Raw genomic sequence first — 234381 nt, forward strand, 5'->3', positions numbered from 1 at the left:
TTGATAGTTGCCTAACAACTTGATAGTTGACTAACAACTTGATAGTTGACTAACAACTTGATAGTTGCCTAACAACTTGATAGTTGACTAACAACTTGATAGTCAACTATCGTGCTGTTAGTCAACTAACAACATTGATAGTTGACTATCAAGTTGTTTGTCATTTATCTCCCTTTACAACCACATCTTACGCCAGCAAAATGCCTGTTATCACATTATCACACTTTGATTACAAAATTTAAGAAATTTTAATAAAAAAGTTAAATTTTTGCAGGCAATATAAGATGAATATAAGATGAACTAATTTCTGAAGATTTTTTTAAAATACATGGAATTAAATGAATCAAAGAGAATATTGTAAAAATTTTACGAGTGTGAATTCACACGAGTCGTGACATTTTATTCACGACTGAAGGTTTTGTGAATGGGAAACAGGGCCTTTTATAACATACAAGCTCGGAGGAAAAATCCACCCCAGTCCCACATCGTTCCACCCCACTTTTTATAAATCCACCCCAGTGCACCCCACTTTTTACAAATCCTCCACACAAAAATTGTAATGAGAGTGCTGTATAGCAACTATCATAAAATTTGCTCAAGGACCATATTTTGTGAAAAAAAAGTCTCGCTGCGCGGCATAAATTCTAGAATTTTATTTCAGTATTAGGTAACTTCTGTGCTTTTGAGAGCTGTCATGATGTGTTCATCGATAGATAATCTGATTCTGAACCGGAAAATAATCGCAATTAGCTTAGTAAGTTTTTAACATCTATTTTTTATTGATGCAGAACGGTTTTCTGATAAAGCATTATATTACGGCGTGCCTCAATAGTTATTTATCTACCAAGGTAGGTATGAAGGTATTTTTTCGCACTAGATGTCGATTGTCGATCCGAGGCGAAGCCGAGGTCGACAAGACGTCGTGTGCGAAAAAATACCGGCATACCTACCGTGGTTGATACAACGTTTTTCGCAATTTCAGGCCATAATCACCTTTCCAATGCAAAATATTACCGAAATTTCTACCAAACATTCATATGCAAACATGAATTCATTTGAACGATCAAGCAACCTGCACTAAATACACATTGCAATGTGATGAATAGAGACGCGCCAAATAAAATCAAGTAGTCAATGCTTAGTATGTACGCTTCAACAATACGTTCTGTATAATTGTGTGACTCTGTAGCCGAATAGCTATGGTCGTTGCTTGGTGTTTTAAAGAATTTTGGTGTTGGATGTTCAAATCCTGGTCTGTGCAAAGTTTTTATTTATAAAATTTAGTCTTTCTTAAAGGTACTAAGCTCTGTAGCGTGCGAAAAAAAAGGTGAAAAAGCCCAAGTGCGAAAAAAAATAATCAAAAACGCACTGTGAAATAAATACCTTCAAAACGACATTAAATGGATGCATGGAAAGGTGATGATTATGGACTGGAATTGCGAAAAAATATTTTTCAAATAATAATAATGAAATGAAATCAACGATAGCTATTTACGTATCTGTTGTGGACGGTTTATATTAGGCAATTTCGCAAGTGAAAGTGCCTAAGATAAACCGTCCACAACAGATGCGTACACCATTTTTATTGAAAAATTCCGTAATTTATTCCCAAGGTATGAAAGGGTGTTGACCTTGTCGTGTATTAGCCCCAATTTATACATAAAATGTTGTTTCTGATTCACAGTTCCCGAATACAGATCTGTGTGTTTGGAAAAATATGGTCTAAGATCTTCACTAAAAACTCCTCAGAAAAAATATATTTTTTTGAAAAAACTCGATTTTACATTTTCCATAGTTGGGAACGGTTGTGACCTCTTGGGAAGTTCAAAGTATTTCATTTTATAAAGTCAATTAAATGAGGTTTTCCACCTACTACGAAGTAGGAAGAAAGCTACATTTTCAAGGCCAATGATGGGATCGGACCATTTTGGGCTAACATGTAATTTTGAGCTTACATTTTCATCGCTTACTCCTGTTTCACGACCAAAAATAAGTTGAAAGCACTGAAAAATATGGGTCTACTGCTCAGAAATTTTACTTGGACTACATTTTTGGCTTGCAACACAATTTATCTGGGGTGCATTATACATGGAACGAAATAGGCTAAGTCCAGCTACAAAATCCTATATAGTCACTTCCATGGATAAGCGCTGTTGCAAGCCAGCAGGAATGTCCAAACATATTCCATATTTTGAGTCATAAGTCCAGAACGGGCTGCGGCGCTTACCGATGATTGTACTCTTAATGATGGTTTACCAGAGGCCTATGTTCCTACAACATTTAAACTTTTAGAAACATTTCTATCTCGAGCTATCACGAAAAAGCTGTTTTCACGACCCCTTGACATGTTTCTACTTTTCACGTGTTCACTCTGAAAATGGGAAACTAACAGAAAAAGTAAGATAGCTATTTCTTAGAATTGAAAGACGATTCAAACGAACCCGGATCGCCGAACCATTGTACCCGATTTTCACTGAAATTGGTTGAAGTTTTGGCGATATCACTCTTAAATGTCAATTTTTTATATTAATTTGGTATGGCCACGCATATGACGGAAAAATTTCGCCTTCGGCGCTTAAAGGCACAATATTCATGTTTTTCAAAATCTAGATATTTCACGTAGCAACCAGGTTAAAAATCGAAGCGCCTAAAAAGGGGCCCGTTTGCTAAAAAAAATAGGGCCCCCAAAATAATTTCCACCCCAGTCAAAAATGCTTATAAAAGGCTCTGATGGGAAATCGAGGGAATATTTTTTATCGGTCTACCAATAAATTTCTCCTTTTACAAATATTTTTAATCTCTTTACCATTATAGAGTCGAAATTGGTACCAATTTACCGAAAATATTGGTAAACTGAGTTTCAACGATGAACCAAAACGTAATAATGTTCATTTATTACCATGTCACCATGCGAAGGTATATTAAGTAGCGGGGGACTTCCTTTTTTTACGCAAAAGTGTAAGAGAAGAACATCTATCGCACTTTTTTATTTTGTGAAAAAGTCCTCGTTCCACATTCACAAAACAAACTTCGCATCTACTCTGATGTAACAGAAAGGCAATCAAACAGAATAATAGACAGCTCATACGAGTGGGAAGTTTACGGCCAGAGCGAAGCGAGGGCCGTAATCTACACGAGTCATATTTTATTTATGATTTGAGGTTGATTGAAAATTGAAAATTTATAAGAAAATTGAGAGCTCAAAAAGTGGTAAAAAATCATTCCACCTTACGCTCGATGGTTTCCAAGAATTTTTTTTTTGACAAATTTTACTGTCATTTGCGCGGAGTCATTAGTATAGTCAATATATTATGTATTAAATGTGACAAGTTTTTATGAATACGTCAAAAATACATTTAGAAAAGTGTCAGTCAAGGGACCTGACCCCCCCAAAAGGTGGGACCTAGTAAAAGTATGTAGCCGTAAGTTCCCTTTGTTGGATTTTATCTTGAACATATTATACTTTAAGTTTGCAACATGTTATGCATTCAACTTTTATTTTTTAAGTCCAGTGTGGATTTTAAATATTTTTTTTTACGACTTCAATTTTCATATAAAATTTAATCAAGACGCAAAAAAGTGTGCAAAATGTATAGTTTAAAATTTCTGCTCTACGTCATGATACAAAAATGTATTAAAATTTTTGCATCAAAATGTTTACAAAATTAATTTGGGCGAAAAAAAAAACGAACGAACTGAAAAGGCAAAAAAAAAATGTTTTCATCGAATTAATAAGAGCTGTTGTATAGGAAAGTTGAAATTTCTTTTGTTGAGATTAATTTGTTAACGGTTCCTAGTACTGACTGGTTAGAATTGTTTTTAAGATCCTACGAAAATCTGTACAAACGAAAAGGCACAACGAAGAAAGCAAAAAAGTACACACACATTGGGCTACGAAGTGTTTTAGTGCTCTATGTGAAACTTATACTAAAATACAGAAAGGTAAAATCATAATTCATGGCACATAGAACAAATCTTTGAAGAAAGTTTTCGGTTAAATCTCAGCTTGAAACTTTATGTGTGTAGTTTGGCGTGTATAAGTATATTACGTAATATACACTGCGAGAAAGTTAGAAAATTTATGTGACAAGTCGTCCTGAATTGTGTTTGAGTCTTATACACACATTGTGTTTTGTTTTATATTATTTCATTGCGAATAGGAACTTACCTGGTATATGAACTTGTAGCAACAGAGTACGCCATTTATTGTACAGTGGAACAGCAACAGAAGAAACATTATTTGATAAGTTAAAGTTTAAACATTCTCTATACTACATACCAGTTACATACACCGTATACGTATTACACGTCTATATATTTACAAAGCTCACATATATAGGTGAGAAGTAATCTGTTGTAATTAAGTTTTAAATGGTAATTTGTCGCTGCATAAATATCTGTTCTTCTACTGAAAACGCCTAGACTTTCAAAATGGTATTGTTGGAAGATCACATTAATTTGTTAAACAAATTGTATCGAAGTAGGGTTAAATTGGTTTGATATGTGAAATTAAACAATCATTTCAAGGAACATTTATTGGAGACATTTCAATTTTGGTTTATTGAGAGAGTTTTACGACGACGACGGAACGGTTTTGTAAATGTTCCATAAAATTATTTATTTTACATTTTACATATTATGATACAAAGTTGTTGAATGTGACTGACATTGCAAGAACGTTGCTATATCAGCTCGATTCGGAAAAAGTAATGAAAGTGTAGCAATTGTTTGACGAGCGGACAATTTTTAAAATTAATTTGACTTCGACATCAGAAGTCATTTTGTTGAATTGCTTTTTAATTCAACCATTTCCACGCATCGCACACACCTAGGGGAGGAGGAAGAGTTTTTGAAAAACGTCCGAAAGCATTCAGAGGGATAGGAACGTGTTGATCGCTTTTTCTTTATAATAGGATCAAATTAATCTCTTATCGAAAGGTGCGCTTGAAGTACTGTGATTGATGTCTTCCTCATTGCATAGCTGCTTCTGTCTTCTCATCATCTACATCCAAACATTTAACACCTTCCTCAATGTCATAACACACCAACTATCACCTTCTCGTATCTCAGGCTTCCCAAGTTTATTGACTTTTCAAATTTTGTTAGCTTAACTCAAATAAACTTTGTATGCGTTTCTCTTTGCTTTCAACGGGAAATGTGTAAAGAGAGTCGATGCGCTCGGCTCGTACTTTTGCTTAGGTTTAATATGAGGATAAGACAGAACTGATCCCCACCTGGTAATAGATTATTTTCCGCCCTGAAAAACAACAGCAGTTAATGAAAGTATAAAGTCTTTGCGAGGAAATAGGTATTTAATCACCGAGTCATAGAAGATTTTTTTGACACCACGGCATAGTAAAATAAACCAGGCAGGAGCGGTTCATTTTCGAAACGTCAAATAAGTGACCTAATACACTGCATGAAAATGAACTCAAATGAACACTGACATAAGCTGAATCAATTTTACTCGCAAAAAACTAATACTACTATATTATTAAGGTTCCCAGTCAAATCTGTCGTGTTTGACACTAGATGTGGAATTGTCACTCGAGGCATCGTGTAAATAAAAAGGCATTTGTGGCCGAGTTGCATCCTATCGTTTAAGAAATATTTTCCAATTTTTTTTTTAATTTTCCAAAAAAATTGCTTGAAAAACGTTAAAGAAAATTCGCGATTTTTGGCCCCGTACGAAGTACAAAGGGGCTTATAGGATTACGATGCAGTGTGTAATTGATGGAATTCGAAGCAGACGGTAAGGGCAAAGTGTTTGCCTATGTTCATAGATGACGAATCCGCAATAAAAATTTTGTCTGTCCGTCTGTCCGTCACGTCGATATCTTGAGTAAATCAAATCCGATTTCAAAAAATTTTTTTTTTCCCTGAAAGATAGTCAAAATAGTGAGGCTAAGTTCGAAGATGGGCATATTTAGGTCGGCCCTTCGTGAGTTAGGGCCGCCTAAGTGCTTTAAGGTCTTTTGGGAATATTTACGGCGGAAAAAACGTTGGAAATGTAAATGAAACGGCAAAAGATAGGTAATGTTGACCCAGGAAAAAAAAGTTTATTAAAATCGGGTGAATGGCCCGTGAGTTAGGGCCCTAGAAGTGAAAGGCTACTAGGGCCCTATGTGTATTTTACATAGAACTCGAGTAAATTTCATTCGTTTTTCGTAATTTTTGTTTGATTTGGAAGGTAATCGAATGCCGAATAGAATGTTGTTGAAAAAAAAAATAAATTTGGGTCCTTGGCCTAAGGCCGCTACTAGGGACCTATGTGTATTTTGCATATAACTCGAGTAAATTTCATCCTTTTTTCGTGATTTTTGTTTCATTTGAAATGTAATCGAAGCCCGAATATAATGTGGCGAAGAACGTTTTAAATTCTGGTCCTTGGACTGAGGCCGCTCCTCGGCCCTAAGTGTATTTTGCATATAAATCGAGTAAATCTCATCCAATTTTGCTAATTTTTGTCTTATATGAAAGGTAATTGAATACCGAATAGAATGTGGTGAGAAAAATGTTTGAAAATTAGGTCCTTGGACTGAGGCCGCTCCTCGGCCCTAAGTGTATTTTGCATATAACTCGAGTAAATTTGATCCGATTTTCCTAATTTTTGTTTCATTTAAAAGGAAATTGAACATCGAATAGAATGTTGTTGAAAAAAAAATAAATTTGGGTCCTTGGACTGAGGCCGCTCCTCGGCCCTAAGTGTATTTTGCATATAACTCGAGTAAATTTCATCCGTTTTTCCTAATTTTTGTTTCATTTAAAAGGAAATTGAACATCGAATAGAATGTTGTTGAAAAAAAATTTAAAATTTGGGCCCTTGGACTAAGGCCTCTCCACGGCCCTAAGTGTGTTTTGCATATAACTCGAGTAAATTTGATCCGATTTTCCTAAATTTTGTTTCATTTGAAAGGTAATCGAACACCAAATAGAATGTTGTTGAAAAAAAAAAAAAAATTGGGTCCTTGGACTAAGCCCGCTATACGGCCCTAAGTGTATTTTGCATATATCTCGAGTAAATTTCGTCCGATTTTCCTAATTTTTGTTTCATTTGGAAGGTAATCGAAGGCCGAATATAATGATGTTGAAAAAAAATTAAATTTGGGTCGTTGGACTAAGGCCGTAACTAGGCCTTAGGCCTCTCAATAAATTAACATTTTAGGTCAACTTGAAATTTGTGTTACATTTGAAAGGAACGTCGTACGGGGCTTCGTAATTGCGCTATGCGCAATTTGTAAGATGTACACATTTCATAATAATTTGACTTCAACTAGGGTGACAGACGCACTAGGGTCACGTGCGCAATAGATGTACGGGTTCGTACGGGGCTCAGTCGCAGCAAACGCTCCGACTGTTCTGACGGCTCGTTTTAAATAAAACTCAAGAAACTCGAGAAAAATAATTCTGAAACATTGGCAGTGATATACAACGTTAATCTCAATAACAAATTTTCTGTTCTCAACTCGGTGACGAAAAGTTGTGCCTTTTGAGAAAAACGTTGATTTTTTATGCGCAAAAAAAGATAACGGAAGTTTTACTTTTCGTCACTGAATTGAGCAATAGTCATTTTCCTAACGCATGCTAAAGGACTTTTCGCTATTGGCTCGTGAAAACCTTTCATTCGCTAAAAAAAGACTTTTATCATAAGTTAGAAACTACGATTTTCCTAAACGATGTTGTAAATACGAGACGAAGTCGCGATATTTTAACACTAGTTAGGAAAATACCTATTCCGTCATTGAGTTGAGAAAAGGTAAGGTTTAGCCGTCAATAATTACATATACGCAACCTACGTGCGAAAACCACTTGTTATAATATTGTGACTAATTACACTCGGGTGCGGGTAAGTGACCAAAATGAATTTAATTTATTTAGCTTTCAACAAGCGGTAATGCTACAAAACCAAATATGTCTGGTAAAGCAAGTATCTTGTCCATATCACCATTGAATATGTGTAAACACACATTACGTTTCGTTATTTCAACCGGTCACAATGATTATAATTACAGTCAATTAATATATCTGCAGCGCAGCTCAATAGCAAAATTACCACTTTTTTTTCGGCATGCTGCATTCAGCATTAAGTCATGAATGAAATTTCCAATGCAATTCTTTCAAAGAGACTTCTTTTTCCATTTCATTCATTTTTGAACGAAAAGTTCAATTTGTCTCAGTATAAAATAAAAACTGTCGACGGTAGCTATATGAAACACATCAAATTAAACTTAAAACGCTGACAATAAACGCTCCATACATTTTTTTTGCGCCTTCATATAAATACGATCTACTAAGTGCGCCCCCATATTTATCTTCCACGCCAAAAATACAGTGTTCCATATCGGATCATTATTTGAAATGCTTCATACTTCAAATGGATACACTAGGTATACATTGAGCGTGTGACATGAAGTGCACATAATGTTTGGGAAAAAAATATGAGAGAGAAGAATCAAGCACAAAAAGTGATAAAAAAGAAAAGTTTTTAATACTTGGGGCGCTCAAAGATGAGGAAAATAAATGGCAGACTTGCATGAACCGCATTATTAAAATATGTTCGTTGACATCACAGAGATCAAGGAAGAAAAGTAGTTGATGCTTTGCATTTTATTGTGGCACAACAACTTGATGGTATTATAATGTCGTCTGATTTTCGTTGTGTATGAGTTTGAATTATAGTTCACTTTGTGTGTAAGAAAGTGGTTTTTTTTCTCGTTCAAAACGAAGAGAAAAAATGATGGTAAACGGATGTTAAACCACATTCTTCAGAGATACATGTCAATAAATATTCTAATAATTGGGTACTTCATTGGTTTACCTTGTTCATCATAATTCTCGGAATTTTCGAGGAAGCCCCTTCGGTTTCGAATTATGACTGATACAATGTTAACATGGAAATTTTAAAATCATTTTATTGTTGCAGCGCGATGCACACATTTCAATGTGCATACTGATATGGAAAAATGTTTATTTTCAATTATGTTGCTCAGCAACGTAAAACTAATAGCTCGCCCAAAATTTTGATAAAATAATTTTCACCAAATTTATATTCACAAATTTATAATTTTCTGTTGGTAATGGTAATTTATGCCGTGTTCCCAATAACAAAATTCAAAATTTTCTACAAGTAAAAAGTCTGATCAAAATTAATTGCTGCAATTAATTTGTCAGTTTGCCAACTGTTTGCAATGGTTCACCGGTTAAGCTTGATAATTAGAGACAAATATTTATGAAAAAAATCCACTGCTTCTGTTTGAGTGGAATAATGATTTTGTTGTTAATGGTGGCTTAGTTTCATAACACACATAAATTTAATGTTTCATTTACTTCATTTACTCGATGATAGTAGTTTGAGCTTGAAATTTAACTTTAAATTCATGAAAAATTCGAAAGAAGGACTTCACCAAAAGAAAGTAGCTGAGAAACTTTTTTTTACCCTTTTTTACAGTAGTCTGTATAGATTTCGAACGCTTTTCAGAACAGAAACAGAAATAAAATTTCGACTTCTTCACAACCTTGTTATGTTCTCGTACAAATAGATTTTTTTTTGGTTGGTAAGATGTGGTATCTGAGCCAAGTAAAGGAAAATGCAGAGTTTTTAAGCTAATTTCGTTTAATGCAAGACGTTGCCGACATACATTTTTTTATAGTTTTAAGAGCCATCGACTTACCCAATTAATTAAGTGCTTTTCAGTTTATGATATTTTGGCGCAAAATTTGAATATGCCTCGTTAAATTCAAATTTTGCGCCAAAATATCATAAACTGGGAAACACTTAATTAATTGGACACGTCGGCGACATTTAAGATTGGATTAAATTTTATCGTTCAAATAAAAAAAAATCATCGACAAAATAATAACTGTGAACGTTAAGAGCGCTCACCCCTTAACAATTTTCTAGTCTACATTTGTGCGCAAAAATATTCGTTTTTTGATGATTTCTCTGAACCAAAATCTTTTTTTGAGAAAGTAAAACCATTAAAGTATGCAAAAATGTGTTACTTTTAAGGGAAAAATTGGTTTGTGGTCGATAACTTAACCCACTTGGAGAAACCTTTGCAAAACACATAAATTTACACATTTGCAAAGGTTTCTCTAAGTGGAATAAGTTGTCATCCACAAACCAATTTTTCCCTTAAAGCTAACACATTTTTGCATGCTTTAATGGTTTTACTTTTTCAAAAAAAGATTTTGGTTCAGAGAAATCATCAAAAAACGAATATTTTTGCGCACAAATGTAGGCTAGAAAATTGCCAAGGGGTGAGCGCTCTTAAGAGGCACCGGCATTTACCTAAAATTGTAGCCTACATTCGTGTGCCTCATATTCCATTTTTGATGACATCCTTCCATCAGAATCTTTTTTCAAAAATGTACGACCGCAATTCCCACCACGAATGTGTTTGCTTTCAACAGAAAATACTTTTGGTTGTAGTCGTTTGGCCAGCTCTGAGAAAAGTGAGCAGTTTAACGAAATTTGCATAAACTGCTCACGTTTCTCAGAGCCGGTCAAACTGCTACAAATGTATTTTCTGTTGATAGCTACCACATTCGTGGTCGGAATTGCGGTCGTACATTTTTCAAAAAGGATTCTGAATTCTGATGGAAAGATATCATCAAAGGTAAACTAAAATCTGGCATTTAAAAATCGCCGTAATGTATGCTTCTCAGTAAAGCACCGATGCCTCTTAATCGGCATCGGTACTTAGCTAAAATTGCGTGTTTCGTATTTCTATTTTCATGATATATTTTCAACAGAATCCTTTTTGAAAAATGTACGACCGCGAATTTAGCTTCGAATTTAGCTTCGAATAAAAATTAGTTTTGGTTGTAGTCGTTTGACCAGCTCTGAGAAAAGTCAGCAGTTTATGAAAATTTCGGTGGACTTTTCTCGCAGCTGGTCAAAACGCCACAACCAAATTTATTTTTTGTTGGAAGCTTCGTTAGCGGTCGTACATTTTTGAAAAAGGATTCTGGTGGAAAGATATCGTCAAAAGTAAACGAAAATCCAGTATTTCAAAAACGCTCAAATTTATGCTTTTCAGAAAAACATCGATGTCTCATAATAGGAATGGATGCTTTGTTGAAAAGCCTATATTGAGGCGTTTTCTTAACACTGGATTTTTGATTATTTTTACAAAATCCTCAAGATTCTAAACACAGATGCTTTCAGTAAGAAACCGGTCTTTTTTATTGAAAAAGTCATCAATTTATGCAAATTTAGTTAAACTGTTGAATTTTCTCAGAACTGGTCAAACTGACACAACCAATTGTGTCTGTTGGAATCAAAGTTGGTCTTTTCCATCTGTCAAAATGACGTTTTAAACGTCAAACGAATATTTAAAAAACGGCATGGACCCAAAATTTTTTTATTTTTCCTCATTTCTATTTCGTTATTAGAATTGAGGAAAAATAAAACATTTTGCGACAATTTCGCAAATTTGTTTTCATTTGACGTTTAAAACGTCACTTTTGACAGATGTAAAAGACCGAATTTTGATTCTAACTGACACAATTATCTATTTTAATTGAAACACATTTGTAGTGGTTATTGTCTTATTATATTTTACAAAAATACAAGTGAAAATATAAAAACGCCCTAATGTAGACAACAATTTCAGCTAAGTATCGATGCCTTCCAATCCTTCTATACTGACCTCCTGAAGACATTTTTCTTAGAGAAAATTTGACTTTTCTTACTGCTATGACTGTCCAGTCGAAAATATTTGAGAAACAAATTTAATTGAAGAGAAAGTACTGCTGTTCGAAACAACAAACTGATATCTCATTAGCAATCGATACATATTTCTTTCGTTTTTTATTTTGTTATTTTTTTTAAAGCTATTGGTTGGTTTTTCAGTATTCTGAAGAACATGCACAATGTCATATGAGAAACATAAACTTTCATGCAGAAATAATTAAATCCAACCGACTATATGTGTACGTAACGTGAACGTATGTACGTAAATACTCTCGGAAAGCATCTAGATTACATTATATATACATACCATAACTTTCAAGGACTTACTCTTTTTTTTGCTAAGCTCTGATTGGACGATGATGCAGGTGGTCACACGCTCCGATCTATTTAATGTTGATTTAATATTTTTTTTTCTTATAATTTTTTTATTTGCTCGAACCGGTTATTTTATATAAGAAGCCCCTGCGAAGATTGAAAATAAAATATAAAAAGTTTGCAGATTATACACCGAAAGGTTAAAAGCATTACATGAAATAAAATTGTTTTATGTGTGAGATTTACACAGATGCTGTAGAATAGAATTTACCTTGCTTAACGGATTCGCCCGGCTTTGATTTTTTTTTTCATATTATATTTGTATCATTACACCTCAAGAGGGCAATGCAATTTTTATTGAGCAAAGAACTGCATTACGTGTCTGCATGGGAGTTGGTCTTTTTTTAGGATTTCGTTCTATGCGCTACGTTTTCACTTCCAGAGTGATTTATGATTTACAGTAAAAAATGCATGATCTCTGAATGGCTATACAACACCCCTAGAAATATACGCTCTCTTAGAAGTATAATTTCTTCGAGTTATTGAAAGAATAGCGCAAACTAAACGACAAATTTCTGTGGGAGTTCTTGAGCCGTTGGTGCGTTGCTCAGTTAAATGAAGAGTTGTAGTGAGTTAGACGAACACATTTTTTCATCGATTACTTGTAATTGATAATTGATAAATTACGTAACACTTTTTCAGTGCTGCCATCATAATTGACACTTGATAAACTCGATAAATACGCACTCCATCTCGGTGTATTTGGGACTAGACCTGCGTTAAAATTATGTTCTAGTCCCCACTAAGAGGGGTATTGGAGCGGTAGAAGCTAATTTAACTTGTCAAAGACGGCAAGCATTGTTGGAAGTAACTCAGCAATCTCATAAATTTGTATTTAATCGAGTAACCAAGTTCTATTTTGTTGTGTTAGAACTTTTCATTCGTTGAGAATCAGCGGCTCAAGAAAGATCATCATTTTGTAATTGTCTCTTATTTCCTGGAGATATTTGGACGTTCCAACAAGCATATTAATAGTTTTACTATCTGATCTATTACTTCACTTGAGCGTAAATTTTCAGAAATTGATTTTAGAAATCTTTTACTTCATTGGTTTTTAACATGCTTTTCGCTATATAAGACCTCATCAGTCAGAGCTGGTCGTTTATGTTGGTTTTCCGGGTTCCGGGAGCAGTAACAACCACAGACTACAAAGTGATCATAAATAATTTATTGAAAAGCTTCCGAACATGTTGACTGATCTATGTAAACTGACTAGATTAGTTGCAGCCCGATCAAGGCATACTACACTATTGTCAATGTATGCTAGATCAATAGATTGCAAATCCAACACACCTCCTCAATCTTGTGATCTAGCACTGCACCTCCTCAAGTAAATAATTTCCTCAGCCATGTAAATTTGCACAAATTCTTAGAGTTCGAAATCTATTTTGAATTCCGATTACATTTCGTTTCTAGATCCATCTTCGTGATTCCCGATCCTCATTCCTCATCCTCTTTTCCGATTTCGAAACTGTCGCTAAAATCTAAAATCAATCACGTCGTCACGTTCATCTCGAAAATTTGTTGATTTGTTGCACTTCCAATTTCTCCCATTTCAATTTCCAGTCGTTTCCATTTCTTTTTCTGTAACTTTCCCGATTGTAACTGTCGCAACTTCCTCGATTATCATTGTCACTACAGACTTCCTTGAAACCGTATCACGACTTCCCGTACAATCGTTTCATTCCAATCGTCATTTCCAGCCGTGTTCCATTAGTGATTCCAATCGTGTGCCGTTTCCGATTGTTTCATTATCGATTCCGTTTGTTTGCTGATTCCAATCGTATCCGATCGTATGCCAAATTCCAAGCGTGTCATTAATTCCGATCTTTTGCCAATTCCGTTCATGTATCGAACTAAGAGCGTTTGCGAAATTCCAATCGTATAGATTCCAGCACCATTTATTCTGCAGTACCGTGCCATTTTTATACTTCCGATCGTATAATTCCAGCATCGTCTCACATCGAACAAAATAAATTATTATAAAAAAATTGAACTTCTTCCACATTATCCGCGTTATCTGGGCCCATAACCTGTTGGTTTTCCGGGTTCCGGGAGCGGTAACAACCACAGACTACAAAGTGATCATAAATAATTTATTCAAAAGCTTCCCAACATGTTGACTGATATATGTAAACTGACTAGATTAGTTGCAACCCGATCAAGGCATACTACACTATTGTCAATGTATGCTAGATGGTTGCTAGGAATCTCGCGCCGCGTCATTCACAATCATTCACATTTTGACACATTTTGTATAAGGAAGATGTCACTTTGTGAATTATTGTGAATGACGCGGCGCGAGATTCCTTAACACCATGCTAGATCAATAGATTCCAACAGTTTATTCTTGCTGTCGTTGTCGATAACAGATAACAGCCGTCTGTAACAGGTTGAACTTCGTACAGTAGGTATTTTTGTAGTTATAAAAGATTCGATTGTGATGACAACACTGAAAAAGTATTATGTAATTTACGTATGAGCATCCCTCGATTAATATTTAAAACCCAAATCATCGAGTACAGTTTTGTAGTTCAATGCTAATGAGATTTAGCTCGGGATTGTTATCGTACTTGTTTCGCCAAGATATAGAGTACATTTTCTTTAAGTAAACTTAACATCACATTCGCTCTAATTCGGCACATACCAGAGCGAATTTACACGCGTATGGACATATGCTGAAGAATATTCTTCTTCTTTATATTATAGGTGAACGTGTAATATATAAGATGAATATCTACACCTTAAGATTTAAGGTGAGCAATGTAAATTTTGTGTATTAGTCTGTATGGGATTAATTAAAACCGACTATAAGACCAAAACATACATGCTCCTATCTGTAAATAATGGAATTGTAAAGTGCTTAAGATTAAATAAGATTGCGGATTAAAATGTTCTAATGAATTGCGATGAAGTCTTTCTTATTACGAATTTTTTTTTGATTTAATTTAAAATCTTTTCCCGTTGAAAAATTCATTTTCCTCAAATTCTTTGAGCCTTAATGTATAAAGAAACTTTAGTTAGACGAAACTTTATTTAGATTTTAAATGGAAATATTCAACGGTAGTGTGTTGAAGATGCATAAAACTTCATCCATTTTTAATATGGATTGCCCAGATAATTGATATTGGTTCAGCCAATATTTGTAATGAAACAATTGAAGAACTAGATTTTCATTTTCTACTCACAAAATGACACATCAAGAAATATATGGCACCGCATATGCACATTAAAACAAGAAAATCAATATGAATTCGTATGAAAAGGCGCTGTTTAGTAAGCTCAACTGAATTTTGTGCTGAAGTCAGATCGAATATGATTTTGTTTGATGCATTTGACTGGAATTAATCACATGTATTACATATTTGACCAATGAACCGATACCCTTTACCACTAGTTTTCTTTAAGCAACTGAACCACATCAAAATAAAAGTGTTCAGTTCAAGCTTTGATGGGATATAATTTAACATTAGAAGAAATTCAGTCACCCGTTTGTAGTTTAATTATTATTTTTCCAAAGACTATGCTTTGTTGTTAAATTTCCAGACTCTAAAAGAAACGCATTCCCGTTGTTATTTGTGGTGGAAATTGAGATTGTGTTAATTGAGCACAATTGTAAAATAAATTGTACTGAGAAAGGCGTCGCGTCGGTTTGGTACTACAGTAGAATATTAATTGAAATGAGGCTGGAAAATAGGTATCGAGTGATAAATGCTTTAGGATCATTTAGGACAACATTGATATGACAAATTATGATAATGGTAGCAATATGTCGATAAGAAGTGCGATTTTTTGTAATCAACATTTTTGTTAACAAAATTCATTCATGTACAGTGCAGTTTGTACAGTGTCAAAATCTATTCCAACACCAATCATTTGACTACTTTTTCGCACTTGTACCGAAATTGACGCACATTTTCCCGTGTCGAAATGTAATTAACATTTGCATTGATTGTGTCTAAGGAACGGCAGAAGATCCTGAAACTGATTGGTTAATTTTAACCCGACATGATTTAGCCGGAAATCTGATTCGACCGGAAAAAGAGTAATCTGACCTGATCTGACGTGGCAGGTTTCCACTTTTCGATTTTAATGTAGAAATTTTCATTTAAATTTCTCATTAAAATTTACTTCAAGTCAGGATTGATCAGTTAGTAACTGGACAACGGTAAATCAGGTCAGGTTCAGGTAATTTTAATGAGATACCGGAACAATTTTCAGAACACATGACCTGAATCTTTTCAGATTGACTGTTTCAGGTTCAGGTCAGGTCAAAATCGACCTGTTCGGAGTCTTAAGAGTGATATCGCCAAATCTTCAGGCGATTTTTTTAAACTTTGGGAACAAGCTGTCTCCGATTTTAATGAGTGATAGCTCGTTGGATTCGTCTTTCAATTCTAAGAAACACGTATCTTTCACTTTTTCTTAAAAAAATTGTTTTCTGTGAAAAGCGTTCAAAAGTGAAGACATGTCAGAGGGTACCGAAAACAGTTTTTCGATAATATCTCAAGAAAAAATTATTTTAAATTGTTGTAATGTTGTACGAATGTCGGCCTTGGAAAGACCTACATGTAGAGTATACGCTACAAGTAGAGCCCCCGGAAAGAAGGAAAAAATCTGCATTTTGGCACCAACTTTTTTCCAACACTTCTGTGGGCTTGCAGCCCAAAAAGTACTGGGTTCATTTATATGTGGAACGATAGTGGGTGAGGCCAGCTACAACACCCTATACTCAGTTCCGTGGAACATCGAAGCTGCAGAGAAGGCGGACTCTCCGAACATTCACTGCATTTTTAGTCGTAACTCTCGTAAATCTACTCGCACCAAGCGGTGCGTATACTCTACCTGTAGGTCTTTGCAAGGCCGACATTCGTACAACATTACAACAATTTAAAACAATTTTTTCTTGAGTTATTGTCGAAAAACTGTTTTCGGTATCCTCTTTGAAGACATGTCGCTTGAACGTTTTTCACAGAAAACCATTTTTTTAGAAAAAGTGAACAATCACCTGAAGATTTGGCGATATCACTCTTAATTGCGACTCAAATTTTATTTTGATTTTTCAATTCCACTCACGGAAGACTGAATTCCGACATATTTTATGATTTAAGAGTTGTCGTGGTTTGTAATCGTTACCAGTTTGTAAGTCTAGGACAGGCGAGAGGCATATTCAGCGTTTTAGTATTTTAGATATGCATTTGTTAAACAAAATCTATGTGTGATTTTTGTGACACATGTCCACCTGCTCAGGAGTTACAAAAATTAACTTTGTTAACAACGATCGTCTCAAAAAAGGCAACAAAAGATCTACTTTTCGTCACTGAGAAAACAAAATTTAGAAAAAAACAATAATACAAAATTGGACAGACCTTCTGCGGTATATTCTCTGTATGCCTTGTAGGATATGAATGATATTGCTGAGGTATAACAAAAACAAAAATTAGCTCTATTGATGGATTACAATTTTAACCTTAAGCGTGGGCGAATGGCTGCGGTTTATTGTATTGTAGCAAAATAAATGTACAAAAAGTCTGAAAATAATTTCTTTTGTTGAAATCGACTTCCTATTTTATTCAAATGATTTGAATGATTTAACCATTTTAGTGTATATCGATGTAAAATTAAATATAATTTGTAAAATGCATTTGGTAAATCACTGACATAAATTGCTCGGTAAACCAGCTTGTTCTATTGTTCATGTCATTCGGTATTAAAAATTAATATAAAAATTCAATTAATCATTGAATTGATCTGCCAGCCAGATCGTCCTTGATTTAAAGTGTATTTATCGAAAAAAAAAATTGTTCTTCATATTCAATGCTGTAACAATTGTTATTGTTATTGTCTGTTAAAGCTACGTTTGTTTCGTGAACATGTACATTTCTCGACTCTAATGTTTTTTTCTTGGTTTGGTTTCGTTTGGTGAATAAAAAGGTTGAGTAAATTTTTGGTAACGCCTCTTAAGTTGTATGATTGCGATTGACCTTCTTCCACATTAAAAATATCGGCAAACTTTGTTGTCCACCTGAACCGGTAAAATGTCATATGACGTGGGTTAAAACATAATTATTCGTTTATGCAGAAACAGTGGTATAATTCGTATTGTTTGTAATTATTGGTGTACAACCGACAAATGGACAAAATAGGTATGTGCAGGCACAGGGTCATCCAACAACAACATGAAATGAATCAAGTATGGTTACATTTGTATTAAAACGGTACACGCATGGGAGGGCTGAAGTTTTTGTGTATAGCTTGTTTAAAGGGGGGCAATATTGTGTCATTCGTCGATTACGTAACGCTTAAACAGTGCTGTCATCACAATTAAATTTTAAAAAACTCGAGAAATACGCGGCCTTCAAACTATCAAACTATGTGGATAGACCATTGTTTAACTTCAAAGGGGACGTACTTTTCCGATTTATTTAGGATTTAATTTTGATGACAGCACTGAAAAGGACGAGGGGAGACGCTATTCTTGATTCAGATAGTCCAAGAAGTGCGTCACCCCTCGGAAGAAGAATTACGTAATTTACTATTGATCCATTATGTGAAGAAGATAGTTTTTTGTTTACCAAGGGGGAAAATAGGAAATTCCAACAAGAGCGTTTCTCCACGAAACGAAAACATCGATTCGCCAAGCTATTTTCGAAAACATAAACAAAGTGACAGTTCGAATGAGAAAAGTTCTATTTATTCCCAACGGTAGAGAAAGTGCTGTACTTTTCTCACTAGAAATGTTATTTCTTATGGTCTATTGAGGGGAGAAAATAAGGCAATAACAAGGGATGAAAAGAAAAGTTTTCGTGTGCATTTTGTTGAACAGAGGCGAAGCCGAGGTCAATAAACACACTAAGACGAGACTTTTCATTTTTAACCCGAGTTTGTGTAATGGAGTGATGACGTGACTGTACAATAGTCTAGTTGACTTCGGTGGATACGGTTTTCGACTCATGCTACATACATGCACTCAGACTTCACAAATCAATTGTGACAGTTGGGATCAAAAGTAGGTCTATTCCATCTGTCAAAGTGACGTTTTAAACGTCAAACCAAAATTTTTCTGCCAAATAGTTAAGAAGTCGTCTATTTTTCCTCAATTCTATCAGTGGAAGTAAAGAGACTTATAGGAAAATAAACGATTTTGTAATTATTTGGCTAAAAATTTTTGGTTTGACGTTTGAATGATGTAATAGACCGACTTTTGATCCCAACTGCCACAATTGTTCCTTGACTCTTTTCGAGTCTCCCTGTGTGCATTCATTGAACATATTTTTACCCACAAAGTAATACAATCAAAACGTCCGTGTTTCCTCAAACAAAAACCTCTATTAGCTTTCCATCCTCATGCAATATCACTGTAACTGCGGCGCACATATGAAGGGTCATTCGTTTTTTTTTTTCTAATTGCATATCATTTATCTACCTGATGAAAGTATGCACGCATGTAAACAAGTTTTACTTTGATTGTGAGAATTACAAGCAGGTGTATGTTTCCAAGGCAAACGAAAACAAAAATAAAAAAAATTGAAACACCATAAAAACATAAAAATTAAAAAGGAATTTGTTACTGAAGCAGAGAAGATGCTTATACACAGTATACGACATAAACCATAGTATAGGAGCATAATGTATACGACTCGCCTCACGATATAAAACCGAGTCCACGTAATGCTGCAGATTACATGAATGAATGAATGTAGTAAAGAAGAGAAAACATGCTTGGATCAGATAGTGCACATGATCCTTTTCTATATTGATTCATTGCTGTGCACTATTTAGTTTTATATAACAGCAGATATATAATATGGAAGGGATTCTGATGTGCAGAGAGCACGGTGTGGATGTGGAATGACTTGTGTGTTTTATTACGATACGTTACCTCCAAACTCCGTACGGGTAAAATTAGTCTGTAAAAAAAAATCTGAATTAATTAACTTTGATTGGAATGATGACATAAAGTGTAATGTACAATATCAGGTACACCAATGTTACATGTTTTACACGTAAGATTGGTTTCTTCAGTCGTGTTGATACGTTTAGGCTTGAGTTTGTCGATAAGATTGTAGCAACAACGTTTTCTGTACTATATAAGAATGCAAAAATGATTCAGCACGTTGAGTGTGTGTGCCTGTGAACACAATAATTTAGATTTTATGCAAGAGAACCGTGCCATAAGTATTGTGTTTTATGTGACACTGTTTGACTATTACAGTCTGTCTCAACTTTCATTGCTCACAGAAATTCGTCAGACGTTTTATGGAAACGAAAACGTCTGATCAATTAACGTTTGCATTGGCAAATCGGTATGCAACCGACGAAGAAAATTGTAACGGTAAAATTTATGATGAAGAAGATGAAAAGTTTGTCCTGTAACGGATCTGTCAACAGTTTGTCCTGTAACGGATCTGGCAACACTTAAACGAATCCTTCTGATCCAACATTTAAGAGTTTTTAAATTCTTTAAACTTTTACGGGTGTGTGTGAAGAACGACCAAAATAAGCGGTAGCCCTTTGTGTTTGTGGTCTTGCAAAGCAAATAGTGTGGTAGAAAACAAATAAAACAAAACACGACAAGGAACTCATCAAGACCAACAACTACATTTCGACTAATTTTCCGATTTACTAAACACAGAAAATCTAGGAAAATCTAGGAACATGCGAGGGGGAAAACCACTTTTTTAATGGTTACCATGATGACGAATCAGTGATTAACATGATAAGTGACAGTTGGGATCAAAAGTCGATATATTCCATCTGTCAAAGTGACGTTTTAAACGTCAAAACAAAAATTTTTAGCCAAATAATTACAAAATCGTTTATTTTTCTATAAGTCTCTTCCACTGATAGAATTGAGGAAAAATAGACGACTTTTTAACTATTTGGCAGAAAAATTTTGGTCTGACGTTTAAAACGTCACTTTGACAGATGTAATAGACCGACTTTTGATCTCAACTATCACATAACGAATCAGTGATTAACATGATGACGAATCAGTGATTAACCAGCATTTAACCGGGGGAATCGTCGCAAAACTACAATTAATTGTGAAATATGGTGGTTAATCGTAAAATATGGTGGTTAATCGTTGATTATTTAATCGTGCGTATTGAAAAAATCATGTTTCTGATAAACTGATTAACCATGTTAATCTCAAAAGAGTGATCTCCCCCCTGGAGAAAATGTAAGAAAATCTGTGAAAATGGTTCCCCAAAATATGTTCCTTCTTTTAAGATTATTTGAATCAAAAGGCCAACGTCTCATCCATATTGACAGACAACGATAATTTCAACGACTACTGTCGACGACGTTTATTAACTTGTTTTGATATTAACTCGTTTGTATACCTTCAAGTCGTTTCGATAAAGAAGATTTATGAAATAACTGATTCGCAAAGGGATCATTCATAAATCACGAACCGCGTTTTCAATGATATCATCAACATTAAATTCTAAATAACTCGAGAAATACGAATACTGTGAAGCTAAACTCTATGGTCTATCCCCCCACTTAGGGGTATATTGGGAGACATAGTTCTAAATTCGAAGGGTGAACATTTAATTTTGATGGATGCAGTGAAAAAGCGTTACGTAATTTATGAATGATCACTTACCGACTGTGAAAGGTTAAGTATTTAATGGACTTCTAACATTCCATTTCGAAGTGTTGATTGTCTGTTACCATGATAATAATTTTACATGTTGCTCACCAACTCTCAGATGATCATTATGCCAGATGGACTTGCAAAATTACGGATATAAAAAGAAGAAACTTTTCAGAAGTAATCCGATGAAGCCAGCGACAAAGCGATCAAAAGTATAAGAGACTATCACTCTTGACCAGACTTTATTCAACATAACAATCCCTTAGGCATTTTTTAAATGCACACTGCACACTGTGTGGATATAAATATGCATAAATCCTGCTTCGACAGAAACATTCTCATTATTTTTATTTTTTATTGGTCTGGTTTTGAAGTATCTGTTAAATCCAATATTTAAATTAAGTTAAAATCAAAATGAAAAGTTAATAGCACCAGAGAGCTGGTAGTATGTTTGTAAAAGTCGGCTTGAACTACCGTAATATATAAAAAAAACATAGCTAACGCCGACCCGTACGAAACACCTATTCGTATCAAAAGCCTTTACTGTGAAACTCTTCATTTCTTTTACTTCATTCTCTACTGAAAAACTATTCTCCCTTTAAAATCACTTACATTATCCACTCTTTGCCTTGTTATCATATACAATTAAATTGCCGGAGGCAATATAGACAGCCCCGTACGAAGTCAACTTTCATAAATTCCTATTTAAACAGCTATATACCGCTATATTTACCTATATTTCACTGTAAATAAACATTTCACAGAGGAATATGCTATTATATAGCTCTATATGCCTGTATATAGCTCAATATAGCTGTATATAGGTATATATAGATGTCCATATATGGAATCCCTGAAACCCCTCACACTTAACACATTATTTCCATGTTAACAGAAACTCTCTAAGCACCATTTTTCCCAAGATATTTCTATTTTACTAAAATCCAATATGGCCGCCGGCAGCCATTTTGTTAGGAGACCGGAAATAGTACCGACGCTTTACATTCGTTAATACCTTTCAAACAAAAAAAAATTCATGAAATTCGGTCAAAATTTACTCGAGATATTGTCAAAATACACCACGTTCACTGTACTTCCGAGTAGCCAGATAAGAGCTCACTCCAAGAGACCTAGCTCACGCTCCGGAGAACATAATTTCATAAAAAAAAAATTCCCTGATTGGTACGGTCAATACCTATCTAATAAAGCTAAAACAGACGAAATATGTTCAAATGTGGCCGACCTACAAGCAAAAACTGCTTGCCGCCCTGTGCCTGTTCCACACCAAGGGGTCTAACTCACGAGTCGGTCATCCGATTTCCATAAACTTTTTTTTTGTCCGGAGATATCTTCGAAAAACCGTAAAGCACTTATTGGGCCACAGCTCGGGAGGGGTCGATCCAAAATCACTCATCTTCGAACTTAGCCTGTCTTTTGACATTACCAAACGGAAAAAAAAAAGAATTTTCAAAATCGGATGCGTTTTACTCAAGTTATCGTGCAGACAGACAGACGGACAGACGGACAGACAGACGGACATTTTTTTTTTCGCGGATTTGGCATCTCTAGACAACCACAATAGGTTTCCCCTTACTCAGGGAGTCCAATTCGACGTGTTACAAACGTATGCGTAAACCTATAAGACCCCAGTACTTCGTACGGGTCTAAAAATATATTGAGAATAGATAAAAAATGGTTTAATGGCCATTCGAAAAGAATCTGAAAAACTCATTCAAAAGGAAAACAATTTTTTTGACTGCGCAATTCAGCAAATGGTTTAATAATGCATTAAATGAAAATTTGATTTTCATGGACTGTAACAACCAATACAGTAAATAGATTCGGGTTTCTCTTTTTTTTTTCACTGCCAAAGATTGAATCTGAAGATTGTCAAATTAATGACTTATTTATGCGAAACGATAAAAATCAGAACTGAAATTTAATATTTTTGTTTATTTTAGTCGAATTGTTTTGGAATTGGATTTCAGTTACACAGTCAGAAAATATATACACACAACACGCCAGTCAATAATTCATTCTTAGTCAAATTCTATTTAAAAAAAAAAGAACGAAAGAACTCAACACGACTTATTGGGATAAAAATAAAAGGAAAGAGATAAGACAAAAATGAAACGAAAAAAAATATTCTTTTTTTTCGAAGATCGCTTGATGTTTTTAAAATGTGTTTTATATCAATACCTATTAAATGTATCCAATTCAAATAAATCATAAAAATAGAAATTTGAATAATCTTTGACTTTTATTGAAGTTTACTGGTTGATTTACTCATTGGTTGTAAGAAAACGTTTTCTTTTTTCAGTATCCCACATTGATATGAAAAACACAAAATAATCTCACGGTAAATTCGCTGTGATTAAAAGCTTGACGATGGTAATTTAAAGCAGATAAAAGTCGACCACCCCACGTTTTAAAAATTAATAAATTTTGCACTTGACCTTTCACAAATGGCCAAATGGCGATGTGTCCAGCTAGTATTCCGATTTAGCCAGCAACGAACTTTTGACCTAAGAATATGTTATATAAGAAATCATCGCATTTATGTCTTTGATGACCTACAGTTTGAATTGTTCCACATCGTTCCAGATTTTGTCAACTATAGAAACGTGGAGAGAGTCATTGCACTAACCCATTAGTGTGGATTAGAAGAAATGTAAAGGCAGTCGATACTCATATGTGATGAAATACAAGTGGAATAGAACGAGCACAACGTATGAAAAACAGGTCGGCTGATTTTTCTCCTTCTGATTCGTCAAAATATAATTTAAATGTATTTTTCCATGAAGAACATGTAGTTACTCCACTGTTACGGACATATCTCCGGAACGAGCAGCCCGATTTCAATAAATAAAAAACGCAAATTATCTTTAAACCTTTTGAAGAATTTTTTTGCGAATTTACAGTCTTTCTATCGGTTTCAGGGATTTTCCTTTGAGAAAAAAAGATTTTTCGACTTTGACCAATTTTTTTCGCCATTTTGGATTCAAATGTCAAAAAATAAATTCCACCAAAAAAATAGACTTTTTTCTATAACTTATACTTTGGAATTGAATTGATATCTCTTCTCGCTTACGAATGAAAAATCATAGAAAAAAAGTGACATAACGGCCGCTCACCAGAGAACCATTGAGCTGCCGTCTTGGCCTCACATCAATTTAGAATCAGGAATCGATACGAAACAACCTACAATCAACGTTATAACGATTTTGTAAGATGCACGATTTTTTTGCCTAAGCAGGTCCCCTAAGAGAGGCGAATTTGTGAGAGAATTTCATATATTTTTTTCATATATCTCTTAAGGTTTTTATGCGTAGGCCCCAATTAACAAAAGGAAAACTTTCCGTGTTTATAACTACCTAGAAAGACGTTTTATGGATTACAATGGACTGGCGTTGAAATATACATATATCGCTATCGATATTCATAGCAAATTCGAGTATCATTGTTTTACAAACTTTAATCGAAACTTAATGCTTAGTTTCCTCTTCCCAAAACCGTACTCCGTGTGAGAGACAAAATTCAATTTTTTCAATTTTTCTTTGTTTATTTGACAGCTTGCACTCTCACGGCTCTCTAACGGAGTACTTTTTTTGAGTGGAATGGGCACCTAAAGCATTAAACCTAAAGCCATTTCGAACAGAATTGTTGATAATCGATGATTGTCTTTGTATATCGATTTATCAATAAACAATGCCTATAGCCCGGTCAGTTCCAGAAATAACATGAACATTTTCTCAAACTCTTCCTTACACTTTTGAACCTTTCAGTCGCAAACATAAATCAACAAAAAATATTGATGGAAACGATATACAGCTGATACACCTTTTGCTCTTGACGATTAAAGTGGATGGAGAATACCACACGCTAAGTTGACTCGTAGAAGCACCGTGACCCTGAAGTTTCATTGCAATTTCCAAGCACTTACGAGAATTAAATGTTTGATTGATTGACTGCACTGACGGAACATATAGTCGTAAAAGCTTATGTGTAATTGCTGATGTCTAATGAAAATGTAAATGAATTGTTAAGGACGAGTAGTCCTTATACCATAAATGTGACATATTTTGTTCAATGTCCCATAGCTCAGGTAATTTTATGACCGTGAGTGACGTGACTGCACCAAGTTCAGATATAAAAAAAAAAAACAAATTTTCATCACGCAAATTCATTTAAAAAAAAATATAAATGGAAAATTGTCTGTAACATGCGAAACGGTGCAATTCGGTAAGTGAAGTATCTGCTAAAAATCAGAGGGATTACAGTTGTTGCAAAAATAAAACCTCCGGTGAGCTCACATAAGTATCCGGGTGTCCTAAAGCTGTTTTTTTTTTCACTGAATTCTTTCTTTTTTATTGCATGCGCTGCATTCTATAAATGCACAATCGATTTACCAACCATAACTTGAATAAAATTTGTATTAAATCAAGAAAATCATGTTTATTACTTCCGCAAAAAAAAAGTTTTTATTTTCATATGAGACAATTTATGGTATGCTTAGCAATATCCCCTTTCTTTAGAATTTCACAGATTATTTAAATCAGTCAATTTACTGTCATTACCGAATCTCTTAACATTGTCGTTTCCCATCATCATTACTTTAGAAGAATAAATTCTTCAAATCAAAATTATAATGCGTACACAATCATTTCCACAATCATTTTCGTTTCCATTCTACCTTTTTACCATAACTTCCATTGTATGACAATTTTGACGTAACGTAGACAAATAAAACATTACAATATGAAATCAAATACATGTTTGTAATTATGGTAATGAAGAAAATATTTGTTGAAAATTATATTTGAGTATGAACATAAAATGATAAAACAAAAACAGGGAACAAAATACCTACGACGACGAACGACTAGCAGAGAGAGAGAGGATCGAAAAACACAATGCCCGATGTTTTGAATAGAATATTTTTGTGCTACACATCAGAGGCTATTATTATTTATTTCATTCGAATTAATGCCTTATAATATATACGCACGTCGGTGTCTATTGTATATACTACGATACTACGATATGCACCGAATATATATATCGGAGAAACTTGTGAAAGGATTGTGTATTATTATTTGTGTATAATAAGTACGTATAGAAAGAGAGGAGTCGAAACAACAAAAATAAATTCACAAACAGAAAATGATATCCAGCTGAGCAAGTAATTGAGCCATTTAATTAGGATTTGTCGGATTAATGTCGGAGACATCGAATAGTGTGTAAGCGTCTTACATCGGTATATATACGGATAGGGTTGCCAGCATTCCAATTAGTGTAAATCAGCACTGCACTTCGCACTCGACATATATGTCGAAACAAAGAAGTAATCTACTACTTCATCGTCTATAAAATTACCTAATCTAGTACGGTTTTTTTTCAACCTTTTCGACGCAGAACGTTATTCTAGGCAAGACGTTGTGTACCTCAATTTTTTCAGCCTTTCGTGACCGAGGCCGCGTCAAGACAAAATTTGATTGAGCTCCCCGTTAACAAGAACTTTATGTTTGGCCACATTTTTGATCGAATATCTTTGATAGCCTACACTATGACCATAATTAGCAGGCTAGAAAGAATGGGCAATTTAAATTTGATCATCGATTTGATATCCCAGGTAAGCCTCGGAAAAGGTCCGATTTTATTTAAAAATCGAGAACCTGACCTGACCTGATTTAAATTCGACCTGACCTAGCCTGACCTGTTTCCAATTTACCCTGATGTGACCTGTATCAGATTTAACCTGAATTTGCATATCTCTTGCTAGTTTTCCTTGACGCGAACTTCTAAAATCCCAACAAAAATCTCTTCGAGAAAAGTGTGACGCAGTCTTTGAAATACAATTTCTAAAATGAATGATATCGCTAGAGTTAACGCTTTCAGCTTCGTTACGCAAAAATTAAATTTTACACCCAATTAGTTCAAACAAGCTGGCTTAGGTTTTCTCATCATCTGCCAAATAATTTTTACAAAAAAAAAATTTAGACTAGTAACAACCAAAATTTTACCAAAAAAATCTGCGTCGCAAAGTGGCAAATGTTCAGGAACAGACAAGCAAGAAAATTTATCTGCCACATGCGACGCAGATTTTTTTGGTAAAATTTTAGTTGTTACCAGTCTAAATTTTTTTTTGTAAAAATTATTTGGCAGATGATGAGAAAACCTAAGCCAGCTTGTTTGAACTAATTGGGTGTAAAATTTAATTTTTGCGTAACGAAGCTGAAAGCGTCAACTCTAGCGATATCATTCATTTTAGAAATTGTATTTCAAAGACTGCGTCACACTTTTCTCGAAGAGATTTTTGTTGGGATATCAGTCGTTTTAGAAGTGTAGTCAACACTGCTTTTTATAACAGTTTACAGTTTTAATTCAAAAATTTTACGAAAATCGAAAATTTGACGAAATTCAAAAATTTGACGAAATTTGACAAAATTCGAAAATTTGACGAAATTCGAAAATTTGACGAAATTTGTCAAAATTCGAAAATTTGACGAAATTTGACAAAATTCTAAAATTTGACGAAATTCGAAAATTTGACGAAATTCGAAAATTTGAAAATTTGACGAAAATCGAAAATTTGACGAAATTCCAAAATCTGACGAAATTCAGAAAATTTGACGAAAATCGAAAATTTGACGAAAGTAATTCTCTATCTGCCACCATTCAAGATCTAAAATCGTGTTAGATTTGCATGATCAAAGGAACACATTTGTCAAGATTGACAAATAATAATTGAGGAAACAGAGGTCAAGTTAGATCAGGTCAGGAAAAATGCAGGTCAGATCAGGCTTTCGATCTTCCCGGTTAGGTCAAGTCAGGTAACTTGAATATCTATCATATCAGGTTCAGGTTCAATCCGATTTCCGGTTATCCAGTTCAGTTGATCTGACCTGTTCCGAGCAGCTTCACTTCCAATAAATAATAAATAAATGGCGTAATAGCGTGTGAAACTTTAATACTCTCTCTCTCTCACTCTCTTTTTCTTCATTACCACCTGAAACGAATCAGTGTACCTCACCTCAGTCAGCGAGAATCATAGTTTAGTCAATTATATTCGATACGAGCCTCTGCCAGGGATGACAATTTGTAGTATGATAATGACCTCCTCTTGAGAAAGGAGCCTGTTCGATCAGTCGCATATCGTTTCTTGAGAAACGATAGGAGTTGTAGACATCTATCTGGCAAGTCTACCAATGATATTACAAGTATCCGAAAGAATCAGGGGTTGTTTGCAAAATTTTGACGCTAATAAGCATAGCATGAAACAATTTTAAGTCTACTAAAAGCTCGAATGTACTCAAATCTAATACGTTGATAATGCTTATTTTATCGTTGATCAAACTTTGATGAGTAAATGCATCGGGAAGCGCAGTTCAAATCCGTACGAAACAATAATACACCGAAATTGTTAAATAATTTATTATGTGCTTCTACCTGCCACAATATTGAATTATTCATACATTTATACAAATGCACAAGACACGCATTATATTGATTATTACTTAAAATTAATCTACTGTAATTTCTCATAATATTTCAATTAATGACAGCATTTATCATTTAGTATTTTATTATAAATATAAGTGTATATGCCAATTGATTTATGCTCGGCAGAGGCTTGAATACATTTCAATAATAATAATTCTTGTTTATCAAATCAATTAATTTATCAAATTTTATTGCTAATCTATCACGTTAATTATTATATAAATATTCTCTTAAGGCAACGGTATACACGCCAGCCGCTAAAAATTCAAATTAATTATTAATTATCTCTGAAATTCGGTTGCTTCTTTACAACCGCTTAAAAAAACAGATATTTTGCCGACTCTATCGCCAAACGTCCAAAATTGAATAGCGAAAAAAATGTGATCTTCGGTGTTAGAAGACTTCGTTCTTGTTTTTGGACATTCCCATTTTTGATAGCTTTCAAGTCAACGACTGAAATCTCACTGGTCGAAATGAATATATGCCTAAAAAGTAACTTAAAAGTTATTTCGACCTTTTTTTGAAACGGAAATCGTACAGTTAGAAGTGAAATTTTAGCAAAAAAATTCGCTCCAACTGCTTTTCAGCTGATCCCAACTAAGAGTCAAAACTGTTTGTACGTTTTTACCACTACTACTTGCGTATACTTAGCGACAACAAAATTAATAACAAACTCTGTGTAATATGGTCCTTTATATTGAAAAATTTATGTCAAAAAAATTGAAGTACAAGATTTTAAATCAACCGACTAAAACTGACTACTTTGATAGACGGAAGTAATAGACCCAATAATAATTCTGGTCAGATGCTTGCCGTATGTAACAGGCTCGGAACATGTCAGGTCAACGCGAAACCTGAACTGAATAACCCAAAACCTGATTGGACCTGAACCTGAAAATCGAAAACCTGAATTTTTTCCTAACCTCTCTTGACCGGTTTCGCCAATTATTATAACAACATCTTCACAAATGTGTTGCTTTGATTGTACAAAGTTGCAGCATGAAACAACGGAACGCACGGTTGGTTTGAAACGAGATTAAATAGGGACCGCCGACCACCAATAACTTTTTTTCATATTTATAATGAGTGATGGACAAGAACATCACACAGGAAAAAATTAGCCCGAACCCCTGAGCCGTTTCTGAGAACCAGTGGATGCGCTACCACGAGCAGTCAGACACAGCCTGATCACAAATTTTAATGGGGATCGGTAGAGGGAAAAATTCTAAGATATACTGTGTAAAAATTATTGCTTTCGGTCATTTGCTCTCGGAGCAATAACTGTTGAAAGTCAAAATTTCACCATTTTCGAAGAGTAATATATCCCTGTCAAAGTGACCGACCCAGCCAGTTAAGATTGATTCTAGAAGCGGTTAGTAAGCTCTTTCGAATGACGAAAAAAAAAATTTGAAAAAGTTCTTTTATGGTACATTTTTAGAGAAGTTACTTTTTCCGCTACCCTCGGTGAAATTTGGCCACTTCTGTACCTTTCTGGTAGCCTTGTTTCAAACTTATTTGCCCCTAATATTATAGCCTGAGGAATAAGCTTTTCAACGATACCAAACATGCCATACTTGATCCACAACAGGTACTGTTGATGATTCAGTTTTCAATCGAAGTCAGTCTACTCGAAAATCTGGAGCCCTCGAAAACGAAATTATTAAATTTAATTTTTTTTTTGAAAATAATTGGACTTTAATGACTCTCTGAGTCGGTACCATACATATAATTGAGTAAAAGACATTCAATTGTAATATTATCTTGAAATTTAATAATTTCGTTTTCGAGGGCTTCAGATTTGCGAGTAGAGTGACTTCGATTGAAAAACTGAATCATCAACAGTACTTGTTGGGGATCAAGTATGGCATGTTTGGTATCGTTGAAAAGCTTATTCCTCAGGCTACAATATCAGCGAAAAATAAGTTTGAAATAAAGCTACCAGAAGGGTACAGAAGTGACCTAATTTCACCGAGGGTAGCGGAAAAAGTAACTTCTCTGAAAATGTAACATAGAAGAATATTTTCAATTTTTTTTTTTCGTCATTCGAAAGAGCTTACTAACCGCGTCTAGAATCAATCTTAACTGGCTGGGTCGGTCACTTTGTCAGGGATATATTACTCTTCGAAAATGGTGAAATTTTGACTTTCAACAGTTATTGCTCCGAGAGCAAATGACCGAAAGCAATAATTTTTACACAGAAGATATTAGAATTGTTCCCTCTACCGATCCCCATTAAAATTTGTGATCAGGCTGTGTCTGACTGCTTGTGGTAGCGCATCCACTGATTCTCAGAAACGGCTCAGGGGTTCGGGCTAATTTTTTCCTGTGTGATGTTCTTGTCCATCACTCATTATAAATATGAAAAAAAATTATTGGTGGTCGGCGGTCCCTATTTAATCTCGTTTCAAAGCAACCGTGAACGATAAACTCGATTTTAGAAGTCCGATGCAACGAAACTAAATCTTAAATCCGAAACAGGTCAGGTCAGGCCCGGGCTGGCTGTACTGGGCGATGTCCGATGCGCCTTTTAATTTTTGACGCTCCTCAGACCGAAAAAGTTTATTTAGACGCCTCTGAACCTTTTTCAGGCAATTCGCCCGATGCGCCAGTTCGGCCCTGGGTCAGGTCAAATTTAAATCGGGTTAGGTTTTTGATTTTCAGGCTCAGGTCTGGTTAAATCCGACCTATTCGGAGCCTTCAAAGGTCGATTTCATGATACTTACAATGACGTTTAGCGAAATTTATACTCTGAATTACCCAAAATGATTGTTTTTTCGGTAAAAGAAATTCCTTAAAATAGACACTGCGGAAATCTAATAACAATAGTTGCAGACGAACCAGTTTCAAAGAAAAGAACGAAAAAAATGGAAACTCCCGTTGATGATAACATCTCTTCTTCATTCTTTTCGGCCCCTTTTTTCCTCCCGTTGCCTTCTATTTCGTTCTAATTTCAAACATTTTATTTACCTTCACAGCCAATATTCAGGTTTTCCATAAGACATTTTTATTGGTGTTGCATTCCCCTCTTACTACTGCATCGATTTATGAATAACAGCCACAAAAGCTCTGTTTGTAATTGCATCTATTATTAACCTCACCTACTTCAATAATTCAAATATGATGACGTTCTTTATGACAACTGTATGAAGTTGCAAGGGAGTTGTGTGTACGGAATTTTTATTTTAAACTTTTTTTTTCGTGTTGTTTGTTAATCTTTTGCTTCCTACGGATTCCATTCGAAATGCACATTCTCGAATTTTCCAAACATTGAAATTGAAAATGGGAAGACATGCACTTTGTTATTTTGTCTATCTGAAAATCGAAATGTACAAACCGAATTTAAACAACAAAAAAAAAGCAAAAGCAAAAAATCCGAAATAAATGTTCGTAGCGTATTGTATGAAACCTTCGTGAAGATTGCAAACATTTTGTGAAATTTTATACGTAACTAACATAAGTAGAATGCATTTTCTGATAGGGTTCGTTTATTTATAGAAACGTAGTCACTTTTTTGGTTTCATTTACATTTACACTACTTACGAATTACTTTTTTTTTCAGCTTGTTTTAAATTCATTTTAGCGCAACATTACACCGATATGTTGGCTCAGTATCATGTCCGGAGCGATAGCGGAGGACTTGACGCAGTCTAACTTCCAAAAAAAGAACGAAGAAATTTTTTTGAGACGCGGCAACTATATATAGGCGAGAATTTAAGTTTCTTTCCTTTGGCCTGTATCACCACAAATCCTATTCTATCTTATTCGCGCTTCAAATACGAGCAAAACGAGCTATCACTCGACTATGTAACTTTAAAATTGCCGGAGATACATCGTTTTGAAATTGGTCACTTTTCATACAAAATACACCAAATTGACTTTTCCCAAACAATCAAAATCTTTCAACTTACTCTGTATGTTTCTATCTATCTATCTATCTATCGACGGTCGATCTCGGAAACTAGTCAGCCAATCTCCATGAAATTTTGCAGGAACCTCAGGGTGGGCATAAAAATGAAAATGTGATACGCCATTACCCCAGTAAAAACCAGAATTTTGTTTTATTGGCCTCGAAGTGGTTTCTGAGTGTAGTTTTCGACGGTCGGGAACGCGTTTTCGGCTGTAGCTTAGCTGTATTGAAACCTACAGAGGCGTGCGACCCATCAAATGAAAGGTATTCGTAACACGATTCGAACAAAAAAATAATTAAAAAAATCGGGGCAGATTCATTTGAGCTAGAGTGATTAGAGTGACCAAATTTTGAGCTACTCGAGCGTAGGATGAAAGGACTAATATTTTTTGGGTTATGAGAGATAGAGAATTACTTTCTTCGGCAAAGTCTCAGAGTTTTACGAGTAGAACAGAGGGGCATTTGTGAAAAATGTCGAAAGTTGGAAATGGGTGGGTCAATTGGGGTTTTCGAGATATTTCTTGAATGGTGGCAGATAGAGAATTACTTTCTTCGTCAAATTTTCGAATTTCGTCAAATTTTCGAATTTCGTCAAATTTCGTCAAATTTTCGAATTTCGTCAAATTTCGTCAAATTTTCGAATTTCGTCAAATTTTCGAAATTCGTCAAATTTTTGAATTTCGTTAAACTTTCAAATTTCGTCAAATTTTCAAATTTCGTCAAATTTTCGAATTTCGTCAAATTTTCGAATTTCGTCAAATTTTCGAATTTCGTCAAATTTTCGAATTTCGTCAAATTTTCGAATTTCGTCAAATTTTTGAATTTCGTCAAATTTTCGAATTTCGTCAAATTTTCAAATTTCGCCAAATTTCCGAATTTCTGTTATAAACTGTTATAAAAAGCAGTGTTCTAAAACTTCTAAAACGACTGATATCCCAACAAAAATCTCTTCGAGAAAAGTGTGACGCAGTCTTTGAAGTACAATTTCTAAAATGAATGATATCGCTAGAGTTGACGCTTTCAGCTTCGTTACGCAAAAATTAAATTTTACACCCAATTTTAGTTCAAACAAGCTGGCTTAGTTTTTCTCATCATCTGCCAAATAATTTTTACCAAAAAAAATTTGACTGAAAAAAAACCAAAATTTTACCAAAAAAATCTGCGTCGCATGTGGCAGATAAATTTTCTTGCTGGTCTGTTCCTGAACATTTGCCACTTTGCGACGCAGATTTTTTTGGTAAAATTTTGGTTGTTTCCAGTCAAATTTTTTTTGGTAAAAATTATTTGGCAGATGATGAGAAAAACTAAGCCAGCTTGTTTGAACTAAAATTGGGTGTAAAATTTAATTTTTGCGTAACGAAGCTGAAAGCGTCAACTCTAGCGATATCATTCATTTTAGAAATTGTACTTCAAAGACTGCGTCACACTTTTCTCGAAGAGATTTTTGTTGGGATATACTTATATGGATATACCCATACCATATCCATACTACACCATGATCGTGTTTATCTTTAATTTAAAATTTACATTTTATTAAAAGAAACCCAACAGTTCCTATTAAGAGATTTTCGTCTAGACTAACCGAATTTATACGCTTCCCTGACTAAATGACACTGTTTATAGGCATTAAACACCGAATATTGACGTAGGAAAACATTAACGACACATTCGTGTTTCAATTGACTAGTTAATGCACTAAAATATACATTACATCGAAAATTGATGGCGATACGTATATATACGTACATCGTCGTCAGACGTGATTATTTTGTCCACCAACATGAGCCTCGATTTAATCTAAAATGATATTGAGCGATACTTCCGTTCCGTTCGTGAATCCTCTTTCGGATAGTTCAACAATGCGACCCACCAGCAAAAACTTATGAAGTAGATGGAAGGAAAGATGTCACAGAAACGTGTCACTTTTAATGAATATAATTCTGGAAATGTGGACGTGAAATTTGAGTCTCGTTCCATATCGGGAGACGGACGACATTCAACAAATATAAAAATTTCTCGTTTTATACATTAAAGTTTAGAGTTCCTTTTTGTCATTTTAAGTGGATGGTAGTTATATATATATATACGTGCATATTTGTACCATCATCCGAGCGAACCGATTCGAGTCTATTGCTATTCTCAGCTCGCCGTACCATCATGCTCACATCGAGTTATAGAAACTCAACACTTTTATGCACGTTATCCTTCTGAAGAATAGTTTAACTGCGATAAATCAACGAACTATAATTATTTCATCCTAAGAATGTGCCGGGAATGTGCTGAAATACATATTCGAGAAGCTAAAATATATCAAAGTTTCGAGTATTCTTCTCTCGATTTTTTTTTTCCTGTGCAGTATTTCGCACTATATTCCCATTGCCATTCAAGTGGTTTTTAAACAGCATTCAGAATAGAAACATATGCAGCCACTTTAATTCAATAGCAGCTCATACAACATTTCCCGTTGAGTGAATAAAAACCAAGTACAAAAATATTTTTCATCGAGTTTATACGTTTTGTTGAAAAATTATGTTTTATAAATTCTTTTTTATGCATTTGCCACAGCGCAAAAAAAAATGAAAATATTCGGTGCAATTTTTCAGCGCACTTTCATTCGTTTTTAGTTTTGATATGAAATGAAAATTTTATTATTACGGCAGGATTTCATCGGAAATTTATTGTAATTTTTTGGAAAATTCACGTCTTTCTTTAAAGTTTATTGAAAAGAAATAACTTTGTCGGTGTTGTGCACGGGAAAGTTTTTTTTTTAAAACTTATTTAGTTTAGGAGTATCGTTGCCTCACAGATACAAATATGGGATTACAATTTTTAGGTGCGAGGGGATTACTTTCAAAAAGTAATCCTTTCGGGATTAGATTTTTAATCTTCGCTAAAAATTTAAAAAATTTAATTCCTTTGGAGATTAAAAATAAGACTAAACATTGTAAATTGAACGACGATGTTGCTAAGAATATAAAAATGAAAATCCTGAAAAAAAATAGTGAGGATTGAACTGGCGATCTTGGCATCTGACAATTTGCAGTTTAATCCCACGAGGAATTAGTTTCTTTGAAACAACGGTTCAAAATAAGCCACATTGGGATCGTCTGGAGTGCAGGAGTGCACGAGATTTTGTTGATTTGCATGACAAATCACTCAATCAAATTAAATCGTTGTCTAAACCTGACGTGTTCCTTCATTCAGGAATTATACCGAAATCTAACAGGTTATACGCCCAGGACGTTTATTCTAATAAGCAAAAAGACAACTGTGCAGTGGGCATTTGTGAATCAAGAAAAAAAAGCAGAGGGCTTTACGAAAATTGATATAGCAGTGGGCTGTATCCAATCGAGTCGTAGAATCGGGCTTGGCAGTGGGTCGAACATTTATTTAGCAGTGGGCTGAATCCGATCAGTTTATACTCGGCAGTGGGTCGAGCAATTACACAGCAATTGGCTGGCATTTCGTGTAGCATCAAACGCGTTAAACTTGGCAGTGGGTCAAGCATTCATTTAGCAGTGGGCTAAAAGTTCATATCAATCAAGACTTGGCAGTGGGCTGAGAGATAATTGTGTTAATATACCGTTGAAGCAAAAATTCGTGGAACCGTTCGTGTAAGAGTGAGTGTGAAAAATGGAGACTGAGAAGCAAGAAATCAAAAAGCAATTCATATTTAATGGCAAGGACTTCAACCATTGGAAGTTCAGGGTGGAAATATTGCTGAGGGAACATGACGTTGAAGACTTCATCATCAAATCTTTAGAGGAATACGACGAAATAGTGATTGGCAATGGGGACGATCAAGCTGGAAGAGAACGAAAGGACAAATTGAAGGAAGCATTAAAAAAGAAAGAAAGTAAATGCTTCTCTCTGATCGTGCAGCTAATCGACAATGATTACCTGGAATACGTCAAAGACAAAGCCAACCCGAAAGAGGCGTGTGTGTCGTTATGCGGTGCATTCGAACGAAAGGGTGTGTCAAACCGTATGTTTCTTCGTCGTAAGCTGCTGCCATTGAAGATGGAGGAAGACGATGATTTAGCACATCACTTGCTGGAATTCGACAAAGTACTACGATCGTTAAAGGCAGTCGGTGGCACCGACTCGGTGCAAATATGGAGTAGGAAGATATCATTTGCTAACTGCTAATGTCTCTGTCTGCCAGCAAGTTACGAGTCAGTAACAACTGCAGTGGAAACAATGAAGGCCGAGGATCTAACAATGGAGTTTGTTAAAGGTCGATTGTTGGATTGTGAGACAAAACGAAAATCAACGACCAGCATAAACGGTCGGAACACAAGAATTCTAATGAAGATTACCCTTCAGCTATGATGCGGTACAACAAAAAGGCAATCACTTGTTTCACGTGCGGCAAAAAGGGGCACTTCCAGAACAATTGTCCGGATTTCGTTAAGAACTGCACTTGTAAAGCCAACCGGAACAGTCGAGCCAACTTTGTTTAAGCAGAGGATTCGGACTTGTCAGCATCTTCATTCTAAAGATAAGGATAAAGATACTTTGATTGAGGAGGGTGTTGATTTGCATGACAAATCACTCAATCAAATTATCTGTTCGTTGAACGTAGTCAACACTGATGTAATTGCTAATTAGTTTTTCATTCCAAATTAAATCGTTGTCTAAACCTGACGTGTTCCTTCATTCAGGATTTATAACGAAATCTAACAGATTTCAGTTCAATATAAACATTTCTCATTCCATATTCACAAAAAAAGCTTCTTTTCATAATCGGATTAAAATCTAATTAATCTAGGGACTACTCACTTGGAGTTAGTAATCAAGTAATCCCTGAAGGAATTAAATTTTAATCCTAAAAAAGATTCGGTCGAGTATTGATAATCCCGAAACGATTCAGATCTACGTCCATATTTTTATCTGTGTATACGAACCGGCTAAAGCTCTAATAATATGTCTACTCAACAGTTTGATGATATACTTTTGTTCAATTTTTTTTAATTTTATTATTCATCTCCCGAAACGTCTTGTCTTGTCAAAACCAACAAACAACCTATTTATTAAGACATTACCGAGGACGCTTTTCAACCATTTTTTAATTACTGAATCTGTATAAATACTCTGGCAGCTTTGCCGATGGTAACCTGTAATTTATATATCACTGTTGTTTTTGGCAAATTTTTAATTAGATATTCTAAGAAAAATACTTGATACTTTTTACCACCGGATTTCAGCGACGACGGTACGTGGAACGTTTATATGTATGTATATAACGGAAAGTAATTATGGGTGTTATTCTAACCGATATCTTCTTTTCTCTTAAAAATGTGGATACACGACATTGTATATAATTTCGGATGATCTAAATCTAAGGCGAAACGTTCAATTTTACTGTTGTGAAAAGCCAAAACCTAATATTTTAGCTTGTCTCGTGTCATTCGGTTTTGTATCACTAATGTGTGAGCCAATTCACCGAAAGCAAACTCACCCCAGATGGATCAGTCATCTCGTCATCTGTAGGAACCGTCCATAAAGTATGTACAAATTCGACATGGTTTCTGATTTGGGAAATTTGAGCAAATGAGAATCTGGATTTTAATTTTTGTTAGGCACGCGATCGCAAATAGAATGAAGTCTAGATTTTCATTTGCTAAACAGATTTTTTTGTGGAATTATTTAAAAACCAGAACAACTCTAAAATTAAAAAAAGAGATCGAATTTCACTTGTCTCTCCCTGTCTTCTTGTGGAATATGTCCGCTAGCATCCAGTTCATTTTCTTCTTCATATTTGAAACAATTTACGTGCTCTGAGCTGAAAATACCTATTCCTTAAATGAATGGTAATAGAAATTGACTAAAAGAAGGCGTTGTTTCGGGCTCCACTTCGAAACGAGTTAGTTTGAGAAGAGCGACGAATGCAGAGGGGTCGAAGATTATACAAAATTTAAATTTAAATTTGAAAACAAAACCTCTGCTCTCCTTACTTTTCATAATTGAAGATGGAGAGCCCTTTCAAATTCATTTGCGTTAAATACTTTATGGACTGCAATCGACAGCGATGACAAAAATAAACGAACTTTGAATGATGTCTCGGATGATGTGGTCTTATATAGCGAGGTCGTCATTCAAAGTAGTGAAAGACCCGATAATTAACCTGTTACACAGCGTGTTTTTAATCTGTTGATTTCAAATCTAGTACTTCAATTTTTTTTAAACATGAATTTTACTATACGAAGGACCAGAGTAACCAGAGATTGTCTTTATTTTTATCTTTATTTTTGTCACTGTTATCGATAACCGACGAATAGCCGTATGTGACAGGTTAATAGTTGTATTGAAATTGCAGACAACATGGAATTGCATCAATTCATTTGTTAGTTGATGGTTCGACGCAGATTTTTTATGTCAAATTTTTGTTGAAAAAATTTTCAGTCAAAATTTGCTTGTTCAAAATTTTTGGGTACTCTCGCAGAATTCGTCAACAATTGCGATATCAGATGTTTTGGAAGTTGAAAACGATCGTAACTGCGTCATTTAATCCTCTTTAGAGGTTTTTGGGTGATAATGCCGACCGTTCACAATGATAGGGAAACTGCTACTCATTTGTTATCAACAACGACGACAATATTTAGCAATAAGCGGTAGGCATTGCTCTTTTATATAGGAAAAAACGTGTTCCAAAACAAATGAAGTAAAGGATTTTGTTTCAGACCCCTTGTGTATCAACGAATGATGTAATTGAGTTAATTGTTAAATTATACGTTTGTTATTTGGAAAAGGTAACAGAATACGAAACTTTGTGACTTTTAGCGGCTTATTAATTTACCGACAATTTTTAAAAATTTACCTGCAAAATTCTCGTTCTAGTACGATTCGGTATACAATAGTTTTGATCGCCTTACTCCGCAAAATAATTTCAAATTTTTTTGTGGGTTAATCGTTAATCATATTAATCAGATCAGACCAGCCAGCCTCGAGACCAGAACGCTTTTAATTTCTTTCTCTCTCACTCTCGATTCCATCAAATACAAACGTGTAGATATATATAGACGACCAACGAGCACACCGTCAAATTTATAGCATTGTTGGGAGTTATATATTTCCAAGGGGTACCATACTAATTGCTTAAATAATATTCCCCTTTCTTTCTTTTCGTTTTTTTTTTATTTTTCATTTGCAATGTGGATAAATTATGTCTCACACCAAACCACCCTTGGGAAACAAGTTCACGTGTCTTTGAGATTATTTTTTTTATTTCTTTTCTTCACAATTTATTATTTTAATGAATAAAACATCTCGTCTTAATGGCATGGATACAGGTTACTTTATACGGTTTGTAATGGGCATTTTTAGTTAGTTCAAACGTAAAACGAGAGCATAAATCACTGTGAAAAAAATAAATTTTAATTTTATATTGAGTTAGCGCTGTAGAATGCAAAAAGTTTTTTTCTGTTCGGATCCAGGTAACAAAACAAATTGTCGCAAGCACAAACATTTTTATTTTATTGTTCACATAACTGTTAAAATTCTTACCGGAAGTTTAAGGGTGGACATTAATGCTTCCCAACCGTATCGTTGGAACACATTATTTGATGTTTTTTTTTAGTTCCATTTGAGTTTTAATTTGGTAAAATGATGGTTAACGGCGCGAAAACGTTTTCAATAATAACAATGTTGTTGGCATAAGTTTATCAATTAGAAAAAACCGGCAGCCCATTAAATGTATTGACTTTCGATTGCGAATCGTCGTCATCGCTCAGTCGGGACCGTCTACCACTGTTATTGTTGAACGATAAAGTTCTTCGATCGTACTGACTTTCATCACTTTGAAAAACAATTGCGTCATCATCGATTACCGGCGAAACAGCGTTTAACGCATCCGATCTGCTTATCTGAAACAGTCCATTTTCGTCGATATAAATTACACTGTCACCGTCACGACCAACGTTCGGCGAGGATGTACCATCCGAAACTAATTGATTCGATGATGGTAGATTCGCTCTTTGATTTGGGCTCTGCTGGTCCGTGTTGGGTCGATATGTCGTTTGAGTGGGATATGTCTGGTAGTTTTGTTGACGGTATGGTTCGGTCGACGTTTGATAGTAGCTCTGGTAATAGTTGGCATAATAATTGTCATAGTACTCTTTGTTCGCCAAATACCAAGGCTGTGACGCATAGTCATTGTAGCTGGTACCTCCTGGAACGACAAACGTATACATCGTGAATGTCGTGTCATACTCAAAAATAAATAAAAAAGTGGCTTTACTGAAGTAATAGATTTTTAAATATTTGTTTTACAGTGTAAGTATAAGGGGTTGATACAGCAGTAAGGGATGACTAAAAAAACTTTAGATCATCAGGCTAAACAAGTGGCGCAATTGTTACAAGTTTTAAAGTGTCTCTCGTCATGGAAAGTCATCGTTCATTTTGTTGTTAGTACGCCAATTGATTCTGTACGATATGCCAATTTCACAATAAGACCAAATTCTTCTTTTCGTTATTTATTCTCCTGATAACTGGGCCCATAACCTGTTGGAAGTTAAGGGTATGCGTGGCAGAACGAATAAAATGACTTGATCTGAATCCGAATATTGACTTTATTGTGAGAACAGAATAATTTAGATCGAAACCAAATGAACAATTTAATTTTGTCAATTAAGAGTGATATCGCCAAATCTTCAGGTGATTGGGGAACAAGCGGTCTCCGATTTTAATGAGTGATAGCTCGATGGATTCGTCTTTCAATTCTAAGAAACACGTATCTTTCACTTTTTCTAAAAAAAAAAACTGTTTTCTGTGAAAGGCGTTCAAAAGTGAAGACATGTCAGAGGGTGCCGAAAACAGTTTTTCGACAATGATTTTAAATTGTTGTAATGTTTTACGAATGTCGGCCTTGGAAAGACCTACAGGTAGAGTACACGCACCTTTTGGTGCAAGTAGATCCACGAGAGTTACGACTAAAAATGTAGTGAATGTTCGGAGAGTCCGCCTTAAGTAACTAGATTGATTGCAGGATAACTGTGATTTCCAACATTTTTTAGCTTCATTTTTGCCTTCATGAGGCAAAGGTTTTTGATTTAAGTCAATTGAAAATTTTGTACGGAACACTTATTCAATTGCTGATATTCCATATGTGATATTCAGCACGTAAGTGTTCTGCAGCAGGCCACACATTTAAATACCGTTCTAATAAAGATAAAAAAATGGTTTGCACTCATCTGTCCCTCTTTTCTTTGTTAGGGTTTCCCTTAATCTGCCCAACCGAACTTAAGACATGCGATACGAAATAAAAGACCAATGACCCACCAAGGTACAGCGATAGGTATGACAAAAAAAAAATCTTCAGCACAGTTCAGTGCACAGTTGATTTTTTTCACAACGAACACGTTGTGTGCTTTTCTTTTTGTAATCTCATCACAAGAAGAAATTACATAACCTTTTTCGAAAATTTGTCAATTCAGACGTGTGTTTGCTAAAAAAAAGCATTTACTTGGTGAAGCTACATTATTTGAGCAGTAAATATGCTAGAAGATGCTTGAAAAGGTGTTGAGTGCGACACTACACTTGATATATTTGTTCAATTCAACCTTGAAATTGTTGAAAGTTGACAACACATTTTTTTCGATGATTAAACAAAAGGATTTTCGAGATTTGTGTTTACACACCGATATCATTGTATCGAGAGATTTGCCACAAGCAGTTCACCAAACCACACAGTTGTAGGATAGGTGAACGAAAGAGAAAAGTGCGAAGAAAAGTTGCCGGTTTTGTGGCAAAAACCTTGTATGTATAAACACATAGGTGTTAAGATGCCTTGCGCATTTAAATTAGAATGACAAAGACCTCTCTGCATATTTTTTTCTTCTTCTTTCGCTTTGTATGCAAAAGGTCAACATAAAAAAAAGATTATTTTTTTGGCAAATTGTTAGGCGCCACTTTCGTGGGTGATGAAAGGAAAAAAAGATTATTCGATTTACTATCAGGTTAATTTCGACTGGTGTACGAACGAACGAACAAAAAAACATAATCCAACGGAAAACGGCAAGCAACAGAGATAAAATATTCATAAATTTATTCGTTTTATGCCGACATTCATTTTCCTTTTGCTGCCTTCCCTTTTTTATCGTACAATCATATAGTCGCATGTTATATTCATCCGAAACAATACCGTGCCCCCATGCATTATATATGGCAATTTCCACTGTTTGCCATCCACATTGCATTATATTCAAGCTTTGATATCGTTGGCTCACAGGCCAGCTTCATCAGAGATCATACAATGTTTTTCATGCAATACACACATTATATCCAAACAATATTTTAGAACATGAAAAAGCTCTATGAAGCGAAGGAACCGAGAGAAAAACCTGGTAAAGTGTATGTAACGTAGATGGCAATTTCCACTTATCAGCCGGAATTGTCCATATAGAGATATTCAAATTCCATGTTCAAAACTTACCTTGCGAATAAATATTCAATTGACGACCTCTTCGTTCATTGTTACGACCTGGTAATATTGCCGAACCACTCAACTTATCATGCATTACATTTTTACCACCTTGACGGACATCGAAACCAGATTGAATGGATGTTCCAAAATCATTCACCACCGATGAATGAGTGTCGTTAGCGCCAATCTGTTGATCGTTATTTGCATTAACTTGTCTCGGAAATCGTTTAAGACTTTGATCAATTTGTGAATTGAACTTGTTACAATTGATTGGCATAACAATGGCTAGGAGTATGGGTAAACAGCACAAAAGCAACACTTTTTCGATAAACACCATTGTTTTTGTATATGTTATGCTTCACTTTATTACAATTTTTTTTTTTTGGTTCGCTTTTTAATAGTCGATTTAATTTCACAACGTTTTTTTCATTTAAGTCTTTCATATGACGTCTCTCACAATACTGAAAATCTTTTTGAATATTCCTCTCGCAATTTTTGTGTTGCCTTTTGAATTTTATTTTTGTTAATTTTATAATGGCTAGTCGAGCGTAGAATTTTTGGTATATGAATTTTAAATGTGTACAATAAGCTCAGTGATTTTTCGTTTGACTCATCCGTGGAATAATTATACGTGCTTACGTTTTGTTACCATATTTATATATAAAAATACAATTCAGTTTTTGGATGTAAATCAAGGTTTTTTTTTCCTCTACATTTGGGGATTTGTTTTTTGTTTTGGCTGTGTGTGTATATATGTGGAATGTGGATGTTAGTGTGATGGGGCTTTAATAGGTCATTGCAGCTATACACTTGTTTTGGACAGATTTCGTAACGATTTGGAATCGTGCAAATTGTTCTTTGATGAAAATGTTTTGCCAATCAATTCATTCATTCAGTTAAAAAAAAAATCGTTACGTTTTTGAAGATCCGTGTAATTATAATTAGAAAAGTAAATGAACTGTCCATCAACGGAATGGACTAATAGAATTGACTGATTAATGAATAATCAAAAAAAGAAAAAAAAAGAATTCAATTTAAATTGAAATGAGTTTTAGCCAACGGATTTGTATGTGTCCAGAGCACATGTAAATGAATAGACTCACGATATGATTTTCCTGTTTTATTTTTTTTAATTTGATAAAATAGTAGAATTTTGTTACGAGTGATGAAAAGTTGAATTTTTCGGAACTAGTCGTAAGCTTGTCCTAAGAAGGCGGAGCCGCTAATCAACGAAAGAACATCCGTTACGAGAAATTTGTTTGCACATCTACATTCAACCGAGGAGAAAACAACCATGGGAAATCTTGTTCCACCATTAGACATTCGACCTTTATTCGCCCTAGTTTCCTTCTATTTGACATTTCCTAATTTCCTTCTCTTGGACATTCGCTTCCTAAATTGGCTATTTTTTTATTACACCAACCGCTTATTTTAAGCTACCTGGCTACATTACATTGCATAATACTAGGCCCCACCTTTTGGGCGGGTCAGGTCCCTTGACTGACAATTTTTTCAATATATTTTTAATCAATTTCATTTTATTTTCCGTTGTTAATCTTCCGAAACATCACAAATAACTGATATAAAACCTTCGCTTGAGTACAAGTTTTTTGGAAAACCACTTTTTCTGTTCTCTATTTTCTTGTAAATTTGCGGCCAGATTTTTAATCAACAATACATAAATAGACAGAGACTCGTGTGAATTACGGCCCTCGCTCCGCTCTGCCCGCAAACTTTCCACTCGTATAAGTCGTCTATTATGCAGTTTTAGTCTTATTGTTAAACAAAAGTAAAAGATGCGAATTTGGAACGATTAGAGGACTCTTTCACTTTGGTACAATATAAAATAGGACGGTAGACGTTCTTCCGGTGTTGAGGAATTTCGCGCCGTGTCATTCAAAATAACCCACAAAGTGACATTTTCCTTATACAAAATATAAGGCGCGGCGCGAAATTCCTAGCAGTCGTTCTTCCCTTACACTTATGTACCCCCCGGTACTTTCTACATTCACAAAACCTTTAATCATGAATAAAATAGCACGACTCGTGCGAATTTTTTTAGTGTCATTCCATACATTTGAATAACGATTCAGAAATTGGTTTTTCATAAAATTTTATAAATATTTTATGTCATGGCGTGAAATATGCTAATTTTGCCTGTAATAGCTGACTATCACCGTTGTAGAAAACTATCATGAGTGATAGCTGACTATCACCGTGATAGTTGACTATCACCGTGATAGCTGACTATCATGAGTGATAGCTGACTATCATGAGTGATAGCTGACTATCATGAGTGATAGCTGACTATCATGAGTGATAGCTGACTATCATGAGTGATAGCTGACTATCATGAGTGATAGCTGACTATCATGAGTGATAGCTGACTATCATGAGTGATAGCTGACTATCATGAGTGATAGTGACTATCATGAGTGATAGCTGACTATCATGAGTGATAGCTGACTATCATGAGTGATAGCTGACTATCATGAGTGATAGCTGACTATCATGAGTGATAGCTGACTATCATGAGTGATAGCTGACTATCATGAGTGATAGCTGACTATCATGTCATGAGTGATAGCTGACTATCATGAGTGATAGCTGACTATCATGAGTGATAGCTGACTATCATGAGTGATAGCTGACTATCATGATGATAGCTGACTATCATGAGTGATAGCTGACTATCATGAGTGATAGCTGACTATCATGAGTGATAGCTGACTATCATGAGTGATAGCTGACTATCATGAGTGATAGTTGACTATCACCGTGATAGCTGACTATCACCGTGATAGCTGACTATCATGAGTGATAGCTGACTATCATGAGTGATAGCTGACTATCATGAGTGATAGCTGACTATCATGAGTGATAGCTGACTATCATGAGTGATAGCTGACTATCACCGTGATAGCTGACTATCATCGTGATAGCTGACTATCACCATGATAGCTGACTATCACCGTGATAGCTGACTATCATCGTGATAGCTGACTATCACCATGATAGCCAACTAACATGCGCGATAACTAATATAACTGACAAAATCAAATTTCATCAAAGTAATCTTTTTCGATTGATTGAAGTTTCCAACAGTGGAAAATACTGTTTTTCTGGAATAACTTCCAGATCCTTAATTCCATATATCCCATCTTCGAACTTAACCTCAGGAATTCAATTCTGCGTCGATTAAAAAAATAAAATTGGTAATTGGTTGATAATTACTCAAGTTATCGTGTATACAAGCAAAATATTGGGACAAACAATTCCGTTTTTCATAACATTTCATACAACCTTTGGTATACAAACATTCTAGGGTATTTTCCGGCATAAGACCCTGACTTACAGTCAAGGTAATTATAATATTTTGTCTCAAGAACAGAGAACACAAAAAAACCGACAAGGCTACAAGATTCTTGGAAGCGTCGACAGCAGTCTCTGGATGAATACACTGGTCATATCAGCCAGTATCATCATCCGAAAGATGAGGGAACCCCAATCGGGACAAGAATGAACTAGTAAGCTTCACAGATCTGACAACTGAGCGGAACCTGTTCATCGATACATCATCAACGTAAAACTGTGAGAAAAAATTGAAAATCCTACGCATCCTATTAACGGGTTCGCGCTGTCCATAGTCGGTCCGATGGAACGGAATAAAGAAAAACTCATTATTCCTAAGCGGACGTACAGGGATCTTCAACTGAACCCTCGACCACAATGCAGGGGCATCAAGACGACGGCGCAATAGATCAAAAATGAACACCGCGAACAGACTGATCCTCCTACGCCAAAGAGGTTCAATCCCAATCGAGACACATCGATCTAAGTGAGGAGGCAGACGATGATCAGCATCTCTCCGCACAGACCTCCTTAACGCATAAATCAGAAACTTCTTTTGGATTGACTCAATCATGTTCACATACGTCAGTTCATGAGGATCTCATACAACAGAGGCATATTCTAAGTGAGAACGCACATGAGCAAAATACACACTCTTCAGAGCTCGAACGTCAGTGAACTGCCTGCAGATTCTCTTCATGAAGCCTAGCATGGAGTAAGCCTTAGAGGTAATGAAGGCAATGTGACGATTAAACGTCAACTTCTCATCCAACCAAACCCCCATATCAAGTACCTCTGTAACTCGAGACAAAGTTATCCCATTCACATAATATTGAAAGCGCATCGGATCACGGACCCTTGAAAAAGACATCACTTTACATTTACACTTGTCATCGTTCAGGTCCAAGCGATTCAGTTTACACCAACGAGAGAGAGAGTATCAAGATCAGATTGAAGACGGATAGCATCGGAAAGCGATTTAACTGTGGACAGCAATTTAAGGTCGTCAGCATACAAAATTTTTATGGACTTGAAGAGCTTCGTAACATCATCCATAAAAAGTACAAAGAGCAGTGGAACCAAGTGGCTACCTTGAGGCACTCCAGATGTAACCTCAAAGGTAGGAGAAGCATGTCCCATAACCTTTACGAAATGAAGACGCCCGCTCAGATATGATTCCACCAACCATTGAATGTCTAATGCCAATACGTCTTACAGCAGTCGTTGACTGAGTTACCAATCCCAAATTTTGTGCTGATAGGCAGCCGAACGATAAATGCCTAAATGTTGCAAGCATATCATTGCAATACCGGAGCGGTTTTCCGGTTTTCAGTGCATTCTATGAGGTTTTGAAAATATTCTTCTAGTTAGCTCTAAACGTTTCAGAAAGCTTTACAGACACAAATAATGTCAGTTTAAGTCAAAATAAATATCTCTGTAGGCAAGAGCTTATTGTGACAAAAAAATGTAAGAATCAAACTGAATTGGGTTGAAGTCAAATTTATGCAGATTGCGACCTTAGGTCTCATATTGTCCGCGATCTTGTGAAATCTCACGCGCTCGAGGGTTTAGTAAAAATTAGACTACGGGAATTTTTCGGTTTTTGAACCGGTGAAAAACCGGTCTTAATGTAAAACGGAAAACATGAATATCTCAGTTAAAAATACAGTCCACTTCCATCCACTTTTTTCAGTTATCGAAAACCGTTAATAATATTGTGAAAAATAACGAAAATGAATTCGGCTACTCGAATAACGTTAATCGAGTAAATTAATTTCAGTTTTAATGTTAAGGATGCCAGTTTTTCACAAGTCGAAAACGAACGAGAGCATCCACAGAGCCATAACCTCAACGCTTTTGCGAAAATTTCGTCAACAAAAATTTTTTGGTTTCTATGGATGACGTTTTGACAGCTGAATTAACCAATAAAAGTACAACTCAGGTACGGTCACTCATATTTCCTTGGCATTCGTTCAAATTTCTTGACATTCACTCATATTTTCTTGTCAATCGTTCACATTTCCTTATCATTCGTTCACATTCACAAAACGCATCATTCGATCTTCGCTAACCAGTTTCCCCACATTTTTACGAGTAAATATGCCCTCTTTCACCATTCGCCTCATTAAAGTTTGTCCAGTTTGATTAATTCTTTTCTGGATGTCACCCCACAGCCCTGTCCTGTATCATCCGATTTCATTGAACTTTATATTTAGGCCTTTTGTCTGGACGTCAATTATAGCCCCTATATGTGCCGATCCATTAAAAAGTTGATTTTCATGTACTGTGAGTTGAAAATATTCATAATCTTCAGCATCGATTCTACATAATTTCTAGACTCACAAATTTGACAGTCTTGCTAGGTATGACGAAAATTTTAACGAAAAATTTACAAAGAAATTCTTTGACGTTTGGGTTATGTTCATATCTGTGGATTAAATCGTTGTCGTTCGTGTTGTCAAAGTTCGGGCTTACAGTTAGTTGGAACAAACCTATATTGAACGTTTTTTTTTAATTTTGTATCAGGAAACTGGACGTTTTATACTTGTGCGATCACATCCTACATAAAACAAAGATTCTGTGTACTAGGACCGTTTAATGTGCAAAATTATGAATATTTTCAATAAAAGTAGATAAAATCCTGTTGCTAACACGTTAGTATTGGGGTTATTTTGCGCACACAATGTGTTTCCGAACTAGTGCGAAAAAAACCCCTTTTGCTAACTAGTTAGAAAAATAGCTATTGACCGATTTTATTTTTATCGTTTTCAACGATTTTGGTTTTTTGTTTGAAAACGAGGAGCAGATATTTGTTAATTTCGTTGACTTTGAAAGATTTTCTTTGCAGGATTTTCATCAATTTTAATGGATTTTCAATGATTTTTTCAACTAGTTTCTTTAGGATTTCCTTCGATTTTGAAGATTTACAGTGAACGACATCTCAAATGTCTCACTGTCAAATTTTTCTGATTTGTGTCATTGCAAATTCACAATGACATTCTCTGAAAAAAATGACAGTGAGACATTTGAGATGTCGTTCACTGTACTGTTTTAGTTTTCAAAAAACTTCGAATGATTTTTTAAGGATTTTATTTTAGTTGTCTAGTTTATCCGCCCTTGTTCGAAAAACATAAAATGCAGATTTTTCACAATGATAGGCAAATGCAACGCTGTATAAGATTTCATCAGTTAGGGTGATCATTTCTGATCAATGCACACAGATCATGGGATCCTTTGTACTACCCTGTCATCATTAAAATCTTGAAGCCCTTTTCAGGACCTCAACTCCTTCTCAACCTATTACCTTACGCTCTACACGAGCCACTCCAGGCGAGCAAACTGATCCCTATGATTAGGTACCAAAATGACCAGCTAATCTCTAGGGCAGAAAGCAAAGAGTGACTGGCGTCAACCTCGCTTCATTAGATTGTGATTGTCAGAAAGCCACTGGGAGGACGGCTGCGTCTCACCCCTTAGGCCTTACACTAATGAAAGCAAGTAAGGCAACATTGTCGCCCGAATCACAGTCCTTGTCATTGAGATTGACAAAGCCTGTGATTTACATTCCGCTCGATATTAACCTGGTCCAGTCTCATATTTCATCAGACTAGCCCGTTCGAACGTAAGCTTTCTCTGCAGTGAGCCAATATAAAAGCCGAGCCAGGCAGAAGCGTCACTCAACAGTGTGCCACCAAATGGCCAACCGCCAAACTTTACCATTATTTAGCCCAAAAGCCTTTACTTCCAAATTAGACTGACGAACCAGCCACCTTTGAGAAGAGGGCCTTCGGTGCAAAAGGCAAGGTGACAGCTTGTCCAGATTATGACACACTACTGAATAGCACAACGACCCGACACGGCGACCATATCGTCCCTTTGCAAAGAGTTTTGCACAACATCGAGTACATTCCCCGGATATAAATTCAGAGAGCTGTACACTGATTGAGTGTATGCTGTCTCTGCGAGGAATCAAAATAAAAGCCGGTAAAAACTAGCATCTCTCAGCAGCATAACACCACCAATCCATCCGTCGACCTTGTCCACTCTATAGCCCGAAAGCCTAAGCTCTATGAATAGTCCGGATCATTTTACTCATATAGAAGCAAAATAGGACCTAGCCACATCATTGAGTAAACTTTTAGACCATAAACCAGCCGAAGGACAAAGCTGGCGAGTGAGGCAAAGCCACTAAGAGTCCTGGTAGTGACACACCACTAAGAAGAGTACCAACTTCGACAAGCCTTCCTAATGTCTCTCCGCAAAGAAATTCCGCTTACAGCGTCCAAAAATTCACTGAAACACGTTCTCAAAATATTCGTCGTGAATTTCTGGTGGATCCAGCTGTCACTGTCTTTCACTGGTATGCTTATACACGTACACAGTGTGAGGTTATGACGAGCACCGTATCATTAGCCGCACGAAAACGCTGGTTTATTGGATGATTATACGAGAACTCCAACTTTACCGGCGACCGTGGCACTTCATAACTGAGATTTAGTCAACAGAAATGTTTTTCTGGTCAGTTCTGACTACAAAAAGTATAATTAAATTCAGACACAGAAACAAAACACTTGTTGACGTTTGCAGTGTTGTCAGCAGTGTTATCACTGAACGCTGTATAAACTTCAGACACTCTTAAACTTGCTTGTATCGTGCGAGGCTAATAAACAGCACAGACATAGTATAACAATTCAAAGCGTGTAGCTTGCATTTATAAAACAATGAATTGACACATAGCTCTTTCAGCGACAATATACTTTCTCATGTCTATAACATATAATCCGCAAAATGAAACGCTTCTCATTCAGCGTGAAATCAATATTCACACAGCTTCCATTGATCTGAGTTTTTTTTTTTTAATTTTAAATATGATTGATTAATGAACTAGATTTAATACAAATGAATTTGATAGCATTTGGTATTGATTGTTTAACAGAACTTTTTGGAAGATAAATTGTTGCAACTATTCGAAGCGAACCGAAAATAAAATAGAATAAACGACAGTGCGATTGACTATTGTTTATAAATGTATTTATATCTACAAAATATATTGCAAAAACGTTCAAAAAAAAAACAAATTGATCGCATTATATCAACACATAATGAATATATATAGAGAGAGACATTAAAATAAAAGTGGGGGTCAGGTCAATCTGAAAAAAAAAACCTAAGCCTGGTTTCACCTGAACCTGATTTTGAATTGTAGGTTCGACCTGAACCTAACCTGACTGTGGGTTTCAGGTTCGAGCCCGACCTAATTGATCCGAATTTTCGAATTCATTTTAAATTAAATGAATTGATAACAGAATTCGGACATATAATTTCCGAATATAAACTTCATTAAAACTCGATATTAACACTTAATTGGTGATGATGTGATTCGATTTTGTGTTGATAAAAATGATTAGAATTACGTATTGAACGTGGTCAAAAGTCGATCCGATCCGTTCGAAACGATTCAAATAAAATAGCGATGTATAACGGTTTCAGTGCTATTCAACTGAGTACTCTATCGTTGTTGGTACATGCTATCAATTTCATAATCAAAGATAATCCGTAAAAGTTTAAATATCCTGAAGTCATATTGCTGCATTAAACTCGGGATTGGCATCAATAGTCAGTGAATTTGATCGGAAAATGAGATACATGTTATAATAATCGTGGATCCAACAACTTTCAGGTTGAACACAATTTGCCTGGTGCAATAAATTTCACGTGTTTTTCTACAACGTAGTGCTTCCGCTTGATAGCACACATCCTTTATATTTCTTCGTTATTAAAAAGGGGTCAATTTGACACCGCGGTCGACCATGGTCAACCTGTTCCGAGCTATATTCTGATCGGATGAAAATACAAATTTTTGCTTTCTGATTTTGAACTTTGAACGACTATCAACGAAATATCCACAACCATCAATTAATACGTTTTAAATGTTTATGTATGGAATTATAGAATTGGCATATGACTGGACAGTTTCCCGAAAATGTATGGAAAATTTAATCCCAAAATTTCACCGAAAAAATTTAATGAAACTCACCTCTGATGCTTTCCATTGTATTTAAACACTAACACACTTTTTCCTCGGGTAGGTCCTATTGGCAGGCGCCTGCCAATAGCCAGATATTATTATAATGACTATTGGCAGGCGCCTGCCAATAGTCAAAATATTATTAAAATGACTATTGGCAGGCGCCTGCCAATAGTGAAAGTATTATTAAAGTGACTATTGGCAGGCGCCTGCCAATAGCGAGATATTATTATAATGACTATTGGCAGGCGCCTGCGAATAGTCCAGAATATTAAAATACACTATTCGCAGGCGGAGAGGTGTAGCATGTCGAGAATATTAGATTAGTTGGCGCGGCGCCAACTAATCTAATATTCTCGACATGCTACACCTCTCCGCCTGCGAATAGTGTATTTTAATATTCTGGACTATTCAAATTTACAGCTCAATAATTTCTAATATTTCTCAGCAATCTATATGTTAATTAGCTTTTGAGAATTGCATAGAAAAGTTTATTAAATAAATTTTCTCCAGATGTAATCGCCTATTCTATGAAATGATGTGGACATTACAAAAAGGTAGCAAACAGATAATGACAATCAGCTAACCTTGTTGTTTAAATACACACTTGTGAGTTCGTCTCGTAACACAAAATTGATACTTCATGTAGTGTATGACTTTCGCAGCACCCAATGTAATATACTATTTGTACTAGATTAATGAAGACGACACAGCATATGCTGTGATCAGTTTAGAGATGACCCATTGGCACCTTGAATTTTTCTGCTAGTACTTTTTGTCTATGTGCGTTATTCGTCATCTCATCATATTATGAAGTGACTATTCGCACAATGTATGTACATACGAATAGCCTCTTCTTCGCTATTCGCACATTCTGAGGAAGTGACCTTTGGTCAAGGTCCAACAAAATGACGAAATGAGGCGTATTTCGTCAAAGGATAAATTCAGTTAAAAAAAACGAACACCTTCATCATTCAATTTGTAGAAGGATGAATTCAGTTGATCAATCAGAATACAGAAACCTTCCTTATTCAAGTTAAAAAAGTATGAATTCAGTACCAAACTCATTCTGTACACAGTTTGTAAACGGATGAGTAAATTTGGAACAAACCAAACTCTTACCTTTTACAGTTAGTAGAAGGATGAATTCGGTTGAAACAAATCAAACTCTTTCCTTACACAGTTTGTAGGAGAATTAAAAACCAAACTCTTTATTGACACTGTGTGTAGAAGGATGGATTCAGTAGAAACAAGCCAAACTCCTTCCTCACACAAATTGTAGAAGGATGAATTCAGTAGGAGGAAACCAAACTCCTTCCTCACACAAATTGTAGAAGGATGAATTCAGTAGGAGGAAACCAAACTCCTTCCTCACACAAATTGTAGAAGGATGGATTCAGTTGGAACAAATCAAACTCGTTCCTTACACAGTTTGTAGGAGAATGAAAAAAACCAAACTCTTTATTTACACCGTTTGTAGAAGGATGAATTCAGTAGGAACAAACCGAACTCCTTCCTCGCACAAATTGTAGAGGGACGAATTTAGTAGGAACAAAGCAAACTCCTTCCTCACACAAATTGTAGAAGGATGAATTCGGTAGGAACAAACCAAAGTCCTTCCTTACACAGTTTGTAGAAGGATGAATTCAGTTGGAAGTTGGAACAAACCGAACAACACCTTTACTCAGTATGTAGAGAAATGAATTCGGTAGGAACAAACAAAACTCTTTCATTGTAAAGTTTGTAGAACGATGAATTCTGTAGGAACAAACCAAAATCTTTACTCCTACAAATTGTAGAAATGAATTTAGTTGTATCAGACTAAACTTCTCCCTCACACAATCTGTAGAAGGATTAAGTAGGAACAAAACACATGCCTGAACCATATGATTCATAAAAGGTTAATATAACTGACTGTTTGATCTAATTAATATTCTGTTATAAAGTCGTTAATAATATTTGGTTTCGAAAGCTCTAGAATACGTAATGCGAATAGCATTTTCCTTTTTAAATTATCGTCTGTGCCAATAGTCAAAATTCTATAAGAAAAACTATTGATAGGCGCCTGCCAATAGTCATTTTAATCAAAGTGACTATTGGCAGGCGCCTGCCAATAGTCATATTAATAATATTTTCACTATTGGCAGGCGCCTGCCAATAATCACTTCGTTTTCCTCGATGCAAAAACCAAAATTTTGGCGACCTAAAAAGGCTATGCACGAATACAATGGAAAGCATCAGAGGTGAGTTTCTTTGAATTTTGTAGGTAAGATTTTGTGATACAATTTTCCATACATTTTCGGGAAATTTATTGATCTGCCTTAAGTCGAAGTTTTAACGTCTAATATTTCGACTTTTGGGTATTACCATGAAAGTCATAAAATACTCCTGCAGTTTCTACTGTAAAATACTACTGGTTGAATCCAATTCTGGTTTATTGCCAGCCTCATGCAAAAGTTGAATATGACAAGTGAATTCACATTCACCGAAGCTGAACCGAAAATATTCTTCATGCAATGAATAATTTTCGCTGGGGGCAAACTGTTTTGTAATGGTCCACTTTCGCATGTAGCAAGCAATAAAATAACTTACAACAAATTTAACTGTAATCTTCTTCCTTCATTTAATATTTTTTTTATTTTACTGCAGAATTATGTTGTGCATATTGGTTTATGTTGAAATAACTTCCATAATATAGCTGTACATACCCTAATCCTCAAAAACCAGCCAATTAACGTTTTTATTCAGGAAAAAAAAAATTTTTTTTAAACAAATATAATTTGCAGCATTAATAAAAATTTAATTGGTGGTGAGCCATGATTGCTTCACCGAAACCGTGATTATAATTACTGAATATATATTCACAATGCACCCAGTAGTAGTATTAGTTAAGTGGTTACGATTCTGGGTGTTTTATCAACGAGCTTCAGATTCTAGCATGAACGCAGAGTGTTCGAAAATCTAAAAATTTGGATATTGACACTCGAGTGAGTTGATAAAATCGAGAGGACTTTCTGCCAGATATTCTCACCAGTTTAATTTTACGAAAATTATGCTCACAACTACTTAATTTTATGAAGTTTGTCAGAACTAAATATTTTCGACCAGCTGAACGAAAGCCTTCTTATTCACACAATTTCATAGGAAGGACGCGTACAGCAATTGTTTTGCGTTAAGGACAACTGACACCAGTTGAACTAGTCCAGTTCACCATCCATATCTCTCCTTTCCCATGTCTGCGATATGGGTAGCCTTGTTAAAACTGTCACAAATTCGCTGGTGAATGTTGACGAATAATTGTTGTATACGTGCTCAATCTCAAAGGCTTAACATTTTGGCAGTCATTTACGTCAAATCATACTACCAAGTGTCAATACAAAGCTTAAGTGTTGGAAGCTTAAGTGTTGGAAGCTTAAGTGTTGGAATGCAAAGCATAACGAGATCGATAATCGACTCGGTATTTTCATCAATTCTTCTGTCAAAGTTTGTTATTGTATCTTTCGTATGAAAATCTTTTGTGTCATTCGCGTAAGTAAATCTGCCACTTGTGACGCGAATTTCTTGTTGTAAAATTTTCTTTCACAAATTTTTTGAGTCAATTTTTTGTTGATAAAACTTTTGCGTACGACGCACAATGCGTCACCCTCAGCGATATCAGTTATTTTGTAAGTAAGATAATGGACTTGTGTCACATTTACCCTTTAAGGGTTTTTTGACTGATATCACCACTTTTGTAAGTATGTCATTTCGACAACATCAAAAAACCTTATGGAAATTAAAAAATGCTAGAGAAATCCGATGGAAGTTTGGAATTGCTAGAGGAATCATCTGTCATCCCAAAATTTAGGAACCAACCTTGGAACACCTCACTAATGTCGAATATAACCCAAATCCTTCAAAAAACCCGATGGTAGTTAGGTAGTGTCAGAGGAATCATCTGTCATCTCAAAATTTAGGAACCAACCTCGGAACACCTCACTTATATCGAAAATAACCTAAATCTATCAAAAAATCCGATGGAAGTTAGGAAGTGCCAGAGTAATCATCTGTCATCCCAAAATTTAGGAATCGACCGAGTGGAAGTTAATACTTAATGATCCCAACAATTCCCAACAAGAAAAACATCCCAAAACAACACACACCATTCACCACATTACCATCCATATCATGCAACAAAATATATAACTTACACACACACACACACACATACAAATTGGCTTTTATATGACATTTATATGTAGACTTTGGGGAGCTCCAGCTCCCAAGATATGGGTTTTTTCCAACTTTTGAAAATTCCATTCTTATTTTTGGGCCAATATTAGCCTATAACCTAAATTTCAGGAAAATCTATAGAAACGTTTAGGAGTTACGAAATCGTCCTTTTTCATAGGAACTAACTAACTAAGTAACTAACGTAGCCAATTTGAGTTATCTGAAAAAACGAAATTTTGCTTATTTTCATACAAACATCAATATTTCGAAGTTCAATATCTCGGCCAATTTTGAAGCTGCAGTAACGTGTGATAGCTCGTTGAATTTGTATAATTTCCTAGATATCAGATATCGTAGTCTGAAGGTCGTTGAAGTTAAGGGGGAGAAGTCAAAAAGTTGCTGTAAATATGCTCCGCCGTCCTCAAAAAAATTTTGTTAAAAAGTTTTTGGTATTGGACTTGCGTCACGCCCGCTTACTAACGTACGGGCATGATATATGCAAGATTTCAATTAAAATGTTATCGTGGTTGTTCCTTACTGAAATTACTAAAAAAACATAGCTAACGCCGACCCGTACGAAACACCTATTCGTATCAAAAGCCTTTAATGTGAAACTCTTCATTTCTCTTACTTCATTTTCTTCTCTGCTGAAAAACTATTCTTCCTTTTAAATCACTTACATTATCCACTCTTTGCCTTGTTATCATATACAATTAAATTGCCGGAGGCAATATAGACAGCCCCGTACGAAGTCAAATTTCATAAATTCCTATTTAAACAGCTATATACCGCTATATTTACCTATATTTCACTATAAATAAACATTTCACAGATGAATATGCTATTATATAGCTCTATATGCCTGTATATAGCTCAATATAGCTGTATATAGGTATATATAGATGTCCATATATGGAATCCCTGAAACCCCTCACACTTAACACATTATTTCCATGTTAACAGAAACTCTCTAAGCATCACTTTTCCCACTTTATATCACTTTTAATTAAATCCAATATGGCCGCCAGCAGCCATTTTGTTAGGAGACCGGAAATAGTACAGACGCTTTACATTCGTTAATACCTTTCAAACAAAAAAAAATTCATGAAATTCGGTCAAAATTTACTCGAGATATTGTCAAAATACACCACGTTCACTGTACGGCCGAGTAGCCAGATAAGAGCTCACTCCAAGAGACCTAGCTCACGCTCCGGAGAACATAATTTCATAAAAAAAAAATTCCCTGATTGGTACGGTCAATACCTATCTAATAAAGCTAAAACAGACGAAATATGTTCAAATGTGGCCGACCTACAAGCAAAAACTGCTTGCCGCCCTGTGCCTGTTCCACACCAAGGGGTCTAACTCACGAGTCGGTCATCCGATTTCCATAAACTTTTTTTTTGTCGATCGGTATTGTAAATACCTTTTATTTGACGTATCACGTACAAGTATAACGTTTAAATGTCCGGAGATATCTTCGAAAAACCGTAAAGCACTTATTGGGCCACAGCTCGGGAGGGGTCGATCCAAAATCACTCATCTTCGAACTTAGCCTGTCTTTTGACATTACCAAACGGGAAAAAAAAGAATTTTCAAAATCGGATGCGTTTTACTCAAGTTATCGTGCAGACAGACAGACGGACAGACAGACGGATATTTTTTTTTTCGCGGATTTGGCATCTCTAGACAACCACAAAAGGTTTCCCCTTACTCAGGGAGTCCAATTCGACGTGTTACAAACGTATGCGTAAACCTATAAGACCCCAGTACTTCGTACGGGTCTAATGATCGAAAGTTACCAAAACTTCAGTAAATTGTTAGTAAATTTGAGTAAATTTAGGCAATATCTAGTAATTCCCAATAATAGCCTCTGGTTTGGTACCTGACTCAGGTCACCTGACTTTTCAATTCTACGAAATTCACACCATTCAAGTAAATCCGATGAATCCGATGAAATATTTTCCTAGATCACGTCCGTTTCTGACGTGATATCCGAGTTACACCAGTTAAAATCGCATATTTAAAACAATTTGTTGTAGACGTTGTGCAACTTTTATTGGGCTTGTTGAATGTTAAAACACCCTGGTATTAATGCAGACAAATTGAAAGCCAAAAACGTTCAACAAATATCTCAAGGTCATTATACAATTCTTGAAGACAGCTTCAATTGCGACTCCATGCAAACTCATTCAAAATTTCGAGAGAAAAAATATTCAGTTTGAAAACAAAATGTAATTAAAATGGGAACACAAATTGCCGCGAATATTCTCTAGCGTGTACTTGTACATATAAATTCGTAATGGCAATATACATTCGTACCATATACCATATAGTGTAAAGTGTATTCTACCGATCATTTTTAATGCATAATTTTCTGCGTTATCAAACTCGAATGCTGAAACACACACAAAAAAAAACTCATCATAACGCCCCGTGTAATTTGCAACAATTGCAATAATATAGCCTGCAGTCTAGCTGAGCTACAAGCTAAGCTAACCTAATTCCAATGGAAATATGCAAAAGTACACAGTACGGCACAGATAAAATTTGAATAAAGGTGAGTATTAAGAACGATTCTTCTCACAATACAATAATTCCATTTTATCGTTCAGATATCGTATATTACTGCGGTGAGCTTATGTGTTTCGGTATTACACTTTTCAATTTTTAAAACAATGGGAGTATGCTCGCTCACATACAAAATTGAGCTTAAAATTTCAACTAGTTTTGATTGTTGGAATTATGGTTTCTTTTTTGCCACAGTTTTTTTTGCTCTCTCTCTCTCTCTCGTTTGTTCGTTTGTACAATATTTTTGATGGCATAAATTATGTGATTTTTTGATATTATGAGATGAATTCTTATGGAAAAAGCTGGTCAGATCTGATTTTCCACGCCTGGATAGATCTCCGTTTGAAACTATACGCAAATCGACTTAGAACGGTTTTCAGACTTCATCCGAAGATTCATGCAAGTTTCCATGATGCCGGAGGAGAGGAGAGGAATGGGTGACTGTGGTGTGCAAATAGATATCGTAACCAGAGGTTAAAAAAATTGCTTCTGTGCATCTAGAAGTATTTAAAGAACCATCGAGAATTTTAATGGATTTTGGAAGCGTCGACTACGCTACATACTATAGTTCACAGGTTGCTCTGAAAGAAGACAATCTTGCCTTCAGAGTCGTACCGAATTAGTTACGATAGATCATTCTACAGTAATGTATTTCAGTATCAACTTAATAAGGCTCGGAGTAGTTCGGTTGTCTTCCAGATCTGAACCTAAAAATCGAAGACCTGAATTTTTCTTTCTCCTTGAATTTGCATATTTTGCATAGCTTGCCAAACCGTTCCAATCGGATCAATTCAGGTTTTTTAATTTCAGGCTCAGGTGGAATCGGGTCAATTCAAAAACTATCAGATCAGGTACAATCAGGTTTCTGGTAATTCAGGTCAGGTTTCAGTCTGACCCGACCTGTTCCGAGATTTGAAAGTTAAGACCCGCAATGTCGAATGTTAGCGATTCAAAAGTTACCTATTTGCTATTTACTTTATTCACAACACTTTGGTCATCCTTTGATTGCCCAAGTGATGGCTTTGTGGTTAGAGAAACAATACACAACGGGCTTTTCGCCTAATTGACTGAATGACATTACCAACGAACAGTTACATATAACACATAGAAATGTTATCGGTACTAAATCCAAGACACAACCTAAAAACCAATTCAATCAGATGTCGTTATTCTGGCAATCCAATAATTTAATGTGACACACTGCGCTATTGAGTGTCAGGGAGGAGAGGGTTCTGTTTCTGTAAAAAAATGCAATACATTCGATTCGATTTTCGCCTTGTCAATGGTGCTACCAAGATTACCAGACATTTATATGCAGAAACATGTTACATTAGTGAATTATAAGAAAAATGAAATTTATATTTCAAATAGGCTGACGAACCATTTTTCATGGTTTAAAACAAACAATTATTTTGAACATATTCAGAACGGAGCAAATCAATGAAATTTCATATTTCTTATAATTCACTGATATTACACGTTCCGTTTCTCTATTTAACTATTCATAAATCATGAAAATCGCTTCGATTTCGGCGCAGATTTTTACAAAAGAATTCCTTTACTCGAAACGTTCGTTATTCTCTGGAACAAATTCGTTTCAAATGGGCTCGTATTTGATTATGGCGAGTCGTAATTATTTTAAGAAAATAACGAAATTTTTCTGTCACACTTTTTCAATTCAAGAATATTATTGTCGTTCACATGCGATGACATTTTTTTTCTCTTATTATTATTTAATCGTTCGTTTATGACGGTTTTGGAATACCGGAAATTAACAAAGTTTTTTTTCTCCTATTTCTTTCTTTCTATTTTTTTTTTGTTCAACAATAATAACAACCATTTATTTAGATGGAAATTTAAATGATTTTCGGGTACCAAATTGATGGGAAAAAAATGTGCCCGGGAGATGTCCATTAAATATTGTGAAGAATATTATTTTTTGTTTTTCAGTTTTTTTTTATTGTAATTTTATGTTAATACATTTTCTACCTGACTCGGCTAAACGATCATATTGTCCAATAAAAATTTGACAACTTTGCGTGAGAACTATACTCTCCCACACTTAATTGAAACTTCCATCTGACTGAACATGAGCGTATTAATAACATCGATTAAGCAAAAAAATCTTAAAATAAATTCTCCACCGCATATAATTGCCAGTTAGTGTAACCGTTACTAAGTAATGATGTGGCTGCCAATTCAGTAGCTAGACAAATTGAGAGGTTTATGTCTTTATACGAATTAACGAATTGAAAACGTTAAGCGGTCGAATACCAGCTTTAGTCATTTAGCTGAAAAGCAAACTGACATTAAATGAATATTTTAATGTATCCGCTTCCGATTTAAAATTCCGCCAAACACTGAACATTCTATACTGCACACTTTTCTAATGGGTTCGTAGCTGAGTTGGAAAAAAAAAATGATTTGTCAATTGAACTTTTCAGTTTCCCACATTACCATATACAGTTAATTGCTTAATCGAACAAAACGGCAACGTAACACCAATAAAACTAATATTAACCTGCCAATGGAAAAATGACTCGTTTTCTGAAGAAATTATTCTTCACCCAAAAAATATCCAATATTTTATCGACAAACATCACTCCGCGTAATGTCAATCGTTGAAATACATCAGCATAATAAAGCTTTATGTCGATTTCTTACATTTATTATAAAGTTAGTTGTGTTTGTTGATTCGACGATTCGACCTTCCAATTATTCATATCTCTAAAATTGATCAACACATAACATATTTTGGTCTACATTATAATGCCATTCGACATATACATATACGTATAATGTATACGTTTATAGCTTAGTTTCCAAAGATATCTAATGATATCCAGGTAACGCCGAGCCTAAGGTTGTTCATTTAGCCGTGCACTCTCTCAGTAGCAAACACAATGGCTCAAAAATCTCTTCAAAAAATACCACTACACACCAAATCAGACGGAAAATACCTGTATGGATATATATACGTATAGTGCTACCAGTATAACATATAATCCGAGAATCAAAGGAGAAACACTCAAATCGAAAGACGGGAAAAAAACCATTTCATTTATCTAATTTGACTCAACGGCATTCGTCGAATTGAGTCAAAAACGTATAGTACACACAGTCCATTGAAAAGCCGATCGAGGCACGCGCAATCATCTTCGTGTCGATTCGTAACCGAGGAATGGTGTTTTTGTTGGAGAAGATGCGGTAGTACAGAAGCAGAAATAATAGAGCAGAATCAGTCTGTAACAAGTGCTGAGATTGAGACAGTGTATGTAATATTTGTGGTGGAAACAGGTACGAAATATTTCGGTAAAATTTCGTTTACGTAGTTTTCGGTGTTGTTGTTGCTGGTGGTGTTGTTGTTGTTTTTGTTGTGTATAACATGCTTTCGTGTAAATGAACGAAAAGACCATTCGAATAATAAAAATAATTTTTTTTTTTGAGTGAACGACAAATTGAACAAATCGAATTATTTATATGGAACGCATATAATTGCTTGTGTGATATGATTAGAAAGAAAAATATCGTTAAAATTAAATTGTGATTGAAAATTTGGCAATCAAATGGTGCAACATTTGCAACGGCATGAAAACAAAATAAAACTGTGTATCGAATCAACGAAACATTCGAGTCTTTTCAATTGATATGACTGATTGAAGTGAACTTGTGTCTATTGCTTTCAATATGAATTATTAACAGACAAACCAAAATAAAATAAAATAAACATTTTTGGGTATATAGCAAAGCAATAACTCAAATATAAACCGAAAAACAATCAAACGCCCCATACATTAGAAACATTCTCTCATTGAATTCAATTCAAACTTTTCACTTACAAAAATATGTTCATAAAAGCTTTCAATTATATTCTATAAGAGGATTAAATATTTATTCATAAGCAGCTTCGGCAGGTATAAAAATCCTGCACCGTTAAACATTGTGTGAATACAGTGGGGTCGAGGTGGTGCATATTTTCGTCCGTACACCACATATATATGTACACATCTCTGTATAATATACAAATAATAAAATAAAATAAAAAAAAAACATTATGCAGTCACAGTGTTAGATATATGTTATATGCAAATGCACATATATGAATATATACTCTAAAATATATATTGTATCACCACCGTTATGGATTTAAACTTTTCACATTTATATGGGTAGTCGGATTATTGTTTATACGTTGACCTATATATGTGCTATACATCTATATAGAGAGACAGATACAACACGAAATAATAATAATAAAAAAAGAATTCATAATAATACATAATTATAATCCATAAAATGGTTTGTTGTTTTCGGCCAAATTCAAATTAGTTGAACAGAACGGAACAGAACATTTTGTACTTTTTTTTGAATAAATATCGTACTTGTGACATTTTGCACGGATTTGGTAAATATATAAAAAAAAACTTTTTTTTTATACGAAGCATAAGCGTTGCGCATTAATTTTCAAAGGTCGTCATCCAACTGTTGAAGTGTGGTAAGTTTTTTGTTTTATTTTTTCATAAATTTTTATTTTTTCAAATAAATTTTTCTCAATTATTTTTAATTATTTTTAATTACATTGCAAATGATTTTGATAATTATATTGGGAACGATACGAAATGAAAAGAAATTTCGTCAGTTAAATATGACGGAATTAAGTGTTGCGTTTAAGTCTTCGCATAAAACGGTTGTAAATGGAACTAAATCTGCACATCAATCAACCGTATATTGTTTATCCGGTGCGGAGGAGGTTGATGCTAAATTTTCGTCTCCAGCCAATAGAATACTCTATTTCCGACCGACACTAAACTGACATGCGCAGACATAACTTTTCTATCATTCTTCTTGCATCAAAACTATATTACTCCTTGATCGAGAATAAAGATCTTTGCAAATCTGAAAAAAACACACACATTACGCCGTTGGTAACATTGTAATTCAAGATATATATTATTCAGAAAGGTCAAACGAACCAACGATGGAAACTTTTAAAAAATTTTCTTTTTCATTTCGTTTTTTTTTGCTGCTGTTATTGAAAAGTTTTATGAATACTCGACATGAAAATATATTCTACATCCATTGCTTCATTAAATTACAATTTTCTTGCTAATGAAGATGCAGATGAATAAACTTGAGCCCGGAGAGCACGGAGAATTCGTACTAATTGGTTTAACACTTCTCCTTCAGTGTTTATTAAATAATTTTTTTCAAACTTAATGAATTCGCACCAGATTAAAAATAAGAATTTTTAGATGACAAATGACGATGAAGGAGGAGTGAAAAAAGGCTGGCAGCCCTCTCTTTGAAATTGTGCGAAAACAATCGTGAAACTGAGTAAAACTGTTTCGGCCAAGACATTATTTAAATCGAGATTTGACTGTGATGCTAAGATCAAATTGCCACTGTGATCAAATTCCGTGGTCTCCTGCATTTGTCTCCATTCTTGGACAATCAATTTTACAAATATTTCCTAATGTGATCCACTTATATCTATATCTAATACAATCCCTTTAATCAACCAGTAAAAAATAATGCGAGGCCCACAATTAAAACCAAAATAAAATTAGATTCATTGTGTTACAAGTGAAAACGAGCCATCAGAACAGTCGGAGCGTTTGCTGCAACTGAGCCCCGTACAAACCCGTATATCTATTGCGTACGTGACCCTAGTGCGTCTGTCACCCTACTTTGACCGTAAGCCTATGCGCCGGTTAATGTAGTTAAAGTAAAATTATTATGTAATATGTACATCTTACAAATTGCGCATAGCGCAATTACGAAGCCCCGTACGACGTTCCTTTCAAATGGAACAAAAATTTCAAATCGCCGTAAAAATTTTATTTTTTTTGAGTATAAATACACAAAGGGCCTAGTATCGGCCTCAGTCCGAGGACCCAATTTTTTTTTTTCAACTACATTCTATTCGGCCTTTGATTACCTTCCAAATGAAACAAAAAATACGAAAAACGGATGAAATTTGCTCGAGTTATATGTAAAATACACATAGGGCGCTAGTAGCGGCCTTAGTCCGAGGACCCAAATTTAATTTTTTTTCAACAACATTCTATTCGGCCTTTGATTACCTTCCAAATGACACAAAAATTACGAAAAACGAATGAAATTTACTAGAGTTGTATGTAAAATACACATAGGGCCCTAGTAGTGGCCTTAGTCCAAGGACCCAAATTTAATTTTTTTTCAACAACATTCTATTCGGCCTTCGATTACCTTCCAAATGAAACAAAAATTACGAAAAACGGATGAAATTTGCTCGAGTTATATGTAAAATACACATAGGGCCCTAGTAGCGGCCTTAGTCCAAGGATCCAAATTTAATTTTTTTTCAACAACATTCTATTCGGCCTTCGATTACCTTCCAAATGAAACAAAAATTACGAAAAACGGATGAAATTTACTCGAGTTCAATGTAAAATACACATAGGGCCCTAGTAGTGGCCTTAGTCCAAGGACCCAAATTTAATTTTTTTTTTCAACAACATTCTATTCGGTGTTCGATTATCTTTCAAATGAAACAAAAATTACGAAAAACGAATGAAATTTACTTGAGTTCTATGTAAAATACATATAGGGCCCTAGTAGCATTTCACTTCTAAGGCCCTAACTCACGGTCCACTCACCCGATTTTAAAAAACTTTTTTTTCCTGGATTGGTATTGACAATACCTATCATTTGCCGTGTCATTTACATTTCCATCGTTTATTTTGCCATAAATATCACCAAAAGACCTTAAATCACTTAGGTGGCCCTAACTCACGAAGGGCCGACCCGAATATGCCCATCTTCGAACTTAGCCTCACTATTTTGACTATCTTTCAGGGAAATTTTTTTTTTGAAATCGGATTTGATTTACTCAAGATATCGACGTGACAGACAGACGGACAGACGGACCAAATTTTTATTGCGGATTCGTCATCTATGAACATAGGCAAACACTTTGCCCTTACCGTCTGCTTCCAATTCCATCAATTACACACGGCATCGTAATCCTATAAGCCCCTTCGTACTTCGTACGGGGCTAAAAATTTGAAAAATGAAATTGGACTTAACTGTCTTTGATAAATCCCTTTTCTGCAAGAGACTCTTTGAAATGCCGATGGAAACTATCGATATTTGATAGATCGAAGTTATTATCGCCCATGCCTCTATCCACCAAAAATAGTGTAAAATTGCACGCAACCATAACCCAATTTGCAGTGTCCTGTGTCTGCTTAAATATTTTTTTTGTGTGTACATACAATCATTTTAAACGTAGGTGCACTTATTCAGGGTATTAAATCTGACATTAATTCCGTCACCGTTGCTGATTGTTTTGCGTTGTACATTAAGCTGTCATTGCGTTCACTTTTCGATGTGTTTTCGCTTACACAATAAAGCACAGAAAAATCGAAATGGTACCGGATTTTGACGAAAGACGGCGCATTCGATAGCTTGATCCTTTATCTTTAAACGAAAAATATAAAAATTATTTTCACTAAATATGAAAATTTGGAGAATTTTCAATTTTCCCGAAGGTCTGCATGGCCTGGGAACAACTTTGTTCCCCGACTATGCAGACCTTTGCAAAAATTAGGATTTCTCAAAAATGTCATATTTGGTGAAAACATTTTTTATATTTTTCCTTTAAATATTAAGGATCAAGCTATCCAATGCGCCGTCTTTCGTGAAAATCCAGTACCATTTCGATTTTTGGCGCCCTCTCAAAGTTTGTCAATTTACACTGAAAACACTCAATGATCGAATACTTTTGAACGGTAGTGTACATCAATACGGTCTTTCGATTAAAGATCCATTACCAGTTATATTGTCAGGATATGTGGAAAGTCTAGAGAAGGAATGAGGAAATGATTGATGCAACCAACCTAAAAAGTTTCATCTTACATTTCATTTGTTACACTTTCAGTTACTTAAGAAACGACATCTTATCTTTGTTATTTTGTGCATGTTTATTAAATACAAAACATCATTACCTTGCACATACACAGGAATTTATATAAAAGAAATCGGCATAAGAGAAGAAAGAAAGAAGAAAAAATTTCCTCGTTCAATTGAATTGAAAGAAAAGAAAGTTCGTTAAACTCAATAAACCAAATCCGTGTGAATTGAACAAAGATTCAATTTTTAAAGTTTTCTTCTGGTGATTGTGTTTCTTTTTAAGTAAAAAAAAAGAAAGAAAAAGCATCTTAAATAAAACATAATCGCAATACGTACCGGCTATATACATATATCGTTTTTACACGAAGAAGTTTATTCTTGTTAGGCTTTTGGATGGCTGGTGTCTTCTCCGTGTTCTTCTTTTCAAATTTTCATACTCAAAACTAACACACACACACACTTGGTCCTCAATTTGTAAGAAATAAATTTAAAAAAAACACGACAGTTTGCTGAAATATATTGAACGTTGTATGACAGGTCGTTATTTATTGTAAGTTGTAATTTATCAATTAATTTGTATGGAAATTTCAGAGTTGAAAAATTCTTTCATATCTAAATAAAGAACCGAAATAGACTGGTACAAACCATCATTAAACTTTTCTTCGATGATTAAGCACTCATTTACACTAATAGCTATGTTGAAGCAATGATTAACTGATGCCTAAGAGTCACAACAATTCATGAATGAAAATAATAAAAAAAAATCATTTTAACTTAAGCGAGACGGGACCGTAAATTAATTGACAGTAATTACACATTATATGCACATACTGTACATGTTTGGTATATTAGATTGATCGTCGTTCATTTCCTTCAGACAATGTACACACTCCTGTGAAATTTACGACCGAACCGTTGTGGCATTAATCGATTGATTCGAAAATAATTGATATACGGGTGAGAGACTATATGTATATGCACAGACTCAGACGCATACTAAGCTACTAAACGAGCAATGACACACCTTTTGTATATAAACAAACTTATTTAGGAACATTTAACAAACAAAACAAATAATCAAAATACCAACACAGGTCACAACTACGGTCCGGATGATTTCAATTTTATTTTCTTCTATTTGTACGACATATATGATTGTGTACAGGCATGAGCGCCGACGGAGAAACCTCGGCGGCGGCGAAAAAGTCGGCTTGAGCCGGCTTAAAACGGCTCGGCTGGAGGTTCCTTTTAACTTTTTTTCAAAATAAAAACGTTTAGATAAATTCATGGAAAATGAAAATGAAAATGAAATTGTACGGAAAGCGAAATTGTAGGTAGATTAGGTTGTTCAAAGTGCAAGTGGAACTGGTCTTGTTACAAGCAAGTCTCTAAGTCTAAGGTTCACTAACACGTCAAGTTTTATTGCCTCAAAACTTGAACTAAATGGAAAATCATGCTCCGGTACACTCATTTAACTCATTAAGAAAATGGTTTTCGATGAGAAATCGAAAGCTCACGAAAATCAAGTAAAAATTGAAAAGAAAAAAAAAATCGAGAAAATTCGCAAAGATCGATAAAGTTTTCTCAAATTTGTGAATTAACTGATTGTGCGCCTTCGGCTCGTTCCGCAAAGGTCATACTTGCCAAAACAACAAACTTAGAAGCGAGGACGTAATATACCATTCTAGAAAATTCATGAAAATTCAAGAAAATTTTCAAAATTTTCTTAATTTTGTAAAAAAAATTCAAAAAGTACTTGAGCTGCTTAGGATCAACAGGAATCTCGGTTTTCAAAATTATTTCACCCATTCACCTTTCGAAATCTTTATTTCATTTTCCAGCCGTTTCAAGCCGGCTTGAGCCGTGTTTTTGGCACCGGCTCGGCTGCGGCGCGGCTTGCTCAAAAATGGCCGGCGGCGGCTTGATCGGTGGCTTATTTTCGGCGGCGCTCATGCCTGGTCCGGATGATTTCAATTTTATTTTCTTCTCTTTGTACGACATATATGAGTGTGTATATCTTAGCCCGGTTCTGTCAACTGAACTCGTTTGTGAAACCCTCTGAATGCATTTCACTCTAAACGACTATTAGATTTCCAGTCTCAACCCATTTTGCCAGGGAAACTCCATAATTTCCCAGGCAAATTAAATTTTATTTACGTCAGAAAAACATTTTATTTGACATCAATTAGTGTTTTGTACGATATTTTCAAAATTGCCTTATGCCCAGTGTGTAAGAACTGCATTCAAAAATATGTAAAATGGAATGGGGGGGACATACAAAAAAAAAATGGAAGAGAAGAAAATCAAAAACACATAAAGTGCCGTTCTATTAAATGTTATTCCATTTGCATTCTATCCCTGAAGCATTATTTTTCATTTTTGCTACTTCTACACTTAATCCTCTATGATGGTCTACGCCTTATACAGCACACCACGGACTCGAAAAAACAGCGATATAATATAGAATGATATCGCAGTCACTACAGCGCTATAAATACCTATAAGTACATACAAGAGTTAAAATATTGCAGAACCAGCATCCGTCGACCCCATAAAGTATAAAATAAAAACACTCGTGATGATAACTTTGTTTTCTTGTATAATATACCTTTAGTGAAATAATAATGCAAGAGAGTATAAGATTCTTGTTAATGTTACCTATCTCAAATGTGTACCACAGATTCGATATTCGGTTTTTTTTTCGCTTCTCTTCTCCTTTTCTTTAATAAATAAATACGCTAGCGCGTTTATTATAAACAAAGATGTTGGCTTTTATACAGGGAAACCGGTTCACGCATTTATTATTTTTTCAAAATATAAGATTTTATTGATACTTTCTGAGCGATGCGCGTGACCACCTGTACATATCGACCAATAGCCGTTCAGCTAAGAAAATTATAATTTATACTTTGATTTTAAGGTTGTTGTTGTTTTTTTTTGTGTTGTAAAATTTGCGGTTTGAGTATTAAGTTGATCGTGTTTTATACTAGGTCCCACCTGTTTGGTGGGTCAGATCCATTGACTGTTTGTCTGAGCCTCTCAATAGTATTTTTATTGGCAATGATTTATTGATTTATTGAAATGCCTGACATAACTATTGATGAAGTACAGGCTGCAGTAGCCGAAATGAAGAACAAAAAGTCTCCCGGTGAAGATGGTGTTCCAGTGGAAGCCATTAAACTAGGTGGCGACTCATTATTGGGTGCAATAACGACTTTGTTTAATCAATGTTTAATCAATGGGAAGAAGTACCAGAAGCATGGGAAAATGCAGTGATAACATTGCTGCATAAAAAAGGAGACATAACAAAGTTGGAAAACTATCGACCCATAAGTGTCTCATCAACACTCTACAAGTTGTTCATGAAAATAGTTACGAAGAGGAACACCAAGAAGCTCGACTTCTACCAACCTGTTGAACAAGCTGCATTTAGATCAGGATTCAGCACAAACGACCACTTACATGTGATGAGAACGCTAATTGAGAAATGCAACGAATACAAGATTGCTGTGGTCTTGATATTCATAGACTTTGAAAAAGCTTTTGATTCAGTGGAAACATGGTCGATATTGGACTCATTAGACGAGTGCAGAGTAGACTCAAGATACTCCAACACAATTCGATACGTCTATAAAAACGCTACGTCGTGTATGAAACTCCATAAAAGCAATGAAAGCCTAGAACAGGTATGGTCGATCGGCGAATTCGTCTTAAACGCACTCACATTTTATGTCAAAATAATATGAAAATGAGTGCGTTTAAGTATGAAAATCATTTTTATGTCCTCCGGGCGGACAATAGACCATACCTGTTTTACACTTTCATTGCATAAAAGCACGGAAAAATTCAGAATTGGCATAGGTGTACGACAGGCTGACACCATTATCACCTAAGTTATTCACATCGGTTCTGGAGAGTGTTTTTAAGAAATTAGACTGGAGTGAAATGCGTATCAACATAAATGGAGAGTACCTGAGTAATCTCCGTTTCGCAGATGACATCTCCCTGATGGCAGCTGATCTAGATCAGGCGCAAATTATGTTGCAACAGCTGAATGAGGAGTCAAACAAAGTCGGCCTCAGGATGAATTTGTCGAAAACGAAAATCATGACAAACATTGACGACGACAGAGACATTAAAATCGGTGATACTGTCATTGAACGAGTCGACAGTTATGTGTACCTAGGTCACAAATTGAAGTTGGGTCTAGACAACCAAACTGCAGAAATAAAACGTAGAATTGGTCTTGCATGGGCAGCGTTCGGAAAACTCAGGCTAATTTTCAAAAGCAAAATGAACAATAGTCTGAAACGTAAAGTGTTCGATACGTGTGTCCTTCCTGTGCTCACATATGGAGCGGAAACGTTAACGTTAACAAAAGCTTCCGAAAATAAATTAAGAGTGGCACAAAGAGCTATGGAACGAAGTATGCTTGGAATTACGCTCAGAGATAGAATGACAAATCAATGGATTCGACAACAAACAAAAGGCGTTGATGTCATGGAAAGAATAGCATATAATATAATAATAACATATTGCAAGAAGGACGGACGAACGTTGGACCAAAAAGATCATGAACTGGAGACCACCTAAAACACGACCTAGAGGTAGACCACCAGAGAGATGGAGTAATGGTATAAAGAGAATTGCAGGCGCAAATTGGCAACAAGTGGCAACTAATCGTTCGGAATGGAAAAGAATTGGGGAGGGCTACGTCCAGTAGTGGACAGAAACAGGCTGAAAAAGAAGAAGAAGAAGATTTATTGATTTATTTCAATGATATGTAATTTTGTATGTTGATGGCCACAAGAACGCATTTAGAAGAAGTACTACTAGAACGGTCTAATAAATCTCTCATTAATGATTTAATTCTGTTTAGTTTCACTGAAAATCTTCTCAACTTTGTATATAAAATTCCCCGGTAAAAAATGACACATGTTTTCAATGAAACTTAAACTCAAGTGATTTGCGGCGCTCGCTTCGCTCTGACCGCAAATTTCACACTCGTTAATTTTTGTTCTATTTATTCGGTTTTGTTTACAAGGCAAAGTCACATAACAAGAAAAATACTAAAATAGATTCAAAAATTCTGTTAGCAACTTCACCTTGTTCGTTAGACCAACATAATCTATCTTGGAGGTTCAACAAACTTTTTTTTTAAATCGGTTGAGAATTACTCCAGTTGTCGTGTTAACAAAAAGCAGAAAAGGCTTCTTTCGAGAACTACTCCCAGATGGTTGAACCGATATCCCCCATTTTCGCACTTGACCTGATGATTTCAATACTTCGTCGATTAAAAAAAAAGTTTTTGAAAATCGGTTGAGATTTACTCAAGTTATCGTGTTAAGAAAGGGCAGAAAAGGCTTCTTTCGAGAACTACTCCCAGATGGTTGAACCGATACCACCCATTTTCGAACTTGACCTGAGGATTTCAATACTTCGTCGATTAAAAAAAAAGTTTTTGAAAATCGGTTGAGATTTACTCAAGTTATCGTGTTAACAAAGGGCAGAAAAGGCTTCTTTCGAGAACTACCACCAGATGGTTGAACCGATACCACCCATTTTCGAACTTGACCTGATGATTTCAATACTTCGTCGATTAAAAAAAAAGTTTTTGAAAATCGGTTGAGATTTACTCAAGTTATCGTGTTAACAAAGGGCAGAAAAGGCTTCTTTCGACAACTACTCCCAGATGGTTGAACCGATACCACCCATTTTCGAACTTGACCTGAGGATTTCAATACTTCGTCGAATAAAAAAAAAGTTTTTGAAAATCGGTTGAGATTTACTCCAGTTATCAAAGGGCCAAAAAATTTAATATTTAACGTTTATTCATCACATTTCCATACATTTTTAATCATAGTGAACGTGTTACGTACGGTGTATTTTCTTTTGTAAGACCCATGACTTACAGTCAAGGGAATTATACACTTTTCGTCCGTAGCAATGAGAGGAGACCCTTCGTCGAAAAGAAGTCTTATGTGTACTTGATGAACCAGTTGAATATTATTTTTTTATTGAACAAAAAAAATGATTTTTTTTTTTGAAAAACAATTTCCTCTGTTGCTCGTATTGTATATCGGACCGATGGATGATGCTTTGTTGTTAAAAATAATTTTTTGGCAAAATAAAAATTATTTTTCGGTCTTTTACAATATCACTATTCATGTCGATAATCACGCAATGTACGTTAGTTGAAAACACACACCAAATTTTCGTTTTTTTTTATATTTTATTTATTGTAATGCCACGTTGCTGGGCTATAATTTTAGGGCGTTTTTATTATGATAAATCTTCCGTATCAATGTGAAATTGCTGCTAGTATTACATTATACATTATCGCTTTTTGATGGGCTGCGGTGCGTTATCTCTTTGGTATTAACAATGGAATTGTATGTATGAAAGGAAGAACAGAAAAAAAAGAGAACCGGGAATTAAAAGAAATTATTTTGATGGTTTAGGTATTAATTAATACGGAAGGTCATTTGGAAAGTAAAGAATGGAAAAAGGATAATGAAAACGGAACACACACAACAACAACAACAAAAAATGAAGAAGAAAGAAACAAAACCAAATAATAGAAACTTTTAATTGGCTTTTGTCGCCATTAATATATTCTAAAACGTGAGCGTGATATTAGAAAATATCTTATCGTATAAATACACCCTCGTCGAGCAAACAAAAATTATTGTGGCCATAAAAAAAAAACAAAAACAAATAAAAGAATCGTAAAACATTTTTATTTAAATATCGACAAAACAATAAAGTTGTTGAGGAAGACAGTGTATAAAAGCGGTAAGAAATGAATGGAATGGACTTAGCAGTCATTTTGCGATTGTATACCAGGGATGCCCGAATAAAAATAAAGAGAAAAAACAAACAAACTGAAGAGGGTGCCAAATGTTCGTAAAATGACTGAAAAGAGTTGAATGTTGAAGAAATATTGAAGCCATAAAATTTTCTTCAACGTTTCCAACATAGAATTAATGCTCGGTTTGCACATCTACAAATGTTTTAGTCCATAAAACACCTGAATGGTGCTAGTACGAAAGCAACACTGGCTACGAAAAATCGATTCGATGGTAACTGTAACTCCGTTATTGGATATTGATTTTGTTGATTATTGATTGTATGAAAACTTGTTTTATTTTTGTTGTTGTTAGTTGTTCATCTTCAATTATGCAAAATGTAGTCAATTTGTACGATTTGTTTGCCTTGCCTCTGTTTGAAAAAACTTGATTTTCAAAGTTTTCTTCATTTTCTTGATTTTTCCAATTTTTTTGATTTTCTCAAATTTCTTTGATTTCTCAAAAAGCTTTCACAAACATAGGTTGTGGTATGATACAATCACATAGCGAAAAATATCATCGAGTAGATATTTTTAAACTTTTGTTGGCGGAGCGTCGGCATCTAATGTTACAGCGACTTTAGATTGAAAAAATGTTAAACATTCAAACCGAGGGGTAAACCACTGGCCAAAAAAAATGGCAAATCAATTTCTAATTCCTTTCAATTCCGTTTAATTACCTCAATTACCGGAGCAACTCGTCTAATTGCCGGATTCGTTCAATTCCCTTTCAATTTCTAAAGGTACTTACTGTCAATTTCTTTCAATTCCCTTCAACTACCATTAATTCCTGTCAATTTCTTCCAATTCTTGTCAATTCCGTTTAATTACCGGATTCTCCGTCAATTCCGAGCAGGGTGTGTAATCAATTACCCGAGTGGTGTTCCCTCGATTCAAACATTAAACCCGCGAAACATTGCTTATCATTTCTCTGTTGATAATGCATTACTATCCTAGAAGAGGCCATTGAAAAAGAAAAAGAAGTTTACCTTTGTTACTGCATTCGTTTCATCCACCAGTTACGATTCGTACGTACAGTACTTGGAGCACTTCAATTTTTTTCGTATGCAAAAATGACGAAAACAATTTTTGAGTAATTTGTGCTGCGGAACCACAAATTATTATAATAATTGGTATACCATTCGACAGTACAAATTCATACGAAAAATCGTTTGCTAATTACACTACAGCACAAATTGCGGGTGGGTCCGACGACATCCACCTGTTTCTTTTACTGACCTATTCAAAATAGGCTATTTGATTCGATTAACACGACTGTCAACCCTTTTAGTTTCAAGCCATTGATTGCAGCTAGACATGGGCGCTGGTCTTTTTTTTATCTGGTGAAAATGGGTATCTGGTGGTTTCCATACAGTTTTAGTAAATTTTTGTTATTAACGGCGCAAAATGACGTCATTTTTATGATTTTTTTTTGTTGACGCCAGCCTAGGCGCATTTTAATTACAGAGAAAAGGTTGCAAACAAACGTTAGACAAAAACTATTACGAAAATCTTTGAACTCTTTAAAGTCATCAAAAGAATCAATTTTCTCGAATCTCATGTAAACAAAACAATTTCCCAGACGTTACGTCTTAGATTATAATTTAATACCACAGCTGACCCACATGAGATGAGTTTTGTTAAGCATTGTCTCCCTAAAAGCATATTTGAAAGACAGACCAAACAAAAAATCTTCCTCTAATTTCCTCAAACGGAAAGAAGAATCAGGTTAATGAAGTATTGAGTACCAAGGAATGGCAAATCCAGAGTAATTATTAGGAATTCAATAACTAAAACCCCGGATTGTGAACCTATTAAACGAAACTTGGTTATAACCTTAATAACGTTACCCATGTCCGACAATGCGCTTAATGCGCAATACACACAAGCCATACATAACAAGCAAAATTGTGAAAATAATCCCATTTACAACGATCGGAGATACCCGATGCACAAAATATGAACAGAAACGACTTTAAAACAACAAACAAATGGATGTACCCAATCGCAAGAGACAATAATAATAATTTCGGAAATATGTTCGCTTTTCTTTCGCCCCATACAAAACGTTAAAGCCAAAAAATAGCAAAAACTTTTACGGATACTCGTTCTGAGGGTGTTTTTCTGTTTCGGTTCGGAATTGTTTTGCTGCTTTTTATGATGACAGAACTTTGCACGCCAGCAGAACGGTGTCGAAAGATGTTTGAACCAAATGGACAGAACCGCTGGATATATACACACCACGTATATAATTCCAGAGATGTTTGTTCTATGCAAATTATATAATGTGATGACAGTAATTCAGTTCTTATTATCTCGTCTTGCTATTAATACAAGAATGTTAATTCTATGTGGCAATTTCTCTACGTATAACGATATATGGGATGTCATGGTTCGTGGTTTTCACATTTGTTTTGTAAACAAAAAGTTGTTAGAACCCTGGACGGTTCCTACAGTAATTTTTACACCAATTTTCAAATGGAACATAGATGATAATTATACAAAAGAATATTATTATCTTGGCACGCAAGCTAGCAGAGCCGTATATGTCAGGGCCTATTTTTTCCATTGTCTTTATTTTACTAGACTATTAGCACAATGTGAGAATAGTGCAATAAACTCTGCAATAAAGACTAATAATACTTTGTAAGAAAAGGGTATAACTCTCTTGTACAAACACTTGGTAAGAAAGTATATCACTCTCTTGTACAAAATCGATGTAAGAAAAGAGTATCTATCCTAGGAAAACATCACTATCTTCTACGACCAATTTGTAAAGGGACGCACCACTATCTCCTACAAACACTTAGTAAAAGGACGCATCACTCTCTTCAACAAATACTTTTAAAAGGGCGCATCACTCTATCCTACAAACACTTTGTAAAATGAAGCATTACTCTCTCCTACGCATAACTATCTTATACGAACACTTTGTAAAATGAAGCATCACTCTCTCCTACAAATACTTCTTAAAAGGACGCATCACTATATCCTACAAATACTTTGTAAAAGGACGCATAACTATCTTGTATGAACACTTTGTAAAAGGACGCATCACTATTTCCCACAAAACACCTTGTAAAAAGAAGATTCACTTTCTTAGAAATACTTCGTAAAAGGACGCATCATTCTATCCTACAAACACTTTGTAAAATGAAGCATCACTCTCTCCTACGCATAACTATCTTATACGAACACTTTGTAAAAGGACGCATCACTATCTCCCACAAAACACTTTGTAAAATGAAGCATCACTCTCTCCTACGCATAACTATCTTATACGAACACTTTGTAAAAGGACGCATCACTATCTCCCACAAAACACTTTGTAAAATGAAGCATCACTTTTTCCTACGCATAACTATCTTATACGAACACTTTGTAAAAGGACGCATCACTATCTCCCACGAAACACTTTGTAAGATGAAGCATCACTCTCTCCTACAAATACTTCTTAAAAGGACGCATCACTATCTCCCACAAAACACTTTGTAAAATGAAGCATCACTTTCTCCTACGCATAACTATCTTATACGAACACTTTGTAAAAGGACGCATCACTATCTCCCACAAAACACTTTGTAAAATGAAGCATCACTCTCTCCTACGCATAACTATCTTATACGAACACTTTGTAAATGGACGCATCACTATCTCCCACAAAACACTTTGTAAAATGAAGCATCACTCTCTCCTACGCATAACTATCTTATACGAACACTTTGTAAAAGGACGCATCACTCTATCCTACAAACACTTTGTAAAATGAAGCATCACTCTCTCCTACGCATAACTATCTTATACGAACACTTTGTAAAAGGACGCATCACTATCTCCCACAAAACACTTTGTAAAATGAAGCATCACTCTCTCCTACGCATAACTATCTTATACGAACACTTTGTAAAAGGACGCATCACTATCTCCCACAAAACACTTTGTAAAATGAAGCATCACTCTCTCCTACGCATAACTATCTTATACGAACACTTTGTAAAAGGACGCATCATTATCTCCCACAAAACACCTAGTAAAAGGACGCATCACTCTCTTCAACAAATACTTCTTAAAAGGACGCATCACTCTATCCTACAAACACTTTGTAAAATGAAGCATCACTCTCTCCTACGCATAACTATCTTATACGAACACTTTGTAAAAGGACGCATCACTATCTCCCACAAAACACTTTGTAAAATGAAGCATCACTCTCTCCTACGCATAACTATCTTATACGAACACTTTGTAAAAGGACGCATCACTATCTCCCACAAAACACTTAGTAAAAGGACGCATCACTCTCTTCAACAAACACTTCTTAAAAGGACGCATCACTATCTCCCACAAAACACTTTGTAAAATGAAGCATCACTCTCTCCTACGCATAACTATCTTATACGAACACTTTGTAAAAGGACGCATCACTATCTCCCACAAAACACTTTGTAAAATGAAGCATCACTCTCTCCTACAAATACTTCTTAAAAGGACGCATCACTATATCCTACAAATACTTTGTAAAAGGACGCATCACTATTTCCCACAAAACACCTTGTAAAAAGAAGATTCACTCTTTCTTAGAAATACTTCGTAAAAGGACGCATCACTAAATACTACAAACACTTTGTAAAAAGAAGCATCAATTTCTCCTACAAATACTTCGTAAATGGACGCATCCTTTTACCCTACAAACACTTTGTAAAAGGACGCATCAATTTCTCCTACAAATACTTCGTAGAAGGAAGCATCACTATCGCAAACACTTCGTAAAAGACATCTTCACTATATACTACAAACACTTTCTAAACTAAAGCATTACTGTCTTCTACAAATTGCTTGTTGAGTAGATTGATCCTTCCCTTTACAAAATGTACATAAAACGATAGGTAAACAGTTACAATGATTCAATGATTCAACTCAATTCTAGCTTACATATTGCTTACATCATAAAAAACTTTTCACTCCAGTAAAATAAAGAATATTCACACTCTGGGTGAATAGCCTTTTCGATTCTTGAATACAGTGAACGACATCTCAAATGTCTCGCTGTCATTTTTTTCAGAGAATGTCATTGTGAATTTGCAATGACACAATAAAATTCTCAGAAAAATTTGACAGTGAGACATTTGAGATGTAAATTTAGGAATTTTTTGAGAATTTTTAGGAATTAAATGGCTAAAAATAGGCCCTGTACTGTACACTGCAATAAATACAAGAAAACAATTTACTATACAAGAAACTTCGCACTGGCAATCCACTTGAGAGTGTGGTATTTGTTCGTTTCTGCTAAACGTTCGTCTTTATTCCTTCGTCTTTTTCTTACTATTTTGTGTTCATCGTTGCCAGTCCGCTTCTTTCTCTTATGTATGACGTAAACTAGCGTAATTTTTTACTTTCAAACCAGGAAAAAAAAATAATAATCGAAAAGTGCACAGAAAAACTACCCACTTCTTTAATAAAACTTATTCGCAAATGCTATAGCACAGAGAACGTAAAAAACCGCGTTCCTAACATTGCAACATGTTTTCGAAGTATAATGCATATAATACACATCATCATCGTCATATGTATAACTAATACTCCAACTATATAGATATGTAGATACATTTGTAACCCGTGCAACTATAAACTCGCAGACAAATGTTAAATATAAATATATTTCCACTCGGCGTACAAATGCATCGGCGTTGGTACTTTTTAACACAAAAACAACTGCTTCAATTTCCAGAATTCTGTCAACTTCCTGTTATTATGGCGACAATAATTTTCATTTTATAGAATCTTCGCAATTTTTTTTTTTTTGCTATTGTTATGCAATAGCAGAAAAGGAAAAATGACATGTTTCAGCAATAAATTAAAATTCCAGTTTTCATACCAATATTAATGATGGTTTTCGTTACACTCTGTTTTATTGCTTTTGATTAGTACCACGCGGTTTTATTTGAACACACACACTATGTATAACCATTGTAATACTAGATTTTTTTTTTGGAATTTCATCGTTTTTTATACAATTTTTTGTTGTATTCAAATTACACACCATGTGTACCAGGCTAGCAATGGGAAATATCTTTTGATGTGGAAGCCAAATTTTCCATAAAAAAAAGCTCATTTTTATTGGTTTAATTTGAATGTTATATTGGATTCTCGTTGATCGTGTTTCGGTGCTCCGGGAACCTATATTTTATATTGGATGTGTAGCTGTATATAAGATTTATTGAATTTTTTCGACTGTAAAATCAGTTTAAATCATAAAATAATATTTAATTTTTGTTTTTTAATTTAAAATAATTTTTTTTATTATTTTGTTTTGCTTTTTGGTGTAAGTTTTGATGGCAATTAAATCAACGAAATGGGGGCTAAATGTTTCACTCCTGTGTGGTACAGACCAGAAACACTCCGACGTATTTTTATGTATAAAATGGAGATCGACCATAACAATGTGAATGTCTATGCATAACTATGCGCATATTTACCATTATTGTTTACATATCGATTGTAGGAGTGCTTTCTCTCGATGTTAGCGAAAAAAAATGTTTGTTTTTCGGTTTTTCATGAATTTTATTTAAAAAAAAAAAAAAAACATTTTTCTTGTGTTCCCATAACAAAAATATTTCTAAACATTAAAGTTTATGATCGCATTTTATCAGTATTTAGTCAATAAAATAGTATCTTATGTGCACTTCACAGCGATATATGGGTAAACAGAGACAAATACGTTATTGTGGTTGTTGTTGAGAGCCCTATACGCTGTTGTGTGGAGTGGAGGACGATCTCTTTGCTATAGCATATAAAAATGTTTTATTTGAGTACCGAAAATACCATTATTTTGAACCGTTTTTATGGATTTTATCCATGATGCGATAGGTTCACCCATCATTCATCATTTTCAGAAATCATAATAAAAATTACTATTCCAGGTCTTCAATTCCATTAACGGTCAATCAATTTGTTTAAAAAACAAGGCATCAGAACAGTCGGAGCGTTTGCTGCGACTTAGCCCAATACAACCCGTAATCCTATTTCGTCCGCAACCATAATACGTTCGTAGCCCTAATATGCCCGGAACCCTAATACGTCTACAACCCTCTAATGCGTCTGTTACCAAAATGCAAGTCAAGTTGGGCATGGTCAAATTTACTGAAACTGTTCATATTTAAAATTGCGCATAGCGCAATTACGAAAGCCCGTACGAAGTACCTCTCAAATAGAACCAACAATTTACGACATTATTTTAGAAACCCAAAATTTTTTTGCCAACTTTCCATTGGGTATTCAATTATCTCTCAAATGAAATAAAAACTAGCAAAATCGGTTGAGATTTACTCGATTTATGTGCAAAAAACACTTAGGGCCGAGTAGCGGCCTTAGTCCAAGGGCCCAAATTTGAAACTTTTTTCGCCATCATTCTATTCGGCATTCAATTATCTCTCAAATGAAACAAAAACTAGCAAAATCGGATGAGATTTACTCGATTTATGTGCAAAAAACACTTAGGGCCGAGTTGCGGCCTTAGTCCAAGGGCCCAAATTTGAAACTTTTTTCGCCATCATTCTATTCGGCATTCAATTATCTCTCAAATGAAACAAAAACTAGCAAAATCGGATGAGATTTACTCGATTTATGTGCAAAAAACACTTAGGGCCGAGTAGCGGCCTTAGTCCAAGGGCCCAAATTTGAAACTTTTTTCGCCATCATTCTATTCGGCATTCAATTATCTCTCAAATGAAACAAAAACTAGCAAATCGGTTGAGATTTACTCGATTTATGTGCAAAAAACACTTAGGGCCGAGTAGCGGCCTTAGTCCAAGGGCCCAAATTTGAAACTTTTTTCGCCATCATTCTATTCGGCATTCAATTATCTCTCAAATGAAACAAAAACTAGCAAAATCGGATGAGATTTACTCGATTTATGTGGAAAAAACACTTAGGGCCGAGTAACGACCTTTGAGCCCTCCCAACAAGCTCGCGTTGCATCCTACACAAAAACAATGTTCAGCAACTTTGTTCTACTCGTCAATACCTTTCATTTGATATATCACAAGCAGCTATTGCGTGCGTATTTCGGTAGATATCGTCGAAAGACTGAAAAACACCTATAGGGCCCTAGCTCTGGAGGGGCCGACCCTACCATGCTCATTTTCGAACTTGACCTTACTTTTGTCGATACCAATCGGGGAAAAAAAGAATTTTGAAAAAAGGTTGTGATTTACTCAAGCTAGAGGGGTCACGGACGGACGGAGGGACGGATGGACGGACGGACGGACGGACATTTTTTTTTATTGCGGATTCGTCATCTATGAACATAACCAAATGCTTTGCCCTTACTGTCTGCTTCCAATTCGACGTGTTACAAACGGCATATTAATCTTATAAGCCCCCAGTACTTCGTACAGGGCTAAAAATCGGGCAAAAGTGACTGAACAAAAGAGAAAATCAAGATGCAGCCCTCGAAATTTGAACATCTTTTTGGCTCGCGTTGTATGAGTTTAATCTGTCAACAACGGGCGATCGTTGCAGATTTGGTACCGCCCATTGATAATTGTTTCATCTCGAACGTTTTTAGTTTATCGATGCAACACGTTCAAACTCAAGAAAAATGATTAGACTAATACCTCAAACTTCGATACTTTCTCGATCCTCCAGTCCTTACATCTTGCAATTTATACATAATGCGATAATTCGAAGTAAAATCCTTTTTTTCTTTCAAAACACAGTTAATGTCAACCGATTTTGTGTCTAATTTTGTATGTACCTCTAAATTACGTAACACAAAACCTTAAACATATTAATTCGAAAACTCGTCTCGCATACCCAGACAATTTAAAACGGTTTTGATATTCTTTACCTCTAGCTTTGGTAAACCATATCAAAACTGTTCAAAAACATCTGGGTATACGAGACGAGTTTTCGAATTAACATTTGTAAGGTTTTGTATTACTTATGTTGTGAACAACACCCTAGCTGCACAGAGAGATGTTTCATAATTTATTACGGATTTCGAGTTGAATTATGAAACCTCTCTCAGTGTGCTACATATCTGAAGCGAACTTAGTCACGAATTTGGTTGACATTAACTATGTAACATAACAATAACGACGTACCTACCCACCTGCCCTAGTTTTAAATTCAACTCAAGTATTTTTTCGTTCGTGTCGCTCAATATTTGAATTTGAGTGGAATTTTTGCCGGTACAATGGCTTAAATCCTCAACCGGGTGTCTAAACTACAACTCCTGTTCAACATTTTATTGGAACAATTGAATTAGAATCCAAAACTGAGTGTGTTTCTTTCATTAATCTAATAAAGGATTCCAATTGAAAATCTTACATTGTCCGGTGCAGAGATGGTATTTCACAAATTCCAAGTTTTTGGTCAATGTTACATCAGATTACAGAATATTTATGTGTCAACGTACAAGCCATAGTACTCATTTTCAATTCTATTCTGCCGGCTACAAATATGCAGTACAACATATGGCTGAAACGTGTGTTCGAATACACTTTATACAATTCCAAATGCCGGCAACATTTTCTCTGTTGCGTACGAAACGAAGTGCTGTAGGTAATTGTTTTCCCAAAGAAGCACCCAAAGAACACGTCTGAGATCATGATAGAGCTGTTATCAACGAAAATTTTCATTCCGTTAATAAATTCTGATATTTTAATTAACAAATAAACAAAAGTCATAAATAAGCGAGCGCACAAAAAGGATATAACCGAATAATAAAACAAATTCGAAATGAATAATTTTACATGAACGATCGGAACGGAAAGTGCTACATTATACAAATATGATGAAAAATAATAAGAAAAAAAAAAAATTGGTTTTCTTCTTCTTCTCTCGAACATATGTGGGCCTCAGTTGGAGGTCCTACCAAAAAAATACATTATCTACAATGACGGCATAAAAAGTTATTTATAATATTTTTCATTTCTATATTATGATAATTTTTAAGAAATATAATAAAAGAAGAAAAAAAGAAACGACAGAGAAAAGATTCTTCGTTTTTTTTTTGTAGTTTCTTATTCGTAGAATATTATAACAAACCGCATTCACATGGTACGTATATACGTATATATACCGGATCGTCGAGAAACAGAAGATAAAAAAAAAGGTTCGCGCAAAGCAACCGGGCTCCGGTGATATGTAGATTCTATAAATATTTAAATCTTACAAAACTGAAAATGATCATAATAATATCAAAAATTATATTTGTTTTGCATAACATTTATTGGAGGAGATTCTCATTCATATGTGATGGATATATGAAGAAAACGAGCCATCAGAACAGTCGGAGCGTTTGCTGCGACTGAGCCCCGTACAAACCCGTATATCTATTGCGTACGTGACCCTAGTGCGTCTGTCACCCTAGTTGAAGTCAAATTATTATGAAATGTGTACATCTTACAAATTGCGCATAGCGCAATTACGAAACCCCGTACGACGTTCCTTTCAAATGTAACACAAATTTCAAGTTGACCTAAAATTTTAATTTATTGAGAGGCCTAAGGCCTAGTTACGTACGGCCTTAGTCCAACGACCCAAATTTAATTTTTTTTCAACATCATTATATTCGGCCTTCGATTACCTTCCAAATGAAACAAAAATTAGGAAAATCGGACGAAATTTACTCGAGATATATGCAAAATACACTTAGGGCCGTGTAGCGGGCTTAGTCCAAGGACCCAAATTTAATTTTTTTTTCCAACAACATTCTATTTGGTGTTCGATTATCTTTCAAATGAAACAAAATTTAGGAAAAACGGATCAAATTTACTCGAGTTATATGCAAAATACACTTAGGGCCGAGTAGCGGCCTTAGTCCAAGGACCCAAATTTAATTTTTTTCAACAACATTCTATTTGGTGTTCGATTACTTTTCAAATGAAACAAAAATTAGGAAAATCGGATCAAATTTACTCGAGTTATATGCAAAATACACTTAGGGCCGAGGAGCGGCCTCAGTCCAAGGACCCAATTTTCAAACATTTTTCTCACCACATTCTATTCGGTATTCAATTACCTTTCATATAAGACAAAAATTAGCAAAATTGGATGAGATTTACTCGATTTATATGCAAAATACACTTAGGGCCGAGGAGCGGCCTCAGTCCAAGGACCCAATTTTCAAACATTTTTCTCACCACATTCTATTCGGTATTCAATTACCTTTCATATAAGACAAAAATTAGCAAAATTGGATGAGATTTACTCGATTTATATGCAAAATACACTTAGGGCCGAGGAGCGGCCTCAGTCCAAGGACCCAATTTTCAAACATTTTTCTCACCACATTCTATTCGGTATTCAATTACCTTTCATATTAGACAAAAACTAGCAAAATTGGATGAGATTTACTCGATTTATATGCAAAATACACTTAGGGCCGAGGAGCGGCCTCAGTCCAAGGACCCAATTTTCAAACATTTTTCTCACCACATTCTATTCGGTATTCAATTACCTTTCATATAAGACAAAAATTAGCAAAATTGGATGAGATTTACTCGATTTATATGCAAAATACACTTAGGGCCGAGGAGCGGCCTCAGTCCAAGGACCTAATTTTCAAACATTTTTCTCACCACATTCTATTCGGTATTCAATTACCTTTCATATTAGACAAAAACTAGCAAAATTGGATGAGATTTACTCGATTTATATGCAAAATACACTTAGGGCCGAGGAGCGGCCTCAGTCCAAGGACCCAATTTTCAAACATTTTTCTCACCACATTCTATTCGGTATTCAATTACTTTTCAAATGAAACACAAATTAGGAAAATCGGATCAAATTTACTCGAGTTATATGCAAAATACACTTAGGGCCGAGGAGCGGCCTCAGACCAAGGACCTAATTTTCAAACATTTTTCTCACCACATTCTATTCGGTATTCAATTACCTTTCATATAAGACAAAAATTAGCAAAATTGGATGAGATTTACTCGATTTATATGCAAAATACACTTAGGGCCGAGGAGCGGCCTCAGTCCAAGGACCTAATTTTCAAACATTTTTCTCACCACATTCTATTCGGTATTCAATTACCTTTCATATAAGACAAAAACTAGCAAAATTGGATGAGATTTACTCGATTTATATGCAAAATACACTTAGGGCCGAGGAGCGGCCTCAGTCCAAGGACCCAAATTTAAAACGTTCTTCGCCACATTATATTCGGGCTTCGATTACCTTTCAAATGAAACAAAAATCACGAAAAAGGATGAAATTTACTCGAGTTATATGCAAAATACACTTAGGGCCGAGTAGCCTTTCACTTCTAGGGCCCTAACTCACGGGCCATTCACCCGATTTTAATAAACTTTTTTTTCCTGGATCGGTATCAACATTACCTATCTTTTGCCGTTTCATTTACATTTCCAACGTTTTTTTTGCCGTAAATATCCCCAAAAGACCTTAAAGCACTTAGGCGGCCCTAACTCACGAAGGGCCGACCTAAATATGCCCATCTTCGAACTTAGCCTCACTATTTTGACTATCTTTCAGGGAATTTTTTTTTTTGAAATTGGTTTTGATTTACTCAAGATATCGACGTGATGGACAGACGGACAGAAGGACAGACGGACAGACAAAATTTTTATTGCAGATTCGTCATCTATGAACATAGGCAAACACTTTGCCCTTACCGTCTGCTTCGAATTCCATCAATTACACACGGCATCGTAATCCTATAAGCCCCTTCGTACTTCGTACGGGGCTAAAAATTTGTTGAATTGAAATTTCTGGATGTGTGTGTGTGTGCATGGAAGTAGTGCTCAATGGGAATAAGATTTTTTTGAATAATAATGTAAAAAGAGTTAACATCTGTGGAGAGACATTTTAAAGTTAATATCGATATGCACAGAGATTTGTAAGCCTATTTATGATGATATTTATGTTTAACGTGTACATATATGTCTGTCGTTATATATAGTTGAAAATGTAAACCAGTTTTTATTCTGGATAAATTGTTGCCATGGTTGGTTTAGCTTTGCTTGCTCAAACCAAACATAAAGCTAAACTGAAGGAAAATATTCAATATTTATTTATTTAGTTTCTCAGTTGCTTCGAATATAAATATAAATAACTCTATTAAATTTCATCAATTCCTCGTCGTTGATGTATTATATCAATATTGAGTTTTATTGAATTTTATATATAGACTGGAAGCTCGATCTCTTTCTCTCTATCTCTTATATTGACCACCTGATTTGTTGACAGAATTCAATATGTTTTTATTTTTGTACGTCTTCTTCATTGCATTGCTCGCTCGTCTCATACCCATTTTTTTTTTGCGAACTATAAATATATAAGAAAGTTTTGCTGTTAAGAATGGATAAAAATGAATTATAATGCATAGCTAGTAGCTGTTATCTTGTCCCCGTGTATCCATAGTAACATTGTTGCAGTTTATCTTCATCATTTTTTGCTCTATTTTTCTGATTTTTTATTTACTTGCTCGGCAGTATACTCAGTGGATGTCAATAACATTAAAATGACCGAGAGAACTTCAAGTTTATTTTATTTTCAAAAATGTTTATTTACCACTTCTCCACTTAACACATTTTACGATTAATAATGTTAACAAGTTTATTAAAGGACTTGAACACATTTTCAACTAATTGAACCACGCTTCTGTAAAATGTATAAAGCGCTGCACTCGAAAGTTTTTTGATGGAGAGGTAGTTTAGGAACTCAGGATGAATATTATTGATTTGAACAAGAGGGATTCTTTTGAAAAACAGCCTACCGAAATCGGACGCATTTTCCAGTGGACTTTTTTCTATGCGCCTAGAAAGGACTTCGACCCTAGAACCCAAAACCACTTTCAAAAAAATTCTTCGAAGCTTTTGTGACTGGTGAAAGGTGATCAAAAACCGAAAACTTGCACTTTTCTTACCAAAATATCTCCGGGTACACGAGCCGTACATGGTCGTGTGGGGTGTCATTAGAAAGGTAATCACATGTACTATTGAGCCGAATAGAGACTCATTGGTTTTAAAATTCATCGACACTGAAATATGTGCAGTTGAAGTTTTCAACAGAAAACTTACACTTTTCTTACCAATATTTCTCCAGTTACACGGGCCGTACATGGTGGTGTGGGGTATCATTTGAAAGGTAATTTTATGTGCTTTTGGGCCAAATAGGGTCTTATGTGGTTTGGATGCATCTACGATGAAATATGAGAAGTTGAAATGTTTAAGTGCCCACATTTCATCGCATATGGATCCAAACCACATAACACCCTATTTGGCCCAAAAGCACATAAAATTACCTTTCAAATGATACCCCACACCACCATGTACGGCTCGTGTAACTGGAGAAATATTGGTAAGAGAAGTGCAAGTTTTCTGTTGAAAACTTCAACTGCACATATTTCAGGGCGGATTAATTTTAAAACCAATGAGTCTATTCGGCTCAATAGTACATGTGATCACCGTTCTAATGACACCCCACACGACCCTGTACGGCTCGTGTACCTGGAGAAATGTTGGTAAGAAAAGTGCAAATTTTCGGCTTTCGATCACCTTTCACCAGTCACAAAAGCTTCGAAGAATTTTTTTGAGAGTGGTTTTCGCTTCTAGGGTCGAAGTCCTTTCTAGGTACCTATAAAAAGATCCACTAGAAAACACGCCCGATTTCGGTAGGCTGTTTTTCAAAAGAATCCCTCCAAATATTTTAGTCCCAATCGAGGGCAAGCGTTGTGGTCACATACGCCAAAACATATTTTGCTCAATTAGCTCCACGTTTTGGGATCTCATGATTTTGTTATCGCTGCACCACCGAAAATGTGACTAAGTACATGATAATGATAGTCCCTTAACCCACTCTAATTGCTGTCTATGTGGGCAGTGTCTATTATTTGGAATATTATTTACTAAAAATAAGGCTCGGAACGGGTTCGGGTTGACCTGTTTTAGTTCAGGTTGACCTGAACCGGATTTATGACCCGAACCTGAAAAATTATTTCGGGTTCAACCCGAACTTGACCCGAACTTGAATTTTCGATTTCGGGTTTAACCCGAACCCGACCTGAACCCGAAATTGTTCAACCCGAATGTTACCTGAACCTGAATTTTCAATTTCGAGTTCGACCCGAACCTGAACTGAACCCGAAATTTTAAATTTAATCAGGTCGAATTCGGGTAACCCGAAATTTTGAGCGTTCATTACACTAAAAAAAGTCACAAATTTCGGGTTATCCGAACCCGACCTGATTAAATATAAAATTTCGGGTTCAGTTCAGGTTCGGGTCGAACTCGAAATTGAAAATTCAGGTTCAGGTCGGGTTCGGGTTAAACCCGAAATCGAAAATTCAAGTTCGGGTCAAGTTCGGGTTGAACCCGAAATAATTTTTCAGGTTCGGGTTAAATCAAGTTCGGGTTCCGGTCTGACCAAACCCGACCCGTTCCGAGCCTGAACTAAAAATTGACGATATTTACCGAAATCTACCGAAAAGCTACAGCATTTACCAAAATTTACAGAAGAAGTCGTTCAGTAAATTAAGACAATTTTCAGTAATTTCAGTAAATAAAATTTCCAATTAATAATTGCACTGCAAGTGAGTGGCGTGGGCGTGGGCGTGGGCGTGGGCGTTCTTAGCACCCAATTTAAGAAACTCAAGTTAAGTTTTTTATGCATTTATGGCAGCTAGAGTTGTTCTACCAACCTTGACTGTCAGGGGAGAAACCATACCAATTGAACCCAACCCGGGCATTGTTATGTTAGAAGGCTAGCAAGTATTTCCCGTGAGAAAAAACTCTTCCCGCAAATGTACAAGAATTTATAGTACCATACTGTTGATGTATGGGATGCATTCCTCGCCGTCGGCTCGAAATATAATCTTCACACAAGCCTCAACAAAAAACAAATTGTCCCAACAAGACAGTAATGTCCAAAAATGGATTGGTCAAAGATTATGTTAAGCATCAGATCACTCGACCTAAATGCCAGTTTATAGTCTCAGACGTCTATTGTGAGACGTTGAGATGTTACAGTTTATACATGTAATCTGACTTGATTGATAAACAAATCTTTAATTACAAATTTTCGCACAATAAAAATGGATAAACTCCTAAGATTATGTGAGAAGGCTGCGAACTTATTGTTTGCTGAAATGCTAAAATATATCCAAAGGGTAACAACACAGCTACAAGTCCTCATATTTATTAATATTCCTATTCATTCTTATGCATATTAATGTTGTACATGGATAAATAATGTAAAATTTACTACGATATGAATACTAAACTGGAAACGGGAATTAAAATTAAATTAAATTCAGTTCGTCGTTATTATATTTGTTTAAATTACAAAACTATTTGTTTATTCGACCTTTAATCCAGTTTATTGTAATGTAGATCGCAAAATATATACACCACACTCATGCTTGGCGCGGATAAATGAATTTTGGTTTCGGTTTATTTTAATTAATAGCTTAACTCAAATGAGACATACAACAGAAGAAACAGAGAAAAAAAATAATTATTTTTGTTGTTGTTATTCAAATCAAATTTAAATAAATTCGTAACAAAATTTACGATCTAACACTTTCAACGCCACTTTACAAATATGGCAATTCCAGATAAAACCAAGATGCCCACGCAAGATATCAAAAACTAGAACTAACAATTATTAATAAATTGACAACATTCTCGATAGTTGATACGTATGCGCTACACACATTGGATGGAAAATTATTAACAATTAATTATTTATGGAATTACAAAATAGGCGCCACACTTTTACTATTGTGTTATTTATAATAACACGTTTCAACGCGTAATATTATTATAATTAAAATTCTTCAAAGTCTATAATTTTAAGATATTATGGCATTATATAGATGGAAATGATTACTATATTGTGTAGTGTACGAATTTCTGTATAAATGCCACAGCCAGAATCATTTGAATATTATAACACCAAAGTATACAAAGTGAGTATCGTTGTTGTTAGATTTTATTGAAACCTCGATATAATTTAAAGCCAAAATAATTACTCTTGGTACTGCCTTCACAAACTGTACGAGATTTATAGATTTTGAAATATCAACTATTTTGTGTTTGCCAATGTTCGAATTCGTTATTTTAGTTTTATTTTATTTTTTATTTATTTTTTTGCGATATTGTTTTGTGCACCGAATGGTTTTTATTCTTTCGAAAGTACTTCACCGAAGAAAAGAATTTTATTGTTTCACTTCGTTAAATCAATTCTTTGAACTAAATTTACAATAGTTACAGGAAAAGAATAAAATCTTCTCTTTTTTTTTGTTTCCCGAGCATTATTTGAATGCAATAAATATGTAAAGCTACACAGTAAAGTTTATTGTTAGCTTAACACAACTCATTTGCAGAAAGGGTATGAGTTGCGATAGTTTCAATCCGAAAAGTTTGCTTTACTTAATGATACACTTGTACGTTTATTTCCAAGAGATAGATTTTGTGTTCCAAAACAGTACCAATTGAAGGATTGTTATGCAGAATGTGAAATGAAATTAGCAGAACTTGAGAAAATGTGAGTCAGAAGATGATTTCACTGAATGCACCGAAAATTTGCCGAATTCACAAAATCAAAATCAATATTATCGAGAGTAGAACACTAGTTTAGAACATTTGAATGTTCACGATCGATAGATGTGACTACTTTCTGTGTATGATTTATACTTCTAAACGACGATATTGTTTCGCCCTTTTCTATCGCCACTTTCCATTTTCAATGAGTTTCTCTTGGGGACATAGTCTATTTTTGGAATTAGATCCTTAAATTCCAAAAAATTCTTAAAAGTTGCTAAAATTATTAAAAATTTCTAAGTTTCATGTCAGTAATTCTTTAGAAAAGAATTTAATTTCAAAAATGGCCTATACTTGGGGACGATATTCTTTCCGCTACGCATCCTTTGCAGTAAATCGTCAATAACTGACGATTTTCATGTTTCAATTTTCTTAGAGAAATGATAACAGTTAGTGCTATCGATTTTATGAGAAACACTCACCATCATTCTACCTGTGGCAGTGCCTATATTCGCGAAAATATTTTGACGAATTTTCACAAATTTTCTCGATTTTCACAAATTTTCACGAATTTTCTTGAAATGTTTTTTGGGAAAATTTGAGAAAATCGAGAAAATTTGCGAAAATTCGTGAAAACATTTTCGCGAATATAGGCACTGACCTGTGGTATCAGCAAAACACTTGCATGGTATCACTTCACTGCTGTTTCTCGACAATACATCAATAGTTGAGCTAATCTAGCCTCAGTGGCGAATCTAGCATATTCAGCGCCCTAAAACATTCAACTCTCTAAGGTCCCCTTTTCTTGACCAGCATAATTAGGGAAGGTTTTTTGCCGCAAAAAATTTTTTTCCTTCATTTTTGGAGCGCCCTGGACCATGGTCCAATTGGTCTCTATGAAGATGCGGCACTGAATGCAAGATTGAGCACTACGCGTTTTTCTTAGCATTACTCACTCTGTTATGTGTCCTCTTGAAAACTATGTTTGAAAAAATGTCTGGACATATTGAAGCAAGGCCTAGTTTCTTCAATCAATTTTGCACAAAGCATTTTTCTCCAAAATTTTACTGAAACCGCTTGAGTTTTTGAATAATTAAATGTTCCCGCCCGTTTATTTCATGTGGTTCAATTCAAAAGATTTTATAATCATTCGGCCACAAACCGCAGAAAAACATTGTGTTTTTTCTCAAAATAATAGTTTCCCGAAAAGTTAATAAAATTTGAAGCTACAACAATGAATCCCTTTCATTGTAGGATATTATGATGTTGTACACAAGTTGGGTAGCTGTACAATAGACGAATCATTATTGTACACACGATAAAATATGAGCACAATAATAATTATCTCGTTAAAATATAAATTTTACATTTCGCTTCATTTTGTGCTCATAATAATCTCGGGTCTTTATGTATTCATGTATCGGATACATTGTATCCTCTCTCTATAATATCATTATACTGTGCTGTTTTTCAGCTTTTGGCGTGTATATTTGTTTTAGATTAAGATATCAACAACATCTAATAGACTCCACTCTCTCTGTTAGTTTCGAAAACAAAATATAAACTTTCAAGATCTCGGATACATTCTTGTAGAAACAAAATCAACATTTAAAATGGCATGCAGTTTCGACAAGTTACCATACGTGGTAAAATTGTATTTGTTTCTACACACATGATAGTTTTCAAACATTTACTTAATAAAATCACTAAATTAAATTAAAATTACAAAACAGAGAAGAAGAAAAAAAAAAGAAGCGACGAACGATATTAAGCGATTCGATGTGGCATGTCATATAGCATTCACTTGAACATTTATATTTATTTTTTATCGAATCGCGCGCTGAATGTTGTGATGGCAATTGGAGTGAAATATTTCACAACTTGTGTTTATATTATACGCCTACATTTACAATATATTTATTGATAATATTGCAATGTAATGATCGTAAATTGTACGGCAATTATAAAGATGGGGCACATTATTTTTTGCAACATCACTTTGACGATTTTATGAAAAGGAATGTGTACACGTTGCTGAGTTGTTCGCAATTTGACGATTTTGGTATTAATGTAGTCTCAGTCTCAGGAGATAATAAAAATTATTTATTTTTTGTTGTTGATCATTATTACAAGTAAAACGAGTGGATAAATTTGTGAGGAGAATGATAATTTTTTTCATCAGCCCTGAATTAACCAAGTACTTGTTTCAGTTCGATTTTATTTGTCTGTTTTATCATGTCCGGAGCGATAGCAGAGGACTTGACGCAGTCTAACTTCCAAAAAAAGAACGAAGAAATTTTGTTGAGACGCGGCCACTATGTACAGGCGAGAATTTAAGTTTCTTTCCTTTGGCCTGTATCACCACAAAACATATTCTATCATATTCTCGCTTCAAATACGTGCAAAACGAGCTTTCACTCGACTATGTAGGTTTAAAATTGCCGGAGATACATCGTTTTGAAATTGGTCACTTTTCATACAAAATACACCAAATTGACTTTTCCCAAACAATCAAAATCTTTCAACTTACTCTGTATGTTTCTATCTATCTATCTATCTATCGACGGTCGATCTCGGAAACTAGTCAGCCAATCTCCATGAAATTTTGCAGGAGCCTCAGGGTGGGCATAAAAATGAAAATGTGATACGCCATTACCCCAGGAAAAACCAGAATTTTGTTTTATTGGCCTCGAAGTGGTTTCTGAGTGTGGTTTTCGAGGGTCGGGAACGCGTTTTCGGCTGTAGCTTAGCTGTATTGAAACCTACAGAGGCGTGCGACCCATCAAATGAAAGGTATTCGTAACACGATTCGAACAAAAAAATAATTTAAAAAATCGGGGCTGATTCGTTTGAGCTAGAGTGATTAGAGTGACCAAATTTTGAGCTACTCGAGCGTAGAATGAAAGGACTAATATTTTTTTGGGTTATGAAAGATAGAGAGTTACTTTCTTCGGCAAAGTCTCAGAGTTTTACGAGTAGAACAGAGGGGCATATGTGAAAAATGTCGAAAGTTGGAAATGGGTGGGTCAATTATGTTTTTAGAGGTATTTCTTGAATGGTGACAGATAGAGAGTTACTTTCTTCGGCAAAGTCTCAGAGTTTTACGAGTAGAACAGAGGGGCATATGTGAAAAATGTCGAAAGTTGGAAATGGGTGGGTCAATTGGGGTTTTGGAGATATTTCTTGAATGGTGGCAGATAGAGAATTACTTTCTTCGTCAAATTTTTGAATTTCGTCAAATTTTCGATTTTTGTCAAAATTTCGTCAAATTTTCGAATTTCGTCAAATTTTCGAATTTCGTCAAATTTTCGAATTTCGTCAAATTTTCGAATTTCGTCAAATTTTCGAATTTCGTCAAATTTTCGAATTTCGTCAAATTTTCGAATTTCGTCAAATTTTCGAATTTCGTCAAATTTTCGAATTTCGTCAAATTTTCAAATTTTGCCAAATTTCCGAATTTCTGTTATAAACTGTTATAAAAAGCAGTGTTCTAAAACTTCTAAAACGACTGATATCCCAACAAAAATCTCTTCGAGAAAAGTGTGACGCAGTCTTTGAAGTACAATTTCTAAAATGAATGATATCGCTAGAGTTGACGCTTTCAGCTTCGTTACGCAAAAATTAAATTTTACACCCAATTTTAGTTCAAACAAGCTGGCCTAGTTTTTCTCATCATCTGCCAAATAATTTTTACCAAAAAAAAATTTGACTGGAAACAACCAAAATTTTACCAAAGAAATCTGCGTCGCACAGTGGCAAATGTTCAGAAAATTTATCTGCCACATGCGACGCAGATTTCTTTGGTAAAATTTTTTCTCGAAGAGATTTTTGTTGGGATATTGAAATTATCAGTACACAGAGATGATAACAGATGGTGTTCCTGCAGGCTAAAACAACGCCATCTGTTGTTATCATCTCTCTGTCTTAAATCTTAATAACATTGACACTTGACACTGTTCTAGTCTCAATTCAAAACCAGTTTTTCGTATTTTTTTGCCGCTAGCAAAGCTCTGTCTACGACGTGTAGGTATATATTCCTTTTTCGATCTGTGAGAAAATTAAATACGTTTCTCGACATTTTGCATTAATATGCAGTTCCAAAATACTATTTCCCTCTCGGACACAATACCGATTTGCTCACGAAAAAGTCTAGCGAACTATTGTTGAAATGTGATTTCAACTCAACTCATCACCAATATTCCTAACTCGTGGGAACAAAGCGAACAAAGCAAAGCAAGGGTCTGCACACGTATGTATGGACATATGAAAAATGTTGCAAACCCTCATAAGTCCAAACATCATGATGTTCCTCTAACATCATTATCTATGATTTTTCCATAAGTTGTCGTTGTTTCCATCGTTCTATTTGTTTCACATGTATTCCATCACCAAATTTCAAGTTGTTGGAAAAGTTACACTAGCAGCTAAAGAACTTTTTCCACACATTGCTTAGCGTAATTTATGAACAACTTCCGAGAAGCGACAACCCTCTATCATACAGTAGCTGACTAGAAGGTCTGTTGTCCTGGATTTTGAAAGTTTCTCCGGAGCCCATTATTTGTCGATTTTCTAATAAACTTTTTGGTGACGTTCGATAATGGAAAGTGGGTCATACTCCTGTCAATAATCGACCCTATTCACATTCGATTAATAATTTATTAATAAAACAAAGTCGACAAACAGTGCCACATTAAACGCGTACCTGTATGTATGTGTATCTAATATGAGCCTTAGAAATCAGTGTACATCTATGTTTCAGCTGGTATGTACAAACAGACAAGCAAACAAGCAAACAATGCTATAAAATGTCGTTAATTAGAATTACAATGCCTAATCAATGAATATATTAATGAATTAAAATTCAGTGCATGTTCAATGGTTGATTGTGTGTTATTTGGTTTTCACAATGAGTTATCCAGAGACTTAACCGAAATATAACTTTGATTACACGATCATGTTTCACAATCACACTGGTGATTATGTTGATGAAATATATATTTATTTGTTCGACTTCAATTGTTCAGATAAATATTTTTTCCACAACAATTCCACATTTCACTTTTTTTAATTTGTCAGAAACAATTTTTAATTGAAAAATTACAAACAAAATCTGAACATTGTGCCTTTGTTTTCGGCTGCCGCATCATTTACATCATTTTGTAATTTATGTGGCCCATACAACTGACACACGATAATGTGGAATGACATTTTCACGTGAGTCTCATTATCACATCATCATAACAATAACAATAGACTAACAAGAGTATAAATATAATTTTTGCTGTCTGATTAAAAGTGGAGTTTTGGTTTTACTTTTACTTTTTTATGATTGAATCGTTGATTGAATTCAACAAATTTAAAAAAAAACGAACAGTTGGATGATACAGCGGTAGATAATTGAATTGAATTCAAATGATACATTCTGTGAACACGGTAAATGATCCACACAACATATAGAACAATTCTATATTATTGGTTTGGTTTTATAACAATTACAGATAGGGTGTAGTCAATATTCTCTCCAGCAAACAAACTTCCTTTTGACGCAGTCAAAATATCACCTTATTTTGTACATTTTACCACACTAATTTTCCTAGTTTGTTTGCCTATTGGCGTTGTGCCTAATTCTGAGGAAGCTTTCGTGATAATCAAGTTGAAGCAAATTCGAGAAAAATTGCGAGAACCTTCTGACATTTTTTCGACTTTTCTCAATTTTATGGAATTTTTTTCATTTTCTCGATTTTATCCATTTTGTCTAATTTTCTTCAATTTCTTGAATTCTCTTTAAATTTTTTTGAATTTTCTCGAATTTTCTTCATTTTCTCGAATTTCCTTCATTTTCTCGAATTTACTTCTCTTTCTTACTTTTCTTGAATTTCCGTCATTTTAGCGAATTTCCTTTATTTTCTTAAATTTCCTTCAGTTTCTTCAATTTCCTTCAGTTTCTTCAGTTTTCTTCATTTTCTCGAATTTCCTTCATTTTCTCGAATTTCCTTCATTTTCTCGAATTTACTTCTCTATCTTACTTTTCTTGAATTTCCTTCATTTTAGCGAATTTCCTTTATTTTCTTAAATTTCCTTCATTTTCTTGAATTTCCTTCAATTTCTCGAATTTCCTTCATTTTCTCGAATTTACTTCTCTTTCTTGCTTTTCTTGAATTTCCTTCATTTTAGCGAATTTTCTTTATTTTCTTAAATTTTCTTCATTTTCTCGAATTTCCTTCATTTTCTCGAATTTACTTCTCTTTTTTATTTTATTTTCTTAAATTTCCTTCATTTTCTTGAATTTCCTTCATTTTCTTGAATTTTCTTCATTTTCTCGAATTTCCATCTTTTTCTCGAATTTACTTCGCTTTCTTACTTTTCTTGAATTTCCTTCATTTTAGCGAATTTCCTTTATTTTCTTAAATTTCCTTCATTTTCTCGAATTTCCTTCATTTTCTCGAATTTACTTCTCTTTCTCACTTTTCTTGAATTTCCTTCATTTTAGCGAATTTCCTTTATTTTCTCGAATTTCCTTCATTTTCTCGAATTTCCTTCATTTTCTCGAATTTACTTCTCTTTTTTACTTTTCTTGAATTTCCTTCAATTTCTTGAATTTTCTTCATTTTCTCGAATTTCCTTCATTTTATCGAATTTACTTCTCTTTCTTGCATTTCTTGAATTTCCATCATTTTAGCGAATTTCCTTTATTTTCTTAAATTTCCTTCATTTTCTCGAATTATCTAAATTTTTTCGATTTTGTTTTGAAAAAGGCAGTGTGGTTTGAAGAGACCATAATTTTGCCAAAGGCGCCAAATTCCTAATCACTGATTACAGTAGCTGTGCGCTCCGTGATAATCTTGCATCTCTTGTAAATTATTGATAATTTCTCGGTCGATTTTCTGTCAAGATGTTTGCCTATAATTTCCTATTTATAAGTCGACATATCAGCTTAAATCCATTTGCGCAATTCTTCGACCGAAGGTAAAATCTCTAAAAATGAGCTTTAAATACAAATTTATTGATTTAAGCTCCGCATCTAGTTTCTCCTACAGATTGATTAGAGATGTACGGAGATATTACTGGTTTGATATGAGTGCCAAAATGTAAAATAGAAAACCCGTTCGTGTCAAGCTTTAATTATATCAACAGATTATAAATATAAATTAAAAAAGAAAAAGAAAAATATTTATATCCGACACACATTATTTAGTGTCTTAAAATCATTTATTTATGAATTTTTGGGCTGCTTATACACATTGTGTTTAAGAAAATAAACATACACTCGTACGTGATAAACGTGATGTAATGTACAACACAGCATTACACAAAACATCATTTCCATACGACCATAATGTTCAGTTTCATAAGAATGAATATCTAATTTATGTTGTTGTTGTTGTTGTATTTTATGTTGTTGTTTTCTGTTTGTATCACACACACGACCTGTTTTATATTCTTGTTTTAACACATGTGAATTAAAATATATGGCTCAAAATTATGATTAATGGGGTGGTTTTCGCTGTTTAGGATAGGACACATAGCGAAAAATGTTCTCCCCACTAAGTTGGTATTAAAATTTAAATAAATATTTTAAGATTTACAGAATGACGAATCTTTTGCTTTCTGTGTTAAGTGTGTGCGACGCGTAGAAAATAAAAGGAAAACCGCACCTGGTCATTATTGCTTTTCTTTTATTCTTTTTCGTCCATGTACCACACAAAAGAAGCATAACAGAATGTATATATGGTGTGTCGTCTCTCCGCAGCCACCAACATTTTATTTTATACCGAAACACATAATTGTATTTCAAGTAAGGTTTATGTGTAACAATTGCAAATATTTTATTCAGAATTACCGCGATAAGCCGGTGTAAAAATGTGGCTGTGAAAAATGTGTATCGACGCGCAATTGTGCATACTAATTTTTCAAGAAATCAATGAAGTATAAACCAATTTGTAGAAAGTGTAGAGAAATCAATCAAGATTGGTTGTTGTTGGTTTTTGTTCTGTTCGCTTCTCTATCGTGAAAATATGGGCATGGGCATCAATTTATATATGGAGTAAATCTTAATTAAACGAAATCGATATTAATAGAACCGAGAGATCATATTTCTTCAGATCGTTTTTTTAAATAAACTTTTTTTCTTTCTTCAAAAGTCAAAAGCGAATATTCCTCTTATTAACATTTCTCTTTTACGTTTTCCGGTTTTCAGACGTATGCTTGAATGGCTTTTATTATAGAATTAGTAGAACAAGTTTAATTGAAAAACGTCATCTTATAAAATCTTTTTAATCTTTTCTTCGAAACGTTTGAGGCGTTAGGTATTAATATTGTGTACGTATTGTCTCTGGAATTCAAATGACTGTACCTGTCTCTGTATTAAAAATTCGAAATAAATAGTGGATGATGGAAGTATTACATTGCAAAAATATGGAAAAAAGAACTTTCTAAACGTTTTCCTTGAAGTCAAAGTGCGAGCACAGGCCCATCGTTGAAGGTCGTTTGTTTCTTGATATTTTCAAGTAGATATCAATAATGCAAAACGTCGAACGACGTGGATGAATTTTAAACCCAATGAGACCCTATTTGTCCCGGAAGTCCGGATCCACTCTCGCGAGCCGCACAAGCTTCGAAGAATTTTTAGCCCCGTACGAAGTACAAAGGGGCTTATAGGATTGCGATGCCGTGTGTAATTGATGGAATTCGAAGCAGACGGTAAGGGCAAAGTGTTTGCCTATGTTCATAGATGACGAATCTGCAATAAAAATTTTGTCTGTCCGTCTGTCACGTCGATATCTTGAGTAAATCAAATCCGATTTCAAAATTTTTTTTTCTCCTGAAAGATAGTCGAAATAGTGAGGCTAAGTTCGAAGATGGGCATATTCGGGTCGGCCCTTCGTGAGTTAGGGCCACCTAAGTGATTTAAGGTCTTTTGTTGATATTTATGGCAAAATAAACGATGGAAATGTAAATGACACGGCAAATGATAGGTATTGTCAATACCAATCCAGGAAAAAAAAGTTTTTTAAAATCGGGTGAGTGGACCGTGAGTTAGGGCCTTAGAAGTGAAAAGCTACTTTTTTTTTTTTTTTTTTTTTTTTTTATAAATTTCTTTATTATCATCCCTTGACTGACGTGTGTGGGATACGAACGATGATTTATACATATACATACAAAGATAAATACATTTAGGTCGATAGATCAATCCTCTTAAAGAGATTTGTCAAAGAAAAACAAAATAGATAAATAAATTAAATTAATTCGGATAATTAAGGGACTAGAAAGTTACATAAAAAACAAATATCACAAAAAATAATCATCACAAAGGCAGCACTAAATTTCGAATCAGTTAAGGAAAACATAAGGCGATATCACACTGTATTTTCGATCACTGACTTTCATGACGTCAAACTTGACTCTGTATCTGAAAGACTTTATGCTCGTCAGGTGTCGAAGGCCACCACAGAATCTGTTGTATTCCATCATCGATTGCATCAAAGCGGGATGTTTGTCGGAGCAATGCAGTTGGTTCACTTGACGGGTGCGATATGAATGAGTCTCATGATTAAACCGGACGTCGAAGTTATTCTTTGTAAGCGAGTTGATGATTTTGTGGATGTAGGTGATACGTTCGACAACTGCCAATTTCTCGACCGGAAGTATGCTGGTTGAGTACAAGCCTACTAGGGCCCTATGTGTATTTTACATAGAACTCAAGTAAATTTCATTCGTTTTTCGTAATTTTTGTTTGATTTGGAAGGTAATCGAATGCCGAATAGAATGTTGTTGAAAAAAAATTAAATTTGGGTCCTTGGCCTAAGGCCGCTACTAGGGCCCTATGTGTATTTTACATATAACTCGAGCAAATTTCATCCTTTTTTCGTAATTTTTGTTTCATTTGGAAGGTAATCAAAGGCCGAATAGAATGTTGTTGAAAAAAAAATTAAATTTGGGTCCTTGGACTAAGGCCACTACTAGGGCCCTATGTGTATTTTACATATAACTCGAGCAAATTTCATCCGTTTTTCGTAATTTTTGTTTCATTTGGGAGGTAATCAAAGGCCGAATAGAATGTTGTTGAAAAAAAAAATAAATTTGGGTCCTTGGCCTAAGGCCGCTACTAGGGCCCTATGTGTATTTTACATATAACTCGAGCAAATTTCATCCATTTTTCGTAATTTTTGTTTCATTTGGAAGGTAATCAAAGGCCGAATAGAATGTTGTTGAAAAAAAATTAAATTTGGGTCCTTGGACTAAGGCCACTACTAGGGCCCTATGTGTATTTTACATATAACTCGAGCAAATTTCATCCGTTTTTCGTAATTTTTGTTTCATTTGGGAGGTAATCAAAGGCCGAATAGAATGTAGTTGAAAAAAATTTTAAATTTGGGTCCTCGGACTGAGGCCGATACTAGGGCCCTATGTGTATTTTACATATAACTCGAGCAAATTTCATCCGTTTTTCGTAATTTTTGTTTCATTTGGAAGGTAATCAAAGGCCGAATAGAATGTAGTTGAAAAAAAAATTAAATTTGGGTCCTTGGACTAAGGCCACTACTAGGGCCCTATGTGTATTTTACATATAACTCGAGCAAATTTCATCCGTTTTTCGTAATTTTTGTTTCATTTGGGAGGTAATCAAAGGCCGAATAGAATGTAGTTGAAAAAAATTTTAAATTTGGGTCCTCGGACTGAAGCCGATACTAGGCCCTTCAAAAAAATAAAATTTTAGTGCGATTTGAAATTTTTGTTTCATTTGAAAGGAACGTCGTACGGGGCTTCGTAATTGCGCATAGCGCAATTTCTAAGATGTACACATTTCATAATAATTTTACTTTAACTACATTAACCGGCGCAATAGGCTTACGGTCAAAGTAGGGTAACAGACGCACTAGGGTCACGCACGCAATAGATATACGGGTTTGTACGGGGCTCAGTCGCAGCAAACGCTCCGACTGTTCTGATGGCTCGTTTTGAAATTGGTTTTTGTCATCTGGGGTCGAATACTTGACTGGGCACATACAACAAATTCCAATAGAAAATGCGTCTGTTTTTCAGAAGAATCCCTCATATGTGCTCTGGAATCTCGGATCGTGGTGGAGTAAATGGAACCTTGTTACGGTTTCATCTGATATCTGAGATATCACTTTACAAAATTCATTTGTAAATCAATGAAACCTTCTTCTTCTTCACTCTATTTTTGCTTCGACTGATGTATGCGAAAATTTCCCTGATTTCAATCACGTTAACTTTCAGATTCAGCGTTTAATTCAATCAAGGTGCGTTCCTCGTTGATCGTGTTACGGGTCTCGAACTAGTAATTTCGTTCTTCTCTCGTTGCATTAGCCCGAATCTCTGTTGTAAATCAACGAAACCATTTCACAGAGCACACATTTGTGCATCATCATCTCTCCCGCAGTAGTGTGAAACCTTTTTAAAATTCTTTGCAAAGAATCACTCTGAAGCACAGTTGGAATTGGAGTGTTACCGTTTATGAAGTAACTGTTTTATGTTTATGGTTTTAGTCGTCAACAAAGAGCAGGTCATAAAAGAATTCATCAAACTCATGTACCAACTCTCCGGAATAACCTACGTCATTCTCTGCCTCTGCTCTTTCCTTTTTCTTATGCAAACCACCATAGCCACCATAACAAGTCACATAACACATCCCGCATGGGGAAACTATTGAAATGACTTTCCCTTTTTGTTGATACTCACATATATATCATCCACTTCAGCCGGTTCAACCAGCTTCGAATATATCTCTTTAAAATCTACATAAACACAAAGTGTCGCACTTCAAAAGAAAATTCACCATCCTGACGCGTAGCATAAAAAATTGCGTGAAAAATTGTATAAAATGCAAAGCGAATACATTGTCACCATTCGGGAAAAGAAAAGAAAAAAGAAAAAAAACCGACAAGATAATCCACATAATAATGTCTTAGGAATTTTATAAGCCCATATAAGAATTATAATCAAACATTACGATTATGTTAACGATATAATCTGGCTAATTTCAGTCTAATATTGGGTCTTGCTTAATATGCTCCATCCAATGTAAATCCGTTGCTATAATATAGCTAGGTGGGTATGCACGAAGAATAATCTATTCACGTTGAGTTGTGGTACGGACGCTGTTGTTTATAAGCATGTACATCTAATATTCTTAAGTAAGATTAAATTGCAAGATTGTGTTGTCATCACTGAAAAGTTATCGTCTCCATCCTGTGTGTTTGTTTGTGTGTGTGTGTGTGTGGTTGTTGCTGTTCTTGTTTCAATTTTTTATTATTTTCCTTTTTCTTCTTAACTTTCATAATGGATCAGAACAGATTAATTTATTATTAGATGTTCTACATATATTCTGCGTAATGCAAAGACAGAATACGCGGCTAAACGACGACTGATGGTGGTGGAAGAAATCCGTGCATCTGAATAGAAGAAAATAATTACGAACAAACTGTTCTGGCTGGTTTTTTTTCTTCGTCTTCTCAATATCTAATGATTTAATAATTATAAAATTTAATTTCAATCTAATTGCTATACGGAGAACCTGTCTGTGTATGGCATGCACGTATAATAGGTTCCTGTGTTCGCAGCACATACCTGGAGCTTAAAACACATGTTGTTCGACAAATATTATTACGGCTTAAAAGAATAACGACGAGAATTTAATAAGATGAATTGTTCAAGCTCATCGCATTACTGTGGCGAACAGAGCGCGCACGGTACACACGTACATATCCATACCGACAACAATATTTCCATTTAATTAGGAATTGAAATTGTGCGTTATTTCGCTCATCGTTTAATAATGAACTGATGTCGGAATAATTCCCGTAGTTTTCGTAGGTATTAAAAATCTGTTAATCAACTCAATTCATTACCGGAGCAACAGCAAAAAAAAACGAATCTCAAATTTTTTATGACTTTGGGCAATTATTAATCAATTTGAATGTATGTTCGAGTAGACCGTTTTCTCTTTGAAAGTCGATGAAGAAACAACGACCATCATTATCTATCATCATCACATCGTCACACAACTAAAATTCTCACATTATAGTTGAACGAGATATTTTTAACTCCGATTCGAGACAGTAATGAGATATCATTATCAAAATGCACAGTTGGGCTGCACTGTTGCGTTGGTCTTTGTTCACTATTTTGGTATTTGGATGGAAACATTGTGTTAATATTGTTGAAGGGATAGATAGATTTTACGTCGGTACATCGTACATTCGGGGCTGAAGTGGCTTGAAAAAGCCATTCGGGTGTTTGTAAACGTCCCTTCGTACGAAAATCAAGAACCCCTTTGTACATTAGCGCGTATCGAATTTTGAGAATTTTAAGGGTCGCGATAGCCTGTGTGCGGAAAACGTAGATCATTGAAAACTAAGTCCAGACATATGGTTGATGGATCCGAAGGTGCCCGGGAAGAAGTCCCCCCGGACGACTTTAACTTTCAAATGGTCATAACTCGGAAAGTTAAGAGTATTTTTGAAAACAATGTTCTAGCAGGATGTAGAGCGTTAAAAACTCTACAAAACTGCCAAAGAAACCGATGGTCCAAAAGGTGTGTCTGTCGACGTTTTCTAACATCGACAGTTCGACATTTTGGTTTTTGACTTTTATTTCCTGAGAGACAAATTATTAACTTTAGCTTTTGGCATAACAGTAGCTGAACTCTTTTACAAAATATTTAAGATTTCGGTGTAGCACATTTTGTACTACAAAATCGGAGAAAGTAAAATTTGTGAGAAAAACAACAAATAATCGTTTTAATTAGTTATTTGACCCACGAACAGTAGTAAGAAGTCGATTTCGTTGCAAATACACATTTTTCGATATTTTTACAAAAGGTTGAACTTCGTGGTATACCGTGTCAATATAATGTGCTACATCGAGATCCCAAATATTTTATGTTATGGAATATTATGTGCACTTACTGGCCAAGGTTACCTCGACTCAGCAACACCGGTTACAGTGTCTGCACTGGCTTCGTGGGCGACGTGGGTACACTTAAAAAGTGCATTCATTAATGTTGAAAAAGTGGTTTCGGATGGATCGCCGACCGGGACAATGCCTAGTGTACTGGTAGTGCTCGACCTCCTCTACAACCTCATGCCAAAAGCTAAAGTTAATAATTTGTCTCTCAGGAAATAAAAGTCAAAAACCAAAATGTCGAACTTTCGATGTTAGAAAACCTCGACAGACACACCTTTTGGACCATCGGTTTCTTTGGCAGTTTTGTAGAGTTTTTAACGCTCTACATCCTGCTAGAACATTGTTTTCAGAAATACTCTTAACTTTCCGAGTTATGACCATTTGAAAGTTAAAGTCGTCCGGGGGGACTTCTTCCCGGGCACCTTCGGATCCATCAACCATATATCTGGAATTAGTTTTCAATGATCTACGTTTTCCGCACACAGGCCATCGCGGCCCTTAAAATTCTAAAAATTCGATACGCCCTATTGTACATTAATCGAAAAATTCTTCTAAGAATAGCTACTGGGGGATGTCTATCGAATGGGTTTTTCTTGTAACATTGCTTTCATCTTGAGAATGTATTTTAGCGATTGTTTCTTTTACGTGTAATTAGCACACCAATGGGCATAATAGTGGACCAAACGCCAGACATCTCTTTGTGTCAGACGTCTGACATTGTTGTCTTACAAAAGCAGTCCCATTTTTTCCAAAAATAGCTCACCAAACATACTTATGCACACACAAATCGTACGAAAACGTGCGTAAACCGAAACGATTCCATTATAATTGACTCTACAATTAAATAAAACGTATCCATTCAATCCATTCGATCATTAAATATTTAATTAGGTTGTATGCTGAAAAACTTTGTAGTAACATTATACCCAGAGACCCATCGGACCAGACCAGAGATACAAATTAAATTCTAAATTAACCGCAAATGAATAAACAAAATTTTATAGCTTAAATATAACATAATCTGTTTGCAACTCATTAACAAAATATATTTGGCAATTATTGTAATCACTTTTTATAGATTACGTTTAGCTGTTTTCGGATGATTTTGTTGTATTGTTGAGAGTGCAAAATAAATTTTGTATTGTTTTAACTAATATTTGCGCTTAATGGTTCTGTTTTGTTTTGTTTTAAATCATAATTTAATCCATTGATTGGTGTATATTATGTATACGTACACACGGGGTGTATATATAATATTATACATATAGTATGTATTTAGGCATTTATATTTGCTGTTTCGCTGGGTGTACACGGCAAATCGTACTGATTCAACTGTATTTATAAATTACAAATCCCGTGTATTACTATTATGTAGTTAATGCACACAAAGCCACCAAATTTTGTTTGGATTTTTAATATTCAATTAAACTGCGTGTGTGTACTGTTATCAAGAGAATTTTGTTAATATTTTACACAATAATATCCCACCGATAAATGTAATTCGACTACAACTCAGCAAATTCCATTGCATTCAAATTAATTGAATATAGTAAATAAAATCCGTACAATTCGGCGAAACTTTTGTATTTTCGATGGAACAATTCCGATTCAAAGCATCAAAGCTAATTATGTGTTCATTTTGTATTACTGTGTTCATTTCGTTTCACGCAGCAAATTGTGTAGGGTTTTTTTTGCCCCGGCAATTTGATTTTATCCATAACTAATTTTTATGGTCGCAAGCCATCTACCAAATGGCAAACTTTGCCTCGATTGATTTACATTGCCGAAATGAAAAGTGTTAATCCATTTCGTTTAGTATTCATTCTATGTTTGTTGCTAATGGTAACAAAGATACGGACGTGCTCGAACGGTAACATGGCTAGGTATATTTTCTAAGAATAAAACTTTCGATTATTTTCGGAGTGACAGAATTTGTCACTTTGACATGTAGCTGTAGCATTAATTATTCCTGTATAGCTTACAGTGCTGCCTTTGTCATGTGGACTCTTTGGGCAAGTGGCCCGAACGAATTGGTGTTATGATCTACAAAAAAAAGACGTTTCTCGAGTCAACTTAAGTGCCCATTCCACTCAAAAAAAAAGTACTCCGTGAGAGAGCCGTGAGAGAGCAATCTGTCAAATAAACAAAGAAAAATTGAAAAAATTCAATTTTGTCTCTCACACGGAGTACTTTTTTTGGTAAGAGGAAACTAAGCATTAGTCATGTAAATTTGGCTACTGGAATGAATATTTGAAGCCCAGAATGAACATATGGCGCCGAGACAGAAAATTTGTGGGGTAAATTCAAAAATTTATCCTAGAACCAAAAAACTAAAGGCGACACTGATTACCTTGTCGACAAATCTACAGTTTTTTAGTCCGCGAAATCTATTACTTCTTTTGTTCAACTTATTTTTTAACGGATTCAATACAAATCTTTTATATCATTAGTTTTACTAATCTTACATTACCCGACGATTATTACTTATTCTTGTCGTCGATACTGATAACAGATTAGATGACCCTCCATACAGGCATGAGCGCCGCCGAAAATAAGCCGCCGCCGGCCATTTTTGAGCAAGCCGCGCCGCAGCCGAGCCGGTGCCAAAAACACGGCTCAAGCCGGCTTGAAACGGCTGGAAAATGAAATAAAGATTTCGAAAGGTGAATGGGTGAAATAATTTTGAAAACCGAGATTCCTGTCAATCCTAAGCAGCTCAAGTACATTTTGAATTTTTTTTTTTTTTTCAAAATTAAGAAAATGAATTTTCCAGAATGGTATATTACGTCCTCGCTTCTAAGTTTGTTGTTTTGGCAAGTATGACCTTTGCGGAACGAGCCGAAGGCGCACAATCAGTTAATTCACAAATTTGAGAAAACTTTATCGACGGAGAAACCTCGGCGGCGGCTAGCCGAAAAAAATTTCTCGGCGGTGGCGAAAAAATCGGCTTGAGCCGGCTTAAAACGGCTCGGCTGGAGGTTCCTTTTAACTTTTTTTCAAAATAAAAACGTTTAGATAAATTCATGGAAAATGAACTAGTAAGCATGAAAATGAAATTGTACGGAAAGCGAAAATGTAGGTAGATTAGGTTGTTCAAAGTGCAAGTGGAACTGGTCTTGTTACAAGCAAGTCTCTAAGTCTAAGGTTCACTAACACGTCAAGTTTTATTGCCTCAAAACTTGAACTAAATGGAAAATCATGCTCCGGTACACTCATTTAACTCATTAAGAAAATGGTTTTCGATAAGAAATCGAAAGCTCACGAAAATCAAGTAAAAATTGAAAAGAAAAGAAAATCGAGAAAATTCGCAAAGATCGATAAAGTTTTCTCAAATTTGTGAATTAACTGATTGTGCGCCTTCGGCTCGTTCCGCAAAGGTCATACTTGCCAAAACAACAAACTTAGAAGCGAGGACGTAATATACCATTCTGGAAAATTCATAAAAATTCAAGAAAATTTTCATAATTTTCTAAATTTTGAAAAAAAAAATTCAAAATGTACTTGAGCTGCTTAGGATTGGCAGGAATCTCGGTTTTCAAAATTATTTCACCCATTCACCTTTTGAAATCTTTATTTCATTTTCCAGCCGTTTCAAGCCGGCTTGAGCCGTGTTTTTGGCACCATGCCTGCCTCCATAAACGTAAACGGTGAAACTTTCAAGATATAACGTAACGTCTCGATAAATCGGATCATTAGTTGTGTGTTAGTTTAGTTAGTCGGCCACATGAAAAATCGCCTAGTCCTATGTTGAATAGAAGACTCACCTATGAAAGTAAAGAGATGTCGCCATTTGAAAAAGAAGGAAACAAGTTGATGAAGACACTACCCATTTAGAGAAGTGGGTGTACAATGACAAACCATCTCAAGCTGACTGTTTTAACACTGTCATGTCAAACAAAAATTTCGTCAGTGTTCCCATTTTTGTGAGAAACCTCCAGTTTGATAAAGATTGCTTCTATTTTTGGAAGAATAAATTAATTTCGAATGACTTTTTCACCGGACATCTCAATCTGTTACGATGTGGAGAATAGCTGAAGATGTTAAATTAAATTACGAAGAAACGTCGGTGAATGTTATGTATATATACCTGAATTGATGACCGAAGGAAACCCCATTCCTGTAATCTGAAACTATTATCGTATAACCATAAGGCATATTGAGAGTACAGAAATCAAATGGACTGTATCAATCGAAACGGAGACCAGATTGACCCTCAACCTTTACACAGAAAAATAAATATATTTTCCGTACACATTATTCTTAGCAACATTCTTTTAACGAGAAAAAAAAAATTATTAAAAAAATTCCCATGGATGATGGAATTTTCGGTTTTCGAAAAATATTCTCAATTCACATCTATATAAATTCAATCGGAAATCAGTAGACATAATCGTATTGTTTTTTCGTCTATTTCGACACAGAAAAAAAAGAGAAAAATAAAATCACTTTTTTTATGGTAATGGTTTTCAATGTTTAAGAAGAATTGAAGTGAAAACATAAATTTTATAGATCTCATGGTAAGGTTAATATCAATAAAATTGTGTTGTTAATTATTATGGTGATTCGATTTGGTGATGTTTTTGGAGGCATTGGAATACGATCAAAGAAATGCTGGTGAACACACAGTTTGTTTTGTAATTATTTTTTTCGATTGTAATCTGTGAAATTACGATTTGATCGAATGTTGTAAAAAGGATACCAAAATACACAAGGTGTTCACACGATTCCTTTTACAAAAAAAAAAAAAAAATGTTTGAAAAAAACGGGATCATTATTAAAACAGACAAACAGCTCGGTAACATCATTCTCTAACGAACTTGTTCGACATTTTTTTTTTTAAATGTTTTGAATCTAAATATTTATTTAATAAAATTTACAACAACAAAAAAACGCAAATGAAGTCATCTGAAAATCGATATTTCACGTATCGTAAGCATACCTCTACATATTCAAATTGATGTATTTTCCGCTATGGCACAAAAAATAGATTTACATAATACAATTTCTTTTTCTTCTTTTTGGGTCGGTACCGTTGTACCCGTGTATTCGGGATCTCCTGTTCGAGGTGGTGTTTTTTTTGTTCTCTGCCTGGTACTTTATTGGATTTTCTATATATCCCTTGCATCAATATAGATGAGAAAAGCGTATACTAGTTGAATTTTACAACATTGTTTTATTTTGTTTATGATAATGAAGGTAAGATACACAAAAACACACACATAACCGACATGCCAAAGGACTCTCTTTCTCTACTCTCAATGAAGATATTAAACGAGATCAATACAAAAAGGATGTTTATTTAAAATCCAGTCGTTTTTATCGTTTAGCCCAGAGAGATGAATAAAAAAAAGAAGAAAAATTCGTTTTTAATAAAATTAGACTTTTTAATTTTATATAGCTCCGAGAGTGTATTTTCATTTAGAAGATCAAAAAGAAAACTGAAAATGCAATAATGATAGCATATGGAATTGGTAGGGGGCGTTCTTAAGGCCCGTCATTGGGAAATGACAGGACAGTTTCCCGAAAATGTATGGAAAATTTTATCACAAAAATTCTCCGAAAAAATTCAAAGAATCTCACCTCTTATGCTTTCCATTGTATTCGGGCATAGTCTCTTATGGTCGCCAAGGCATATTTGAACACTAAAACACTTTTTACTCGATGCAAAAACAAAAAGTTCTTTTTTTGTTTTGTCGCGACAAAAACACAGAAAATATTTCGACACAACTGTGACACTCCGCTACTATAAGTACTAGAATTAATGTTTGCTGTGTTCACTTCGGCGGTAAAATATTTTCATTCAAAAAAGGGTTGGACGTTTAAAAACAATCATCACATGGTTAACAAAGGGTAGCGTATACATTAATGCTCATCGACCATTTTTTAAAGCTTTACGAGAGCTCAGCGGACATTCTTTCAACGATGGGAGAGCATTTATTAAAAATGTAGCCTCTCGTAAGACGTAAATAAATGTTCGTTCCTCTTTAGTAAGCTAAGAAGACTTTGCGAAGTCTAATAATGCCACCTCTTTGAATAAAAAAATCGGCTGAGTTCTAATAATTCTCCGCTGAGTTCAATAATTCTCCGCTGAGCTTTAACAAACCTCCGCTGAGCTCTAATAATTCTCCGCTAGGCTTCAGGAAGTGTCCGTTGGGTCTAAGCAAGTTGCAGGAAGGTTTAATGGAGCGAATCGGACACTCAGCGGAGATCTGCCAAAGCTAGGTGGAGTCTTATTAAATCATAGCAACAATTATTAGGTATCCGCTGTTGCTTATTGAGTGTTCGCTTAGCTTCATTGCCTTACTACAACGTGCTAAGGTCTGACGGACTCTTATTGAAGCCTAGCGGAGAATTATTAGAACTCATTAGAGGTTTGTCAAAGCTCAGCGGAGAATTATTAAAACTCAGCGGAGGTTTGTTAAAGCTCAGCGGAGAATTATTCGACCTCAGCCGATATTTTTGTTCGAAGAGGTGGCATAATTAGACTCAGCGAAGTCTTGTTAGCTTACTAAAGAAGTGGGAGAGGTTACAATTTTAATAAATGTCTAAAATCGTTGAAGTGTCGGGCACTTTTTTGAATGAAAATATTTTACCGCCGAAGTGAACACAGCAAACATTCATTCTAGTCCTTATAATAGCGGAGTGTCACAGTTGTGTCGAAATATTTTCTGTGTTTTTGTCGCGACAAAACAAAAAACAAAATTTTGTTTTTGTATCGAGTAAAAAGTGTTTTAGTGTTTAAATATGCCTAGGGGACCTAAAGAGACGGTGCACGAATACAATGGAAAGCATAAGAGGTGAGTTTCTTTGAAATTTTTCGGAGAATTTTTGTGATAAAATTTTCCATACATTTTCGGAAAACTGTCCTGTCATTTCCCAATGACGGGCCTTAAATAAAGAAACGGCAAAAATAGTATTTTACAAGTGTTGTGATGTTTCGATCAGCTCGTATGTAAAACTTGGATCTAGTGCTGAAAAAATCTCACAAATAGTTTCACGAATTTTCTCAAATTTTCGCGATTTTCTCAAATTTTCACAAACAACTTTATAGATCACGTCATAAATATATGGGAAAAATGAGATGACAAATCGTGATCTATGCTTTTTCATAGAAAAGTAACGACCTCTATTTTCAATCTTGCTATCGATATTCGCGATTTCCACGTTCAATAGACGAACGAATATTCGAATATCGGACAAAAGTAAGTTCAAATTTTGCTCACAACAAACAATTGTCACCTTTGCCTTGTTACATAAAGAGGCTATCCGTAAAAGACATCGAAACGAATTTAATACGTGTGGCTGAGGGAGTGGAAGTGGGACAGAGAAAATCGTATGAATTAATGATTCTTTGATGGTTCCGATTTTACGTAAGTTAGGAAGTACTTCTTATGAATTTTATAAGGTTTCTTTGATGTTGTTTGATGATATTTGGTCGACCATGAACCAATCTGGTACAAATTCTGTTTATAGAAGTACTAGATCAGATTTCGTAAAATAGAATGTCAATAGCAAAACATTTGATTATGTGGACAATTCCATTTTGTTACAGGTGGAGAACAATTAGACGTCGTAAATAAAATCCAATTTTCGTTATTCATTCAACATATGCATTACCAATGTTAAGACATTCACATTGTTATCTGTAGATTAATGTATGGCTATCGCATGTGAAATGAATAACATCAATTGGAGATTGTTATCGTTGAAAGTGTGACTTCTCTATGTTTCCCCACTGTAAACGTTTCCACAATTTACTTGATAGGTGAATTGTTAGGCACGCGTTGCGATAATTTTTTTATGACACTTCATCATGTTTCTGTTGGAGTTATACAATTAATATAACTCGTTCAAGTCGAACACTCGAGGAGACACACTAGAATAGTAGCCTAATGAAATGGATATCAACGAAGTAGACTTAGAATTAGGTATAAATACGATGCTTTGTTCATAGAACAAGTCACTCTCTAATAAACGTTCAAAGTGTGAACATTTTAGTTCTATTAGAAGTCCGGATCGGAATCCGTGAAATTCCAACAGGTTATGGGCCCAGACACATTGAACTGTGGCAATTAATCTGCAGCGCTAGTTTGCACTGGAAGGGGTGTCAATAACACTCGCTGTACGATTGAATTGTGGTTGGTATGTGATCTGTGGAAAGTTGTGGCACTGTTAAGTGCAAGCGAATGTAGCTATACTACAAAACCGGTGGCGGAGTAAAATTCCAAGTATGGCGGTTAGTATGTCGTTTCGTCTGAGGAGGCGGTCGCAGTGTGGTGGCAGTAAACTCCAAGTATGGCGTTTAATATGGCATCGTTTCGTCTGAGGAGATGGTCACTGGCAAACTGGGTGAGCAGTCAAATCTCACATGGTTGCATGAGGTCAATGATGGGTTGCTGATGGGTAGCAACAGAGAATTCATTGGTAGCAACAGCGAATGACTGAGTGGGCAGTATATCCCTCAGTGGCGGTAAATTCCAAGTATGACGTGGATTTCGTCTGAGGAGCTAGTCACAACTGGGTGAGCAGTCCAATCTCACATGGAGCTGAGTGGTCAGCCAAGACTGGGTGAGCAGTTCAATCTCACAAGCAATACAAAGGTCGATGCGGTACAATGGTTGATGCGGTACAATGGTCAATGCGCTACAATGGTCGATGAGGTAAAATGGTCGATGGTCGAGTCAATGGCAGACGACAAAATTGGTCGAGTCATGGCAGATGACAAATGGTCACGTCGATGAGTCCAATCTCACATGGAGCTGAGTGGTCAGCCAAGACTGGGTGAGCAGTTCAATCGATTCATGTACGAGTTATATGAATTGAGTGGGAGTGTTGGAGTTATACAATTAATATAACTCGTTCAAGTCGAACACTCGAGGAGACACACTAAAATAGTAGCCTAATGAAATGGATATCAACGTAGTAGACTTAGAATTAGGTATAAATACGATGCTTTGTTCATAGAACAAGGCACTCTCTAATAAACGTTCAAAGTGTGAACATCTTAGTTTTATTAGAAGTCCGGATCGGAATCCGTGAAATTCCAACAGGTTATGGGCCCAGACACATTGAACTGAGGCAATTAATCTGCAGCGCCAGTTTGCACTGGAAGGGGTGTCAATAACACTCGCTGTACGATTGAATTGTGGTTGGTATGTGATCTGTGGAAAGTTGTGGCACCGTTAAGTGCAAGCGAATGTAGCTACGCTACAAGACCGGTGGCGGAGTAAAATTCCAAGTATGGCGGTTAGTATGTCGTTTCGTCTGAGGAGGCAGTCGCAGTGTGGTGGCAGTAAACTCCAAGTATGGCGGTTAATATGGCATCGTTTCGTCTGAGGAGATGGTCACTGGCAAACTGGGTGAGCAGTCAAAACTCACATGGTTGCATGAGGTCAATGATGGGTTGCTGATGGGTAGCAACAGAGAATTCATTGGTAGCAACAGCGAATGACTGAGTGGGCAGTATATCCCTCAGTGGCGGTAAATTCCAAGTATGACGTGGATTTCGTCTGAGGAGCTAGTCACAACTGGGTGAGCAGTCCCATCTCACAAGCAATAAAGTGGTCGATACGGTACAATGGTCGATACGGTACAATGGTCGATACGGTACAATGGTCGATGCGGTACAATGGTCGATGCGGTACAATGGTCGATTCAGTACAAATGGTCGATGCGGTACAATGGTCGATGCGGTACAATGGTCTATGGTCGAGTCGATAGTCAATGGTCGAGTCGATGGTGAAATAAAGACAATGGTCCACATTACGAATTCAGTGGGAGTTAACATGAAAGTTAAGTGGGAGTATTGGATTCATGTACGAGTTATATGAATTGAGTGGGAGTGTTGGAGTTATACAATTAATATAACTCGTTCAAGTCGAACACTCGAGGAGACACACTAAAATAGTAGCCTAATGAAATGGATATCAACGTAGTAGACTTAGAATTAGGTATAAATACGATGCTTTGTTCATAGAACAAGGCACTCTCTAATAAACGTTCAAAGTGTGAACATCTTAGTTTTATTAGAAGTCCGGATCGGAATCCGTGAAATTCCAACAGAGGAGACACACTAAAATAGTAGCCTAATGAAATGGATATCAACGTAGTAGACTTAGAATTAGGTATAAATACGATGCTTTGTTCATAGAACAAGGCACTCTCTAATAAACGTTCAAAGTGTGAACATCTTAGTTTTATTAGAAGTCCGGATCGGAATCCGTGAAATTCCAACAGGTTATGGGCCCAGACACATTGAACTGAGGCAATTAATCTGCAGCGCCAGTTTGCACTGGAAGGGGTGTCAATAACACTCGCTGTACGATTGAATTGTGGTTGGTATGTGATCTGTGGAAAGTTGTGGCACCGTTAAGTGCAAGCGAATGTAGCTACGCTACAAGACCGGTGGCGGAGTAAAATTCCAAGTATGGCGGTTAGTATGTCGTTTCGTCTGAGGAGGCAGTCGCAGTGTGGTGGCAGTAAACTCCAAGTATGGCGGTTAATATGGCATCGTTTCGTCTGAGGAGATGGTCACTGGCAAACTGGGTGAGCAGTCAAAACTCACATGGTTGCATGAGGTCAATGATGGGTTGCTGATGGGTAGCAACAGAGAATTCATTGGTAGCAACAGCGAATGACTGAGTGGGCAGTATATCCCTCAGTGGCGGTAAATTCCAAGTATGACGTGGATTTCGTCTGAGGAGCTAGTCACAACTGGGTGAGCAGTCCCATCTCACAAGCAATAAAGTGGTCGATACGGTACAATGGTCGATACGGTACAATGGTCGATACGGTACAATGGTCGATGCGGTACAATGGTCGATGCGGTACAATGGTCGATTCAGTACAAATGGTCGATGCGGTACAATGGTCGATGCGGTACAATGGTCTATGGTCGAGTCGATAGTCAATGGTCGAGTCGATGGTGAAATAAAGACAATGGTCCACATTACGAATTCAGTGGGAGTTAACATGAAAGTTAAGTGGGAGTATTGGATTCATGTACGAGTTATATGAATTGAGTGGGAGTGTTGGAGTTATACAATTAATATAACTCGTTCAAGTCGAACACTCGAGGAGACACACTAAAATAGTAGCCTAATGAAATGGATATCAACGTAGTAGACTTAGAATTAGGTATAAATACGATGCTTTGTTCATAGAACAAGGCACTCTCTAATAAACGTTCAAAGTGTGAACATCTTAGTTTTATTAGAAGTCCGGATCGGAATCCGTGAAATTCCAACAGAGGAGACACACTAAAATAGTAGCCTAATGAAATGGATATCAACGTAGTAGACTTAGAATTAGGTATAAATACGATGCTTTGTTCATAGAACAAGGCACTCTCTAATAAACGTTCAAAGTGTGAACATTTTAGTTCTATTAGAAGTCCGGATTGGAATCCGTGAAATTCCAACATACAATGGTCGATGCGGTACAATGGTCTATGGTCGAGTCGATAGTCAATGGTCGAGTCGATGGTGAAATAAAGACAATGGTCCACATTACGAATTCAGTGGGAGCCGACAACATGAAAGTTAAGTGGGAGTATTGGATTCATGTACGAGTTATATGAATTGAGTGGGAGTGTTGGAGTTATACAATTAATATAACTCGTTCAAGTCGAACACTCGAGGAGACACACTAGAATAGTAGCCTAATGAAATGGATATCAACGAAGTAGACTTAGAATTAGGTATAAATACGATGCTTTGTTCATAGAACAAGTCACTCTCTAATAAACGTTCAAAGTGTGAACATCTTAGTTTTATTAGAAGTCCGGATCGGAATCCGTGAAATTCCAACAGTTTCTTTGCATCTAAGTATCTCGGTCGTAAACATATAGCACCACATTCAGAAATTAACACAAATTAGCTCAATTTGCAGCAGTTCTTGTTAAAAAAATTGGTGCACTGAGTTTTACGTAAGCCATCTGTTATCGACAACGATGACAAGAGAGAGTGTTTCCTTATACAGTAGGATCAACTGTAAAACAAATGAAGGAAAAGATTTTCATCCAACACTATAAAAATACGATACATTAGAGGTACGCTTGCCGTTTCTAATCTTCGAACATAATATTATTGCAAAGCAAGTGTGCCACCAGTCCCGTAGAGTGCTAATTGCAAACTACATGATTAATTACGAAATATTGTTCCATCCGACATAGAATGCAATCAATACTTAGGAAAATCGATCGAAAGTTCTGCTTCATTTTCAATCTCCAATCATTCACGAAACCCACCTAGCAAGACTCAGCAGTTTTCAATTTTACAAAAGTCTCATGCCGCGGATACAGCCAGACAGACGGTATTTCCCTATTCTGTTTTATGGAGAGATATTGCAAGTATTTTCGTTTGAATGAAACACCGTCTGCTTGGAGGGTGCAAAATTTGTCTGTTCATCATGTTTGTTGGCGAAGAAGAGGTGTTTCATCGTCTCCCACACACACACACACACACACACACACACACTTACAACATATATGTAAGAAACTATTTTCCCTCTAAATGAAACGCAGCCACAAATCCATTATATTAATTGCCGCTTTCAAGTAAGTCTGTGAGATAACACATTTGAATAGCGAACGGGGTGAATTGAATGACTGAATGAGTCACTTTTACCAACATCGTAACGCGTTTCTGCGTTACACACAAAAAAAATATGAAAATTTGCCATTTGAATTTTCTGAACAAATAGTCTGGGTTCTTATGTCGAAAAAAACCGTTCCGTGCGCTGGGGAACTTATCGAAAATTTGACAATGGAATATGATAGAGGGGTCAAAGTTGTGGAACTAATTTTTTTTTTTGGGTGTCGCGAACCGGTAATACCGGTAAAATAACTGGTTTAGTGTAAAACTCCGTTAAAAAGCAACATTTTCTTATGGGGTTTGTTTTGCTTGAAAGCCTCATTCATTGCCGACATTTTATGGAAGAACTTTTTTCTGGGACTGGAAAAGTGTCCTAGATATTTGTGGATCTCAAAAAAGTGACCCAAAAAAACCGCTAACTTTGACCTCAATTTCCCTGGCCAAATCGAAACATATTTTTTTGATATGGGGCTCTTTGGAAAGCTGAAAACTAGCACTTTCAGATCTAGCCGGCCGAGCTTGAGCTTTTCAGAGGGATACGAGCCTGGAAACTGAGAGTAGCAAAAGTACTTTTTTTTGTCACGTTTCGCATATTCTTTAACCTATACAGTGGTGCTTTTTGATTTTTTGTGCCCAAAATGTGGACAAAGTGTTGCAATACCCACTAGTAAGTAGAACCTACAATTACTTTCAATACTGAATGCTCCACCCGTTCCCAATCCTAGAAATCACGGATTATGTTTACTTCCATCAAGTTTTTTTTGGTTTTCTGCTGGATTTGTGGCATTTTTGAGGTGAATAGAGGTAAGTTCCTATGATTCCATCATTCCTGGATGCTCCACCCCGTTCTCAATCCTAGAAATCACGGATTACGTTTACTTCCATCAAGTTTTTTTTTGGTTTTCTGCTGGATTTGTGGCATTTTTGAGGTGAATAGAGGTAAGTTTCTATTATTCCTGGATGCTCCACCCCGTTCTCAATCCTAGAAATCACGGATTATTTTTACTTCCATCAATGTTTTTTGGTTTTATGCTGGATTTGTGGCATTTTTGAGGTGAACAGAGGTAAGTTCCTATGATTTCATTATTCCTGGATGCTCCACTCATATCAATAAAATATGTTTCGATTTGGCCAGGGAAATTGAGGTCAAAGTTAGCGTTTTTTTTGGGTCACTTTTTTGGTATCCCCAAATAACTAGGACACTTTTCCCGTCCCAGCCCTCTATTCCATTGTCAAATTTTCGATAAGTTCCCCAGCGCGCGGATGGACATAAGAACCCAGACTAAAAGTTTCTCTAAGAGTGAAATTTCTTTCTGGTCGTAGTGCAAAAAAAAAGACGAAATCAAAAACTGTTAAAGAGCAATGTCTTCTCAAAAACTGTCAATGTTTAAAATTAGAGTACATGCTGTAACACGACACCAACTAAAGAAAAAAAAACTCTTTTTCTGAGACAAGACCGCAATAATCACCAAACTGTGCTAAGTAAATTCTTTCTGAATATAGTAAGCCCGAGTCTAGACTGACTTTTTTTGTGTAAAATTTCCTTTTTGTAAACGAAATAAATTCTAAAGACACAAAATCTAAAATAAGTGAACGAATTAACTGTGTTGAAATAGCTATTGCGAACACTGTTACAATTCTATGAGGTACTTTATCAACGCTATTATTAGTTCTTGCAAACGGAAAGAAAATTATAATTCCGAGAATTAATTTATCGTTTATCGGGGAAGACGAAATGTATTGCTCGACAATGCGGAGATTAAAAATAGATTTGCTAAAGTGTTTTAAATGGAATATGTAAAGTGGAAAATTACACTTCCATTTATGTCCAATGAAGAAAGAAAACAGCAAACCGAACGTACGAACGAAACGTATAATTCCAGATCAATTTCGAATAACCCTATACACACTCAACAATAACCTTATCAAAACATAAATTTCTACCTCAATTGCTCATTTTTCAAATCAACAAACATGTGAACAATCCAATTAATGTTCTTTTATAATCACCCATCCAACTGATGGCTGGTCTGCTGTAGGTCTAACCAATCAATATCATCAAAATCATAACAATTTATCATGAAATTAAGCGCCGATGAAACACTTTAAGTTCTCGTGCATCCGACAGAAACGAACCGGAGAGTATCTAGATTATAAGTGGTACACACACACACACATCATATTATATTCGATCCATCAAACCAACCTTAAAAATCGTTGAGAACAATTTAATTTTTATTCCCTTTTTTTTAATCAATAAATAATTAATTACACATTCGATTATTATATAAGTTTAAATTGATTTGATTCAGGTATAGAAATGATGATGTGCATACATCATAGAATATAATATCAAATTTTTTTTTGTAAACCTGTAATGCTTCGGCCATCATACATAATATAACATACTTAATACGGTAACCCAATCTAAATGAACGAACATTTATATTAATGAAAAAAGAAAAAAATTGTGGAAGAAAACATCCATCCTTCTGATTGATTATATTGAAACTAAAGCACATATCATATGCTTCAAATTAGTTAATGGACATTGGCCGCATGTAGTCATATTGTTAATATCTAATGTAACGTAACATGTGATGGGATGTGATGATTTTAATGATACGTAAATCGGTCTGACAATATTATGCACATATCACACCATGGATAGTCATGTATCTATATAGTTGACGACGTTAAAAGGAAACTGGTTTATAATGTCAACTTAGTACAACCGATCAATGGGGAGCAAAGGATGTTAAATCCCATTTCGCTATTGAATAGAAATCGGTTATTTTAGTTTATCAACAACTAATAACGGTTTCGGAGATTGCAATATTACGAAGTGCATCCGTAATTACATTTCTATTGTGTTCGCGATAATTGAAATTACGTTAATCATAATGTAATAGTGTTACCAACCACCACTGGAACCTAAACAACAACAACGAATGGATGAAATGATCATTCTGGGTTTAACAAAACTCGTCGTCAACCATTTTTAATATCCTTTTTCCAATGGGAATGGGAGAATATTGTTGTGTGGAATTAATTTTTTTTTTTGTTGTATTCTGAAAATAATTTATGACAAAATTGGGACTGCGACAAATAATAAATTAAAAAGAAAAATTCTTTAAAATTTATCACCGCTAACTAACCATAATTAATATAATTTTTAACTACGTCCATAAAGACCAATTCTAATTAAAAAATATGGTGAAAATTGCGTGCCTGATATTGCAGTCATATTGTTGTTTTTTTTTCTACACATATGAGTTTTCATGTATACTTACACCAATCGTGGATACAATGGAATACAGTAAGTTAATTTATTTCACTTAATTTGCTTTACATTGAAATTATAATATGCGAAGAATGGAAGAGGAACAGCACACAAAAAAATGTAGGTAGAAAAAGAAAACCACCGGTGTAGAGGGAGTTCTTTCAATTCGATTCACATGAATGAGGTGTGTGATTAATATATTTTTTTTGGGTTTTTATTATCGGTTTGTTTTTATTCGAAAATTTACATATTTCTTGAAAAAAAGAACCGAAAATTATTTCGATTTATTTCGAATGAATCAGTAATTTGGCTACACATAAATCTTATCTTCTCAAAATCCATTCCACATAATTCGATTGATCATACCCAAGCATTATTTAAAAAAATGTTCTCGCGATCGTAAATTTATCTAACAAAACTGTTGGTCACATATGAAAAGCTAAGTACGGAAACGGAACGTGACACATTAGTGAATCATAAGAAAAATCAAATCTAGTTCTTTTAGTTTTATGTCGGAGACAGACTAGAGAGCCGCCAAATTTCAGCCGCCGAGAAACAGCGGCTAGGCCTAAAACAACCCGCCGCCGCCGCCGAAGATTTTGGTCGGCTAATTGCAGCTAGCCGCCGTAAGCCGCCGCCAGAGGTCTAGGTCGGCTAACTCGGCGGCTGGTGTATATTTTATACATAAAAGACAAAAAGATGACACAAACCAACAAAATTAAATTCATTTTTTTGGGACAATACAGTCACTTGAGAATGTACCCGTACTTTTAATGTCCCTTGCGATGCCTATCTTTAAGATATTTTCTACTTTAATTTTCGTAAATTTGTTAATTTTTCTTCAAAACGACATTCAAAGAAAAATTGAGAAATTTAAGAAAATTTTCAAGAATATGTTGAAAATATTGTCGATGAACATGGTCTTTTGTTTGTGAAATCCCAAATTTTATGAAAATCGTGAAAATTCGTAAAAATTGCGAAAATTCGATTCGTAAAAGATGTGAAACTTCATGAAAAGCGCAAAAATTCGTTAAAATCACGAAAACTTGTGAACAGAGCGAAGATTCGTGAAAAGGGTGAAAATTCGTTTTAAAAAAAATTACAAAAATCGTGAAAACTACAAAAATTTGTCATCCAGCCGTCGCCAGCCGACCTTTTTGGTCGGCGGCTAGGCCCAGTCGCCGCTTGAACTTTTTTAACGGCTAAGCCGTGCGTAGCCGCCGCCGCCACCTCTTTTTTGGACGGCTGGACGCCGCCGGCGTTTATTTTTCGGCTCTCCACTCTGGTCGGAGAGGCTGACGAACGAAAAAAAAACATCGTCAGACTTTTCGAAATTTCATTTTTCTTATAATTCGCTAATGCAACCCATCCGATTTCTGCATAATGTCATGTCCCATGAACTTAGCTCATATAAATCTGTATATAAATGAAGTATTAGTCAACACTTATATAAGGCTTGATTTCCACTTAACAATATGTACTTCGTGTGAGAGACGAAATTGATTTTTTTCAATTTTTGCTTTTACTTGACATCAGTTCGCTTTCTCACTGAGTACTTTTTGTTGAGTGGAACCCATACTTAAAACCTGTAAAAGAGTAAAAAGCGACGCAAGTACTTCCAAAACAACAGATGTCGTTGTATGTGATGCATTCTGCGCTTGTCGCATGAAATGTAGCAACAAAAATTTGATACAAAAAATGCTCAAAAAAGTTTGTGTCACAAGTGGTACATGTTGAAGAGAGTACTGTTTACTGTAAAACTGTTTATGAAAGGCATTCAAAAAGAAGAGGTCTGAATAGAGTTGGCGTTACGCCCAACTTGCGGCATGATGATTTCACAGTTCGAAACTAGAACTTTACTTTTCTCTTTCGCCCTTCGCCCTTCGCAATCAGCCAAAGAAGTCTTCTTCCCTCTCCTGAATTCAATGTCAGTCCAGTCTCAATTAAGTCGTGTGCTTGCTCCGCATTTGTCACGGCTAGTTTTGCAACTGATCCTGCACTTGCACTGAATTTTCTGCGTCCTGCACAGTAATCTACTACTTTTAATAGCGCTACGAACGTCTCATAAAAGATTCTCGTTAAAAACTATGGTACAATATGTTTAAATCTATAGTAATGAGTTTGCACAGAGCTGAGACAAATTTTGCTTGTCTCATCTCTATTATTGCCCATAAAAGGTAGGTAGGTAACATGCAATATTATATAGAATATGGTGTGTATACCGTTGTTGGTATGGTGAGTGCTGGGTAATGCATAAAACAGTGAGAATTATTTTCAATAAAAGACATAATTTCATTTTATTAATTATATCAAGTAAGTTTTATATGCACAATTTCTGGTTTCATTATGAAAAATTTGCATATTTATTAACGATGCAGGCCAGCCAGTATGTTTGTGTGAATGTGAAATGGAAAATTGTACATCATATTCAATTTAATGTAAATGGATTTATTTTTGTTAAATTTGTCGTCGAGCTGACGTTAGTCGAGCTATCGTTTAAAGAGCGGAACTGTCTTTCTTTGCTTTTTTTTAAATTCGTCCGACTTAAATGTTTAGACCCGTATGAAGTACTTGGGTCTTATAGGTTTACGCATACGTTTGTAACACGTCGAATTGGACTCCCTGAGTAAGGGGAAACCTATTGTGGTTGTCTAGAGATGCCAAATCCGCGAAAAAAAAAATGTCCGTCTGTCTGTCCGTCTGTCCGTCTGTCTGTCTGCACGATAACTTGAGTAAAACGCATCCGATTTTGAAAATTCTTTTTTTTTTCCGTTTGGTAATGTCAAAAGACAGGCTAAGTTCGAAGATGAGTGATTTTGGATCGACCCCTCCCGAGCTGTGGCCCAATAAGTGCTTTACGGTTTTTCGAAGATATCTCCGGACAAAAAAAAAGTTTATGGAAATCGGATGACCGACTCGTGAGTTAGACCCCTTGGTGTGGAACAGGCACAGGGCGGCAAGCAGTTTTTGCTTGTAGGTCGGCCACATTTGAACATATTTCGTCTGTTTTAGCTTTATTAGATAGGTATTGACCGTACCAATCAGGGAATTTTTTTTTTATGAAATTATGTTCTCCGGAGCGTGAGCTAGGTCTCTTGGAGTGAGCTCTTATCTGGCTACTCGGAAGTACAGTGAACGTGGTGTATTTTGACAATATCTCGAGTAAATTTTGACCGAATTTCATGAATTTTTTTTGTTTGAAAGGTATTAACGAATGTAAAGCGTCGGTACTATTTCCGGTCTCCTAACAAAATGGCTGCCGGCGGCCATATTGGATTTTATAAAAAGTGATATAAAGTGGGAAAAATGATGCTTAGAGAGTTTCTGTTAACATGGAAATAATGTGTTAAGTGTGAGGGGTTTCAGGGATTCCATATATGGACATCTATATATACCTATATACAGCTATATTGAGCTATATACAGGCAGATAGAGTTACATAATAGCTGTTTAAATAGGAATTTATGAAATTTGACTTCGTACGGGGCTGTCTATATTGCCTCCGGCAATTTAATTGTATGTGATAACAAGGCAAAGAGTGGATAATGTAAGTGATTTAAAAGGAAGAATAGTTTTTCAGCAGAGAAGAAAATGAAGTAAGAGATATGAAGAGTTTCACATTAAAGGCTTTTGATACGAATAGGTGTTTCGTACGGGTCGGCGTTAGCTATGTTTTTTTTCGCGGTTTGTTGACCTACAGTGCAGAAAAAAATGTAAACTGCAAGGAACGTGACACAACTCGTCATTGATAAGCAGAATAGTCGACTAAACTCTGTGCAAAACGAGAAAATGAAGAAGTAACATTTTCGACACTATTAATTGAACTGGTTCCTCATGCGATATCCACGTTATTATTTATGCACATACAATGTCATGGATAGGTATAGCAATGTGGATGTCTGATGTAGAATTTGGCCTGGAACGGTCCATTCTTTTAATTCTCACTCGGTATACAAGAAAAGAAAAATAATTTCTAAAAATCTACGATGTTTATGTAATAACTCCATGTGTTCCCATTGTACCAAACGCTTAACCTACAATTTATGTCTCTTTGTTTTCAAGGACAGACACTCTATAGCACACAATATGGGCTCTAAAAACCTTTCGACTAGACAGATTTCAGTACCACGGCTATTTTTGTCGATCTACTTTAATGTCATTCAACGTTTGTCGCTCGGATGGTAAAACCAAAAAAAAAAATGTTTCATTCATTTGCATTTCCCAAAATCGAATACTGAATGAATATATTCTTAGCGAACATCACATGGATCGCGTAACTCATTAAATTCAATACGAACTCCTAAAAATAGCTAGACGTTTAACAATTTACTTTGGGGACATTGACGGCGCGGCGTTTAAAAATAGCTGTGTCTGCGAGACCGAAAATTTATTTTTCCTCCATAAAGAAAATTGACAAAACGAGAAATAATAATAAAAAAAAAATTTGTTTCGTTATTTGACTGGCTGCCAGCAAATGAGGATGGAAAAAGATTTTTTTTAAATGAAAATGTTTGATAAAACAGTGGGTTTTATCTTGACGGCAACATCGTTGTTCACTTTTCTTTATTGCAAGCTTATTTAATTATTTGCAAAACTGCAGATTCTCTTTTTTTTTCGCTTAATTTCTTTTTTGGAATGTCATATTTCTACTTCCATTAAAACGTTTTCGGTTTTTCCTTTTTATACTTTGCTGATTTTTTTTTCTAATTGTTTTCAGTTTTATGATGAAACATATACCGGTTTAATGCGAAGTGTTTCATTATAAATAGCATTCTTAATGGTTATCACCATTAAACTATGGGCTGGCCAAGGTTTTTAAGTCCATTGAGGACAAATTGCATTGACTTTGATGTCTAGATACTGGAGAACAGTTTTTTATTGAAAGAATGGAAAATTCAACTTTCTTATCTCGAAACCATGTCGTAAGATTTTATTTTCTATAAAAGTGAGAATTAAGTGACACTTATATCTAAATGGTTTACCCCTTGTTCTTCGTACACAAAATGTAATGAGTATTATGTAGTGATGGAAGTTGTATCAAGTGCTCTTCACTGACGGTGCTTTGGTAGTCTAAAAAGTTTTCACCTCAAAACAAGGGCGTCTCATGGATAAATCGACAAAAATAATTGCCTTCATGTCTAGCCTCAATAATTTAATTTGGTAGGTCGAAGCTGATTTTGGAATTTTAGGAGAAATATGAGTCTTTACTGCTTTAGTCCGTACGGGAGGCGTGATTCAGGATCGGTGATCCAGATGATCCACCAGGGTCTGTTTTAAGGGAATTAACATCGAAGCTGCAGAGAAGGCGGACTCTCCGAACATTCACTACATTCTTAGTCATAACACTCGTGGATCTACTCGCATCAAGCGGTGCGTATACTCTACCTGTAGGTCTTTCCAAGGCCGACATTCGTACAACATTACAACAATTTAAAATAATTTTTTCTTGAGTTATTGTCGAAAAACTGTTTTCAGTACCCTCTGACACGTCTTCACTTTTGAACGCTTTTCACAGAAAACAATTTTTTTTAAAGAAAAAGTGAAAGATACGCGTTTCTTAGAATTGAAAGACGAATGCAACGAGCTATCACTCATTAAAATCGGAGACCGCCTGTTCCCCAATCACCTGAAGATTTGGCGATATCACTCTTAAACTGGTGGCATCATTACTTTCTCGTTTCTTTTGAGTATTCCACGTGCATTTTCAAATCTGTTTTTTATATGGAAACTTTAGTCATGCATGGGATGGGATACTCAAAAGTGGGTGGAAACGAAAAAGTAGTGATGCCACAACAGGGCCTATTATTTGGGAATTAATTCCCAAAATTCCCAAAATTCCCAAAATTCCCAAATATTCCCAAATATTCCCAAATATTCACAAATATTCCCAAATATTCACAAATATTCCCAAATATTCCCAAATATTCACAAATATTCCTAAATATTCACAAAAATTTAAGACCAGGTAGACGTAGACTTAAATAAAATTTGAACGATTCAGTGGATATCATGCTTATAAAATTTGTGATACATAATAAAGTGTTTTAAGCCAGCGGCGTTGGAGGTACCCCAAAAAATGTATGTGTTACGGCACAGCCCTGCTACTAGCATGAACACTGAATTGACAAGTGTCAAATTTGGAGGCTTTAGTGATACGAGCTACCGCTTAGGATTATGTTTTAACTCATACAACAAAAACAAGTCATCTAACTGTATAACAGAAACGCAGTGCCTACTGTGATTTCATCAGCCTCATCGTTTGGGAATCAATATTGTTAATATTTGTGAATATTTGGGGATATTTGTGAATTTTGGGAATATTTAGGAATATTTGGGAATATTTGGGAATTTTGGGAATATTTGGGAATATTTGGGAATATTTGTGAATTTTGGGAATATTTGTGAATATTTGGGAATATTTGGGAATATTTGGGAATATTTGTGAATTTTGGGAATATTTGGGAATATTTGTGAATTTTGGGAATATTTGGGAATATTTGGGAATATTTGGGAATATTTGGGAATATTTGTAAATTTTGGGAATATTTGGGGATATTTGTGAATTTTGGGAATATTTGGGAATATTTGGGAATATTGGTGAATTTTGGGAATATTTGGGAATATTTGTGAATTTTGGGAATATTTGGGAATATTTGTGAATATTTGGGAATATTTGGGAATATTTGGGAATATTTGGGAATATTTGTGAATTTTGGGAATATTTGGGAATATTTGTGAATTTTGGGAATATTTGGGAATATTTGGGAATATTGGTGAATATTTGGGAATATTTGGGAATATTTGGGAATATTTGGGAATATTTGGGAATATTTGTGAATTTTGGGAATATTTGGGAAGTAGACGAGGTGTAAAAGTTTTAACGATAGAAAATACCTGCTGTAATGCCACTGGTTTATTTCTAAGTCATTTGTGAACATCGAAAATAAACTTCTGATGGATGAGATTAAATGTCAATGGTATTTAAACACGATTTATAAAGCTTTATTCAAAAGGAGTAATTATTTGGGAATTAATCCCCAAATATTCACAAAAATTCTCAAATATTCCCAAAATTCCCGAATATTCACAAATATTCCCAAATATTCCCAAAATTCCCAAATATTCCCAAATATTCCCAAATATTCCCAAATATTCCCAAAATTCACAAATATTCCCAAATATTCCCAAATATTCCCAAATATTCCCAAAATCGATTCCCAAATAATAGGCCCTGTGCCACAAGTTTAGTTTCTTCCAACACAAGCCACTGGATGTGGTTGTTAAAGTTGGTAAAATCGGCCCATCCTAGCAGACACACTAGAGAATCCTCTGGTAACCTTTTTTGGTTATTTTTTTTTTATTTTTTTCCTTCGAAAATTTATTAAAACTAGAAAATTCTTTCATCAGAAAATCCTCAAAATCGAAAGAAAATCCTGTAAAAGTCCTCAGAAATCAAAGAAAATCTTCAAAACCAAAAAGGAAATCCTGAAAGTCCAGCAAAAACGATAAAGAACTTTAAAAACATAGAAAATCATTGAAAATCCTCAGAGGATTTCTTCCTTTTTTTCAATAGTGAGTAATTATGGTTAACCCCAAAAACAATTTATAGCAGCTGTTATGCGTGCAACATTGATACCTTCGGGAAACAATTAAAATTTTCTGCGTTTCTTTTTTTCTTTCTTTTAAATAAATAAAATCTTACCATTTTCTCGGCGGTAAACTTCCAATCAAATTATGTGGCACGTTCATTTCTTATCTAAAAAAAAAAACTTTATGACTTGTAATTTCTTCGTATTAATTTATTTAATCATTTGCATTCACATGACATATAAATGAAGATTCAGAAAAGTAACCACTTCGATCTAGTTAACTTAATTTAATTATATATCGTTTAATATATGGACATCACAGTTATACAGTAAATAAATACATTTAATGCAGCGGTGTGTACAGTGAACAGCATTAATTAGTTTTATACTCTAATATTTATCATGTCTTCGCTTTAATTACAGATTCAACGCTCAATTGACAGGAAAACGTTTATTATATTTCCCGTTTCAAATTTAATATATTTAGAATTAACATTTTACTTTTGTAAATAAATTAAAAAAATAAAAAAACGATTCCAAAATGCAATAACTTCAACCAGTCCTACACATTTTTTTATCACGTTTTTTTCCTCCAACATTGCATGAATTTGCATGATTGATTTTTTTCGTCGAAATTAAATTTTGTGTTGAGAGTTAAATATTTAAAATGGAATAGTGTTAGGTTTGGCACAATTTAAAGGTTAAATTTCAATTATTTATGAATACAAAAACGCGGTAGGATATGTTGTTGCAGAAATTCTTCACTGATTGAACTTTTAACACCACGTTAAACAGCTTTCGAAATTATGATTTGTGTTTATGGTTTAAGTGTAACAAATTTTTGAATTAAGAAAACAATTCTTTAAACCGAAATATGCAAATCTAAGCCGGAAACATAAGATTTGAATTATTTTCCGATAAACTTTATTCGAATGTTATTCTGACCAATTTTTTTTTATTTATTTTCCACAGACAACATGACATTGAATTGACCGCATATCATCAAGAAGTGGCTTGGAGTCTTCTTGTAAATTTTCAGGTAAGTTTGAAATGCTAACAAATACGTTTCTCGGAAAAAAAAAATCACACACCCAACAGTCCTTAAATTTAGAATTAAATTAAACTATAACGAAAAGTATTCGCACTGGCAAAATAGTTCTAAAAAATTCTACCTATGACAGGTAACTTTGTTTCCAGGTAATCTACAATCCCGGCAAAAACTCTTTAAAGTGACAAGTGATATCGCTAGAGGTGACGCTGGCGCTGTCAGCGTCGTTACGCAAAATTGAATTTCACAGCCAATTAATTGAAATTAGCTGGCCTAGTTTTCCAAACCATTCGACAATCAATTTTTGCAGAAAAAATTTGAACCAACAGAATTTTGACTGAAAAATTTTCAACAAAAAATGTACCAAAAAATTCTGCTTTGCATGTGGCAGATTAAAGTTCTCGTAGGTTTGTCCGTGAGCATCTGCCACTTTGCGACGCAGAATTTTTTTGGTAAATTTTTTGTTGACAATTTTTCAGTCAAAATTCTGTTCGTTCAAATTTTTTCTGCAAAAATTGATTGTCGAATGGTTCGGAAAACTAGGCCAGCTAATTTCAATTAATTGGCTGTGAAATTCAATTTTGCGTAACGACGCTGACAGAGTCACCTCTAGCGATATCACTTGTTTTAGAAGTTATCACACATATAGACTGTAGACTGCGTCCAACTTTGCTCTGAAAGAGTTTTTGCCGGAATATCAGTCGTTTTAGAAGCTAAGTCTGAAAGTGGTTTTTGACCCTGCTTGCGGTCCAAAAAGATTTTGGTTAAAAAAATTGTTGATGAAAAAATTGTCACGAAAAAAAATTGTCCAAATAGATACATACTGACTATATATAGGTCCATATAGCTATTAACTAACCATATACTAACAATATATAGAACCGTATAGCTATATACTAACTATATATAGGTCCATATAGCTATATACTAACTAAATATAGCTATATCACACATATATATACGTCAATTGAAGAAATTGGATTTGAATTGTAAAAATCGATATTAAAAAATTGTCCATATAGATACATACTGACTATATTCCATATAGCTATTAACTGACCATAAAGCTATATACGAACTATATATAGGTCCATATAGCTAACCAATTTCAAAACCATGTGTCTCCGGTAATTTTAAACCTACATAGTCGAGTGATAGCTCGTTTTGATCGTATTTAAAGCGAGAATATTATAAAATATGTTTTGTGATGATATAGACTAAAGGGTAGAAACAGAAATGTTCGGCTATACATAGTTGACGCGTCTCAAAAAATTTTTCTTCGTTCTTTTTTGGGAGTTAGACTGCGTCAAGGCCTCCGCTATCGCACCGGACATGATATCAGTAGTACGCCGTTTGAAAAGTTCAGTTGAAGCAGGTAATACAGATTGACTGGAAACAAAGTTAACTGCCGCAAGTAAATTGTTCCGATCTTTTTTCTTTCAGTGTAGGTCTTACCATAATCTTTCCAGTAAATGAAAATCTTCATAAATTTCAACTAAATTGAGAAGATTTTATAAAAATCATTTTACAAGTGCTCTGAATAATGCAATAATGCAGTTAATAAACTGGTGACTGTCTGTAAGGCATTTCGGAGAAACAAAATGGAGCGAATTCCTGGAAAGTTCAACAATTTCCGAGAAAAAAGAAATTTTCCGAATTAAATTATTTACCTTCAAAGCAAATCCAGTTGGCTCATGGTGATCCTTAGCCAAGGGCGAACAGAAATGTTGATAGGAAAACATTGTTACAAAGTGATAATAACAGGGAAAGAGACGAGAAATTGTGAAAGAACGAAAGACTTGTGGACGGTTCCCTTAGCCTTAATTTCACGTAATATCTCGCACGTCTTTCACAACTTCTTTCAGTTCTACGCACATACTTTGTGTTTACCCTTATTATGACCTGTTGACGAACCAGTTTTGTTGGACTGTACCTTTAGCATAATGTCATCAAATATTCACGTCAAGTCTCATTTCGAGCTTCTTCCTTAAACGGTTTTACTTTCAGTAATGGATTCAGTTGTATTGTTTGTCATTTCGCCCTGTTTGTTTGTTGTTGTTTTTTTTATATTTTTGTCGTGTCCCAGTTTTCCTCATTTGTCAATAAGAGCAACAAAGTTTTCGGATGTAAATTGAAACAATACATTTTGTTCAGATTAATGTTTTGATGAATTAAATCAACTCCTTTGCTCGTCCCCTTTATTCGATCACGGAAGTTGTATATATAGATTGAAAGCATTTAACGTTATAATGGGTTGATTGTACGCTTTTAGCATAGAATTTTTCGTCGCCGAAAGTTTTTCTCGTGCAGTAAAACGTTTTCTTGTTTTGGAAAAATTGTACGTTTGTTTCACGAAACGTTTTACGTCAAAACGGCCATATCCACTTAATGAATGAGTTCTTATGGTACATGAATTCTATTATTTCAGTCGAAGACATTTTACCGGAGTATACTGCCCAAATAACTTGCCGCAAGCAGTACAAAGCGAACGGCTACTGAATTATTATTATTTTCTTTTTTGTTTCATTAATTTCATTCCGACACATCAAATCACATTAATATTTTTCTAAAATGTCTGGTCACAAATAACAAAAAAGGGTTCAACAAATTATCTCCACTTTTTATTTAATATTTCCTCGATGTAACAAACCATTATCATTATCGTTAGAACAACAACAACGTCGAGAAAAAAAATGTCTACATTTAACCGAGAATTATAATGCCTCACGCATGCATTATTAGTTGGCTTGTCCTACATAACATAACATTCATCCAATTTCAATAAAAAAACTTCTCATTCTGCATTATTACGTTATAACGTTACAACAGAAATCTTTTAAACCATTTGGTATTGTGAGAAATTTAAACAGGTGTTTATATGTGCCCTTTTTCCTAGTGCATACACACACTCACATTTTTATACGCTATATACGCTACATTGTGATGTGTTGTATTTTTCATCAAACTGATGATTACTTTTTGTCGGCACTGATTCCATAAATTTATATTTCGTTTTTTTTGTTTACTTTAAATCAGTTGTTATATTCGTTGATTCTGATTATACACAGGATGATTTTGATGCCGTCGTCATAGTGGATGATGAAGATAAATAAAAGGAACAGATAAATACAACACAAAAAAGATAATTAAATGTAAAACGTGCATTACGATGGACATTATGTTTTTTTTTTGTTTCTTTTGTTCGATTTTAGAGGATACTGAAATTGAAATTAAATCGCAATCCGTGATGTAGTCATTACAGCGGACGCCACCTACCAAGGCCATTTTTTTTGCAAATTATTTTCCTAAGTTTACTGAAATTTGTCAAAATTGGTTAAGAATTACTCGAGAGCAGGCATGAGCGCCGCCGAAAATAAGCCGCCGATGAAGCCGCCGCCGGCCATTTTTGAGCAAGCCGCGCCGCAGCCGAGTCGGTGCCAAAAACACGGCTCAAGCCGGCTTGAAACGGCTGGAAAATGAAATAAAGATTTCGAAAGGTGAATGGGTGAAATAATTTTGAAAACCGAGATTCCTGTTGATCCTAAGCAGCTCAAGTACTTTTTGAATTTTTTTTACAAAATTAAGAAAATTTTGAAAATTTTCTTGAATTTTCATGAATTTTCCAGAATGGTATATTACGTCCTCGCTTCTAAGTTTGTTGTTTTGGCAAGTATGACCTTTGCGGAACGAGCCGAAGGCGCACAATCAGTTAATTCACAAATTTGAGAAAACTTTATCGATCTTTGCGAATTTTCTCGATTTTTTTTTCTTTTCAATTTTTACTTGATTTTCGTGAGCTTTCGATTTCTTCTCGAAAACCATTTTCTTAATGAGTTGAATGAGTGTACCGGAGCATGATTTTCCATTTAGTTCAAGTTTTGAGGCAATAAAACTTGACGTGTTAGTGAACCTTAGACTTAGAGACTTGCTTGTAACAAGACCAGTTCCACTTGCACTTTGAACAACCTAATCTACCTACATTTTCGCTTTCCGTACAATTTCACTTTCATGCTTACTAGTTCATTTTCCATGAATTTATCTAAACGTTTTTATTTTGAAAAAAAAGTTAAAAGGAACCTCCAGCCGAGCCGTTTTAAGCCGGCTCAAGCCGATTTTTTCGCCACCGCCGAGAAATTTTTTTCGGCTACCCGCCGCCGAGGTTTTTCCGTCGGCGCTCATGCCTGCTCGAGAGGCAAATATTCATAGAAATAGATTGTTTAAAAAATCCTTGAAAATTGAAAACAATCCTTTGAAAATCCATCCAGAATCAGTAAAAAATCCTTGGAAAACCATCGGAAAATCCTTTGCATGCCTTTCGCTGCGGTCAACTTTGCATTCAATTTGCACTACCTATGTACATCTTAAGAGTGATATCGCCAAATCTTCAGGTGATTGGGAAACAAGCCCATACTCAGTTCCGCGGAAAAACGAAGCTGCAGGGAAGGCGGACTCTCCGAATATTCACTATATTTTTAGTCGTAACTCTCGTGGATCTGCTAGCACCAGCCAGTGCGTATACTCTACCTGTGGGTCTTTCCAAGGCCGACATTCGTACAATATTACAACAATTTGAAATCATTTTTTCTTGAGTTATTGTCGAAAAACTGTTTTCGGTAACCTCTGACATGTCTTCACTTTTGAACGCTTTTCACAGAAAACCATTTTTTTTTTTAGAAAAAGTGAAAGATACGTGCTTCCTTGAATTGAAAGGCGAATCCAACGAGCTATCACTCATTAAAATCGGAGACCGCTTGTTCCCCAATCACCTGAAGGTTTGGCGATATCACTCTTAACATGCAAAATCGAAATGAGAGACATCGGAACATAACAGTAAGACATGCAAGATATGTCACTACTATATTTAGTAGACACTACGGGTTCAAAACAGTAGCAAACTTTGGAAAGTTCTCGTAAAATTTAGCAAATAGGCCCAACCACGTACATCATTTGATTCACTCATTTGGTTTTCCGTTTCCGGATTATAGCATCAAATTCCAGAAAGCTTAACGAGACTGCAAAACATTCCTAATCCAAACTCACTGTCTTCTTGATTTTAATTAAAAACATAATTTTGCACGGGCAGGCGGATCTTAAAGAGCACTCAACCGTTGCACGTCTACACTCCATAGGACTGAGAAAATGGTGGAGCTATGGCGTTCGGTATTATATTAAATGTTAAGTATCCAAATCACATTTTGATGACCGAAATTTTGTTTTAATTTTAATGAATGTGATGTCGTATCCGTGTACAACGAGTACATTATAATACCAACACAATGTGCACACTGTTACCATGTCTCCTAACCCACCACCGATATAGTCATGTCAGGAGTAGAATTGTACCGTTTCATGTAATTAGAATGGGAATTCTGATGTTTTCATTATTTATTTCTGACTTTAATAGAAGCGGATTTAATTTATTCAACATTGTAATTTACTTACATTTTCCCCCCCGCATACATATATGTATATGAAAACTGGACACGTTTATAATTTCCCTGCCGTTAAATACCGTAAAAACAACGTTTAAAAATCAATAGAATCACCATGTTCCTATCTGATCCTCACTGCCATTGTAATCATCGTTCTACATAGAATTTACTTTGGCATACATCCCGGTCTTACATCGAAAAGCTGTTTGCTCTTATGTCGTAATTTCGAATTGATAAATATGCAATATATCGCATAGGAAAGTGGAAAATTGTGTACGGATTCTGTGTGTGTGTGTGTGTGTTTTACTGTGTTACGGGTCTCTTTAAGTATATTACTCTCATACCTACGTAGCAACTATTAAATTTTGTATTTTATGTTATAGTATCAAATTAATTGGCAGTCGCACATAGAAATGATTTGTTCATTTCAATTTTCCATTTCCAAACGAAAACAACAAACACATCATTTCCCTCTCAAATCACCAAAATTTAATTATTCAACAGGGTATAATTTATTATTAATAACCTTTGAATACCCAAAAGTCCTTCAAATAAGCGTTTCCATTCAAAGCACGTCTTGCCAACTCAAACCCTTTTTGGACGGGCAAAATATTCCCGCACACACAGGAATAATAGTTGAAAATAAATCCCCAAAACTTAACCGAATCACAAGCTCACACTTTTCCCTGAAACATAATCACCAACCAACCAACAAAATATGTATTATCAAACCATAAATATACATACATTCAATTCGACATAACGTTATATAGCAGCACGACTGAGCACCCCTAAAATCCTTATAGCTTTTGTTGAAACTTTATCCCTCATTTACACTTCCATTGAGAATTATATTTAAACAATCGAAATGTAAATGCCGCCGCATATCGAATCGGTTTGGGGCAGCATAAGTAATAATAAATAATTTAAACCGAAATGACAAAATCACATGAAAATGTCCATTATTTCGATATTAATTGTTGTTTTACATCATCGTCTCATGCATATATATATACATGGACATTGTATTAGTAATTTATGCAACTAGTTGCGAAAAGTGGTAGTTTTGATAACCACATCGTATGACAAAAACTACCACTTTTCGCAACATGTTGCATATACAACGTTTTCTGCAACAAGCTGCGAAAAATTCGCTTTTGAAATGCAAAACATAACTCTACCTTTAACATACATTCTACTGTATCAACGAAATATTTTATGAACGATCAAGTAGACTGCAATTGCAATTGACATCTTAGACAGGTTCCTATCGGCAACAGGAAGGCTGCCATGATTTACATGATAACCGGGAATGGAAACAAAGGATCAACAGATCTGTGTTTCGAGATCTTAACTGATAGTCCCAAGCTGATAAATCTAAGAAAAGTAGACTGCATTTATGTACGGTTCAAAAATTGGTTCAGTGCGATTATATATCTCAATTAACCGAATGGTTAGAGGTGTTGCTCGATAAGCATTGGGTTTTGGTGTCGATGGTTCGAAATTTGGTCAGGGCAGAATTTTTATTTACGGTTAATGGTTCAGATGTTCAGAAGGAGTGGTGAAAAGTAAATCCATTTCACCACTGGTGACGAAAAGCATATATGAAAATCCATTTCGCAACTAGCGATGAAAAGTGAAACATAGAAAACCAGAGAAAAAACGACCCTTCGATCGCCATCCAAATCACGCATGAAAAAGTTCAGTTTTCGCAGCGCAGTTGCCGATATATATACATATATTGAGAGAGAGAAAATGATCAACAAAAGGCTTGTCGACACACAATTTTTTGGCATATTGTTACCGCCAGTTCACAATATGCATGGAACATGCATATTATACGTTTGACATACTTACTTAACTTCGATAAAATTGTTGGTTAGGTATAATGTTTAAGTCGAGACTTTGTATTATGAATCAATTTTGGACGTCGTATAATATAACAATTGGTTTGGTTGTAATTAAACTGTGTGTATGGTGTGTCTTACACTTAGTTTGAAATTAATATTCTATCCGATAATGATAAAGTTGGACATAATGAAAATCAAAAATTATATTCGACACATGTACCGTACATTGTACAGGCAAGGTATATTTTATATAGTTGATCGAAATATGGAACTGCAAAAGGAATGTTCAGATGGTTGTATTGCAGAATGACCATACGTTTTGTAAGTTAAAATCATGTCGTTAATATTCCAATCCATGGAATGTTTAAATTACTCCAGTGAGTGGCTAAACTATTATGGCTCCATTACTTATCAGTTTTTAGGGGGTTAAAGTGATTTTTCGCACACGCAGATAAAATATAGTACCTAACAGCTTCCAAATTGTTGTTTTGGCACGTGAGTATTATATCCCGTTGCCTTCGGCTCAGGCCAAAATACAATTTGTAAGCAGGTAGGTAATGTACTTTCCTCAACCGTCCTAAAACTTTACTTATACATAAAGTCACCTGTTATCGACAGCGACACCAGAAATGAGGCCGGACTGTTGTGCTCTGATATAGTAAAATTTTTGTTGAAAGTAATGAAGTACAAGATTTTCTTTGATTTTCTTGCAAATACTTAGATCAAAAGATGTATTACCTTTAGTGAAGAGTCTAGCAGTCCAAAATTATCGGTTACCGTTTCTTTTAAAATTTCAGCTCTGGTAAAATTCAGTATTCGTTTTTTGACAAGTCGAACCAGCTGAATTTGATGAAGTTTTTTTTTTTGGTCATGACGTAGCTTAGGTTTACAAAACGAGAAGCTTTACACTGAGAAGTCAAGGGACGCAAGGCCTATTTTTAGAAAGTTTTGACAGATCTTACAGTTAGAGGCTGTGAAATTTCAGCATGAATTTGCTTCAGCTGATCCACACAAACAATTTTTGTTGTATAAGTGGATCAGCTGAAAAACAGCTTAAGCAAATTCATGCTGAAAATTCAACTGACTGAAATATTACCATTTTTTAGCAGATTTAGCAAATCAATTTTTCAAAAATTGGCCCTACTATCCAGTCGGTAATTTTTCGATGTGGGAAAAGGATACGATTTTCAATCACAGGAAATCAAAAAGATTCATTCCGAACGTTTGTTGTTCATTCACGGTTGGTTTGAAACGAGATTAAATAGGGACCGCCGACCACCAATATTTTTTTTTTCATATTTATAATGAGTGATGGACAAGAACATCACACAGGAAAAAATTAGCCCGAACCCCTGAGCCGTTTCTGAGAACCAGTGGATGCGCTACCACGAGCAGTCAGACACAGCCTGATCACAAATTTTAATGGGGATCGGTAGAGGGAAAAATTCTAAGATATACTGTGTAAAAATTATTGCTTTCGGTCATTTGCTCTCGGAGCAATAACTGTTGAAAGTCAAAATTTCACCATTTTCGAAGAGTAATATATCCCTGACAAAGTGACCGACCCAGCCAGTTAAGATTGATTCTAGACGCGGTTAGTAAGCTCTTTCGAATGACGAAAAAAAAAATTGAAAATATTCTTCTATGTTACATTTTCAGAGAAGTTACTTTTTCCGCTACCTTCGGTGAAATTCGGTCACTTCTGTACCCTTCTGGTAGCTTTATTTCAAACTTTCGCTGATATTGTAGCCTGAGGAATAAGCTTTTCAACGATACCAAACATGCCATACTTGATCCCCAACAAGTACTGTTGATGATTCAGTTTTTCAATCGAAGTCACTCTACTCGCAAATCTGCAGCCCTCGAAAACGAAATTATTAAATTTCAAGATAATATTACAATTGAATGTCTTTTACTCAATTATATGTATGGTACCGACTCAGAGAGTCATTAAAGTCCAATTCTTTTCAAAAAAAATTGTAAATTTAATAATTTCGTTTTCGAGGGCTCCAGATTTGCGAGTAGAGTGACTTCGATTGAAAACTGAATCATCAACAGTACCTGTTGTGGATCAAGTATGGCATGTTTGGTATCGTTGAAAAGCTTATTCCTCAGGCTATAATATTAGGGGCAAATAAGTTTGAAATAAGGCTACCAGAAAGGTACAGAAGTGGCCAAATTTCACCGAGGGTAGCGGAAAAAGTAACTTCTCTAAAAATGTACCATAAAAGAACTTTTTCAAATTTTTTTTTTCGTCATTCGAAAGAGCTTACTAACCGCGTCTAGGATCAATCTTAACTGGCTGGGTCGGTCACTTTGTCAGGGGTATATTACTCTTCGAAAATGGTGAAATTTTGACTTTCAACAGTTATTGCTCCGAGAGCAAATGACCGAAAGCAATAATTTTTACACAGAAGATATTAGAATTGTTCCCTCTACCGATCCCCATTAAAATTTGTGATCAGGCTGTGTCTGACTGCTCGTGGTAGCGCATCCACTGGTTCTCAGAAACGGCTCAGGGGTTCGGGCTAATTTTTTCCTGTGTGATGTTCTTGTCCATCACTCATTATAAATATGAAAAAAAATTATTGGTGGTCGGCGGTCCCTATTTAATCTCGTTTCAAACCAACCGTGCATTGGATTCAATTGATAACTGATAAATTGAAAGTTGTAAGAGTTCCGATTTAATATTAGACTTAAAACGAAAGAACTGAATCGTATATTGACCGTAACTGTGTTAATTGTACATCTTTTTCGGCGCCAACAAACTGATCGTTCAGTTGACAAAGCATATGTGCGAGCTAAAAAAAAAAGAATTTCATTTGAACAATTGATTTTGGAATTAATGATGGATAACAAATAGACAGCCAAAAAAGACAAAACAAAAAATTACTCAACAAAACGGCAACTAATCAAACTTATTTTTGCATATACATATAACATGCATGTTTATTTAGCTTTCGCCAAATAGGAGTGGCCCTCTCAACACTGTCAGAGCTGAGCCCATCTAAAGCCACACATTCTACCACTCATATACGAAAACAAAATATTTGAAACACGAAAAAAGAAACAATGAATTTGCATATATGTAAATTTGGTGGATAAATTCTTTTTTTTTTCTCTCGTTCGTCATTAAAACAGTCAACGTTAACATTCTTTTTACGAACTGTAAACTGTTGGAAATAAATAAAATATTTTCGTATGTGCACAGTTTAGCGCAGCTCATCGATTTCTATGGCATGAATATTAAATCGTGTAAAAATTAGTTTTTGTTTGGTAGATCAGATAAAGTTCTCTCTCTCTCTCTCTCTCTCTACGTCTATTGGTATTATATAGACATATTTACATGGCATTAGAAGTATTTTTTGATGGTTTGTCATTCGAAATGGAATTGGTCTCGTGGTAATAATCGAGTAGTTACGAAGAATTTAATAATAAATATTTTCTCGTTACTTTGGATCTCGGCATGAAAAGACATTAATAAAATTATGCCGACCAGACTTATACTAGATGAGATTAGATTAGATAAACTGCTTCTTTAGTTGTTTGGCTATGATGCGAAGGATGTCAACCGGTAAGTGGCTGTTAATTAGTTCACGAAAAAATAAACCAACAGCAAAAGCGATTAATTATCATCGAAGCGACAACATCTTACACCTCTCTAAAAATTGGATACCAGCAGAAATGGTATTAATTTGTCTGATGTACCATCAAATATCCAAACAATTCGAATAAATCAAATGCCATCCGAGAAAAAATGAACAGCAGTTTACCATACACATCCATAACGAAAATTGATCCGTCATTTTTTGTCGTCGTGAAAAAAAAAATGGTAGAAGAATGTGTCTTAGATTCTTAGGATTCTACATCTCAAAGGCCAATATTTAAAAATTAAAGGACAAGCGAACGGTTCACATTTTAGACCCGTACGGAGTACTCGGGTTTCATAGGTTTAATTTTCATGTTTGTAACATTTTGAATTTGAATCAAAGTACTGGAAGTACTGGCTTTAACAATTTTAACTAATGAATTTATACAGAAAGTGGAACGAAAAACTGAAAAAAAACACCTTTTGCTTTAACGTCGCCGAGCAGAATTTGAACCCAAGATTGTCAGACCATGTGTTGACTATGAGCCGAGCGTTCTGATGATTCGTCTACCGGGACCAGCAAAAAGTGATTCACATTATTATATTTCAATTTCAACATTTACATTGCCACCAATTACGCCTACAACTATACCTCAAATTCTTCATGACTATTGCAGTGTTCTGCTCGTATTTGTACAGGCACACATGAAGGCTTTGATCATATATTGAGTTATATTTAGATGAAAATGTCCACCTATGGCTAAATATAGATACGTACGTATTCATTAAACAAATTTAACTTCAGGCGGGCTCTTCAAAATTGCTTTAGAGGGATTCTTTTGAAAAACAGCCTACCGAAATCGAACGCATTTTCCACTGGACTTTTTTATATGTGCCTAGAAAGGTATTCGACCCTAGAAGACAAAACCACTTTCAAAAAAATTCTTCGAAGTTTGTGTGGCTGGTGAAAGGTGATCAAAGACCGAAAACTTGCACTTTTCTTACAAAAATTTCTCCAGTTACACGAGCCATACAGGGTCGTGTGGGGTGTCATTAGAAAGGTGATTAAACGTACTATTGAGCCGAATAGGGACTTATTGGGTTTAAAATTCATCGACACTGAAATATGTGCAGTTGAATTTTTCAACCGAAGACTTACACTGTTCTTACTGAAATTTCTCGAGGTACACAAAACGTACATGGTCGTGTGGGGTATCATTTGAAAGGTAATTTAATGTGCTTTTGGCCCAAATAGGGTCTTATGTGGTTTGAATGCATCTACGATGAAATAGAAGTTGAAATATTTAGGTATAAATATTTCATCATATATGCATCCAAACTTCATAAGACCCTATTTGGCCCAAAAGCACATTAAATTACCTGTCAAATGACACCCTACACGACCATGTACGTGTTGTGTACCTCGAGAAATTTCGGGAAGAACAGTGTTCGGTTGAAAACTTTAACTGCACATATTTCAGTGTCGATGAATTTTAAACACAACAAGTCCCTATTCGGCTCAATAGTACGTGTGATTACCTTTCTAATGACACCCCACACGAACCTGTACGGCTCGTGTGACTGGAGAAATTTTTGTAAGAAAAGTGTAAGTTTTCGGTTTTTAATCACATTTCACCAGCCACCCAAACTTCGAAGAATTTTTTTGCAAGCGGTTTTGACTTCTAGGGTCGAATACCTTTCTAGGCACATATAAAAAAGTCCACTCGAAAATGCGTCCGATTTCGGTAGGCTGTTTTTCAAAAGAATCCCTCTTTAATCAATTTGAACGGAAGATAATATAAAGAGAAGTTTCAATTGAGACATTTTAAAACGTTTTGAAACGCAGTTTTGCAGTGCAATTTAAGCTACCTGTCTCTTACAGGCAACTAACTCTTGAGTATACGATGCGTACGGGTCCCTTGCTTCTTATGTTTTTTTTTATTCAATTTAAATAGAAAAAGTACATTAAATCCATCATTTCATTTTGGTATGCAGAGGTCGTCGGTGTATCCGGCTACCTTTTACTGCTTTATGGTTACAAATGACATTCCAATCTTCGATCTAAGGTACAGATAGTGAGACACTACAAAAAATATGTACAAGGATGTCTTATCTACTGGCTGTGTTAACGACAGTCTGCTTTAGTGGAAGCAGTATAAATAATAGAAGAAATTAAATTTTATGGTTCAGTTAATATTCTGAAGACACATTTCGATGGGTTGAGGCGCACAAATTACCGATTTGAGCATTTAAATATGAAACAATCATCACCATCGCTTAACTAAAATGTTAAACGTTAAGAGCTGCTCTTATGCAAACAAAACTATTTGATTTATTGTGTCAAAAAATTAAAATAATTTTTTTTTTTCTGACTCTCATGAGAAATTTATGTTCGTATTAATTTCCAAAACCAAGATGTCTATCATCCATTTCAAAGATTTTGAACACACCATAAGCATTTAAGCAATAAAACAATGCATTAAAATAAATTGTAAATCATACGTACTGGTAATGACATAATAAACATACGTATATAGCTAAACATAAAGCGCGTCGTTACAGTCAAGTCGGTTTTGAATAATTATAACTTTATGACGTTAACAATAATTGACAGTTGTGAGCCTAACACACAAAAAAATATGATTTTATTAGTATCTTCCGAAGCAAGTTTTTCTGTACAACATATTTTGTCCATTAGTATTAATATGTGTACAAAAAAGTCGATAAAATGAATTTTATTAAGCATAATTTGGGTCGCATAATTGACATAACCCATAAAAAAAATCCAAATAAAAACTTTAATATCAATTCGTGTGGATAGATAATATAACGTTTGTTACATGGAGAAGAAAAGAATGCTTTACGAATTCTGATATAGGATCGGAATGAACATATAAAAATATGACACAGCAACAATAATATATATACGACGACGACGACGGTGGAGAAGAAAAAAACGACTCTAAATTAATCTCAAATGGATTCACGTTAATTAATAAGTCATTATAATGATATATAAGTTTGGTTTTTTGAATATTTATCAGGTAGATGAACTTAGGTCTCGTTTTTCTTTCGTATTTTTTTAAAAGATTTTTTTTTGTTAGATTTTGATTTCACTATTTAATTAGTACGATTTTCGAAACACACCATTTTTTTACATTATTTTATTAGTGTCCTTTAAAGGCCGCGCGCTGTTTATGAAACAAGCTAACGAACTGTTTTGTATAACTAGTTATATGATGTACACCACTAAAAATATCCGCTGAGTGTTAAACTGAAAACGATAACAATGTGAAAATTCAAACAGTTTAGGGCTGGCGTTTATGATTTGTATGATTAGGTACGAGGGTTTTGATTATCACACGTGAGGTGAATCAACCACACCACTGGTGTAGGTGGAGAAAATCGTAAAATTCATAGAAATTCTTAAACAAATCTAAAAATGTCCATGAAAACTTCAGAAGTTGGAAGAAATTGTTAAAAGTGGGCAGAGAATATCCTCCAACCTTCTAAGAAAATCTTTGTAGATAAAATTTGCAATTGTCCGTATTCAAATATTAATTCTTTAGAAACTTAGATTTTCAGTCTATTAAATGATCGTTTTTCCAAGAAGGCAGTTCCTGTATCAAAATATGTTTTCTTTTTTCGAAATCAAAAGAATTTGTATTTTTAACTTACTTACAGTAGGCACGCACGGACGAGGCACGAGGTGAAACCGTATTAAGATTTTATTTGTATTTGAATACCACGAGATAAAAAACAGTAAATTTCTATCTAAATTTCACGGACATCCGCTGTATACGATTTTCTTCGTTTATTTTTAAGAGAAGACTTCTGTATTGAAATTAACCGTTTGGATGACATGTAACAATGGGGCATTTTTTCGGGTATTTTCGAAAACATAACAAATAATGACAAATATTGAATAGCCACAAAAAAAAGTCCGAAAATGCTTCATATCCCACTTTTATATAGAAAAGAGTCCAAATAGATCGAAAATTGGGTTCCAAGAGTATAAGAACCATGTGAATACATCGAAAATTTCTTTATTTTAATTGATCTCACTCTTGTCAGCAATAAATAATGGATAGCCGCACAGAAAACCTCAAAAAAGCGAAAAACAAACGAAATAAAGGGATAAATTTCGTCGGCTTGGGGTGGACTTCCACTAAAGTCGCTCCAATACTTTGCAGTGAAACTTATCCAAGGATGTTTTTGCATGTTATGATACTACAGAAGCTAGGCTCTCTCACCATACATACCATGTCTCGGACTTGTGTCACTGCAGCCGCTCAGGTACTTCGGAAAATCACCTATTTTTTCATCTAAAGTCATTAATATCACCGTCAGGTGAACATGGACCTGGTGGTGAGTATACTCAAATTTCGCGTCTCTTCAAGACCTTCAAACGTAGCTAAAAACGTTTTTCCCGAAATTGTTTCAATCGAGTAATTGCAAAAAAAAACGATTTTGGGCCACTTTTGGCAGACTACTTCACTACCTCGATCGTCGACAACAAAATAAATTTCACCAAACGTAACACAACGTTTTCGTAGTGAGATCGAATGAGATATAACTCGCGGTAGGTCGGAATCCGGAATCTCTAAATATAAAAATTGAAATCGACACATCCTAATATACCCTTTCTACTTGACATTATTCTAATTTTACATGGAATTGCCCGTTACATCTTGAAATAAACGGAGAACAGGTTACAATGTATTATCACCGTTAAGTGTGGCGAGTTGATCAACCATTAACTTTTTTGTTTGTTTTGTAATCTACTTCCCGCAAGCATCCCTGGCCCCTATGTTCTTATGCACATTTACGTTTGATCGTTAGTCATACATGCCGTGCTTGATTGATTAAATACCTAAGCCTTACGTGTTTTGTTTTTTTTTTGTTAAAAACGTTTATTGAGCAGAAAATTGGTAGTACCGACCGTAAGATGCTACAGCTATGTATACCATTAAAATGATTATTTTCTGCATTATCGAAGTCTCGTATAGATATTTGAACAATGATAGAACAGGGGACGAGACATACAGTACGTCTATTTTATGATTTAATTCCTTTGTCAAAGGACATGTACATATTATTGAAAACACATCTTTTTTGTTTTGCAGACTCAACTCTGTTCCATTTCAGTACAATGTTATAATAATGTTCGCTGAATGTATACGAAACGACGTGCCTGCAGGTATCCGTAGCAAGAGAATAATAATATAAAATTGTAATTGTCATTGAAACTTAACGTTTTTGTAATGCTTCGTAAGCCGAACATCAAATTACGCACTTTAATCAGTGCTCTCTGCCATTCGCACTAAATATATACGTACATACCGTTCGGTGTTCAGTTTTATGCAGATGTTTGGAAGCATTAAAACCCATTGAGCTTTTTCGTTGTACTTTTTTTTCTAAAAGAGGCAACTGGGCTTAATAATTTAAATTACAGTTTAAATAACATCCAATTCATTATTAGTATATTATGTACAACGCATCCCAACGTATCGTAATACACATTTTTCTTGTAAATATCGAATCGACTGACGGTGTTTCGGTATTATTATAACAATGGTATTTATACGGTATACTGTTGTAGAGATGATTTGTTTCGTTTCTTTGGTGTGTTTGGCTGGTTTGGTTTTCGTTCACTCTCTCCCGCTCTTTCTACTTAGTAATTTAATCCGAAAACATCAAACTTATATAAAAATCAAGCGCTTTAGTAGAAATGACAGCTCCAATTTTAATCCACTGAATTTTTTATTGCTGTACGAATATTTTTATGATTTTATATATTACAGTAAAGTGTAACCATCCATCTACCATCCATGGATGGAAATCCATAATAAACTTTCCTTACACACCTATAGAGAATGTTATATTGGATGGAAGAACGACGAAAGAATATATTCATATAATGTGTATAGTATATGGAAACCGCACTAAGTATAGCATTAATATCAACATCGACTGCTCTTGTTAGTTTAATGTTACGTTGAATATCGAATATAAATTCGGTTTTTTTATTATAAATTTATCAATATTCATGATTTTTTAACATCTTTGTACATTATAATGGGTGTTTCGGTGTATGTTTTTTTACTGTCCCGTTTCGTTCGTTTTCTTCTCCTCATCTTGTGGTTGTTATTGTGGATGTTGTTTTCTGAAATAATCTGGTTGTAATTTGAGACAAAGTCAGTCACTGACAATAAATTTGAAGTTGAAAACTGGTTTCTGTTTCAGTTTTGAACCACTTAAATTTGTTTATTATACGTAGAATGTGGTATTGTTGTTGTCCGCTGTCTTGCTTGTGAAATTGTACATTGTCAATGTTTCAATTGACAATTTCTTCTTTTTTTCCTTCGTGTATTTCGATTGAGATTTTAAAAATGAAAATGTTTTAGCGACGTAATGTTTGTTGTTGAACACATATAATGTTCCAATATTTGGGTCTTATACAGTGACTAACATTCCAAAACCAGTCGAAATTTACACAGTTCACAGTGTTTGTAAAATGTCAACGTAAAGGTGGATGCCGAGGCTTTTCAATATTTCCGCATTTTTCGCAGTTGGGTCAGGCATGAGCGCCGACGGAGAAACCTCGGCGGCGGCTAGCCGAAAAAAATTTCTCGGTGGCGGCGAAAAAATCGGCTTAAAACGGCTCGGCTGGAGGTTCCTTTTAACTTTTTTTTTCAAAATAAAAACGTTTAGATAAATTCATGGAAAATGAACTAGTAAGCATGAAAGTGAAATTGTACGGAAAGCGAAAATGTAGGTAGATTAGGTTGTTCAAAGTGCAAGTGGAACTGGTCTTGTTACAAGCAAGTCTCTAAGTCTAAGGTTCACTAACACGTCAAGTTTTATTGCCTCAAAACTTGAACTAAATGGAAAATCATGCTCCGGTACACTCATTTAACTCATTAAGAAAATGGTTTTCGAGAAGAAATCGAAAGCTCACGAAAATCAAGTAAAAATTGAAAAGAAAAAAAATCGAGAAAATTCGCAAAGATCGATAAAGTTTTCTCAAATTTGTGAATTAACTGATTGTGCGCCTTCGGCTCGTTCCGCAAAGGTCATACTTGCCAAAACAACAAACTTAGAAGCGAGGACGTAATATACCATTCTGGAAAATTCATGAAAATTCAAGAAAATTTTCAAAATTTTCTTAATTTTGTAAAAAAAATTCAAAAAGTACTTGAGCTGCTTAGGATCAACAGGAATCTCGGTTTTCAAAATTATTTCACCCATTCACCTTTCGAAATCTTTATTTCATTTTCCAGCCGTTTCAAGCCGGCTTGAGCCGTGTTTTTGGCACCGGCTCGGCTGCGGCGCGGCTTGCTCAAAAATGGCCGGCGGCGGCTTAATCGGCGGCTTATTTTCGGCGGCGCTCATGCCTGAGTTGGGTGAGCCTCTAAAGCGTAAAACTCATCAAATTCGAATAGTAATTTTGTGGACTTGTGAAGATATTAGAGTCTCTTAATATTCTTCACCTGAGAGACAGAACATTGTTTGAGAATCTTGGGAAGACCGTGATGCAGTCTTTTGCTGGCCTAGCAATTGCTAGTTAAAAGTTTTCTTTTTCTGTTGGTTCATTGGTTCATTGGTCTATGAAAGTGCAGAGCATCGGAATGCTTATCTAGCTAGCTCGTCTGCTACTTTGTTGCTTTCGACGCTGCTATGACCAGAGGAACACAAATGACTTTAATTTTTTTTTAGATAGCGAGTCGAGTTCGTCTCTACACTCTAAGGTCGAGGAAGATTAGAAGCTACTTAGAGCACTGTCAAATGACAAAAAAATAATAATTAAAATTCCATACAGTGGCTGGGTTGTAGAATGTTAGTCACTGTGCTAAGATGATTATAATAAAAGTCGGTGTACCGTTGAAGTCATTCGGTGTAGAGATACATTTTCAATTAACATTGCTGAAGCACCGTCTCATTCAATCCGCCATACAACCATGCTTGCTTTGTGGCAATTAAGGGTTAACATTCCTAACAAACCATTTCCATACATTCAATTTATGTACGAAAATGGGAAAGCTGATTCCGGGAATTGTGCTGTAGAGCTTAATTATCAAAGACAATGCAAAATATGAAGAGGGGTAACCGAATCCGACAAATGTGCATTATAATGCAAACACGCTGTGTCAAGTGTGCTTCAGAGATGGACACATTCCGTAATTAGAGCTCTGTTAAACCTCTGTCAAACCGAAAGAGAGAGAGAGAGAGAGAGAAACAAATCATTAATTTCCCGTCGTATCAAGGTCAACCAGGCATATATACAAAACGCATATTTACAATTTATCCCAATTTCTAATCGTCAGTTCCATGATTTCCTTTATTTATTTCACCAAATTACAATGATTAACTTGTAAACGCTCATGTTTTCTCCATTCAAAACAAAAATGTTGATTGTTGTTCCCATGAACAGAAGTAGAGAAAGAAAAAAGTTTATAAAAAACAATAAAACGAAGAAAATATAATTAATGCCTCTTATGCACACAGCTCCATCAACATCAAACCCAACGAAATTACTATTCATTTAGATCTTGCCTTCGACATCATGAATAGCTGCTGTCAATTAAGTAAAATTGTTTAGCCGATAATATTTTTCTAATAGATGTGTACATCACCTACAGTTCATGAACGACGGACGATACACGTACGTATATATATAACGAAACACATACGTGATAAAATATACGCCGATGGAACCACTATATGCATAACCATAATGCATAATATTATAACAGTCTTCAAAACCGATTCAGCGTCCAATCTATCCGACACATAATATTTACCTGTTTCATCAATATCAAGTCAACCTAAAAGTTGCAACGATTCAATATAATCTGTCTTATAGCCTACAGTGCGGTTACAGACATATATTTACCGTCTTTGCTTGATTACATTTAAATTCCAACAACACAAAATACAAAAATAAAAAAAAAATCCGACAAGAAATACAACAAAAAACAATTTATTTTAATTTTTTTTTTCGTTGTTTTGCTTTATTAAAGTTGGTAGCCACGCGAACGCGAACGGTCACCGGTGAGTTTTCGTATACATATAATGCAAGTCGTATATGGTGAACAATAAAAATAAGACAAGGTTATAAGGTGCAGCGAGAACAAGTAGTTAAACAAAATGGAAAGAAGTAGATAGTTACAACAACAATAACGAGAGAGAGAAAAAAAAACCTTCTTTAACTGAACCACCTAGTTTAATTAACGATAATCATAGATGATAATCTTTTACCTGTGTGTTTTTTTCTTCTATTTTTTTTCGGATTTCATTGGTATTTCAATCACATAGTATCGCTGCGATTAAACTAAAATGTGCTTGGAACACAGACAATGTACGCTATAAATTCAATTGTTATTATCATCTAAACATATATGAGTGTTACCTGTGTGGATGGCGCATAGAACCATTTAACATATTCCAATTCAATTTCTGTTGTTTTGAAATATATTTCTCGTTTGAATAAAAATGGCTTGAGTATATGGATGGATGCACACCACATGCAGTGTTCATTACAATCAATTTTCGATAATCTTTTTTGACAAACTACACCAACTTATCCGTATAATATGCGTGCGTACCTGGAGCACATATTATGCCCTGCAGTACACTCAGGTGTTCATAAAATTTGACTTTCGGATGTCGGCTGGCACATCATTATAACGAAGTGTTGGTAGAAAAATATGATTTGAATTTTGTTTCAATATGCTAGCTTGGCGACTTGACATTCACTGCTGAGTGTGCTCGTTGAAAGTATTAGGGATATTTCCAAATATTTGGTATTCATGACTTCTCGAATCTAAGCAGACCTATCATCACCGTATCAGTAACATTTACTAAAAATCTTTTACTTCATTTCCTTTAACATAACGTATACGATCGGATCAGGTGCAACTCATGCTTATAATTTTGTCACCGATTGACGTCATAGTCTTGGAATTTGGAATTATATCTAACCACATCAAACGTGTTGCACTTTATCTGATATTTTACGTGGATGGGCACTCAATTGACAAAATAAACTTATTGGGTCAATTAACTAAACTAGATTGAATGCGGAGAATACCAGAGACTTCCGACAAAATCTGAAACGACGCGTCTACTTTTGTTGATTGTACACAAACAATTCATTAATGATATACTAACAGCAATAATAATATAACTCTATACTGTTGCTGAGTGTGCCTTCTGTGTTCCAAGGAATATTATATTGTTTAAAGTCATCCAATTATATTTGCTTGCAGCAATCAGTTTTGAGTAATTTGTTTCCTTTGAACCATTTGTCCAATAACGAGAGAGAGAGAGAGAGAGAGAGAGAGAGAAAGAGTGCATCTGATACGTACTCCAACAACCTTGCTTAACCTCACGTACGTAATAAGTACGCTACTTGAACCGAAAGATGCTGCATGAAATAATAAATTATCGCTTATTATATCCTCACCTGTGTTCATCTGCACTTTGCATTGGTCCCAATTTAAACTTTGTTCTTTTTTTTTTGTTTATTTTTTTTTAGTATAAAAAAATGCAACTGAATGTGGTATCCGCTTCGGAGAAGAACGGAGATGTGAAATAAGAGAAAAAGAAATGTTTATGTTGGAAAAGATTGTTGGAATATTTTGTTATTCGTCACTGTCGACGACGTAAGAACTTTATCAAAAAGTTTTAGTTAATTCGGTTTTTCTCACCGAATGGATGCTTTATGTGGTATCACTGAAATTGATTTTATCTCAGGTCCGGACTGGCCTTTATCTACTCAGCGATTAGATGATGCCCAAATCGCCTTTAAAATCGTATCGTCTGAATTCGTAATTTAGTAAAATAGTGATGGACAGCTAGCTTCGCTCGCATTCTCATTCTCACCTTTGTTTCACAAAAAGCGTAGCCGTTATGAGGTGCACAAACTACGAACGCCAGGAATATTTTTAATTGAATTTAATTGACGATGTGAACAATGTTGCAAACTTTAAATGGACACAAATCCTCGCACAAATCGCACATTTTTGAGATTCCATAAACTGAAAAATGTATTCGATTTAACGTTTTTTTGTTTTTCAACTAATAGTTTACCAGCTTCGAGAAAACTGAACAGTTTATGAAAATTTCGTTAAACTGCTCACTTTTCTCAGAGGTGGTCGAACGATTACAACCAAAACTAATTTTTATTTAAAGCTAACTTCGTAGTCGTTATTGCGGTCAATCATCAAAAATGAAATACGAGACACGTAAATGTAGGCTACTATTTTAGTTAAGCACCGATGCCTCTTAACCATTATATGCATAGCTAAATTGAGAAACATATGATAATTACATAGCACTACTCTTAGCATTAAAATTCGTATGTGAGCCGTCAAAAAGAGGCACAAAATGTTTTTTTTTGACTAATGTATGCGGAAAACTTGATGAGTGTGCATGTGTTTCAACTCACACAAAGAAAGCATGATTGCTCTCTGTACAAATGAAATACAAAGCCCATGCATTTTCTAGGTGAAGAGGGATGTATGCTTTGCTGAAATCTTTGCTGTATGCTTACGCTGTAATCTTTCTTGTGCTTTCAACTGTCCAACTCTTGCACTATGAGTTTTTCTTTGGGTAATGTGCGATGTATATTTTGGTGGCCAGTTCGGACCTGGTTTTTTTCTCAATTTTTTTTTTTTTTGAATGTGTATAAGAAGCATACCTTAGAATGCAAAATACCCATTTCTAAAATTCAAACTTTGATTTTATTTGTCCAAAATTAAGTTTAATAAATTCAGACCTCATATTTCAAAGGAATAAAAAAAAACCGAATAGAAGAAAAAATCAAACGAGTTTTCTATTTAAAAAAAAAAATCTTAATATCTGAACCGAAATAAAATTTAAATCAATTGATACAATATATGCTATACGGTGAATAATAATAAAAAAAAACCTAAACTAATAACAAGAACAACAAAATCTTGATTTAATTTATTGAAAAAAATATTAAACGAACCTGTTTTCTCACCACACAGAAAACAGATAATTTTTTTTTTGTGATTTAAATTTTTTTTTATCATCGTTGGCAGTTATTAAGTTAAAGAGATTATTATTTAGATTATTTTTTTTTAAATTTAACATGACGATTTTATATATAGATATTCACTTTCACAAGCGTTTCATACCACTAAATATGCTTGTAGAATTAAGTATACGAAACTTTTCAATACGAACATAATCACAAACCACTTAGCTCTTATTATATGTTCATTTTAACTACGAACAATTACTAAAACTGACATAAAGGTTAAACAACTTTAATAGTTTAACAATGGAGAATATGTTGTATGTGATGTTGTATGCATCTCTACTCGGCTTTGAATTATATTTCTTTGAGTTTTAATTACAATTACATTTTACCACCGAAAAACATTTATAACTAAAGTCACTTCTGTGCTAGTACTAAATATTTTATAAACTTTCTCGTAACAGAGTATACACACCATTTGAAAATGAAAATATTGTTGAGTCTAACAGCAATATACGAAAAAAAAACAGCCTGTAGTGGGTGGTTGAAAGAATTTCAGAATATATGTCGAGGCTGCTCTGAAAAAGAGAAAAAAAAAATTCAAATTTTTCCCGTAATCCTATTTACATTTCCATCTACATATGCTGTCTGAACCTCTATAAATATTTTTATTGTCATTTCTCTGGATCGTTCTTGGTTGCACATATTTTCATTTTGTTTTGTGTCTGGAAAAGCTCATACTAGCGAATACGTGTCGCATTCCTAGAACTATACCGACCTGACGGTTTAGTCAAGGCAAAATGCAATCAACTTAGTGGGTTAGTGGTTTTTTGTTAACATTTATTCAAAACGTCCTCACTACCGAGTCTAGGTCAGGGTATACCTTTGAGAAATTATTTTTTGAATTTCTCTAGAGAGACCTACATAACTTCCGAGAAACCACTGGATGCCTATTTCATTATGTGTAGTTTATGCAGGAACTATTTTCGGGAGACGATTTGTCCATATTTTTTACAATTTTCCTAGATTTGCCTATGTTTTCCTTAGAGGGATTCTTTTGAAAAACAGCCTAGCGAAATCGGACGCATTTTCCAGTGGACTTTTTTATATGTGCCCAGAAAGGACTTCGACCCTGGAACCCAAAACCACTTTCAAAAAAATTCTTCGAAGCTTTTGTGACTGGTGAAAGGTGATCAAAAACCGAAAACTTTCACTTTTCTTACCAAAATTTCTTCGGGTACACGAGCCGTACATGGTCGTGTGGGGTGTCACTAGAAAGGTAATCACATGTACTATTGAGCCGAATAGAGACTCATTGGTTTTAAAATTAATCCACACTGAAATATGTGTAGTTGAAGTTTTCAACCGAAAACTTGCACCTTTCTTACCAATATTTCTCTAGTTACACGAGCCGTACAAGGCGGTGTGAGGTATCATTTGAAAGGTAATTTTATGTGCTTTTGGGCCAAATAGGGTCTTATGTGGTTTGGATGCATCTACGATGAAATATGAGAAGTTGAAATGTTTAAGTGCCCATATTTCATCGCATATGCATCCAAACCCCATAAGACCCTATTTGGCCCAAAGGCACATAAAATTACCTTTCAAATGATACCCCACACCACCATGTACGGCTCGTGTAACTAGAGAAATATTGGTAAGAAAAGTGCAAGTTTTCTGTTGAAAACTTCAACTGCACATATTTCAGTGCGGATTAATTTTAAAACCAATGAGTCTCTATTCGGCTCAAAAGTACATGTGATTACCTTTCTAATGACACCCCACACGACCCTGTATGGCTCGTGTACCTGGAGAAATGTTGGTAAGAAAAGTGCAAATTTTCGGCTTTCGATCACCTTTCACCAGCCACACAAACTTCGAAGAATTTTTTTGAGAGTGGTTTTCGCTTGTAGGGTCGAAGTTCTTTCTAGGTACCTATAAAAAGTTTCACTAGAATACACGCCCGATTTCGGTAGGCTGTTTTTCAAAAGAATCCCTCCTAATAGTTGAAAAAACCGTTTTGCTGAAAATTCTGAAAAATGTGGGAAAATTCGGGTAAATATGGGTAAAGCTTAAAAAAAACACGGAAAAATGTCCTCCCAAAAACAGTTCCTGATTTCTTACAATTCATTCCTGGGGAATCCCATATGTAGTTCGTAAGAAGTGATTTGAAAGTACGTTGGATGGTTCTATCCTGAATTTCTATCATTTTCTCGATTTTCTTCGCGTTTTCTTATTCAAATGAAGGCCCTGGTCTAAAGAATTTCTGTTAAGTTACCCCAGTCAGGACCAAATACAGAAAACGAAAATGATTTAAGACGTTACTAAGATATGATTCCTAAGAATCGCAAACAATCTTTTGTTTAGGGTCGCATTTTCTTTTGCAGTAGCAGATTTTCCATCAACTCATTGAAAATTTAAGAGACAATTTGCCGTTCTATTTTTAGCCCCGTACGAAGTACGAAGGGGCTTATAGGATTACGATGCCGTGTGTAATTGATGGAATTCGAAGCAGACGGTAAGGGCAAAGTGTTTGCCTATGTTCATAGATAACGAATCCGCAATAAAAATTTTGTCTGTCCCTCTGTCCGTCTGTCCTTCTGTCCGTCTGTCCGTCTGTCCGTCTGTCCGTCTGTCCGTCTGTCCGTCGATATCTTGAGTAAATCAAATCCGATTTCAAAAATTTTTTTTTCCCTGAAAGGTAGTTGAAATAGTGAGGCTAAGTTCGAAGATGGGCGATTTTGGGTCGACCCCTCCAGAGCTGGGGCCCCATAAGTGCTTTAACGTTTTCCAAAGATTTCTCTGGCCATTTAAAGGCTACACTTGTAAGTGATACATCAAATGAAAGGTATTTACAATACCTATCCACAAAAAAAAAGTTTATGGAAATTGGATGACCGACTCGTGAGTTAGACCCCTTGGTGTGAACTAGGTACAGGGCGGCAATCCGTTTTTGCTTGTAGGTTAGTCAAATTTGAACGGATTTAGATGGATTTTGATTTATTAGATAGGTATTGACCGTACCAATCAGGGAAAAAAATAGTTTATGAAATTCGGTTTACAGGAGCGTGAGCTAGGTCTCTTGGAGTGAGCTTATATGTGGCTACTCGGCCGTACAGTGAAGGTGGTGTTTTTTGTTAATATCTCGAGTAAAATTTAACCGAATTTCATGAATTTTTTTTTGTTTGAAAGGTACTAACGAATGTAAAGCAGCCGTTGTACTTTCCACCTCCTAACAAAATGGCCGTCGGCCGCCATTTTGGATTTTTTTTAAATCAATATAAATAGGTGAAAATGATAATTCCAAAATCACTGATCAGTGGGAAGTGTAGTTTGTGTTACTTTTGAAAGGAACGTCGTACGGGGCTTCGTAATTGCGCTATGCGCAATTTTTAAGACGTACACATTGCATAAGAATTTTACGACGTTTACGGGCGCAATAGGCTTACGGTAAGAGTAGGGCGACGGACGAAGTAGGGTCACGTGCGCAATAGATGTACGGGTTTGTACGGGGCTCAGTCGCAGCAAACGCTCCGACTGTTCTGACGGCTCGTTTTTGTTTTCTTATTTTCTACCTACATTTCAACAATATTATACAAACTACTTACTCTAGTCCATTGTTCGTTCATTTTGCAAAAAAAGGAACAATTTTCCTATTCAATTCAACGGAAAACTTTTATGTTAAGCCTTTAAGTAGTAGTTCGTAGTTTTTATAATAAAAACATGTATCCATACCATTGATGTGTGCGTATGTGAATATATATAAAGTCTAACACCACCGTTTTATCCATATTCATAAAGCTTTACGACACATTTTTTTCAGCTGCTACGAAAACCACTCAATTAAATTAGGGACTTATTCAATCAATAGAATGTGTGAAATGCATCGTAATGAGCCCAAGAACTAATTCCATTTGGAGAAGTAGATGAGAGAAGTAAAAAAAAAAATCCTTAGACAGCACGTCGTTAGTCAAGCGTTGTGTTGTCTTCTCCCAAACAAAAATATTTTCTTTTAAACACAATCTTATCTTAATTGGTTTAAAAGTTTTGAATTCGAACATCTTAATCATTTACCGGTTTTTTTTTTTCGTCTTCTCGAATTCTAATTAACTATTCGTATGGACGACCAGTGTTGTTGTATCGAAGGTTAAACCGAAATGGAATATTAAATTGTTGATTATGTTTTTTTTCTTCGTAGATCCAAAGGCCTTTTTTATTGTTAGCATTCTCAATTGTAATGACCGTACTACCTACTCCAAATAAAAACTTTGATTTCATTTTTGTTTTCCTTTTAACTTAACAGATTTAAAGATTACCGGAACAAAGAAATCAATCCACATTCAACATGAACATCGCATTGATCATCTCAATAATAACGACATTGCCCAACATTTTGGCCGACCAGCAATTTGTCATTGAACCAGAAGACGTTACAGCCGTACTGGGTACGCACATCACATTGCCGTGCAGAGTGACCAGTAAACAGGGTGTACTGCAATGGACAAAGGATGATTTCGGCTTGGGAACACATCGTAATCTCAGCGCATTCGAACGATATTCGATGGTGGGCAATGATGACGACGGAGATTATTCGTTAAAAATTGAGTCGGTCGGTTTGGAAGACGATGCCAAGTTTCAGTGTCAAGTCAGTCCGGGACCGGAAGGTAAAGTTGATTCTTAGTATTTAGTGTTAGAATTTTCAAAATAAATTTGAGATAACTGATGTCGTTTCAAACGGTTCAGTGATTGATCGACGAGTCAAACAACAAATATTTTCTGTCGTTCACAGGTGAACCGGGCATTCGATCTAATTTCGCAACATTAACTGTAGTCGTTCCCCCCGAACCGCCAATAATTAGTCATGGCGAATTTTACCTAGCTACGGCAGGACATGAATTTGAATTGGAGTGCTCTTCAACGGGAGGAAAGCCAGCGGCTGAGGTAGGTTCTTAATGAAATAAATTGATTGGATACATTCCAATTTGAAACATAGCTAACGCCGACCCGTACGAAACACCTATTCTTAACAAAAACCTATAAAATCACTTACATTATCCGCTCTTTGCCTTGTTATCATATACAAATAAATTGCCGGAGGCAATATAGACAGCCCCGTACGAAGTCAACTTCCATAAATTCCTATTTAAACAGCTATATACCGCTATATTTAACTATATTTTCCTATAAATAAACATTTCACAGAGGAATATGCTATTATATAGCTCAATATGCCTGTATATAGCTCAATATAGCTGTATATAGGTATATATAGATGTCCATATATGGAATCACTGAAACCCCACACACATAACAAATTATTTCCATGTTAACAGAAACTCCCTAAGTACCATTTTTCCCAAGATATATCACTTTTAATAAAATCCAATATGGCCGCCGGCAGCCATTTTGTTAGGAAACCGAAAATAGTACCGACGCTTTACATTCGTTAATACCTTTCAAACAAAAAAATTCATGAAATTCGGTCAAAATTTACTCGAGATATTGTCAAAATACACCACGTTCACTGTACTTCCGAGTAGCCAGATAAGAGCTCACTCCAAGAGACCTAGCTCACGCTCCGGAGAACACAATTTCATAAAAAAAAATTTCCCTGATTGGTACGGTCAATACCTATCTAATAAAGCTAAAACAGACGAAATATGTTCAAATGTGGCCGACCTACAAGCAAAAACTGCTTGCCGCCCTGTGCCTGTTCCACACCAAGGGGTCTAACTCACGAGTCGGTCATCCGATTTCCATAAACTTTTTTTTTGTCGATCGGTATTGTAAATACCTTTTATTTGACGTATCACTTACAAGTTTAACGTTTAAATGTCCGGAGATATCTTCGAAAAACCGTAAAGCACTTATTGGGCCACAGCTCGGGAGGGGTCGATCCAAAATCACTCATCTTCGAACTTAGCCTGTCTTTTGACATTACCAAACGGGAAAAAAAATAATTTTCAAAATCGGATGCGTTTTACTCAAGTTATCGTGCAGACAGACGGACAGACGGACATTTTTTTTTTCGCGGATTTGGCATCTCTAGACAACCACAATAGGTTTCCCCTTACTCAGGGAGTCCAATTCGACGTGTTACAAACGTATGCGTAAACCTATAAGACCCCAGTACTTCGTACGGGTCTAAAAATATTTTACGCATATCGGGGGATAAGGAGAGGTTTACTTCACTGGGGCGAAACATTATATCAATTTTTTTAATAAAATACCTCACTTAACACTGGGACAAATGAAGGAAATGGCTTCTTGTATGTCTACGGACCTCGGCTTCGCCCCGAATCAGTAAATTTCACACAACAAGTACCATTTACATCATTTTTCTCTATAAATCTATCGTGGATGGACAATGTGTCCGGTGAGCACATGCAGTTGCCGTTTTTTTTAATCTGTAAACATGGAAATTACTTCTGTTCGCTCATAACATCGATGCAGCAATTTAAACAATTGAAAATATCGAACTATTACAGCACAAAAAATGTTTTTAAACTTTGATTAAGAGGAGGGAATAAATCGAAAATATTCATCCGTGAAATGTGTTTTTTCTTTGATGCTATACGGATTGTTCGGTTTGTTTTTTTTTCCTATCTATTTTCGAAAATCGCTGATATTGTCCACTGTGTATTACGTATGTCCCGTGGTAGAACACAAAAAAAAACCTATGGATACACAACACCCTTTAAATCGGAATTGGATACACCAGTGCAATCATTGCCATTACGTTTTTTTATTATTATTTTTTCGGGCACGGAATTCGGTGCACAGTTCATTTATTAAGGACGAATTCCAATAATTTAGTAATGTGAAAATCGAAATTGCCCCGTAAGGAACGTTGTTCATTTTAAACGTAAATTTATCAATTTTCCAATCACGCTCCAATCAAATACTTGAAAAGATCCGGAGACGATAGTTATAGGCATGTCAGTTATTACAAATGCCACACAAATAAACCCATGCCACATTGTTATATCACCAAAAAACAAGAGAACCAAAAAAAATGTTTTTACTGCCTGCCCCATTCGAAAGTTGAACATTACATAGCAGTTGCCCCTGCGAAATTGATCGATTACATTTGGAATATTTTCGCGAATTTTTGTGTAAAATGCAACTTTTGCAATAAAACAGAATACATTGGATTCTGCGCTGCTACGTAATTCTAGAAAAGAAGAAGAAGAAGAAGAAGAAGAAGAAGAAGAAGATGTAATGAACTACTTTCGCAGCGTCCAATGAAACCTACAACGTATATGAACAACGTGACATAGGTTTCTCTATGGCGGTGATCTGCTTGCGGTCATACCACCGAAAATAACAAACAAAGTTATTACAGAATATTTTGGCAACTCGCGAAAAATTAACGTTTGATCTGAAATACGACTGTTCTCGCTAGGAGGGTAGTTCTGATGTATCGCCTCAAAGTCACAAATTCTATAATCGCAACCACTTTGTTCATTCCACATGCATGAACAATGTTATTAAGACAATTACGTAATGCGTATGTGTGTTGATGTCGTATGTGGAATCAATGGCATCAATCGAAGAACAATCGGTTTGAAAATATGACTTCTTTACTTTCTTCAGTATGATGCGACGGACCTTCCAATAAAATTTCTATTTTTAAATTTTATTTGTTATTTGTGACAGTTGGAATCAAAAGTCGGTCTCTTCCATCTGTCAATGTGACGTTTAAAATGTCAAACAATTTTTTTTAGGTGAAATGGTCACAAAATCGTTTATTTTTCCTCAATGCAATTAGTGGAATAGAATTAAGAAAAAGTTACCGATTTTGTATAAAATCCATTACAATACATTTCACATAAAAAATCTTGTTTTACATTTTAAACGTCACTTTGACAGATGGAATAGACCGACTTTTGATCCCAACTGTCACATTTGCAATAAGTATTTCAAAACATACCGTGATTTTAACGCTTAGTTTTTGACATTTATTATATGACGTCAGCGTTATTTTGTGGAACTGTCAGATAAAAATATTTAAATTTTTGGCGCACTTATGGCGTTTGAGTTAGATACTAGGATTTGCATCGCTAGTCTCCTTTCAATGTTCAAAAATAGGTCGTTGAAACACATGTTTTTCGTAATTGGTAATTGCATTAATACCAATGTGTCTGAACCTGTGCTTTTTATCGTGTACATGGTCTAAATATCGCACTAAGTATCGTCAATATCACAATGTGAATATAATAAATTGAAAGAAAAACTAATTGTTCCGAAGCTGTCTCGACCCTTGATTTTCTTTTGCACGGGCTATTTATTATTTGTGTGCAGCGTTTCAGTAGGTTGCTCAAGCAACACCCCATTTCAACGAAATTCCGAAATTAAATTCCAAATTGAATACAAGTTTAACGATTTTCAATTCGTTTTTTTTTTCTATATTGTTTCAGTTAACATGGCTGGATGGGTCTGGAAACACCATAACAACTGGCGTTAGAAACATCAAAGAACCAATGCCAGATAACCAAAGATTCGTATCAAAATCAATATTGAAAATTAAACCACAGAAAGAGCATCATAATACCACTTTAACATGTCAGTCGCAGAACACGGCTGATCGCAATTTAAAAACAGCTCAAGTGAATATTGAGGTGAGCGATGAGTGAGGCGTGGGTTGAATAATATAATAATGTAGTTGGGAATGAACATTTTGCTCCATTGCACTTTTATCGGTTCGATATTTGATTTAGTTTCTTTTATCGTCTTTTCCGTGAGCTCGTGGCGATCCGTTCATTCGTTCATAAATATAAATTTTCTTCGTTTTTTTTGTGCTTTTGAAAAATGTTACGTGAATTTTATCTGAATTATAGTGAAATGGATGTTCTTACAAATTAATTGGAATTTTGTCTCGTCATTTTTGTAGTCGAATTTGTGTTCACAATTTTTTTTTTTTTTTCGTTTCGTTTAATCTTTCGATTTTATTTTCTGTTCGTTAAATTGGGCTTAATGTCATAAACATAATGTAAGCTTAATGAACAAGATTTTTTTAAATTTAATTAATTTCATAAATCGATTGACAAAATTGATTAGCTTATTCCACTGGTGTTTGGATGAGTCTCATGAGTGAGCGCTCTTCGGAATTTTCGTATTCGAAATATTGTCTTGTTCCACAGTGAAACATAAATTTATCAAGAACTGCCAGTTCGTCGCGTTATTATGACCCCAATTATTACTTATTTCCCCCAAACATCGATAGCAACGGACACCACGTACAATTTCAATTTTGTTCATTAAAATCTTTTGCATTTCGTCTGAATGTGAAAGTAAGTGAGTTCATATTTATACATTAAAATGGACCAGCCAAATATATTTTCAGGAGCGCGTTGTGTTTTGCCTTATTTTCTCCCCTCAATAGGCCATGAAAAATTACGCTTTCACAATGCAGGCCAGGCATGAGCGCCAACGGAGAAACCTCGGCGGCGGCTAGCCGAAAAAAAGTACTTGAGCTGCTTAGGATCAACAGCAATCTCGGTTTTCAAAATTATTTCACCCATTCACCTTTCGAAATCTTTATTTCATTTTCCAGCCGTTTCAAGCCGGCTTGAGCTGTGTTTTTGTCACCGGCTCGGCTGCGGCGCGGCTTGCTCAAAAATAGCCGGCGGCGGCTTGATCGGCGGCTTATTTTCGGCGGCGCTCATGCCTGATGCAGGCGAGAAAATAGTCATTTTCTCCCCTCCACTGAAACTTTGGAAGCCTTTGTTGTGAAAACTGTTGTGTTTAACTCGGGAAGAAATTTTGAAATTGCATTTTCTCGGGTGAATTATGGCTTAATGAAATTTTCAACTTTTCTTCCTTCGTTGAACAAACAACGTTTTCTTGACGACTGGTCGAATGACATTTCTAGTGAGAAAAGGACAGCTCTTTCTCTCTAGTAGGGAGAAAATAGAACTTTTCAAATTCGAACTGTCACTTTGTTTATGTTTTCGAAAATGGCATGGCGATTCGATGTTTTCGACAAAACACAACATGCACACATGAAAAACGTTGTGTTCACCTCTGGGATAAATAGGAAATTCTGAAATTCCGAGCGAAACATCTTGTTGGTATTCCCGATTTTCACCCCTCGGTACACAAATAACTTGTTCACTCGAAAATGACAATCATTCCTAATTCGAAACCGTACGAACCTAAACAAGAGAATCTTTTGCCATACAATTTGCACTTTGATATGGAACCAAATAATGTTTCAACGGAACGGTTGTGGCTCCGGGATTTTCTCAGAATGATGATAAAATGTTGCCGAAATTTATATTAAAACCACAACAAAACAATGAGATGAGTAATGAAAATAACGAAAGAACCAAACCATTCAAACAGGTCAAATATGCTCCAACCGTACAACTGACGATCGAAAATTCAAATGAACCAAATAATGGCATCCGAGAAGGTGATGAAGCGAAGTTTTACTGTTTAGCTGATGCAAATCCCAATGTTATTACATACAAGTGGTTTGTAAATGAAGAACTTGTTGTGGGCGACTATACTACAGAAATGGTAAATATTATTTGTTGTATAATAATATCAAGGTAGATATCTTGAAGAACATGCACTCTTCAAATGCTCTATGTCTCTCTATGTACTGATATAATGTATATAATAAACCAGAATGTATTCGGCTCTGTATGAATGGCTAAATGAAAATGTGGTTTTAGTTGTGCATTGTAGGGTAAATATTTGATAGAAACCAATACAATATTACGTTTTGCTCAAAACTTAAGCAGAGTTCATTGAAAAGCTGGCAAATTTACATTGAACTTATGATAAATATATATGTGTGTCGTGTGGTGTGTCTGCGTGTGTATGTGTGCACTGTGTGTGCATTGTGTGTGTGTTCTGTGTGTAACACCTATTCTTCGAAAGTTTATCAAAATAATAATATTTGCATTTTAGTTTATATAGATTGGTCTCCTATATAATCATTGCATGTTACACCAATGATAATACCCCTGTGCTGTATGAGTAATGCATTGGAAAATTAGTTTAATTCTCGGTATCCAATAGACGTGTCAGATAATTGCAAACGAACAACGGGTGTCATAAGTTGATATCTTTCGACAAAACGACAATAAAGTCGGTGTGTGACGTATACATGCATGGTGTGTGAATGTGAGAACATTACCGGACGTTAAAAGCTTTTCGTTCTATTGTGCGAAATTACCGGACATTATAAGTGGGAATGTTCATTTGTCTTCACTCGGTGAAGTGCTTTGTTTTAGTTACCACTTACCAGTTCCTGGTATTATCTGTTTCAAGCACACATTTGTGTGACTCGATGTTTACCCTATACTTGTGCTTTTACACCTTTTACGTCGAGTTTCAAAGTTAAGAGGAATCTTCACTTGGCAAATTTGTAGGCTACATTTTGGCGCAAGAATGTTTTATTTTTGATGATAATTTTGCTCTCGCTTCCTATTTGGACACAGTAAAAACATCGTTTGGTGTTTTAAAATAAAACATTTTTGCGCCAAAATGTAGGCTACTAAAAACTTGATAAGTGAATATTTCTCTTAAGTTAGAGGTCAAAATCAGAATCATATTCTGGTTTTAGTGCAAATACACCAATTGTGGCATTTAACCTGCAGTGACTCAAATTTTCCCACAAATATTTTCCTAAATTTTAACGAAAAAACGTGGGAAAATTTGAAAAAATTGTGAAGAAAATGTTTTCCCAAACGCAGTCTCTGCTAACATCACAATGCACTATCTTTGTTTCCCGAAAACAGCGAGTTAATAATCTTAAATATTACACCAACAATCTCCGGTGAATGTATTGAGGTGAAGTGATTGTTATCGAAACAATAACAATAAACGTTTGAGATGCCAAAAAAAGTAATATACAATTTGACTGCTACTGTTATAAGTGTGAACGTGTCGTAATCAATTATTACGACGAGAGTAATTCCTAACGGTTACCATTTTATGTTAAGTGCTTTTTGGCTAATTCAATTCCATTAATTTTAATTATTTCCCAAATAGATAATTCATCGCGTTAATCGAAGCCATCATACAGCTACTGTAAAATGTGAAGTGTCTAACGATATTGGTGAAGCCGAAGAAAGTACGATTTTAAATGTTATATGTGAGTATACAAGCAATCTTTGGCTATTCATTTTTTTAGCGTAATACTATTGACCAGGGACTAATTTCTGCAGTTTGCCATTTTTATACTTTTTCGGGTGACTATTTTTAGGAAAACGTTTTCACATATTCGATGGAATTCTCCCTAGATTTTCGTAAATTTTTCCAGATTTTTTCTTTTTTTTTGAAAATTTGAAAAAATTTAAAAGAATTAGGGAAAATGTGGAACAAAATCAAGAGAATACTGGGAACCAATAGTAAATCCGTTAATTTCAATATTACACTATACTGTAGTTCGAAAAACAGCTGAGGTCTGAGCATACACTTGGCCTCCCTCAAAAACAAAAGTCATAGAAGAAAACAAAGAAAAACATAGCTAACGCCGACCCGTACGAAACACCTATTCGTATCAAAAGCCTTTAATGTGAAACTCTTCATTTCTCTTACTTCATTTTCTTCTCTGCTGAAAAGCTATTCTTCCTTTTAAATCACTTACATTATCCACTCTTTGCCTTGCAAATAAATTGCCGGAGGCAATATAGACAGCCCCGTACGAAGTCAAATTTCATAAATTCCTATTTAAACAGCTATATACCGCTATATTTTCCTATAAATAAACATTCCACAAATGAATTTGCTATTATATAGCTCTACATGCCTGCATATTGCTCAATATAGCTGTATATAGATATATATAGAAGTCCACATATGGGATTCCTAAAACCCCCCACACATAACCAATTACTTCTCTGTTAACAAAAACTATCTAAGTACAAATTTTCCCACTTTATATCGTTTTACTAAAATCCAATATGGGCGCCGGCAGCCATTTTGTTAGGAGACCGGAAATAGTACCGACGCTCGACATTCGTTAATACCTTTCAAACAAAAAAAAATCATGAAATTCGGTCAAAATTTACTCGAGATATTGTCAAAATACACCACATTCACTGTACTTCCGAGTAGCCAGATAAGAGCTCACTCCAAGAGACCTAGCTCACGCTCCGGAGAACATAATTTCATAAAAAAAATTTTCCCTGATTGGTACGGTCAATACCTATCTAATAAAGCTAAAACAGACGAAATATGTTCAAATGTGGCCGACCTACAAGCAAAAACTGCTTGCCGCCCTGTGCCTGTTCCACACCAAGGGGTCTAACTCACGAGTCGGTCATCCGATTTCCATAAACTTTTTTTTTGTCGATCGGTATTGTAAATACCTTTTATTTGACGTATCACTTACAAGTTTAACGTTTAAATGTCCGGAGATATCTTCGAAAAACCGTAAAGCACTTATTGGGCCACAGCTCGGGAGGGGTCGATCCAAAATCACTCATCTTCGAACTTAGCCTGTCTTTTGACATTACCAAACGGGGAAAAAAAGAATTTTCAAAATCGGATGCGTTTTACTCAAGTTATCGTGCAGACGGACAGACAGACGGACGGACATTTTTTTTTCACTGACAACCACAATAGGTTTCCCCTTACTCAGGGAGTCCAATTCGACGTGTTACAAACGTATGCGTAAACCTATAAGACCCCAGTACTTCGTACGGGTCTAATCAATTTACTATCCCTTTGACTGTGTCACGGCGTGCTATTTTTTCCCTTCGTTGGCAAAGATAAGTGGACATAGAACAATAGTATTTTACATGACTCGGCTACGCCTCGGCTCACCTTCAACATACATTCTACTGTATGAATATGAACGAAATATTGTATGAACAATTCATGTTGACTGCATTTATGTACGCTTACGACCCTGTACGGCTCGTGTAACTGGAGAAATTTTTGTAAGAAAAGTGCAAGTTTTCGGTTTTTGATCACCTCTCACTAGCCACACAAGCCGCGAAGAATTTTTTTTGAAAGTGGTTTTGGCTTCTGGGGTCCGATTTCGGTCTTCTGTTTTTCAGAAGAATAAGAATCCCTCATAGACCTGAAGTGTAATTTTTGAATTATTCTTCTAGTTAAGTAACTCGGCACAAAAGTCTTGTTTTCATGTGTTTATTGACCTCGGCTTCGCCTCGGATCAACAAAATTCACACGAAAACTCTACTTTTCCACTTTTAATCCCTTCAAGGGATTCCCTTGTCATGTAAATAACTATTACATGCTGATGGCGTCGAAGATAGTGCGCATGTAGCGTGTAAAAACTATTTTCTAATTGATTTACAATAGCAAACGTTTCAGACTCATAGCGTGCTTGTTTTGTACACTCCTACAGGCTAAACGAGCCTATGTCGTTTATCCTAAGACTTCCATTGTGTTAGTAATGTGTTCAATGAAACAAAATAGCTAATTCTGGTTAAAAAGAGCAATTCGATATCTCACTTGAGAAAGAGTTTATTGAATTCCATGTAAGTAATTGTACACCAACGTTAAGCCATGCGTTTTCACCGTTTAAATACTAAAATAAATCGAGGCACATATCCAATTTACGTTCTAAAATTTGAAGGAAAAGAGAATGACTTCGTTGATAACAAGGAAATAAATCCCAACACAGAGCACACGGGTTGAGTGCTGTGGAAAACAGACTCCTTCACATGCTTTGACAACTCGATAAAGTAATCCGAATGCAGACTTTATTGAAAAGTCGTTACCATCGATGTGTTATTTGATCGACACACAGAAAAAAGTGCATAAATATTCAATTTAGTTTTCGCAATTTTCTTGCATTAATTTAAAACACGAGCGAAATAATAATGTGAAAATCTATCATTACCCAGATCCACCTGTGTTCAAATCACCACCGAAATCGGTTGAAGCCGATCTCAAAGAGGAGATAAATTTGGAGTGCGACGTTGATGGAAATCCATTAGAAATCGTATGGGTGCATGCTCCAGCAGCTGAAGTAAGTGTTTTTTTTTCCTTCTTCTTTATTTATCGAATAGAGAAAAACGATTTGTCACTTATTCTCAGTTCCGTTTGGTTAATTTAAACTGCAGTTTTCATTTAAACCATTTTTCGGTGGAAATTTTATTTACAAAATTGAAGATTTTTCAGTTGCCTGTGTTTCTGTTTATTTATTTTTTTCTTCGTTTTTTTATCATTTCCTTTAAGTTAAACTTTCACCCACGTGTCGTTGGCACCACAAATAATCTTAAAATAATCGTTTCGAACGAAACAGCCGGACGTTATTATTGCAAAGCAAGTGTAATTGGATTTCCCGAAATAAAATCGGAAGCAAATGTATATGTGAAACAGGCACCGAAAATTGAATCGCCCAGCAAGCAGTATGGTGCAAAGGGTGACACGCTGCGGTTGGAATGTATTGCATTTTCCGTGCCAAAGGCAAGGCATATATCGTGGAGCTTCAATGGAATGGAAATAAATACCATGTCCGATCGGGATTATTCGATACTGGAAGATCCGTCGTCGCCGCGGCTAATCAAATCGACATTGATAATACGGGACAGTAAAGACTGGCATTTCGGTAAATACAACTGTACGGTGGTTAATGATTACGGTGTGGACGTATTGCAAATCGATTTGATGTATCAATGTAAGACCAGACCAGCCAAATGAGGCGAAGCGAATTTTGTGTTTTAATTTTGAAAAATTTTATTCTAATTTTCGCAGACAATTTCCAATTTCTAATGATTATTGTTGGAGCTACGCTGGTAGTTATAACATTGGTCATATTGGTGGTGCTCTTTCTATGCTGTAAGCTAAGACGAAAGACGAACCAAGCGAGCAACGACGAAAAATTGCGCTACTCAGACGATGATTTAACCGTAATATTACGACACTTAGCCACTGTTGCAGCAATTTAATTCAATCGAAAAATTTTCCCATTTCCGTTGCAGAAACACAAAATTTCCGACCGGTGTTGGAAAGAAAGTGATGGGTCATCGCATAGCAGTGACTACAAGCCAGACATTAAACAAGGCTCGTCCGAATCCGATTATTCCATTGCGTCGACCAATTGTGCCGGAAGCACACTTGATATTAAAGAACGTCGCGGTGGCAGTGTTCCTTTGGCTGGGCCGGTAGATTTTCCAATCAGCTACAGGTAAAATTTAATTTTTTTTCCCATACATTTTTTGTGAGAGATATATCAGTGGCGCCGAGTGTACGGAGCGATGAGGGCAATTGCCCCACGTAGGAAAAAAATTTTTGGACTCTAAATTGAAATGATAGGATAGTTCTAACATTGGCTTTGCTTAGATGAAGTTCCGAAAAATTATGTTGCCCCCAGGGCCCATTTCAGGGAAATAATTTCAAACCATCCGAATATAATCGATTGATCTCAAAAACATAGAAAACAACTAAATAGACCATAAAAGCAACGGAGGCATTCCGATCTATTGTTATTTTAGAGAAATAGTTAAAAAGTGACGGAAAAATCAGAGAATTGAGTTCACCTAAAATATACCCTGCTTGCCAGCTTTTACGTAAAACCGAAGTCCATAAAGTCGAAACAGCTTAAAACAGCTGTTAAGTTAGATTTCAATTTTTAATTCCATCGGCAAATATTGAAATGAAATTTAATTTTGTCGTCAAGAGATTCCGTCTCTCCGTTGACAGAAATTGGTTCCGTTACCATTTCCATTCCAATTTCGCTAAAAAGTTTGTGTACGCAAATAACAAAATTAATCGAAAGTGTTCGCTATAATTAATTCAGCGAATCAATTAAACCAATTTGATTTGTAAATTGTAAAATGCCGCATCGATATGTGTGTTATGTGCGTGTGTATGTGTGTTTTCAGGTTATTAAATTAAAATTCTGTAATATATCGGCAAAAATTTATATGTTCCGTTCCATCCACTCTCTCGGTACCAGACACTCTGCAGCGGATTATGCTGACACCGTTGACGGCTATTATCCACCGAAATATGTGCCCAACAATTACGGTTACATAACTCACACCGATTATGCCCGTTATTGTTTGCCTCCAACGCAGAAATACGCTACAAATCGTCATATTTCTTCATCAGCAACATCGATGGATAATAATTACATTCGCAGTGGGAATGCAATACGACAGGACAATGGTCTTCCGGCAGGAAATCGAGGTAGTTTAATTGTTTAAGAAGAAAACAAAACAGAAAATTAAAAAGAAAATTAGCAAAAAAAAACAACAAATTCACTCTGGAGAAAGAATGGGCTCACTATTAAGCTCACAATATCTCACATGCCTTTTAAGATCTCCTTGTGATAATTTATGAAATTTTTCGATAATAATCGACCGACACTGATTTTAAAAATATTTTTTAAGAAATTGATTTGTTTTTCGTTGTAAGGCTAAATGGAATTGTATATCCAGATCTCCCACACTTCCTGAATGTACCGATTTTCAGTCAGGTCCGATTAATTAGGAAAACTTACGTCCTCTTTGCTTCCGACATTTAAAAAAAAGAAGAATTGAAATCGTAGCACTGCAGGAGGAAGAGAATTACAAGATCTCCGACGTCTTAATGATTCTAAATAATTTTCCAGTGATTTTTTAATCAAATGTTTTCGTCAAATCTCGTCAAGAAATCTATGCATCAAGGACTTTATGCATAGTTAAGTGTAGAAACGGGACGTGTCACTTTACCGAATTATTAGAAAAATGAAATTTCATTGTTTAGCTCCGTTTCAAATAGGTTGACGATAATAGACGCAATAGTTGCTTCAGTTTTCTTTTTTTTAATTGCCCAAGATCTTTTTCAAATTGGATAAAATAACACGCTGACAACTAACAGCTTATAGGCTTGGACAGAATGTGATGGTAGCGATTTGATCGGACCTTATATCGAGTTGCAAAGCCCTAAAGCTCGGAACAAGTCAGGTCAACCTGAAGTTATCTGAAAAAAAAACCTGAACCTGATCTGACCTGAAACCGGATTTTCGTTTTCAGGTAATACCTGAACCTGATCTGAAACCGGAATTTTGTATATCCGGTGACAGGTCTATCTGAAACCTCACAGGTTTTTCTATGAAAATTTCAGGTTACCCGAAATTTTACCAGACAAAATCAGGTTCAGGTCAGGTGTTTTATAAAAATTACCTGACCTGAATTTTACCGTGGTTGACCATGATCAACTGTTCGAAACTTTACAATCCCGCTTGACAGGTAGACGCTATTTATGGATAAGTTAACTATACATCGGGGAAGTATAAAACCCAATATTATTCCTACATATTTTCTGATTTGGCAGCTGTTGTGGTTTGTAATTGTTACACACAAATTTAGTCTAACAAATGACAATCTAGATTCAGTGTATTTAGCAAAAAGTTGGAAAATATAGGAATCTAGGACTTCTTTTGTTAAAAGTGTTGGAACGTCCAAATATCTACAGGAAATAAGAGACAATTACAAAATAATGATCTTTATTGAGCTGCTGATTCTCAACGAATGAAACGTTCTAACACAACAAAATAGAACTTGGTTACTCGATTATATACAAATTTATGTTACTTCCAACACTCCTCCACAAGTTCATAAATTTGAAAAATTACCTCCTCCTTAATGACCTTTTTTAAAGTCCAGATCTCACTACATAAAATTCATCACGGAATCACTCTTATGTCGCTCAAACTCTGTTACCACTGTTCGGTTCAAATTCTTTTGCGTCTCAAATTCTTCATCTTAACTTGCTCAAATTCTGTTGCTTCGAGCTCAAATTCTGTTGCCTCAAATCTTCACATATTCTTCTTCTTCTTTTTCATCTCTCCCAGGGCCGTAACCAGACTTCAAAATCTGAGTGCGCTAGGGGGGGCGCAAGGTCCAAAAAAATTATTTTGTATGGGAAAAATTAAAAAAAAATTGAAAAAATGACTTCGCTAGGAGGGGCGCCGCCCCCCCTGCGCCCCATCTAGATACGGCCCTGATCTCTCCTTCCTCATTTACACAAATATCAGTTGGGGTCCATAAATCATAGCCATACTATTCTGAAAAAGCGTAATCCACATCGGAATCATCTTCGTTTCTGTAGCCATTTTTCTAGTTCTTCTACTTTGTACTGACTTATAGCTGGGTCTGGGCCCATAACCTGTTGGAACGTCCAAATACCTCCAGGGAATAAGAAACAATTACAAAATAATGATCTTTATTGAGCTGCTGATTCTCAACGAATGAAAAGTTCTAACACAACAAAATAAAACTTGGTTACTCGATTATATACAAATTTCTGAGATTGCTGAGTTGCTTCCAACAAAAAGAACGTTATGTGGAAACCACAACACCTTCCAAATCAGTAAAAACGTCGGCTTTCTGAGCGCCACCGGCTCTCCTACGTCTATTTATCCGGTTTTTGTGGACCTCCTCTTCCCCAAAATCTGAACGTCTTTTATGGTCTGTTCCTTAATTTGGTCGGACTCAACGTGGGAAGTCTGTTTACAAGTTCAGCACATTTACACACTGAAAATGGACGATGTCATGTCAGTTTCCCGTACTTAATAAAAAAAACATTTTTTTTCAAATCTTATTTTTTATTAAGTATAGCAAATGCGTGGCATGGTATCAACTAGATTATGCATCTTGTGTGCGCTATTTTATTATGGTTACTTAAGTATACTATAAAATAAACAAAGTAAAATTATTATTTTTTTTTTTGGTTTTTAATCGACTTCTGTGATAAATGTTTAAATATTATATTTGCAACGACATGAAAGCAAAAAAGAAAAAACGAAATATAACGAAAAATCTCTCTGTATAAATATTTTCATCTAAACGAAACACTTTTTCGATAGACTACATTTTATAAAACGAATGCGTTCTACAGTAAAGAACGGTTTTTATTTTCGAGTTTTTTTAAGTTATTACCTAAATTAATCATACGTAAAATGTAAGCTATAGGAATGTTAAGCCTTAGATTAGGTTACAGTTTTTCGATGTCATGTGAATACGTAGTTAAGGCCATACGATTATAGAGCGAATAAAGAATGTTATTAAAATTACAAACAATAAGTACGACTGTCATGAGAATGTTAATAAATGCAAATATTATGTACCGATATATAACAATGAGTTTTTATTGGTCAGCCGATGCATTTCACACTCTATATATGACCGGCGCATTTCCTTACACGTTTAACGAATAATTTTTAATATCGATTTCAATCTGCACACCAATCAGCATTTCTTGTCAACTGTAAAAGCGAAATGCCATTAAAAAAAATATTATTTTTTTTGTCGTCGTTTGTGGGAGATTGAAATCGTTTGAAAAATATTAAGTTCATTGAATGTACAGTGCATGAATGTTTTCACTCACTCCACATCGGCAAAACGGTAAGAAATTTAATTTTCTTCTTTTTAGCGCACCGTCGACGTATACGATACGTACGGGTGGGCTATTAGATTTGTTATGTGTCGTGTCTGATACTACAGAATTTGCATGCCGGCAAAATATGTCTGGATAAATCAAATCCCTAAAAATATCCGACCGTTCATATTGTGGTGTTTGGGTGCAATCACTTGCTTTGAAACCACTTTTGCGTTGACTCACACAAACAGTTTTTGGGTTAGGTGACAAAAATTGTGACAGCGGCATCTCAGGGGTGAGTGAAAAATGATTCCAGCTCAGCATTAATGTGTGATGGTTTCATTTGGTTATAACCGAGGCTTTATAAGCACTAGCATTTCGTGTTCGTTTTAGTGTTTTAAGATATATTTTGGGAAGTAATACAATATGGAGAGTCGGTATACAGTGATATGGACGAAGAAGTGAGAGCCATGGAGTTGGGGTGGTAGATTATTTTGTGGGTGTCAACAATACGATCGTCATGTTGAAAATTGTGTTCATTTTATGCGAGTGCAGCTAAGCAATTATTGAATTGTTCGAACAGTTTAGTAACTATTTTAACTGTTAACTGTTAGGATAGAAATTTGTCAAATCGTAATTGAGGGATTCTTTTGAAAAACAGCCTACCGAAATCGGACGCATTTTCTAGTGGACTTTTTTATATGTGCCTAGAAAGGACTTCGACCCTAGAAGCCAAAACCACTCTCAAAAAAATTCTTCGAAGCTTTTATGGCTGGTGAAAGGTGATCGAAAGCCGAAAATTTGCACTTTTATTACCAAAATTTCTCCGGGTACACGAGCCGTGCAGGGTCGTGTGGGGTGTCATTAGAAAGGTAATCACATGTACTATTGAGCCGAATAGAGACTCATTGGTTTTAAAATTAATCCACACTGAAATATGTGCAGTTGAAGCTTTCAACAGAAAACTTGCACTTTTCTTACCAATATTTCTCCAGTTACACGAGCCGAACATGGTGGTGTGGGGTATCATTTGAAAGGTAATTTTATGTGCTTTTGGGCCAAATAGGGTCTTATGGGGTTTGGATGCATATGCGATGAAATATGGGCGTTTAAACATTTCAACTTCTCATATTTCATCGCATATGCATCCAAACCCCATAAGACCCTATTTGGACCAAAAGCACATAAAATTACCTTTCAAATGATACCCCACACCACCATGTACGGCTCGTGTAACTAGAGAAATATTGGTAAGAAAAGTGCAAGTTTTCTGTTGAAAGCTTCAACTGCACATATTTCAGTGCGGATTAATTTTAAAACCAATGAGTCTCTATTCGGCTCAAAAGTACATGTGATTACCTTTCTAATGACACCCCACACGACCCTGTATGGCTCGTGTACCTGGAGAAATGTTGGTAAGAAAAGTGCAAATTTTCGGCTTTCGATCACCTTTCACCAGCCATAAAAGCTTCGAAGAATTTTTTTGAGAGTGGTTTTCGCTTGGTACCTATAAAAAGTTCCACTAGAAAACACACCCGATTTCGGTAGGCTGTTTTTCAAAAGAATCCCTCAATCATATTCACAGATTTTGTCTTAAGGGTCAGGCACGCATTGATTTTTTTGGTGCGCTGCCGTGTTAACCAAAAACATCGCATGTCTTTTCGCATTAACTTTTAAAAGCTTTCGAAAGCTTCTGTGAGCTTTGAGCTTCTTTTAGATTCCATTCAAAAAGTGGAACATTCCATTGGAATTCAAAAGAAGCTTTAAGCTTAAAAAAATTTCGAAAGCTTTTAAGAGCTAATGCGAAAAGACATGCGATGTTTTTGCTTAATACGGCAGTGCGGCTTCTTATAGCTCAGGTGGTAGGGCCACTTTGATTTTTTTTAAGTGTAAAGGTCTATGTAAGTGTAGAAGAATAAGGTTTCTTTTCGATTTTTTTTTGTGTAATTGGAATTTTGGTAGTTCGTACCGAGGGGCGGATATTTCTTTGTCAACAAAAAGAAAAATCCTTAAGAAACCATTTCATCAATAAATCAAAGAAATTACTCAAAAAATCATTCAAAAACGTAGCCTCAAACGGCATACAAAAACCTCTTACTGTTTTGCACACACAAAAAGTGCCACTTTCGCATCTAACCTGTCCATGGTGTTCTTTTCTGTTTCTCTGATTTCTCTCCTTTGCCATTTAAAAAAGGACACGAAATGAAATAAATCCAAGAAAGGGACAATAACTGCAAGACCAGCTTCGATACGAAAGTAAATGCAATTACCTTTCTAATGACACCCCACACGACCATGTGCGTTTCGTGTACATCGAGAAATTTCTGTAAGAAAAGGGTAAGTTTTCAGTCTTTTTTCGGTTGAAAACTTCAACTGAACATGTTTCAGTGTCGATGAATTTTAAACCCAATAAGTCCGGCTCAATAGTATGTGTGATTACCTTTCTAGTGACACCCCACGCGACCCTGTACGGCTCGTGTAACCTGAGAAATGTTTGTACGAAAAATGCAAGTTTTCAGTTTTTGATGACCTCTTACCAACCAACACAAGCTTCGAAGAATTTTTTTGAAAGTGGTTTTGGCTTCCGGGGTCGAGTACCTTACTGGGTACATACATATAAAAAATTCCAATAGAAAATGCGTCTGATTTCGGTCTTCTGTTTTTCAGAAGAATCCCTCATTTAAAATCCTCAGAGATTTTTCTTTTCGAAAATCATTTGTCAAACGAAATTTACAAATACCTGTCCATCGGTTAGCACTAAATTTCTGACAAAGCTCGCTGTTATTGCACAGATCATCCTTTTTCAATCTATCTTAACACATTCTTCATGTTATGACCTGCCATCGTAAGGGGCTGCGTGTAGCCAGTTCACATTTTTAATCTTTGAAAATTTAGTATTCATAAAGAAGAAAGCCATAACGTACGAGAACAGGTAAAAGCGATTGCCCTAGGTCCTATAATAATAATTCAACCTTCAACTTTTTTGTATGCTCACACACATAAATGTTTAAAGAGTTGATGATGCATCTGAATTTCGTAATAACAGCCGAAGATCTGAAGACAACTGAATATCAGTGAATAATACTTTCCAGATATAAGCATTTTACTCAACAACACATTTCGGGCTAAAGAAAACTGAGCCTGCTGACAAATTGATTTTTAATTTATTAAAAGATCCGGTGAACTTTAGAGAAACACTTTACTAATCGGACGTTTCTGATAGACAATGGCGTCCTTCCAAATGTTTTGTTGCTGACATATTGAAATATTGGTGATGCCCTCATCGTATTTCCTTCTAATAATTGCTAAAATTTGTAATTTTAAAATTTGTTTGTCGACGCAAATCCTCAACGATACAATTGTATCCTGTGAAAGGTAGGTTTCCCAATTCTGGTTATTCCCTTGACTGAAAGTCATGGGTCTTATGGATGATAAACACCCTAAAATGTTTGTCACACAATGATCACTACTATGATTGAAAATGCATGAATGTATGACCAAAAACCTTAAATACAGAAAATATTTGTCACACTTTGATGATTCGTTGATAACACGATAACTTGAGTAATTTTCAACGGATTTCCAAAAACTTTTTTTTAATCGACGGGGAATTGAATTAATGAGGTTAAGTTCGAAGATGGGCTATTACGGTCGGGTGATCCTAGAGATATTCTCAAAAGAATTTTTGTCTGGTCGCTTGATTCCACGATAACTCGAGTAGCTTTCAACGGATTTCCAAAAACTTTTTTTTAATCGACGGGGAATTGAATTAATGAGGTTAAGTTCGAAGATGGGCTATTACGGTCGGGTGATCCTAGAGATATTCTCAAAAGAATTTTTGTCTGGTCGCTTGATTCCACGATAACTCGAGTAGCTTTCAACGGATTTCCAAAAACTTTTTTTTAATCGACGGGGAATTGAATTAATGAGGTTAAGTTCGAAGATGGGCTATTACGGTCGGGTGATCCTAGAGATATTCTCAAAAGAATTTTTGTCTGGTCGCTTGATTCCACGATAACTCGAGTAGCTTTCAACGGATTTCCAAAAACTTTTTTTTAATCGACGGGGAATTGAATTAATGAGGTTAAGTTCGAAGATGGGCTATTACGGTCGGGTGATCCTAGAGATATTCTCAAAAGAATTTTTGTCTGGTCGCTTGATTCCACGATAACTCGAGTAGCTTTCAACGGATTTCCAAAAACTTTTTTTTAATCGACGGGGAATTGAATTAATGAGGTTAAGTTCGAACATGGGCTATTACGGTCGCGTGTTCTTAGAGATATTCCCAAAAGAATTTTTGTCTCGTCCTTTGATAACACGATAACTCGAGTAGTTTTCGACAGATTTCCAAAAACTTTTTTTTTATTTGACAGGGAATAAAATTACGAAGGCTACGTTCGAAGATGGGTCGTAACGGGCTGGTGATCTTAGAGATATTCCCAAAAGAATTTTTGTCTCGTTCCTAGATAACACAATAACTTGACGTAATCCTCAACGGATTTCAAAAACTGTTTTTATTCGACGGGGAATTCCATTCCCGAGGATAAGTTCAAAGTTGGGCTATGACAGTGGGGGATCTCAGAGATATTCCTAAAAGAATTTTTGTATCATCATATTACCGTGTTATTAGTTGAGTAATTCTTAATGGTCCACAAAAGACAATTATCCTCCTAAGAAAGATATTTTTGGGTTAAGCTCGTTAATGGAATATACTGGAGTAATATTCTAGGATTTATTCCAAAATTTTGTGTGTGTAATATCTTTATATCGATGATAAGAAAAAAATTAAAGTTTGGACGAGTGTGAACTTTGCGGCCAGAGCGAAGCGAGGGCCGTAATCACACGAGTTTAATTTTTATTCAATATATATAAGCAAGAAATTCGCCTCTTTCCAGGGTCTGCTAGAAGACAATAAAACTTAAGAGACATCGATGCTTAGCTAAAATTGTATCCTACATTTGCGTATCTCGTGCTGCCTTTTTGATGGTATCTTTTCATCAGAATCCTTTTTTCAAAACACACGACCGCAATAACGACCACGAATGTATTAGCTTTCAACAGAAAGTAGATTTGGTTGTAGTCACTTGACCAGTTCTGAAAAAAGTGATCAGTGTAACGAAATTTTCATAAACTGCCCAGTTTTCTCAGGGTTGGTCAAATTGCTACAACCAAATCTATTTTATGTTGAAAGCTGACATATTCGTGGTCGTTATTGCGGTTGTACATACTTGAAAAATGGTTCTGATATCACCAAAAGACAGTATTTAAAAATCACCCAAATGTATACTTTTCAGCAAATCATCGATGCCTCTTAAGTACTGAAAATACGTATGAACGAGTATATGGTCAAGTGCTGGAATTTCTCATATACGTATTTTGTATCGAAAGTAGGGTACGCATACCCTGGTATACTTTTATGTACTTTTAGAGTGATTTTTTTTTGCTCGGATTACAAAAATCTTCTTGAGAAAAGTAGTCAATCAGTCAAGGGATCTGACCCATCCAAAAGATGGGGCCTAGTCTGGATCAATATAAACATAAACAGCCATTGGTTTTTAAATCAAAGAAACAATGGGAATGATGATTATGGTATTAATAGTGCTATAACTGTTGCTTCCAGCTAAAATCATGTTCAATTAAATGAAGTAACAGATTTTCTGTGCAATCTCTTGAAGATACTGAGATCAACTGAAGTAATAGATCCGATAATAAAATTCAAGAACGTTTCGAAACCAAAGGTGTAAAAATAAAGCAATGAAATTACTTGAAACAAATTGTACCTAGAATTCTATTACGATGAGAAATTGTGATGGAATCGTCGACATATCACGTAATAATTTATTGATAATTGAGTTATTTCTATCACGTGTATTATTTACATTATGACAAAAGCTATAGATACAATACTTGCTTAAATCTACAGTGGCAGACGAGCATTACGTATGCGGCATCCGTACAACATTTACACGTAAGTATCGTTCTGGAGTTAATTATTAGTTCGCATGTAGGACATGTGTTTCGGCTAAAAAAGAATTGAAGAAGGAGTGAGTGACATAATGGGAAAATTCGATAATTGCCTTCAACAATGGTAAAAAGACTTGAATTAGAAATTATGCGCACCTACTCATTGAAATATTGGTGTGGAGTACAATGTACCCAGCATCTGATGACACTGGGAATGGAAAATATTGTCAATATCATAATGTGTAATCTGATGCGGTGAACGTTCACTGGCCTGATGCAGCTTTTACAAACTTGTCGACAATGACATTAAAAACATCCTTGGCCTGCTCTTTAAAGTATCGGTCATACCTTTTTGAAATTGAAAATTTGATATGTTTGCTTACCTCTCTACCGCAAGGCTGTCAATTTTGGGGAGTTTACAGCCAAAGCTGTAAAAAGGCGAATTTGTGAGAGAATTTCATATATTTTCTCTCTCAAATTCGCCTCTTGAAGGAAACGGGTATCCATTCGCGAAGCAAGAGTCTAGTGTCTGTTAACTGAGAGAAGACGGACATTACAATGAATATATTACTGTTATTACTTGTCGCTTCTTCCTCGAGTCGTTCTCGATAACAGATGTTAGCAGTCTGCAACAGGCTAATATTATGCTTTTTTTCAGTAACTCATTTGCATGCAACCTTTAGAGAGATTCTATTTGCCCCGAAAGTATACGCAATTACCTTTCTAATGACAACCCACACGACTTTGTACGTTTCGTGGCCTAGGAGAAATTTCCAAAAGAAAAGGGCATGTTTTCGATTTTCAATCGCCTCCCACTAGCTACACGAGCGATGAATTAGTTTAATTAGCAATTTTACTTTAGAATCTATAGCTTCATTTGATCTCAATATATTCAAGAGGTTGAAAAGTAAATCTATAACTTCATTTCTTTGAACTTGCTTTTGCGAATGTAATAGATTGTCGACGAATTCTTCATTATGATTCATGTAATCGAAATTTCACCTCCTCTTAGCAGCTGATTATTTTTTGATTATTAACATTTATTTATCAAATGGTTACAAAGACCTAACTGACAAAATCATAATATACAAAGCTTGCATCGGGTTTCATACATCGGAAACGTAAAGAAAAGAAAAGAAAAGAAAATTCATGACATACTTCACTCAGGCGCCGATTCACTTTACTGACACTGGAGTTGTTACTGGTTGCTTCAAATTGAGCTTGAGGCCTTGACTTGTTTCTGGAACGAATCTCCGATAACAACTTCCACAAACAGATGAACGACTTTTCTGAAAAATTTGACTGCTGAATTGGTTGTCCTGAATAACTGCACTGCACGATAGTATCGTCCAAAAAAACGTTTTTATCGTTTTTTGGACGATAGTATCGTCTAAAAAACGATATTATCGTTTTTTAGACGATACTATCGTCCAAAAAAACGATATTATCGTCCAAAAAATTTTCATCAAGGACGATAATATCGTCTAAATTGGAAAATTCTAAAATATTGTCTGGACGATAGTATCGTTTTCTGGACGATATTATCGATCAAAAAACGATAGTATCGTTTTCTGGACGATATTACCGTTCTAGAAAATCTAATGGATATTTTCGTTTTCTGTACGATAATATCGTCCAAAACGATAATATCGTCCTGGGCGATATTATCGTTTTCTTAAATGATAATATCGTCCAGCACGATACTATCGTTTAAAAAAACGATAATATCGCCCAGGACGATATTATCGTTTAGTTTTGGGTGGTAATATTGTCCAGGACTCAATTTTACTCAGAGGTGCAGCAAGAACCGAATTCTCTTCCAAAATATCGAAAAACAATTGTCAGAGGAAATCACCTACCAAAAAATAAAAGAAGGACAATTTACTCACACAAAGTCGGTAACTTCATCCATTAAAAATCATATTTTTTATTGCAGCTATTTATCAAGTCAACGTCTTTCCTCAATGTAGAATATCTTAGCTCAACACAAGACAATCTTGAGATTACGTTGAGTTGAGATCTCAACTCAACTCAAGATTTTCTTGAGATCTTAATCTCAACTCAAGATTACCACAATCTCAAGTTGAATTGAGATTAAGATCTCAAAATTACCTCAAAATTAGCAGAACCTTCAGGGAAAGCATAGTTTCGATACATTAAGTGAAAGGATGAGTTTACAAAGTATTTATTGATAGAAAGTAAATAATCGTAAAATCGGTTGTGTTCACTACATACATTGGTCCATACACATCAGTGTTTAAAAACTGCAGTGTTACATGTTACAGTCGCACGAGTCGAACTCTTTGATCCCAGGGAATTCATCCTTTTACAAAATGTAACGTAAAGACGTTTTGTTCGTTCCTTCCTAGGGAATTCACACTTTTACGAAATGAAACGTAAAGGCGTTTAGTTCGTCCCTAAAGAAATCATCTTTTTACGAAATGAATACCAACTTAGATTGTACATAAAAAGCGTTTTAACACGCCGAGCGATCCGGCCCATTGCCCCGAAGCGAAGCGGAGGGCCGCAATGCGAGCCGGGCGCCGGAACGGTGTCGGAACTTAGGAGTTAATTGTTTTTTCTCGCATCGTCTCATAATTAGTCTGTGAAGTTTTTTTATATAAAATTTAAATTTACAGAACCAAATGAACCAATTTTTAATATATATTTGCCGTCTATAATTTGGTTCTGTAAATTTAAATTTTATATAAAAAAACTTCACAGACTAATTATGAGACGATGCGATAAAAAAAATTAACTCCTAAGCTACCGACACTGTTCCGGCGCCCGGCTCGCATTGCGGCCCTCCGCTCCGTTCTGGGGCAATGGGCCGGATCGCTCGGCGTGTTAAAACGCTTTTATGTACAATCAAATTTCGTAAAAGGATTACTTCCCTATGGTTGGTATACTCAAAATTACCACAATCACAAGTTGAGTTGAGATTGAATTCTCAACTCAACTCAATCTCAAGAAAATTCTTGAGTTGAGCTAAGATATTCCACATTTTCCCCACACATTTTTGTTCAATTTTGTGTTTCGTCTTCAAAAACCATCCAGAACGATAATATCGCCCAGGACGATATTATCGTCTAGAATTTTTATTTTAAATAAATTAAAAACGATATTATCATCCTGGACGATATTATCGTCTCAAATTAAAAAAAAATAAATAATTAAAAACGATATTATCGTCCCAAAAATTATCGCCCAAGACGATAATATCGTCCACAATAACGATAAAATTGTTCAGAAATAGAAAATAACGATAATATCGTCCAGCGGATATTTTCATCCAGGACGATATTATCGTCAAAAAAACGATAATATCGTTTTTTAGACAATAGTATCATCTAAAAAAACGATAGTATCGTCCAAAAAAACGATATTATCGTTTAAAAACAATAGTATCGTTTTTTTAAACGATAATATCGTCCTGAAAATATTTTAGAATTTATAATTTTAGACGATATTATCGTCCTGGATGAACATTTTTGGGACGATAATATCGTTTTTTTGGACGATAGTATCGTCTAAAATACGATAGTATCGTTTTTTAGACGATACTATTGTCCAAAAAACGATACTATCGTCTAGAAAACGATAATATCGTCCCTGACGATATTGACCGTGTAGTTATGTCGCCTCTCCTTTAAAAAGTTTCGAGAAAACAGGCTCGGGTTCACACAATTTTACTTAATTTCAAAATAATTTTTGATTCCTTTAGTATTCGAAGGATGTTGGTGAAAAGAAAACGGTGTTGAAGTGTGTTGCAGCATTTACGTAAAATGAATGAAATTTTTAACTGCGATGTACCGTGTGAAACTAAGTCGTAAAAAAAGAGTTTAATTAATTGTAAACAATCGATGATTTACATTTTACGTATATCAGTTTGTTTATCGACGTATATAGGTAATACGTTCGGTAAATAATTTAAATAAATTACAATCCATTACAATTTAAACACATCCATTTATAACATCATTCGAAACATTCAATATAATTAACAAGAAGCTGATAGAACTTATCAGATAAGCCGCACCAAGAGAAGAAAAAAGTCCACAGATTAAATGTATAATAAAAAGTGCGGTCTATTTTGGTTTCATTTTGCTACTTTGGTATGAGTGGTATATACATATATATATGATAACCTTAACCACACACATACACATCCAAAAATAAGGTAAATCATGAGACGCCTTTGTCGGTCTGTTAGCCCGAAGGAGCAATGCATTAATCAAATTGTGTGTAATACACACAAGGACTGAATTCAAACATACGAAAATTATAATGGTGTACGATATCATGTCTGTTTATCTAAATTCACTCAAGATAACTTGCCGTAACGTATGTATAATGTTTGTGAATAAATATCCAGCAGAAAGAAAAAAAAAGAAACATTTTCGTTTGACCTAAACAACATTTCGGTGAGAGCCGGAGTGTAAGAAGTTTATTTTGCTTAAAATGAGTGATTTTTCTTCGTTTCGCATATAAAAGCCTTTTACGAATGGGGATTTTGATTAAAATCTTAGAATGTAAATAATTTTTTGGTGTTGGTGCTCTCTGTTTTGCATGCAAATTTATAAATATAAGAACAAGGTTGGGAATTCAAGGGTTTAATTTGAATGTGGTTGGGATAGCCGGTCTCGTAATATGTACTTTTCGAACAACTGAAACCATAAATCAGAAATTGTCCTTTGCGACCCAGACTATTTTTTATCGGTTCGAATCTTGGTCAAGTGTTCCATTTATTAACAAATGGTCGCCTGATTTACATTAAAACGTTTGGTGTGTGTGAAAATAAATTGCTATGTTGGACATCCATGAATTTTCATTTATTAATGTAGAGCTCACCATAAAAATATTGACAGAACTTCAAAAGAAAAATTAAGTCTGCTACTTCTTTTGTTTAAACAAATACTTCGGGTTTGATAAAAAAAATCTTCTACTTCGCTTGCTAATTGAAACATACATTTTGCTATATAAAAGAGCACTAGCCAGAGTTTACCGCTTATTTTCGTCATCACCGTCGATAACAGATGGCTAGCCGTTTCAGAAAATGACAATAGACTGTCCCTTCATACAAAAATTTTTTGTTCAGAGCGCTGAAGCAAAAGTAAATACGAAATGTGCATTGTGCAATAATAGATCATCTTCAAGTTACGGTACTTTCAAACGTAACATCAGATTAGTTTCGTTGCGTTTTATATCAATCCAGTGTAAAAAAGAGAACGAAAAATGGGCGGCTGTTCCAAATATCTCGTTTAAATGACATTATTTTTAACGTGGATGTCAGTTCTTAACGTGGATGTCAGTTCTTCACGTGGATGTCAGTTCTTAACGTGGATGTCAGTTCTTAACGGCCTTGAAGATCTATAGTGTAAATTTATGTTACTCGAAACTCGGTGCCAACGTTGATTCGCATGGATTATTTTCCAAGTTTTGTTTTACGTTCGATCGACGTGTGTTGGTGTATTTTGTGTATACATACGTAATATCGGTTCACTTTAACTTCAGTTTTACGTCTACGTATTGCCAGTCTATACCTATTTAGTCTAAGGTACTAATACGTATTTGTTGTTGCTATAATGTCTGCCAACAAATTATTGCTGTCAGTAGCTTTGTAAATGAACGAGGCATTTGTCTGTGAGTGGCTGAAAGTTTTCCAGACATCATTAAACACACTTTGTATGACAAGCTAGAAAGGGTCATTCATACAAAGAAAACGTCCACTCGATTCTCGACAATTTTAAGATTAGCTCGCCCTCTCGTCCGGATTTTTTCAATATATTACTGTCAAATCTATATAAGTTGACCACCCTTACGAATTCGTGGTGAAATGTGTAGGCACGGTCAGTGGTAAAAATAAAAATCTTTCAATTTCTGTCCTAAGTCCCTGAGGTTCAACTTTAAAATCACTAATTTTCTAAGAGTAATTATACTTCACATGACATACGAAATGTTTATTGGTAAATGTATTGTCTTCTTAATTAAGAGGGCAAGTTGAACTATCAAATGCGTCAACGCATACATGTATTGGTGTAAAATTATACGAAATGTGTGACTTATTCAAACTGATGTTGGAACCACATTTCGTCGTACAAAAATGTCCTCTCCGGGTATAATTACTGTTAGTGAATTTTAGGTTGTTGTACAGTTACTACAGTCACTAAAGTACAATGTCTTTTTCGATATGGTTAGTTCAAAAGAAACATTTCATCTAAATTTCTAATTTCAAGCCGGAAAAGTAAAGAGCATATCGCAAAAGAAGAGAAAGGAAACTGCAATTTTGTTGTTTCACATTTCATCAAGTACCTACTCCCTGTATTCCGATTTGCCTCTTTGCAAATATATGCAAAAATTTCTTTATGTTCTTGATGCTGCACTTATACACTGCACAAGCAAATAAGCTTTTTTGGTGGTAAGCCGCAGCCGAAAATTGGAAATACATTTTTGCCATACATAATAAATTTGAATTTAAAATACTGAAACGGAACGTAGTTTGTTACCAAAAATTCGCTACTGATTGTACCAACTATTCAATTTGTGGCTTTTCATCGTTTTATAATTTTTTCTCGTTTCTCAATAGCCACTTGCGGCACGTTAAGAAAAAGTTATAAACCAAATTTTCTCACACTGGGAAATCCACTCTATCAAAGTGAGTCATTACTTCATGGCATTTCATGCAATAGCATTGCAGTTTAATTCCGAGTTCCTTCCTTGAACTGGTCGAGTACGTTTATACAATATCGGCCCGATATTATCGGGTCAACTGTTTTGAGCTACATTTTTAGGTCTTTTTTCCATAGGAAAAAAAGACCTATTGTGGGCACTTCATCTGTCCGTCCGTCCGTCCGTCTGTGTCACAAATAAAATGTGATTGATAAAAGTTAAAATTGCAATGCTACTATGAACAAACCAACACCAGGCAAATCAATTATTATTTGTTATCTGGTAACCGATCGCTCATAGCAGACATTGCAATTTGAAAGTTTGGTAGTTGTTGGTAGTTGGACCCCCAAAATATTTAGTAGCAATCATGTTTCTTCCTCGAAAGATGCACACCGACTGATGAAATTATTCTGCCTGCTGGTCTATTTGTAAATCGAGTATTTGGTAGTTGACTACCAAAGTGGTAGTTGCTAACCAAAGTAGTAGTATACAAAGTAGTTGACTACCAAAGTGGTAGTTGACTACCAAAGTGGTAGTTGACTACCAAAGGTAGTGACTACCAAAGTGGTAGTTGACTACCAAAGTGGTAGTTGACTACCAAAGTGGTAGTTGACTACCAAAGTGGTAGTTGACTACCAAAGTGGTAGTTGACTACCAAAGTGGTAAGTTGACTACCAAAGTGGTATTGACTACCAAAAGTGGTAGTTGACTACCAAAGTGGTAGTTGACTACCAAAGTGTAGTGATACAAAGTGTTGACTACCAAAGTGGTAGTTGACTACCAAAGTGGTAGTTGACTACCAAAGTGGTAGTTGACTACCAAAGTGGTAGTTGACTACCAAAGTGGTAGTTGACTACCAAAGTGGTAGTTGACTACCAAAGTGGTAGTTGACTACAAATGATCCAAAGTGGTAGTTGACTACCAAAGTGGTAGTTGACTACCAAAGTGGTAGTTGACTACCAAAGTGGTAGTTGACTACCAAAGTGGTAGTTGGACTACCAAAGTGGTAGTTGACTACCAAAGTGGTAGTTGACTACCAAAGTGGTAGTGACTACCAAAGTGGTAGTTGACTACAAAGTGGTAGTTGACTACCAAAGTGGTAGTTGACTACCAAAGTGGTAGTTGACTACCAAAGTGGTAGTTGACTACCAAAGTGGTAGTTGACTACCAAAGTGGTAGTTGACTACCAAAGTGGTAGTTGACTACCAAAGTGGTAGTTGACTACCAAAGTGGTAGTTGACTACCAAAGTGGTAGTTGAAAGCTGCACACCGACTGATGGTATCAATCGGCTCGCTTGCTTATTTATAAATCGAAAATTTGGTAGTTGAATACCGAAGTGGTACTTGAATGAATACCAAGCTGACAATAAACAGAAATCATACTTAATGCTCTTAATCTATACTGAATGCGAGACCCGACCTATTTTCATAATTTATTGCTCGAAAGTAGTGACATTTAGTCTTTAGGAAAGTTTCGATTAGGGATAGGTGGTTGGGAACGATGGTGAGATTCAAAAACGATGGTGAGATTCAAAAAGAAAAAGAAAAAAGACTCACTAGGCGTTAGCCGGTACTATTCTTGTTCTCGTTTTACTCAGAAAAGGATGGTCAAGATTTTGGTCGTGGAGTGAATTCAACTGCACGTCATATTCTAGTTGTGAGAACTTCTACTCCAACTAGAGTCGTTTTGGTAGATTTTTTTATTTATTTTTTAATTGAAAAATCACCAAAGTTTCTCATACAAACTTTGGTGTTTTTTCCGGAAAATTTAGTCTCTACCGACACAGGAAATAGTTATTTCTGTACCAATCCAGAAAAAATCACTTTCCTGTCGAGGTGCAAACAACTTTTTGTACACAGGACAACTGAAATAGACAAAACACATCAATTTACTTGAAAAAATTCAAACTTCATCATATTAAATTTGTTCATTTTAAAGAGAAATCGGAAAAATCACGTGGAAAATGGAAAATTCGGGAAATATTTTTCCACCAAAAAAAACTTTGAACCTTCAGCTGCCATTTGAGCCTAATATCAACTATGTAGCTTCAATGGCGGCTTCACAAAAATTCGCCAAAGTTTCCTATACACTGAAAATTTCGAAGGGGGGAAATGGGGAGAAGGAGTTGGGTATTTTTTTAGCACCATTTCCAAAAACGCTCAGAATTTTAATATTTATCGATGGTAAAAATTTCACGCTTTTATCATTAAATGCACGATTGTTTCGGTATGGACCCTCCACTAATATAGTCATGTAAAAGTTCATTCAAAACCGTCCTCACACGATTAATCATAAAGAAATGAACTTATACCGTACGATATATCGTTCGGGAAAACCTGACATTTCACAACAAAAAATGGTAAAATATGTCGTATTTCAGTTGTCCGGTGCACAAAAATGATTTATTTATATAATTAACTAGGGTCCTTTGACTGACTGTTTTTGTCGATGGACTTTTGAAATTGTTACAAAAACACCATAAAATTGTCGAAACCAATTTTAACCTTTGATTTTTGAAAAGATCGTTTTTTACGGGCTGCGTCAATGTGAACAGTCTTTTTTCGCATATTTAAATAAAGATATTGAAAAATTTTCAGAATAAACAAGGCGAACTTATTCTTACATTTTCAAACATGCGATGCTGTCGTTGAAGGCGCTGAAAAAAAGACGTAGTTTTTGCTTCACTCTCGAATAAAATGAACTCAGGTGAATTACGGCACTCGCTTCGCTCTGGCCAGAAAGTTTACACTGGTTAAAATTTTCTACTTTTTTATTACTTATTTTACCTGCTGAAAATTTGTCCCATTTGCAATGTTGCAATGTCACAATGTTATTATTTTTTATAGAAATCAAGAAATTCTTTTCGGAAAAACTCCAAGATTTAACGCAAGGAATTTCAATCATCGTCTAATAAAATATAGGTTTTATGTATTACTCGAGAGACTTTTCATGCGGCGAGTCAAAGATTCTATTGGAAATAATCTCTTAGATCACCAGTCAGTCCATCTTCGAATTTAATTTCATGAAAATTGACATATTTTGTGTTAAGAATTTGGTCAAAGAAGCTTTTGCTTCCATTATCAATCGAAGGAGCTTTTGGAATAGAAATTCATTCGACTAAAGCTGTTCATACGAGAAGCAACATTTTCCCAATAAATACAACATTTTGAGTTTTCTTGGTCTCAGGTTATATCACTACAAACATTTCAATTTTTCATTAGAGGCTAACACATTCTGACACCAAACGATGGTCGTACTTTTTCCAAAAAGGATGCGAGCCCAAAACTATCATCAAAATAGTAGAACTCTTCGAAAATCAAGCAAAAACAAAACACTCTAACTGACCGAACTGAGTCATGAGGGATTCTTTTGAAAAACAGCCTACCGAAATCGGACGCATTTTCCAGTGGACTTTTTATATGTGCCTAGAAAGGACTTCGACCCTAGAACCCAAAACCACTTTAAAAAAAAATTCTTCGAAGCTTTTGTGACTGGTGAAAGGTGATCAAAAACCGAAAACTTGCACTTTTCTTACCAAAATTTCTCCAGGTACACGAGCCGTACATGGTCTTGTGTGGTGTCATTAGAAAGGTAATCACATGTACTATTGAGCCGAATAGAGACTCATTGGTTTTAAAATTAATCCACACTGAAATATGTGCCGAAGACTTACACTGTTCTTACCAATATTTCTCCAGTTACACGAGCCGTACATGGTGGTGTGGGGTATCATTTGAAAGGTAATTTTATGTGCTTTTGGGCCAAATAGGGTCTTATGTGGTTTGGATGCATCTACGATGAAATATGAGAAGTTGAAATGTTTAAGTGCCCATATTTCATCGCATATACATCCAAACCCCATAAGACCCTATTCGGCCCAAAAGCACATAAAATTACCTTTCAAATGATACCCCACACCACCATGTACGGCTCGTGTAATTAGAGAAATATTGGTAAGAAAAGTGCAAGTTTTCTGTTGAAGACTTCAACTGCACAAATTTCAGTGTCGATGAATTTTAAAACCAATGAGTCTCTATTCGGCTCAATAGTACATGTGATTACCTTTCTAATGACACCCCACACGACCCTGTACGGCTCGTGTACCTGGAGAAATTTTGGTAAGAAAAGTGCAAATTTTCGGCTTTCGATCACCTTTCACCAGCCATAAAAGCTTCGAAGATTTTTTTTGAGAGTGGTTTTGGCTTCTAGGGTCGAAAGGGTTTTCAAAAGAATCCCTCCATGCGCTTCTGTCTGACGTGAGCTTATCTTTCTATAAAACAAAAGTTGTGTACTTTCAATATTAAATGCTGGATCGTACCACATTCGAATCATCCCCAACTCTCTGCAATGATTTACACTTTCCAGAATAACTAAGATTTTTCCATTCTTGGTTAAAAGAAACCATTTCACCAAAAAAAAGCTCTGAATCGTACTAATGCGCTTTTCGTACCAATCCGGGTCTCTTGTCGAGCAGCAGGGATGGATAACATCAATTGTATTTCCGGTTATGTCGAAAAATCTCAACAACAACAAAAAAAAAAAGAACGGAGAAGAAAAAAAAGAGGAAAAGAATGAATCCCCTGGGATTAAATTCAACAACACAGCTCATTATTTTGTTCGACTTAACATGAACACAGAGAAGATAATGAATAATTGTTTCAAAAATTAATTTCATCTTTAACGTTCGCGAAATAAATGCGGTTGTTCCAACCACACATCTTTTTCGACGACTGTGGCTGACACAAAATTTTGTATATTATATACGAATTTCATACTTGTTATCCATGTGAAAAGACGAACATAATTTATTTCTTTGTTTAATTATACTGCCAATTTATTTTCAAAAATTATATAATTCAAAACCTCATCAAAATTATTTAAGGTATATACGTAAAGAAAATATAATTATCACTCTCTCTGTGTGAGTGCATGTATGTGTATGGGTGTGTGTGTGTGTGATTGTGTGCATGGTTGTAAATAATTCCATTGGGGGTATAAAATGAAATTCATCTAACAATGTGAAGCAAAACTTCTAAAAGCTTATTCATGTATTATTAATTCATCATTATAATTAGAGAATAGAGAGATCTTCCTTATTCATATAAAATAATTCAGATATTTCGCACACACATCACATCACACAACACATTATGAATTAATATGTTCCATAACAATAACAGTAACATCACATACAAAATATCAGAATTCAATTATTATCTTCTTAGCTGCCACATACACGTTTATTTTGCATCCATTGAGAGGTGTACGTGAAACTCTGCCATTATTCACTTGTATCATTATTAAGTTCTGAAATCAATTTTCAGTGATGTGTATTTTCTCTATCACTTGATCCCTCCCATTTCGGCACAATGAATCGTAAATTCTTCATAAATTCTTGGTCGTGACAATATCGAGTAGTAAATTTGCAACGTTTTGAATTATTGCAGATGCCTTCAAGGAAGGCATACCATTTTGATTGATGCCAAAAAAGCGAACAGATAAGTAATATGACTTATGCCAAGTGATCTATGTCATAATAATAGATTATGTTCTTGTTTTGGAACTTTCAGCAGTCGCTGTTTCTCCAAGCACTCGCGTTCCACACATTCCACATGACATTTGGTATCTGTGTTAAATAAATTAACTACGATTATGGGACAAAATGTGTTGGAACGTCCAAATATCTCCAGGAAATAAGAGACATTTACAAAATAATGATCTTTATTGAGCTGATGATTCTCAACGAATGAAAAGTTCTGACACAACAAAATAGAACTTGGTTACTCGATTATATTCAAATTTATGAGATTGCTGAGTTACTTCCAACACTCCTCCACAAGTTCATAAATTTGAAAAATGACCTCCTCCTTAATGACCTTAACTAAAGTCCAGATCTCACCTACATAAAATTTATCACTAAATCACTCTTATGTCGCTCAAATTCTGTTACCACTGTTCGGTTCAAATTCTTTTGCGTCTCGAATTCTTATCTTAACTTGCTCAAATTCTGTTGCCTCAAATCTTCACATATTCTTCTTCTTCTTCTTTTTTTTCGTCATTCCTTCCTCATTTACACAAATATCACTCGGGGTCCATAAATCATAGCCATTGTTGTTACCGTATGTCCTTCAATTATACTATTCTCAAAAAGCGTAATCCACATCGGAATCATCTTCGTAGACTAGTTTCACTCTGTCGCTTCGAGACTGCTTCTTATCGATCCACTCTTTATATTCCTCGCAATTTCGTTTGTAGTGTCCCTTCTTGTCACAAAAGAAACAGGCAACATCATCTTTCGAATGTCTTGAAGAACTTAATTTGTATGCTGAAGCTTCCTTTATCACGTTCCGCTCCTTTTGTCGTTCATACTGATCGATTATTTTTGAACAAACCAAGCTCGAAGTGAGTTCTTCATTACGAGACTCCAGAATCGCCGCCAAAGAATTGTAGCTCTCTGGCAACGAACCAATCAGTGTTGCACTTAGGATGAATTCGGGTTTGAACTCGTCCCCAAGTGCTAATAATTTCTGGAAGAGTTCGTTCATCTCGTTCACATCTGCTACGACATCGCCATTTTCTTCGAGTTTCTTCGTCATCACTTTTCTTAAAATCGCGACTCGACTGTTAGGTGTATCTTTCTCATGAAACTCCTTGAGAACCTTCCAGGCTTCTTTTGCATTTGTACAAGTTCTTATGTGTTGCATTTGATCATCTTCTATGGTCAATGCAATATGTGAATGAGCCTTCACGTCTTTCTCAGTCCAATCAGCAGTAACTGTGTAACAGTAACCGGGCCTATCGTCTTTGATCACTTTCCACAAACCCTTTCCTATCAACATCATCTTGTACCTCCCGTTAAAATAGTTGCTGCCATTCAATTTCGTCAATGTTATCTTCGCTTTTGTAGCCATTTTTCTAGTTCTTCTATTTTGTACTGTCTTATTCCTTGTCTGGGCCCATAACCTGTTGGAACGTTCAAATATCTCCAGGAAATAAGATACAATTATTACAAATAATGATCTTTATTGAGCTGCTGATTCTCAACGAATGAAAAGTTCTAACACAACAAAATAGAACTTGGTTACTCGATCATATACAAATTCATGAGATTGCTGAGTTACTTCCAACAAAATGTATGTTACTTACAGTATAGCTTTGTCGAAAAATAGAATTCTCAGTTCCCATCAAAGATATTTAGGAAATAATTCTCGGAAATATTCTGGAGAATCTACTGTAACGCAAATAGTATATTTGTTAAAAAGGGTCTCTTGGAATATTCTAAGTTTTTGCCATTTTTCTAAAATATCCTAGAAGAGGACTAGCTCTCACAGACTTCCCATTTCGTTGAACATTGTATCCTACAATAGTTATTTGTTTACCGAGGGAAGAAAAAAGGAATTTCAAATAAATCGTTGAAATTTACTATTCACTTCCAGAGATGAATTCAACGTTTTTTTATATGTGCTAGGTGTGACTAATCGTTGTTCTCGACGAAACAATTTTTCTTTAAACAAAAATAACGGCGACGCGACAGTTCAGGGAGAAAATGTCTATTTTCTCCCCTGTCAAAATAAGAGGCAAAAAGATGAACATTTTTTTCCATAAAATTTCATCATAAGCATCAACAAAACATGATTTTCTCGCGATATTTTGAGCGGTCAGAGCGTAGCGAGGGTCACAAGTCACCCGAGAAAATGATTTTTTTTCTTTTTCCCGATTTGTGAACGTTTTTCACAAAAAAGGATCTCCAGGGATTCCACGCACTCACTTTTCTCACTTTTTCCAACTATTTTCAAGATCTGAAAAAGTGAGGAACTATTTGCTCTATTTCTCACTTTTTTCAACTATTTTCAGACCCTTTACTCACTTTTTTTTTAAATCAATGAAAATAGATTAGAAAATGTTAGAATTAGAAAGTTTCGCCTGCGGCGCTAGAAAATTTCCTTTTTTTCTTCTATGAAAATTCTACTACCTTGCAAAAGGCATTATACGAAAGTACCCTGTAGAGCACACAGAAACGTCGTATCGCCGCTCCGCATCTACTTCTTATGTTTTTGTACTTTTGTATTATCTGAGATGAATCTACGTATCTCCGCTGCGTATTTGCATTTATGCATCAATAGCTATATTTTTGGGATATTATATTCGACCGATGAAAAAATTCAACTTTACCGAAAAAAATAAATAAATTATCTATAAAGAAGAGGTACCGATAGAAAAATTATAAACTACCGATGCGATAGCGAGTTCCTGAGTACCAATAAAAATATTCAAAAGTACCGATAACATTTTATCGATAAAAAAGTAATAATTTACCGTTTGTTTGTTATCTTTTATCGATCAGTTACACTTTTCTATCGGTAAATTATTATTTTCTATCTACCAGTAATACAACAATTAGAAATTAATTTTTTTAAGTAGTATATTGCAATTTCTTTTAACGTACCCTTTGGAATCCTTATCAATAATGATCGAATCATCGTCACTTGTTGAAGGAGTTAACTGACAGTGCATCTTCTTTTCGTTTTTTTTAAAGGATTGCACAAATGACTTGATTGACGTATAAGGTGGAAGGTGTACGCTATAAGCAAGACGCTTTCAAATTATAAGTCAGGCTCTTATAAGTAAATTTTCAAAACATCCAAAAACTTCAACCTCAACATTTTTGAAATTTATAACATTTTTCAGAATTTGCTACTAACTTAAAAGTGTCTAATTTAAAACAAAAAACTTCCACCTGAGGCACTTGCGCAATATTTTTATTTCACTTAAAGAATCTTAGGCTTAGGCTTCACTATATTGCAGTCAGCATTTTGTGGATGGATGTTAAATTGAAATACAAATTACAGGAACAAAACTTTACCCTAGAGGTATGATCCTTAAAAAGTTCCTAACGTTCATCTCTCATTAAATTTCCTTAACGCGATGCTTCAGCGAAAATTTCGTCGACCTAACATCTCCTGTTGTACATAATTCTTCTACCAATTTCAGATAGAAATTTTTACCTTCTATAGAAGGTATACGTATTTTTGAGACAGTTTCTGTTTGGACTATCAGAAGAATCAGGCATTTTCTATCTACTGATTTCTCTTTAATGTTTGCCACTTTCTGCAACCAAATCTAAAGTATTGAAGTAACGAACGAAGTAACGCTTCAGGTTTTTGTAAATGATGATTCGTCGCAAAGGCTCTATACCAGGCAAAAGTTGACCGATTGTTAAACGTCGGATTCATTCCTTACATCCGCCGCTTATATAAAGACAACAAATGAATGATCGTCATATGGATTTTTATTGTGCGCGAAACTTTTGAAAACGCAAAAAAATTTTGTGGATTTTTTTTTTTAGGTATTTCAGGTTTTAGGTATTTAGGGTGAAATATATTTGATATTTCATCGACGTTTCACTTATTTTGTGTGAAATACCTTGTACATTTAGTTTTAAACTTCACACAAAATAAATAAAACGTCGATGAAAGATCAAATATATATCACCCTAATTACCTAAAGCCTAAAATACCTAAAAAAAAATAAAAAAAAAAAAATTTCGACAAATTTTTTTTTGCGTTTTCAAAAATTTCGCGCACAATAAAAATCCATATGACGATCATTCATTTGTTGTCATTGTATAAGCGGCGGATGTAAGGAACGAATCCGACGTTTAACAATCGGTCAACTTTTGCCTGGTATAGAGCCTTTGTTCGTCGGCATAGGATTCAGACGTATCCATGTCTCCTTTGCTTTATATTTATAATCTTCATTTAATTTTGCTATATCGCTAAAAACCATCCGGTTTGGTGAAATTAAAGTTATCTCCGATTCTAATGCTTCATACAGGAGAAACAAACGCGTGGTAAAGCCCTTGACTTCACGTAGGAGAAGGTACAAAAGTTCCTAAAAACTCACTTTTTTACCAACTTTTTCATCAGAAAATCAACTATTTCTAGCAACTATTTTCGTTATTTTTACTCACTTTTCCACTTTTTTACTTTAAATTTTCCGTGGAATCGCTGGATCTCGAAGTTTCTGTTGAGGTGAGAAAGTGACCTTTTTCTCGCCTGGGCTGTAAAAAGTATTTTTTGATGCTTTTATATCACAGTTAATGATAAAGATGAATATATGAGGAAAATGATTGAAAACTGACTGAAAAATAGCATTCGGCGCACTGACTTAAAAATCTTTCAAAAATGTGTAGAACTACAGCTGACAGTTACCAATTTATATTTTCATGGTACACAGTAGCGCAGTATTTGTATACCATTAAAATATAAATTGGTAACTGTGGACTGTAATTCCACACATTTTTCAGCCATTTTTCACAAACTGTGTGTACCCTCCTTAATAACGAAACTTTTCGCGATGACTTTATCTAACACGTTAGTTTCATACCATTTTATTGCAGGACCTTTAAAACTGTTCAGAATCTAAAATTCCCATCGAATCGATTATAGAGATTGACACACTTATTTAAATGAAACCCTCTGGATAGTAAACACCTGAAATAAATCCCCACATTTAACAAATTCCATTTATTTCACACACAGTTCAATAACATCCTGAATAATTTATGATTTTCGCCCTTTCTTACGGCATGGCAGCAAAAAAAAAACTCAATTTTCGACTTCTATAAAAAATGAAGCGCTCTATGAATTATTTTGGGGCACATAATTGAATCCAGATCTTCCATCAGCATTATAACATCTGGCAGTCCCTGTTTATATTCTAAAATACGCCCTTTCTCTCTCTGAATACACCTCAAAAAAAGAACCTTTCTTTACCAAATTCTATCATAGATTGGAAATATTTGTATATGCCCACCGTTATACGTATACCAGAAAAAAAGTCGAATCAGTAATTTATTAAAGCGACCTATCCATTAATCTTTGGGCTATCCTTTCAGTATTACATAAGTACACAGCAAAAACCATATACACAACGTGTAGTAAGTCTTCCGTTTCGATATAACAGGAAAATAAAGCCAAGTTTAGAAAATAAAAATTTGTGTTTTAAAGCCAATTTGCTGGTACAGTTTTCGAGAGAAAAACGAAAATGTGAACGTTCATCTTAAAGATGAACTCGACGAGTCATGTCTCATTTTCGTTGTATATGGTGTACGATTTCATGGTTCTCTTTATTTTCTTGTGCAAAAGTCACATTCTTCGGGAAAAACGACTTTCGTAAGCTGACACTCGTCATGCACATTACTTATGTATGTCGTTGTCGGACTGTACACAGCAATTTAAAAATGTGTAATGTGTTCTTTTCAATCTTCAGCAGAAGAGAGCGAAAACGAGCCATCAGAACAGTCGGAGCGTTTGCTGCGACTGAGCCCCGTACAAACCCGTATATCTATTGCGTACGTGACCCTATTGCGTCTGTCACCCTACTTTGACCGTAAACCTATTGCGCCGGTTAATGTAGTTAAAGTAAAATTATTATGTAATGTGTACATCTTACAAATTGCGCATAGCGCAATTACGAAGCCCCGTACGACGTTCCTTTCAAATGAAACAAAAATTTCAAATAGCCCTAAAATTTTAATTTATTGAGTATAAATACACATAGGGCCCTAGTACCGGCCTTAGTCCGAGGACCCAAATTTTTTTTTTCAACTACATTCTATTCGGCCTTCGATTACCTTCTAAATTAAACAAAAATTACGACAAACGGATGAAATTTACGCGAGTTGTATGTAAAATACACATAGGGCCCTAGTAGCGGCCTTAGTCCGAGGACCCAAATTTATTTTTTTTCAACAACATTCTATTCGGCCTTTGATTACCTTCCAATTGAAACAAAAATTACGAAAAACGGATGAAATTTGCTCGAGTTATATGTAAAATACGCATAGGGCCCTAGTAGCGGCCTTAGTCCAAGGACCCAAATTTAATTTTTTTTTCAACAACATTCTATTCGGCCTTTGATTACCTTCCAAATGACACAAAAATTACGAAAAACGAATGAAATTTACTTGAGTTCTATGTAAAATACACATAGGGCCCTAGTAGCGGCCTTAGTCCGAGGACCCAAATTTAATTTTTTTTTCAACAACATTCTATTCGGCTTTTGATTACCTTCCAAATGACACAAAAATTACGAAAAACGAATGAAATTTACTCGAGTTCAATGTAAAATACACATAGGGCCCTAGTAGCGGCCTTAGTCCGAGGACCCAAATTTAATTTTTTTTTCAACAACATTCTATTCGGCTTTTGATTACCTTCCAAATGACACAAAAATTACGAAAAACGAATGAAATTTACTTGAGTTCTATGTAAAATACACATAGGGCCCTAGTAGCTTTTCACTTCTAAGGCCCTAACTCACGCTCCACTCACCCGATTTTAAAAAACTTTTTTTTCCTGGATTGGTATTGACAATACCTATCATTTGCCGTGTCATTAACATTTCCATTGTTTATTTTGCCATAAATATCACCAAAAGACCTTAAATCACTTAGGTGGCCCTAACTCACGAAGGGCCGACCCGAATATGCCCATCTTCGAACTTAGCCTCACTATTTTGACTATCTTTCAGGGAAAAAAAAATTTTGAAATCGGATTTGATTTACTCAAGATATCGACGTGACAGACGGACAGACGGACAGACGGCCCAAATTTTTATTGCGGATTCGTTATCTATGAACATAGGCAAACACTTTGCCCTTACCGTCTGCTTCGAATTCCATCAATTACACACGGCATCGTAATCCTATAAGCCCCTTCGTACTTCGTACGGGGCTAAAAAGTCAGAAAATTTTGTGTTCAAATGATGAAATAAAAAATGAATGAAACAACCATAACGCCAAGATCAGCAACCTGATGTACACCAGACATGATGTACACACAAACCATACACCCAGGATTCCGCTGTGTTATTTTAGTTGGGAAGAAAGGAACGTTTTATTTATCCAAAAATATTTATGCCTTGTAAATTCGTACGAATATGAAAATCGTAAAATAACACGACAACAAATTTTCGGCATCAAGATAACGGTTCAACCTAAACAATTTTTTTTTTTTACTTCTCTCTTCCCTTTTCTTGGACGTTTGATACGACCACCATTTCCGGTGCAATACTCATAAAATTTTGCCAAAAAGAAAAAAAAAAGCGAAGATATCGAACGATATATATTTCCGTTTATATATCTCACATCATTAAGCACATATTCATTGCTGGTAGCTGGGAAAAGTACATTTTCCGATTTATATACGTATACACGTACCCTTAACGACGAACGTATTATATCAAAACAAATTTTTTTTTCTTCTTCTTTTTCTTTCATCAAGGTATCTGTGGGCCACACTATTTCCGATGATGACAAAAAAAGTACCCAATGAATAAATCTGTTTTCCATCTGAATCTACCTATATCTCCGATAACATACATATTTTGAAAGGTAATATTCTGAGATTTTTTTTTGTGCTTCCCCGCCTCAGTTTTCTCGTCATCACATAAACTCCTTTTTCATGCCACTTCCGATGTATATTATAGTAAATCACGCCATAAAATGTCTTTTGGTGAAGGGAAAAAAAGAAGAAGTATCTTCCTATTCATACGATCTCATCCAATACAAAAAAAAAAAAATTTTTTTTGCTCTCGTCTTATTTCAAATGTACAAGTTTTTCATATTTTCCAGCTCCACCGTCAAAAAAAAACCGAAACTTTTTAAAATAAAAATAAATTTTGTAAAGAATTAATTTCGAAACTTATGTTAACTTTTTGTTGCGGTACGGTTCCAGAAAATGGATTTAACGAATTTGTTTTGAGATTTTCTGATTTCGGCACCGTGTCGAAAATCGAAATCTTTCTTAATTTTACGTCACACCATGGTGTGGTTGTGCTGTTTTTCTTTCGTTACTTTATTCCGGCAACTTTATTAATCATTCCTGTTATTAGACGGAGTGGAACGAAATTTAGTTTTCGTCTAAAGAGAAAACTTTGACGACCGTAAGCAATATATCGTTCTCGATTAAAGTCCGTCAACAGTCTCTAGACAACAGATATGTACCAGTAGTCTGACATCTATTGTTTTTCATAAAAGCGTTTATCAATGGAAAACAACTACTGGTTCACAGTGCCAGACTGGCTGGAAAATACCCTTCGGGAGCTATATGCGAGTTAGTTGTGGAAAGTCCACAAATTGAAAATGTTCAAACAAAAATCGTTGAAATCGTTGGAATCGCTGCATCGTAACGGAAATGTGAGAGAATTCTACCGAACTATCAAAGTACATCGCAAGGGCTTTCAAACACGAACGAACAAAATTAAGGACAATGACGGACAATTACTTGGTGATACAGATGGTATAATACGAAGGTGGAAAGATTACTTCCAGAATTTGCCGAACAAACCACCAATACCACGAGCTAGGCAAAACGCGTATCAGCGTTCGGAGCCAGTCATTGAAGCACCAACTTATGAGGAGGTAATTGAAGCAGTTAACAGATAGAAAACACGGAAATCACCCGGTGAGGATAACATACCGGCTGAACGGATCCAAGCAGCAGGACTGGAACTGTGGCATCGAATACACCAGATAACAGAAAAGGTGTGGGAAGAAGAAAAGCTTCCTGATGCATGGCAAATTGGTCTGTTATTAATACCGATTTATAAGACAGGAAGCAAATTGGAATGTGGAAATTATAGAGGAATATGTCTGCTGAACGTATCATTTAAAATCCTGGCAGAAATATTGTACCAGCGGTTGTCAATATATGCGGAGGAAATAATAGGTGACTACCAGTGCGGCTTCAGTGACTACCAGTGCGGCTTCAGTGACTACCAGTGCGGCTTCAGTGACTACCAGTGCGGCTTCAGTGACTACCAGTGTGGCTTCAGTGACTACCAGTGCGGCAAATAATGGAAAAAGCATGAGAGATCAACATTAATATTCACCAACTGTTCATAGACTTCAAACAAGCATACGATTCCATAGATAGACAAGCTTTGTTCGATATTATGAATGAATTTGGCATCCCATACCAAACTCATCAACTTAACCAAAGCGACGCTTACCGATACGAGATGCAAGATCCTGGTCGTAAACACGCTTTCCGATGCCTTCTCTATTGAAACAGGACTTAGGCAAGGTGACAAGCTTCCAACTATTTTGTTTAACTTGGCGTTAGAGAAAGTTGTGAGAGCCATGTCAATGAACTGGACTGGCACCATCTTCTATACGAGTAATCAGCTAACGGCTTTCGCTGACGATGCTGGCCTGATAGGAAGAGCGACACTAGCAGTCAAGGAACCTTTCATAGAAATGGAAAGAGAAGCGTGTAAAGTTGGACTCGTGGTAAATGAAGAGAAAACCAAGTATCTGGCATTAGAGCGCAGTCAAGGATCTCGTGTGGGGCAAAACGTGACCATGGATATGTACAATTTTGAAGTCGTGTATTTAGGTTCGACATTAAACGTTATCACTGGTTACGTTAGAGGAGTAGATCAAAATGAGAATTACGCAAGGAAGCAGAAGCTTCAATGCACTGAAACACTTGTAAAAGCTCACTTGTATCCCGTGCAACAAAACTCCGACTCTATAAAACTGTAGTTCGACTCATCGTCACGTATGGTTGTGAGACGTGGTCCATGACATCCAAACAAGAGCAGATCCTGAACTGCTTTGAAAGAAGAATCTTAAGATCGATATGTGGACCAGTACATGAATTGTCCGAAAGTTTTGGCTTGGGAAGAATTACGTCACAGCTGCAGTAAGATCAGCGAGGCTTCGATGGGCTTTCAAAGTAGCTGATAAATAAAATCCAACCGCTGCAGTGCACTATGGGCAAAACTATGATATTAAGTTTTATTTTGCCAAGTGTGGGGAGTTACAGCGCGATCCGAAGACAAGGGCTGCAATCACCTAAGTCAGAATATAATATTCCAAACAACTAAGAACTCACTAAACAGCCGGAAATGATTTAACACTCAAATGAAATGAAGAACTGACCAATTTGCCGGAGGTGCGGTGAGTAAACTACCAATTTCATTCTAGAAATCGTTCATAGTTCGACTACTAAGAAAACGATTAGATCATTTAACTGCATGTAACTGCTCTGGGTCTATTTGATATTACTTCCGGGAGCGTCATAGTAAATACTATTTTCACATCTAAACCTGAACGTTAGTTCGCTTTGTTGTAGAACATTAAGGCCCGTCATTGGGAAATGACAGGACAGTTTCCCGAAAATGTATGGAAAATTTTATCACAAAAATTCACCGAAAAAATTCATAGAATCTCACCTCTTATGCTTTCCATTGTATTCGGGCATAGTCTCTTTAGGTCGCCAAGGCATATTTGAACACTAAAACACTTTTTACTCGATGAAAAAACAAAAAGTTTTTTTTTTTGTCGCGACAAAAACACAGAAAATATTTCGACACAATTGTGACACTCCGCTATTATAAGTACTAGAATGAATGTTTGCTGTGTTCACTTCGGCGGTAAAATATTTTTATTCAAAAAAGTGTCCGACACTTCAACGATGGTAGACATTTATTAAAATTGTAACCTCTCCCACTTCTTTAGTAAGCTAACAAGACTTCGCTGAGTCTAATTATGCCAACTCTTTGAATAAAAATATCGGCTGAGGTCGAATAATTGTCCGCTGAGCTTTAACAAACCTCCGCTGAGCTCTAATAATTCTCCGCTGAGCTTTGACAAACCTCTAATGAGGTCTAATAATTCTCCGCTAGGCTTCAGTAAGAGGCCGTCAGACCTTAGCACGTAGTAGTAAGGCAATGAAGCTAAGCGAACACTCAATAAGCATCAGCGGATACCTAATAATTGTTTCTATGATTTAATAAGACTCCACTTAGCTTTGGCAGATCTCCGCTGAGTGTCCGATTCGCTCCATTAAGCCTTCCTGAAACTTCCTTAGGCCTAACGGACACTTCCTGAAGCCTAGCGGAGAATTATTAGAGCTCAGCGGAGGTTTGTTAAAGCTCAGCGAAGAATTATTAGAGCTCAGCGGAGGATTATTCGACCTCAGCCGATATTTTTATTCAAAGAGGTGGCATAATTAGACTTCGCGAAGTCTTCTTAGATTACTAAAGAGAAACGAACATTTATTTACGCTCAGCACAGTCTTACGAGAGGCTAAATTTTTAATAAATGCTCTCCCATCGTTGAAAGAATGTCCGCTGAGCTCTCATAAAGCTTAGAAAAACGGTTGGCGAACATTATTAACTGTATACGCTACCCTTTGTCAACTGTTTCATGATTTTTATAATATGTCCGACACTTTATTGAATGAAGATATTTTACCGCCAAAGTGAACACAGCAAACATTCCTTCCAGTACTTATAGTAGCGGAGTGTCACAGTTTTGTCGAAATATTTTCTGTGTTTTTGTTGCGACAAAACAAAAAAAAAACTTTTTGTTTTTGCATCGAGTAGAAAGTGTTTAGTGTTCAAATATGCCTTGGCGACCTAAAGAGACTATGCCCGAATACAATGGAAAGTATCAGAGGTGAGCTTCTTTGAAATTTTTCGGTGAATTTTTGTGATAAATTTTTGCATACATTTTCGGGAAACTGTCCTGTCATTTCCCAATGACGGGCCTTAAGTCCGCCAATGAGAACATCTACGTTACAGAAGTCACATCAGTCAATTTGTCTATATAATACACGTCTAAGTTGCTCCATTTTTCCGGTAATTTCGCTTCGAAACGGAATCAGAATGTTGAATGCTCGAATCAGTATCATGTCCGGAGCGATAGCGGAGGACTTGACGCAGTCTAACTTCCAAAAAAAGAACGAAGAAATTTTTTTGAGACGCGGCAACTATATATAGGCGAGAATTTAAGTTTCTTTCCTTTGGCCTGCATCACCACAAATCCTATTTTATCTTATTCGCGCTTCAAATACGAGCAAAACGAGCTATCACTCGACTATGTAACTTTAAAATTGCCAGAGATACATCGTTTTGAAGTTGGTCATTTTGATAGAAAATGCACCAAATTAACGTTTTCCAAACAATCAAAATCTTTCAACTTACTCTGTATGTTTCTATCTGTCTATCTATCTATCTGTCTATCTATCGACGGTCGATCTCGGAGACTAGTCAGCCAATCTCCATGAAATTTTGCAGGAGCCTCAGGGTGGGCATAAAAATGAAAATGTGATACGCCATTACCCCAGGAAAAACCAGAATTTTGTTTTATTGGCCTCGAAGTGGTTTCTGAGTGTGGTTTTCGAGGGTCGGGAACGCGTTTTCGGCTGTAGCTTAGCTGTATTGAAACCTACAGAGGCGTGCGACCCATCAAATGAAAGGTATTCGTAACACGATTCGAACAAAAAAATAAATAAAAAAATCGGGGCAGATTCGTTTGAGCTAGAGTGATTAGAGTGACCAAATTTTGAGCTACTCGAGCGTAGGATAAAAGGACTAATATTTTTTGGCTTATGAGAGATAGAGATTTACTTTCTTCGGCAAAGTCTCAGAGTTTTACGAGTAGAAAAGAAGGGCATTTGTGAAAAATGTCGAAAGTTGGAAATGGGTGGGTCAATTGGGGTTTTAGAGATATTTCTTGAATGGTGGCAGATAGAGAATTACTTTCTTCGTCAAATTTTCGAATTTCGTCAAATTTTCAAATTTCGAATTTCGTCAAATTTTCGATTTTCGTCAAATTTTCGAATTTCGTCAAATTTTCGAATTTGGTCAAATTTCGTCAAATTTTCGAATTTCGTCAAATTTTCTAATTTCGTCAAATTTCGTCAAATTTTCGAATTTCGTCAAATTTTCGAATTTCGTCAAATTTTCGAATTTCGTCAAATTTCGTCAAATTTTCGAATTTCGTCAAATTTTCAAATTTCGTCAAATTTTCAAATTTCGTCAAATTTCGTCAAATTTTCGAATTTCGTCAAATTTTCGAATTTCGTCAAATTTTCGAATTTGGTCAAATTTCGTCAAATTTTCGAATTTCGTCAAATTTCCGAATTTCTCATCATCTGCCAAATAATTTTTACCAAAAAAAATTTGACTGGAAACAACCAAAATTTTACCAAAAAAATCTGCGTCGCATGTGGCAGATAAATTTTCTTGCTGAACATTTGCCACTTTGCGACGCAGATTTTTTTGGTAAAATTTTGGTTGATTCCAGTCAAATTTTTTTTGGTAAAAATTATTTGGCAGATGATGAGAAAAACTAAGCCAGCTTGTTTGAACTAAAATTGGGTGTAAAATTTAATTTTTGCGTAACGAAGCTGAAAGCGTCAACTCTAGCGATATCATTCATTTTAGAAATTGTACTTCAAAGACTGCGTCACACTTTTCTCGAAGAGATTTTTGTTGGGTCTAAATACCGTCGACACAATTCTCAAAGTTTCAACATTTTGTAAGACTTCCATTCCCGGTGCATGCATCTCAATGAAATTTAGACTTTGTAGTGTGCAACCTGACTGATTAATTTGAACACAATAAAACGTTGCACCGATGAATGGGTTGTGATACCAATTTGAATTCCTTTATTACAACATTTGAATATGATATTTTGATTTGAATCAACTGAGGCCCAGCCATTCAAACATTTGAATGGATCTAGTCTTTAACAAATGTTTCTGCTTTGTTCGTGAGATGTTCGTTCGAATAGATTTAATTCGAGCCCATCCCAACCCATTTATAATATTACATTTGAACAAGAAATTTATTTAATTTTTTCTTCTTTCTCTCTCGCCTCTTTTATCAGATTGTTATACATTTTTACAACAAATAACTATTTATTGAATATCGTCACACGACAATCGTAATGAATGCATAACATCGGTCCTATCCTACATATATATATTGTAACAAACAAGGCATCAGAACAGTCGGAGCGTTTGCTGCGACTTAGCCCCGTACGACCCGTAATCCTATTTCGTCCGTAACCATAATACGTCCGTAGCCGTAATACGCCCGGAACCCTAATACGTCTACAACCCTCTAATGCGTCTGTTACCAAAATGCAAGTCAAGTTGGGCATGATCAAATTTACAGAAAGTGTTCATTTTTAAAATTGCGCATAGCGCAATTACGAGAGCCCGTACGAAGTACCTCTCAAATAAAACCAACAATTTACGACATTATTTTAGAAACCCAAAATTTTTTGCCAACTTTCCATTGGGTATTCAATTACCTCTCAAATGAAACAAAAACTAGCAAAATCGGTTGAGATTTACTCGATTTATGTGCAAAAAACACTTAGGGCCGAGTAGCGCCTTAGTGCAAGGGCCCAAATTTGAAACTTTTTTTGCCATCATTCTATTCGGCATTCAATTATCTCTCAAATGAAACAAAAACTAGCAAAATCGGATGAGATTTACTCGATTTATGTGCAAAAAACACTTAGGGCCGAGTAGCGGCCTTAGTGCAAGGGCCCAAATTTGAAACTTTTTTTGCCATCATTCTATTCGGCATTCAATTATCTCTCAAATGAAACAAAAACTAGCAAAATCGGATGAGATTTACTCGATTTATGTGCAAAAAACACTTAGGGCCGAGTAGCGGCCTTAGTCCAAGGGCCCAAATTTGAAACTTTTTTTGCCATCATTCTATTCGGCATTCAATTATCTCTCAAATGAAACAAAAACTAGCAAAATCGGATGAGATTTACTAGATTTATGTGCAAAAAACACTTTAGGGCTGAGTTGCGGCCTTAGTCCAGGGGCCCAAATTTGAAACTTTTTTCGACACGTTCTTTTCGGTATTCAATTACTTTCCATAAAAAACTAAATTTGGCAAAATCGGATGAGATTTACTCGATTTATGTGGAAAAAACACTTAGGGCCGAGTAACGACCTTTGAGCCCTCCCAACAAGCTCGCGTTGCATCCTACACAAAAACAATGTTCAGCAACTTTGTTCTACTCGTCAATACATTTCATTTGATATATCACAAGCAGCTATTGCGTGCGTATTTCGGTAGATATCGTCGAAAGACTGAAAAACACCTATAGGGCCCTAGCTCTGGAAGGGCCGACCCCACCATGCCCATTATCGAACTTGACCTTACTTTTGTCGATACCAATCGGGGAAAAAAATTTTGAAAAACGGTTGTGATTTGCTCAAGCTAGAGGGGTCACAGACGGACGGACGGACGGACATTTCTTTTATTGCGGATTCGTCATCTATGAACATAACCAAATGCTTTGCCCTTACTGTCTGCTTCCAATTCGACGTGTTACAAACGGCATATTAATCTTATAAGCCCCCAGTACTTCGTACGGGGCTAAAAATGTATCTCCAAGCCCAGTATGCATGAGTGTGTAGTACCGATTATGTTTACAAATTTATTCAAAAACTTGGTCAAAAATAATTAATTCTGACGAATGTGTTAACATCATTGACAACCTCGTCTTTCTATGTTCCAAAAATGTGTGTTTCGTCTACTCATCTATCGGATATATGGGTTGATACCGTTAAGACCACAAACAAATATTTCATTCATTAAGAAATGAAATCCAGCCACACTGAAAATGCCATGTGTGTGACGATAGATTTCATTTTATATTTAAACTTGCATTTAAACAAAATCGGTTCATGGTTCAATGTAGGACTTATCTCCGAACCTTATTCCAGTAAAGTCTTTTGCTTGAGCACAGAAGCGAATAAAAAAAATTGACGGAAATACACCAACATACCCTTGGTAGTAATTAAATTGTGGATAAAAAAAAGAAAGAAAAACACTCTCCATCGCCACACATATAGATAGCTGATGGGTCCGTTTGTACCCAATAAACTCTGGGGAGAAATTCCCATTTTCCGACTGAGGATGATAGATGTTTTATGTTTGTAATAAACATGTCTGTAAAATTGCATGGCATAAGCATTGGAAAAGTTTCATTGACTTCAATAACACACAGCGGTAGTGTGGGATAGATTAGATAATATACTAAATATTGCAGAAGATGGTACAAACGTGTGAAGGAAGCTAATCTTTGTGTTTACATTCTTGATAATTTATTTATGCGCTGAAGATGAGCTGGTATTTGTGTGTATTTATGGGAGCTTCGATGCACATTCTGTGAGGTTTCTGGTGCAAACAATGTATAGGTTTTACTGGCATTAAGTAGACAAAGAGACTATTGCAAGGGATGTGATCATTTGGTATTTTCCGAATTGGAAATCCCGACTAAAACCCTTTCAGAGCAAAGTTGGACGAAGTCAACAGTCTATATGTGTGATAACTTCTAAAACAAGTGATATCGCTAGAGGTGACGCTGTCAGCGTCGTTACGCAAAATTGAATTTCACAGCCAATTAAGAGGAATCACCCCTTTTTCATAGCACAAAACCGAAAAAAAGGGTCTGAAAGTTGCAGTGATTTCTCTTAGGGTACAACACAAGGAGGCTTATGGTTTATTTACACACTTAATTTACACGTTTCTGGATGCAATAATGGTTTCTGATTTTTGAAAAAGTAATTCGGATTATTGTTTTTTCAACTTTTAAAATGCCCGTTTTCAACCGAATTTTTCCATAAATTGCACATATTTCTCGTCACACATAAACTTTCATAATACAAATGCACACTTCACAGATTCCTGCTATTGATTCTGATGCTTTAATGGTTTCACTTTAGCTAATTTCATTTAGTTGTTCACACAAAACGAATAAAAACAATTGAAACTGAAGCGAACAGAAAAAATGGCGGCAGCCATTTTTATCAGCTGATCCGAAATTTACATGGAAATATTGACGATTTCACCTATTCAACGTTAGGTGGCACCATGAATTGGTTGTTTAAAAAACTAAATGGATGAGAACTCTTAATTGAAATTAGCTGGCCTAGTTTTCCAAACCATTCGACAATCAATTTTTTCAGAAAAAATTTGAACGAACAGAATTTTGACTGAAAAATTTTCAACAAAAAATTTACCAGAAAAGTTCTGCATCGCATGTGGCAGATTAAAGGTCTCGTAGGTTTGTCAAAAACATTAAATTTTGCTACCAAATTACAACCAACTTCACAACAATAATCACAACAGATCATCACAACATTTGCATCACAAAATGGCTGTACATTTTTATATGATAGAAATTGTTCTGAAAATTAATTGATTATTTACACAAGATTCTGATTTTTCCTGGGATAATGATGAATGAAACTAACGTTCTAATGGCCTGACTAAGGTCCCTGCAAAGTTTCATAGAGATTGGCTGACTACTTTCCGAGATAGCCCGTCGATAGATAGATAGATCCCAACCAAAATCTCTTCGAGGAAAGTGTGACGCAGTCTTTGAAGTACAATTTCTAAAATGAATGATATCGCTAGAGTTGACGCTCTCAGCTTCGTTACTAAAAAATTAAATTTTACACCCAATTTTAGTTCAAACAAGCTGGCTTAGGTTTTCTCATCATCTGCCAAATAATTTTTACCAAAAAAAAATTTGACTGGAAACAACGAAAATTTTACCAAAAAAATCTGCGTCGCATGTGGCAGATAAATTTTCTAGCTGGTCTGTTCCTGAACATTTTTGCCACTTTGCGACGCAGATTTTTTTGGTAAAATTTTGGCTTGTTTGAACTAAAATTGGGTGTAAAATTTAATTTTTGCGTAACGAAGCTGAAAGCGTCAACTCTAGCGATATCATTCATTTTAGAAATTGTATTTCAAAGACTGCGTCACACTTTTCTCGAAGAGATTTTTGTTGGGATATCAGTCGTTTAGAAGTTTTAGAACACTGCTTTTTATAACAGTTTATAACAGAAATTCGGAAATTTGACGAAATTCAAAAATTTGAAGAAATTCGAAAATTTAACGAAAATCGAAAATTTGACGAAAATCGAAAACTTGACGAAAATCGAAAACTTGACGAAAATCGAAAATTTTACGAAATTCGAAAATTTGTCGAAAATCGAAAATTTGACGAAATTAAACGAAAATCGAAAATTTGACGAAAATCGAAAATTTGACGAAAATCGAAAATTTTACGAAATTCGAAAATTTGTCGAAAATCGAAAATTTGACGAAAATCGAAAATTTGACGAAGAAAGTAATTCTATATTTGCCACCATTCAAGAAATATCTCCAAAACCCCAATTGACCCACCCATTTCCAACTTTCGACATTTTTCACAAATGCCCTTCTTTTCTACTCGTAAAACTCTGAGACTTTGCCGAAGAAAGTAACTCTCTATCTTTCATAACCCAAAAAAATATTAGTCCTTTCATCCTACGCTCGAGTAGCTCAAAATTTGGTCACTCTAATCACTCTAGCTCAAACGAATCTGCCCCGATTTTTTGTTCGAATCGTGTTACGAATACCTTTCATTTGATGGGTCGCACGCCTCTGTAGGTTTCAATACAGCTAAGCTACAGCCGAAAACGCGTTCCCGACCCTCGAAAACCACACTTAGAAACCACTTCGAGGCCAATAAAACAAAATTCTGGTTTTTCCTGGGGTAATGGCGTATCACATTTTCATTTTTATGCCCACCCTGAGGTTCCTGCAAAATTTCATGGAGATTGGCTGACTAGTTTCCGAGATCGTCCGTCGATAGATAGATAGACAGATAGAAACATACAGAGTAAGTTGAAAGATTTTGATTGTTTGGGAAAAGTCAATTTGGTGTATTTAGTATGAAAAGTGACCAATTTCAAAACGATGTATCTCCGGTAATTTTAAAGCTACATAGTCGAGTGATAGCTCGTTTTGCTCGTATTTGAAGCGCGAATAAGATAGAATAGGATTTGTGGTGATACAGGCCAAAGGAAAGAAACTTAAACTCTCGCCTATATATAGTTGCCGCGTCTCAAAAAATTTTCTTCATTCTTTTTTTGGGAGTTAGACTGCGTCAAGTCCTCCGCTAACGCTCCGGACATGATAGAAACATACAGAGTAAGTTGAAAGATTTTGATTGTTTGGGAAAAGTCAATTTGGTGAATTTAGTATGAAAAGTGACCAATTTCAAAACGATGTATCTCCGGTAATTTTAAACCTACATAGTCGAGTGATACCTCGTTTTGTTCGTATTCACGCCGTAAGTGCGGTCAAAATTCAAAATGGAAAGTGCGGAGGTCTTTCTAACGTAGCGTCATTTTCATACAAGGAAGCGTTGAAATGTGTTTTTCGGTTCACTTTTTCATCGAATCGTTCACTTAAAATTCAAATTTTAGGCACACTTACGGCGTGAATTTAAAGCGAAAATATTATGAATTAGGTTTTGTGATGATATAGATCAAAGGGCAGAAACTGAAATGTTCGGCTACACATAGTTGACGCGTCTCAAAAAAATTTCTTCGTTCTTTTTTTGGGAGTTAGACTGCGTCAAGTCCTCCGCTATCGCTCCGGACATGATTGACTTTCAAAAGGTAATAGTGAGACAATTAGGTGAGTGGTTTCTCTCTTCTTCTTTTTTTTTGGAATACGACAAACGGTCAACAGTCTAGGAAATAAACGTTGTCGCACAACAGAATATTCCAACTCACTAAGGGCCTTTCACAGGTAACTAATAAATTTCTAAAATAATTGGAAAGTCGTCTAACTCGACCTGTTTATATGGTAAAATTTCTCTCATTTCACATTAATTATACCGTCTCAGTGAAATCTTGTTCATCAAACATATAAAAAGAAATTAGCATTGAATAGACTTGGCTGTGTATTCTCGGTTGGGAAATGTACAGATCTATATTCAAATTCAATCCGCCTCAACGAAACTCAATAAAAAAGGGATTAGATATTTTATGGAGAAGTCAGCTTATTTTGTTGTCAAAAAGGGTCAATCCAATCAAATTTCCTACGAAATGCTTTTATTGAAACATGGTTAACGAAGAAGAAGAAGTAGAAGAAAATCCTGTGTCGAAGGTTGAATTTGATCGACCGACAGAACTGTGTCTTTATGTATTTGAAATGGAGATATTCTGACGAAATTCAAATTATTTTATCAGGATTGATTGGTCATAACAGAACACGGGTCATCAATCAATTTTATTTAAAATTACGTTTAATGATCGACTGTTATAAAATTCAACACATTTATGTATCGCACGACAACTATCACGTTGCATCATTTGGAATTCTGAGAACTGTAGGACTAAGGACTAAGGCCGGTAATTGCCTATGTTACCAAGCCATTGACAAAACAGATTAAGGCTAGTTTTAGTTGAATAATAGAATTTGTCAGTTCGAAATTTGGCATGTCGTCTGGAAAAAGTAGTACCCGAAACATGCTGAAAATTTGAGTTACATAAGTAAATTAGGATGTGCACTATAAAAGTTTAACGCTTAATGTGTTGCTATTGTCTCAACGAACTTCTCCGTGGTAGTCCCATTCAACTGACATTATACATCACAGATGTTATATTTTGCAACAATTTGCGTCACACCACTTTAGGGATTGTATGACAAACAGTTATTTATGAAGCAAGAATCGTTTGAAGGTAGTTTATCGCACACGATGTTTTGTCAACCTCGGCTTCGCCTTGACAATCGACATCTAGTGTAATTTAATTTGTGATCACTTGTATGTGAATGTATGAATGATGTATTTTGGGTGCGAAATTGTTTTTCCCTAACTAGTGTTAAAATATCACGACTTCATCGCTTATTACCCACGTCGCGCGTGGTTTAGGAAAAACATTGTTCCTAACTTATGCTAAAATGCGTTTTTAGCGAGTTCGATTCTAGCACTCGCCTCCGGCTCGAAGTCGCGATATTTTAACACTAGTTAGGAAAAAGTTTTTTTTCGCACTCATTTTTGTATGTGAAACGACATTGCTCACTGAATTGCAAAATATTCATTGTGCCACCGAGAATTGAAATACGATTTTTTTCAGCACTCATTTTAGTGTTGTAAAGTGACTTATTTCAGCACCAGTTTGATGGGATATTTCAACACTCAAAGCAGTGTTGTTATGGAATTTGTATGAGTTATTACAGCATTCGTTTTAGAAAATGCAAAGCAATGTGATCGATCAAATTTGAAGAGTGATTGTTTACCATGAAAATTATGATTTTTTGGGCATTTGTGTATTTCAATTCTCGGTTGGCACAAAGCATGATGTGTTACACGTATTGTAATGAGATTTTTTCAGCACACGACCCAATTTTCCAAGGAAAACTTGGGTCTAATGCTGAAAAAATCAACATTACCAGGGGCGCCGACTTCTAAGGACAAGCGAGGCTCGGGCACCACTACTCGAATGATGGGCACCACTACATCTTTCCAGTTTTACTTGAAAGAGCACCACTACTCCCAGATTCGCTTGTTGTATGAGCACCACTACTCCTAAACACAAGTCGGCGTCCCTGACATTACAATACTTGTAACATAACATACTATTTGGTGACATTGTAAAATTGCTTTTGTACACAAAATTTTATGTACAGCTGAGCGATCAAATAACGCACTAGTGCGTCAAAGTGACATTTGTAAAAATGAGGTTCACATCCTGTACATAATCTTGTTCCTAGCTTGTGTATAAACTGGAATTTTCATCAACCTCAGCTTCGCCTCGGGTCGACAATTTTCACATATTTTGGGAAAAATTTCCATCTTAAGTGCATGTTATGCAATTTCGGTTTATTGATCGATTTCATTAACAGCCTTAAGTTATCACTAGTGTTGGAACGAAACGAAACTGTTCGTTCAATAAATGAGTTCCAACTACCATGAGTTTTCTAAAAACTTCTAGTTTCGAAATAGGGAAAAAAGATCGGCAAATTGTTCTAATTAGTAACTCCAAATAATTGTCATTCGGTCCCATTTATACGGAATAATTTGTACTTTCTGACGGTTACTTTGACTGTAACAATTAATTTTATGAAAAGAAACTTTCAACCATTAATACCAATGACATCCATTACACCTAAAACTAAAGCAAAAGTGTCCTCCAAGTATACAGTAAAATCAACAGCATGTAGTTACACAGAAAATTAAATTTGTCAAGAACATACATCGCATAACCTTTGGTTCAAAATTGAAATTCGGAGGGGGCGAAAAAAGCAAGAAGTTCTGATTGAATGAAATAATAACTGAACGAAAGTTTACGAAAGTTTGAGGGTAGTGCACGTTATTTTACCGCTTATGTACATTGCTTTATGCCACTAATGGCTTTCGATTTATTAGAAATCACTTTACTTAAACTTATTATTCCAATGCCTTCAAGCTCATGGCTGTTTGGATAAGGTGTGATTGTTTGACATTGGTATGAACGCAAAAATGTAGTAATAGTACATTACTTAACAATGGGGCAAATGATGGAAATGGTACTTCTTGTGTGAAATTTGCCGATCGAGGCGCAGCCGAGATCGGTAAACACACCAGAAGTATTATTTCCATCATTTACCCCATTGTCAAGTAAGGCATTTTATTCAAAAACTTGAGGTAAAGTTTTGGCTCCGTGAAGTAAAGTTAACTTTACCTCACGTTTATGAATAAAACATATATTTATCGACGGTTTTCGTAAAGGTTATAATCCGTATTTTGTGTTGAGCTTATTAATACTGATCCAGCTGTATGTATAACACTAAGAGTTATTCGTTACGTCATCCAATTGAATATCGTCGAAAACAAATCTTGGTATTTCTCACAACATTCTGTTACAAATCGTAAATCTGTATTTTCGCACAAAATGTCGTTGTGTTGGTTGGCCAGATGAAAAAAAATAGAAACAAATAAATGTGTCGGTTCTGCTTCGCACCGAAATATCTTCGTATTTCTATTATGCATGAATAATCGAATATAATTTTTGCAGACTAAAAATTGTCAAGATAGTAAGGAGAGTATTATGATGACCATAAAACATTTGTATGTATTTTACTGCCAAGGTACTACCTGCGGTATTTCCACGATGAGAAGTCCGGTACAGGGTGTAAAGTTTTTTGTTATGAAATATTTTATCTCTGATTGTTGCGAAAAGAGTTCCATTTCAATTGAATTACAATTATTGGACAACAGTGGAATTCGGGAATGAAAATTTTAATTTTTAAGAGAATGCAATAAAAAAATCCTTTACCGCACTAGTGCAGACATTCTCTTACAACATGGAGAGACAACAAAACGAAAACAGTTTTTGCCTTCTCTTATTTCCCACTTTTTCGTCCCAGTTGTGTCAAATTTTGTTCGGAATGTGCCTTTTTGGTGCACCTGAATTATGTTACCAGGAACAAAAGGTTTGTTTTCACCACCGTGGTAAAAATCAATCCATTCTGTTCCCGTTCCGAGTGACATTATTTTTCATCCAGTCTGACATAACAACAAACACCGCGGTATATCACTCACTCATATTCGAGTGAGCAATCGAAGGTTTGTAACAATAGGTTTGTTCCAAGGTAATTTCGAAATGTCAAATTTCTAACTTAACCTAAACTTTTCAAAACAAAATTAACGAAAGATATACTTGGAAATTGTTGATTTTTAGGTTATGTTCATCTCTGTGTTCGGCATGTCAACTTTCGTGTTTACAGTTACTTATTGCCTGAAATTCTTAGCAATACGCAAAAGTGACGTAAGTGGGAACAAAAAGGGATATCACTGGAACGAAAAGTGAAATAAAAGGTGAGAAAAAAAATTGTTTTATTTAAATCTGGTGAGAGAATGTGACGTTTTTGGTCCGTCTGAATGAAAAATAGTATGTTATGTCATTAGGACCAAAAAGGTGTGTTTTTGACCCAGGTGGTGAAGAAGTCCGAGGATGGAGCGAAGCGAATATACTAATGATTTACTTAATAGAGTATTTATTACTTTATTACCCTTCTCGAGTCAATTAATACATGCAGGGAATTAATAAGGTGGTACGTCTGCTGGGAGGTTAGAATGTATCATGTCATGAATGTTGGCTTTAACCTTATCAAACCCAATGCATCAATATAACATATAAAACTTTATGGCACTTGATATTTAGGATGCTTGGAAGCAGGGCCTATTTTTGGTAATTTTTTTGGAATTTTTTTCCAAAATTTCCAAAAAAAATTGCCAAAAACTGCAAACGTCCAAAGTCCGATTTTATCCATAATTTCGAACTGTTTTGGCAACTCCGGAACTCAGCCTTATGTTTTAGCCGGCTCTCAATGATTTATGTGTGATTATTGACGCTCTCATCTTTCAAATTAATCATGCTCGTCTTCATTTGAAACCTGATAGTGTCAAGAAACAAACGAGAGTCAGTTAAAACGCAAGGCTGATTCAGCAGTTGCCAAAACCGTTCGAAATGGACGTTCGCAGTTTTAAAAAATTTTTAACAATTTTTTGGAAATTTTGTAAAAAAATTTCCTAAAATAGGCCCTGCTTGGAAGTTAAAAGACATCCTTTGGAGGATTTCCTATTTTTCGCCCTCGGTAAACAAATAACTATGAAAACCGACCAAGGATCGAAAACGAAGGCGGTGCTTAAATAATTCTCTCCGTACACAAATTGACACAATTACGTGGGTTTCTCAGTTTCTCTACTTGTGATGCAAATATCCTAGAAATATCTATTGTTTCACCCCCCGAATTGCACGTGCGGCGAAGTCGCTCTCTAAAAACAGTGACATTATTGTTGAAATATTCCAAATATTTCGGAATCGTTTCTATTCAGTTGTTCTCGATGAGAGTAGACTAATGATACCGAAACCTGTGGAACCGGAAACGGTAAATTTAACATATTCAACCGAGCGACAAAGTCATTGAATAAAATTAGATTTTCTGCACGCGCTCCAATATTTGAGAATCACGTATATGCTCCAGATGTGGACAAAAGTTTTGAATTTTTTTTTTGTTCCCTCTTCAAAATAAATACAATTGAAGCACTTCCAGCAAACATATACTGTTTTGTGTTAAAATAAGAAGTGCATTTTCTTTCTCCTGTTTCGTAACACTGACCGGTAAAGTTTCGAAACGAGTCGAAACATAAATACAGTATTTCGTGACCGAATGTTACTGGTCACTCTGTTAAATAATATTCATCTGACGACGAAGAAGAACAATTCTGGTTTTTGGTTTTTATCAGAAAACCTGCAAAAACATTGAAATTGATATTCAAAAAGAATAAGTGTTGTGTATATGCTCAGTTGAGACTTAACATTCGCCTAAACAACTTGGACGATGGGCAACGTGAATGGGTTTTTCGATTGAAAAGTAAACACCGTCCACACACATATCGTATGAAGTTAAAGTTTTATTTCATTTTGATAATCGATTGATAAAAAGTAGTGTCAGTTAGATTGAGTTTGTGATTCAGTCAAGAATAACGTGTTTAGATTCAAGAATAATAATAAAATAACAACAACAACAAAAAACACGAACGAAGAATATTTTGTTTACAACGATGTTTGGTGTAGGCGTCATTTATGGTGTGCTTGGATGCCTTGTGTTAACGGACGGTTAGTATGATCACTTTTCTAACAAATTTTTTTTTTTTCAAAATTATTGTTAATGTAACTTTTTGCTTCCGAATAAACCTTTACGAACCATCATGGTCATTAATGGTTGATGTGTGTGGCAGAAGATAAATAATTAGCAATTCATATTATCGCTTCTACGCGTGAATTTTTTTTTATATTCGTTAGAAATACCTGTTTCTGTGAACATTGAAAAAAAAATGTCTCGCCTGCGTCTGATTTAACTAATTAAAAAATATCCGAACTAACCTACAACAGCAAATCACTTCAGTAAATTAATTTTTTTTTTAAATTTAAAAGAATTTTTCTTTTTGTATCACAAACCCCAATCAACCCTCGCTAAAATGTTTCTATTCAACGCACCTTGCAATCTACCTTCCCTTCCTAGTCGTCGACCCACACGTTTAAGGAATAAAATTGTTGCATGATATCCTGCGTAGGCATTGACCGAATTTGAGTTTGCTTTGTGTAATTGAAATGTTTTGTACAATTTTTTGTACGAAAGGGATTGTCAGACGCAGCTTTATAATCAGGACAAAATTATCGAACTATTTCTGAACGTGAATGACGTAGATGTTTGGCTTGGATTTTGCATTTTAAAAAAAACATAACGAATTACACACACACACCACTCCAAGCAATTGACGTAGATGTACAACCTAAATGGAACGTGAAATATATACATCCAGCAAATCATTGTTTTAAAAATAATTATTGAAAAGTTTAGCCTTGGAGCTTTGGAGCTGAATCAATTGAATGATTTAAATGATATTGAAAATAGCAGACTCGAAACTACTTTATCTTGCGATAATAAAATTAATTTTGACAAAATGTGGAAGGCACGAACGTATTCGGGGAGTATTCAGACCTACTTTTGTTTCACTTTGTCTATAGTCCACAGTTGTATATAACAATGACACAAATCTCCTGTAGAGTGCATTAAGAGTGATATCGCCAAAACATCGAACAAAATCAGACATTTTGAGACAAGGGGTCACAGATATTATTGACTTATAGCTCATTCGATTCGTTGAACTTTTGCGAGTAAAACGTAGTACTACGTTTGTGGAACGTTGTCGACGCTCGAGATCATGAAGTAAGGGTCTCCCAAAAGGTGTCCACAAATCATTTTCTCGCGATTAGTCGAGTAAAACCATTTTAAGAAAAAACTTTTTTAGCTAGACTTGTAGGCCTTGAAGAGACGCACATTTTGAGTACACACGCCACCAGGTCCATGTTGACCTGTTGGTGATATCAATCATTTTATGTGAAAAAATAGGTGATTTTGCCAAGTCCCTGACCGGCTGCAGTGACATAAGCCCGAGACATGGTATGTATGGTGAGAAAGCCTAGCGTCTGCAGTACCATAACATGTAAAAACATGCTTGGATAAGTTTCACTGCAAATGGTTGGAGCGACTTCAGAGGAAGTCCGACCCAAGTCGACAAAATTTTATACCTTTCTTTCGTTTGTTTTCCGCTTTTTTGATGTTTTTGTGCGGCTATTCATTATTTTTTTTTTTTGCTGAAAAGAGAGAGATCAACTAAAATAAAGAATTTTCCGATGTATTCACGTGGTTCTTATACTCTTGGAACCCAAATTTCGATCTATTTGGACTCTTTTCTGTATAAAAGTGGGATATGAAGCATTTTCGGACTTTTTTGTGGCTATTCAATATTTATTTTCAATTGTTATATGAAGTCAACTAAACTAAAGTAAAGAGTTACTTGATATATCCACGTTGGTTACGTACACTACGATTTTCGATTACTGGAAAATAGTCGAAATATATGCATAAAACGTTCGAAATTTTAAGAGGCACCGGCACTTTGCTGAAAAGCCTACATTAGGGCGATTTTTAAATAGTGGATTTTAGTTTACTTTTGATGATATCTTTCCACCAGAATCCTTTTTCAAAAATGTACGACCGCAATTCCGAACACGAATGTGTTAGCTTTCAACCGAAAATAGATTTGGTTGTAGCAGTTTGACCAGCTCTGAGAACAATGAGCAGTTTACGAAAATTTCGTTTAACTGTTCACTTTTCTCAGAGCTGGTCAAACGACTACAACCAAAACTAATTTTGATTTAAAGCTAACACATTCGTGGTCGGAATTGCGGTCGTACATTTTTCAAAAATGATTCTGATGAAAAGATATCATCAAAAATGGAATACGAGGCACACAAATTTAGGCTACAATTTTAGCTAAGTACCGGTGCCTCTTAAGTCGTAGTGTACTTAACCAACGTGGACATATCAAGTATGTAACTCTTTATTTTAGTTTCTTTACTTTAAATAACACTTTTATTGTGCGTCTCTTCAAGGCCTACAAGGCTAACTAAAAAAGTTTTTTCCCAAAATGGTTTTACTCGCCTAATCGCGAGAAAACGATTTTGGGCCCCTATTGGTAAACTCTTACTTCATGACCTCGAGCGTCGACAACAAAATAAATGTCATCAAACGTAGTAATACGTTTTACTCGGAAAAGTTCAACGAATCGAATGAGCTATAAGTCAATAATATCCGTGACCCCTTGTCCCAAAGTTGTTCGAAGATTTCGCGATATCAGTCTTAAGGGGCAAGGATGCTTAGCATAAAATTGTAGCCTAAATTTGTGTGCTTCGTATTTTATTTTCGCTGATATCTTTTCAGCAGAAACCTTTTTGAAGGTGAGAAGACTCGTACATTTTCATCAAGGTGATGTTGGTGGATTTTACGAATTAGACTTATTAAGAAGAAATATGGCACAAAAAAGAAAAAGTTGTAAGAGTTATCGCTGAGAGATTCATACAGAATCTGTTACTTCGTTCGTTTTGATTCGTTGCTCGAGATTATATTGCTTTTGTGTTAAGTGTATTCCGCTAAAATGCATTGAATGGCTTAAGAGCAATAAGCCGTTTTCAAATTTGTAGCCTACAATTAGGCGGAAAAATATTCGTTCCTTTACATTTTTGCGTGTTTTAATGGTTTTACTTTTTGAAAAAAAGATTTGGTTCAGAGAAATCATCAAAAAAAAACGAATATTTTTTCGCCTTGTAGGCTTCAAATTTGCAAATGGAACATTACTCATAAGTGATAACAACAAAGTGTTTTTGGAGTCAGATCTGATCGATTAAATTTCAAACGATGTCGGACAAATTAAATTTGACGACGACCCTTTACAATTTCCATTCTAGAGGCTATTTCCAAATGTTTTGTCTCACAATTTTTATTACTTGTCCCACATTACAATTCGATTAGCCTCAATACAAACAACACATCGCCAAACAACTGCCGAGTCTATGGAAGTTTTTAGATGACTTGTTTAGGGATGGGAGGCGTTCAAAATTATCGATAATATCAATCGAAAGAAATTATCGATAATCGATTAATCATATCGTTATCGATAATTTAATAATTATCGATAATTATCAAAATATCGAAATTCGATAATTATCAAAATATCGATATTTTGATATTTATCTGAAAATTCATGATAATATACCGATATATCGGAATATATCGATAAATATCGGGTTTTCGGACCAAAATATCGATATATCGAATTATCGATATCTTGATAATTATCAAAATATCAATAATTATCGATTATCGATATTTTTTTGATAATTTTCGATAAAAAAAGTCGATAATTATCGATTATCGATAATTGATAATTATCGATAATCATTTTCATTATCGCCCATGCCTAGACTTGTTCGCTTTTAACGTTGACAGGTTCCAAAGATGCATAAGGAATCGTGCTAAGAGGCATCGATACTTTGCTGAAAAGCATACATTTGGGCGTTACTGGATTTTAGTTTACTTTTGATGATGTCTGTCCAGCAGAATCCTTTTTGAAAAATGTACGACCGCAATAACGACACCACGAATGTGTTAGTTTTGAATAAAAAATCGATTCGGTTGTAGCAGTTTGACCAGCCATAAACTGCTCAGTTTTCTTAGAATCTTAATATTAGGGATTAACATTTTTGAAAAAGGAATCTAGTTGTGAGTCCAGTCTATCACCAAAAATAATCTAAAATCTAGTTTTAAAAAAAACGCCTAAATGTATGCTTTCGAGACAAGTGTCCATAGTTCTTAGCACACTTAATATCGTATGGAACAAATGATTTAAATTGTGTGTGAGTTGTAGGGGATTTCTTCCCCTGTCCTATCGTGTCCGCACTTTAAGGACTCTTTGTTTTTCACCTTACTACAATGACATTGTAGACTAGAAGAATGAAACATGAGCTCGTAGAGGTGAAGCAAACATTGAACAGAAAATGTGTATTGCATCCACCTTAGAGATGAGCGGGCCGCCCGAAATACATCGGCCCGACCCGACCCGACCCGGCCCGATCGGGTTCAGGTCCGGGTTTTGAAAATTCATTCGGGCCGGGTCGGGTCGGGCTTTGAAAACAAAAATTCGGGCCGGCCCGACTTAGAAATACAAATTTAAAGTAAGCCAATAAAAGCCTATAAAGCATCAAACACTAACTTATTTTATTATTTTACTTCGCGTATAAGATTATTGCAAAGCCTTTATGCGTAGAAAATGATTTTTCATTAAATTTCTTATAGTAAAAAAAAGTCGGGTCACGTCGGGCCGATGTTTTTTTCGGGTCGGGTTGGTTCGGGCCGTGAAGAGAAAAGTCTCGGGTCGGGTCGGGCTCGGGTTCAAAAAATTGGATCGGGCCGGGTCGGGTCGGGTATTGAAAAAACGTCGGCCCGCTCATCTCTAATCCACCTCAACATACTTATCAATATTCATGCGACTCTGTTTTTCTTAGTCCCTAAGTGGAACTGTTGGAACCTAAGAGAAACAACCAAAGGTCTGAATTTCTTGCTGTATATTTTGAGATGTGTGTGTGTTGATTACCATTATCTCGACTGGAAAATCGCTTCGCTCACTTGTTATATACAATATGTACATAAGAAGTAATTCTTGAATTTGTCTCGCCTACCAATAAAGTACTATTACTTGCAGTTTTCAAAACACATACCGTGTCCCACCTCCTGCCATTTCCTAGAGCTGACGGTATTTATCTGTACGTAATATTTTCTGGAGCTTATGTAATGGATGTCTTTTAATTAGTTTCATAAATAGCCCGTCTTGTCTGAAAGGATTTTTTTTTATCGATCGGTGTTGATTTTTGTTTGAATTGTAATCGCATTAAATCGTTCGTGTGTAAGAAACTGTGCCAAATATTTCAACTACATCAACTGTGTCAACTTCACAGATTTAGATTTAAAATCTGTTAAAAATCTCTCTCCATTGCTCGCATACACATTTTGTGTGATTCGATAGGTGACAAATTTTTGCTTCAATTTTCAGCGCAACAATACTACAATCAGGATGACTACTACAAACAATATCCCCAATATACGAAAAACGGTTATCATGGCTATTCAACACCGTCGGGAGTCAATTCGAATGCTAATAGTGTACAAGTCATTGAAGTTTCGATACCGAATCTATCAGACTTAACCGGAGCTCTTGGCATTAGCAAATCAGACCAAAGTGTAATATCGGGTGTAATAAAGCAATATCTCTCAACGTCGCAGACTGACACACCGTACACCTTTTCGATTCATGCTTACAACGACAAAAAGTCACCACAGACCAATTCACAAAATTTATATGGCACCCAAGCAACGATTAATTCTCAATCGCAATATAACCAACCTAACTATCAACAACCGAACTATTATCAGCAGCAGTCTTCATACGATTATAACAATTATAATTATAAACAGCAGCAGCACCAAAGGGAGGTCGCAATTTATGAACAAAAGTTGTAAGTGTGATGATGCAATGTTATTCCACGTTCTGCTTCAATTCCGATGTTTAACAGAGATTGTTTGACTGACCGATTTTTCTCGTTTCTAGGAGAGATTATTACGCTAAGTATCCGTGGACCGCTCCTCAGCCAGCTACTACAACTGCTTCCCCTCACGTTCAAGGCGAAGTAATCAAGCCGAACGAAATCATACCTTCAAACCCCGAACCAATACCAGACGGTGGTAAATCACTTGCTGAATTGCTACTAGAGAATCTTGGAACCACAGAAGAACCTACTCCAAATAACCAACCAAGCGATGGAAAATCGCTGCTAGAATTGCTGAACGAACAGAATGGTAAGCAACCATCAGACGAACATCAAACCACTACTACGACGACAAGCGCTCCGAAGAAATCTCTTGACGATCTGATTGGTAACGTGTTTACCGAAAAGCCACATACCACCACTGAAGAGCCTCCGAAACAAGAGGGCGGCAAAAGTTTATTTGAACTTTTGGCGGATCTAGAACCTCCAGAGTCTTCGGACGAGGTTAAAACAAAATCTGATGTTGCTGGTGGTGATTATGGCCTAGACGTCCGGAATGATGACAGTAAGGTGAAACGAACCAAACGACACATTTTACGTGAAGGTTTGCGTCGAATTACAGAGCGGATATCTAACTTTGGGAAGAGCAACAGTGAAAGACATACACGGGATCACGACTGCAATCATCACGAGGGACGTTCTCATCATTCCCATACGAATCGTAAGCATCAAAATCGTGACGAGGATAGTGACGGTGAAAGTGATGATGAAGGTGACGATAATCGAAATGGATTTATTGAAAACCATAGGCATGACAAGCATAAAGGCAGACGCCCCACAGATTTTGAAAATGATGGTCACGGACATGACCATTCTCTCTATCCACATCCGCACCAGCATCCTTATCCACATCCTCACCCACATCCCCACCCACATCCTCATCCTCATCCACATCCCAATACTGATTACGATCAGCAGGAAGAGAATAAGTTCCAACAGAACGGAAAGCCACGACCATCTATTGATAATGAAAAACCATCCAATCAAGATGCTCCACACGATCAAGTTATTCAAACAAGTCGAAAGCCACATTTCGTTGATGCGGGAACTCAAACTGATGCAGTTGCCACGACGAATACAGACGATAAGGATGTCACTCTTGATATTGACATTCGTGGAGGATTTGACGGAACAAGAAGAAAGCGCCACAGTGTAAAACGTTCTCGCCGGTCACCAGACGACGAAGGATTTGTTTTCCAGGATGACAGCGAGCCAGCTGCACCGAAAGATGAAGTAAAGACCGACGATAAAGAGAAAAATGACGAGGCAGTGACCGAGTCAGCTGAGCCCGCTGATGAAAATGCAACAGAAAAAGAGGGAGAAGAAGGTGGCCTCGACAATAGGTTCGGATTTTTCGGCGGTGGCTTCAACAGGCAACCTGGAAGACGACCGATCGCAAATTTAATAGGCGGAGTAGTGAATAGTTTTCTCGGCGGTGTTGCTGGTGGTGATCCATATAATCGAGCGCCGCCACCGCAGCCATATTATCCTGATCCGTATGGTCAACAGCAATATTATGGAAATTATCCGCCGCAGCAACCTGTTCACATTCATATCAATAATGTTGCAAATGCGAATGCACAAAGTCAAACAACGAACGCCGGTCCTGGCCCGTTCGGTCCACATGGTTCGAATCAGAATGCAGCTGCTAATGCTCAGTCGGAAAATCATCAAAATCAATTCGGTTCATTCCAAAATGCCGGTGCATCTGGTCAAGCATCGAACTTAGCTGGTGATGGATCATCGGGACAATTGAGCGCTGCCAATGCAATGAACCAAAACTATCAAAACGAATTCGGTTTTGGCAGCAAAAATACAGCCCAAGGTCAGGCGGCGAATTTCGATAATCACGGCAATTTGGCCTTAACATCTAGCAACAGTGGTACGAACCAGTTTGTCGACCAGTTTGGCGTGCACGACGAAACAAATAGTGCCGCACAGTCGAGTCTACAGGGCCAATTCGGTACGCAAAATAGTGGTGCCCAATCGAATACCTATCAAGGTCCGAACGGATCTGGTGCCTCGGCATCGAGTCAGGCGTCAAGCATAAACAGTGGACATGGTGGACATGGATCGCAAAACAGTGGAGCTAGTGCGGCTGCTAACAGTGGCAATGTCGGAGGAAATTCGTTCGGCAATGCACAGAGTAACACATATACAAACGATCAATGGGGATGGTGAGTGTGGGCGGGAAGACTGGAGTTCGGCAGTTCTTTTGGGAATATAAAATCTACAAATCGGAAGTTTAGGTAAAATTTCGACGAATAACGACATTGGTTTGCAGATTTTATACTCACAATTTAGACTATGAATGCAAATGATGGCATTGAAGGAGAACTTTTAAATTATCATTTCTTTGACGACGCAACGAAAGCAGCAATTTTTTGTAAAATGTTTTTGTTCGGAGAAAGATTCTTTTGATTCAATAAACCAACTTTCAACGAAAACTTTTGCCTCAGTCAACCTTATTCTGGAATCTACTGATCCGCAATTTCATCAAAGGCCGTCTTATACCTTCTCTAAGTATTTGATAAATCAATGATCAATACGAGGGACGATAAAATTGCTTTTCCTGGATGCTGGCAAAGTTTGTGGATTTTTGAGCCCAACACCAACATGTAGCTATTGGGTTAAATCCATCCGATTAACGCAGCGAAAGATATTGTCTTTTTCACTGATGATAGTGTTAGCAACGCCTATTAGTTATTTATATAATAATAGCCCATCCTGTGCACTCTTGGAGTAAAGCAACTTCTCTTATCGCGGTAAGTAAAACTATCCCAGTCATCTGTATGCAGGATATCAAGTTATGACGATTTGTCGTATAATATCGAGGGCAACATGACTAAAGAGACTAAGCACAGTGTCGCAGGAACTACTCAACCAATTTTGATAAACTTTTCCGTAAGTCTTAAGACCCTCACAACTCGTTGCATTGGGGATATAAAAAAAAGTTGGAAATTTCATTTCGAGGGTGTTCTTTGTGACCAGAGTGTAGTGAGAAAAGATGTCTTTACAAACGTATTGACCGAAAATTCTGAAGAAAATTTGCTTCTCATAACATAAATAGGCCAAAGTCAAAGACGTGTGACGTATTAGTGAATTATAAGAAAAATGAAATTTCTGTTTTTTTGTACATGTTTTTGCACAACTACCTCATTTTATCGGTTAGTAAACCGTAGTCATCTTCTACATGCATCAGTGATCTGCTAGAAAATCGAATCAAATACAGAAATACAGAAATTAAAAAATTAGATTTCATTTTTCCTATAATTCGTTAATGTTTTGCACTGTCATTTTGTATAACTTCGACGAGTTACTTTTTGACGACCAAAATATTTTGAGGATTCTAACTCAATACATTTCTAAAGACAAGATGACACCATGAACAAAAATTTGAATGGATTGGTTTAGTTTTAAAGACAAACGGCATTTCGCCCTGAATCCTTGCATTTTTACGTCTGTGGGATGGAAACACATATGCTAGATTTCAAGTCAAGTCAATTCTTGATCTTTTTTCGTGGGGATGCACAACAAGTGTCCATCTGTCGCTTAGATGACTCTTCCCACCCAATCTAATCTAGTCTAATATAACACATGTTATTCTGTAAAAGAAAACAAGCCGACCTCGTCGCCCACCATGGATGTGCGTCGACAACAGATAACTAAACGTTCCCATAAGGGTTCACCGATTTCGGTATAATTTCGGATATCACGATGTTACGAGTTCTAATTATCTTACCCCAAAGAAGAAGGGAAAAAATCGCAATAAAGGAAAAATCCGTATAAATGTCGCCATGCCTTAAATTATAAATAAATTTCAAATCACGTATTGGCCATTTATCAAAAATTGTTCGTCTTAACAAATAAACATTGCTTATCTGTGCCAAATTCTGTTCCCTTTCACCCTAAATTGTCCATTGTAAAATTTACGATCTTACGATAATCTAATAAACCGCTGAGGTCTTCAAATAAATATGGTAAAAGACAAATTTTTTTTTTATTCTTCTCTTTTCGCTTTCATAAATTTTGCATAAACGGACTTCGAAGGATATCGCCTGCTTATTATACATAAAATTGTATTCAAAGGATGTTGGAGTGGAGAGCAAAAGTAGTATATGCATGAAAATACATCAAGAAATAACTCATTTTGCTTTTCATACTGATAAATTTGTCAACCTTAGCTAAATTATGTCTTTAAAACAAGAGTAATGATTGTCATAGAAACTTTGAACAGTACTTTGTCCTGCCTTATCTTCTTTGGGTACGTGACAAAGAATAATACGAGTAATTTTCACATCATTTATAACAAGCCTAGAAGTTGATATGTTGTCTGGAACTTTTGTGACGCTCTCTGGGGAAATGGATTTTATATATACCTTACTCAGTCAGGCACTCTTTAAATGGATATAAAAGATGGATAAATATAAACGTGTTAGGTTAAATGCATATTATTTGTTATTTTCTTGTATTTTTACTCTACTTTTTAATGTGAAAGGTTGTTACACAGCTTGGATAATAAAAAAACAAAATGAAATTATAAAACAACAATTTTCGAATGGAAACATGTAGCATGGAATCCATGGCTGCATGGATACGAAAAACGAAAAAGGAGATACACTTTTTATGCGGGAATTTCTTATTTTTTTTATTAAATCTGTCTTCTGTACGTCATAGAGTTAAAATACCTTGAGAAATTATGTTGGATATGTCTCGTATGACAGAAATAAAGCACGAAACGCGGTCACTCCGTTTACATATCCGTTTACTGTCAAGCAAAAGAAACTCTCATCCGACTTTTTATTATTATTAAACAATAAATGTGGAGCAAGAAACTTAACTTAGCTTCGGTAGTGTTAGTGTTAGTGGGAAGCTGGGTTCAACTGTATTTTTCTCTTTTCGACTCGATCCACAACTTCCTACACTTCGAAACGAACAAAATAATAGAACAGTGTCAAATAGCGGTTTCTTCTCTCAAAAAGTGTCAAATGAGTTGTCAATTTCACAAAGCTAACCTCAAAAGATGTTTCGTTCACAGAGCCGCCCCTTGAAATGTATGAAAATCCGCCAAAAAACCCTAAAGGGTAAAAGTGTGATGCAAGTCCTTGTTTCTACTTACAAAATAACTGATATCGCTGAGGGTGACGCATTTTTCGCATCAACGCAAAAGTGTTATCAACAAAAAATTGAACCAAAAAATTTAAGATAGAAAATTTTAGAAAAAAATTGCGTCACAAGTGGCAGATGATTCAGGACATTATTTTCTCTATTTGAACTATTTTCCTAACAGTAGTTTCCTCAACATCTGCCACTTGTGACGCAATTTTTTTCTAAAATTTTCTATCTTAAATTTTTTGGTTCAATTTTTTGTTGATAACACTTTTGCGTTGATGCGAAAAATGCGTCAACCTCAGCGATATCAGTTATTTTGTAAGTAGAAACAAGAACTTAAATCACACTTTTACCCTTTAGGGTTTTTTGGCGGATATCAGTTCTTTTGGAAGTTTAGGTGTAAGGGTACCTAGTTTTGTAAGCAACTCATGTCGACAACAGCTGAAATCCAACAAAAAATCCGATGGAAGTTTGGAAGTGCCAGAGGAATCATCTTTCATCCCAAAATTTAGGAACCAATAGCACGAATCCATCGAAAAATCTGATGGAAGTTAGGAAATGCCAGAGAAATCATCTGTCATCCCAAAATTTAGGAACCAGCCTCGGAACATCTCACTTATATCGAAAATAACCCAAATCCATGGAAAAATCCGATGGAATTTAGAAAATGCCAGAGAAATCATCTGTCATCCCAAAATTTAGGAACCAACCTCGGAACACCTCACTTATATCAAAAATAACCCCAATCCATCGAAAAATCCGATGGAAGCTAGGAAGTGCCAGAGGAATCATCTCTCATCCCAAAATTTAGGAACCAACTTTGGAACACCTTACTTATATCGAAAATATCCCAAATCCATCGAAAAATCCGATGGAAGTTAGGAAGTGCCAGATTATCTCTCATTCCAAAATTTAGGAACCAGCCTTGGAACACCTCACCTATATCGGAAATAACCCAAATCCATCGAAAAATCCAATGGAAGTTAGGAAGTGCCAGAGGAATCATCTGTCAATCCAAAATTTAGGATCCAACCTCGGAACACTTCACTTATATCGAAAATAACCCCAATCCATCGAAAAATCCGATGGAAGTTAGGAAGTGCCAGAGGAATCATCTCTCATCCCGAAATTTAGGAACCAACCTCGGAACACCTCACTTATATCGAAAATAACCCAAATCCATCGAAAAATCCAATGGAAGTTAGGAAGTGCCAGAGGAATCATCTGTCATCCCAAAATTTAGGAACCAACCTCGGAACACCTCACTTATATCGAAAATAACCCAAATCCATCGAAAAATCCAATGGAAGTTAGGAAGTGCCAGAGGAATCATCTGTCATCCCAAAATTTAGGAACCAACCTCGGAACACCTCACTTATATCGAAAATAACCCAAATCCATCGAAAAATCCGATGGAAGTTAAGAAGTGCCAGAGGAATCATCTGTCATACCCAAAATTTAGGAACCAACCTTGAAACACCTCATTTATATCGAAAATAACTCAAATCCATTGAAAAATCCAATGGAAGTTAGGAAGTACCAGAGGAATCATCTCTCATCCCAAAATTTAGGAACCAACCTTGGAACACATGATTTATGACGAAAATAACCCAAATCCATCAAAACACTTTTTCCAACATTCATAATTATTAGCTGAAAAAAATTTATTTCTTTTCACACACACACACACAACACACGCTGTTATATGGCATTGTATGGAAACTTCCGGGAGTCCTAGCTCCCAAAAACGCTTGCATACCCCCATTTTTTAAAATCTTATTTTGATCTAGGGCCCGAGATTGACCTATAACCAAAATTTCAGGAAAATCGTAAGAAACGTTTAGGAGTTACGAAATCGTCCTTTTTCATAGGAACTAACTAACTAACTAACGTAGGCGATTTTCATTACATGAAAATTCGAGATTTTGCTTATTTTCATACAAACATCAATATTTCGAAGTTCAATATCTCGGCCAATTTTGAAGCTGTAGTAACGTGTGATAGCTCGTTGAGCTCGTATTGATGCCCAGATTCCAAATATCTAAGTTTAGGGGTCATTGGAGTTAAGAGGGAGAACTAAAAAAGTTGCTGTAAATATGCTCCGCCGTCCTCAAAAAAATTTTGTTAAAACATTTTTGGTAGTGGACTTGCGTCACGCCCGCTAACTAACGTGCGGGCATGATTTGTGCGGTGTCTCACCATCCAATACTTTTTTTGTTCGGTTTGAGGTTAGCTTTGTGAAAATGACAACTTATTTGACAGCTCAAACGACATTGACAATGATCTATACCGAAGGGTTGGCGTGGAAAATATGCGACGTCTGTAAATTGAAATTACAATGGGACGTCACATTTTCAACGATTACAATCCAATGTTATTCGTTCCACTTTCGATATCCACGTTAATGCACAAAAACATACGTAAACGACTCACGTGGAATGAATAACGAGTTATATAAGATCCTCGAGGGGATTATAAAATTATATTTCTTACCAATAATTGTTTATGCCTTATTCTAGGCCATTCATATTTCTGTGCCATGCATATTTCTAGGCCATACCTACAATTAGTTTTTTTTTAGTATTTGACATTTCTTACTGTCCTTACACACAGCGACATACCTATCAAATTTTAGGTAGATGCTATTTAAGCAAATAGTCTTTATATGGCTATTTGCACCCGGGTGCAAATAGTCACTTCGCAAATTTTATCGTATCTTATGTTCCAAATGTCATATTTGAAATAGAAACGAGCCGTCAGAACAGTCGGAGCGTTTGCTGCGACTGAGCCCCGTACGAACCCGTACATCTATTGCGCACGTGACCCTAGTGCGTCTGTCACCCTAGTTGAAGTCAAATTATTATGAAATGTGTACATCTTACAAATTGCGCATAGCGCAATTACGAAGCCCCGTACGACGTTCCTTTCAAATGTAACACAAATTTCAAGTTGACCTTAAATTTTAATTTATTGAGAGGCCTAAGGCCTAGTTACGGCCATAGTCCAACGACCCAAATTTAATTTTTTTTCAACATCATTATATTCGGCCTTCGATTACCTTCCAAATGAAACAAAAATTAGGAAAATCGGACGAAATTTACTCGAGATATATGCAAAATACACTTAGGGCCGTGGAGAGGCCTTAGTCCAAGGACCCAAATTTTAAATTTTTTTTCAACAACATTCTATTCGATGTTCAATTACCTTTTAAATGAAACAAAAATTAGGAAAAACGGATGAAATTTACTCGAGTTATATGCAAAATACACTTAGGGCCGAGTAGCGGCCTTAGTCCAAGGACCCAAATTTAATTTTTTTTCAACAACATTCTATTCGGTGTTCGATTATCTTTCAAATGAAACAAAAATTACGAAAAACGGTTCAAATTTACTCGAGTTATATGCAAAATACACTTAGGGCCGAGGAGCGGCCTCAGTCCAAGGACCTAATTTTCAAACATTTTTCTCACCACATTCTATTCGGTATTCAATTACCTTTCATATAAGACAAAAATTAGCAAAATTGGATGAGATTTGCTCGATTTATATGCAAAATACACTTAGGGCCGAGGAGCGGCCTCAGTCCAAGGACCCAAATTTAAAACGTTCTTCGCCACATTATATTCGGGCTTCGATTACCTTTCAAATGAAACAAAAATTACGAAAAACGGATGAAATTTACTCGAGTTGTATGTAAAATACACATAGGGCCCTAGTAGCTTTTCACTTCTAAGGCCCTAACTCACGGTCCACTCACCCGATTTTAAAAAACTTTTTTTCCTGGATTGGTGACATAGGGCCCTAGTAGCTTTTCACTTCTAAGGCCCTAACTCACGGTCCACTCACCCGATTTTAAAAAACTTTTTTTCCTGGATTGGTATTGACAATACCTATCATTTGCCGTGTCATTTACATTTCCATCGTTTATTTTGTCATAAATATCACCAAAAGACCTTAAAGCACTTAGGCGGCCCTAACTCACGAAGGGCCGACCTAAATATGCCCATCTTCGAACTTAGCCTCACTATTTTGACTATCTTTCAGAGAATTTTTTTTTTTTTGAAATCGGATTTGATTTACTCAAGATATCGACGTGACGGACAGACGGACAGACGGACAGACAAAATTTTTATTGCGGATTCGTCTTCTATGAACATAGGCAAACACTTTGCCCTTACCGTCTGCTTCGAATTCCATCAATTACACACGGCATCGTAATCCTATAAGCCCCTTTGTACTTCGTACGGGGCTAAAAAGAACTTCGATAAGTTAATACTCTCTCTAGCAAACAAACTACTTTTATTATGATCGTGAAAGAATCAAGTAGCCTTTGAAATTTACATGTAGATTACAGCGCAGTCAGTCAGAATGTAAAATAGTGTTTGTGGAATGCAAAGAAATAAGGTGAGAATTTGACACAGGGAACTAAGAGTTTGGTTGCTAGAGAGAGTATTTGATGTGTGCATCACTGTGTGAAGCTACGGTTTTAGAGTTTTGAAAGTCATCGATGTTCCCAGTCAGCAATATGTTTCGAGGCTATGATATGTTGGTACAAAATTTCAAAATCCCTTAGCCAATTCAAATTTTGCCCCAAAATGCCATATACTGGGGATCACCTAATTGACTGGGAACATCGATGACGTTTAAAACTCTGACAAATCTGAAATTGTGTTTTCTAAAGGTAAACAAGCTGCACTTCGACTGTACAGGGAAAAAAATCACTCAAAATTATTCAACTAGAATGGATAATCAAAAATTCTTTTTCTGTAATGTGTCAAATATGTCATTCCCCTATTTTGTAGGTGAAACTTTGAAACACACATTTTGACAATTTAGACATGTTTGGTTAAACACACTAATTATGGATTGTATGGAAAGATAACTTGAAATCAAAGAAAAAAATTAAGTTGACATTTCATACAATCTGTAGTGAGTGTGTACAAAGCCTGCCTAAATTGTCAAAATTTGTGTTTCACCGCCTTCGTGATCAACTCAGAAGTGTCTTAACCTGTTCTTTCAGAACCTTGATTTTGTAGTCTAGTTTTCGCTTACGCAATAAAATACCTTACTGACATTTAAAAAGGAAGTCTCGATGTTTCCCTTAACCTGTTAGAGACGGCAAGCATATGACCAGTATTATTATCAAGTCTATTACTTCCATCGATCAAAGTATTTTTAATTGGTTGATTTCAAATCTTGTACTTCAATTTCTTTAACATGCATTTTTCTATATAAAGTACCATATTACCCAGAGCGTGTCATTATTTCGGTTGTAGTTATCGATAACAGACGAATAGCTGTATATGATTAACTGACATAGCAATATAAATTAATATTAACAGTAATTATATTAACAACGTTGTTAAGCTCTTGGACTGTAATGGGGCATCTAGGACTAGAAATTAAAAAACAAAGTTTTTGTGATTTTTGTTGATTCAAGGTGAAGCCGAGGAGGGAAGCTAATCTTTATAATTTATTTTTTAAAATTTTGTTTAAGAAAACCCTTTAAATCGTCACTATCGAGTTATATTTGCAATTCTCATCTTGTGAGAGCCAACAAAAATTGCTCGTTTTTGATAGAATTTTTTTAAGTTTCCTCACGGCCGGCGCTTTTTATTCGAAACATCGCTCCGATATACACACGTATTTTACTGGCAAAAGCCATATTTTATACGTTTACCAACACTTTATGTTTCAAATTGCTTATTCCCGAAAATATTTCGTTAAAAAGAGACATTTTGATTGATGATACTGGCATAGGATTAATTTTGTCATTTAGTCGGTTTTACCAACGGAATGGCATATAACATTTTGGAGGTTCTTTTTTCGTTCGCTAACACGTGCTTCTTCGATTTTATGTATATTAAATCAGGGCTGATAGCTAGCACAATTTTATAATTGAGATCCGAAAAGTC

At 35.4% G+C, this 234381-nt stretch overlaps 3 protein-coding genes and 2 long non-coding RNA genes across 7 annotated transcripts; 3 read left to right on the forward strand and 2 right to left on the reverse strand.

The window, feature by feature from the left end:
* Positions 1–17910: 17910 nt before the first annotated feature.
* On the forward strand, positions 17911–23927 carry LOC119067703. Of its 2 annotated transcripts, none has more exons than XR_005085992.1 (2): positions 17911–18007; positions 23639–23927. It is a non-coding gene; the product is annotated as an uncharacterized LOC119067703 (long non-coding RNA). The 2 variants fall into 2 exon arrangements; XR_005085991.1 differs by lacking the exon at positions 17911–18007 and adding an exon at positions 18016–18219.
* A 16737-nt stretch (positions 23928–40664) lies between these two features.
* LOC119067691 lies at positions 40665–44077 on the reverse strand. The gene is made up of 2 exons (XM_037170816.1): positions 43520–44077; positions 40665–41257 (listed from the first exon to the last, which is right to left on the reverse strand). The coding sequence occupies exons 1-2, from the start codon at positions 43845–43847 to the stop codon at positions 40752–40754; spliced, it is 834 nt and encodes a 277-aa protein (XP_037026711.1). The 5' UTR covers positions 43848–44077; the 3' UTR covers positions 40665–40751.
* Positions 44078–63718: 19641 nt separating this feature from the next.
* Positions 63719–173308, forward strand: LOC119067675 (irregular chiasm C-roughest protein-like). 2 transcript variants are annotated; one of them, XM_037170788.1, is made up of 12 exons: positions 63719–64167; positions 130295–130361; positions 157555–157915; positions 158041–158192; positions 161672–161872; positions 163599–163775; positions 165258–165360; positions 168086–168210; positions 168420–168861; positions 168939–169093; positions 169166–169371; positions 170143–173308. In XM_037170788.1, exons 3-12 carry the CDS (start codon positions 157597–157599, stop codon positions 170390–170392), a joined length of 2130 nt encoding a protein of 709 aa, XP_037026683.1. In that variant the 5' UTR covers positions 63719–64167; positions 130295–130361; positions 157555–157596; the 3' UTR covers positions 170393–173308. The 2 variants fall into 2 exon arrangements, with proteins under 2 accessions (XP_037026683.1, XP_037026684.1); XM_037170789.1 differs by lacking the exons at positions 63719–64167; positions 130295–130361 and adding an exon at positions 135526–135544.
* On the reverse strand, positions 119679–138844 carry LOC119067704. The gene is made up of 3 exons (XR_005085993.1): positions 138835–138844; positions 131630–131633; positions 119679–119744 (listed from the first exon to the last, which is right to left on the reverse strand). It is a non-coding gene; the product is annotated as an uncharacterized LOC119067704 (long non-coding RNA).
* A 43749-nt stretch (positions 173309–217057) lies between the features above and the next one.
* LOC119067671 lies at positions 217058–225750 on the forward strand. Its single transcript, XM_037170777.1, has 3 exons — positions 217058–217466; positions 222803–223265; positions 223358–225750. The coding sequence occupies exons 1-3, from the start codon at positions 217412–217414 to the stop codon at positions 225534–225536; spliced, it is 2697 nt and encodes an 898-aa protein (XP_037026672.1). The 5' UTR covers positions 217058–217411; the 3' UTR covers positions 225537–225750.
* Positions 225751–234381: the final 8631 nt, after the last annotated feature.

The sequence above is a fragment of the Bradysia coprophila genome (genome assembly GCF_014529535.1).
Source record: "Bradysia coprophila strain Holo2 chromosome X unlocalized genomic scaffold, BU_Bcop_v1 contig_128, whole genome shotgun sequence".
Taxonomy (NCBI): Eukaryota; Metazoa; Arthropoda; class Insecta; order Diptera; family Sciaridae; genus Bradysia; species Bradysia coprophila.

Coding starts and splice junctions, on each gene's coding strand:
- LOC119067671 (XM_037170777.1), top strand. CDS start 217,412: ATGTTTGGTGTAGGCGTCATTTATGGTGTGCTTGGATGCCTTGTGTTA. Junction 217,467..222,802: donor ATGCCTTGTGTTAACGGACG/GTTAGTATGATC, acceptor TTCAATTTTCAG/CGCAACAATACTACAATCAG. Junction 223,266..223,357: donor GCAATTTATGAACAAAAGTT/GTAAGTGTGATG, acceptor TCTCGTTTCTAG/GAGAGATTATTACGCTAAGT.
- LOC119067691 (XM_037170816.1), bottom strand. CDS start 43,847: ATGGTGTTTATCGAAAAAGTGTTGCTTTTGTGCTGTTTACCCATACTC. Junction 41,258..43,519: donor ATTGAATATTTATTCGCAAG/GTAAGTTTTGAA, acceptor TTGTCGTTCCAG/GAGGTACCAGCTACAATGAC.
- LOC119067675 (XM_037170788.1), top strand. CDS start 157,597: ATGAACATCGCATTGATCATCTCAATAATAACGACATTGCCCAACATT. Junction 168,211..168,419: donor TGCATGCTCCAGCAGCTGAA/GTAAGTGTTTTT, acceptor ATTTCCTTTAAG/TTAAACTTTCACCCACGTGT. Junction 169,372..170,142: donor GATTTTCCAATCAGCTACAG/GTAAAATTTAAT, acceptor TCTCGGTACCAG/ACACTCTGCAGCGGATTATG.